This window comes from Leucopleurus acutus, assembly GCF_964270905.1.
Source record: "Leucopleurus acutus genome assembly, chromosome: X".
In the NCBI taxonomy this organism is placed as follows: domain Eukaryota; kingdom Metazoa; phylum Chordata; class Mammalia; order Artiodactyla; family Delphinidae; genus Leucopleurus; species Leucopleurus acutus.
Genome location: NC_139148.1, coordinates 14,723,231 through 14,993,974, shown reverse-complemented (window position 1 = coordinate 14,993,974; position 270,744 = coordinate 14,723,231). Strand labels below are relative to the sequence as shown.

General features: G+C 40.4%; 3 protein-coding genes and 4 pseudogenes across 7 annotated transcripts; 4 read left to right on the top strand and 3 right to left on the bottom strand.

Moving 5' to 3' along the window:
• Positions 1-22,380: 22,380 nt before the first annotated feature.
• RS1 (retinoschisin 1) lies at positions 22,381-43,765 on the top strand (the record flags this gene model as incomplete). The annotated part of the gene is made up of 6 exons (XM_082864222.1): positions 22,381-22,432; positions 30,942-30,967; positions 31,576-31,681; positions 38,720-38,861; positions 41,080-41,275; positions 43,613-43,765. The coding sequence occupies 6 exons, from the start codon at positions 22,381-22,383 to the stop codon at positions 43,763-43,765; spliced, it is 675 nt and encodes a 224-aa protein (XP_082720348.1).
• Positions 43,766-56,455: 12,690 nt separating this feature from the next.
• On the bottom strand, positions 56,456-239,412 carry CDKL5 (cyclin dependent kinase like 5; the record flags this gene model as incomplete). Its single annotated transcript, XM_082864224.1, has 19 exons — positions 239,348-239,412; positions 182,252-182,481; positions 179,638-179,672; positions 127,799-127,844; positions 117,840-117,976; positions 106,476-106,596; positions 104,317-104,376; positions 102,214-102,304; positions 98,321-98,510; positions 91,976-92,056; positions 86,458-86,609; positions 80,352-81,318; positions 75,544-75,645; positions 75,152-75,257; positions 71,337-71,460; positions 64,456-64,555; positions 60,490-60,612; positions 59,211-59,330; positions 56,456-56,842 (listed from the first exon to the last, which is right to left on the bottom strand). Exons 2-19 carry the CDS (start codon positions 182,313-182,315, stop codon positions 56,456-56,458), a joined length of 3,006 nt encoding a protein of 1,001 aa, XP_082720350.1. The 5' UTR covers positions 182,316-182,481; positions 239,348-239,412.
• LOC309977975 (dynein light chain roadblock-type 1-like) lies at positions 111,695-112,174 on the bottom strand (annotated as a pseudogene). The gene has a single exon. The product of its transcript is annotated as a dynein light chain roadblock-type 1-like (transcript).
• On the bottom strand, positions 159,730-160,811 carry LOC309977974 (gap junction alpha-1 protein-like; annotated as a pseudogene). Its single transcript has one exon. The product of its transcript is annotated as a gap junction alpha-1 protein-like (transcript).
• LOC309978809 (actin-related protein 2/3 complex subunit 1A-like) lies at positions 167,107-168,773 on the top strand (the record flags this gene model as incomplete). The annotated part of the gene is given in 2 exon segments (XM_082865451.1): positions 167,107-167,127; positions 167,130-168,773. Coding segments are annotated over 2 exon segments (963 nt in total). The 3' UTR covers positions 168,072-168,773.
• Positions 190,592-211,535, top strand: LOC309978079 (annotated as a pseudogene). The gene is made up of 2 exons: positions 190,592-190,823; positions 211,150-211,535. The product of its transcript is annotated as an uncharacterized misc_RNA (transcript).
• On the top strand, positions 226,725-228,322 carry LOC309977911 (large ribosomal subunit protein uL30-like; annotated as a pseudogene). Its single transcript has one exon. The product of its transcript is annotated as a large ribosomal subunit protein uL30-like (transcript).
• Positions 239,413-270,744: the final 31,332 nt, after the last annotated feature.

Here is a 270,744-nt window from a genome sequence, read left to right as displayed (position 1 = left end):
CTCAGATGGGGCTGGCCTCCCAGCTCTGACAACTCTCAGCTAGCCCTCTGGTGCTGGGGCTGTTACCAAACTCAGGTTCAGCTGCCTGCTTGAAAGCCAATACTCGAGAGATGAGTGTTGGTTGGAAAGAAAAGGCTGCTTTATTCAGGAGGCCGGCAACCTGGGGAGAAGGTGGACTAGTGTCCAAAAACCAATTCTGAAGATTCTGTTCAACCATGAAAGTTTTTAAAGGGAGAATCATTTGGGGAGGGTGGTCAGAGTCTTCCTTATCTTCTAATGTGTTCAGACTTTATTCTGATTGGTTGGTGGTGAGGTAACAGGGCAGAGTTCCTGGGAGCTTGTGCTCAGCCTGAAGTTACCATCCTCCACCTGGGTGGGGGCCTTAGTTCCCTGCAGAAGAACTCAAAGGTATTGTTAGTGTATTACTCGAGGAGGCACCACGACCCTGGCTGCACTGTTGTTTCTTGACTGCTCCTTCCCTGTTTCTGCATTCCCTCCCTTCCCTGATTAGCAACTGTTTGAATCTGCCCTTTGGAACTCCAGGAAGGTCAAGGAGGCTGAATGAAGCCTAATTCTTACAAACAAGAAACAGGGGACCCAGCTTTCTAGCACCTAGCAGTCTCCAAACTGAGGTACCTGCCCCACAGAAAATACACAGGTATGTTGGACAACAGAAAGCAAAATATTAGAACTCATATTTTCTTATTCTTTCTGAATTTTCTATTTTCCTCTATATTTGGTAATGTAAACAAAATATGAGTTCAGTGGTATTAGTTGTAAATAAATAAATATAACTGTATCAGAAGTCCATTCTCAAAAAGCTTTCACTGTGACAGGTTCATGATCAAAAACATTTGAAGAACCTTGATTTAAAGAGCCTGCTTCCTGGGGCTTCCCTGGTGGTGCAGTGGTTGAGAGTCCGCCTGCCGATATAGGGGACACGGGTTCGTGCCCCGGTTTGGGAAGATCCCACATGCCGCGGAGCGGCTGAACCCGTGAGCCATGGCTGCTGAGCCTGAGCGTCCGGAACCTGTGCTCCCCAACAGGAGAGGCCACAATAGTGAGAGGCCCGCGTACCGCCAAAAAAAAAAAAAAAAAGAGCCTGCTTCCTTTTGAAGAGAGGGAAGGAAGACTAAGTAGTTTTACATTTTCATAAAGAGAAAGGATCCAGCATATTTCCAGGGATGAGTTCTGGGTACTGAAAAACCACAGTAAGTAGGAGAAAAGCGAGGCCATATTTGGCAAGTCATTAGAAAGTTATTAAAATAAATCAAAGGTGGGTTGTAAGTCACTATCAGGTGAAAGAAATTCATAAAGGCCAGGGCTGGGCAGATCTGTCTATTGGGGTCACCTGGTCAGCAGCCACAATGACAAGCTGAAACAGCTGTCCTGTGTTGAAGTTTATAAATTCATCATTGAAAGGCTCCATCTTGGGTACAAAACTTGAGCTTTCCATGGTTGTGACTTAATAAATACAAGATTAGTAGATACCAGAATTTAAATTTTGACCACTGATCATCTAATCCTAGCTATGTCCTAGATGGCTTGAGTTTAAAACAAAGCAAAACAAAACAAACAAAAAAACTCCTTACATTAACCTTGAATGTTCATAAATCAAATGAAAAATCTTCAGAGAGAGTAAGAGGGAATAAGGACACTCTACTCACTCTACCCTGTCTCTCCCATGAAATGAAGCTATAAAACCTGGACAGAGGGCTTCCCTGATGGCGCACTGGTTAAGCATCCTCCTGCCAATGCAGGGGACACGGGTTCGAACCCTGGTCCGGGAAGATCCCACATGCCACGGAGCAACTAAGCCGCTGCACCACAACTACTGAGCCTGCGCTCTAGAGCCCTCAAGCTGCAACAACTGAAGCCCGTGTGCCTGCAACAAGAGAAGCCACAGCAATGAGAAGCCCGCGCACCGCACCGAAGAGTAGCCCCCCGCTCACCGCAACTAGAGAAAGCCCGCGCACAGCAATGAAAACCCAACACAGCCACAAATAAATAAATAAAATAAATAAATTTATCTTTTAAAAAACCCAAAACCTGGACAGAATCCATGGACCAGTTATTTGAAGACTGGCAAATTCCAAGATGGCTCCTAATGATCCCTGCCTCCTGGTGTTCGTGCCTTTGTGTAATCTACTCCCTTTCAGTATAAGGCTTGACCTAGTGACTGCCTTCTAATCAACAGAATATGGCAAATGTGTTGGCCTGTCACTTCCGTGACTTATGAAAGACTGTGCCTTTCTGTCTTGCTAGCAGACTCTCTCTATGGCCTTCACAACTCGTGCGCTTTTGATGAAGTAAGCTGCCGTGTTGGAGAGGCCCACATGACACAGGACTGAGGGAAGTCTCTGGCCAAAAGCCAGCAAGGAACTGAGGCCGTCAGTCAGACCTCAAGAAACTGAATCTTGCCAACAACCACGTAAGCTTGGAAGCAGATCCTTCCCCAATTAAGCCTTAAGATGACTGCAGCCCAGCCAACACCTTGATTGTAGCAGCTTGTGAGAGATCCTGAAGTAGAGGGCCCATGTAAGCTTTGTCCAGATTCATGACCCACAGAAGCTGTGAGATCACAAATGAGCGTTTTAAGCCTCTAAGTTTTTTGTAATTTGTTATACAGCAATAAATAAGTAACACAAGGACTCTAGAAAGTAAAAACCAGAAGGCATACTGAGGAAGATCAGAGTTTGAAGTACCACCACGCTGGTGGTGAGTTGACCATTTTTTCCCCTCCAATTCCCCCAGACAGGATTCCAGGAAGCAGAAATTAAAATCAAAAGCACAGTGAGAGTGCTTGCTTCGTCAGCACATATACTAAAACTGGAACGATACAGAGAAGATTAGCATGGCCCCTGAGCAAGGATGACATGCAAATTCGTGAAGCGTTCCATATTTTTCAATGTTCATTGCATCTCTATGTACAATAGCCAGGACATGGAAGCAACCTAAGTGTCCATCAACAGACGAGTGGAAAAGCAGATGTGACACATATATACAATGGAATATTACTCGGCCATAAAAAGAAACAAAATTGAGTTATTTGTAGTGAGGTGGATGGACCTAGAGTCTGTCATACAGAGTGAAGTACGTCAGAAAGAGAAAAACAAATACCGTATGCTAACACATATATATGGAATTTAAGAAAAAAAATGTCATGAAAAACCTAGGGGTAAAACAGGAATAAAGACAGAGACCTACTAGAGAATGGACTTGAGGATATGGGGAGTGGGAAGGGTAAGCTGGGACGAAGTGAGAGAGTGGCATGGACTTACATACACTACCAAATGTAAAATAGATAGCTTGTTGGAAGCAGCCACATAGCACAGGGAGATCAGCTCGGTGCTTTGTGACCACCTAGAGGGGTGGGATAGGGAGGGTGGGAGGGAGGGAGACGCAAGAGGGAGGAGATATGGGGATATATGTATATGTATAGCTGATTCACTTTGTCATAAAGCAGAAACTAACACACCATTGTAAAGCAATTATACTCCAATAAAGATGTTAAAAAAAGCACAGTGAGCTAACACTGCACACCTATTAGATTTTTTAAAAATCCTAATAATATCCAGTGCTGGCTAGGATATGGAGCAACTAGAACTCTTATACTTTGCTGGTGGGAATGCAAAATGGTGCAGCCACTCTGAAAAAAATAGTTTGGTAGTTTTTCATACAGTTGAACATGCATATGGCACTTGCCATATGACATAGCAATCCTACCCATCGTGGATATTTACTCCAAAGGAATGAAAGCTTATATTCATACAAAAACCTGTACACAGGTTCATATGGTCAAATACCGAAAACAGCCCAAATGTTCTTCAATGGGTGAATGGATACACAAACTGTGGGACATCCATACAATGGAATGTTATTTACCAATAAAAAGGAACAAACTACTGATACGCACAAGCTGGATGAATCTCAAAGGCATTATGCTGAAAGAAGCCAGGCTTAAAACGTTGAGTACACTTATATGACATTCTCGAAAAGACAAAACTCTAGTAATGGAGAACTGATTAATGGTTGCCAAGGTTTATGGGGTGGGGGGGGATATGACTACAAAGGAATAGCAAGAGGGAGTTTTGGAGGCGATGTTCTGTATCCTGATTATGGTGGTGGTAACACTAATCTACCCACGTGTTAAAATTCACAGAACTGTACAACAAGTCGGTTTTACTGTACACTAATTTAAAAATAAATTTTTTAAAAAGCTTCAGAGCTGGCTCTGGCTTAGCACCTTTGGGTCTGTAGATATTAAAGTCCCCATGGGCTGACTCTGATTGCCAAGGGCCTTCTCAAAGCACAGCCAGAAGCAGTGTCTGCTGCTGTAAACTACGAGCACTACGGAAAACACTTGCCTTTCCCTCTGACTTCACTTTTAGCTCTCTATACATGGGCAAAACTCAAAAAACAGAGATCCCAGTGAGAAAACGCACCCCATCCATCCTTTACTTAACAGATACTTACTGAGCAAGTTCTAGCTACGAGGCAGGGATACAACAATGAATACATTCTGATTCATTTCCCTACCAGGTTCACAGTGCAATGAGGGACACGGGCCCGTCCACAAATAATTTCAAGACAGGAGGTGTAGGTACAGAGATATGCCGTGTGCTGTTGGAGCCCAGAAGGATATGAGCCCTACCAGGGCAAGTCAGGTAATGCTTCCTAGAGCATACAAAGTGGAGAAAGGCATTCCAGGGCACTCGGAAGCAGGTTACATTTGAGTAATGTTTCCTGAGACTAGGGGATAGAGGGTGTATAGAGCAGGGGATGGGGATGTGAACCTGAGGAGGCAGATTGGTGCCAAGTGTGACTGTTCTTGAAAATCGCAGCAAAGAAGTCATACTTTAATCTGTCAGTTAGGGATTGCAATTTCAAATGCTTACATAGGCTGGAGTACATAATATAAATGAATAAAGCAGCCTAGGTGGAAATGATGGGACATTCTAGAGAGTTCTTGTCTAAATGAGGCAGCTGCTACTTACCAGTAGCTCCCTCTTAGGCTGTCATCCAGAAATCCTGGTCCACTGTTACCCAGTGTAATTTTTCAAGAGAAACTGACATACTTTTATGTAAAATCTCCCTATTTCTAAATGTCAGTATGAGTATACGTCTACAAATTATAAGATGCCATCGATTACAAGGTGTATTATTATTTTATGTACGAATAAGAAAGAAAAAAGCCACCCATCAAACTATGACACTCCATCGATTTTAAGACACGTTCCAATTTCAGAGGTGCTAAAATGTGAAAAAATGTGCATCTTAGAATCAATGAAATGCAGTAATTCTCATTTTCTCAAAACACTGTATAGACTCCGGGTTGAGGCTGCCAGATTGCAAACTCTGTTTAAGTGAAGGGGAGCCTAAGAGTAATCTGATTAGATTCACACTTTAGGAAGATCACCCTGAAGGTCAGATGTGATGACCTGGGAAAAAGCCAGCCAGAGAAAGACCAATGAGGAAGCTCCTGCAAGGATCCAGGAGATCGATGATAAGTGCTGAATTAAAGCGGTGGCAGTGGAGATCAGGGGCCAAATGTGAAAGCCTTTTTCTTTTTAATGTGAAAGTCTTTTAGGTATTAAGTCCCACAGGTCCCAGACTGGGTATAGGTAGCAAGGGGGACAGAGGCATCCAGAATGATTCCAAGGTTCCTAGTTTGGAATACCAGATGGATTCATCACTTCTTCAACAATGCTCACGGGGTGCCAGGCACTGCACTGGGCCCTGGGGGTACAACGGTGGATAAGACAGATATGGTCCCTGCTCTCTCGTCATTTACGGTCTAGTGAGTGACGCCATTAATTGCGGTAGAGTGCTACCGGGTATGGGGTAGGACGCGAAGGGGGACAGGCGTGTTTATGGTGGAGAAAAATAACGAGTTAAAATGTCGTATAGCCAGTAGAAGCTCATTTTAAAGCCCAGAAAATAAATCAGGTCTGCAGATTCTGATTAAAGAGGTCATCAGGTTACCGATAACAGTTAAAGTGATTAGAGAAGATAAAACAGGCTGGGAGAGCTTGTAAAGTCACAAGGCTTTAGGGGCAAAATCAGAAGCCCGGAGGAATAGAGACATTTAAACGGAATGAGGAGGAAGGAGCAAACAAAGGAGACTAAAAAAGCAACAGTCCAGAAAGGAAGAGGCCCAGGAGAGAGGGTTATCTGTAAACCAAGGGAGACATATTATCATATAATCCAATATGCCTTTATCTATAATTACTGCACAGAGTAATTTACCTTGGCAATGTACAATTCAGATTTTCAGAGTTTATGGGTATTTTGCATGAATTCCAAATAGGCTTATCAGAACTGCTTCTTATTTAGAGAGTTGTGATATTTTTAAATATTGCCACAATCTGTTCGTTTAGCTTGCATGTGCTTGCGTTTTGCAGGCGCCTCAGTTTGACATCTAGCATGAGTCAATGGCAGAGCAATGTAATTCCTTCTTTTTTTTCCTTCTGCAGGAGCTATAATCTGTCATTCCAAGACAAATGTAAAACAAAGAATACACATTTATGCAATTCCCTCTCATGTCAAAGCACTGTGAATTGGGCAAAACTGACCTAGGCACAGACAGCGGAGTCCCTTTGCAAAATCATCACAAGGGCCTTGGCCCAGAGCTCTGTAACAGGTGAGCCTGTGATATGATAAGATACTCTGGTCCTCTGGACTTGTTCAGAAAGGCCCTTCATTTTATGCGAGAGGAAACCAGGCCCAAAGAGGTTAAGCAGCCTCCCCAACATCATAGTTGTACAACTTGGTGGCCAGTACTCTTTCTATTACATCAAGGTGATCCAATTCCACCCTATAAAGATAGCTCCAGGGATTTCCCTGGCGGTCCAGTGGTTAAGACTCTGAGCTCCCAATGCAGGAGGCACAGGTTTGATCCCTGGTTGGGGAACTAAGATCCCGCATGCTGCACGGTGTGACCAAAATAATAATAACAAATAAATACCTTTCTAAAAGATAGCTCCAATGCAATATATGTTAAAGTATGACAAACTCCATACACAAAACATTAACTCTACTAGAGTTGGCCAAACAACTAGACAGAGGAAGGTTAACTTTTAAACATATAGTTCCATGTCTACCCAGATCTCATTCAATTTATCTGCTACTTTAAGAATTTTTATCCTTCCCTCTAAGTTTTACCAGTTCCACACAGGTTGAAGGAAAACAGACTCCTAGATTTTCACTTTGCTGGTTGCTGAATTAGCAACCATCGTCACGCTTATAGATTTACTTGAAGAGGATTCCTCAGGCTCATCTGGAATTTTCCAGAGGTAGATTCTAGAATTATTCTTTAATAGGTTGCCTTGGCAACCCCACAGTGATGGAGGCAGGTATGACAGTACCTGCCACCAGAATATGAACAACACAACCTGGATGAGAGAACCACTTCCTGCTTACTGGGAAGGCAGGTTCCAGGTTCTTCAAGCTTTCTTTTTGCCAACCGTTGCCTCCCTTTCAACCATTTTTGTTTTTATGAACACAGACAACAACAGTTGGTTTCTTAGAGGAATGTTGAAACTATTACCTAAAGCAAGGCCGAGGAAAGATCCATGGCTTTCTTTTCAAAACACTTGCTAGTATTGCCTCAGATGACTAAGAGTTTATGGTGAAGACTGTGGAAATGTTTTTAGTTTAAGAATACTTATTCTTGGGAATTCCCTGGCGGTCCAGTGGTAAGACTCGGCACTTTCACTTCCATGGGCCCGTGTTCGATCCCTGGTTGGGGAACTAAGATCCCACGAGCCGCAGAGGCGCGGCCAAAAACAAAACAAAACAAAAACTTATTCTTGTCTTGGTTTTATTCATACATTCATTCAACAAATATTTGTTGAGCATCTACTGTGTGCAAGGCACTGTTCTAGACCCTGGGGATATACTACCAACAGAACTGACAAGGTTGGTCCCTTCCCTCATGAAGTTTATAGCCTTGTGGGGGAAGTAAACATTAATCAAATAATCATAAAAATAAATGTGAAATTGCAAAGGAGAAGTACATGGATTATAAGAGTGAGTCAGGGGGTCAAGCAAAGGCTTCTGAAGATAACATTATTTTATTTTATTTTATTTTATTTGGCCACACAGCATGGCAGGTGGGATCTTAGTTCCCCGACCAGGGATCGAACCCATGTCCCCTGCATTGGGAGTGTGGAGTCTTAACCACTGGACCGCCAGGGAAGTCCCTGAAGTCGATCTTTAAACTGACATCGGAAAGACAAATACTGATTACTTAGTTGAAAGTGCTGATAGGGGAATGGAGTCAAGCATACACTTGAATTAAGGTTCAGTGACCTGGAGTACATAACTGGACTCCATGATTTGGGGACTTTCAAAGGAGAATCTAGGGTTTAATATAGGTCTTAGTTTACTAAAGCTGAAGTTAGTATCTTCACCAATATCCCAAAGAGGGCACAATCTGTGAGTGTCATTTACATAAAACTCTCTAAAACAGTGCTTCTCAGACTCTGATGTGCTTATAGATAACCTGGGGATCCTGTTAAAACACAGATTCCTGGGCCCAGCCCCTAGAGGTTCTGATTCAGTAGGTCTGGAGTAGGGCTCATGAATCTGTATTTCTAATTAAGTCCCAAATGATGGTAAAGCATACTTTGAGAGGCACTGCCTCATAACACAGTATGATATTTGTTTAAATCTCTATTTCTTTTTCAACCCACTCTTCCATGACTTTTAAAGTCAAACTATATTCTACAATGCTTTTGTGATTTTTACGGTCAATTCAGTAGTATCACCAGAACAAGAGAATGTTGTGATGTATAAATCAAACAATGCCATAGCTAAAGATTTCAAATATTTGGAAAGAATGAGAGAAATAACAATTACAAGCAAACTGAGGTATCAGTAATGTACTAAAACTTCACTAATTTACCCCAGTGAGGTGGACTGTTAATTCTTATTTTGTAATAAGTCTGATTTACAAAGTGGTTTTAAGGAATGTAATACAAATTAACCTGATGTAACTAAGGACAGGCAATTCCTATATGTTTAATGACTTTTACTTTAACAGGTAGATAAGAGCTATTTGTAATGAATACTCTCACATTTTGAATGAAGCTCTGGATTTTACATTACATGAGATAAGAATAACCTCCCCGCTTAGGTCTCTGTTTCTCACTACTAAACACAATTCCTGCTGATACGCCATGATCCTGTTGGTATGGCTACATGAAAAGGACACTAGGAAAACCAGTTGGTGAGAGATCCAAGATTTCTCTGCACTGTTTTTCCTGAGAAGGTTGTGAAGTTAATATAGGGTCTGGAGCAAACTACTGTCATTTTTAAAAATAAAAAATGAAGTCTCTGTGCGTGGAAGAATAGGAGGATTAGGAAAGGGGACCAGGAGTAAGTTCTTGTAATTTTGAGTAAACATCAGCTCTGCCACTTACAAGGTGGGCACCTTAGGTAACTTTTATTACTTCTCTGGGCCTCAGTCTTCTCATTTTTAATATAGGGATAATAATATTTAAATGGAATAATCTAAGTGGAAAATTCTTCATAAACTATAAAGTGCTAAACAGATATTAGCTACCATTTCTAGGAGAGGCCTACATTTCCTGAGTGGTTACACATCCTGGAGAAGAAATGTGGTCTGACCGGTGGGTTGGGGTATGTCTGGGAGCATCAGAGAATTCGGTTTCAGAGTCAGATCTAGCTCCACCACTTAACAGCTGTGTGTGAGCTTGGGAAAATTACATGACCTCTCTGTGCCTGTTCTTAAAAACCAGGATAGTAATAGCGCCACCCACACTGCGTTGACGCAAGGAATAAATGGGTTCATAGATATTGTGGCAGCCACTGCTAGTTGCCTAGCCAGTATCTATTCTCCTTTCTTCCTTACCAATAAAGTCCCAATTTTATTCTAGGTGGCAATGGACTCAGCCACCGAGACTTGATTTGCTAGGATCCCTCGCAGCTAGGGGTGGTCATGTGACTCTGTTCTGGCCAATACGACATAAGCTGAAATCTACTGGCTGAGGCTTCCAGAAAAGCCATTTTTCTGATAAAAAAGACAAGACAGCTGTCATGAGCCCTTTCCTTTTTGCCCTTCCCCCACTGTGCCTGGAACCATGACATAATGCCTGGAGGAGGAGCAGCCCTCTTGAGTGCATTAGGAAGAGAGGCTCATGCTGAGAATGATATTGCAAAAAGACTGAAGGATGAGCCTGGGACACAGATGACGATGTGAAGTTGCTTCTTTCCTAACTTCATATCACATGAGATAAAAGGCAACCCCTCTGTGTTAAGTCCCTGTTATTTCATCATTTACCTCATCACACGCAGCCAAACATTCTCTAAGCGATACAGTCGTAAAGCAGTTTGAGTGATGCCTGGCTTACAGTTAGTATTCAGTAAATGTTATTATTTGCCCAGCATTTTGTTGCCTAACCAGGTGGCCGACAAGTATTCCCCTCCATCCCTTGCAATAGTACCCCAATTTTCCTTTATGAGATCAACCCTCTCCCTATTCTAAGCCCTGTGGTTTGCATGGGATTGACACCACCCTCCACTCTAAGTGTGAGACTTCACTGGCTTAATTCAATCAGCATGAGCCCACTTCCCAAGCAACAGTGACTGCCCAGGGCTGGGCACATAACACAGGCCTAGGCAGCTCGCACATCCTCTTCTCCTGGCAAAAGGGAGTGTTCAGGTGGGCATGTAACTAAAGACAGGCAATATGAGTAATCTCCGGGCTCCTATTCTATTTAATCAAATCTACAGTCAAGGACAATAAAAAATTCATATCCAAATCGCCTTTCCCAAAGAAAAGAAACAGCAATAAAATCTACCATTTGCAATTGTGTGAATTCATTCAAATTTCTCTTCCAAAAGACAAAAAAACCCAGCCGGCTGAAACTGTTTTGTTTTTGTTTTTTGTAAACACGTCCAGGAGAACTCCTTTAAGAACAGATGTGCATCTGGGTTTTAGAATGAACGTTGGACCCGGAGGCAGACACTGGAAACGTATGACTAATATTGAAATAATATTCACAGACAGTTGTCATGGCAGCCTGCTCATTCTGCACAAAATAGAACCCACTGCATTTTAACAAGATCTAGCAAAGGAAAGCTGCTAGCCTGCAGACAGCCTCTAACTGAGTTAAACAACCTATTAATTGGTTTTGGTTTTATTATTATATATAGCCTTCAGACTATATCCTAACTGTATCCAAAAAAATCACAAACACTTAAAATCACTAATACAAACACATAAGATGATCTTTGTTTAACACCTCCACCACTCTTGAAATCTTCCCATCAGACTAGGAGGAAAGCTTAGAGGCAAGGCCCATTGTGTGCACAGCTGAATCCACTTAAATCTAAAGACAGTAAGTTTGGTGGAAGTAGAGTGAAATTTCATTTCCCTCACCAATTAGCATTGGCTGGATGCCACTATCAGGCACCCCCTCTTAAGTGGGGTTCTGTAGGAGTGGGGAGGAGCCAAATTGTTCTGTGCTCAATTACATAGTCCCAGGGGAGTGACTTTAGAAACTGGAGGCATCTCAAGTCATATAAATAATGGAGTATTTACAGCTGATCTGTCTCTCCCTTGAGCGGCTATCAAATCTAAGCTCATTGAATGTGATTGCAGGTGATTTTGTAGATTATATATAGCTGGTGTTGAGGGGAATACTACGCGAGGCCATCTTTCCTTTTAGACAGGCTTTCACATATCACCCTGCCCCTCTGCCTGCTCTTTTGAGTTTCTTCTTTAAGAAAGAAGAGACAGGGTCTGATTAAAATTCAGTAACATCCAAAGTTAGGAAAAACCACATCAAGCCATTATCATCCATTAATATCTTGGAATAAATCAGTCCTCTGGGTTAATTAATGTTCTTCAAACTCCTTGAGATGGGGCCATGTCATACACTTAAAAAAACAAAACAAAAAATTCCCACACTACCAAACACTGAACTCCTAGACATGTTGCAGGTATGTGACAATAAACAACTTCAATCAAGGGACTGGGACACTGAGGAGCAGTCCCTCAGTAGCTGGTGGGCAGATTAAAGACATTGCCAAAATGGTACAGGAGAGAAATGTGGAAATACTGAATCAGTAGTGATTGTATTTTCCCTCAAATAACTGAAACTCCCACTAAACAGTAGCATTAAAGATTAGGGATTTTACTTTTCACATATAACCAGGAATCTGGAAGTAGTAAATTTGGGGCTGGGACCCAGGTAACTTCCTTCTTTCTGCTGAGCAATGTAGCTTTCTTCTTCCTGACTGTCAACTCATGGTCACAAAATGGCTGCTCTCCCTCCAGCATCACATTTGCGTTCTGAGGAGAAAGTGAAGCTAAGGGCAAAATGGGGCATACCAGCTGAGTCTACCTCCTTTTAAAGAAATGGTTTTGTAAACCCAACTACTTCCATACAAGTCATTGGCCAGAACTGTGTCACACAGTGTCTTCTAGCTGTAAGTGAACCTGGGAAATCAAACTGTTTTAGCTGGACACATTGCTGAGTCAAACAAAATCAGGCAGTGCAGTGTAGAGGTTAAACACAGCCTATAGAGCCAGATGGCCTGGGTGTTAAAACCCCACTCCTTTATTTACTACCTGTGTGACTTAGTTACCTAATTATTCTGTGCTTTGGTTTTCTCATCTGTAAACTAAGCATAGTAACAATACCTTTCTCACAGGGTTCCTGTGAGGATTAAATGAGTTAATATGAGTAAAGAGTTTGAATAGTCTCTAATACATAGCAAGCATTATACAAATGTTTACTCTTATTTTTATTACTGACAAAAAGAAGAATGGATATTGAATAAGCAACTAGCAGTATCTGCCACAGTTGTGTTGCCCACTCTGTAACCTCAACCGTCCTGGTTACTGTAATACGTGGGAACAAGTGCCCTGCTGCATCTGAGAACTGATGGCTGCCCAGGACGCCGGAAAACCAAAGCCCTGACCTGCCAAAGCGGCGATTCCCATGACCATCAGCCCCTTTCCACATTTCCTGGGAACTGAGAGCAACAAAACTTCCCAGTGTCTGAGCCAGGGAAGCAATGCCAGCCACTGCGGTGATGCCCAACATTTTAGACATGAACCATCAGGACTCCTTCAGTTGCAAGAGTCAGTAAACCCGACTCCCACTGGTCTAAGCAAAACCGGAAATGCACCCTTCAAATAGCTGAAGAGCCAACAAGTATACTTAAGGTCTGACTTGGTCGAGGCCTTAAATGATAGCACCTGGTCGCTCTTTCTCAGCTCTAATCCCTCGCTGTTGGCTCCATTCTCAGGCTTCAGGCAGGCAGCCGATGTCTTTCAGACTTGTGGTCACCCACACTATCTTCTCAACATCCTCCCTATGTTTTGGTAATTCCCCACATCCGAGTCCTCGAAGGAGAAACAAGGAATTTGATTTTCCAGCCTCTCTCATAGCAGGAGCACAGGTATGTGACCTAGGCTCTGCGAGACCTAAATTTAGAAAAGGGCAACACAAGGAGTCAAGGGGTTATGAAAGCCATCCTCTCCCAAAGTTAGTGGCAGAAGGGTCCAGTTTGCAGATACAGCAGTGACAGAGACTCTGGGCCCCATCACTGGCTTGCATTGCTAACTCTGTATTCAGAAGGGGCAGCAGTGGGCAGGCATCTTTGATGGTGCAGCCCAGCAGTGAGATTTAGACATTATTCCTGGCTTTGGAACCTCCAAAGCCTTCTCGGAGAGCCTGTGGGCCACTGTATATCCTTTAATAAACGCATTTTCTTCTCAAACTAGTAGGAGTGTTGAATCAGCTTAGGTGATATTATACCCCAAATCTTAGTTTATACTTATCAAGGTTTATTTTTCACTGCTGTTCCTGCACAGGTTGGCTGCAGTTCTGTAACATGTGGTCTTCCCTGTAAGACTCAGGCCAACCTCTCTCTGGGGCACTGCTGTGCTCATAACAAAGGGGAAACATCAAAGCTGCACCCTGCAAGCTGGCTCTTCACACCTGTGCTTGGAAGTGAGGCACATCGCTTCCGCCCACACCCAACTGGCAAAAGTCAGTCACCTGGTCAAGACTATCAGTGGGGCAACTGTGTAAAAATCCCATGTAGGGAAGAGCAGTAAATATTTTGGGCAAGAAGGTTCTGCTGTGGGCAACTCAGAGCCCCGTCTGATACAGCGCAATAATCAGATGGCAGCAGAACCTCCAGCCTCTGGATTAGCTCACGTTGAGTCCAGGTTGAACACGGAAATGTCTCTTCTCAGGAATTCACACAAAAGGCCCAGGATTAGCTTTGATTGGGACTGACCTGGCGTGAGTCATTCCCCAACCCTGAACAGATCCATTCAAGACATATTCATTGAGCGGTTACTATGTACTAGGCGCTACTTAGGTTCTGTGGAATACAGCAGTGAACAAAACCAAATCCATGCCTCATGGAACTTTCATTCTAGTTGAGAATGATAGGGGACAGACAATATCTAGAAATAAGTAAATATCTAGAAAATTAGATAGCGATAAGCACTGTAGAGAAAAACAAAGCAGGAAAGGGAGATACTGAGTTTCCAGGGTGAAGGGGAAAGGAAAATAATAGCAATTTTTAAATAGGGCAGTCAGGAAAGGCCTCACTGAGAAGATATCTGGGCAAATACCTGAGCAAGATGAGACAGCAAGCAATGGGGCGACCTAGGGAAAGAGCAGTAAAGGCTGCGAGAACAGCAGGTGCAAAGGCCCTGAGGCAGAAGAGTCCTACTGTGTTTGAAGAACAGCAAGCAGGCAAGTGTGGTCCTGTAAAAGCAATGTAATAGGATATATGATCAGAGAGGTAATAAGTGGAAGATCAGATCATGTAGGGCCTTGCAAGCCACAGTAAGGCTGTGGCTTTCTTTCTAGTTAAGGTGGGGAGCTATTGAAGGGTTTTGAGCAGAAGTGACACAATCTAACTTAGGTCCTAAAAGGATCACTCTGGCTACTGTGTGAAGAACAGTCTGTAGGGAGAAAACGGCAGAAGCCGGGAGGCCAGAATATGAGGTTCTTGGCAATGATCCAGACAAAAAGTGATGGTGGCTTTGATTAGTATGGTAGCAGGGCAGATGGTAGAAAGTGATTAGATTCTAGATAGATCTTGAAGGTGTAGCCAATAGGATTCGCTAGTGAGATTAGATTTGAAGTGTGAGGGGAAAAAAAGAATCAAGTATGATTTCTTCCATTTTTTTCTACGTTTTAGGCCTAAATAACTGGAAAGATGAGGTTGCCCTTATCTGAGACAAGGAAGACTGAGAAAGGAGAGGGGATGGAGATCGGGAGTTTAGACACAGACAGAATAGGATTGAGATACCTATTAGACATTTAAATGGACATGTATAGTAGGTAGATTTGGAGTTTGGGGTAAAAGTCTGGACTAGAGATATAAATTTGGAATTCATCTAGGTTACAGACCATATTTAAAGCCATTAGATTAAATGAGGTCACCAGATTGGTGAGAATGAATAGAAAAGTCCACGAACTGAGACCTGTGGAACACCCATGTTCAGAGGTCAAAGAGATGAGATCCAGCAAAGGTGACTGAGAAGGGGTGACTGGTGAGGTAGGAAGCAAAAATCAGGAGAGGGTGGCATCCTAAAAGCTGGGAGGGGAAAGTGCTTCCAAGAGGAGCAGAGGAACCGGAGAGAGCACCTAAAGACAAATTTTCTAAGAGTTTTGCTATAAAGGAGAGCAGAGAAATGGGAGTAGTTAGGCAGCAATGAGATTAAGAGATTATTTTTTAATGATGAGAAAAAAAGTACAGTATGGGACTTCCCTGGTGGCGCAGTGGTTAAGACTCCGAGCTCCCAACGCTGGGGGCCTGGGTTCAGTCCCTGGTTGGGGAACTAGATCCCACGTGCATGCCGCAACTAAGAGTTCACATGCCACAACTAAGGAGCTGCCAAGCCACAACTAAGGAGCCCACCAGTCGCAACTAAGACCCGGTGCAACCAAATAAATAATAAATAAAATTTTTTAAAAAATTACAGCATGTTTGTATGCTGATGGGAATGATCCAATAGAGGAGGTAAATAAAGATGCAGGAGAGGGACTTCCCTGGTGGTACAGTGGTTAAGGATCTGCCTGCCAATGCAGGGTTCGAGCCCTGGTCCAGGAAGACATGCCATGGAGCAACTAAGCCTGTATGCCACAACTACTGAGCCTGTGCTCTAGAGCCCGCAAGCCACAACTATGGAACCTCAGTGCCACAACTGCAGAAACTCAGTGCCACAACTAATGAAGCCTGCGTGCCTAGAGTCCGTGCTCTGCAACAAAGAGAAGCCAACAAATGAGAAGCCCGTGCACCACAACGAAGAGTAGCCCCCACTCGCCACAACTAGAGAAAGCCCACGTGCAGCAATGAAGACCCAATGCAGCCAAAAATTTAAAGAATTTTTTTAAATAAAATAAAATTTTAAAAAATAATAGTAAATAAATAAATAAAGATGCAGGAGAAAGAGGGGAGTTTCCTTGAGTAGGCAAGCGCAGGTGGAGGGCTGGGTGACGACAGGAACTCAGACAAGTCATCTAGGGCAGGAGTTCTTAACCATGGCACTATTGACATTTGGGGCCCAGTTATTTCTTGTGGCGGGTGGCTGTTCTGTGCACTGCAGAATGTTTCACTACATCCCTGGTCTCTACGCACTAGATGCCAGTAGCACACTAACCCCGACAGCCCAGAGCGTCTCCAGACATTGGCAGATAGCCCCCAAGATTTTGCCCCCTCCGCCAGGGAACATTTTGGGTTCTCACAACTCGGGGAATGGTGCTATGGGCATCCAGTGAGTAGAGGCCAGGACAGCCCCCCACGACAGAGTTACCCGGTCCCAAATGGTAACAGGGCTGTGGTAGGAAATCCCTGGCCTAGATCTAGGAGGGCACAGATGCAGGCAGGTGAGCAGATGTGGGGCTTACCTGTGGAAGTTCTCTTCAGGCTGCTTGCATTTTTTTTCACTGAAATAAGGAAGCAAGGTCATCAGCTGTAGGTGAGGTTGGGGAAGGAGGTACAGGAAGTTTAGGGAGAGAAGACATGAACCTGTCCTCTCGGTGAGGTGGAAAATGAATGGACAGGGAAAGTAGACATGATTCTGGGCCGCATTAAGAACACACTTGAGGTACTTACTCAAGAATTTAATGTGAAACCAGTAGGCCTGAAGGTGTGTTCCTCCTGGGGCCATATTCAGAGGCGGAGAGGGGAAACAGTTGGATTTAACAGACTGGTTTTGCCAACAAGTACAAGCAACAAAGGGGCAAAGGAGTGATAAAAATGACCACAGAACTTGAACTGGGTAAAAAGACTGAGGGATGTAATTAACTATGAAAAGGTAGGTGGGCAAAAGGTAACGAACACCCATTCCAACAGGCTAGTTTCAAATGTTCTGATGAGCCGTAAAAGGGGAAAAATAAGGTGAACTCTGCCATACTAAGGTAACCACTCATTTTCCTTAGTAAATACTTGAATATACACTGAAAGACAAAGTACAATCATTTCTAAATGAAATCAGCTCAATGGAGCTTCCTAAGTCAGCTCGGTGTTTGGGGCCATGGTTTCCCTGGTTGACGAAAGCCAAACCATCAGTGAAGGAAGCCGTCAGTGAGGAAACCATCAGTGAAGCCAAACGCTGGGGAAGTCACACTAAACACCTGAGAGATCAGAGGACTCAAAAAGTTTGAAGTGACTTCTAGTCTTTATTTGCTAGTTCGTTTATTTCTCTGGTAGTTGTTCAGATGATTATGGGCAGACCCGGGGGTCACAGGCCTCACAAATCTGACTGAACAGACTAAAGTGCCAGGGGAAACTGTGGCCAGCTGCAGCACAAGCCATGTTGCTGGTGGTTTCAAGGTGAAAGTCATCAACAGTGGTTCACGACAGGCTCTTACTTCTGGCTTTTAGGGATTTCATTTAAAAATTACAACAGACAAAAAAGGTATCCACTTCCTCACTGGCATGCATACAAAATATTATAAGACACCAATGGCACTCTTATGGGAACAACATGTAGCCTCTATGAACGCGGGCCTCCCCAAATCACTTAGATATCAGAAAACTGAGTATGAGCCCAGCCCCGCCACTCACCAGCAGAATGGTCTCGGCAAGACATTCGAACTCTTCGGCTTCAACTTCTTCAGCTGAAAAATGGAGATAGTAATACTTACCATGGCTACCTCATAGGAATGTATGTGAAAGTGCTTTGTAAACCATATTGCACTTTACTAGCAACAGAGATTGTGAATACAACTTGAAGGCAGCAGAGGAGTGGAACAAAAGTCTCCCTCCTTTTTGCTAAAGGCAGAATCCTGTGTTGCGTGCATCAGAGGTGTACCAGCCTCTTTTCTTTGTGTGGGAACCTGGCCAAAGCTTGCACGTGGCAAACCCACCCTTATAGCAAGGGCAGACGGAAAGCTCGAGGAAGGGCAAAGTATTCCCTAGAGACAAACCAAAACACGACTAGTGAGTGTAATTTTAGGCCCAATTCTTGACAGCCTCGTTTTGAACTGACAAGGGTTTGGCAACGGGTTAAATATACTGATCACTGGGCATGACGGGAGTCATTATGGCTCACTGACTAGCAGGAAACATGGAGTTTTCATGAATTCATCCTCTGGCTAGTGGCTGTCCACTCATGGTCATCTCATGGCTCACAACCTAAGCGTCAAGTGTTCAAGAGGCCTCTCGAAACGTATCAACAAAAAGGCATTCTGGAAGGGGTCCATGATGAACACTACAGGGAGCTAACTAGGATATAGGAAACCTGGTACTAAAGAACCTAAGCCAGCTTGCCTCTGTTTCTGTGGAAAAATTTACATGGCAGATAAGTGCCTCCATTTTCCCAACTCGGAAAGTAGAGATTTAGACCCAGTCGGGAAAGGGGGTGTCTAGTCCAGCCCATGCATTTCACAAAGGGGGATACAGAGGCTTGGAAAGTGAACTGAAGTTCAAGAGTACACAGCTAGTGAGTAGCCAAGGCAGCGCTAGAATCCTGACCACCACCCCCAGATTAGTGCACCTTCCACCCACCTGTTTCTCCCAGGGGCCTTCCCAGGAAGGCAGGAGTTGGCTGAAGGGGTTGCTTTCATACAATCAGCATCACTTGTCCATCATTCTGCCAGCCTGGGAAAAGGACAGCCGCAGCCTTCAGCCACTCCAACTCACCACTGAAAGAGCCGCCCCCGACCCACCCAAATGGTTTCAAGTGCGTTTTCAAGCTTGAGGATGGCGAGCAATCCCAGGATGGTGACGAAGATCCATCCAGAAGCACTGGGGAGGGCAAACGGCACCGACAATGGAAACCAAGAAACGATACCATACAGGCGGCCTTCGTAATGGAGGGTCCCAGCACCTTATTGGGACCACAGTCCTGGAAGCACAGGGGCAGGCTCATGGGCTGCACTCTCACGGGCCCGCGCTGCGTTTAATGCTCTGCTGTCATGGTTGTGGAACTGTCAATAACTTATGATCAAGGAACCTGATATTTTCATTTTGCATTGGGCCCCTCAAATCTTGTGGCCGGTCCTGCTTCCCCCTCCCCGCGCCAGCCAAAGAGACGGCCTGTTTATACCGGCCTCCTCACCCCTCCCCTACCCCAGACAAATAAGATCAAACAAACGCCCTGTAATTTTTAGCCCCTCTGGGGCTTCCGGAAGGGGAAGAATGTTGTGGAAAAGGTCAGGGAAGCATTAAGAGCCTGTATCCTCAGGGAAGAGGCAGAGTGACCAGCTGCCTTTTCCAACCCTGGCAAAATAAAGGCCAATATAAAAAGGAGCCCCCAGCCCTCCCCCCCAGCCCCGCGCTGCCTGAATCTTCGGCTCCTTGTGGTGCTCCTGTGCGCCCTGCTCCGGACTCAAGGCTTCCAATGCTGCCGGAAGCGGCTCAGTGTGCCCGGGGGAAAGTGGGGAAGTGCGGGTCCCTCAGGCTGAGGGGAGCTGTCCCCTTCCGCCCACCGGGCCGACCTCGCCGACGCCCGGGCTGCGGGAAAGTTTGGGGAAGGGTGACTAGCGGGGCGGCGCCCTGGCCAGGAGGGTAACCCCTCGCCCCGGCCTCCCCGTGGTCGCAGGGGCGACGAGGCCGGCGGGGAGGAAGGACGAACTACTCAGACGCCGGAGCCGGAGCCCGCCACCTGGCCGCGAACACCAAATCTCACAGGCGGCGCGGGGCCACGGCGGGGGCGGAGTTACGGCGGATGGGCGGGGTTTCAGCCGAGGAGCCGGTTCTCATGTGACACTATGAATAAAGTAATGATAAAACGGAGGTGCGAGGGGGTTCCATAGTGTAGTGGTTATCACGTCTGCTTTACACGCAGAAGGTCCTGGGTTCGAGCCCCAGTGGAACCAAAGGAGCACGGTTGATTTTTCACTCTTTGAAGAAGAGAAGTGCTTTTCTTTCTCCCATTAATTTTTTTTTAATCTTTATTTGTCTACTTTTTGGAATGTTTTTATCGCAGAAGCGTAATGACAGATAGCCACTCCTCCCATCCCTGCCGCCCTCGCCCGACCTAGGAAACAGCATAAGTGGGGGCTTGGCCGTGTTGTAGTCCCGAGGGCGACCCCGCCCCGCCAGGGCCCTACCCCGACCGCTCCTTCGGTGCTCCGGGGCGACCTCGGGAACTCCGGCGCTCGTGGGAACCAAGATCACCCAGCACGGCCCCTTCCTTACAAACCAGGGCAGGCCGGCCCTCCAAAGCCTCCAACTAAACTATGGCAGTACAGCGGTGCTTTGACTGCAGTTAAATTATTAAAGGTTTATTATTAATTTTTTCAGTAAACTCTAAAATACAGAGCAGAGAAAACAATAGTTCTTTTCTTTCTAGTACTGCAGTAGGGTTTGTTAAAGAGACCTTCGTCTGTTTAATGAAGAATCCATACATAGTATAGAATAAGCGTCAGGCTTGTGGACACCCCCAAAATGCTGATTGAATGAGTAAACTTTAGTTCCTTTTTGTTCCTCTGTATTAGTTCATTACAGCTTCGCTTTGGGGGGTTATTATCTTTTCAATATTGACCTTTTTCATCTTTGACAACAGGAGTGAAGTAAAGGTCTCTGGGACCCTGGGGGATTGAGGTGAAAAAGGTCAAGAACTAAAGTGGTGGCCAAGAACTAAAGAGGGAAGCGGATTAATGTACAGCACGGTGATTACAGTTAACAATATTGTATACTTGAAATTTGCTAAGAGAGTGGATCTTAAATTTTGTCACCAGACACACAAAAAATGGTTACTTTCTGAGACAATGGATGTGTTAACTAACCTTATTGTGGTGATCATTTTGCAATATATATGTATACGGAAAAAAAAAGGGAAGGGGAAACTCAGTATTTTTCTTTGAGTTTTTCCACATAGTTTTGTTCATACAGTGGGTAAATTTGTATCCTTATCTAACTCAGGATTATAACACGATTGTCCTTTTTATTACAATCACTTCATTAACTTTTTTTTAAACCTTCTTAACTGTTTTTAAGTGTATAGTTCCGAAATGCTAAGTAAAGTCACACTGTTGTGAAAAAGATCTCCAGAACTTTCTTACCTTGGAAAACTGAAGCTCTGTATCCATTAAACAACACCCTCCCCACCCCATCAACTTTATTGTTATTGGCTGTATAGTAATAATAATAGCTAATTATGTTAAACACTATTCTAAGTATTTTTTATGTATATCATCCCATTTAAGCCTCAAACTAACTCTATGAAATAGGCATTATTATCACCATCATACAGATGAGAAAATTGAGGCACAGAGAACTTAAGTGACTTTCCCAAGGCTACATAACAACTGGTTGAGCCGGGATTTGCATCCAGTCTGGCTTGGGAATCTGTGCTCTTAACCCTGCCTGCTGTCCTGAATCCCCTATGTAGATTGTTTCCAATTTTGTCTTATTATAAATAACACAGCAATGTAAATCTTTGCCTGTAACTGACCGCCCCCTCCCAATTTTGTATTTTCCTGAGTGAATAGGTGTAAACATGATGCCAGCTTGCTTTCTGAGAGGGGGAATCCATGTCATTTTCATAGAATTCGAGAATGTTAGTGTTTGTTTGGCAGGAAATTGCTCAAGGTCACCCCCTAGAAGATGATGGCAGAGAAAGGATTAAGACCTGGGTCTTCTGATTCTAGTTTCTATTTTCCTCCACTGCTTCCCTTACATTTAAAGATAGAATAAAGCCAATACCTTCCTTTGCTAAACTGACCTCAGTTGACGTTAGCTTCTCCTCTGAGACTTCTTATTGAGGCAGGTAACTATGTGGGTTAACTTAGCGGGGCTTGGCCAAAGCCCTAAGAAGTAAATGAAATAAGATGCTTAATGAGGCCAGTGCTCAAGTTAAGCTGCTGTTCCTAGGAAAGCTCCCCACTTTGATAAGGAAGAGCAGCAGCTAAGGACGAGGGGAGAATGCCACGCAAGATAGAAGGCTTCTTGCTTTTACTTCTCTTTGGCTCTGAAGGTATGTGCTATCAAACCATTAGCACTCATTAAATACCTAATAATACAACTGACTTAATCATACAGCTGATTAATAGAAATGCAACCAGAATAATTAAAATATTATCAATTAGCAAAGCATGCTAATTAATTAATGTGTTATTAATGAACAACAGTTGTCTTTGTGTGATGCAGTCCTCTTTGTCTCACCACTGGCTTTCTGGTTCTGTGAGGAGCCTTCTGAAGTTCAAAGGATGCTTAAAATGGGACAGAAAGAAGGAAGGGTCTCAAAAATCGTATGAAATAGCTATAAATTGCAACAATTCATAAGAAAGTGTGGTGTATTCTTGAAAGTTTTTGGGAGTCAAAGTTAGAGTGACTATAGAATTTAGTCTTCCAAACCAGGACACTACTGAGAGTGGTGGAGGATGCTATTAATAATTTTGCTGGGACAACAGGTGTGAACCAGGACTGTCCCAGGCAAATCAGGGTGTAAGGTCACCCTAGTTTAAATATGGATTAACATAGCATGCCGAATACAACTGGACACTAATAGAAAGCATAATCCAACTGAGAGTCAGGAATCCCCAAAGACTCAATATACTCAATCATTTTAAAATTTCTAAATATAGCCCTGGCGGGAGTGAAATGCTTAATTATGGAGAAATTGAAGGCAAATCTCTAAAATGTCATCCAATTCAACTTTTAAATTCTCTGTCAATCTTTGAAATCATGCTCTTCCATGCCTCTCTCAACTCTTAAGGACCCATCAACTCAGACATTAGAAATTGGTTCTTTGTGGTCACTGTGTATTTATGTGCGTTACAGCAAATAAATAAGGAGGGCAGGAAGGAGGCGACCTCTCCACTCTGCCAATGACCTGGTAGACAGACATGACAAAACTCACACAGAGTCCGAAGCCCTGGTTTAAATCATTCTCTTCTCTACTCTCTCATTATATTTTATTGGTAGAATACTCACTTTCATGATTACCCAATCTCAAAACTTGTGTTAGTCACATTTCTCAATATTTGGAAAGACCTGTAAAAATATAACCCCAAGGTTATTTTGCAAACCCCCAAGACATATTTCTAAGTAGGGCGGGGGGGGGGGGTTGTTGTTTTTCCTTTACTCCGTGCCTCTTCCTCACCAAGAAAATCTAAACAGAACCTTTCAAGGCTTAGATCCCAATACCCTTGGTTCTCAGACATCCACAGGGCTCACCCTCAGACTCCTCTTATTTGTGATTGGCATTGAGATTCATTCATCCACTGATTCATTCAAGAATCCATTGATGTCAGTTCAAGAATCCATTTCTGAGTTCCTGCTATGATAGGCCAAATGCTGTGTAAGAACTTGATACACCTGGCAGATTCTTGTTTTCGCTGTGCCAACTGTAAAATCTTTGTTCCGTGACCCCTAAATGGGAATAAGCCCTAGAAAAGTTATCAGGCCACTTTTCAATTACACCCGCGCAGTCAGAGGATAACAGTAATAAAAGACACGCTGTCAGGAGGCACAGTGCACAGCACTCTTTCCTGTTCTATAGCTTATCAATCTTTGTGCATGGCTGGGGAGCTCCAGAAATTTCCACGAAGAACAGAGAATCCCATCTGTCCTGGTGGAATGGAATGTGGTCCAGCAGGTAGGCTTGAAACACTTAAATTCTCTTACCCACCTAACCCAGGCCCTCCACCCTCACGGGCATCAAAGGAAAGCAGCCACACCAAAATTTGGCTTGGCAACCTAGGTGTGCTCTACCCTGAGCTAGAGGGATACGCCAGGAGGCAGAGAAAAAAGGCAGAATACAACTGCTGCACTTAATCAGTTTACAATCCAGATAGAGAAATAAGGCCAATGCACAGGGGAAAGATGTATGCTGCACAACTGGGAACCTGAAGACAAAGGTTCTTTGTCTAATTTACTCTTTGCTGTTTCTGTTCCACGGCAGCAGTGGATCCTTACTACAGTGAAATAAGGTAAATGGATTGACTCCACTCATGCGTTGGATGAAGGGTCATTGGGGATACACACATCATCATCGTAAAGCACTACCTCTGTCTCTTAACTGAGGCAGGCTTCTATTTATCTTGCATTGTACATTTCGGATTACATACCGATGATGATTTTTAAAACACCCACCTTACTGAAGTATATTGTTCCACTGCTTGGTCATGGCTATTATATAAAAACAAGCCAAAAAAAAAAAAAAATCACCAAGCCTCATCTTACAGGTGAGTGTGTATCCTTCCTTGCAGGTGTGTCAAGCATCAGGGATAGCAGATTTTTTTTCAAAGTAGCTTTATTGAGATGTAATTTACATATCACTAAATTCACCCATTTAAATGGTGTAATTCAATGGTTTTTAGTGTACTTACAGATTTGTGGAGCACACAATGTAATTTTAGAACACTTTCATCATCCCCCAAAGAAACCAGTAGACATTAAGTACTCACTCCCCACTTCCCCCTCCCCCTAGCCACTGTCAACCACTGATCTACTTTGTCTCGTATAGATTTGCCTTTTCTGGACATTTCATTTAAACAGACTCATACAACATATGGTCTTTTGTCTTTCACTTAGCATATTTTTAAAAATAAGTTTATTTATTTATTTATTTTTGGCTGCGTTGGGTCTTCGTTGCTGTGCATGGGCTTTCTAGTTGTGGCGAGCAGGAACGACTCTTCGTTGTGGTGCGCAGACTTCTCATTGTGGTGGCTTCTCTTGTTGCAGAGCACAGGCTCTAGAGCGCAGGCTCAGTACTTGTGGCGCACGGACTTAGCTGCTCCGCGGCATGTGGGATCTTCCCGGACCAGGGATCGAACCCGTGTCCCCTGCATTGGCATGCGCCACCAGGGAAGTCCCTAGCATATATTTTTGACATTCACCTGTGTTGAAGCATGTACAAATAACAGATTTACCCCATGAATATGCCTGTCACCTAAAAGAGTAACACTTTCACCCCAGAAGCAATTTCCTTCTTTCTTCTTTGCCAGAGGGACATTATTGCAGCCTGCTGTTTTTCTCCTGTGTCTTATTCTTGTTTCTCAAATAGATTGGAAGGTAGTTATAGACAGTTTCTATCATTCATAATTTTATGCTTTTCTCCTCGGCTTCACCTGTTTCCATGGGAAGGAAAACTCTGTATTTAGTGACAGCCAAGCAAACAGACTGAAATAGTCTTCCCTAAGTGTGTCTAATGTGCACTTTGCTTTCTGGCCTTGCAAGGTACATTTCGAGAAACAGGCATGCTTGAATTTTCTGGCTGCAGTAACAAGCATTTCCCTATGGAGTAGCCCTTTGAGCAAAAGGGCAGAATTGTCCCCTATTGCATAAATCTAAGGCTGGTGAGTGGCAGACGTCGCAGACCCTCTGGTGGAAACCTGTAACCTGGAGGAATCGCGAAGATGATCTGAGTGAGGAGAAAAATAGACAACCATGTAATCCAAATCTTGCCCTTTTTCCTTTAAAGGCTGACCTGTTTTCTTTTGCTCATCCCAACAGTGTTATTTTCTGATATCATAAGACATTGTCGTCAACACGATGTTTGCTTTTGTTCGCCAGCTTTGGGGTGATTAAGTCATTTCAGGGATGACAGCAGCCACGTTGCTGCTCCCTTGGTGACAACTTTTCCTGTAAAAGGCTTGTTGTTCCTTCTCTCTCCGCTCATTTCCATAAGATCTGGTGCCTCACAACCCCAGGCTGCCTACAGACAAACGCTTTCTGGGGAGAGGAGTCCGGGAGGGGAAACAACGCCAGAAATCTGATTGAGCACAGGCGGTGGTTCTGAAACCAGGTCTCCCTCTTGGGTCTCTTCCTCTCCACAGGTAGAAACCTCCCCGCCCTTTCCTTTTTGCCTTCTGCTTTGTTTCTGCACAAGTTGGAGCCCCTCTGGGGGCCCACCCATGGACCCAGGTAATGCAAAGGCCCTGAGCGCCGTGGCAATTAGAGGGGCCTCATGTGAACTCTGGGCTTGCTCAGTTGCAGCTGCACAGACCTTCTTCGGTGCCAGGGCACGTCCTCTGGGCCAATTTGATCTGGTTAGTAAGGCCGCTCTGTCAGTGACCCACACACCTCACCTCTGGTCCCCCCAAAAGAGAGTCTTGGCACAGCTGACAAAGCCTTTCTGCTTTTCTGCCATCCCAGCTTCTCTGGAAGATGGGGCAGAGCCGAGTGCCTTCTGCATTAACAGCCCTTAAACCAGCTAGATGCCAATTGCTCATCTACTTTGCAGTTCTTGGGGAGCAGCTGTGGGGCTGACACTATGGGTTCATGTACACATTAACTGGCCTTTCCCCTGAGCTCTAGTAGCTTCTACCCAGCTGCCCACTCAACCTCAACACTTGGGTGTCCCGTAGGTCTCTCGAAAGGAACATCTCTACCCCATCCCCCCTAAATCCCTACTTCCCCTGGAATCTTCTCCTCCCCTAGTAAATGGTAGCTCTATCCTCCCAGGCACTCAGGCCTTGAACCTCTTTTTATTTCACACCCACGTCATCTGTCAGCAAATCCTGTTGGCACTACCTTCCAAAGACAGTGAGAATCCAGCCACTTCTCATCACTTCCACTGCCACTACCCCAGGGCAAAGCCACCATCATCTCTCCCCTAGATGACACGCCAAGCACCGGCCTACCCCAGGGTCTTTACATGCTATTGCCTCTGCCCAGAAGGCTCTGTCCACAGGTATGTCACTTCCTTCAGGTCTTTGCTCCAATATCACCTTCTCAGTGAAACCTTCCCTAAGCCCCAAAGTACCACTCCCTGTCCCTCCACCTCCCTGCTTTATTTTTCTCCATAGCAGTCATCATTATTTTACATATTATATATTTTATTTATACATTCACTACCCCCTCACCCCCCACCCCCACATTAGACTCTTAAGTTCTAGGAGGGCAGGTGTTTTTTTCTGTTTTGTTTACTGGTATTTCCCCAGCACCTAAAACTAGGCCTGGAATATAGCAGATGCTCAAAGAAAATTAATGAATGAATGCTTTGGGACCAGTCATTATCAGCTATCTTTTATATCAATTTCTCTAATTGCACGGGTGCTTAGATAAACCTGTGGATAAGAAAGAAATAGGATACAAAGGCCAGAGCAAGCGGTGAGTTCTACATGAGGGACAGAAAAAGTCCTCTTCATAGGGAAGGGGATAAGTAGGCAGAAAAGTTGGGAGGGGAAGGCATTTGAGGCCAAGAAATCATATGCACAAAGGCATACAGGCGTGAAACAGCCTGGCACATTTGATGAATTATAAGTAATAGAGAGTGCAAAAAATAAATTTGGAGAGGCAGCCAGGAGATACATCACGGCAACCCCTTGAAGGACACATTATTATTATACCCATTTTAGAGATGAGGAAATAGAGAGACGCAGTCATATAACTAATAAATGTCAGAGGTGAAACTGGGGCCATGGTAATGGGGACCCAACAAAGGGTCTGGAGCAAGAAAGTGACACAGTCAGGCATTGGCAGTATGGAGGATGGATGAGGCAACGTCTCTCTTTAGCAAGGAGAATATCCAGAGGAGAGAGGAAGCAGTAGTGGGGGTGGAGAGGAAAGATGGCTCCCGGTAGACACTGGATGTGGGGGTTTAGGAAAAAGAAGTGACTAGGAGGAGTCCCACGTTTCTGGATGGGGTAGTAGGTGGATGGTGGAGCCATCAGTAGGCTAAGAAATAGAGAAAAGAGGGGCTTCCCTGGTGGCGCAGTGGTTGAGAGTCCACCTGCTGATGCAGGGGACACGGGTTCGTGCCCCCGTCCGACAAGATCCCACATGCCGCGGAGCGGCTAGGCCCGTGAGCCATGGTCGCTGAGCCTGCGCACCTGGAGCCTGTGCCCCGCAACGGGAGAGGCCACAACAGTGAGAGGCTCGCATACCAAAAAAAAAAAAAAAAAAAAAAAAAAAATAGAGAAAGGAGAACAATATGAGGAAGGATGGAATGAGTTCAGTGTTTAAAATTTTTTTTTTTGCTGAAGTAAAACATACATCCAGAAGAATACAAGTAAGTGTACAGCTCAATGAATTTTTACCACTAAACACACCCAAGTAACCAGCACTCAGATCAAGTAACAGAACTTTGCCAGCTCCCCAGACACCCTCCCTGGGCTTCCTCCTTGCCACTCCCCACCCCAAGTGTGACCACGACCCTAATGTCTAGTGGCATAGATGACTTCTGCCTGCTTGTGTACATTTTAAATGGATTCATGTAGTGTGTCCACTTTATCATCTGACTTTCCACTCAGCATTGTTTGTGAGACGTGGCCATATTGTGGCATGGAGTTGTAGGTCATCCATTTTCATTTCAGTATAGTGTTCCACTGTGTAAATCTACCACTCGTATCCATTCTACTCGTGATGGACATATGAGTGTTTCCAGTTTGGGGTTTTTACAAATACTGTTGTTACAAATAATCTAGTACATGTTTTTCTTTGTTGGAGAACATATGTATGCACTTCTAGTGGGTAAATACTTAGGAGTGGAATTGCTGGGTCATAGGGCACATATATGTCCAACCTTTGTATAAATTACCAAAGAGTTTTAAAAATAGGTTAGACCAACTTATACCCCCACCAGCAACATATGAGAGTTCAGGTTTCTTCATGACCTGGCCAGCACTTGGCTGGGTCCAGTTTTAGATAGTGAGAGACATCTATGGGGAGCTATCCAATAAGCCATTCAGTGCACATGTCGAGATCTTGGGGGTGGGAGTAGAGGAAGCCGAGCTCTTGAGAGAGATTAAGAAGGATTATTTAGAGTGGTGGGAGAAGCAGGTGAGTAGTGTGATGGAAGCTAAAGGAAGATGGGAGGAACTGACAGCACCCAACACTGCAGCATGAAGATGTAAGGTTAGTGTTGGGAAGAGTCCATTGGATGTGAAAGTAAGAAATCGATGGCGGGGGGTGGGGGGGTTAGAGTGGGGGAGGGACAAATTGGAAGATTGGGATTGACACATACACACTATTATATATAAAATAGATAACTAATAAGGACCTACTGTATAGCACAGGGAACTCTACTCAATACTGTGTAGTGGCCTATATGGGAAAATAATCTAAAAAAGAGTGGATATATGTATTACAGATTCATTTTGCTGTACATCTGAAAATAACACAACATTGTAAATCAACTATACTCCAATAAAAATTATAAACAAACAAACAAAAAGAAGTCATTGGTCACTTCCTTTGCCAGCACAGGGCTTGGCCTCCTACCAAGACGGTGCTCCCTAGTCTACATTGCTACCTGAGACGGTCAATTCTGCCCATAGCAGGTGAACCAAGGAGTCTCTAGGAACGAATCATCAGTGGACAAGGGACCAGGAGAGACAGCAGTTTGCTGACCACAGCTGAGAGATGGCCCTGAATCTGCCCAGGCGAAAAGATATGCCCCCTCGACTCCCCTTACAGCCTATGCATAACCCAGCAGAGGACTCACCATGTGTGTCGTCCAGTGGTCTATCTTCTCCTGAGTCCTCAAGCCCCTTGTGGGCAGAGAGTGAGGCTTCCATTTCAGAAGGCCCAGGCCCTGGTGCAGGGCCAGGCTCACAGTGGACACGCGAAAGTGGTATGTGAAATGGATACATATTATTTAAAGAAAGACACAATTTGAAAAAATAGCTTTATAATTCTAATGAAAAGGATGAGACCATTCCTTTAACTCTTTAAAACAATCTGAAAGTTTTTGGTGGGCATCAGATTCAATATTTAGATAGCAAAGTGGTTAAGGAGGGACTTTTATATCTACTGCCTACACTCAGGTTTTGTTTGAGATTTTTATAATAGGTATGTGCTGCCTTTATAATCAGAAAAGAAATAAAGGCATTTGTTCTGTTGAAAATGGAAAATGGAACTTGGTGTGTTAAACCAGCGCTGTCTAATGGAAACTTGCGCAATGATGAAAATGTTCTGTATCTGTGCTGTCCAGTACAGGAGCCACTAGCCACGTGTGGCCAGCAAACACTTGAAATGTGGCTGGTGTGACTGAGGAACTGAATTTTTAATTTTATTAATTTAATAAATTTAAATTCAAATAGCCACATGGGACTAGTGACTACCACAATGGACAGTGCAGCTGTAAACAATCAGCTTATGCTAATATAGACAAACTCCTTTCCTGTTAAATCGTGCATTCATTCTATTTATTCATACTTCTGTGAAGATAGGTTAAATGTTAGTCTTAGGTTAAATTTTACACATTTTCAATTTTTCCACATCATGTATATGGTATTTACACTTTGATTGTGGTTTGATATTTCCTGTAGATAATAGACAAACCTAAAAAAATTTTTTTTTAGTATTTTTTTAACAATGTCCTAATTTTAAATCACCTGAATGTGTCACTTCCCTACTTCCTCAGCATCTGTGGATGTTTCTCCTGGCACGTATTTACTTACTTTGACTTCTTCCAGAAGGGGCTTTGTTAACTTTTATGTGACTGTGATCATTTCACTTTTCCATGTAATGAATCATTTGTTGAATTTTTCTTTCTTTTTTTAACTTGATGTTTCCTTTCATGTCCTTTTGCTCAGCCACACTGGGATTATCGTCTACTGAGGTATGTTACAGTAAGAAGGCTGGAATTCATATGGTTACTATTTTTGAAGATTTTTCCTAGCCAAAACAATGTATAGGATTATCACTTTTTTTTTAATGTATTTTTAAAGGTTTTTTTTTTTTTTTTCCTGGTGGTGGCAATAGCATGTTTTATCTGGACAAGCTCCAAGACTGGTTTTTTTAATGAGTGAATGCAAGTAAACCAGGTCTTAAATCAGATGGCGGAATCTTGAATCCAGTCCCTTTTAAAATTGTATCCCCAGAAAGGACCTCCAGGAGATGTAAGGCGCCTGACCTCGGACTGGGGCTCCTCGAGCCCCTGAAGATAGATATAATGGGGTGGACATGGCTCTCTATGTGGGTGTGTCTGTGAGATTTTTAGCTGGTCACCCAAGGTGGCAAACATTTATCTAGACTCAAAGATGAGCGGCAACTGTGTGGGTTAAACTGGATTTATAATTCAGTTGTGCTGCTGTAGTGTGATAGCCGCCACAGACAATAGGAAATGAACGAGCAAGGTTTTTGAATGCGAGCTTTTCCAGTGGTGCTGACCACAGTTGCCTTTGACTGTGACTTTTCTGAAGCTCCTGCCCCTCTGGCTTCCCGCAGGATGAGGGTGAGGATCCCTGGTACCACAAAGTGTGCAAGTGCGATTGCCAAGGAGGTGCCAATGCCCTGTGGTCTGCAGGCTCCACTCCGTTAGACTGCATACCGGGTGAGTGTCCCCTCTCCTTGGGGCACCAGATCCTTGGGGTATCCTTGGGAACACCCTGTTTCTCCTCTTTCTTTCAACCCTGATGAATTAAACCCCCTGAATGCCACGTTCTGGGTTTTCTCCAGTCGGCCATTGAACTTCAAATCTCAATGGCCACTGCTCCAACAAACTGCACTGATGTCATTGTTCAGGACAGTTTCCTGGATCTCTACTTGGCCTTGGTGAGATGGTAAGATGGGACCTAACTTTCAATGAAAGAGACTAATGGAATTTATCGAAAATAAACTAATGATAGGCAGCAATTTTGAGAAAAGCACAGGCTTTTGAGCCAGAAATACCAGAGTTGGAATCTTGGCTGCATTGTTTTTTAACTCTGGGACCCCCACTTTGGCCTTTTTCTGTCAAATGGAGGCAATACTACTGTGCCCGGATATTCATTGCTCACCAAACAACCACGTGCTTCCCCACATTCTCAGCCCCTTCCCAGTCAGGTGGCTTCACAGGAGCAGTTCCAGCCGATGGAAGCCGTGTCTCTTCTGAAATGAGGTCCACTTCCCTGCCTGGGAAAGTGGCTTCTCCTTTAGTCTGGGTGCTGGGGAGGTTAAGTGGAGTAGAACTTCCTGCTGACCCGCAATGAACCACCTGAGTGAAAAATCAACCTTTGTTGTGTTAAGCCTCTGAAATTTCTGTGACAATTCGTTCTGCAGCATAAACAGCCTCTCCTGACTAATATGAATGACTTCCTCTAAGGCAGGGGCCAGCAAACTTTGCCTGTAAAGGACCTGGCGGTAAATCTTTGTGGCTCTGTCGGCCATAGGGCCTCAACACCTCAAATGGAAGGCAGCCACAGACTGAATGTAAATGCATGAGCATGGTTGTGCTCTAATAAAACGCTATTTATAAAAACGGACCCTGCTGTAAGGAGTTGTTACGAGGAATAAAATGCATGAGGCATTAAAGCATCTTGTCCTGGACCTGGCACACTGCAGCTCCTTTTCTTCCTGCCTTCTAAGAGGTCACACTCTGACTTTCAGAGGCTCGGGCGGCCTATCACACATTTGCCACGCTCAGTATTTACCACAGCTCGGAACCTCTTCTGCTGAAACTGTCCTTGCCCCCCCTTTCCAGGGTTATGATGGCGCCATGCGGCGGCCCGTCATTCACTTTACATAATCACCTAATAAGAGCTCCAGGAGAGAGGTTTGTGTGCAGCGTGTGAGCTTCTCTGCATTATTTCATTAAATTTGCATTAAAATAGCAAATGTGGGGGAGGGGGGCGTCCACAAAGGCTTTTACTGCCTGTTTTCCTATATACTAAAGGGGTAGGAATTGGTTTCTGAACTAAGCCTTCTGGAAGGGAACAGTGGGGCGCAGTAGTGAGGAAAGCAGTAAGTGCTGATGAGTTCAGCGGGCTTCTCCCACGGGAGGGACGTCCCACTGAGCTCCACGGCGTGAGCTCCCGCAGCCATTCTGTGCTGGGGTGATCTGCCCAGTCAAGACTGAGGCACCCTCCTTAATAATCCATTTAGAATTCAGTTCCACCCTCTGTCATCATGTGCCTATTATGTGCCGATAGGGAGACAAAAATGAACCATTGTCTCTACGCTGGAGGAGTTTACCATTTACTGGAAACAAATGTTCTCTTCACTAGAGACATGAGACGTACTGGAATTCCAGTCCACGGAAGCTCTTTCTAAGAAGAAATTGAAAAGAGATTATTTATACGGATTGGTTTCATTGACCTGATCAACTGTGCAGCTGAGGAGGGCTGTGTGTCTGAGGAGTGTGAAAGATGACCTGGGCTGCCCAGGCTCTCTCCCCTACACAGTTGCCATGAACTTGAAGTTCTGAAATCAGAAATTCTTTTAGCTTAAGTGTTCTCCTCTCCCCACTGGGGTTTTCATTTTTGTTTTGTTTTGTTTTAACAACACAGATATTCCCAGGAAGGAAAAAAATGCAGCCTTAGTGTTAAATGGTTGACTCATTAATGTTCATTTGTTTTTCCACGGGAGAGATGATTCAGGGCAGCAGGACTAGCCACAACCTTCCAGAATTTACTTGCCTGTCAGTGCCTCAGATCCTCATTCGAACGCTGCTTGGTCTTGCTGGATCCTGAGATTCAGCGCTTCCACCAGAGTCCAACTTAGGACGGAAGGAGGCCCTAGAAAGCACAGGACAGGAGGGTCACTCAGAGCTGTCAGGAGATGCTCACAGGTGCACACTGGCTGTTACTGCCAGGGGGCCCTACCCACAGAACAGAAGGTGACCAGCTAGGTGCATTATGGCCTCCTAATCTTCAGCTTAACACTATTATATTAAAAGGTCTGTCTTTTCCAGAGTTGAGCCAAGATTACCTCGTCACTCTGAGAGGGGGAAATACGGCAGGGAACGTATCAAAGCATAAGAAATCTAATGACTCAACGCTTTACTTATATTCTGGATTTTATATTTCCATATTATATTCAAGTTTATACCCTATTCTTCTATAAATATTATTCTGTATTCCACTACATCATCATATAGATTCAAGTCTAACACATGTGCATAATAATGTTCACATGTCTTTTGTCAAAAATGGCCCTGAACTCTCTTTGTGTTCCTTTAGGTTAATATTGTTTAAAAGCATGTCTGGCCTTTATATGTCTACACATCGGGAAATTATCTACTGCATAAGAAAGGCTAGTATGTTAAGTGTGCATAGCCTGGATTAACAGCACATATGACTATGTCTTTATCGATCTCATTATCAAATCATCGCTCAGAATAGGCAGGTGTTTCCTTAAGAGTAAAATGAGTGTAGAAACAGGCTTAATAGCTTACAGTAACCTCCACTGAGCAGAAAACTTGGGAAGGACGTATTCTGTGTGTGTAAAGAGGATCCCTTTAATTCCTCCAGCAACATTATTTATGTCGCTTGATACTAGTTTAGACTCAATTGACAGTTTCTTTTTGATTAGGCCAGTGGGAGTTCTCTGGGCCAGTCAACTCCCACTTCCTCCCTGACCTCCCTGCTTCCTGTTCCTGCCATTTTCTTTGCTTATCCCCAGTGGCCACCTGAGATGGGGTGATGAAGTTTGTTTATCCCTCCATTCATCCATCCACTCAATATCTATTGAGTGCCTAGCACATGCAGGCATTCTGCTCGGCTCAGGAAAGCATGGTGAGCTAGACAGACCTGGGGAGCTGGGCAAGTGGGCAGAGATCCAAAGGATGAGGAGAGGTGTCCAGGTGAAGGGGAAAGGAGGAGACAGGGAAAATAGTAATCATGTAACTGGAGTGCCCTTCACTCCAGGGCACAAAGAGCAGGAGACATGTTACATTTTCTATTTTTCCAATTTTCAGATAACTCCGGTTTGAGTCCCCCTTTATCATGGGCTGTGTGGAGTCTAAAGACAGGAGGATTGTTGAAGATCCTGCCCCTCCCCTTTGGACTACACCTCCCCACCCACCCCACCCCCCTGCCCCCAAGGGGCCTGCAAGGGCTGACTCGGCACAGGGCCCAGGCTCAGGCTGAGGGCAGCTCCCTGCCCGGCCGGCAGCCCCCAGGGGAAGGCAGACACCTGTTGGTGGCCCTTCTCCCTCTGAACCAAGCTCAGTCCTGTGACCTTCCCAAGTCTCTGAGGGTGTCAAGAGTTCAGGGGTCCCGCCCCCCATCCCTGGTCCAGCCCCTTCAGAGGAACCATTTCCCCACTGAGATCAGGCCCCTACCACGAGCCCCCCACCACCCAGCAAGGGGCAAAGCCCAAAGCCTCTGGCCACCTCCTCTGGGACAGTCAGCTAGTTCCTGTTGAGGCCTAGACCTTCCAAATCCATAAGCCTGAGAGATGCTAGGCTGTCAACAGGCTTCTCCTCTCTCAAATCACGTTCATGCGTGTGCAAACAGCTTATTCCTTCCTGATGCAAGGAGACTCCAAATGTTTAGAAATAGGAAGCTGACCTTCTCAGGGTGATGTAGGGAGGATGATGGGGGCAAGACAGACTTGGGTAGAGGGGTGTTAGATTTTTTTCCCCTGGTGAGTCTTCACCATAAAAAACAAACATACACAACTCAAGACATTAATATACTCTCATAAATTCACCCTATTACACCAGTACTAGCTGCTTATTTTTGGTCAGGCACTACAGGCTCTACACTCTACAAACACTGCTTCATGTAATCCCAAAGCAACTTTATGGAGGCAGGGACTACTGTTGTGCCCATTTCACAGATGAGGAAACTGAGACCCAGAGAGGGTGAGCAGCTTGCCTAAGCTCACCAGAGGGAGAGTGGGATCCAATCCTAGGTCGAATTGGCTGTAAGCAGGTGTTCTTGACCTTGGCTGCCCATTACCATCACCTGAAGATTTACCCCATGCCCAGGTCATGCCCCAGACCAATGACATCAGAATCTCTGGGGGTGTGGCCTGAACACCAGCACTTCTATAACTTTCCAGGTGACGCCCAGGCTGAGACCCATCACAGAGTCTCTGCTCTGTGCCTTGGGCCAAAACACTGCGTTTTCTGGGTTAGCAGCTGTGTAGCTGGAGGCGCCAATGCCTGAGACAGGAGCACTGGACAGGGGCAGGCTTGGGGCTTGGGTGCTTAGTTTTGGACACATGAGTGTGAAGCATCTTTGGGTCACCCAGATGAAACTGTTCACTTAGAGAATATCCAGGTGGCAGTGGGATGGAGCTTGGGGCCTGGGGGCTGGGCACTGGCTCTCAGACACTGGCTGAAACCATGGGGATGGTGAGCTCATCGCCTCCCCTGGAGAGTATGGGCAGGATCCACGTCTGGACAAGCCCTTACAGGCCTCCAAGACCATTGCCACTGGCCAGGTCCCTTCAGTGTAACTCTTAACTGTTAGATGGGCTAACTGGGAAGAGACGGCAAAAGAGATGTGAGGGGAAAATAGAGAAAGAGCAAAATGCCAAGAATAAAGCAATCGGGAGAGGTGGCCATGGCTTTTCTTTCCCCTCTGCTTCTTGCCTCTGAGCTGGTGGCCCTGGAGCAAGAAAAGGGAGGTTCAGGATGGAGGGTCCTTAGAGATATCCACAGTTAGAATTTAAGTGGCGACCGAGGGCCCAACTGAAACCCAGCTTTCTGACGCTGGGGCCTTGTCCCTCCTTCCAGTGGCATGGCTGAGCTTGTCTTCCAGGTCAGAGGGGAGCTGAGGAGGTGGAGAAGCCCCCAAGGCCACAGGCGCCAGGCCCCCTGAATCCTCCAGCCAACGTCTTCCCTGGCAGACCAAGGTTCTCAAAGTGTGCTTGTTAAAAATGTGGCCACTCTGGGGGTGGAATCCTGGAAACTGCATTCTTAACAAGCCCTGATGATTTGGCCACACAAGGCGTGATGAAGTCGCTCAGAAAGCGCTCCTATTCTCTCTCCCTTGACATTATTTTAATAGGCCGCCCCCCCCCCCAAGCTTCGGGTACTTGATAAACTACAAATGCTGTCCCCTCACCCCCAGCCCCGCTGAGCTGCAGTTACTGGTGGGAGTTGGCCCTATTTCTTTGGTTCACTGGGCAGAAAGGCAGTTAAGCCGCCCTGGCCAGAGGCCTGAAGCTGTCCTTCTGTCTTCAGCCTCTGGGGACAGGGCATGACTATCCCCGCAGGCATTTTGGAGCCCCAGGATGGCATTCAAGCTTTTACATGCCTCATTCAGTTTTACTGACTTTTGAAAATTATCTGCCAGAAAGACCTCAGCACTCATTTTGCTGTTGAAGGTGATGATGCCCCAGTAAATACACTTGGTTTTTCAATCTGAACTCAAATTTATACATGGAAAGAAAGTAGTTTGATCTTCCTTACTTGAAGTTTATCATTCACAACTGGGAAACTAGGAGAATGTATTTGCCTAAGTTTATCATTTGTTTTCTAAAGAAATTCAGCTAGAATCTGGGTTTGGTTATAAATAAGAGACCCCCTAAATAGTGGCTTATTGAAATAGGAGTTTTTCTTTGACCCACACAGTAAAAAGACTAGGGGTAAGGAGCAGCTTAAAGATATCAGGGCTGAGGTCTCTTCAGTTCTCTTGGCCTTACCCCCAGGGTGCAGGATGGCTACTGTTGCACCAACCATCAGGTCTTCCTTCTAGGCAAGAGGAAGAAAGAGGGGGCAAGCAAAATCTGATCGGAAATCCCCAGCAGACATCCTCTTCTATCTCATGAGTTAGAAACTGTGTCACGTGGTCACTTCTAACTGCAAAGGTGGCTGGGAAAGATTGTTTTGTTTTGTTTTTTTAGCTGGCTACGTTGCTGCACCCAACAAAATTAGGGTTCTTTAGTCTAAAAGCAGGGAAGAATGGATACTGGGTTGGCAATTGGTAGTCTCTGACCAGGTAACTGAACACTAAATTAGTGAGAGGAAATCCGTGAGAAGCAGCAATTAATATACAAGAACCAGCTTCGGCTACTCTTATTTGGAAAAAGCAGCTCCTTTCAACTGTTCCTTATTCAACAGTCGCTCAGACGCATTTCATTCCCGCCCCACCCTTTTTTTTCATTAGACTAGTGAAAAACTGCAATTTACAAGTGGGAAGCCAGTCTCAATATATAACTGCCCTTCTTGCCTCTCACCATTGTTTTGTTCCTATAATTGGCATCATATGCTGCCTGAGGACAATTAGGGGCCTTCGTGTCATCATGTGGGATGGCTAACCCGTGTTAATGAGGAAAATAAAGAGTATGACATTTAAGTATGATATTTTCCTGTGAACCTCTTGGTTTTTAGGTCTCTGAGTTTGTGGAGGAGGTGAAGTATTTCTCAAAATTCTCCCCACCACCACCAAGAGGTTGCCATAGAACTACTTCCCTCTTTTATGAATATTGTGAGTCTCTATGGCAATCCCTTTACTTCATCTTCACTCTCTTCTCGCAAGAGCAGTGAAGAGGATGAAGACCCAGTCCTCCCATTGTGAACGGCGCCACCAAGGAAAACATCCTCCACCTTACAAAGCGCGAACGAGAGGGTCGGATTTGTCATTTCGATCATGTCGTGTTTGTTGAGTCTTGCCATGCGATATGAGTGTTTTAATGTGCATTGTTTTTCCTTTCCCAGAATGCCCATATCATAAGCCCCTGGGTTTCGAGTCAGGAGAGGTTACACCAGACCAGATCACCTGCTCCAACCTGGAGCAGTACGTGGGCTGGTATGCCTCCTGGACCGCCAACAAGGCCCGACTCAATAGTCAAGGCTTTGGGTAAGCAGAGCAAGAGGCTCAGGCGATTTTTTTTTTCATGTGATTTGAAAAAGTAGGTCTCTGTAATAAATGAACGACACAGAATGCATTTATTTATTCAACAAATATTGACTGAGTGCCTTCCACGTGCCAAGGACAGTGGATACAGCAGTGAACAAGGTGAATGAGCTCCTCGCCTTCGAGAAGCACACAGTTTAGAGGGGGGACTCTAAGCACATTGTCACACAACTGGCCATCCGCCAAGTGTGATGAGTGCTGCAGAGGAGAAGAAAGACCTGGTCCACTTGAAGCACCAGGGAAGGCTTTCTAAGGAAAAGATCTTTGACCTGAGAGCTGCAGTTGGCCAGGTGGGGGGAAGGGGAGAGAGGCACAGGGTACAGCAGGTACAAAGGCCCTGAGTTGAGAAGATCCCTCAAGTGCATGGATGGGGACTGTAAAGAAAGCCAGTGAGGTTAGCGCACAGGTGAGATGAGGCTGGAGAAGTAGAAAGAAATCAGATGGTGCAAGGCCTTATAAGTCATGTTAAGGACTGTGGTCCTTATTTTAGGGATAATGGGAGAACCCTGAATATGCATTAGTTAGAATACAGGTTTGTGCTGCTGTAACAAACAGCCCCAAAATACAGAGACTTAATCAACTTGGAGGTGATCAGGCAGCCTAGGGTTGTTATGGCAGCTGGATGGTATCAGGGGCCCAGACTCTTTCTACCTTGTTCTCTCACCCTAACATGAAGTTTCCACCTTGGGGTCCAAGATGGCTGCTCTAGCTTCCACTATCACATCCACATTCTAGTCAGGAGGGAGAAAAGAAGAGCAGAGTGCATATACTTTTCCTTTAAGGATACATACATAATCCTGCTGGCCACTTCTACCTACATCGCATTGATCAGAATCTGGTCCGACTGCCCCACCCAGCTACAGAGGAGACTGGGAAACGTGATCTTAGCTGCGTGGCCTCTTGCCCAGAGAAAATTTAGGGGTTCTATCACTAAAGGAAATGGGAAGAGGATATTGGGAGACAATGAGCAGACTCTATCAGAGGAAGATTTAAAGTTGGGGAGTATCACAATCAGATTTAGGTTTTAAGTAAAATCTTCTGGCTCTTGTGGGAAGAGCTGTTTGGTGTGGGGTACGGGTGGGGGGTGAGGTGGGGAGAGGAATCCAAGGAGACCAGTTAAGTAAGCTATGGCAGCTGTCCAGGCAAGAACTGAGGGTGATGTGGGCTAGAGTGGTGGCAGTGAAATGGAGAGAAGTAAACGACTTTGAGAAACATTTGGAGATGGAGCCAAGAAATGGATTAGATGTTTGAGGTGACAGAGAGGAAGGGGGTAGAATTCAGAGAGATGAACACTGGAATGAGGGGTTGGGGTGAGGATAATTAGGAGCTCTTTTGGGACATGTTTTATTTGAGCTGCTATATGGCATCCAGTAGAAGCTGTCTAGCTAGCAATTGATTCTCAGAGTTTAGAATTTAGAAAAAGTCTGAGATGGACCTAAAAGTCAGGAGCCACCCAAGGAGCAAGTCCAGAATTAGAAGAGAAGGCTGCCAAGGGCCGAGTCCCCGAGAAGCTTATTAATGCGCACAGGCGTGCACACGCTCACACGCCACAAAGGGAAACCATAGGTTTCCACAACTTATGAGGATATTAACTAAAAAATAAATCAGTTCCTTCAGTGGTTGCTTTGCTTTACAATTGTGAAAAGCCCTTGCAGAGCCACTTGGTTCCATGTTCTGCACATGGTGCCTACGATGGCGTGGATGACAGCACCTGAAGGAGACGCAGATAGGTATGAAGAGAGTGAAATTAAAGAAAAAAAAAAAAAGACTTACGGAAAAAGGACATCAGGGGAGACTAATGAAAAGGGAAGGGGGCTGGAAGGTGCGATTACCATGGATTTGCATGTTTTGAAGAAAAACATGCTCAACCACACGCCAAAGGTGATTTCAGCTACGGTTGAAGGCATTTCTTTGACAAATTATTTGAATCTGACAATTTTTCCTTGGGCGGTGGAGGTGCAGGGAGAAACTATACAAGTATCACAGAGGCCGGACACTTCTCGGAGACAAGCTTCTGGGTGCTTAACAGATTGCAGCTCAGACTGCCCGAGCATTGTGGGGGCTCTTCAGGTGCTGGCATCCCCTCAAAAGACAGCACCTCCCAGCTCTTTGGAGGCGCTCACGGGGAAAGGCTCCTGGTGACTCGCTGTGTCCGCGGCAGGTGCGCCTGGCTCTCCAAGTTCCAGGACAGCAGCCAGTGGTTGCAGATAGATCTGAAGGAGGTCAAGGTGATTTCCGGGATCCTCACCCAGGGGCGCTGTGACATCGACGAGTGGATGACCAAGTACAGTGTGCAGTACAGGACCGATGAGAGCCTGAACTGGATTTACTATAAGGACCAGACCGGAAACAATCGGGTATGTCGGGCTTACCCCAAACCAACTTCAACACAGCCCCTCTGGGACACCCCTCCCACCCGTCCCTGTGTTCCTGTCGCCACTCTCTGTCAGAACACTGACCCCACGGTATGGTGAATCATCCGTGCTTTCTCCCCACAACACTATCTGCTCTCTGACGACGAGGCAGGGGTCTTTTCTTGTATCCCTCATGTCTAGCACAGTTTGCGAATGAGTGCCATCGTATGTGCAAAAGAAGTCTTTGAATTCTCACATCAGCACAGAGTTGCTTGAATAATCAAGACTGGCCATTTGGATTCTGCCAAAGTCACTGGACCTTGAACGCTTTGCTGCATGGGTCTGGCTTGATCTACTACTGATGTGGCTAGGTTCTCGTCCCTTTATGTAGATATGGCCTCTCCTTACTATTGAGAGCGACAATCTCAACAAATTAGCCACTAAACTGTATAAATGGTTAAAACAAGTCCAGCTGAGAAGAAACAGTCACTTAAACCTTTGAGCAACTTTATATCCTACTAATCTCTGAGGGCTGAGACCCACCCAATTCTTGCTCATCACAGACTGAACACAGTAGACTTCTGATTTTATATATTTTATATAAATATATACACATATATACACATATGTATATTCATACATGCATACACATATATACACATATAAATATATAATCAATATTTTACATATATATATATATACACACACACACACACACACACACACACACATAAAAAATGTTATCTGCAATGAATTAAAAACTCACTAGCTGTTTGGAAATGTTAACTGCCCTTTTGTCTGAGAGGACTTCCCCCAGCTAATCTGGACATTTCATCAGGTTAAGTAGACATGTGCAGCTGAACATCAGAAGGCTCTGTACTCTCGATGACAATTTGTACAGCAAGACATTCATGGGTTGAAATTTCAAGGAGTTTGAACACAATAGGAAAAACCATCTTGATACTTGGACATTTTATTTCATGTTTGTTCTTATTAGTTGGCTTTTCAAAAAGATATGAAAATTCTTTTTCAAGCTCTACCTGTGTTTCTGAAGGCCTTGATAGTTCTTTGCAAAGAAGCGCTCCACTCCAGCAGTGGTGAGGTCTGGAGCCTGTTCCATCCTCCTTCTTCACTGGGCTCCTGATTTAAAGAGGTTCAAGGGCAAACAGCTTAGAGAAGGGGATGTGGGGTGTTGCTATTGGGAAGAAATAAAGGCAAGATCATGGCAGCCGAGGTCCTTCTTGATTTGTGTATGGATGAGGTCAATGTGGCAGCCAGATTTTTTTCAGGAGATAATCCCAGAAGGAAATGAAATGTTCCAGTGTCATTGGGCAGAGCACTAGGACTCTGGAAAAAGTGCACAGAAGTTTCTTTGAAGATATAGCCAAATATCCATTGTACCTTATGTTACAGCCACTGTGTAATTGCTATGTTACATCCCAAAACACAGGAAGCAACACCTTTTTCTATTTTGGGCACTGCTCTCCCACTTCGAGAATCTTCTCTCTAGTTTTTATGTCTTTTTGTTTTTTAGAAATATTTTTTTCCAAAAAAAGTCTAAAAAGTACTTGCCAGGGCTTCCCTGGGGGCGCAGTGGTTGAGAGTCCGCCTGCCGATGCAGGGGACACGGGTTCGTGCCCCGGTCCGGGAAGATCCCACATGCCGCGGAGGGGCTGGGCCCGTGAGCCATGGCCGCTGAGCCTGCGCGTCCGGAGCCTCTGCTCCGCAACGGGAGAGGCCACAACAGTGAGAAGCCCGCGTACCGCAAAAAAAAAAAAAAAAGTACTTGCCATTTGTATCAATGTAGACACACACAGTTAAGCTTTGGCTCACAACTTTAGAGCCAGCTCACAAGTTTTCACTTGAGCCCCACTTTGGCTACCTTTGGAACATGGGAACATTCCTCTCTTAAGTATAATGTGCTCCTTTTCAAAATTCTTGTCAAAATGCAAAAGATTAAATCACAAAATTGGTGATAAGAATCAAGCAGCATTTTCTATCAGCGCCGTCTAGTAGAACTTTCTGCAATGAAGGAAATGTTATTATCTGCAGTATCCACTATGGCAGCCACTAATCACATACAGTATTGAGCACTTGAACAGCAGCTAGTGTTACTGAGGAAGAATTGTTACCTAATTTTAATTCATTTAAGTTGATGCCTGGAGCATGTAGGTGCTGACAATCATTCAAGGTTAGATTTTGGGGGACATCAGCAAATTCTCTGCCCTTTCAGCACTGAGATTTTCCATAGTTAAAAGTTGGGGCCAACTCCAGACAGGAATCTGTCTTCCTTTTCTCTCCTCTTCTGTGATGGTGATAGGATTTCCTCCCTCTCTTTAGGTTTTCTATGGAAACTCGGACCGAACCTCCACAGTCCAGAACCTGCTGCGGCCCCCCATCATTTCCCGCTTCATCCGGCTCATCCCGCTGGGCTGGCACGTCCGCATTGCCATCCGGATGGAGTTGCTGGAGTGCGTCAGCAAGTGTACCTGATGCCCGCCTCAGCTCAGCACCTGCCAGGGGGTGGAGGGTGCAGCGCGGCCCATGCGGGAATGCTGACTTAACCACTGTGACCAAAAGGGCTGGATTTTACAGGCTCTTTTCAATGCAGAGCTGGGCAGAGAATACTTCTTTCTTTTTTGTAAGATATAGTTTCCAATTTCAGTGAAAGGAAAAGAAAATGAACTTATTCCCCACTCAGGGCCGAAGAAAATAAGAACAAAGAAAATGTCCCTAAAAACAATTTTCAAGCAAAAGCCTAAGTAGCAGGAGTAATTTGCTGCTCTCGGGTTTTTTTGGTTTGTTTTTGGTCTCAGTGACACTGTGAAAGGTGCAGTCCCAGGGGGATGAAAAGCAGCCCTGATAATTTGAAAATTCTTTTGCTTTACCATGTTCAAAACAGGAGCATACAGTTTCATAAAGCCTCCCTTTGAACACAAAGGGGGAGCAAGCTTGTGTTTTCTCCTAAGTTTTCATTAAATCATGGCCTTTTAGGACTTTAGCGCACTGCGTTTGCAGAGTTTTGGGGTGACTGGGTGGCACAGATGAGTCTGGTGGATGGGAGCCCATGTCCCAGTCTCGTGAGAGCCGTGCATGACCAAACACCCCAGAGGTAGGAGGGTCTCCCCTACTTTGAGCTTTCATCCCTCACACCTAACCCTGAACACAGGGATGGGGGGAGGTCCAGAGCTCTCATCACATATAGCTCCATTCTGCAGTCCCCTCAGGCAAATGATCCCAGTCTGTGGTCACTATTTAGGTGAATACACGGGACAGGCTGCATATGGAAGGAGCAAAGTTTCCCTGTATTTAGGAACCCCAAATGACCAGAACACACCAGAATTTCCTTTTATCTAGGGCTACCATTTTTCAACAAGCTTAACATTTGGAAAACAGTTGGCCAGGAGCTATCACTGGCTACACAGAGGAGGCCCATCAGCTGAGTACAGTCTGCAGAAAGTGGTCAGGCCCTACAATCTGAGAAGCGTGATGCGGCTAGGCCGCTGGTGAGCCCAACCTTCCAACCTCTGCCCCCTTGCCTCGTAACATCTGGGCTCAGCCTGGCCTTCCCCTCCTGGAGGAGCTCCACAAGCAGGGAGCTCGGGGGAAGGACAGTCCGCCTTTGTCGTTTATAGCTCAGCCTGAGTTTTCAGGCCTTTCCCTGGAAGAGGCTGATGACAGGGCCGGTGGGCAGGAGAGGATTTGAAAGTAGGAGCCGAGAAGGGGTGGAATCAGAGGATGACGGCCCTCCAGCGAGACTGGGGAAGCCAAGACTCTCCTGGTCCTGAGGCAGTGCAGCCTCTGCTAGCAGCTCATTTCTCTGAGTTACTTTCTGTTTTCAAACGCCAAGCCAAGGCAATGGACTCACACCAACACGATCCTGGACATCGTATTCACCTTCTCTGTGAACGGCCAGCCTCCTAAAATCCCCAAATCTCTTCCCTGGTGTTTTTGGGCTTAGAACAGCTTATTTAACCCAGCATCTTTCCAATCCCCATGCTGTATACTTAAACGTGGAAAAACACTTTTCTCTGCTCAATCTTCTCTCACATATAAAGGTATCAATTCAGGGTAGGGAAAAAAAAAATCCTTCTCTGGCCTTAGGACACATGGACAAATCCACTTTGAACAGAATGCCTAGAGATTCTTACTAGGAAAGCTGAACGAACTTTTATCGTGACATGGATTGTCAGAGAAAATGGCAATAGCCTAAGAGTTCAGGACTCTACAACTGGCACACCAGACACAGGAGGGGAGTATAGTTAAGGGAAAAAAAGAAAAGAAGTAAACAGCGTGAGGCAGGGATAAAGGTTCTCCAAATAATTGTTTATATTGGAAAGTTTTGTTTTGGAACAGCTTTATTGAGATAAAATTCACATACCATACAAATTTCACCCATTTACAGTGTATAATTCAATGACTTTTAGTATATTGAGTTGAGCAACCATTACCACAATCAATTTTAGAAAATTTTCATCACCCCCAAAAGAAACCCTGTCCCCACTAGCCATCACACCTCTCCAACCCAATTGCCCACCCCAGCCCCGGGCAACCATTAATCTCGTTTCTGTCTCTGTAGATTTTGCGTATTCTGGACATTTCATATAAATGAAATCATGCAATATGTGGTTTTTTCCTGTCTGGTTTCTTTCACTTAGTATAGTGTTTTCAAGGTTCATTCATGTTGTAACATGTATCAGTACTTCATTCCTTTTTATGGCTGAATATCATTCCATTGTATGGATAAACCACATTCTATTTACCCATTCATCTGTTGATGGACATTTGGGTTGTTTCCACTTTACGGCTATTATGAATAATGCTGCTATGAACAACTGTGTACAAGTTTTTGTGTGGACGTTTTCATTTATCTTGGGTATATACCCAGGAGTGGAATTGCTGGGTCATATGGTAACTCAATTTAACCTTTTGAGGAACTTTCAGACAATCTTTCAAGATGGCTGCACCATTTTACATTCCCACCAGCGATGTATGAGGGTTCCAATTTCTGCACACTTGTTATTATCTTTTTGATTGTAGCCATCCTAGTGTGTATGAAGTAGTATCTCTCATTGTGGTTTTGATTTGCATTTCTCTAATGAGTAATGATGTTAAGCATCTTTTCATGTGTCTACTGTGTTTGTACACCTTCTTTGAAGAAATGTCTATTCTGACCCTTTGCTCATTTTTTAAATTAGGCTGTTTTTAAAATATTGAGTTGTAAGAGTTCTTTATATATTCTAGATACAATTACCTTACCAGATAAATGATTTGCAAATATTTTCTCCTATTTCATAGGTTGTCTTTTCACTCTCTTGAAGGAGTCCTTTGAAACACATATTTTAAAATTTTAAGTCCAACTTATTTTTTCTCTTTTGTTGTTTGTGCTATTGGTGTCATATCTGAGAAACCATTGCCAAATCCAGATCATGAAGATTTATTCCTATTTTTTTTTCCCCCGAGAGTTTTATAGTTTTACCTCTTACATTTAGATCTTTGATCGATTTTGAGTTAATTTTTGTATATGATATGAGGTAGGGGTCTAACTTCATTCTTTGCATGTGGATATCCAAATGTCCCAGCACGTTTGCCAAAAAGACTATTCCTTCCCCACTGAATGACCCTGGACCGTTATGGAAAATCAATTGACCAGAACGGTGAGGGTTTATGTTTCTGGACACTCAATTCTTTTTTTTTTGGCCATGCCACGCAGCTTGTGGGATCTTAGTTCCCCAATCAGGGATTGAATCTGCACCCTCAGCAGTGAAAGCATGGAGTCCTAACCACTGGACCGCCAGGGAATTCCCTGGACACTCAGTTCTATTCCATTGATCTATATGTCTATCATTATACTAGTACCACACTGTTTTGATTAGGAAGTTGTCAAATTGTAACGCATGAGTCTTCCAACTTTGTTCTTCTTCAGGATCATTTTGGCTATTCTGAGTCCCTTGGATTTCCGCAAGAATTTTAGGATCAACTTGTCAATTTCTGCAAGGAGGTCAGCTGAGATTTCCTACTGGAAATTGCTCAGTACTTCAGAATTTAATAAACAGTGAGATTCGTAAAACATTTATCTGTAGGTAATTTATTTACTACAGCATATGAATTTTTACTTCATTTAATTCATGACAGAATGTATAAAAAATAAAACTTTTATTGAGGGACATCTGAAGCCCAACAGAATCTTGCCATTAAACACATGAACTATGTTTGCAGTACTATTTCTTTTGTGGGGGAAACTTTTGGTTGAAGAATATTTTCAGAAATTCTAGAGTGTGGCCTATACTTGCAGGACATTTTTTTTTTAATTGTGGTAAAATATATGTAACATATTGCAGGAGATTTTTAAACAACTAGATGAAATCCTATGAACAAAGAAGTAACACTAAGTGTAGGCAAGGTTAAGAAAAAGTCTGAGCTGATTTTGGTATTCAGGGTGGGAGGAGGTTACTTAGATGAGGTAAAGGTATTTCAAAATAAAGGTACTGCTATGATTCCAGTCTCAGAACCCAGAAGATTGCACCCCTGAATTGAGCCTTTGAACAGACACTGACAGAAGCCCATCTTTTTGTCTGCCTGGAGCATGGTTGCTGAGGCTTGCTGACAAATGCACACCTGTAAGGGCTATTGCTTTCCCTGTGATCCCAAGAGTAGCTCTAAGCTGGGTGGTTCTTAATCATGAGAACTTTATAGGGCTGATGTGAAGATCAAATAAGATAAATGCACCTAAAGTGCTTAATGAGCTCTGTATAAGTGGTAGTCAAGATTCAGTGACTTTCCTTTTTAACTTCATAGGGCTGTCAACTGGGGCACAAATAATAGCAAAAATACTGTAGCAGCTAATATTTACTGAGAATCTATCAAATGCTTTGCAGGTTATCATCTCATTAAATCCTCACAACAACCCTATGAAGTAGGCACTATTATTTTTTCCATTTAAAGATAAGGAAACCGAGGCATAGAAAAGTTAAGTAACTTGCATAAAGCCACACAAGATGTAGGTGATGGAGCTAGGATTGCACTCCGGTAATCCGACCCCAGATCCTGTGCTTTCAGCCATTTCACTAGTCTCTGGACCTCTAGTGACTTGTTTCAATGAAATGTTCTATTCTCAAATCAGTTCAATTACCACTTGATGGGAGATGGGAAGAAGGGTGGTACATGAATCACCCCATGTCATGAACCCATGTCAGTTTCTATACATGGAGACATAGTGATCACACTGTATAGTAGTGTTAAAAGGGTATGGGCTTTCCAGTGAACATACTTGGATTCAAATCCTAGCTGGGTGACCTTGGGCAGGTTAACATAAAGTCCATAAACCTCAGTTTCCTCATCTACAAATGGGGATACTACCCACTCTGCTGTCTTCCAAAAAATAAATGTAATAATAAAAGTAGGGCTTCCCTGGTGGCGCAGTGGTTGAGAGTCCACCTGCCGATGCAGGGGACACGGGTTCATGACCCGGTCTGGGAAGATCCCACATGCCGCGGAGTGGCTGGGCCCGTGAGCCATGGCTGCTGAGCCTGCGCGTCCGGAGCCTCTGCTCTGCAACGGGAGAGGCCACAACAGTGAGGGGCCCGCGTACCGCAAAAAAAAAATAAAATAAAATAAAAAATAAAAGTAAAATACTTGGCAATGTGCCCAGCCATAGTAAGTGCTATGAACATAAAAAAATGACAAGCCCCAGTTACTCTGATTCAGTCTTGATAAACAGTATAGTTGAAATCACAGGCCACAAGTTTCTATGACACTTGAGAAACTTGGAGTGAAGATTTTGGTGACACAGGGTTTTAGCTCCTATCCTTTGTTTAGAAAGATAAAGAAAGTTGGAGAATATTTATACATGTTATCACAAAATTTAAGCTCTCCCCTGGCCACCCCATTTACTTAGTTGGTCTTCTTATCCTTAAAGACAAAAGTGAGGGCCTGAAACAGGCTGGCAAATCTGGTTCCCTGCCTGTTTTTGTAAATAAAGTTTTACTGGAACGCAGTCACACCCATTCATTTACATATCATCTATACTGCTTTTGCACTACAATGGCAGAGTTGCATGGTGAGTAGGGTTGAGTAGTCAGAGATCCAATGGCTCATGGAGCCTCAAATATTTACTATCTGGCCCTTTACAGAAAGAGTTTGCCAACCCCTTGCTCTGAAACGTGAAGAAATCCTTATTAAGCTGTCCATCTTTGCTTCCTCCATGGCACTAAGCAGGAGGTTGACATCTCTTCCCATCTTCCCCAAACCACCAAGTGAGTGTCTGGCAACGTGCAAATGAGGCAACACTCAAGTGTAAAAGAAGCCAAAGTTTTCAAAATGCCAGAAGGGGAAAAAAGCTTTATAAATACAAAAAAAAAAAAAATTATCAACATCGGTAAATAACAGGATTTGCCCTGCCTTACAATAATTTCTGTCCCTTAAACTGATTCCAAATTCAAAGGCCCATTATCCCTCATCTGAATTCAAACGAGTTCTTTACAAAGAAGGAACTACCACGGAGCTGCTTGTTGTTCAAACAAGAGGGACCACAGTGCTCAAGATGGGGAAGGCCTGGCAATCACATCAGTCAGTGCAAAATCTGCATTTTATTAAAGACATTTGGGAAGATCCATTCAAAAATACATTGTGCTCAGTAAAAATTAACCATTTCATGCTGATAATTAAGGTTACCACGGAATAGATATTTGTATAATATTTACAGCAACAATAGAAATTTTACAGAAGTTTAGAATGGAATACATGCCAGAAAAAACTTGATAAGATGTACCAATACATGATACAAAGAGTTATATAAACACCTTACAAATGGTTCATAATTAGCTTGTGAGGAATTTAAATATTCAACACTTTAAATTCAGCTTGGATTCAAAAATTAAAAAGGTTAACACCACGTCACACCCTTGCCACAGTACAAAGTATGGAATTACACTTTATATTATGGATTATAAAGTCTGTGCAATTAAGAATTTCAACTGATTCTTCATCTACCACAAACTTAGATGTTACATCATTCTGGCTTATCCCTATTTTTGTTTTCAGGCACAAGCAGGGTTCTCAAAGTCTCCCTGCTCTGTGTCTTCCCAGATACCCCCTTCAAACTTCCTAGAGATTGAAGAAGCTCAGAATAGTCTTCTAAATATATACAGAATAACTACCTGAATTCAAAATGGCACAAAGCAATTCTTGGAGATAGGAATTAGGGGCAACTATTTTGTTTGGTTTGTTTCTGTTAATCAGTCCACGTTCACGTGAGAATTTACTTCTTACAATCACAGCATTACCCCTCCAGCCTGACTCAATCAGTGACCAAGGAGGAAACAAGGAGAGGGAAATGGACTGAGGTGACTATAATCGACTGTATATCTCTAGTGAAAACAGATTTTATACAAGCTTTACTTTCCATTTTGGAAAATCTAAGCTGCTGTGGAGAACTTAAAAGTTCTCCAGAAGGAAAAGCATCATTTTTTTTCCCTTGAAACTGAATGCGTTGTAACTGGAGCTTTTGACAACTCTGGCGATAAACACTTTAATCCCCCAACAGGGACAAAAGTCAAGGCATCTACCTTTTCTATTCCTGGGTTTTGTCTGATTAGCCCTGAAGCAGAGCACTAGGACAAGCTTGTCTATGCCTGAAATGAATCAGATCAGGCTTTTGGGAAAGTAAAATCCCAAACCAAAGGAAGTCCTGAGGAATTCTTTGCAGTCTGTCAAAACGGAGGGGATGGAGGAACAGATAAGGCCTCTTTCTCCCTGATACTATGCGCTGGAAGAGTAGTGAACAAGGCAACTTCTAATCTGCATACAACATGGAGACCGATTTTTAAGATTCCAAAGGAAGATCAAAATACAACCCAAGGATCAAATGGGGTTCAGAGAGCTTAACCTTTTGGGTAATGAAGGGCCTTAGAAGAGATACCAGTTTCACTGCCACAGTTCTCTGGCCCTAGAAATCCAACGTGTAGACTATTACAAATTTTTTTCTGGCAAAACAAAAGACAAACTTCCCTCAAACTTGGGAGTAAACAGTTAATGAATGGAAGTACAAGGCAGGTTGTGATCATATTTAATAGCCTATAGGAAATACACAGAAAGGTGGGTCAGTGCCTGGAGTGGAGAAAGGTGGAGTCAGGACCAGGCCTAACACTGATGTATTAACAAAGCACTATGGGAAATGAATATTCACATAGTAACTGACTTGGCACAAAAGTCTATGACATTTTATAGTACATTCGATTAAAAAAGAAGAAATAGAATAGAATAGGGCAGCAGGCCCATAGTTTCCTAGCCACTGTACTTCTACCACATTGTGTGTATACAGAAAGACAAGGGACTCATCCTGTCACAGATTCACTTTCTTGCATTTACTCATGGTTTCTAGTACAGAATTTTTTACCCAGCTGAATCAGACCTCAAGTTATTATATTCTATATCTCAGCTGGTCAAGATGCAGAAGGAAGAAATCAGAGCCACTTACAAGTTTTTATTTTGCAAGTTGGCCCTTTAAGTCTCTAAGAGAGCCTTCTTGTGAGATCCTGGCCCTGCGGATTAGCAACAGGACACTTATGACATTTGTACTGTTGTTCCTGCAGCCCCTTTTAAAGAAACCATTTTTTTTTAACTGCAAATAAGTTTTCTCTGCCTACACACTTTATTAGTGATGAATTGAAGGAGGCAAGGAAATATTTCAATATTTTCTGACTTGGTTCAGTGTATCATACCACATTCCCAGTTCACAAAAGTATGAGTCTGTGGATCTTAGTGCTCGCACGGAGCTCAATATCTGACTATAATGCAGGAGCTAACAAACTTCTAGATATAAAAGCACTGCTCTCCAGAAAATATGTTCTGACCAGGAGAGATTATGCAGATTTCTGAGTCCCAGCTGAGCTCTAGGAATAAGTCGCAATGAGCCATTGCCCTTGCTAAAGGTTGAGTCCCCACCAGGACCTAGGTGAACAGAAATGGACAGAGCCTTCTACATACTTGAAAAGTAATCCTCTTGGCCTTAAAAAACAGTTGTACACTTATGAGTCATTCTCAATACTTAGCTAGAAGAAAATAAATGGCTTTTTTCCTTATTTACTCTAAAAACTAGTTTAAGGAGTGAGGGTACTATGATGTTAACTAAGAGGTGCTGGGAAGGAAAAATGGGGTAGCATTTCGTAGCAAAGCCCACTAATTTTCAGGTTAGAAATATGCTAAACTGTCTAACTCTACAACCACAACATACTTTATAATACATGATGCGACTGGAAACTACCCAGCATGGCTCTGAGCTTAGAATTAAAGTACAACTGCAAATGGTGAATCTTAAAGTACATTTTAAAACAGATTTAACCAAAGCACACGGCACAAATACTCCTATAACAGCCACATCATGACCACCAATTAAGAGTTTTTTGCTTCTAATCGGTCATACGCCAATATTTGTAAAGAGTTATTAAATGACTTAAATTAAAAACAAACACATTTTCTTTTGGGAGAGACAGCTAAAAGCCACGGATGCCTTTGAGCAGTTGGTAAAAATCATGCCAATCTGCCAGGCTGCTGCTTGCTTCTAAATATAAGCTTCATGGCTCTATGAAAGATTTTCTAAGGATGCTGACCTAGAATTTAAGTTCTCAAACACCTATAAAGTGACTCTGGTCTCCTCCCAAAGGATGCACCTTTTAGCAGGTCCAAGATAATGAAAACAGACAGTAGGATTCCAGGGATTCAAGAAAGGTGGTAGAAGACTCTTTAAGAGAATGCAACGCTAAAGAATTCGTACCTGCAGTTTTGAAGCCTGCAGAGAACTAGCGCGGGGCCAAGCTCTGCAGACAGGTGGGCTTGGAATATGGTAGAGCAGGGTTTCTCAGCCTCGGCACTACTGACATTTGGGGCTGAATGATTCTTTGTCTGGTGGGGGCGGTCCTGGGCATGCAAGATGTTTAGCAGCAACCCTGGCCTCTACCTACTAGATCCCAGTAGCACACCACCACCCCCAGTTGTGACAACCAAACATGTCTCCTGCCATTGCCAAATGTCCCCAGGAGGCAAAATTGGCCCTGGTCGAGAATCCTGCTGTAGATAACTCACTTGAGCCCCTCAGCATGGAGCACTTTTTGTCTTGGGCTCTAGAGAGGCTAAACCTCTGACTGAAACCAAACAAGGTTTAGTAAAAGTTCATTCAGAACTTCTGAGAAGAATAATGAGGACGGCGGTAAAGCAAAAGTAGAAAAACAGTAAAGCAGAGTTTCTTTTCACAAGATCAGCGATACTTCCATAAACAAAGCAATTCATAAGCCTTCATTCAACCTTTTTGTCCTTTAGGAAGTTAGGGCAGATGATAGAACATGGATGTCATAAACTTCCCTTCCTAAAGAAAATGCAGACTTTTGTGACCTTAAGTCAAGTCCTTAATCTTATCACAGATGGCAATCTTTGTGAGGCCAATAATTCATCAACCAGAGGAAAATAAGTTCAGAGCTAAAAGAGGGCCCATTAGATTTGAGAGAAAACTTTACCATGTGACCAGGAAGAGAAATATGCATGCTAGAAATGCGAATTGTAGATCATTTACAGCTTACTGAGGTCAATGAAAGTCAGAATGGACAAAAGCTGAGAAGAGGATAAAAGAGCTACGTCAAAAACACTAGTTGAAAACATTGCAGATATTTTCTGGCTCAAATCTGGGAATGTACGAAAAGTATGTATTGACTCTTCATCAGTTAGGTTTACTTTGCTCTAGGTAGAAGGCAATTATTCTAGCCCTTCTTTGAAGAACCATCACGAATATAAATGTTCTGCAAATATCTAAGATCCCAATGTTAGCAAGGATGAAAACATGGGAAACCAGCCCCTAGGTGACGACGAGCCTCAAATGCCACAGCATGGCAATGTGACTGCGCAGTTCCTAAGCGCACAGCACAGTGAGAAGTCTTTCCAGAGGAAAAAAATGGAGTTTCTGGTTTGCAAGGGGGAATACAAGGTACAAGTTGAGTTTAAAAAAGAAGAGTTACACACCCTTTTAGAGTCATTAGTATCCAGGCAAAAACTGCTAAGGGTCCACATCACTATATAACTGGGCAGCTGCCTGGAAAAAGCCAGAATTCAGAGCTACTCAGACAGCACTGAACTGGTGAAAGCAGTAAGATATAAAAAGAACCGAAGAGCATGCAAACTATTGGTTTGAATCAAATTGTTTCAATGATAGTACCTAGTTGAGTTTTATTTTAGTGCCTATTACACTTATTAAAATTAAATTAAAAGCACCTTAAAATGACCTCTATATATAATCAATACACATCATTATAGTAGTTATATAAAAATGCAATATGCACACAATTTAAGCTTCAAAGAAACTAAGACCTTTTTCTTTATAATCTTCATAATCATCAGAGCTATGATTCTTAAAATGTTGGGGGAGGGGAACAGTAACTCAGCAGATTTCAATTATAGCCAACTTGATTCAGGGGCTGATACTCTCACAGTCCTGGGACAAGTAATAAATACCGAGAAGTTACCTCTTTGAGGGGTGGGAGGGGACCTTTAAAAATATTATTGCTAAGAGACTACTTCCGAAAATCTAATACTCTTGACGGATGATGGTATTGAGGTGATTTCTGTCAAGGATGGCCCAGAAACGCGGGGCTATGACCCTTGTTGGCCAAAGGCCTTGATGATACTTGGGAATAACCTGGGAGTTGAAGGAGATCAAATGAGGGAAAGGTAAGTCCTGTTCTGGCCACGTGTGTGTGCGTGTATGTGTGTTTATTGATGTGCATGATAAACTTGTTACAAATGGACCGTCTCAGGAAGATGAGTACAGCAATTTTCTCTACATCTGGAATTGCTTCAGGAGCCTTTTAAATATATTGGAAAGAGCGATAACAAAAAAAGCATTTAGAAATAGAAATGCCACACATGTATCTCACACGCTACCAGCCAAGAGTCTCCAGTACAGTGCACAGGATTCAGGAGCATAGAGCTGGTTTGCAAGATCTGCAGATACCTTTTACAACCTCGCAACTAGGAATGTTCACTGGCAAATCTTTGGTCTATGCCCTATGCTAATGCTAAGTAGAAGAGCACATTCTCTCTACAAAGACCCCATGAGTAACCCTGGATCTGTTCTCCCCTCAGGTGCAAGGAACGTCCCTGGACACGAAGAGGAGCCAACTGTGTGAGGACGGAACAGGCCTGCTGGAGTTCTCACTGGCCTAGCCAACTTTCTTTCCCTGTGGGTTCAGAAGGAGATGCTGCATCTCGTCTGCTACCAAGGATCGTGTCTACAAGCTGCCGCTGTCGCCTGAAAGTTTAGCAAGGTTCCTACGGTTACAGTCACGAGCAGCCACAATTCAACTCCCTTGATTAGAAGTATAATACTCACTTCATATCACAAATGTATAAAAATATGGCAGATAGTGTCATAACGATACTTTCTTTAAATGATTATATTTATAAAACAGACAGATATTTACCATATATATATTTATATATAGAATAAAATACTCCTGATGCAATATATAAACGTTACTGTTTAGTTTTTATAGAAACTACTGTAGCTGTCCCACTGCTTCACAATGTTCCAAACAGCTCAAAATAACTTTACGTTTAACAGAAAAGGTATGATTATAACAGTACAATATTAATTAATTATAAATAAATGTTACAAACCCTATCAAATATGGAAGTTTAGAAAACAATTTAAGACATACAGTTAGTTCATCTGCTAACCCTTCAAAGGGATACTCTTGGATTACAATAAACCCCACATTTAGTCTAGGCGGAAAAAAATCTGTGGTAAGGACATTGGTCAACACATATTTTTCTATCCCTTGCAGTGCCAAAACACATCCTGGCTTTCCCAAGTTCAACGGCGATTGCACTAGAGCTGGAACCTAAGGGGGAGAACCTGGCAAAAGTGTCTTCTTCCTCAGCTGCACACTATCCACTCTCACACAAGACTCGTGGGGACTGGTGATCCCTAAGGAACTCCTGTGGCTCTAAGATCCCTGACTAGCATTTGTGGCCGTGAGGAGCCAGCTGGCTCCACACATACAATATTGCACACACCTTGATAAAGCTGAAAATACTGGCTTACCACCCCGGCCCCGCCCATTCTCCACCCACCCCACCCCTGCCCCTCCCCTCCTAACCGGATTGTCCCTTTCCCCCCCACCCCCACTCCAGCACACATTACAAGGCTGTCTCTTTTAAATCATTCAGATTTGGCATTCGGGACCTATTTGTTCTGTTATAAGGGTGCCCGTTTGGCCCACTCTTGGCACCCAGCTGTTCAGAGTAGGAAGGCCCCTCTGTGGCACTCCGGGTCACAGACGACACGTGCCAACCAGGGTCCATCTGACCTGGCAGCTGGAGGGCCGGCCTGCCCTTTGGTGTTGGCTCCTGCCGGATGTTACTGCTCCCACCAGAGGCCTGGCTCAGTGGGTGAATCCGAATTTCTGAGAAGGAATTTTTGGCTTGTTGAGTTGTTAAGGGCTGGAAGCGGGGGTCTGAGGAAGCCGGGTGATTTGAGGCTGAAGAGAGATGTAACAGCTTGCGCAGTGATTTTAATGGCTGGCTCTGAAAGAAAAGATGAGGGTGCATGTAGGATTTAATTTAGAGTAGACTTGAAAGCTGGGAGGAAACGGAGCACAGACCTGAGATGACCGTGTGGAGCCAGGGAGGGCGGGTGTGGGGGAGGACGGGCCAGTCCAGCCTTATCTGTTCTTTTGTTCTTTTTCAGGCAAGATTGGAGTTATTTTTCTTTAATGAAAAAGCCTAGAAACGTAGAAGAAATCTAGAGCTGGTATGATGACTGATCAAAGGCTTAGGCACCTTCTATCTGGCTGCATCCCATCTTTATGGGGGGGAGGGGGGAGGTCTCATGCGCCAACCATCAGAAAGAAGCAAAAGAAGGGATGTGCTTCTCCCTTTCGAGAAGACTTCCTTCCCGACAACTCTGCATAAAGCTGCCACTTAGATTTCACCTGCTAAAATTCAGCCACTCCACCATGTCTAGCGGCAAGAGTAACTGAAAAAATGTAATGTTTCAATAGGTAGCAACATACTCGGCTAAAAATTGTGTACCCCTTTCTGTTCTTATCTCCCTGATTTTCCCTTTCCCTTGGCATTGCAAAATCCCAGTGTTCCCTTTCTGCACTTTATCATTTTTTTGGTGTTTTACTGTTTTGAGGGGGAGGTAAAGTTTGGGCACTAAAAATGCAAAGCACACAGAAATAAGCAAAAGCCCTAGAGACTCTAAAACACAATTCACTCATAGGGAGCCTTCGCCTCATGGGGTGCTGCACTGTGGGGGGGACTTCAAAACAGGAGGGAGGGTCCCAGAAGCCATCTGCCCCACAGGCTCCTCACTGGCCAAAGTTGACTCACACCCCTTTCCTCTTTATCAGGCTTGATGGGGTCACCGTCAGAAGAGGCATGGGATAGCACCCTGACATTCAAGGCCCTCACCGCGGACCCCGGCACGTGGGTCGAAGCCCCAGCCTGAGGCACCTCCGGCTGCCAATCCTCAAGGGCCTCAAGGCTTTTAAGGGCTCAGCAAAGTAAAATGTTGATAATCTCAAGAAATACTAAAGAGTCGGAGGCACAGGGCATTGAAATCCAGGGGCTACTGCTTGAGCACTGACTCGAGTAGAAATCGCTCCTGGGGAAGCATCCTCCATGGTCATTCCTGGTGATTTTTACAGCCCTGACCACATGTAACTATTGAACAATCACAATAGTTCAGATGGAGATATAAAGTTACCTGAAAAGAGCTTCTCGGCAAAAGAAGTGGTTACACAAAGAAGGTTCTAAAACCCTGTACTTTCTCTCTCTCTCTCTTTCTCTTTCTCTCTCTCTCTCTCTTTTTTAAATAAATGAGGAATAGAACATCAGGCCCTCTCACTCACAGCCTTGTGCTTTTAGTTCGGGTACACGTCCAATAACTGGGATATCTGGTTCTCTACACTGTCTTCGCCCCTCCAGCCAATATTATGTTAGAAGCAGAAAATATAAATGGCTGGGCAAATACAGTTGAAATTTAGGGAGCTCTTCTCAGCAGCTCTAAGTAACAGCTTATAGTTAGAGAGTAAACAATAAACCTATAAAATAGAACCTACTCCTCCGAATCACAGAAATCCATGGTCATTTATAGGCACAAGTAACCCTACAGCCTCAAAAGCTCATGAGGGTTGTGAGAAATTTCAGTACAGAGGACTAAGAGATTTATAAAATATTGAATATAATCAAAAACAAGTTAGATTATGTTACTATGCTCATTATGGGACGCTGAAAAGATACAATATTTAAAAATTTCCATCAAAACAGGTTGCTTCAAGGAGATAAGACCTCAGTTACCTGAAAAATTTATGGATTCGGATTCTGCTTATTCCCCCATTATGGCAGAGAAACGCGACTATACATACTTTCTAATATGCAGTTCCTAATGCGAATGTTTGCCGGTTTTCTATCAAAACTAGTACGGATTTCAGAAGCTTAAACAGTCTTTCAGAAAACTTATTATATCTGTCTTTCAAGGCGCAGTTTGTAGGCTACCACCTTTAACGAACCCTTAATCTTCGCACTACCTTCTCTTACCCTCCCCTACATTTTATGGTACGCTTCACTTTTACCATGAATTATGGTCATTTGTGAATTTTCTCTCTCTCCTAGGCTGCAGAGTTTTTGTGGACTGGAACCGTATCTTATTCATTCCCCTTAATCGTCCTCCCCCTAACCGCAGGTGAAGACTAATAGAAGCTCACTTTTTTCCTCCATTCATCTGGACTACCAAGATGCATCTGGCTATTTCTGAGGGTATATTCTGGGCAGACTCTCAGCCTTGCTGTAACATTGAGAGGCTAAATTTCTCAACCCTGTCCTCTCTTCAGGAGAGACCGGTCACTGCAGAGTCTGAGAGTCTAGGAGTGATGCAGGCACCACTCACTTGGGTCTGTAGATCAGAGATCTTCTCAGGACGCCACTCCTTTGGTCTGCTGCTTGGGGTGCTAGCAGAGTGAATGGCTTTCTGTAATGTCAGAAGATCAGGGCCGTCAGAATTGGGCACCTAGAGCAGAATATGGACAAGGATTCAATAATCACACCAGTAAGCCTAAATAGGATATGCAACCACACGCAAGAGGAGAACGAAAGCAAATCAAACCAAACCAAAACTCACCCCCCTCCCCTCCAAAGACGACTCAATAAAAAAAGAAATCACAACTCTCCCAATGTTCACAATGCAAGTGATGCTAGTTAAAGTCTGCTGCCCTCTTAATAATTTTCCCTGCATTAGGAAAAATTGGCAGATGTCATGCAGCTTTGTTAAACCTCAACCCTTAAAGCATTCCCATGCTGTTAGTTTTAGTCGCTGTAAGAGAGAGCAGTTAAATTGAGCTGTACCAGGAATTGCTGCCGTATCCTCATTCCATATTGCAGTTAGGTTATGAACCAGTTCAATAAAACAAAAATTTGTTCCTGCTGGGAAAATGATCCATACACTGTGTTTGGTGGTGCCAAAGAAGTCTAGCAGGCTTTTAAGGATAGCAAAGTGAGAAAGTATGGTTTGAATCATATTCCCAAGACACTACCCAGTAAATCTGGGTTTAGCATTATGCACTATGTAAGTGCTAGAAATTTGTGCCACAAATTCCAGACGAATGCAATTGGTCCACTCGCCGATTCTGGTGGACAGAGGAGAGTGCAAAAGCCCTGGCCTTCAACTAAGTGACCAGCAAAAGCTAGAGCCAGGCAAGGAAAGAGCAAATCACCAACTAACAGAAGCTGTTTTTTCATGGAGCCTGCAAGCTCACCCAATTTGGTCAATTTCACTTGGTTTCAAAGAGACACACTGCCAACCAAGTGTTAACAAACTTTGTGAGCCAAACCAAAAGACATTTGTTAATTGTAAATGTTAATCAAATTCTTTACAGGAAATAAGGGATTTTATGAATACTGTCTGCCAACAACTGGCTAATCAGACAACCCAAACTAGCCTTTCACTAGTTTGTTTGTTTAATAGCCTTTTATGCTTCAACCTCCTTAACTGATTCAGGAAATCCAGAGTGTCGAAGAATTTGTATCTCAGTGAATTTATGGAACTGGCTCAGGTACTTAACTAGCACAAAGAGAATATGACCCCATGAAAATAAAAGACATGCTGTTGTCATCAGTAAAACAAGTTTACTGGAGCAGTTTTCAGGGCTACCATACGTAAAAATGGGTACCATGGGTGGAGTGACTACAGGAAGCTTTTTCAAAGAAGAACTATGCTTTAAATGATTCTTTGAATTAAAAAGAGGAAAGAGGGATTTCTTGATGCTTGGATTCTCCCCGTTGGTGGAATCTGTCTGCAATATAAGATACAAATAAACTAATTGCCAAGGAAAAAAAAGAAGGTGTTCTTATCGAAACTCCTAGCCCTTGGATGCTCTCAAATTGTTAAATATTAACAGTCACTGAAAGAATCTCTGTGCTGTGTGTGCATCTTGAGAGGTTCTGTTTCATTTCTCACCTGGACATGAAGATGCCAACAATGTAAAATTCAAGACATGTAGAAACTTCTGTGTATATAAAGAACATTTGGACAGGCTCAATACCTATAGCAGGAATGTCTCTAGAGACCTACACACATATATTCACATTAAGCTTACAAAACATTTAAGGATTTATTTATTTATTATCAGAAATAGGACTGCTACAAAGAATTATGTTTAAAGGGCTACTGATTAGCTTCAATCTTTTCCTAATTGCCAGAGGTCTTAAGCAACTAAATAATCTACCATGTAATCTGCCGGTCTATTAGGAAAAAAGAAAAAGACACCGCAAACCTTTCTGAACGTGGTCAACTCTTGAACCAGAAAACATCACTTGGAAGAGGAATATATCAATATTGCAGGATTCTACCGTTGAGGAAGAAGCCTGGTTCTACACTGTGAGAAGTATTCACCCCATGGAAAATAGCTGGCACAATTCAGAATACGCCACAAAAGTGAAGAAACAGAAAGTTCAATCCTTAAACTGAAGCATGATTACCAGTTGAGATACTAACTAGGGTAAAATTACCAAGTTGGCAAAGTCACCATATGCTCTGAGGGCTTATGTAACTGTCTGAGTGTGGAACTGAAGCCAGATTTCCCAAGGAGGCTTCCAGATTTGCTTGAGTCAAAGCAGGCATCTTTACAATACAGAATGATTTTCTGGCACGACTTTTCCCTGTTTTGGATATTTCAATTGTCAGAGAACCAGAATGTATATGAAGGTGTTCAGATCATCTTTTATTGGTGTGTATGAAGACATTCAAGTAAAATAGCCCATAAGGTTTCCTGCTCCCAAGACAGGGATCCAGGAAGAGTTTAACTTGCATGTCTAAGGAGGCCACAAGAAAGCCCTCAGACACGTATATGTATAACTGATTCACTTTGCTGTACAGCAAAAAGTGACACAACATTGGAAATCAACTATACTCCAATAAAAAATAAAATAAAATAAAATAGAGAAGCAACAAGGATATAATGTATAGCACAGGGAATTCTAGCCATTATCTTATAATAACTTTTGAGTGTAAACTGCAAAAATACTGAATCGTTATGCTGTACACCTGAAACAAATATAATATTGTAAATCAATTATATTTCAATTAAAAAAAAAAAAGACAAGTAGCCGGCGCGCTCCGCACCGCTGGGCCCCTGGCAGGGACTGAGCTAGGCCTACTATTCAGGAGAACCCACCTCCCGTTCTCCCAACTGATTGTGCAACTTTGGGCAGGTCACAACTTGCCTGGGCAGTTAGCAAAATAAAGGGGTTAAACTAGATTTAGGACCCACAGAGGCTACTCTCTGTGCACTGGGTATCAGATTACCATTTTGTTGACTCTTATGCAAAGGCCACAATGCTTTAAATCTTTCAAAGTTCATTTACCTAGTTTCCTTTTGCTGAGTTCTAGAGAGTGAAGAAAAGTTAAATTTAATTCTGTTCCAATGCTCATGTGAAGGAGGCAGAGTTAACACAATGTCAAGCCTGGGAGCCTGAGGTCTGCCAGGAAGTACTATGCTGAGTGCTTTTTGGAAATCTTACTCTAGATATCAAAGTCCTTTAAACATTTTTTTTCCTCTTTTAATTAAAAAAAATGCAGAGGGTATAAACAACTTTTGGTTTGGAAGGCTTAAGTCACTGTGACCTGTGCAGAGATATTTTGCAGTTGCTTTACATATCAAAAAAGAAAAGTATGAAACCCTAAAAATGTCTGAGTTCAAGTGGAGAGTATGTTAGAGAATAGTAAATTTCCTATTTACCCTACTCTACACTATTTAAACATCTAAAATTTGAACCAGATCTTGAATAATAGTCAGTCAACATGTACATACTTGACTCATGCCATGGTGAGCCGCAGGTTTAACGTGGGTCTAAGGCAGATATCAAAAGCTAAATCTACACACAAAAACACCTTCAATTCCTGTGTCCTTGCTATTTTCTTCCACTTAATCACCCCACAATGGCTATGGGCCTGAGGTTAAGAACAAAAACAAACTCGAAATAAAAATAACAGTGGTTAGGAGGAGGTAGTCTAAGTTTAATGTTCATGATGGATAAATATGTTCCACAGATGATGATATAAGTTTTAATAGCACTTTACATATTTTAAACTTCTCTACTTCAAATCAGGTCTATTTTGTTCATCTGGTCTAAATAACATATGTAGTTAATATGCAACTAAGTGACATCTTGACTGGACCTTCTACTTTAAGTGAGTTTCAGTTAGCCATATAGGCAGGTTTTGCTTTTTTTCTAAATAAACATTTCAGGAATATTATGCAGCCATTAAAATGAAGATAATAAAATCTGTGTAGTAACGTACATATTGTGTGTATGTGTGACAGAAATACTATTAAAAAGCCAGAATACAAAATTATACTAGAATGACTACTATTATTTAAAACAAACTAAAAAACCACCTTCTTTCCATAAACATATGCACAGGCCAAAAAGCTAGGAGGAAATATACCAAAATCCTAATACTAGTTGTGATAGGGTGGTGAGATTAGAAATGATCATTTTTTTTCTCAATTTTTCTGTAATGAGCTCATATTTATATTATAGTGACATCATAAATTTAACAAACAAGCAAGTAAAGAGTAATCTAGAAAGGTAATCGAGGAAGGCCTTAATTAAATCCTTACTTCAAATATTATATTCCTTTTTACTATCATCTATCTCATCTTTACTCACCATTGATTCATAATCCGAGACTTTTCGTAACGGAACAGACCTCAGAAAAACTGAGTCTAATCTATTCAACTTAAGAGATGAAATCAATGACGTCCATCTGGGTAGGTCATTTTGATTATGCCTTTTTCCTTTTTAAATAAACGAGAGTCAATCACGTATGAAGTAAAACTAGAAACAAAATAATATAAAATGGCTGACTCAACCTTGTCTAGTCTCAAACGTGTCATAAAGCAAAGGAGGAAGAACGCCTTGTGTGGGTGAAGACGTTCCTGCTGGCCTGGAGGCCTGGCTTCCCCACGTGTTCTCACGTCACTAACCAGCAGAATCCTTGCCTGGTTCGTTCAGTGATGTGACCTGCACAGTTCCATGCACCCAGCCCTTGGTTCAGGTGGAGGGCTCTCAGGAAATGAGACTCATTCCATTTCACAGTTCAATCACAAGATAAACATGTCCTACTAAAGCAAGCCCTGAAATGTCAAATACTATGACCTGTCTGTGACTAGGCAGCCCAGAAATGCACTTGTCAACATGGGAATCAGATAACCAGCCAGCGGAGAACAACGAACGATGGTTAGTTAAGAATTTTAAGATTTAAACACAAACCAAAACCATTTCCTAAATTTTCACGTATCTTTAACCCTCAGAGAGAAATAAATCCTGCAGCTTCATAGTTTTTACATGAATATAAACCCACATGGATAAGATGTTTATTGAGAAAGGGTTAAAGCATTCTCTTTCATCCAAATTAAATTTCTTCTATTCCTGGAGATTCTGTTGAACCTAGAAAAGGCTCTGTGAGAGGAGGATAGTTGTATAGAATTTGAGAGAGAAACATATACAGTATATGCATGTTAAGTCTCAATAAGAAAATAATTCACTTTGTCACATACAAAGTGTAAAGTACCCACAGACTAATGCAGACTCATACGGATGCCACTGTAAATAGAAACTGGCCATCTACTTACTGTTTGAGATTTCTTCTTTTTCTTTTTCATTGACCTGAAAAAACCTTGTTTTTCCTTTTCCTTGAGTTGTTCAGAATGACTAATGTTTTCAGGACTTTTCCTAAATGGGAAGACATTTTTATCATATTGATCTTTCAATCATTCTCCTGCCATTATATGACAAACATAATGAAGACTAAAAATGCATGACACCAGGTTCAAATAGCCATGAAGAATCAAGCACATAGGTAAAGAGCCTCTAAAAACCACAGAAGGAACTGAATCTCATCAACCATGGTTAATGATTAGCCTTTTGGCAAAGGTCCACTTGAACGAGCAATTTGAGCATTATTACAAATGATCTGTATCTATGCCGCAGGACCATTTTCATGCTGTTGAAAACCTCAGAATCAGAGAGTCTGAAAAGCACACGCTTTGAAGGATGGCTTTTCTGTAACCCTCTGAGAGAAACAGAAACATTTTCAGTATCTTCGTTTTTCTATTTACCTTTTAAAAACCAGCTTAACAAGTTCATTATTAGTGGCTTGCCAAGGTACTGAACATTAAAAAAAAAAAATCAATACTGCTACATAAACCTTACAAATAAAAGTAAAAATTGCCTGAAACTGGAAAATCCCTTTATAAAAATCTTATATATATTTATTAAAACTAAATAAAAAATAGATAAGGTATGAAAAAATGGAGACAGGATGAATGCTTTAATACAAAGCACTCTTCTGAAAAAAAAGCTTCTAACTGAAAATAACGACATTAAGCTTCATACCACTGACACCACCAGATATTTTAATACAAATAGGAGATATTAAAAGAGAGCAAACAAGACACCTCAGCCCCAAGAAGGTGACTACTTGTATGTTAACAGAGGCCCTATATTACTTAAATTAATTTACGGTCTTTAAAAAACAACTGGAATGGTGTCATTCTCGAAAAAGGCACATTCCACGGGCCCTATTTTGAATTTGAACATCTAGATGACTGTGGAAAACCATTTTCTCAAATGACTGAATTCCTTCTATTAGCTATTCCCCAAAATCAAGAGTAGAAACATTAACAGTGACAGAATTCATTCATATTTATGGTTTTAGAGTACTGAACAGTAAAGTTACCAGAACATCTAAAAAAACATGAGCAAACCAGCATCCTTTACTTGATTAAACCTCTGTGAAGGCAGAAAACATCTATACAAACCATTACAGATCCACATGATAGAAAACACCATGAAGCTATTTTTAAAAATCACATCTTCACAGATTTTTCACTAATATGAAGGAATATTCCAACTACAATATGAAGTGAAAACATCAGGATTCAAAACTTTCTACATAATATGAGCCCAACTGTATTTTTAAAAAAAGGCATATATGTGTATATATACACACGTTTTTTAAAAAGCAGGAAGAAAATTTTTTAAAATCTTAATAGTTATCATTTCTGGGTAGTAGGATTATTGGTGATTTGTTGTTACTTCTTTTTAATTTCAAACAACAAACATGTACTGCAGATATAATAAAAAGGTTTTACAAACCACACAAAATTCATTTGAAAAGCCACGAACTCATGATCAAAGACCACAAGGGAAACAATTTAGAGAGAGAGAGAGACAAACACACAAAAAACAAGAAGTAAAAACCATGACTGTTTGAAGGAGCCATGGTCATTTCTTCTCAAGTGTTTGGCCTAAAAGTTAATGGGAATACCAAAGAAGGAAAAACATGTACTGTAGGCTCAAGTGTTCTTGAAACTCATTAGGACCTGCCATTTTAAACCTCACTGAGAGAGTTCCAAGTTCTGAAGTTAAAGTTTTGTAATACAACACAACCAATAAAATAATTAGCACTGGGACTCAGAATGATGCATATACAATTTTGAAAGCTAAAAAGCTTCAGACATGATGGAATGAGTGAGAATGGAATAGTGAAAAGTTAAAGATTCTTTAAACTCAGTGTTGTAGTGCTGGAAAAAGCACTCTCATCCTAATGACAGACTGGGCCTATTCGGTCAAAGTTTCTTATGACAAGTACTGTTGAGATTAAGGAGATGAAACCCTTGGATGGGGCCTAAAGACAGACTGCCCTAAACTAAATTCCAGGCCACAGCATTCAGTTATGTGAGGGTTCTACGGAACACAGCAAAACAGTGTAAGTAGTTTGCTGGAATCACAAAAGCACCACTCTTAGAATTGAAAGTAACCTTAGAGAGCATCTAGTCCAACCAGCAATACTATTCCTAATGTTCTGTAACTTCCAGAAGTTAAAGAATATATGCTTATGATATAGCTTATGCCCTTCCATAATGGGGTCTGCACATAACCTAGAAGCACAACAGAGTACTCAGATTAACGGGTAGAAGTTTTTGCTAATCAGAATTAAAGTCTAACAAAATCTCAAAGGTCTGCTGAGGGTCAGTAGTTAAAGTGCTTTCTGCCAACCCAGGAAATCTTTAAGGGGGACACATTCATCATGACCACAATCTCAGGATGGGAATGGGCGTTACTATAAGAATGTTAACATTGGCATGAGAGGAAGTGAAGGCTTGAGACACTAGTCCTAGGAAGAGCAGGATTTGGGTAGGAAGAAGAGTCTGTCCAATAAAATGAAAGTGAGAGGATGGGGGGGTGGGGGAAGGGTACTGAAAGAGAAGAAGCAGCAGGACAAAAAGCCCGGTGTTTGCAGTTCCTTGTGTCCCCAAAACACAGAGGATGAATCAAAGACTCTCCGCAGGGTCTCTTCAGAGGAACTGGATAAACTAGAGCCCGGGGGAAAGGGGAATGATGAGGAAAACATCCTCAAACTGGAGCTGCAGAGAGGCGGTAGGGCCAAGATCCAGGTGGGAAAAGATTGCAGGGGCCAAAGCAAAAATAAAATAAATTACCCTTGGACTAGTGGATGAAAGCTAGGTGTAAGGTGTGAGTATGCACGCATCACAAAAGACACAAAAGGAAGTCAGAGAGAAAGAAAGAGTGCCAGTCGGGGAGAGAGAGGGAGACAGAGAGGGAAAAGACAAAGAGAGGGAGAAGCTACATTGAATCATACACATACAGAGAATTAACAGAAAAACATAAGAGGAAAAGCCTGTGAGAGACACTTAGGGATGGAGAGAAGCTGCCTGGAACACAGGCACCTAAAAAGCTGTGTGCTGTACAAATGAATGAAAAGACTTGAACATCTATAACCAGCAGTGCACCCAAAGGGTAAGAGTCGCCGCACGACTTAATCTCATTTGTGAATTCTGGACCCTGTTATTGATTCTACCTGGTACGGTCAACAGTTGTGTGCTGAGCTGAGCTAACTGTACAGGCAACAGATGGGTTCAAGAGGAGCAGCACAAGAGAAGGGCAAGTGGGTGATCACATAAATCACAGGGACAGGAGCTTTCAGAAGGACCACCCAGCTAGTCACTTGGCACAGTGGGGGGTGGGGTGGGCAGCGAGGATGATGGGGGAGGAGTGTGTGTGTGTGTGTGGGTGGAGGGAGCGGTTAACAATAACAGTCTCCTTCCTGAACAGTCATGGGACTCAAACAGTATCTACCACAACAGCTACTACTTCCATAAGGGGTTAAGAGGAAAGAGAATTCAAAAGACTCACCTAAAAAAAGGAAGGAATTAAAACTGACTGAATCAAAGCCAACCAACACTTACAGAGTACTGTGTATGCATCAGGATCTGTGTTAAGTGTTGGAGATACAGAGAAAAACTAAAACAAGGAGTGTGACCTCAGGCTGCTCACAGACTCAAGGCAAGAGACCCACAGGTTTGACGGAGGGCCAGGAAGTGCCAGCATAATCTCCCCAAAAGCAGCAGCATGAAGGCGCGCAGAAGAGGAGAGATGCTTACTCTGTGACACTTGTCCTGCCACCCTCCCGCCCTGCCAGTGTGACTAGGGTGGGTCGGCTAATGTCTGAGAGTAGGAAGTCAGTGACTAATTCTACAGGAGTAATTCTGCGAGTTATCAGGACAAGCAATAATGGATACCAATGTCTTCATAACTTTACAAGAAGAGAAAGCCTGGGATTGTGCGAGTGACAGCAATTCTTCACTTATCTCAACGACTGGGATTTCTAATTAATTTGGTTTACTATTTAAGTGTCAATTTTTAACCCAATTTTGACAGCAGTCTTTCTAAACACTTTGTCTTTTTATGGAAAGTAAGAGCAGCCTATTTTAAAGATATATACTCTACATGGATATCTCTGCTATGTATAAGACCATACAGCTAGAAATGATTTTCCCACTGGGGCCTGAGAAAAAGCAAAAATACCTCTCTTCTCTCTACAGCTATTGTTTAGAATCCTTCTCCCTCTGCACACTGTACTGTTACCTGGGATTATTTCTTGCCTGACAACCTCAGTGCCAACTGCTAGAACTGTGCATAAAAGAAGAATAAACAGGCTCACAGGGAGGGTGGAGGTGTTTTCCCGTTAGTAAAGATGATCAATCTGACTGCATTAACCCTATTTTTGTTGTTCTGAAATATTTTGGCTTATCTCCCAGTTCTTAACTGGATTCTGGACAGCTGAGATGGCCAGAATAACAGCTCTGTGTATCATACTACACTATCCATTTATCACTTTAAAGTATGACATAGTAGCTTGATTTTTCTACTGTAAGAAATGTGGACACTGTACAAATATCCTCTTCTCCAAAGAAATGGAAGTACTACTAACAAGGAGAAACAGACTGCTCTTAGGTAAGTGATAATTTAGGAACAGCAATTCACTATGTCACCATGGTTTGTTCATGTTTTTGTAACAGTTATCAAAAGGCATTTCTCTCAAATATAAATATGGTGAACCAATGAGAGATATTGTTCAAGAAAAAAATCCAAGACAAGTCAAGCTTAATGGATGACTTAGACTAAGTTAGATATGATGCGTGGAGAACTATCATAGCAGCATTATCATGAGGGGTAGTAGGAACAAAAGAATATAGCCAATTCATCCCTGGCAATTCTGGAATTCTCTCAAGCCTCATAACAGCAGTATCAGAGTAAAGGTGACTTGATGAAGACTTATCTAAAGTTCAGCATCCCAACTGTGCCTCTTTTTTAAAACAATTGTTGTTAGGTTTCTACACATATCTAGGTCTAAACAAGCTCTACTTAAACTGATTATCAAAAAGACAGAAACAATATGCTGTTGTTTTTTTTTTTTTTCAATATGCTGTTAAGACTGTTAATCCCACATTTGGATTTAGTTTTGATCTGACCTACCTAATTTTCATATGACTATGTTAACATGCAATCGACGCACTTTTAAACCATCACCACTTCATCATGCAATGACCAAGACGAAAAACAATTCCATCTGAACTTCTGTGTTCTCACAACTTAGATACTATTCTCACGGCTTGTCAAAACCACACTTGAAAACTGTCAACGCCATTAACTTAAAGAAGTTGTACCTGTGCTCTCAGGTTAATGTATAGATCTTGTCTACTGTTACACGTTGGAAGAATGCACTGAAGTTCATCAGCAAAGTAAGTGGAGAGGAGACACCTGGCAAGTCATACTGAAGTTAGAGAACATTAATGGCAAAAACCACGGCTGCTAACGTTAACAAGTCACAACGGTGCCAGGCACTGCTCTAGATGCTTTTGATGTTTGACTTCATTTAACGATCATATTTACCCATGAGGGAGGTGCTATTCTTAGCCCATTTTACAGACAAGGAAACTGAGGGGCAGAGAACTGAAGGTCACATGGCCAAAAGGTGACACTAGTCAAGATATCCTATTTCCAGGGTCTAACCTCTGAGTCATTAATGTTAAAACTCTCATTTTATAAATAAGGCGATAGATATAAAGTATGCTTACAAAAGAAAAAGTATTCATAGCTTTAAGAAAACCGTTTTTATTATTGTAAAAATAAGTAAGTTATTTTCCGCATAGGGCATGGTAACACTGAAACCTTGATATAACCCTGCCAACAGGGTCCAAATTGTGTGAATTCTGGCAGTAAACAGCAGAGATGGAATCTGACAGATTGGTCTCGTTCTCAATTCAGTGAGTTACAATGAGGCACCATTTTATTCTCTTGGTGGGGAGCTTAGCAGCTGTATGAAATACTTAAACACCCCTCACATCTAGATTCTGGGAAGTCTTTCTGGGGAGCTGAGAATATAAAGTCTACATTATTAAAAAAATAGTCCTACCCCAAGACAAGATCTGCTAATGAGACTTGATGTATGTTATAATTCTCTCCTTAAATTTTTATTACATATGACACAAAGATTAAAGGATAAGCAAAACTGGCACATCATTTTATCCTCTGACTACCAGTACATTTTTGTGGTAGCATGAAGGGTTGTTCCCCTATTTCTCTCTTTTCACCCTGAATGAAAGTCAGGCGGCACAGAAGTACAGGACATGAGCTTCGGAGTCAGAACGCATCTAGGTCTAGATCCCGGCTCCCTCCTCCCTGTTTCTGGCTGTTCAGCACCAGGCAGGCTCCTTACCTTTTCTAAGCTGCAGTTTCCTCATCTGGAGAGTGGGAGGCACCCCTACTTCAAAGGCTGATTGTGAGTACTGAGTGAGACAGTGCACACAAAGAGCTAAGCAAAGTGTCTCCTACATGATTCAACAGCAACAAGTGGAGAAGACAGCAAAGGACATCAATCATGTCAGAAGAAGGCGATGGAAGACTTATGAGGTATGTACTGACCCAGGATATTTTCTTTCTTTTACATCGTATTTAATATAAATGGTGAACATGAAAGAAACTATTACAAATAATGACAAATCACATTTCCCTTATTAAACAATCTCTCTTTAGAAAGAAAGGCCTAGCAGGGGAAAGAATGCTAAAAAGTTTTATCCAGAATTTCTATGAAATCTAAAATCTACAATTAGAAAAAAGAAGAGTAAAAACAAGCTAAAATACCCACCATGGATCAAATGCTGGTTGTCTTTTTGAGTGATTAGTTCCAGAACTGCTTTCTGACGGTAGGGAAGAGACTCTGGTTGACACATTATTTTCATGGAAAGAATTATCTGGACGTGGAGATGGCACTGAATGAAGAAAAAGTAAGCCACTGATATACTCTTTTGGTTAAAGCAGTTCTCATGTTGTTCTATTGCACTTTCTCTCACACAAACAAAATAAACTAACAAAAAGATAAGTCAAAATCCTTATTTGCCCTTCATATAACTCGTACGTTTTCTGAGGCTGGAGGCATTCTAGGGAGCATTCCCCCCACCTCCAACTGCCTATGACAGTAACTTGCAAGGGTCAATTAACACCAGGCAATATATATTCAAGGCATAAATTGATATATCAGCTGATAAACTGGAGAACATCGTAGGAGACTTAAAAGTATGAATATGATCCCCATCTCCCTGTTTTGACATTCTTTTAAGTTGAGGCTTTCTTACATCATAGGCCCAACTACGTAAAATCTATTCTTAGTGTGAAGTGATTCTTAACAGTATGTGTACTGGAATACACAAACTACAGTTTAACCCTTGCCACTTGGGAGGTGGCATCAATTTTATATTTTTAAAAACTCAATTCCAAAGAAATTTGGTTATTTTTACAAAAATACTATTTTTCTCTAAGTTTTCAATCCAGGAATAAACAAAAAGACAAACCACAATGTATGTGAGTAAATACTTTTCTGCTTTTCTTTGGGGGGTGGGTGGGTATTATCTTTTTCTATCAATTTCTAAGCTTGGTCATAAATGAAAATATATTGCAAATTTCATCACAAAAGGAATATACAGGCTGTATATAAAGACAAATGACACCATACTACTTGACTCTTGGCCAGCAGGACTGAAAATGGGAAATATACTAAAAAATCTGTCGTTTCAATGATACCACTAAATCTTCATCCAGTTAGATTTAGTAGCATGATTGAAACAAGCGATGTCTCCAAATGTTTCACCTAGTTAAATCTTTTCCTTCTATTTCTGGACTTTCCAAAATAAAAATGTTCTTCCTGCCAAACAGTGAACTCGATTATGAGGGGCTTTGCTGATAGTAACCTAGTTAATTCACTTGCAATCAAAATAAAACTGTGTTTCTAGAAGTCAAGGACTAATTAATTAATTGAAAACTTAGTTAACATTTTAATATTAAAGTATACTCTCCAGACATCTATAGAAATAAAACATGTATGATCCACTTTGGACGTAAAACTTACAGTGAGAGAAGAAAAGACTTGCTTATATGTACACTACAATATTTTGTTTAATTAACTTTAAAAAAATTTTTTATTTATTTTTGGCTGTGTTGGGTCTTCGTTGCTGCACGTGGGCTTTCTCTATTGTGGTGAATGGGGGCTACTCTTCATTGCGGTGCAAGGGCTTCTCATTGGGTGGCTTCTCTTGTTGTGGAGCATGGGCTCTAGGCACATGGGCTCAGTGGCTGCGGCACGCAGGCCCTAGAGCACGCGGGCTTCAGTAGTTGTGGTGCACGGGCTCAGTAGTTGTGACTCGCGGGCTCTAGGGCGCAGGCTCAGTAGTTGTGGCGCATGGGCTTAGTTGCTCCGCGGCATGTGGGATCTTCGTGGACCAGGGCTTGAACCTGTGTCCCCTGCACTGGCAGGCGGATTCTTAACCACTGTGCCACCAGGGAAGTCCCATGTTTAATTAACTTTAATATGAATTAAAATTTTAGTCCCATAAGGTTCTAAAGTACCCATGGCATCAGAAAAAAGAATAATAAATGCATCAAAAGGCATATTCAATGCCTTATACTTTTCTCAAAGGTTGGGCTAGGAGGGAACAGAGTAGCCTTATCATTCAATATACATTATGTCCTGCATAACACTTGTATGCATTTATTTAGCTCAGGTTCCTAGTTAAAATGACCAAGAAGTTGTCCGTGTTACCCCCCAGTTCCTGCCCTTTCCAGCTGTCCTCCCAGATCAACAGAATAATGAGAAGGTGGGCAGTGTGGATGTGGCAACTGTAGAAGGTTGTGGTGACCTTTGAAGGAGGCTTTGAGAAGTTGAGCCTCACGGACTCAGGAGGCTTACTGAGTGGGCTTACTGCCAGTCTCACCACTAGGGTCTGAGGATTCCTGGGGGCTCCCACTCTATTACTACATAGCTCCTTAAAGGTGATACCTTTCTCTCTCAATCTGTCCTAAATCCATTCAGCCACTGAAACATCTGTTACAGTTGTCAAACATCAAAGCACATTTTTTGTTTTTTTGTTTGTTTGTTTTTATGGTATGCGGGCCTCTCACTGTCATGGTCTCTCCCGTTGCGGAGCACAGGCTCCGGACGCGCAGGCTCAGCGGCCATGGCTCACGGGCCCAGCCACTCCGCGGTATGTGGGATCTTCCCGGGCCGGGGCATGAACCCATGTCCCCTGCATCAGTAGGCGGACTCTCAACCACTGCACCACCAGGGAAGCCCAAAAGCACATTTTTAAGGTCATGCAAGTACACTTGAAGATTTTCTTTCATCCAATCAACAAATATTTATGAAATTGCCAGGCAGTGTGCTAGTCAATGACGGTAAAAGAGGAAAAGGTAAAGGGCCTTGTAACCTTGTGAGAGAGAAATGCAAACAAAGAATCAGTACCATGTGGTGTGTGTCATGTTAGAGACAGAGGGCCATGGGCGGAACAAAAGAGGGAACACTTCACTTCACCTAGGTGGGCAGGGAAGCCATCACACTGCAGAGGACCTCAAAGCAGAATCTCAAAAGGGACAGAAACAAGTTGTCCAAGCAGGGGGAGTACTGCATTCAGGTCAGAGGAGGGCACGGCCTGTGTGAGTCCCACAGGCTGGGCACCAGAGTGGAGGAGGAGGAGCTGGAGAGGATAGCAAGGGCCAGGGCAGAGAAAGTCTAGAATGCCATCTTAGGGAACTCAGATTTTGTCCTGATGCCAATGGGAAGTCGCCAGAGGACTCTCAGCAGATGAGAGATAGAGGACTGGGGCTGGGGTGGAGGCAATGGATTGTCCTGCTGTATTTTTTTCCCTGTAGCATTTATTATCTTTTACTGCTCTATGTAATTATTACATTTAGTGTTGCTCTCTCCTCATGAGAATGTGAGCTCTGTGAGGGTCGAGACCTTTGGCTGTCTTGTTCACTGATGTTCTAAATTAGAAGTGTCAGACATACAAGTGACATCGATAAATATTTTAAGACTTGGGACTTCCCTGGTGGTCCAGTGGTTAAGAATCCGCCTTCCAATGCAGGGGACGCAGGTTCAATTCCTGGTCGGGGAGCTAAGATCCCACATGCCGCAGGGCAACTAAGCCTGCGCGCTGCAACTACAGAGTCCACGCGCTCTGGAGCCTGCGCGCAACAACTAGAGAGAAGCCCCCGTGCCACAGTGAAGAGCCTGCGTGCCACAAAGAAAGATCCCGCGTGCCACAACTAAGACCTGACGCAGCCAAAAATAAATAAATTTAAAAATATATATGTTATGACTTAATCGAATGAATGAGTGGTGTGGTCAGAACACAGCTTCAGAAGGATCATTCCAGGGACCGTTTTGATGGTGACCTTAGAGACAGGGAGAGCAGTTGGGAGGCTACTCAAAGTACCCAAGTCAGAAGCCACAAGGGTCTGAACTAAGACAGAGGGAACCAAGGCAGGGAGACGAGGTGGAAGGCAGTAGTGCAGGTAAGAATGACACTTACCGGAAGTCAGGGCAGTGAAATGTAGGGGAGAGTGCAGCCTGGATGTGTAGTGAGGGGGAGAGAAGAGAGGACCCTGATGGGTGCTAGGAGCTGGGTTTACCTCGGTAGAAGCTGCCAACTCTCCTCGGAACAGGATCATTGTACAGGTGTCTGTTTTCTTTGGGGACAGTGCCATCATCAGAGTGGGGGTCATGATACGCTCCACCCTGAGATAAAAAATAGGTTTACAAAAAGTAAACAACAGAGAGATAATGAGGTAGCCTGTGAACGTAGAAAGGTGCCTAATTGATCTATAATTTACTCCGGGATCTATTTAAGAGAAAACTCAGAATTATGGCATGAGGAAAACTGCTTACTTTATAAGCCAGTTCGAATAATCTGTGGTAGATTGGGTACGAATAAATCTTACAAGGTAGACTGTAATGATGTTGAGTGACCAATCTTTACAGACATGTTCTATTGTACAAGGTAGCAGCTCTAGAAAATTCAGACCTCAGACTTCTGCCGTGAATGGAATGAAGTGGTGCCTTCTCTGGAGGACTCCTTAACGGAAGATCGCGCCACAGTCATCTCTGGAGGCAGTTGCTCTCCGGGCTGGAAGTCAAATTTCAAAGGATTTATAAGAGTGTCCTGTTCCTAGGGATGAAAATCACCTAAATCGCCATGGGTTTTATTTGGTATAACCAGTACCTTAACTGGCTAAAATTAAACATGTGAATTGGTTAAAACACAAATTGTCCTATAAAAGAGTGAATGATCTGATGAATGTAAAATAAGTCAAACAAATGTCACACAGATGGAAAGTGAAATTCTCATTAAAGTTAATGTAAGCAGGGAATGAATTACTCTGAAAATAGTTCAATTAATTATTAAAAATAAAGAAAATTATCTTCCTAATATCTAGAAAGTCATGGTCTGAGTAGCACTCAATTAGAATAGAGATTCTGTTAGTTAATCCAAAATTTCTCTAGCAGATTTTAGGCTGAGTTCTCAAAAAAGAACTACAGATGCAAAATTATATTTCATGAAGGACTTACATGGCAGATTAAGATGAAAACAAATGTTCTTTGGATATATCAAGGAATTGAATCAGTACCCTTAATAATTTGTCTTAAAAATTCCCTAACTACTGCAGTTTTTGTACTTAAGTTCTCTTCTTAATCTTCTCTAGGTTAAAGGTACTTATACTTCATGTATTTTCTTAATAATCACGACAGCACTCATCTCCGGAGACACTACCTATTTCTCTCAAGGAAGTGAGTCACAAGCTAAAAGCAGCCTTGGTCCACAGTCGTGTTCATTGAGGGGAAAGTAGCATTTTCTACCCTCAGAAAAAAAAGATTAAGGAATAAAATTACCAAGCCATTCAGAGGAGCTAGCTGAATTGCATATCTGTATATTATGCACAGAAAATTATTTTGAGCCTTACATGGTGTGTCAAAACCAGTTTATTTGAGATTTAAAATATGGTTTTCTCTTTCTTCCCCTCACTCCCCAAATGTACTACGAAAGGATTCTGGGCAGGAAATTACCCAATGTAGCCTTTCTTCTTTCTACTTTGTGACAAGATCTCATTTGAATTTTATCACATGCATTGTTTACAAAGACCTCTACATCTAACATAAACTCTAAGCGACAGAGCCAGTCCAGTCCCCTTGCTCTTGAAGGTGCCTACAGTACTTTGCAAGAGAGTGATTCCCATCATTATTCACAGCTTCAGTTACTTTTCAAGCCATATGCCATCTTTGTGCCTTTAAACTTGTACTTTCTTGCAGCTTGGCACTGCATTTCCTGAACTGGACTTAAAATTCAGTAACAGTTGGATCTGTGTTTAGCCGACAGTTATTGTTTTATAATTAGCTTATTTCCACCATGTTCATGAAGCCTTTTCTCTAGCACTCTCAGAGAGCCAGTCCATTTGTCCATTTTCCAAGGTATAGTTTTTTTTTTTTTTAACTTCTTCTCTATTTACACTATGCTTAATGCTAACACACTTTACTGGCTTTGACCTCCATGTAACATCTATGTGTAGCTGCCAGACTCTAGAGATCTTTCTAGGCCCTAAATGATCCCTTCTCTCTAGAGGGGCTCCTCTGACGACTGCTCTGACTCCAATCATGACATCTCCTACCCCTCCTTTCACCTGGGCCCCAGACAGTCTTTCCAACCTCATGGAGAACATCTCTGCATAGGGGCCCAGGGTCACTCTTCAACCTCAATATGTCAGCATGACATGATGCAAAAAGCTCTGGCCTACAGACCTGGACATTGCCTCAAGATCCCAGCTCCACCCTGAACTAGTTGGGTAAACTCGGGCAATCCACCTAACCTCTCAGAGCCTCAGCATGCTCATCTGTGCAATGGAGGGGTTGAATGAGGTGACTTCAAGTCCTCTCTTCTACTCTGAAAAGGAGCTCCAAGAAGAGAAAGCTTGAAGGCTTCCTTTTTTCTATATTCAATCTTTCAATTCACAAGTCCCGTTTCTACTTCTGAGGAGTCTTTAGACCCACACTTTCTCTGTCTTCCCACTGGCACTGACTTAGTCCAGAACGTATTTCTCCTCACCCCATGCTTGGATTATTGCAAAAGCCACTCTAAATCTTGCATTTTTTCACTCAAGCCACGTGGCCAAAGTTGCAATCCCACAACTCACCATGCTACTTAATGTCTCAATTATCCTCCTTAACTTCCAGATACCCTTTTTGGCCCTCCCTCGAGCCTCTTTCCTGATGTCCACTCTACTTTCTTCCACTGGTGAAACCCCCAACATCTCAGAAGTTTCTGCTCAGATTCCACCCCTGCCCCCTGGGGGCCTCCTACAACCCCCCGCTGGGACTGTGCCACTCCCCTCTGTCCCTGTTCCCCTCTGCCCCTGCGGTGCACACAGCTCTAGCACAGTGTGGGCATGCAGCCTTACAGTATTATTACTACCTATCTATTGGCAAGTGTCATCCCACCACCTCCAGCCCATACATTCTAAGAGGACGGGGACCACATCTTTTTCATCAGAGCCTATCATTGTGCCTAGCTCAGTAAATGCCTGAATACGTCTTCATCCTTTAGCCACAAAACCTCTCTCCACATCTGAGCTCTAAGCAAGACCTTCAGTTGCTCCTAAAGCCACTTCTGATTGCTCCTGCTCACAATGACCTCTCCCTGTCCTCAAGTACCTTTTATAGCCAGTGCCACAGAAATGTGGTTCTTAATTAGTTCATTTTTATCATGTATAATTTAATCTTCCTTGAGAGAAGATAAATTTCTCAAGAGCAAGAACCCTGTCTCAGACTCTTTTGAGTGCCCAAGAATACCCAGCATAGAGAAGGTATTCAGTGTCTAAAGAACAGCCCCCATCATCCCAGAAGCAGTAGCAACAACTAAGACATATACTCTGTGCCTGGCATAGGGCACACAGTGCTTTATACACCATGTTTAATCCTCACAACAACACTCAGATGAGGTATCAAGGCACAGAAAGATTATCACTTTCCCAAATTTACAGAGTTTGAAGCACACTGCAGGACTGGCTGCCGGGCTTTCCAGCTCAAGATCTTAGCTGCTTTGCTATACCAACTGCTCAGTTATTGACAGTCTCCCCCTCCCCAGCACTGATCTTGCTAAGCTTCCCACTGCACAGTCCATCTTATTTTCTGGAGCTCTGACACACGCCGATGAACCAATTTTTGTATCTTCTAAAAGGAGAGTACTTTTCCTACATGACACTCTTTTCTTCTTCTAACACTGGTTTTTCTCCACCTTCATTTCTTTGATGCAGGTGAATGTTTCATATCACGAAAATATAATTTTAAAAATATGTGTTCTGTTACAAGAATGCTGCTTCTTTTAAATAGGTTAGTGTCAGTTCTAGAGTCTGAAGATCAGTAAGATAGAGGCAGCATTATGCTAAAAACATTGCCTTGGGATTTAAAAACAACCCAAAAGACTGAAAATTAGCATTTATCCTGGCCTGAAGTTATATTTACCTATCGTTCTGGATAAATTTAAAACTTTTCAATTCAGTTAAGATATCGAGTAAGGTATTAGCAAAAGGGTTTGATTTAAGCAAATGTGGTTTGGACAGATTAGAGAAAATTCCCATGAATTCACACTGAATTTTGAGAAAATTAAAAACTAACCCATATAGCTGATGAATTCTGTAATAAATCAAACTAGGATTCTCTAATGCAAATCAAAACTACAATTAGGTACCACCTCATGCCGGTCAGAATGGCTATCAATAAAAAGTCTACAAATAACAAATGCTGGAGAGGGTATGGAGAAAAGGGAACCCTCCTACACTGCTACTGGGAATGTAAGTTGGTGCAGCCACTGTGGAAAACAGTATGGAGGTTCCTCAGAAAGCTAAAAATAGAGCTACCATATGATCCAGCAATCCCACTCCTGGGCATATATCTGGACAAAACTATAATTCAAAAAAATACATACACCCCTATGTTCACAGCAGCACTATTCACAATAGCCAAGACATGGAAATAACCTAAATGTCTATCGACAGAGGAATGGATAAAGAAGATGTGGTACATATATACAACGGAATACTACTCAGCCATAAAACGAATGAAATGATGCCATTTGCAGCAACATGGATGCAACCAGAGAGTATCATATTAAGTGAATTAAGTCAGAAAGAGAAAGACAAATAACATATGATATCACTTACATGTGGAATCTAAAATACAACACAAATGAACCTATCTATGAAACAGAAACAAAATCAGGGACATAGAGGACAGACTGGTGGTTGCCAAGGGGGAGGGAGGTGAGAGAGGGTTGGATTGGGAGTTTGGGATTAGCAGATGCAAACGGGTATATACAGAATGGATAAACAACAAGGTCCTACTGTACAGCACAGGGAACTATATTCAATATCCTGTGATAAACCATAATGGAAAAGAATATGAAAAAGAATGTATATATATGTATAACTGAGTCACTTTGCTGTACAGCAATAATTAACACACTGTAATTCAACTATACTTCAATAAAAAATTAATGAAAAAAAATAGTACAAAATATGAACAAAATATGCCAGAAAGGAACATTTAAGAAAGGAAAACGGATTTTGAAAAAAAGCTTTCTGCGTTGAGTACTCAACAATTAGCTTAAGTAACTAAAAAAAATTTTTTTAACAGATTAGTCCTTCAAATATTGCTTCCTTAAATGTGTCCTATCAAGAAAGTATGACCTCCTGCAGTAGGGACAACTGCACACTGACCCCATCACATCCCCGCACCACCTTTCCATGATGAGCCGACAGATCTGGTCAAGGTCCTAAGTTGTACCTGAGGTGATAAGAGCTGCAGGCTGTTGGCTCTGGCCGCCATCCCTTGCCCTACGCTCAAGCTTCCGTCCAAGCCTTTGGCTCTCACTTTGTCCCGGGTCACGTACATGGAATGCCTGTGTGGACGCTGCTGGGAGGAGAAGGGGCTGGTGTAGCCAAGCCCATACGAAAAGGATTCATGAGGCGCAGACAGCGAATGTGAATGGCTGCTGTCCATGTGTTCGGGCAGCTTCAACTCCTCCATCGTCTTAGAATGCCTGGTTGTGGTTCGGCGTGAGTCAAGAGTGCCCTCACTTCGGTTATTTCTCCCCGAGGGGCTGAGCAAAGTTCTTGTGTCGCTGTGCCTGGTGAGGGTTGGGCTGGTGGGAGAGTTCAAGTCCAAACAGCTGGATGGGAAGTACCTACTGGTACTGGACTCTGCGATCTGGGCCCTGGCTTCGGAAAGGTTGCTCACAGACTTGGAGTCACTCAATGCCCCATGGCTTTTGGCCTTGGTCCTATAGGAAGGACTCCTAGAGGACTGGGGAATGGTGTCGATGTAGCTATGCCGACTCTGCTTTTCACTGGGCTGCAGCGTCCCGGCTTTGCTCTGAGAACTTTCCATAAATGAGTGCCGGTTCTGCTGAGATCTGCTGCTTGATTTGAGGTACTTCGTGCCCGGGCCTTCCGAAGGCTTTGGGTCAATATTAAAATCAAACTCTGTCTTTGATTTGGCTTCTTTTGGGCTGAGAAGGTGTGGTATGTTGTTGTTGGTCAGATCTTTGCTGGTAGGCCCAGGCTGGCTGCCCGCTTGGTAGGTTTTGGTGTGCATGGGACTAAGAGTAGCTCCAGCAAGGTTTCCGTTCAGGAAGCTTTCGTTGGCAGGAAGACCTTCGTCAGCCCGGGGCAGACCCACACCTAGGTTCTGGATGTCCTTGCTGTTAGATCTGTGATGAGACTGCAAAGCCGCACTTTTGCTGGCTTGGTTTCTATGTCAAAAATGAAAGAAGTATATCAGTTTCCCTCAAGAGCAGAGGCACAAAAAGTATCATTAAAACAAAAAAGAACAAATACCTAAAACACTGCAAAGACTAAAAACAGTAACTCTCTCAAACATGTGACTATAAATAACATGTAATCTATCAATAAGAATTAAGTTGCTTAGATCAAGTCACTCTGCCACAAAGCACTGGTCCTGATGAAGTGCTTTGGCATTCTTAAATGCTCAGCTAACTTACTGCCAACACAGCTTCTAACTGATAATCTGGGCAAACATGCTTTTGCTATGTTGGTGCTCACATGCGTGTGTACTGTAGAAAGCCTGCAAAGAAGAAGAGGGCTGAGCTATAGGCAAACTCTTTATGACTCTTTGTCTGCTTGAACATCAGAAGGAGACATTTAGACTTGCAGATCACTGTGTTCCTTGAACTTCGTTTTTATTTGTAAAACTCACAGCCTGCCTCAGAGATACACACTCACAGCACATACACACAAGCACCAATGTCTTTTGTCTTTAGCCTGTATAATCAATGAATGAGAATTCTACCAAGGTACTCAAGAAAAGAAAATGATACTCTGAAAAGAAGTGTGAACTGCCTAGTGAGGTTTGTTGGAAAACAGGATGATCAACGTTTATGTATTAGAGAAGCAGCAATACTCGGGGCATGTCAGTGTCAGATACCTCCTGTACACTAAACAGGAGCATGTCTCTAACAGGATCACAGGGATCTAAACAGGTAATTTCTCTCCAAAAGACACAATTTATTCTCTTCTTCATTTCACACTTCATTATTACAAATGGGCTGAGGCTTCATCTGGACTGAAATCTTTAGGACTGAAAGCTTCATTTCCTACTTGGTTTAAAATACAAAATATAAATCCTGAGGAAAACCCTGTCCTCTATTTGAAAGCTGAAGCTGACATCGCAGCAAGGTCAGTTTGTTCTACTGTAACTATTTAAAGGACCAAATTGTGGTTTGAGATAGGTAAGAATGCTTTTAAATGAACAATAACTTACACAATTCCCTTTTTACTATGCATTCCAAAAAATTTGCTGCATAAATTGCTATTGCTAAAGACGGTTTGATCTGGGAGAGTTTTGTTCCCATTGCACACTAATTAGAGGAAAAGTCCCATTTTTTTCCCCTGTAGAGTGGTAATCTGTGAAACTATGCCTTCCTATTTTGTCTATGAGAATCCACTCTTTCAGGCATCAAAGGTAAGGGCCCTCATCCTTTCCTCCTACCTTGCAGAGGAGTGTTAAAAAGTATCTGATATCAAGCATGCCTGTAATAGTGTGGAAGACCTCATCTCCAAAACGCACTTACTAATATCTCTCCCAATTGGGTCACAAAAATTGCAACATTAAATAAGGTCACTTAAATATGAGCTAACTGGCAGGATCAGAGGCCATGGATACTGACAACTGATTTGTCTGTCTTCTTCTGTCTTTTTCCGTGACTGTATCTACTGCCTCATCTTGATTTACAAGCAAAACCTAGAAAACCTACAAAAATAAGTGTTTTACGGTTTATCTAGGAATAATACAGAAGATATTGCTGTTATTTTGGGTGAAGAAAATCAATTTTGTATAGTTTATTTCAACCTAAATAAAATGTGAATTTTGTTTAAAAAAGAAAAATATGAGCTAACTAAATGGCAGACCCAGAAAGAAATTACAAAGAAAGGAAAGTTTCACTTTCTGTTAAATGATGTTAACAGAGTCTATCTCCAGATCTATAGAGGACAGTCCTCATGTCAGGTTTTAAACCATTAGAGTTGTTTGTCAACTTACATCCTGGTAACTAAAATATCTCAGCAACTTCTCAAAATACCCAAATGATGATAGACAGTCTCACCCATAAATAGATGTAAGTGTGTTGGTTATTTCCCACGTGCCCAACCCCCAGTCCATTCTCCATTCCTCTCTGCCCCAGCCTGGGTCTGGGGAACCCAACACTGAAGAGTGTCACCCAGCCTCCCTTGTCACCTAACTCCCAGTTGGGCTTAGCAGTGCAAGGGGCTGGGGGCTGTCTCCCCCGGCAGTGGCTCCCTGACTCAGATCATAGCTGTGCCTCTAGATTACAGCTCCCACAGGGTGGTTTCCCCTGCCTGGCTCCCCTGGACTCTCACAACCCTATTTCTTCCTCTTTCTCCTTCAGGCCTAGAGAGGGTAATCGCAGAGATAACTCATGCAGATGTTGTGAAATGTCCAAAGCGCCAAAGAGGACATCCAGAAAAGGGTAGAGAAGAGTGAAGATAGCTGCTACAGCTTTTGAAACTCTTGGAAACACTGCTCTCAATGTGGAGCACAAACCTACGTATGTTACGAAGAACATATTCATAGTAACGTAAGATATAATTTCTAATGTGAAAAGAGAGGCTATAAAGTTACGGTGGAAACATTTGTCACAGAGTTAGGTTTCCCATAAATGTACAAAGTGCCTAAACCGCTATTCTGAAAGTTTCTGTCTTGGTATTAATCTGAAGCCACTGAGCTCTGCACACAACTCTTACATCGAAAGGACATCATATTGTCTTCAAATTGGAGCTCTGCCAAAGCACAATAAAAAACTGCTTTAGAAATTCCATATATCTCTTTGACACACAACTGTAAGGAATCTGTGTTAAACTGCCAACCACTTAAGAGGATTTTATATATAAACCCTTCTTAAATGGTTGGCAGGATGGATAGATAGATGGTTAATTTCTAGTTAAAATAACTTTTCAAACCAAACATCAAAGACGCAAAACTACATTTTTATGGGGAAGACTGGCGAAGCAGGACTGCTGAGAGGGCAGTGTGTGGCAGGATGAAGCACCATCCCACCATGTCCAAGGTGAACGGAACCTCAGGAGAGTCTGAAGGAGACTTAGGCAAGGGCTAGGTAATGCAGAGTCCACTGCTTCTCCTACAGAGACATGAACGTGGAAGACAGAAGACAGGGTGTGTGAGGATATGTGTATGACGATACTGGTGTGTCTCAGGGACAAGGCAGGGCACCAACACGATATGGTGCCCTGAACATCTCTACAATGGTGCTAGGAAGTCCAACGGAGCCATGGTTTGTGCAGAATTAGTGTCCCCAACAAGAGCTTCCATGGAGGAAATATGGACCGTAGGCAAGCGTGGAGCAGAAATATTTCCAGATATGTGTAAACTGAGCTAATGGTTTCTTTCCTAGAGAAACCAGTTAGGACTGTTTCTTTAATATATTTAATACAGTGTCAAGACCTGAAAACAAATTCTTCCAGAGATTTTTATTTACTTATAATTTTTATTCTCATCTGCTTCAAAAGGAGATTTTGTAGGACTCCTCAAAAACCTATATGAACCGTATCCTCATGGCCACACACATCCTCCTTGACAGATGCCTGAAGAGGGTTCCCAAGGAGAGCCATGGACCCCCATGGGGATTTCTCCCAAGTGAGTCATTACAGGATGAATACACAGGCCTCCTTTTATGGTATGGTTATACCACCCATCACTACAGCACAAATCAAAAATTTATCATCAGTCTACTGAACTTTCTATTGAGATCCTTCTTCTTTGCAAATGTAAACTAGAGGAGTCAAGTGACAATCAAGGTAGAAGGGAGACAAAAGCACCTGAACTGGGAGTGACCCCAGATAAGACACAGGCATAATGTGAACCTCCTAAACTCAAAGGAGCAACTGAAAGATGAATACTGGTCCTTGCCTTAGTGCACTGATCTCATGGAAACTGACAACAAAGTGAACACAAACTTGGCGAAATAGAATTTGAATCTGCTCCCAGGCCTCCTTGAAAACAAACAGGTAAGAGTGTTTTATAAGATGTGAGGGAAACAATGACCAAACCACTCATTTTAAATAGAGAACAGCTATAAAACACAATCACACCATCGCAGTTAAGCAGAGAAAATACAGGGTAAATGGTTATTGCTTATTTATAGATGCACTCACAGATCTAAAAAGTACCACGTCTTAAGCTTTCAAAATTCCAATTGGTTAAAAATAATTGTTCAGGGCTTCCCTGGTGGCACAGTAGTTGAGAGTCCGCCTGCCGATGCAGGGGATGCGGGTTCGTGCCCCGGTCCGGGAAGATCCCATATGCCGCGGAGCGGCTGGGCCCGTGAGCCATGGCCACTGAGCCTGTGCGTCCGGAGCCTGTGCTCCACAACGGGAGAGACCACAACAGTGAGAGGCCCACGTACCACAAAAAAAAAATTAATAATAATTGTTCTATGTGGAGAGAAAGGGGGGGATATGGGAAAAACTTATATAAGAAAAGCTTCATATTAAGAATTATTGTTTTCTACTTCTCTTCTAATAGTAGATAAGATAAACTATTTCCTATCTTCCATAATTTAAGCAATGCTAGATGACAAGACCAGCTTCTTGGAAGAGGAAGGAAGACAAGGAGAGGAAGGACCTGCCCCTGAAAATGCAGCCAACAGAATTAAGGAATGTCAATTTTGGGGAGAGAACCTGATTGCAGGGTCCAACTCCTTGTGCCCCTCCTTGCTTCCCCTGCCCCAGGAAATAGATGTTTTTTTAGAGATTATGCTGAAAATTACATTAGAAAGCATCCATTTTAATCACTATCTACCAAACTAACTTTACTATTTCTATATTCTTATTCTTATGAAAAACTAATTTCTCAACTCAATGATTAAAAGACAAGGGCAACAAAAACACAAGCCCCTGCTATGGAGCCAGAACTACTTGGTTCAGTTGCAAAGGTTTTCCTAGGTGCCTTCCCACCCACCTGTGTTTGGCCTCCTCCGCTCCCTTCAGGAATCCCTTTGCCCTCACCCATCCTTCTTCCTCCAGGAATCACCCCTGGGTCCCATGTACACAGGATCTTCTAGCTTATGAGGCCAGAAACCCCCTTAGTTGCTAACCCATGCTACCTTTCCCAGGGAATGAATAGGTTTCCCTTGGAAAATCTTGTAAAAGATAAAGTCTTTATGACCCACACAACTCTTTAATTATGGTTCTGAATCATGCAATAAGCATAAGAAAGATATTTCTGAATAAGGAGGGCTTTCCTTCTTTTCTCTAATTGCATCATTTAAGCAGCCACCTCCTCCACCTACTTGTAAGACCAATACTGCATCTGTATTTCCTTAAAAGGGAATATTTACCTATTAGACAAAGTGCTGCTTTCCACGTGGTAAGGTTTTCTTTTTGCTGACCTTGAAGGGGAGCGATCCAAAAGTCTCTGGGTTTGGAATGTAGGGTGATTCAAACACTGTTCTGTCAAGTATCTGTCAGCTGGGTCCAACTTCAGTAAATTCTTAGGAAATAAAGTTAGGGTTGGAAAGAACATCACAAAGTCAAATTTAAATTGTAATAAAAACCGTATTTCTTTTCCTTATAAAAGAAATACATGGTCATTGCAGAATATCTAGCAAACAGAGTTTAGTCCAAAAAAAATTTTTTTAAAGGACTATCTAAATCACCCATAACCTTACCATTGTTGTCCTCTGGGAATATGCCCTCCCAGCCCTTTAAAAAATATCATGTATATATTTTTTCTTTTCTAAAATCTGGCTTATATTATACAAATAAGTTTTGTATACTGTACTTTTCACTTACTAATCAAAAATATTTTTTACAACATAATTTAAACATCTAAAATATATTTTTATTTTTGGATGCAACATGCAGCTTGTGGGATCTTAGTTCCCTGACCAGGGATCGAACCCGAGCCCTCGGCAGCGAAAGCACGGAGTCCTAACCACTACACTGCCAGGGAATTCCCTAAAATATATTTTTAAATAAGTATATATTCATATCAAAGAATATACATTCTTCATCTTTTTCTTGTCCTCCTCTCTGGAGGCAGCCCATGGTACCAGCATCTTGTGAATCCTTCCACAGGTACTTTGTACATATCTCTATCTGCTCCTTTTATTTTATCCAAACAGTAGCATACACACAATAGGCTGCACTTAGCTTTCTTTCCACTCAACATTAGATCTTAAGAGATCATTCCATATCAGTAAACAGCCTCAATTTTAGATGTACCTTAGGCAGCATTTTGTTTTCCTTCTTTTAGTATTGTGAACAATGATGCAACAAATAACTTTACAACATGTTTTAAATGACTACATGGAAGTTTGTGGTATGATTTATTTAATGATTTATTGTTGGATGTTTAGGTGGCTGCCACTTTGCACTATTATAATTAATGCTGTGATGTACACCTGAAATCATTGCATATATCCATGATCCCTTGCATAGGATGAGTTCCCAGATATGGAACTGGTAGGTATGCAAACCCTTAAGGATTATCTTCTATGTGTTGCCAAATTACCCCCTAGGAAGGTTGTCTCAAATAGTACTTCTCTGAGCAATTGAGAGTCTACCAATTTCCTGGCACCCTCATCAATAATAGGCATTATCATTCTTTTTAGCACATACTTATAAATTACCTATTTAAAAAATGGTATCTCACAGCTGTTTTAATTCATATCTTTGATTAATAGTGAGGTTGAATATTTTTATGTTTACTTATATTCCTTCTTTTCATATTTTTCTATTTGTGTAATTTTCCTAATTTATTTGTATGTGTTCTTTATTAAAGTACTAATTTTTTTAACAACTAAAATGTTTTCTTCTAACATTATTTATCTGATTAGTAATTGGACAAGATTTTAAAAGGTGAATCATTATTAAAATTAATTGATTTTGGGGCTTCTCTGGTGGTGCAGTGGTTAAGAATCCGTCTGCCAATGGAGGGGACATGGGTTTGAGCCCTGGTCTGGGAAGATCCCACATGCCACGGAGCAACTAAGCCCGTGCGCTACAACTACTGAGCGCATGTGCCACAACTACTGAAGCCTGTGTGCCTAGAGCCTGTGCTCTGCAACAAGAGAAGCCACTGCAATGAGAAGCCCGCGCACCGCAAAGAAGAGTAGCCCCCCGCTCACTGCAACTACAGAAAGCCCGCAGGCAGCAACGAAGACCCAACACAGCCAAAAATAAGTAAATAAACAAACAAATAAATAAATTTATTTTAAAAATTAATTGAGTTTTATTGACAAGTTAGGCAAATACATAAAGAAGCATAACCTACATAACCTAACACAACTCAATAGAGCACACTGACATTTGTTCTTTTAAGTGATGGGCATTTTCCCTCAGAGAAAGGAGAAAGGGTGAAATTCCAGCATTCCCAAATGCGTCTCTAGCTCACTTTCATTGGCTTTGCCCACAGTCAATTTCTTTGTGATCCACTACTGAACAGTGAGAACAAACCTCAATTTGTTCTCAATAAGCCAGAATTCAATTTCAGACAACCACCTTCAACCTAGCACCACAGAAAATTTGAATTCTGATCCTATCGTATCCTATCCTATGTTGACTCAGACACAACTCTAAAATTATCTCAATGCTTTCTCCTTCTTTATTAGAAAACAAAAACTGTGGAGGTATATGAAATGATTTTGGTCTTACTGGCAGTTAAGGCAGTTAATATCAAAATGGTTTCAACTGTATGGTACTAGTTAAAAACAAAGGAAATTAAAGTACATACGACCTTTTAGAAGCTAAACATCTACTAGCATTAAAGTGCTATTTTCATTTATTTAAGATTAACAAGGGTAGAAATTGCTGCACATACAATGAACTATTTTTATATTTATGAACACAGCTGTTAATTTTCAAACACCTGGAAGGATGAGGTCATTATGAGGAAAGTATGAAACTTAGTAAATAGTTTCAAAATTCAGTATTTGGGGGAAAAAACAATTTTAACTAAAATAGAGCCCATATAATTATTGTAGCTATTCTTTATATTATTAGGAGCTTTGATTAATTCTGGTAACTTGTATCCCCACTAAAATGGCTGATACGTATAAATAGACGCAGGATGAGACGGCCATTTTAGGTATTTATATATGGACAAAATTATCAAATCTGCTTTAGGGGATGGCATAGAGAATAAATTTCTTCATGAAAGGATAAATGGTACTATTTATTTTTCAAATTCATTTTCAAAAATAGCTAAAAGACAAAAGGAATAATTCTATTTATATAACATTCAATAATAACAAGGCAGTATTAACCTTTGGTGATAGAGGTCAAAGTCCTGGTTTCCAAGAGTGGGAAGGGGCACCTGGGAAGGGGTCATGAAGAGATTTCCGGGGTGTTAATAATTTCCTGTATCTCAATCCGGGTGGGGTTACATGGATACGTTTACATTATAAGGTCTTACTCTGAGGTACATTTATAATTTGTGTACCTTCTAAATATACGCTTCAATAAAATGTTTATTTAACATTAAAGAAATTTGAGGGTAAATATATTAAATGAATGGGAATTCAACTGTTCAACTTTCAAACTGGTGTAAATGCATAATGGTTCAGGTTATCTTCGTATTTCTATCTGTGTTAGCGTTTACCAGGTGCTATGCTGATACTTGGTAATTACATTTGGTAATGATTTAACAAAAGAAGTTCAGTTATTTTTAACTAAAAGAGACAAAAGGTAGAAAACACGAAATTGTATTTCAGTTCTTCTATTTTACTCTATTTACATTTTAAAAGTTACCAACTAATTAAAGCCCTGATAAATAAACACTGACTGTGTGAAAGAACATATGACATAACGCAAATGATTTAAGAGATAATTTATGCCTAATTAACCTTAAAGAGCCTTGAGGATTTTTTAAATAGCATCTCTCAATCTGTGTTCAGAAGAACTAGTGCTGTAGCATTTTATTTTTTTTTAAGTATTTAGTATTTAATTAAATTTGGGAAATGCTTCTTTACTGTGGGATTTCTGAAAGCCTTTATAAGTTAATGAATATTGTGAATCTCTAAGAAAGGTTATATGGTAAGTGGCCTTTCCCAAAGGCCACACCCCCTCGCCCACCTCCGCCCCCACACCTATTTACACAGGGCTCCTCGGAACACAGATTAACATAGTTTTAAAGCAGAGCAAAGTTCTGAGAGTGCTGCTCAGCAATTTCCAACTGTGCTAAGTATGCCTTTAAAGGTCCTGTGCACAGTGTAAACTCCTCTGTTTTTGACAGTTGACTGAACGGGCAGAAAATAAAATTGATCCATTAACTAGTATCTTTTTTTCTTTTTTTAATAAATTTATTTTATTTATTTACTTTTGGCTGCTTTGGCTCTCTGTTGCTGTGCATGGCTTTCTCTAGGTGCAGCGAGCGGGGACTACTCTTTGTTGCGGTGCATGGGCTTCTCACTGCGGTGCGTGGCTTCTCTTGTTGAGGAGCACGGGCTCTAGGCGCGCGGGCTTCAGTAGTTGTGGCGTACAGGCTTAGCCGCTCTGCAGCATGTGGGATCCTCCCGGACCAGGGCTCGAACCCGTGTCCCCTGCACTGGCAGGCAGACCTCCAACCACTGTGCCACCACGGAAGACCCAAGAAGTATCTTTTGAAGGTCTACTATCAAATAACTAGCACTTGCTTATGCACTGGCTGGCTGCAATGAAAACTGGAGAAATATGAAAAAGTAGTTCTCACTCAAGGGGCCATCTACTTGGGTAGAAAAGCTTGAATAAGAAACTGTGAGAGAGCTTCCCTGGTGGCACAGTGGCTGAGAGTCCGCCTGCCAATGCAGGGAACACGGGTTCAGGCCCTGGTCCGGGAAGATCCCACATGCCACGTAGCAACTAAGCCCGTGTGCCACAACTACTGAGCCTGCACTCTAGAGCCTGCCAGCCACAACTACTGCGCCCGTGAGCCACAACTACTGAAGCCCGCGCACCTAGAGCCCGTGCTCCGCAACAAGAGAAGCCACCGCAATGAGAAGCCCATGCATCGCAACAAGAGAAGCCACCGCAATGAGAAGCCCATGCATCGCAACAGAGTAGCCCCCGCTCGCCGCAACTAGAGAAGGCCTGCGCACAGCAACGAAGACCCAACACAGCCATAAATAAATAAATATTTTTTAAAAAAGGAAGTTTATTAAAAAAACCAAAAAAAACTGTGAGAACATTTTCAGTAGTCCAGAGCATGAAGACCTTCTGCACAGGGGCACCAGCATGAGGAGGAACACTCAGGCATGGTAGTAGCAGTGATTTTGCAGTTGTCAAATGAAGAGCCAGAGGGAGAGAAATCAAGTTAGAAAAAGAGCAGAATTAGGTTCGCTGATAAAATAATCTTATGGGAGGCCTTGAATATGCAAAAAATATTAGAATCTCTTTTCTTTCAACATTCATTTTAAGATTTGTTTTAAAACCTTATGCCTGAGCAGCTCGAGTGCTGGATAAATTTTTAAATGATTTATTTCTCATTATTTATATTTAGATTGTTACTATTCTGTCCATTTTAGGAATCTAATTTAGGTATCTCATAGTCCTGTCTAGACGGAATGTTACAATACCAGATACTTCTGCAATTTTAAATAAACTGCAACAGGCTGTATGTATATGTATAACTGATTCACTTTGTTATAAAGCAGAAACTAACACACCATTGTAAAGCAATTATACTCCAATAAAGACGTTAAAAAAATAATAAATAAATAAATTGCATGCCTCTTCAGATGACACAGTGCCCCATTATTCACCACTATACACCTAATAACAAAACATTTAATTCATAAAAGCAGGTTATGGTCATATATAGACACAAGAGAAATCACAAACCAAAAGACATTTTGTACAGATAACATCAACTTGTCCTACCTTCATTAAGTCAAGTAAAACGCTATTTAAAATTCCAAGGTATCTTCTCTCCAATGACTGAGGATGGTTAACAGCTGGAAACTGTAACAACAACATGACAGAAGTATTAGCACGTAGGTAAGGGTATGTGTGTGCATGTGCTTTGAGTGTTGGAGAAGGTAGCAGATGAGCAGAAGCTACTGCCCTAGTGCCAAAGTTAAATTTATTTCACATGTATATTACTTTCGGTGTCTATGAATTTGAGGTAGGGATTAATAGGATTGGGTGTTAAATGACAGGAAAACTCACAAGTGAAAGATGATACTTAAATCTAGTCGGACAACACTGAAGCATGTAAAACAAAACAAAATATAAAAATTTGAAACTATTCAGTTTATACAGTCTTGTCTACTTATACAAATAATTTGGTTATAATAGAGTTCATATAGAATTTGTCTGCTTATACAGACAATTCTTACACCCTTTTCACAACAACATATCATTTACTCCTGAAAATTAGAGAAGTAAAAAAAGAGAAAAAGGCCAGTACCTGAAAGGCTACAGAAGTAGAAATAATGAATTCGGACACATGTTCTATTATTGCTTTTAATATACTCTTTGAATGACCTGTTTTCAATTCCTTCCTTTATGTAAGTTGGAACAGAAGGCAAACAGGCTCCTAAATTAACAAATACATTTTTAAATAAAATGAGGGGAAAGGGTCAAGTTTATTCAGATGCTCTGTCCTTCCCTCTGCCAACTCACATTTTGCAATATCTAAGTGGATGGTAAAGTATTAGAGTCCAACGCCATGTACTCCCTCCCAAGAATACAGCCCACCGACCACATATCTACAGACTTCCCATAGGGAGCTGTGAAAAGCAAAGGGAGAGATTATCTTGGCAACTGAAGAAATAAGTTTTAATAATTTCCAAATTATTTTGAACAGATTCATGATTTAAAGCATATTTGGGTATTTAAGGAATTAAAAAATACCACATGGACAAATGTGAGGATGAAAAAAAGGAAGTATGGATATCAAAGTAAAACTTCAGAACACGGGCTTCCCTGGTGGCACAGTGGTTGAGAGTCTGCCTGCTGATGCAGGGGACACGGGTTCGTGCCCCGGTCCAGGAGGATCCCACATGCCGCAGAGTGGCTAGGCCCGTGAGCCATGGCCGCTGAGCCTGCGTATCCGGAGCCTGTTGCTCCGCAATGGGAGAGGCCACAGCAGTGAGAGGCCCGCGTACCGCAAAAAAAAAAAACACAAAAAACAAAAAACTTCAGAACACAAGTGAATAAATCTATGCTAATAAAGCCATCAGTTTAATAAAAATTTAGTTAGTATACACTGATTTGAAATCTATTCACATCCAGATATATTTTGAATATGAATGGATTAATAAACCCTAAATACAGCATACATGTCTGATGAGTTACCACTCACTTGGAGAATGAAATGCTCCCAAGAAATGTATTTTCTAGGTAATTATCCTTTAGCTCCCTGTATTTCCTTTATACCAACATAAGAGCATTTCAAAGCCTGAAATCTCTAAACATGCTAAATAAGTGGATGAGAGAAGTAGTTATGTAGAAAAATTCAAACAAGGTATTAAGATGTTATCCCCACACAGTGCTAGGTATGGCAGGAGATGCAGAATATGGGTAAGACCAAAACCTTGCATGTAAGCAACCCTCAGTCTGATTGTGAAAGCAATCAGTACGAAACTGTACTAAATTCTAGTTGAAGCTCAGAGAAAGGAGAGGCCAAGGTGGTTTGCAGCTGTAGAAAAAAGAATCCATACATAGATAATATCTGAACTAGCTTTTAAAAGATAAGAAAAAATGTGAGGACAGAGAAAAGTAGGACAGCACCTTCTAGATAGAGGACGTAGAGGGAATAACATGAATTTAACACAGACACACAGGCAATAACCTAAAACTGATTTCTGAGGGAAGTAATGCTCTGCGAGACATTTTAACAATTGTTATTCTTCTTATTTCAGAGATGAAGAAGGTGATGATCAGAAAATTCAAATAAATGGTTCAAGGCAGGTTACATAATTAAAAATCAGAACTTATATTTGCACCCAGGTCTGTGATCCAAACCCACATTTTTTCTAAACATGGGTGCCTTTCCTAAAGGAGGTACAGAGGTTCCTCTGGATGTTATTGGAGCATTGAACATCAGCCCAAAGAGAGAGACACCTGTCATGCTGTGATAAAAGACTCTATACCACTAGATTTTAATTAATATCTTGCTTATGAGGTCCTATCTTATGCTACCAAATACCCCCTTCTTTTTTTCCAGAAGTAACATTTCATCAATAAGAAAATTAATGCCCAAAGTCAAAAGGTATTAGAAATATGATTTTTAAATGACCACACAAACTCCTAATTTTAAAAAATTAATTAATGTTTTTTTGAAAGAAAGACACCATTCTCATATTAGGTAATTCAACAAATAACCAAAACTCAAGCATAGAAGTTTAAAGTATATCTCAATCAGTAGTTTGTTTTTTCTTTCCTTTCTTTCTTGATCACTTGGCCAATATGATACAATGAGAGTGCCTCTTTACTAAGCACTTACTATGTGTCAGGCACTGGTCTGGGCATTTTACGTATATTATAATGTTTAATCTTCACAACAACCCCATCAGGTGGTACTTCTGTTATCACCATTTTACACATGAGGAAAAAGAGGCACAAGGAACTTGCCCTAGGTCATTCAAGTAGTAAATATGGAGTCAGGCTTTGAACCTCAGCAGCCTAACTTCAAAGTCTATGCCCTATATTATGGGATAGCAATTGTTATTTTTTTCAAAACAATACATACCGTTAGAGCAACATCTTGTTGATTTTCCAATCTCTACACAATTGAATCAAAATACAAATCACACTGGACTGGTTACTGGTAAGTCCATGTTTCAAGGCAGCTGCAGTTCACACACCCTGTACGCTTAGCTGAGAATGTCTCAGACATTCTCAAGTAAATGATAAAGGAAGACTTTTCCCTCAAAAGATGTGGTTAAACCTCCAAAAAGGTTAAACTAATTTAGCGAAAACACCACAAACACTTTCAGACTAAAATGTAAAAACATTAAGGCTTATAAAAATCAAAGTGTCAGGGAAGCAGCAATTCTCCAAAGGATATTTATAAGCAGCACCGTCATGTACTCTCTACCATTTACCGATAATACTATTTAGTGAGGAGGTCTGTAAACAAACAGGACCATAGACAAAGGAGTAAAAGATCTCCTTTGTTTAGCCTATCTAATCCAAATGCTACTCATTCTTCAATATCCATTTCAAACTGTAAATCCTCTATATATCATTCCTAGTGAATCCAGCCAACTTTCTAGAATGTTTAACATTCTCAAGGTCTCAACTATATTTAGATGTATTAGAAAACAGTACAATGTAGTAAAGAATGTAGTACTTTATTATATACCACACTTTATCATAAATTGTATTGTTTTCTAATTATTTCATGCACAAAAGTCTTAATTCTTCAGCTAGTTTACAAGTTATTAAAGCCAGGTACCATGGCAGATCTGTTTACACTCTCTTCAGAGAATCCAGCTTAGAGCCTCTTTAACCAGGCAAAGAATAATGCAGCCAGAAGACCAAGCTTGATGTTCCAGGTCAAATATTCAATCATTTAATACTATTCAACCTAGTAAGAGCAACTCTAGGTGTGTTGTGAATATAACGGTGGCCATGATAGCTCATTTCTTTAAAAAATTCATTAGTCCAGTAAGGATATATTTTTCAAAAAGCTTTTTTTTTTTTAAAAAAAAAATTTTATTACAATTTTTAAAACATTGAAGTATAGTTAATTTACAGTGTTGTGTCAAACAGCTACTTAAAAGAGACTGCCATGTGTACTACAAGAGCTATGACCAGAGTGCTTCAGGAGCACAGAAGGGGGAGGCACCCATTCCCCTTGGAGGAGTCTAGAAGGGCTTCATGGAAGGACACTTGACTTGAGTCTGGGGGGAGGGAGGATGGAAAGATTTCCAGGAAGTGGGGTAAGTATTGGGAGAATTACAGAAATGAAAACATAGCACTGCAGGAACAAGGAAATGGTGACAAGTTCAATGTGGCTGCAGAGCAGGGGGCAGGGGTAGGAAGAGGTGGAAGACAAGGCTGGAGGCCTAGAAGGAAGGGGTTTTTAATGCTATCCTAAGGAGTTTAAATTTAATAAGCAATCTTGCAGAGGTTTTCAGCACAAAGATGACAGAATTAAATGGGCAGTTTGCAGGAAGATCATTCTAAAAGCAATGTGAAGACTGCAGTGAAGAGAGAAACTTGGAGAAATCAGTTTGGGAGTGGCTATTCAGGTAAAAAGGTGGTAAGAGTGAAAGAAGCATTAGAGATGGAGAGAAGGGAAACATAAATGAGCTTGACTGCTGATAATGCAGATTGGTTCAAGAGAGCATTCAAATATTCATCGAGTCCCTACTACATGTGCTGGGCTAAGCTAGATGCTGGAAATGCAGCAATAAAACAGATGATTTCTAACATTAATAATTAAAAAAATAAACAAAATAATTACATACTGTGATAAGTGCTATGATGGAAAAAGAAGGGTGCTATGGGAGAGACCAAGAAGGAGGTGGGGGACGTATGTTGGGGGGTCAGAGACAGGGGTCATTCTTGGAGCTGAGATTTATAAAATGAGAAGGGGCCATGCAAGGGAAGTGCCTTCCTGGGAAAAGGAGTCACAAGTGCCAATTTCATGAAGCTGGAACACCTGGGAATGTTTACGGAAGTTAAAGAAAAAGAAAGGTAAGTGTGATGAAAGTCTGGAAAGGGATGGGAATGGAAAGGGGTATGAGCTGAAGTCAGGGAGCTAGAAGGGCCCAGAAAAGGCAAGGTCTGATGGGAAGGAGTTTGGATGCATTCTCAGTGAGACAGTAATTCATTAGTTATGACTTGCTTTATTTCTGACTAGAATAGATTTTCCTTTCTTCTGGACTGAGGGCAAGTCCTATTTATTATCATATTTTCAGCATCTAGTAGGACAAATGCTCAATAACTGTTGAACTATTTGTACCCTAATTAATGGTCATAATTTGGTTATTTTTCAGCTTACAAAAGCAAAAATAAAAGGAGAAAAAAGAAACTTGCCTGAGGTAACTCAGACAGATTTGGAAGAGAGAGAAAGCAGGAAGGGGATGGAAGAGAAATGTTTGCATTTCTGTTCCTTTCTTTCTTCCACACTCATTGAGCCTAGCAGGAGGTATACTGTGCTGGGCATTCATGTGTGAGGAGGAGTACTCTTCAAAGTGAAATAAACTGAGGCCAGAAAGCCAAAGGAAAAAAACAAAGTGCTTTGCAAATGTCCAGAAAACATGGTTTGAGAATTATGCATTTAAGAGAAACAAAAGAAGTGGCGGTGAGCTTATTTTATAGTTCCCACAAGGGCCAGCAACTGGCATGTTGGCCCAAACAGGGTAGTTGAAAACTAAAAATGTTGCTTTGGGGGTGGATGGAACAGAGAAGCAGCTTGTAACTGGCCACTCCAGTAAGATGCCTCCTGTGACTTGGTTGTCCCTCATTTGGGGAAAGTTTATACTTTAAGACTCTTTTTAGCATATTTTCTGAAATCAAGTTTTGCACAAAGTTAGCAAGTCTAGAAAAGGCTGCCCAAGACAATACACTAGTTTGAAAAGAAGATTTGATGTTTCACTAAACAGGAAATACCCACTAGAACAGCACCTTTAAATATGCAGAATGTGAGTATTCATCATCTTCCTCAAATCACTACAACTATGTTTGCTCAAATAAGCAATAGCCATTTATACATTTTTCTATCTTTTGGGGATGCTTAATATTTTGCATAAAGAAACATTCTGAGATAACCAAAGTTTAGAATAACGTGTACACTAAAAAAGATTTTGAAAAATTGGAACTTACAAATTAGGAAAATATTAGCAGCTCCCACTTTCAAATTCAGAATTCACAAATACTATATAAAATTCAAAAGTAAAATATTATAGGGCTTCCCTGGTGGCACAGTGGTTGAGAGTCCACCTGCCGATGCAGGGGACACGGGTTCGTGCCCTGGTCCGGGAAGATCCCACATGCCGCGGAGCGGCTGGGCCCGGAGCCGTGGCCACTGAGCCTGCACGTCCGGAGCCTGTGCTCCGCGATGGGAGAGGCCACAACAGTGAGAGGCCCGCGTACCGCAAAAAAAACGAGAAAAAAAAACAAAAATAAAATATTATAATGGGGATTATAAACACTGTAATGGGAAAGGCAATAGTATTCGATGGATAGCTTAGCATTCCACTGTGCAATGAGCAATGATTTAAATACTAGTGTACTGATTCCATTTGGGGTTTTAGCAAAGCCTCTTACCCGGAGCCCGTGGAAGCGAGGATTACTGTAGAAGAGCTTCATTTGCTCAGGTGGAAGTGGTCCTAGCACCTTCTGAATAGTAAAAAGTTGGTCAATTTCGCTTTCTCCAGGAAATAAAGGCTGTCCATCACTAAGCTCCCCAAGAATACAGCCCACGGACCACATATCTACAGACTTGCCATAGGGAGCTCTGAAAAGCAAAGGGAGAGATTATCTTGGCAACTGAAGAAATAAATTTTAATAATTTCCAAATTATTTTGAACAGATTCATGATTTAAAGCATATTTGGGTATTTAAGGAATTAAAAAATACCACATGGACAAAAGTGAGGCTGAAAAAAAGGAAGTATGGATATCAAAGTAAAACTTCAGAACACAAGTGAATAAATCTATGCTAATAAAGCCATCAGTTTAATAAAAATTTAGTTAGTATACACTGATTTGAAATCTATTCACATCCAGATATATTTTGAATATGAATGGATTAATAAACCCTAAATACAGCACACATGTCTGATGAGTTACCACTCACTTGGAGAATGAAATGCTCCCAAGAAATGTATTTTCTAGGCAATTATCCTTTAGCTCTCTAAATGTCAACAAGTTATACTGATCCATTTTTTGAGTTCAGCCTATTAAAATGTACCACTGACTTATGTGTCTTCTTAAACAACAAACACTTAATATTATTTAACCTCTGACTGCACAGAGTCAAAATAGCTAAGATTGTGCTAAACGCTATTGGATTATTTACTTCAATCTATTTATACCCTTTGTTTATGGGACTTTATGACAGGCATTTCCCTCAAAGCATTTTTTCCACTTCTTTAGGGATTTATAGCTATCTTCCAAGGTCTGAGTTTACCAGAAGGCTTTTGGAGTACTACTGTTGCTAATCAGCTATACATGAAAATCTACGTATCCCCAAAAAAGCTTTACATGTATACCGCAATATCTATAGCCTTAAATCAAATTACAGAAGGCAGATTAAGAAATCATATTTTTTAGTTTCAAACATAAATTATCTAAGTTTTAAGCAGGGAAAGCCAAAATAAAATATCTGAAAAAAAAAAGGAATTAAAATTCTAGAATGCCATAGTGCTATAGTAGTAATATAAAACTTTTAACAAATACTCTAAAGCACTTTTAACATAATACAGAATATGTTTCTAGGATGATAAATCATTGTAACAATAAGTCAATATTTTATTTATCTCATTTCCTCCCATAAAAACCCAAGAACCATACTAGGAAACTTCATTTAGATATTTTTGGTAGCTTGCTGGGAAGGGAAGGATACTGATCTTTCTTTCATACAAGTATAAGAAAGACAAAACTTGTGCTAGATGGAGAAAACTATGGAAAATCTTTACATACCCACCATAAGCTATTTTTCTTCTGTCAACTAATCTGAATAATTTATGCAGCTGTAATTACTTTGAATGTCAAGGACAAAGTCTTGAGAATGTATAAAAACCTGTAAATTCTTCATGTTAACCAAATATCAACTGATTTCAATGGGATTTTTATACAAATAATATGGTTCTTCAACCAGTACTTGACAATCATTTAATCAGTAATATTCAATTTGGCTCAGATTAGTTGGAGTCCCCATCTACTTTTGGTAGCTCCCATATAGCTCTAAACATAACTCAGTTAATGAGCTATAAACATAGCTCAGTTTTCCAGGAGGTATTATTAGGCAGCAAATACTCTCCGAAGTTTCATAATAAGGCTGTCCTCAGAATGAACTCCTCAGGGACATCTTATAGACAAAACCATATTATAATGAGTCCCTCTACCATACTTGAATCCTCAGATGGGGTTCTAAGAATGATTTACTTCGTACTCATTTCTTCTTTGGAAAATCCTGTCCAGGAATTTCAAACTCCCAATCCCTCCCAAAAGAATGAACAGATGAATAGACTACACATTAGAGTGAGTCCAGACAGAGGTACACAGAAGAAACACAGACAACACAAAAGAAAATCAGTCCTAAATCCAAGTTGAAAAATGAGCACAGAAATTCAAATCTATCCACACAAGGAGGGATAATAAAGTGACTAGCCACCATTTATTTCACAGGATGAAGCACAAGCTTTTGATTAAAAAAAAAATGGTAAAGCTTTCAATAACCGACACCAATAATTCTTATAGGCTCTAGGTCAGCAATGAAACAAGATTTAACGCCAAATGGTTGGTAGACCCTGGGAAATCAATTGTTAACTTCAAAATAAACCCTCAATGAGAACCTGCTGCATAGTACAGGGAACTCTACTTCACTGTACAGTAGAAACTAACACAACATTGTAAAACAATTATACCCCAATAAAAAAAAACTTTTTAATAATAAAAAAATAAGAAAATCAACTGACCACAAGTGTAAAAAAATAAAAATAAACCCTCAGTGGGGGGTGGTGGTGGTGGGATGAACTGGGAGACTGGGATTGACATATATATACACTAATATGTATAAAATAGATAACTAATAAGAACCTGCTGTGTAAAAAATAAATAAAATAAACCCTCAGTGAGTAGCTTAAACATATAGTCATCATGATCTTCAGAAGAAATACAGAAATTTATATTTCTATTATATAAAAAGTACCTTTATTTATTAAAAATTTTTTAAATTGAAGTATAGTTTACAATGTTGTAAAAAATATCTTTTAAAAATTAAATTTCTCATGTCCCCTAGATACATGTATGGCACACTAAAGAAAAGAGATGAAACCTATAATAATTCGTGCACTGGTCATCATTACCATCATATCTAATTTTATTTGTAGAGTGTGTCTTCTACCTCAATTCTTTGATGGTCCCAAAGAAGGAAATACGATCTAGGAAGAATAAGAAAATACTACAACTACGATAGGTAGAGAATTATTAGTGAAACTGTGATGGAGATCAAGACTACAGGTCCTTTCTTAGGTTCTGAAGTTAAAACATAGTAAGAGGAAGAAGTATCTTATCAGAAAATGTTTTTCTGGTGTTGACAGGTGAATGAAATACCACTGAAAGTGGAAGGGTGGCACAAAGTGGATGGATGTGGCAGTGTTGCTGAGAAAATTATCAATATATTAGTCTGGAAAGCCATTTATCATCAAACAGGATTTACAATGTTTGGAAGGAAAATATCAGTAGGTTCAATATTTACAGAAAAGTGGCTAGGCATAAGAGATACTCCATAAGTATCTGCTGAATGAATGAATGAATACATGAACAAACAGATAAGCCGGAATGTCAAACTCTGTGGATATACACATTCTTAATGTGGAAGACTATTAACAAAGATGGCAGCAATAATTTCCCTCCATTTCCATACACCTGCCACTTTGTAATGTGATTCTGCCACTCCTCCCATCAAGAGGCAAAGTTTATTCCTCCATCCCTTGAATCAGGGCTTAGACAAGTAACGTGCTTTGGCCAATGAGGCAAAAGTCATGCAAAGAGGCTTGAAAACCACCTTTGCTTTCGGGCTTGCCCTCTGCTCAGGGAATTCTTCTGCTATTATATGAAGAAACTTGGACTAACGCACTGGAGGATGAGTCCCCATGGAACAGAGATAGTTTGTCCCAGCTGAGGACCTAAACCAACCAGCCTCCAGATGACCTGCTGACTGTAGCTATATGAGCAACTCCAGTTGAGACCAGCAGAAGAATCATCCAGTTGAACTCAAACAGCTGACTCCCCCAACCTGATGGCACCCAGAATTGTGAGCAAATAAAATGGTGCTTGCTTTATGTCATTAAGTTTTTAGGTGGTTTGCTACACTGCAATAGGTAACTGGTATTTAATTAACTCAAGTTCTTATCTTCCACAGATAATCCCAAAGTTAACAATAGAGGATCAGCAAATATGTAGATGTCACTCTATTCTGGGAAGGTAACTCACCCAAGTAAGAGTTCTGGAGACCGATACCACCTGGTGGCCACATATTCTGTATAATTAGCATTATTGCCTTCTGAGAGATTCCGAGCAAAACCTGAAAGATAGCAAAGCCCAAAGGTGTAATTTTGAAAAAGAATTAATTTTTTTAAAGAATTAATTAGAATTAATTAATTTGTCATGTTGACAAAATATTTCAGTGCTATTAATACCTTAAAGGAACATCAAAAGAATATAATGATTGTTACTGAATGGGCTGTTTATTAACAGTGCCCTTGTCATTTAAAAAAGTTAGTCCATTGTTCATTCGTCAATTAAAATATACAGTGTATTCACTACAAAACCAGCCTCTCCTCTCTGATAAAGAAATCTATGTTTTCAAAGTTATTGCATGCTTTTGTAAGCATTCAGAGCTTTTCCAATAAGTGTAAATCTTAGAAACAAAATGAAGACTCCACAAGAGCCAGAAGTCAAAGCTAAATTAGCATGTCGCAGATAGTCGTTAATTCTGCTATGTGGGACCTTAGATAGTATTTGTATATCTATTGGTGCTGATCAGCTCGGCCATTATGTAAACAACTATCGGTAGCGTTTGGCAATGATGGAAACAAAGCAGGCTAAAATGATTTTTATCTCCTAATGTGACTGAGAAGCATATTAGGGATATCTTAATTACCTTACAGACTCTATTGCTACCCCCCGCCCCCCGCAAGTAACAACCCTTTCAAAAGGTTTTGGGGCCACAAAATAAACTGGCAAGTAGGTTAATTACCCATCTAACTCACCAAAAGCAATATAGGTTCACTGTAAATAGTTACAGAGAACCAGAATATTACAATTAAAGGTAAAAGTTAAGGTGTATGTCAGTTTCAAGAAATAGAAAATAGTGTTTCTTAAAGTGGAACAGTAAAAAAAGAAATAAACACAGCAAAAACAAACCCCCTAACTTCAGTTAATCAACACTTCTTTATAAGACATATTTGGAAGAAATATTCGTATTTTTTAGTGGGATTCTTCAAGCCAGACAAAGGAGCTACACACTCTGGGAGGGAAAACAATCAGGAGGTTCTTGGTGGGGAAGTGCAGGGCACAGAACGCCATATGTGGGGCCATCATGTGGAACTTGCTGACCGTTTAAAGCTGTCTTTTCTTTAAGAAATGATGCTAGACTAAGGATGCTTTTTTCCTATTATTAACCATTCTATATGCATCTTTTTTATTTATAACTTGCTTGACAAATTTCAGCTCCTAAGTACTTATTAAGATGTTTAGGTACAGCAGGACTCTTCTTTGCATTATTTTTTTTAAATTAATTTATTTTTTTGGCTGCATCGGGTCTTAGTTGCAGCACGCAGGCTCTTTGTTGCGGCACGTGGGCTCCTCTCTAGTTGCGGCGTGCGAGCTCCAGAGTGCGTGGGCTCTGTAGTTTGTGGCACGCAGGCTATCTAGTTGAGGCGCGCGAGCACAGTAGCTGTGGTGCGTGGGCTTAGTTGCCCCATGGCATGTGGGATCTTAGTTCCCTGAACAGGAATCGAACCTGCATCCCCTGCATTGGAAGGAGGATTCTTAACCACTGAACCACCAGGGAAGTCCCCCACTGAACATTTAAAGGGAATAAACGGAATCATTCTAAAAATGTCTTTTAACCTTACAGATATATAACTGTTGCATATATACAACACATATGTATTTACATAGTTATTTTTCAGTGTTTATGATTATGCCTGAAACAATTTCTATCAATATTTAAAATATTAAATTTTTTTTTTTATCCAACTCAAGTCAGCAGGCCATAGTGGTATTTCTGGAAAATTCTTTCTCTGAGGTCATTAAGTACTGGGCTTATGAATATATGCACATGCATGTATTTGCTTTGAATTCTCATTAAACAAATACTGCATGATGAATTTTTTAAAATAGTAGACAATACTATGCAAAGAGAGTAGAACTCTTCCCACAATCAATTTTTTAATATACAACCCAATAGAATGTTCATTTGCTAATTTAAGTCAAAAGATAAAAAATACTTTTAATACACCTGTAAAAGCTACCTAAGTGCTATATTAAATTAATTCTGTACTTACAGGGCTCAATTTCTTTTTAACTTACCAAAGTCACACAGTTTCAGAACATCATTGTGGCTGATTAAGAGATTTTCTGGTTTTATATCTGGAGTATCAAGATTAAAAAACAATTATTAAAAAATGTTCCATGTACTGCTGATTGATACTGTTAGAGCACTGTAATGGCACCTAATTAGAAATATCCAGAGTAATATGAATAGAAAACTATGGCAGTGAAAAGCAGAGTAACACATTTTATGCTGGTACACAAAAGTTCCAATTAATTTTTTTTTTGAAAAACATGCAGACCACCATTTCAAAAATATTTTTCCCCTTAAATCTTAAAGGTATCAATTGGACCTCTGAAAGGAATTTAAAAATGATTAAATCTAGGCTACCACATTTTAAGGAACTATTTTTACTTTATAAAATACTAATAATACAAATTTTTGGAGATAGAGACTATAAACTGTTTACACCCACAACATACTTTAAAAACATATATGAGAGTAAGTAGGTAGCATTATATTTACTGGAGAAAAAAATACAAATAAGATACATTGTTCGTTATGATTTTCTGTATTCTTTCTATATTTATATATCTCTTTAGGTTTTCTATGATGTGGTTCACAATCATAAATGTCTAGTGCTGAAGCTATGATGGATGAGTCAAGATAAGATTTCTCATTTATTCTGTGGATCTTTTGAAGATGTGGTGGGAGTTAAGGAGTAGAAATACACAGAAAATGCAGTTTAATTCCCTCCCTTTGGAGGCATCTCACAATTCTATTTTTAGAGTGCCCATCATCTATATTATATGGTAGAAGTGAAAATGGAGAAAGGGAAGAGGTAGGAGTGAGATCTGTAGATTTCAGAATCATGGTTTCTGAATTAATTCACAACCATTAATTCACTATACACTTAACCAAATCTCAGTATCACTATGGAAATGCAGCTAAATCAGTTTCTTAATATCCTCAAACTGTAGTAGAGACTGTTATTAGAATCATTACCCTAGACACTAGATGTCCAGGTGACCAAGACATCTCTCCATGCTGCCAACAACCTTCATAATGTAACTGCTATGAAAGTCAAATGCAAGAGAAATACAAACTGTCCCTTTCCAGAAATAATAGGAGTTGGCATTCTTCACATGACCTTTAAGCTATTCTTAAAGTGAATTTTTTTGCGGTACGCGGGCCTCTCACTGTTGTGGCCTCTCCCGTTGTGGAGCACAGGCTCCAGACGCGCAGGCTCAGCGGCCATGGCTCACGGGCCCAGCGGCTCCAGAGCATATGGGATCTTCCCAGACCGGGGCACGAACCCATGTCCCCTGCATCGGCAGGCAGACTCGTTTCAACCACTGCGCCACCAGGGAAGCCCAAAGTGAGGCTATTTTTAAAGTGATATCCTTGTGTGCCTGTTTAGATAAATTAAAATGTAGTATTCATTTGTCTGATAATTCAAAGATAAGAAGTGGATACTGCAACATTTTCTGACAAACATCTTTTAGCTTCATTATTGTATCAATTTGTGTCCCTTGAATGCAAGAGATTATCAGGAAAAGATAAATGGTATAGATTAAAGATCTTGCTGAGCAAGTAATTTCCCTTTTACTGCTATAAACCACCCACTTCATGGCAATAAAGGACAAAATAGAACAGTTTATGGAAGTATAATCATGGCCCTTATGCAAGGTTCATCATGCCTACAACCTGCAAACAATGGGCACTTTTCATGAACAGGTAGGGAAAATCAGGAGGTAAAGGTACATACTAGAGATCTTGGTCTAAGAGGAAATGAGAAGTGGCTGTCAATGGGGGCCAGTGACTTAGCACCATGTCTAAAGCCTGATTCTGGCTTGTTTCACATTACCTGCTCTACCTGCAGGACCAAAAGGCAATGGAGAGGGTAGTTCCCCCTGCAAGTAAGCTTCAAAGTTTCCATTTGTTGAGTTCGTTTTATCACTAGGTGCTTCTGCTGTTGAAAGCGGATCTGGTTTTACAAACACAGAGATCTCACCATAATATCCAAATAAATGTGCAGTCCATCCTTTTGGTGATACAAAAGGAGACTTGGAGCCCAAACAATGTCTCATATCCTATACTTTCAAAATGTATTTAATTTAAATGGAACATCAGTGCCTGTGTGAAATATTTTGTTAACTTTATTTGATATTCTCCATTTCAAAAATTCCATACTTACCTCGATGAACAATATCATTCTTATGGCACCAGTGAATAGCTTTGATTAGCTGATAGATATAACTTTTTACTTTTTCAGGTGGAACTCCATTTGGCATTTCTTCCAGCAATTCAAGCATATTCTAAAAATTAAATAGAGAGCCAATGATCTCCAAAATTAGGTGGCCCATAAATCACGTATTAACAATTTAAAAAAGCACCTTGGATGATAATTCATCTAACACACAGCATGCATTTTTTAAAAATTGCTTTGCTTTCCATCTACAACCTTTCTTGTGAAGCAGCATATTGTATTGAATCAAGGTTCTCTTTTAAGAGAAACTCCATTTTTACTACTCTCCAATGCTATCTCAAATAATAACCCTGTGCATTTTTCACTCTCCCTAAAATCTATCAGGCATCATTTTAGCCTAATTTCGAGGGAAAAACAACACAAAGTAGAGAAAAGACACTGTAATGTATAGAGGAGAGGGGAAACAGTCATTTTAACATTGTGCATCTCCAAAAGAACTTTGCGATAAAATCAAGCCTTGAAATATTTCTGGGAGACCTGGAAAATATTCTTAAATGATCCCTAAGGTTAGCAGTGATCAATATAATCAGAACAAATATTTAAACAGGCTACAAAATATGGTTGAAATAAAAATTCACAGACTCCAAACAAACCAATATTCAAAAATCTTAATCTGGAGTCAGAGACCATTCTAAAACTCATGCACATTTTTTATTTATTTTATTTTTTTAATTAAAAAATTTTTTTTTTTGCGGTACGTGGGCCTCTCACCGCCGTGGCCTCTCCCCTTGCGGAGCACAGGCTCTGGACGCACAGGCTCAGCGGCCATGGCTCACAGGCCCAGCCGCTCCATGGCATGTAGGATCTTCCTGGACCGGAGCACGAACCCGTGTCCCCTGCATTGGCAGGGGGACTCCCAACCACTGCGCCACCAGGGAAGCCCCATGCACATTTTTTAAGTAGAAATTCCACTTAACCAATTTCTGCTGAATTTCCAGATTAACTAAATATTCTCCACTCCCTCTGTAAAGCATAAGACTAAGGTCTACAGCATGATTAGAGCTTATTGTTTGTAGATGACCATCTAGGACAGCAGTTCTCAAAGTGTGATCTGTGGATCTCGGAGGAGGGGGGTGTCTCAGAGGACCCATGAAGACCTCTAAGAGTTCTATATTCATGACAGCACTCAGTTATTTGTCTTTTTCACTGTGTTGGTATTTACACTGATGGCACAAAGCAATGATGGGTAAACTGGTGGTACCTTAGCATGAATCAAGGCATTGGATTCTTCAATGCCATAACCTTACAGTTAAAAAAAAAAAAAAAAAGGCCAATTTTAGTAAAGGATGTTTTTGATGAAGCAGTAAAAATTATTACTTTTATTAAATTTCAGTTCTTGAGTACATGTCTTTTTAGGAATCTACATGATAAAATGAGGAATACGCATAAAGCACTCCTGCTGCATATCAAAATATGATAGCTGTCATGGGGAAAAGCACTTGGGCAACAGAGTTAAAAACTGAACTAGTCATTTTTCTTCGGGTACACCATTTTTACTTGAAAGAATGATACACAGGTATTTATGTTAACATGTAATGGGTCTATTATTATTTTTAAATGAATTAATATTTTTATATTGCTCAGTTTTGACTTCTAATATGATAAACATTAATAGATAAAACTCACATAAATACAAAGCTCTTAGGGTTCCCAATAATGTTAAGACTGTAAATGGAGTCCTAAGACCAAAAAGTTGCTGCTCTACTACAACTTTATAATGTTGTTCCCACCAGTCAAGTTGTATTCATATAAACAATCAGGTGTTTATAATACTCCCATATGTATTTATAACAGATGCACTTGTTATTTTAATATAATTAAATATCATATAAACCAATGAAATAATGTTTCTAAAAAAGAGATTTGCTGTTTATAAGAAAATGAAGTTTAATACTTTGAAAAGACGTAATAAAGGAAAGCTACCACACATAATGCTATCTAATCGATTGTGAGTGCAACAACTATAAAACACTGGCAAGGGACGGTGGTGTGGTACAGATTCTTCACTGAAACTACTTTGCAATTTTTTTTGTTTTTTAGCATCTTTATTGGAGTATAATTGCTTTACAATGGTGTGTTAGTTTCTGCTTTATAACAAAGTGAATCAGCTATACGTATACATATATCCTCATATCCCCTCCCTCTTGCGTCTCCCTGCCACCCTCCCTATCCCACCCCTCTAGGTGGTCACAAAGCACCGAGCTGATCTCCCTATGCTATGCGGCTGCTTCCCACTAGCTATCTATTTTATGTTTGGTAGTGTATATATGTCCATGCCACTCTCTCACTTCGTCCCAGCTTACCCTTCCCACTCCCCGTGTCCTCAAGTCCATTCTCTATGTCTCTGTCTTTCTTTACTCCTGTCCTGCCCGTCAGTTCATCAGAACCATTTTTTTTAGATTCCATACATATGTGTTAGCATACAGTATTTGTTTTTCTCTTTCTGACTTACTTTACTCTGTATGACAGACTCCAGGTCCATCCACCTCACTACAAATAGCTCAATTTTGTTTCTCTTTATGGCTGAGTAATATTCCATTGTATATATGTTACCACATCTTCTTTATCCCTTCATCTGTCGATGGACACTTAGGGTGCTTCCATGCCCTGGCTATTGTAAATAGTGCTGCAATGAACATTGTGGTCCATGACGCTTTGAATGATGGTTTTCTCAGGGTATATTCCCAGTAGTGGGATTGCTGGGTTGTATGGTATTTCTATTTTTTGTTTTTTAAGGAACCTCCATACTGTTCTCCATAGTGGCTGCATCAATTTACATTCCCACTAACAGTGCAAGAGGGTTCCCTTTTCTCCACACCCTCTCCAGCACTTATTCTTTGTAGATTTTTTGATGATGGCCATTCTGACTGGTATGAGATGATACCTCATTGTAGTTTTTTTTTTTTTTTTTTTTTTTTTTTTGTGGTACACGGGCCTCTCACTGCTGTGGCCTCTCCCATTGCAGAGCACAGGCTCCGGACATGCAGGCTCAGCAGCCATGGCTCACGGGCCCAGCCGCTCCACGGCATGTGGGATCTTCCCGGACCGGGGCACGAACCCATGTCCCCTGCATCGGCAGGCGGACTCTCAACCACTGCGCCACCAGGGAAGCCCCTCATTGTAGTTTTGATTTGCATTTCTCTAATGATTAGTGATGTTGAGCAGCTTTTGATGTGTTTGTTGGCAATCTGTATATCTTCTTTGGATAAATGTCTCTTTAGGTCTTCTGCCCATTTTTGGATTGGGTTGTTTGTTTTTTTGATATTGAGCTGCATGAGCTGCTTGTATATTTTGGAGATTAATCCTTTGTCAGCTGCTTCATTGGCAAATATTTTCTCCCACTCTGAGGGTTGTCTTTTCGTCTTTATGGTTTCCTTTGCTGTGCAAAAGCTGTTAAGTTTCATTAGGTCCCATTTGTTTATTTTTACTTCCATTTCTCTGGGAGGTGGGTCAAAAAGAATCTTGCTGTGGTTTACGTCATAGAGTGTTCTGCCTATGTTTTCCTCTAAGAGTTCTATAGTGGCTGGCCTTACATGTAGGTCTTTAATCCATTTTGAGTTTATTTTTGTGTATGGTGTTAGGAAGTGTTCTAATTTCATTCTTCTACATGTAGCTGTCCAGTTTTCCCAGCACCACTTATTGAAGAAGCTGTCTTTCCTCCATTGTATATTCTTGCCTCCTTTATCAAAGATAAGGTGACCACATGTGCATGGGTTTATCTCTGGCTTTCTATCCTGTTTCATTGATCTATATTTCTGTTTTTGTGACAGTACCATACTGTCTTGATTACTGTAGCTTTGTAGTATAGTCTTTTCTTTCTCAAGATTGCTTTGTCTATTCGCGGTCTTTTGTGTTTCTATAAAAATTGTGAAATTTTTTGTTCCAGTTCTGTGAAAAGTGCCATTGGTAGTTTGATAGGGATTGCACTGAATCTGTAGATTGCTTTGGGTAGTATAGTCATTTTCACAATGTTGATGCTTACAATCCAAGAGCATGGTATATCTCTCCATCTGTTTGTATCTTTAATTTCTTTCATCAGTGTCTTATAGTTTTCTGCATACAGGTCTTCTGTCTCCTTAGGTAGGTTTGTTCCTGGGTATTTTATTCTTTTTGTTGCAATGGTAAATGGGAGTGCTTCCTTAATTTCTCTTTCAGATTTTTCATCATTAGTGTATAGGAATGCAAGAGATTTCTGTGCACTAATTTTGTATCCTGCTACTTTACCAAATTCATTGATTAATTCTAGTAGTTTTCTGGTAGCATCTTTAGGAATCTCTGCGTATAGTATCATATCATCTGCAGTGAGAGTTTTACTTTTTCTTTTCTGATTTGGATTTTTTTCTTCTCTGACTGCTGTGCCTAAAACTTCCAAAACTATGTTGAATAAGAGTGGTGAGAGTGGGCAACCTTGTCTTGTTCCTGATCTTAGAGGAAATGGTTTCAGTTTTTCACCATTGAGAACGATGCTGGCTGTGGGTTTGTCATATATGGCCTTTATTTTGTTGAGGTAAGTTCCCTCTGTGCCTACTTTCTGGAGGGTTTTTATCGTAAGTGAGTGTTGAATTTTGTTGAAAGATTTTTCTGCATCTAATGAGATTATCATATGGATTTTATCCTTCAATTTGTTAGTATGGTGTATCACATTCATTGACTTCATATATTGAAGAATCCTTGCATTCCTGGGATAAACCCCACTTGATCATGGTGTATGATCCTTTTAATGTGTTGTTGGATTCTGTTTGCTAATGTTTTGTTGAGGATTTTTGAATCTATGTTCACCAGTGATATTGGTCTGTAGTTTTCTTTTTTGTGACATCTTTGCCTGGTTTTGTTCTCAGGGTGATGGTGGCCTCGTAGAATGAGTTTGGGAGTGTTCCTCCTTCTGCTGTATTTTGGAAGAGTTTCAGAAGGTTAGGTGTTAGCTCTTCTCTCAATGTTTGACAGAATTCGCCTGTGAAGCTATCTGTTCCTTGGCTTTTGTTTGTTGGAAGATTTTTTTTTTAAAGTGTTTTGGTTATTTTTAGTTAAAGAAAAACAGCCTTTTTCAAGGGCAACAAAGTGAACTCAAAGTCAGAAGGAAACAGGGTGTGTGGTCTTCTCACAGTCTCTTGCTCTATAAACCTGATTGTGATTTTCCTCCTGGAAAATCAGGTGCGACTGGCCAGAAGAGGGTTGACTTTGGTGGGGTAGGTGGAGCTGCAGCCAGATTGGTCTGAGAGGGCTCTAAGGTGACTTCCATATGCCAGCCAGTTGACATGATTAACACTATTATTCTTGAGGGTCATTAAATTAAGGAATGACACAGGGAGCCAAGAGAGCGGCTTATTTGGTTGGTTCTCAATCACAATCAGGAAATAGTCTTTATAGGATGCAACCATAATTTCATTTTTCTTGGAGCGAATTCGAAGGAAGGTGAGGTCATTCTGGGGGTCAATTTCATGCACGGTGCTCCGGGCCTTCTAGATGAAGTTGTGCATGAGGTTGGTGTACTGTGTGGTGTTGGGATTGTCCATGGTGCTCTTGATGGGAATGCCTTCTGTGTCCACCACGATGATTCCCTGCACGCACGTCTGGTTCTGAAGTCGCTTCAGTGTCTCCTCCACCTCTACCATCTTGGACCGATCCAGTAGCTCCACGTCACCAGCCCTCAGCTCAGTCCCTGTTGGAAGATTTTTAATCACAGTTTCAATTTCCTTACTTGTGACTGGTCTGTTCATATTTTCTATTTCTTCCTGGTTCAGTCTTGGAAGGTTGTACTTTTCTAAGAAACTGTCCATTTCTCCCAGGTTGTCTATTTTATTGGCATATAGTTGCTTGTAGTAATCTCTCATGATTCTTTGTATTTCTGCAGTGTCAGCTGTTACTTCTCCTTTTTCATTTCTAATTCTCTTGATTTGAGTCTTCTCCCTTTTTTTCTTGATGAGTCGGGCTAATGGTTTATCAACGTTGTTTATCTTCTCAAAGAACCAGCTTTTAGTTTTATTGATCTTTGTGATCGTTTCCTTCATTCATTTTTCATTTATTTCTGATCTGATCTTTATGATTTCTTTCCTTCTGCTAACTTTGGGGTTTTTTTGTACTTCCTTCTCTGATTGCTTTAGGTATAAGGTTAGGTTGTTTGAGGTTTTTTTTGTTTCTTGAGGTAGGCTTGTATTGCTATAAACTTCCCTCTTAGAACTGCTTTTGCTGCATCCCACAGGTTTTGGGTTGTCGTGTTTTCATTGTCATTTGTTTCTAGGTATTTTTCGATCTCCTCTTTGATTTCTTCAGTGATCTCTTGGTTATTTAGTAGCATATTGCTTAGCCTCCACGTGTTTGTATTTTTTACACTTTTTTTCCTGTAACTGACATCTAGTCTCATAGCGTTGTGGTCAGAAAAGATACTTGATACAATTTTAATTTTCTTAAATTTACCAAGGCTTGATTTGTGACCCAAGATACGATCTATCCTGGAGAATGCTCCATGAGCACTTGAGAAGAATGTGTATTCTGTTGTTTTTGGATGGAATGACCTATAAATATCAATTAAGTCCATCTTGTTTAATATTTCATTTAAAGCTTGTGTTTCCTTATTTATTTTCATTTTGGATGATCTGTCCACTGGTGAAAGTAGGGTGTTTAAGTCCCCTACTATAACTGTGTTACTTTCGATTTCCCCTTTTATGGCTGTTAGCATTTGCCTTATATATTGAGGTGCTCCTATGTTGGCTGCATAAATATTTACAATTGTTATATCTTTTTCTTGGATTGACCCCTTGATCATTATGTAGTGTCCTTCTTTGTCTCTTCTAATAGTCTTTATTTTAAAGTCTATTTTGTCTGATATGAGAATTGCTACTCCAGCTTTCTTTTGATTTCCATTTGAATGGAATATCTTTTTCCATCCCCTCACTTTCAGTCTGTATGTGTCCCTAGGTCTGAAGTGGGTCTCTTGTTGACTGCATATATACGGGTCTTGTTTTTGTATCCATTCAGCCAGTCTATATCTTTTGGTTGGAGCATTTAATCCATTTACATTTAAGGTAATTATTGATATGTATGCTCCTATTACCATTTTCTAATTGCTTGGGGTTTGTTATTGTAGGTCTTTTCCTTCTCTTGTGTTTCCTGCCTAGAGAAGTTCCTTTAGCATTTGTTGTAAAGCTGGTTTGGTGGTGCTGAATTTTCTCAGCTTTTGCTTGTCTGTAGAGGTTTTAATTTCTTTCTCGAATCTGAATGAGTTCCTTGCTGGGTAGAGTAATCTTGGTTGTAGTTTTTTCCCTTTCATCACTTTAAATAGGTCCTGCCCCTCCCTTCTGGATTGCAGAGTTTTTGCTGAAAGATCAGCTGTTAACCTTATGAGGATTCCCTTGTATGTTATTTGTTGTTTTTCCCTTGCTGCTTTTAATATTTTTTCTTTGTATTTAATTTTTGATAGTTTGATTAATATGTGTCTTGGCATGTTTCTCCTTGGATTTATCCTGTATGGGACTCTCTGTGCTTCCTGGACTTGATTAACTATTTCCTTTCCCATATTAGGGAAGTTTTCAACTATAATCTCTTCAAATATTTTCTCAGTCCCTTTCTTTTTCTCTTCTTCTTCTGGAACCCCTATAATTCGAATGTTGGTGCATTTAATGTTGTCCCCCAGGTCTCTGAGACTGTCCTCAATTCTTTTCATTCTTTTTTCTTTATTCTGCTCTGCAGTAGTTATTTCCACTAATTTTATCTTCCAGGTCACTTATCCGTTCTTCTGCCTCAGTTATTCTGCTATTGATTCCTTCTAGACAATTTTTAATTTCATTTATTGTGTTCTTCATCATTGTTTGTTTGGTGTTTAGTTTCTCTAGGTCCTTGGTTAAACGTTTCTTGTATTTTCTCCATTCTATTTCCCAGATTTTGTAACATGTTTACAATCATTACTCTGAATTCTTTTTCAGGTAGACTGCCTATTTCCTCTTCATTTGTTTGGTCTGGTGGGTTTTTCCCTTGTTCCTTCATCTGCTGCGTATTTCTCTGTCTTCTAATTTTGCTTAACTTACTGTGTTTGGGGTATCCTCTTCACAGTCTGCAGGTTCATAGTTCCCACTGTTTTTGGTGTCTGCCCCCAGTGGGTAAGGCTGGTTCAGTGGGTTGTGTAGGCTTCCTGATGGAGGGAACTGGTGCCTATGCTCTGGTGGATGAGGCTGGATCTTGTCTTTCTGTTGGGCAGGACCGTGTCTGGTGGTGTGTTTTGGGGTGTCTGTGAACTTATTATGATTTTAGGTAGACTCTCTGCTAATGGGTGGGGTTGTGTTCCTGTCTTGCTAGTTGTTTGGCATGGGGTGTCCAGCACTGTAGCTTGCTGGTCGTTGAGTGGAGCTGGGTCTTAGCGTTGAGAGAGAGATCTCTGGGAGAGCTCTTGCTGATTGATATTATGTGGGGCCAGGTGGGCTCTGGTGGTCCAATGTCCTGAACTCGGCTCTCCCACCTCAGAGCTCAGGCCTGACACCTGGCCGGAACACCAAGACCCTGTCAGCCACGCGGCTATGTGTCAGGTTAGCCCACTTCAGGGTTGTAGAGGCCAGGGTCAGACCTTGGAAGCTGATGGGGAATGAGGCCAACTCCTGGTCCAGGACAGGGCGCAGGTCCAAAGGAGGTGGGGAGGGCATGTCCTAGGAAACGATTGGGTCAATGCGTCCAGGCTGGGTGGGGCTGGTGCTGGGTAAAGGGAGGCCCAAGGATCTGGATCCAAGAAACTGGATATTTTCCCAAGATTGTCAGGGCCATGAGTCAGGAATCATCATGGAGAGAAGCCAAGGACAGTGCCAGGATCACACAGCTGGTAAATAATGGAGTTTGGCTTAAACTCAGGCCAGTCATCTCTGAAGCGCACATTTTTGTACTCTTATCCTATGCTACTCTCAAAGATTCTCAGCTGAAATAGTCCTGCCCCTGCTTCCTCAGCTCTTTCTGCTTTCCTCCATCCCAACGTGCACAATAATATATTGCAATAAACTGTTTACTTGCCATTCCTTTGCAATGTTTTTAGGTTTTCACTTCACTTTAAAGAAACCGACACAGGATATCATTGATACATTATGGGTAGGAGGTATGTAAGAAAACCCATCAGAATTCCAACCAGAAGATCAATACTCAAAAGGTCTTGACCCTGCCTCTAAAGAGAGTGTGGAAAGTGAATGTATATTGATATGTTTTAAGTTAAAACAAAATGTTTAAAGTGTATATGCATCATTTTTTAGTGATTCTCCACTCAGATTGTCTTTTTCAATTAACAAATGCCCAGGAGGTCCCAAATGCACAGGAGCAATAAGAGGGCTTTGTAATAAAGAACATAAATTGTATGTCTCATTTCATATTCAACTCTAAATTCCTGAGTTATAGAGAGGAATGTCCCCCAATATCCATTCTTCCCTTACTAGAGTAATACAACTTGTAAGTGGATGCCTAAGTGTCCAGAATGAAGAGTACATTTTCTTTCTGCCTTGCAGCTAGTGTGGCCACACAACTAAGTCCTGGCCAATGGGATGTGATAGCTGGAGCTCCATCTTGACCTTGAGGACAAATTTCAGGGGTGGTAGAGCAGAAAGGCAGAAGCAACCTGGGTCTCCTATGGCTGTGGAGCAGAGTTACCATACCCGCCTACCTTTGTATTTGTACCTGAGAGAGAAACTTCTATTTTGTTTAAGCCACTGTAATCCTGCGTCTCTGTTACAACCCCCTACCCCTAAGAGTATCTTTCTCCTTGCCCTCTTGAGACTCATTGTCAATCATTAGGCATCGCCACTGATGGGAGGGTGATGGTCACCTTCCACTGAAAAACCATAAGGCCAGCACAAGAATCCCAGGCTTGCAGGTCAGAGGACTGGAGTTCTGGTAGCAGCTCTGCCACTTACCAGCAGAGATTGCAGACATTACATAGTGTCTGATACACAGAGGTAATTTCTCCATTTTTCATATGAAATTGTTATTAACCATGAACAATCACCATGAGTAGAACAGAAATAAAAAAGATAACTGAAATAGATCTGTCAGAATTTTATTATGGCAGTGAAAACTGCATGATTATTTTTGACAACTAAAAAGTAAGCATCTGATTTTACAGCAATCCTTTTTTATAACTTTTTTTTAAATATCAAACTTCAGTTTTATTTTGGTGGGAAGTGCCCCTTAGGAAAACACGTAAACTGACACAGAAAAAGAAGCCTTTAAATAGATTTTTGAAAAGAAACATAAAACAGTGTTTTAAAACAACAAAGAGCCTTGTAATATTTTTTCAAGTTTTGCTTGTAATGAAATCACTATATATATATTAATTAGAAAAATAAGTAATGGTTGAATTAATTAAAAAGCCACATTACTGGTCACCCATCTTGGCAACACTACTTTCCATTTCGTGATGATGGTGCTGGTGGTGATACTCTGTCATTTATGACATAAAAAGCACCTGGGAATTGACTAAGGCAAAGATAAACCTCTCCAGTCTTAATATTCTTTAGATAATAACAGGAAATCAGGAGGATCCACCTTTACTCACGAAGGAAACCTCTAATAGTTCTGTCTGACTCCAGTTTATTCTATTCTTGTTAAGGCACTTAGTTCTTGACAATAACCACCTGTAATAAGCCATCTGCTGTCCAAGAAATTCATAGGCACACAATATTGTTCACTGTATCGGACATTTGCCCTTAGGTCATATGATTAAAACTGTCACTACGAGTTAACAATTAAAAAAAAAAACTGAAGCAATTACAGAGACAACTTGAACAACGTGTGATTTTTTGCTTTTCTCCCATGCTTCTAATTCCTTACTTGTGGTCTCATCTACCTCCTCAAGCTTTACCTTATGGCTCCTGGCACATCTTCTTCCCTCAGATAAAGCCACGGCACTGGCAATTCACAAAAGGCTGCTTCATGAGCCCACTCGTTAGCCACTCTAGGTCTGATTCAGACACCCATCCTATGCCTGTCATCACTGACAATTTACGTGCCTCTCCCTCAGAGGCCTTGCTTAGGTTTAATTAAAATAAACCAAGTCTAAAAATTACTTGGTGAAGATAGAGTCTAAGACTTAAGAAGCCAAACCAATACATTGTTTAAATTTAAGATTATCTCTCTACAGTTAAATTGTACAAAATCCTTCAATATATTTTCAGGACTTCTAATGATTATGGGTACTACTGTCATTTTTAAAGTCAGATTATGAGCACAATGACAAATCATACTAGATAATAATACTTTCTTTAATAGTTTCAGAAACAGCCCTAAATAAAAGAATGAGGCAAATCTCTATTGCGTCAGTTAGTGACTTACTTTTTCAACATACTCAAACACCAAGTACAATTTCCCCCTCCGACGAAAGGCTTCCTTTAACTCCACAATGTTTTCCTGCTTGAGAGTACGAAGCATTTTAAGCTCTCGTAAAGTCGTTTCCTTGACTTCTTCATTTTCTAGAATGTAAACAATGGTGAATAGAGCAAAATTAAAGCTTTCAAACCACTATTCAAAAAATTCTAAGAACACTGAAAACATACCAATTTCACTTTCCACTTTGAGTACTTCTGCATAAGCAGTCCAAGGATGGAATATTCAATATCACATTTTCTTGTTGAAAGGATCAAGAAAAAGAAACTTAAAGAAGAAAAGGCTTACTTGACCAGCATGAACCTAATTTTCTGCTTGTATTTTCTTATACTCCTTACTGCAAAGTATATATGTAAAACAGACTTATAGATACGACATATAAATGCACTGTCATTTTAACTCTAACACTACATACTGAGGAAGAAGGAGTTTAAAAGGGTAAAAAGGAATTAACCACATCAGTGTGCAGAGGAGCCTTTATGCAACATCTGTAGCAGTTGATATTTTAAAGTTTGGCCTGAAGCTTTGGTTTAGAAGAGCATTTTATTCCCCAGGCTGCATGTGAGTCACCTCTGTAAGCAGAGGTCATATGCCAGGCATGCACAATGCAGGTCACAGTCAAGTTGCAGGGAACTCTAAGGGTGTCTGATCTTCTCTTTGAACAGCGGCTGCTGCATGTTCCTGCTGTCCTCCTTTGGCACGTCCGTCTGTCCATCCCAGGTAGTGTAGCTGTACTGGGATGGAGAACTTATGCTGAGCCAATACACCCTTTCGTATCATCAACTCCACTCATGATAACCCCCACAGACACAGAGGAAGGACAGAAATCACATTAACTCTAATGGATCAATTGGCATGGGAGCAGGGAAGGCAATATTTCATGTTAAAGGAGTTTTTATAATAGCTTTAGATTTAACCAGGAAATTCTAACCATCATGTTTACATATGTATATACAAGGAAGGATATAGGTTCATAATCCCTTATCTGCATTCCAAAAACCAAAAAAAAAAAAAAATCAGTCTAAAAATTGAATACTTTTTCTAACTTTATGGCAAATCTCTTTAGAGGCAAATCCTGAACTAATACGATACCACTGACAATCTTTGTTTATCCTACTTAGTATGAATATTCATATATTGTGCTGTAGAAATAATACCTGATTACAGGATGCTAAAGTGACATGCCATATTTCCATTCTAAAATCTAAAAGTTATGAATTCTAGAATACATTTGGCCCCAAGGTTTTGGGTAATGGTCAGAATCCTAGCTTGAAAGTCTAAGCTGTGTAACCCTCAAGTTCAGGCATGTCTGGGAAGGTAGAAAATAGTTTGGGGACAGGGAGGAGAAAAATGAAGATGCCTTCAAGGAAGAAATGTTTCCTAAGCAAGATACACAAGAGAAAAGAACCTAAATGGGGCCAAAGGGGGAGGGGAGATCCTAAATGCAGTACCAGGGGTACTTCTCAGATTACGGTCGCACCTCGCAGTGCAGGATCTTAGTTCCCAGACCAGGGATTGAACCCGGGCCCAGCAGTGAAAGCGCCAAGTCCTAACTACTGGACCGCCAGGGAATTCCCCTAATCCCCATTCAAACTGAGTTTAAAGAAAAGAGACTATAACAAAACCATGGGCTTTGGAGTAGCCCCAGAATATCTGTAACAAACAAACAACAAAGTCAACACTCCTTTGTGAAATGGTTACACAAGGGAAATATTCTCCCTACTTCAAGAAAACTGTTGGAGAATGCTGGAGCACAGATTAGGAAAGGAGAGAGGTACTGCCTATCAGAAGGCAGGAAGCAGCAGTAGCAAAGGCTGACAGTAGCATAGGCAGTAAACCAGCCCAGCCCACATCAGGGGGGTCAACTGGGAACTGGGTACTCACAGGGCCCATGTCAGAGCATGAAACAGGGGGGCCACCTGGCAGTAGGGGCAATGTGTGTGACATGATTAGGGGACTTCCCGAAGTGGCTGAGAAGGCTTGTGGGGGGGGGGGTAAATGTCCAGCTGTTCTGCAAATTGGGGCTAGACCAGAGAAGTAGTATTTTGTAACTGTCAGAACTGCTAAAGCTTAGGGAAGCTAAAAGTCTTCAGTCTTATGAAGAAGGTTAACCTGCTTCTCTGCGGTCCCATCTGCGTTACTCCCAAGGTTAGGGTAATCAACCTAAAATCCACCTGTCTCTAAGATCTGCCACACAGATCTCAATATGAAGCAAATAAAATTACTTCTAATAAGGAAGTAATTCAGCAAGAGACAACTATGCTACTCATGACCTGATCCTTGTCTGCATTTCCATCCCCATCTCATGCCCTTCTCTCCCTCCCTCACGTTAGTCTTTCGGTTCCCAAAATAGCCCCAAACTTTATTTTTCAACCTTAGGGCCTTTGAGCTTGTTCCCTCTGCCGAGAACTCTCATTATACTACCAGACTCTTTACAGGGATGGCTCCTTCAGGCTGCAGTTTAAACGTCACTTGATCACTAAACCAAAGCAAGCCTCCATCCCCATGCTAATCCGAGAGCTCTAGGAGGACAGGTCTAAGTTCTGCTTGCTGTTCAACAACGAACACCCAACCACCTAGGACCGGACCCGGCACAGAGGGGATCAATAAATACTTCCTACACGAATGCCTTCACTGGTGTCATGAGGAAATCCTTGCCCATATGTGGCTAGCTCTTATTCCCTTAAAACATGGGAAGCAGCACTGTGATAGCAAACAATAGGCACTTTGCCCTCTCAGTTTTGAGGACACTGCTTTCAATCTTCTCTCTCCAGAACTTTGAAAGGGCAGATTTTCAGACAGTTAAGACAAACTGAATTTATTTTCCCCTATTCACCTCTGCCCCGGTAGTCTTCTACAATATGTGATTATAAAAAATGGAGGCTCCAGAAAACCCATTGCACCAAGAGTCAAGAACACACATATATTCGGTCATTAGAACATCCCTAAGCTATGCTGGAGCTGGTTACAAATAAATGGTGCAACAAAGTCAAAGGTAAATAAAGTTGGAATACCTTTTCTAATCAAAAGCTTGGCGAATTCTTGGCACTGAAAAAAGGGAGCTTTGTATCATTAGCAACTTGTGGTAGTTTCACCTTGCTAACAGATAAAGCTGAATGGCCAAAGCAGAATGGCTATCATAGAAGGAACGTTGGAGTAGGATCTGGGAGACCTAGATTTTGGACCCTTTTAACCAGCTAACACTGTAACATGTGATTTTGGGCAAGCCATTTAATTTTTCATTCATAAAATAACTAAATGGGCACTCCTGCACCCACACATGTACCCTTTTAACCAGCTAACACTGTAATGTGATTTTGGGCAAGCCATTTAACTTTTCATTCATAAAATAACTAAATGGGCACTCCTCTGCACCCACACATGTACCCTAAAAAGTCCCAGGGCCTTTTCCAAATCTAATAATCCATGATTTCTCTTCATTAAAATTTCATTGATTATGAGCCTAAACCTCATTGAATTTATATCATTTGAATCTATACTGACTTTGCTAAACAATGGCTAGAGAGAAAAAGGGAAACGAATCTTCAAAAAGAAGCTCACAAAATCACTTAGCATGCAGAGCCAAAACCACCTCATTTGAGCAGCTCATCCTGTTTAGGAAACGAAGGCTCCTGTAATTTATGTCAGTCATAGTTGTTAAAAGTTGAGGTAAGCACTTCGGCCCTAAGATTGTAATGAATGGGAACAGGTAGAAAGTGGAGTTATTAATTCCCTAAGTGCAAGCAAAATGCACACTCTTCATTATTTGGAGATCCTATCATTTTGTTCCTCTGAGTACTTTTAAGGTTCCTGGCCTACCCCCTGTACTTTATAATGAAAATTGTGGCACTAAATGATCAGATGATCGGGAAAAGGAATGAACATTCCACTTACAAATGCTTCTCTCCTCAGAGGTTCAGAAAGTAGCAAAGCTGCTGAGTGAGCCAGTTTTTTAAAGGTGGAAGCACAGCCCACTAAAGGGGGTGCAAACACCCCTGCCTTTCAGTTGAAATAATCTCATGGCTTTTTATTTAAGGCTAGGCTCCTCCAGTTCACAAATGAAGAAACCAAGTCTAGAAAGAATAACTTTCTCAGGGTAAGTGAAAGGAATGTCACACCGAGTAGAACACAGGGACGGAGGCGCCTTGGTGTAAGGCAGTGAGTGAGCTTTGGAAAGTGAGTCAGAACACCCAAGTCGGAACACCCAAGTCTAGACTCTGCTTCTGCTTAACTATGTGGCAAAGCAGCATGGTGTGGGCGGAAGAAAAACTCAATGAAGATCCTGGGGTCTGTGTCTTAGTCTCAGTTAATCACATACTAGCTGTGGTTCCTCAGCTGTAAACTAGAGTTAGGGTTCTACTAGATGATGCTGAAGGTTCCACCATGTGATTCCTGCTTATGTGCATGCTGATGGACCTGGTCATCAATTACCATGGAGGGTGTTTAGCTTAGTACAGGCAGCAATTATGACAAAGTTATATAAATTCTATTGAGTGATGACTAAATGGTATAGTAGAAAAAGGACATTAAGTTAAAAAAAAACAAACAAACTAACCTATTTCTAAGCTTGCCAGTAAGGCTGCAAGTTAACACACCTAAAAAGCAAGACGGGAGATTCAAAGTAAAAGAAAACAATTTTTAAGAATAAAGATCACAGGAGCAAAAGAAATGCAAAGATAAGTGACGAAAAGAGAAAAATCTACAGATGAGCAGAAACTCTTCTGTAAAACTATTTTTAAAGAACTGTGGGCTTAGAAAAGAAATCCAGAAATAACTATAACCTACTTTATGAAATCACAAACCTGACATTTTTGTATAGCCAAAGAGGCCCTCCATAATGGACCTTTAAACAGGTACAATGTGGGGAAAAGTCAAGCCATCCTTGCACAAAACCATAAGGGTGCCACTTTTGAGTGTGGTTGCCCTGACTGAAGAAGGAACATCAACAGGAGGGCAAGTAACATGGCCAGGGGGTTTTGAATGGTGGTGCTGCTGTCATATATACCAAAAATAATGAGAAAACTTAAATCTTCAGAGATGAAGGCCAGGTAAAGCACAATGGAAATGTATTAAACCATGAAAGGTGCAAAATGTTCACCAAATCTTAGGAGAATCCCTGAAGTTTGAAAGAGATCCATTTTGGTCATTAAAAAGAAGTGTGGGGAAATCATGACTAGCCAGAATGCTCAAGCTTAGTTAATTGATTTCTCTATTTAACCAAGGTTTGCAAAGTTTGTCTCAAAGCCTCTCTTACAGAGAAATCTGGTTCTTAAATTTAAAGATTATGAACCCTTGTTTTCTACACATATACAAAATAAGAGACCGGAGTTCCCCTGATCCCGAGATCAGGATAGAGCTTTCTAGTGTCTGGGTAAAAATAAGGATGAAATAAACTGGAGCAAAGAACAGATGATCAATTAAACATTTTCTCATGATTAAGAACAAAGATGTCCATTCCAAGGTAAAATATTTATCTATAGAAACATAAGCAGCAGCAGGATATGAAATGCAAGCAATTTTATTTGATATAAAAGCAAAGACACAACCTAAATTCCATGTTAACCATGGATTACAACACAGCTCCCTGAGAGTCAGCCTCCTTGCCATGTACGGAGGCCCAGTGACAAGTGGGGAGGATCCCTCCTCACCCCATCACCCATACATTCAGGAAGGACTGAAAAGTTCAAATAATCAGAAGGTGTTGTCACATCAGAAGATCCAAATGTTTGTCAAATATAAATTTTAGACCACAGGACTTCTTCAATTAAAGGTTAAACAGTGTTTTTTTTTTCTTGCTGGTCCAAAGCTATCTAATCTATATCAGTGTTCTTGGATTATTTAAAAAATTGAGGACAGTAGACACTGGCACATGCGTGTACGTGAAAATGATGATCCAATAGTGATAGAAGATTATCATCTGAACATCAAATCTCATTGTACAAGATTGGAATTATAGGAAAGGTAGGAGGATTAGGCTAAATTTATTATTATACATAGTCTGAAAAGTACCTTTTAACTAAATAATCTCTAGTATCTTTTTGGTCTGTGGTCATTTTTCTCTTCTCAGAAAAATCCAAATATGTACTGAGCAGAATTAATTCTATGGAGACTTCTGGTCGGTTAGGTATTTATTAGTTAATGTTTCTCTGTGGGAATTTACATTAATAGACAAATTTATAATACTATCATTCAGGATATCATTAAGAATTCATTATCTGAGACTCCACATTTGTGATGATGTATAAAGAAGCAAAAGTCATCAAAACAAGAAAATATTAACAAATGAAGTGATCTCAAATAAAACTGTCATCACTCAAATATTCCTTCCTTTTAACAGGTGTTGATTCCCACCAGTGTGTCAGTCTTTCAGGGAAAATCATAGGCACAGACACTGATAAATGATCTGATGGTGTTATATCAGCTAACAACTGGAGAATAAAAAATGAACAAGGATGAAGACAAAAAAACAGGAACATACAAAAACCAAGAGAAGAGTGACAAAGTCTTTTGTATATTTTTAATGATCTTCTTTTTATTGTGAAAGTCATTCACTGACCTAGCCTACAATTTTACTCTAAAAATTGCCCCACCCTCCCAAAAGATAACAATTGATTCTTTTTTCTAAGAAACAGTACATAGTTGCTATTATAATCTAAATTGTGTTAGCTATAAGATAAACTTATTTTTATAATTTTAGTTTCATTTTTTCAACTGAAACTCCCGATCTAACTTTTTATTTACTATGAAATTTTGGTTTCCATTTTAAATAGTAATCTATTGTCCTGGGATAATAAGGACTTCTTGAACTAAATAGTGGTCTACCTTAAAATGTTGTTTAAAAAATGTTTCATGCAAATTTGTGCATACATATGAATTTAACAAGAAAACAGGACATTATCATAATCTTTTAAAGCTAACAGGAGGTAATATATACTCATAAAATATTCCTTGATATAATCAGCATAAGAATACTTGATTAGCTTGAACGTGGGTCAGACCAATTTCAGATCCTATTTCAGTTTAACAATGCTTTCACAGGATTATTTCATTACCTTCACGAAGATTTTTAAACATTGGATTTGGAAAAGTCACTACCAAAATATCAAAAGAATATATTCAGAGTAACTAATAAAAGAAATTCATGAGAGCTATATGACAATACGGGCAATATTATCATGAAACTGTATTTTTTATTATAATTAGCCTGACTAAAATTTAAGATGATAAACTGATACAGAATTAAGTGGTTTACATAGGGGTTGAATGGACATCCTCACCTATACTAGACTATCTATGTATACTTCACACTCCAAAAGGGTGTTTACCACACATTTTCCCTAACTTTCCATTAAGCATGATACTACACGGCAGGAGGAAAAGGGTAAAGACAGAAAAGATTGTGTGAGATCTCCCAGAGAGAACTGGAAACAATAGGAAAGTGTGCCTAGAATAGGTTTGGAACTAAAAAGTTATGAATAATTGGATATGTTTTTAGGTTCTATTGCTGAAATATTTAGGAAGTGTCCCTCTAGAAGTATGTATAGGCGCCCTTACAAAGCTGTCCATCTGCAAAGTGGGTGGGTGATGCGGCTGCATGCCTGTGAGGTATGGCAACTGATAATGGTCCAGCAGAGATGAGGGCAGAGTGGATTCATGTTCTGTCAGCTCAGTGAAATAAAAACTGATCAAATGTATCCTATAATGTTTAGACTATCCATACACCCCTGGGATGCCACAGCTAGAAACAATCTCTCTCACCTCAAAATTATACAAAGTCATTCAGCCACTGACTGCTTTCTACTCCGTTTTACTGCTTTTTATTTACAGGTCTTAATTCTGTTAATAGGTCAGAAGCTTCTTGAAAGTATCCGGATCTGATTTACTACCTTCACTGTTCTTATAGCACCTGGCTCAGTGCTCAATGAATTTCTTTTTCTTTTCTTTCTTTTTTGGCCGCGCCACACGGCATGTGGGATCTTAGTTCCCCTGATCAGGGATCGAACCCGAACCCCCTGCAGTGGAAGTGCGGAGTCTTAATTGCTGGACAGCCAGGGAAGTCCCCAGTGCTCAATGAATTTTAACAGATACACTATTGATTGCCAGTCTGAAGGTACTGTAATTCAGGGACTAATATATTGTTTAATTGAAGCTAAGAATTGGTATTCATAGGATAGAGGTTGTGAAGAATTGGGTATTTAGTTTTCTTAAAAACAGCAATGACATACATGGCCTAGATTGCACTGCTCTTCAAAAATTTGATGACAATTATTATTTTTGGTGGTAGCTGATGGTTGACAATGTGCCTTACAAGATGAATGCACAGCCAGAAGCCTTTATATACAGGCAAAGGTCATGCTTTGATCTACTGTTGCAACCACTCTTTTTAGTAGATCACCGTTTGTCTCCTGGCCACCTGCGGCTAGCCCAAAGCCACTGCTCAAAGAGCTTATTTCCAATGGTCTCCTAGGGGGTTGGCCTAGGGCTATCGCTTCCCATTAGACTACCGGTACATGATTGGAAGCAGGGCTTTTTTGGGTTTTGTTTTTAAAGAACAAGCTAAAGTATTTTTTTGTTGCCTTCTCCTTAAGGCTGCCAAGCCAATGCTAAAATTCCTGGCTGACATGCTTGTGCTCCACCATAACCAGCACATCAGAGCTGGGTTACATCAAATACTACTGCATCTACCCCAGGAGTTGTTAGCAAGGCCCTTTTGTTATTTAATGTTTGCTAAGTCTCTAAGGTAGGGGTGATGAAACTTCATAAATACAGAGGTTGGTGTCTTACATCACAGTCACTGTGTGCTGATGAAGGTAGGCTATGAATGCCTATTGTCACACTTCCAATTAAATATGAAGGTTGATGCTATGGTGGGGCCTCTTACTCCTGCAGCACTTGTTTTCAAATGGCAGGTTGTGACTCATTAGTGGTGACATCAAAGTATTTCATGCCAAAACAGGCACTTATATGAGCAAGAAAGAACAGAAAATGGAGAACCTCACATTAGTAAAATAAGTAATTTTGTGAAACTTTTGCTTCAGTTATATATATGACATTATGTATGAGGATACTGTGTAGGAGGTAAAAAATACTTCTGCTGTGGGATCTCTGTCAAAAAACAAAAATTGAAAAAATGCTGCCTAGAGCTTCTTAAAGGCCATCCATGTGTGTCTTTGTGGTCAGTTTTTCTACTTGGCTGTATTTGGATGGCCAAGAGTCTGGATTTAAAACCTAATGGCCTAATGAAATGCTTTATTTATTTTTTCTTTTGTACATTACTTTTTTTTTGGTGCATTATTTTTTGTTGTTGTTAATCCTTTATTTTAAACTTTCTTGCCCAGGATAGGGTAATTTTAATACTCCATTTGAAATGGTTTGGATGTGTGACCAAAGCCTTCAAGTATGGTATTTCTTCTTGAAAAGCTTTTATTTTCCCAATGAGTTATCCTAAATATAAAACCATTCCCTCTGTACTGTTTACATACCACTTTTCTTTATATTTCTAGCTAACTAGGAAGCAGAGATCGCAGTAACCAATATTAAAACCTTTAACATAGCACTTGCTACTTGTGTGAACCCAGGAAGTATTTACTTCAAGTAAGTTTTATTATTTTAAACTGTTAGTATTTAGAAACAGTGTAAATAGCATGTCTTCTATCCAGTATTTGAAGCCAGATTTCCAGCGTTGACTGTCCCTTAAAACACAAGATGAATTTTCTGATATCATGAGATTTGAAAAGATTCACACGGGAGGAACTAAATGTTTCAAAGCAAAGCATGATGATAATTAAGATATATTTACTGAGATTGAGACTGTAAAATCTGAGGAACACAGTCTAATCAGCTAGATTTCATCTCTTCCATATTCTATTAACAAAAACTAAATATAAAAAGAAAAAGTATATATATACCTTCACTGTCCTTGAATTTCTTGATTGCCACAATTTCATGCGTTTCCTGCAAAGGAAAAGAGGCAGAAGAAAAGTCATTCTCCAGTGTTTTTCAAACTGGGAACCCCAACTGTCTGGGGGTACATTGTGAAACAGAGTAGCAAGAACCCAGAGATTAAAAAATAAATCCTCCTCTTCCCCAGTCCCTCATTTCTCAGTTCCAAAATTCTCTTTCTTACTACCCTGCAGGCATTGTCAGGGAAGGAAAAGGAGAAGGAGGAGGGGCTCGGGACGAAGAGCAGATTTGGCAATAGAATATGGATGAACCAGCAGTGTCAATGTCTTGAGACTACGCAAAAGTGCCAGGATGGCTGACAACAGACTGTCATCTATACTGCCCTCTGAAACCCAGGGACACATTTAATTGGGTTTCTAAGACCAGAGAAAAGGCTTCTATAATGGTAGTTGCTGGTAGCAGAATACCTCTTCCAAGTCTCCTCCCTTCACTTACCTCTTCCTAACAAACCTATCTAGTTGTTCACCAGCTCTTCCCCATTGATAGCCATTTCATATCCAAAGTGAGATAAACATTTGCCACCAAATACCAATCACCAACTTTCCCCTGCCTTTATTTAGCTCTCCTGCACTAGCAGAAGTAGTTGGTGAGAAGAACCCTATTTTAAACTAAAAACATCACAAATCCTTTTTTTTTGGTCTTTTGTGGCTGGAAGACAAGAAAATAAGGGCTGGGAAGGAAATGAAAATGCTAAAGATTAAGTATAACTAGGCTAAATAATTCATGTAAGATATTCTAGTCTATGAAAGGAATAAAAAAGCTTTTGGTAAAGTAATATATAGATTCTTCAAAGGCAACATGTCATATAAAAAGGTCTTCTGAATGATTCAGGCCTGTTCTTTTTTACTCTAAGTGGGTATACTTTCAGATCTGTAAGAGCAAATCTTTTATAAAACTTTGTCCCTGCATCAAAGCAAAGACTTGAAAAACAGACACAATACGAGGCAATAACCAACAGGGTACAAAATCATTAACTTATTAAAAATATATGCTTTTCTCCTAGATTCCTTACAAAAGCAAAGAGAATCAAATAAGTAGGGGGGAAAAAAAGAAATTTTAAAAAAGCTACCATTTCAGTCATTATGCTGTAAGACAAACTCTGAGTTGTAACTATATCTGTAAATCAAACCCTGTTTCTCACCTGCCCGTTGAAAAAAGAAGAAAATACCAGCTTTCATATTTGTGTTACAGGGGAAAAAGTATCTGAAAGTCCTATAGGCTATTGAGGAAAAAGATTCTTATTAAGGTTATTATGTTTTTGTTTTTAAGGGAGGAATAGAATTGTAGAGTACAGAGAGCTTTGGGGATACAATTTATTTGTACATCAGCAGACCTTCTGACTTAAACTCAGCCACCCAGGTACTTTCTGATATTGTAACTGTTTCATTACTGAGAAGGAATAACTGCAAAGTCAAAGTGATGTGGAGGATGATCACCTAGAATATTAGTATAGGTAGTACCAGGTAACTCTGCTACGTATGCTACTCTCCCTTAATACACTGACACTGTTTTCTTACCCTGCTCCTTTACAAATGGCTCTAGCTAGCAATCCACCTGCGGCCTAAGAGAAAGTACAAAGCCCTATCAAGAAACTGCTCACAGCACAGAGAAAGGGGCAACAGGATTGCATCCAGGAAGAGAGGAGGACTGCCCACATTTCAACTGAGTGTTGTTCCAGGTACCATTTCACCCCATATTGCACATTTTTTATTTTTTATTTTTTTATGGTACGCAGGCCTCTCACTGTTGTGGCCTCTTCCCGTTGCGGAGCACAGGCTCCGGACGCACAGGCTCAGCAGCTGTGGCTCACGGGCCCAGCCGCTTCACGGCATGTGGGATCTTCCCGGACCAGGGCACGAACCCGTGTCCCCTGCATCGGCAGGCGGACTCTCAACCACTGCGCCACCAGGGAAGCCCTATTGCACATTTTTTAAATGGCATCCTAAGTGTTAAAACTTTGCCTGATTTTATAAAAGGTCTTGGTCAAAAGGTCTTACGTCAAAACTGTCCACTGATATGACTACATATTTAAATTTATGACTACCATCTTGAAGAAAGATGGTCCACTGATATGACTACATATTTAAATTTATGACTACCATCTTGAAGAAAGAAATTCATCAGATTTTTTTCTCCTGGCATCTCATAAATAGAATTTACAGTATAAAACAGTTGCCCGAAGGGGGGTCAAATAAGATGAAATGTTTATTCTTTTATTTATCCTTTCACCAATACCATGAAAATCCTCTTTCTCCTCAACACTCACACACAGACACATACACACTCAATATGGTTTATACATTTACTTATACAACAAAACCAAACAGACGGAAGTTTTCTACATAAAATCCAATGTTTGGTGGAAAACACATGCAATCGAGGGCAGAAGATGCTGGAAAATATTTAACATTTTACTTTTATTCAAACTACTTATAAAAATAATACAAACTCATATAAAAGAACATAAAGGGGTATAAGAGGAGCATAAAAAGAAATAAAAAACTATATAACCCTTCCTAATAACATCTTGGTATATTTTCTTCCAGTAAATTTTTCTCAAATTAGAAGAATTTGAGAACATATATATTGTGCTGTATGTTGCTTTTATTTCATTTGATATTGTATAAGGAACATCTGACCTGTCATTAAATAATTTTTAAAACCACCATTTTTAATGGATGGTTATTTAACCAGTCTATCAATGAACATACTTCAACATCTGCATCTTCATTTCCATAAAGTAAATTCTGTAACTGATACAACAGGGTTAAAGGGTATGAACGGCAAAGGCTCCTAATACTGCCAAACTGATATCCAAAAATATATCATTTTACAGTTCCCTTCAGCAGCATGAGAACCCACGCTACAACCATAGCCAACACTAAATACAATCATTAAAAAAATCTTTAGACACCAATGAGATCAAAGGTTTGCTTCTATGAACTGGTAAGTGAAATAAGGTGTACTAAGCTTAATGTTTTTCTTACTGATTCATGAATGTGAACTTGTTGACAAATTTTGTTACAAATATTTTCCCCAGATTGTTGTGGACATGGAATTATTTAGGGTGGTGTTGTTATTGTTGCTGAACATAGTTTATTATTATATAGTCAAATTTATTGATACATGCCTTTGGTATTAGGTGCACAACTTTTGTCCTCAGACTCCTTACTTAGCTTGTATATAATTAATATTCATCCACATTTACCTGTCTCGATATTTCAATGATTTAATCTTGTTCCTTAAGTCTTTATTCACTTGTAATTTATTTTAATACGCTATATGGTAAGGGAATCTAAATTTAAATTTCTAAAAACGGAACCAATTTTCCCAATATCTTTTACCATGGATTTTTAGTTCTGTTGCATCTTAGCATCCTTCTATATATACTCTAGATTTTCTTTCAGAGCTTTTTAATCTAGTCTATACTATTGACCTGTTGATTCTTATGCCAGAACCAGTTTAAATGACTGTGACCTTAAACTGTTTAAAATTACTCTGGGGTTACTGACCCTGATACTTCTTATATCACTTTGTTAAATAAATTTATTATTGAGAATAGGTTTTGGCTGCTATATTTAATTTGTAATTACACACACATGAGCTATTATATTTAGTCTCTATTTCTTTTTCTTTGTTGTTATCCTCTTGCTATATTTGACCTCTTTTTTTTTTGGCCGCGTTTTGCAGCATGTTGGATCTTATTTCCCTGGCCAGGGATGGAACCTGTGCCCCCTGTAATGGAAGTGTGGAGTCTTAACCACTGCACTGCCAAGGAAGTCACCTATATTTGACCTTTTTGTTAATGTATAATGTCCTTGTCTCTTGTAACCTTTTAAAAAAAAATTAAAGTCTATTTTGTCTGATAATATATAACATAATCACTTGTTCTCTTTTGGTTACTATTTCTGTGGAATATCTCTTTCCATTCTCCCACTTCAACCTTTTTGTCTCTTTGGATCTAAAGTGAGTCTTTCACAGACAGCATATAGTTGGACCATGTTTATGTTTATTATTTTTAAAATTTTTACTGAAGTATAGTCGATTTACAATGTTGTGTCAATTTCTGCTGTACAGCAAAGTGATTCAGTTTTACATATATACGCTTTTTCATATTCTTTTCCATTATGGTTTATCACAGGATATTGAATATAGTTCCCTGTACTATACGGTAGGACCTTGTTGTTTATCCACCCTATATATAATAGTTTGCATTTGTTAATCCCAAGCTCCCAATCAATCCTTTCCCTACCCCTCTCCCCCTTGGCAACCACATGCCTGTTCTCTATATCTCTGAGTCTGGATCATTTTTAAAAAATTTTTTATTGAAATATAGTTGATTTACACTGCTGTGTTAGTTACAGGTGTATAGTCTTTATTTCTTTACATATTTCCTACCCTGGTTTTTCACATATTTGAGTGTTCAATTTGCATTACGTTTTTGCTCAGCCACTATTTATCTTTGGATGGCTTTCTGAGTAAGTATCCTATTTTCCAGGTCTTTACATATATCTGAAAGTCCTCACACGTGAATGGCAACTTGGAAGGCACAAAATTCTCAGGAAGACAACCTTATGTTCTCCACCATCCTCAGGGTCACTGTAAGGTTGTGTGTCCTGCAAAGCCCTGGAAAGTGCCATTCACATCATAGATGTCTCAGGTTTGTATGTTTATTAAAGCAACTTTCCAGTAGTTAGGAGTAAAGTGTCTTGTTGTAACAAAATCCATACACTAAGATACTTTTCCAAGAAGAAGAAAATGAAGGGAATTCCCTAGCAGTCCAGTGGTTAGGACTCCGCACTTTCACTGCTGAGGGCCCAGGTTCAGTCCCTGGTCAGGGAACTAAGACCCCACAAGCCGCATGGCTTGGCCAAACAAAAAAGAAAATGAAAGATCTTAAAAGAAGAATTGCCGTTTTCTAATCCACATAAGGCTCCAAATGGGCTAGCGATACCCTGATAGTCTTCTGGTATTTGTGTTGTAGAAAAGAACTCCGAGGTCAATTTGGTTTTTGTTCGGATGTAGATAACTTCTTTTTTTCTGCCTAGATGCTGTTATGCTGTTAGGACTTTTCCTTTTCCTTGGAATGGAAATTTTAAATTATCAGAATATATCTAGGGGTTTTCTTCTAGCAACCTTAAATGTTGTTTCTACTCCTATTTTTCTAATAGTTTCCACTAGAAATCTTGTAACTTTTAGGTTGAACTTTTCATAATTGCTTTATATGTTTTGTTCACTAATGCATCACAAATGCCTAGAATGGCAGGCGCATAGCAGGTGTTCAATAAATGTTCTTTTACTTCTTTCATTTTAGGTTTCTTCATCTTCTTTCCTTATCTCAGCCGACTTCTGCAATTTTTGCCTTCTTTCAGCTTGTTATCACTATAGAGGTCATATCCTCCTGGCTTTCCTTCAGGAGACAATTTCATCTGCTTGTTACAAAAAAAAATTTTTTAGAACTATGTGCAGCTCTTAAATCTGCAGAGCAGTGAAAGACATGGGTATCACCCCGACTCCCACTTTTAACTCATCCTCACTAAGATAGGAAGAGATCCACCACGCTTGGTGTCTGGCAGCAAAACAGGTAGTTGGGGTTTTTAGCAACCTCAATTTCAAAGGCAGATTGATGCACCAGAGCCCAATTTCAAAACCTGAATCATTAGCAAACATCTTTCTCGTTGGGTTGGCTGGTCTGAGGCTGGGCCGCCTGTGGGCAACGGTCCAAGTCTTTTCCTATTCCCTTTGGACAGTTTGCCCTATTCTGGTTCAGAAAGTAGAACAGATAGCATGTATTGTTCAATCTATCCCCCTGGACTTTGCCAATGATCCTCAATGTTCAGTTTCTTAGCTTACAGAACTTTTATGAGCTTTTGGTTTTGCTTTTAAATAAATTCATGCCACCACCCTGAGATGCTACATGTAATATAGGTGTAGACAAAGGACAAATATATGAAAAATAACTCCAAAGAACTGTGTTTAAATTCAATTTATTCACAAAAGCACACCATTGCCCCCACAATGTCTGCAAGAGAATGTCACCAGCTGTAGTTAACAAGATAGGTGTAAACTGCTTACTTGTTTAAACAATGAGTTACTTAAGAACTCACATTTTGGGTTGGGCGGCGGCGTAAAAAAAAAAAAAAAAGAGCTCACATTTTAAATAACAAACTAAGGATGTAATAAAAAATATAAGTAAACACTAATGATAATTCCATGTCTCACCCTTAATTTTGCCTCAAAATAGGAATTATATTACTTTGGAATGCAGAAAGACAGAGGTTCCTGAATTGTACTACTACCTTCATGAGTGAATAAGCTATATCAAGGCATTTAACATTTCCCAGAATAAATTTCTACAACTGAAAAAAAAATTAGAAAGAGAATGAAAAATAAATTTTGTGAATAGTAACAAACAGAAAAATACCTCTAGGGCTTATATTTCTTTCTTTAATTTATTTTATTTCTTTTTTAAATTTAATTTAATTTTATTATTATTTTTTGCAGTACGTGGGCCTCTCACTGTTGTAGCCTCTCCCATTGCAGAGCACAGGCTCTGGACACGCAGGCTCAGCGGCCACGGCTCATGGGCCCAGCCGCTCCGCGGCATGTGGGATCTTCTCGGACAGGGGCACAAACCCGTGTCCCCTGCATCGGCAGGCAGACTCTCAACCACTGCGCCACCAGGGAAACCCTTGAATTTTATTTATTTTTTTATACAGCAGGTTCTTACGAGTCATCAATTTTATACACATCAGTGTATACATGTCAATCGTAATCGCCCAATTCATCACACACACACCCCCGCCCCCTGCCACTTTCCCCCCTTGGTGTCCACACGTTTGTACTCTACATTGGTGTCTCAATTTCTGCCCTGCAAACCGGTTCATCTGTACCATTTTTCTAGGTTCCACATATATGCGTTAATATATGATATTTCTTTTTCTTTTTCTGACTTACTTCACTCTGTATGACAGTCTCTAGATCCATCCATGTCTCAACAAACGACCCAATTCCATTCCTTTTTATGGCTGAGTAATATTCCATTGTATACATGTACCACATCTTCTTTATCCATTCATCTGTCAATGGATATTTAGGTTGCTTCCATGACCTGGTTATTGTAAATAGTGCTGCAATGAACATTGGGGTGCGTGCGTCTTTTTGAATTATGGTTTTCTCTGGTTATACGCCCAGTAGTGGGATTGCTGGATCATATGGTAATTCTATTCTTAGTTTTTTAAGGGACCTCCATACTGTTCTCCATAGTGGTTGAGCAGCTTTTCAAGTGCTTCTTGGCCATCTATATGTCTTCTTTGGACAAATGTCTATTTAGGTCTTCTGCCCATTTTTGGATTGGGCTGTTTGTTTTTTTAATATTGAGATGCATGAGCTGTTTATATATTTTGGAGAATAATCCTTTGTCCGTTGATTCGTTTGCAAATATTTTCTCCCATTCTGAGGGTTGTCTTTTCGTCTTATTTATGGTTTCCTTTGCTGTGCAAAAGCTTTGAAGTCTCATTAGGCCCCACCTGTTTATTTTTGTTTTTATTTCCATTACTCTAGGAGGTAGATCAAAAAAGATCTTGCTGTGATTTATGTCAAAGAGTGTTCTTCCTATGTTTTCCTCTAAAAGTTGTATAGTGTCTGGTCTTATATTTAGGTCTCGAATCCATTTTGAGCTTATTTTTCTGTATGGTGTCAGGGAGTGTTCTAATTTCATTCTTTTACATGCAGCTGTCCAGTTTTCTCAGCACCACTTATTGAAGAGACTGTCTTTTCTCCACTGTATATCCGTGCCTCCTTTGTCATAGATTAGTTGACCGTAGGTGCGTGGGTTTATATCTGGGCTTTCTATCTTGTTCCATTGATCTATACTCCTGTTTTTGTGCCAGTACCATATTGTCTTCATTACTGTAGCTTTGAAGTATAGTCTGAAGTCTGATTCCTCCAGCTCAGCACTTTTCCCCTCAAGACTGCTTTGGCTATTCGGGGTCTTCTGTGTCTCCATACAAATTTTAAGGTTTTTTGTTCTAGTTCTGTAAAAAATGCCATTGGTAATTTGATAGGGATTGCATTGAATCTGTAGATTGCTTTAGGTAGTACAGTCATTTTCACAATATTGATTCTTCCAATCCAAGAACATGGTGTATCTCTCCATCTGTTGGTATCATCTTTAATTTCTTTCATCAGTGTCTTATAGTTTTCTGCATATAAGTCTTTTGTCTCCCTAGGTAGGTTTATTCCTAGGCATTTTATTCTTTTTGTTGCAATGGTAAATGGGAGTGCTTCCTTAATTTCTCTTTCAGATTTTTCATCATTAGCATATAGGAATGCAAGAGATTTCTGTGTGTTAATTTTGTAACCTGCAACTTTACCAAATTCATTAATTAGCTCTACTAGTTTTCTGGTGGCATCTTTAGGATTCTCTATGTATAGTAACAAGTCATCTGCAGACAGTGACAGTTTTACTTCTTCTTTTCCAATTTGTATTCCTTTTATTTCTTTTCCTTCTCTGATTGCCGTGGCTAGGACTTCCAAAACTACGTTGAATAACCGTGGTGAGAGTGGACATCCTTGTCTTGTTCCTGATCTTAGAGGAAATGCTTTCAGTTTTTCACCATTGAGAATGATGTTTGCTGAGGGTTTGTCATATATGGCCTTTATTATGTTGAGGTAGGTTCCCTCTATGCCCACTTTCTGGAGAGTTTTTTGTTTTGTTTTGTTTTGGGTTTTTTTGCGATACGTGGGCCTCTCACTGCTGTGGCCTCTCCCGTTGCGGAGCACAGGCTCCAGACGCGCAGGCTCAGTGGCCATGGCTCACGGGCCCAGCCGCTCCGTGGCATGTGGGATCTTCCCAGACCGGGGCACGAACCCGTGTCCCCTGCATCGGCAGGCAGACTCTCAACCACTGCACCACCAGGGAAGCCCTCTGGAGAGTTGTTATCATAAATTGGTGTTAAATTTTGTCAAAAGCTTTTTCTGCATCTACTGAGATGATCATATGGTTTTTATTCTTCAATTTGTTAATATGGTGTATCACATTGATTGATTTGCGTATATTGAAGAATCCTTGCATCCCTGAGATAAATCCCACCTGATCATGGTGTATGATCCTTTTAATGTGTTGTTGGATTCTGTTTGCTAGTATTTTGTTGAGGATTTTTGCATCTATATTCATCAGTGATATTGGTCTGTAATTTTCTTTTTTTGTAGTATCTTTGTCTGGTTTTGGTATCAGGGTGATGGTGGCCTCATAGAATGAGTTTGGGAGTGTTCCTTTCTCTGCAATTTTTGGGAAGAGTTTGAGAAGGATGGGTGTTAGCTCTTCTCTAAATGTTTGATAGAATTCACCTGTGAAGCCATCTGGGCCTGGACTTTTGCTTGTTGGAAGATCTTTAATCACAGTTTCAGTTTCATTACTTGTGATATTCTATTTCTTCCTGGTTCAGTCTTGGAATGTTATACGTTTTTTAAGAATTTGTCCATTTCTTCCAGGTTGTCCATTTTATTGGCATAGAGTTGCTTGTAGTAGTCTCTTAGGATGCTTTGTATTTCTGCAGTGTCTGTTGTAACTTCTCCTTTTTCATTTCTAATTTTATAGATTGGAGTCCTCTCCCTCTTTTTCTTGATGAGTCTGGCTATCGGTTTATCAATTTTGTTTACCTTCTCAAAGAACCAGCTTTTAGTTTTATTGATCCTTGCTATTGTTCTATTGTTTTCTTTGTTTCTATTTCATTTATTTCCGCTCTGATCTTTGTATCTTTTCTTCTGCTAAGTTTGTATTTTGTTTGTTCTTCTTTCTCTAGTTCCTTTAGGTGGAAGGTTAGATTGTTTGAGATTTTTCTTGTTTCTTGAGGTAGGCTTGTATAGCTATAAACTTCCTTCTTAGAACTGCTTTTGCTGCATCCCATAGGTTTTGGATCGTCATGTTTTCATTGTCATTTGTTTCTAGGTATGTTTTTATTTCCTCTTTGATTTCTTCAGTGATCTCTTGGTTATTTAGTCACGTATTGTTTAGCCTCCATGTGTTTGTGGTTTTTACGTTTTTTGCCCTGTAATTCATTTCTAATCTCATAGCATTGTGGTCAGAAAAGATGCTTGATATGATTTCAATTTTCTTAAATTTACTGAGGCTTGATTTGTGACCCAAGATGTGATCCATCCTGGAGAATGTTCCATGCGCACTTGAGAAGAAAGTGTAATCTGCTGTTTTTGGATGGAATGTCCTATAAATATCAATTAAATCTATCTGGTCTATTGTTTCATTTAAAGCTTCTGTTTCCTTATTTATTTTCACTTTGGATGATCTGCCCATTGGTGTAAGTGAGGTGTTAAAGTCCCCCACTATTATTGTGTTACTGTCCATTTCCTCTTTTATAGCTGTTACCAGTTGCCTTATGTATTGAGGTGCTCCTATGTTGTGTGTGTATATATTTATAATTGTTGTATCTTCTTCTTGGATTGATCCCTTGATCATTATGTAGTGTCCTTCCTTGTCTCTTGTAACATTCTTTATTTTAACGTCTATTTTACCTGATATGAGTATTGCTACTGCAACTTTCTTTTGATTTCCATTTGCATGGAATATCTTTTTCCATCCCCTCACTTTCAGTCTGTATGTGTCCCTAGGTCTGAAGTGGGTCTCTTGTAGACAGCATATATATGGGTCTTGTTTTTGTATCCATTCAGCAAGCCTGTGTCTTTTGGTTGGAGCATTTAATCCATTCACTTTTAAGGTAATTATCGATATGTATGTTCCTATGACCATTTTCTTAATTGTTTGGGTTTGTTTTTGTAGGTCCTTTTCTTCTCTTGTGTTTTCCACTTAGAGAAGTTCCTTTAGCATCTGTTGTAGAGCTGGTTTGGTGGTGCTGAATTCTCTTAGCTTTTGCTTGTCTGTAAAGCTTTTGATTTCTCCATCGAATCTGAATGAGATCCTTGCCGGGTAGAGCAATCTTGGCTGTAGGTTCTTCCCTTTCATCACTTTAAATATATCATGCCACTCCCTTCTGGCTTGTAGAGTTTCTGCTGAGAAATCAGCTGTTAACCTTATGCGAGTTCCCTAGTATGTTATTTGTCATTTTTCCCTTGCTGCTTTCAATAATTTTTCTTTGTCTTTAATTTTTGTCAAAAAATTACTGTGTTTTATATTTCTTCCAGTATTCTCAAGATCCTCCACCTCATAAAAACCATGCCTCAATCAGTGAACAACCATACTGAACACAGAGACTTGTAACCAAAACTCATTCCTGCTACTGACTGTCTAAAGTTCCTCAGTCATTGCTTTATTCCCAGAATCAATTGTCCCTTCTTAAGATGTTGGCAAAGCAACCGATTGGTATTAACAATCATAAGAGTTACTAAGTTATTTTAAATGCAGTTACATAACTTGATTTAATTATGCTTTGGAACAGTGAATTCTCTAAACCAATCATACACTGTTGTAAGGAAGTAGCAGGAGTCACTGTTTTAAATTTTTGCTCTGTAATTTAAAATATCCAACATGCATTATGAAACAGAACAGAAGAAAATACTGATTTTATTTTACTCTCCTATTCATGGATTAAAACATTCCAAAGGTTATGCTCTACAATTCATTTTCTAATTATTCTCTGAGGAAGCCCTTCCTTGGGAGAAATTCTTTATTTTTTCATCTAGATAGCAGGAAGACAACTTGACAACTAAAGTATTTTAAAATATTTCATTTGGTTTGCAAATATCACACTAAGTGTTTTCAAACACTGACGTGCTCATTCAGCAGAAGCAAAATCCTACAAACATAAATATTATCACCTTATAGACAGATATGGTAACTGGAAAAGAATGCATTATTTTAGGTTATTATTTTTCAGTACTTTTGTGCCAGGGTCTGTGCTTCCCATGTAGTATTTCATTTAATCTTCAAATCAATACTCTGAAGAGAATCTTATCATCATGTTCATTTTACAGATGAGAATGTACTGAATTTTAAAGAAGTTCCATAATTTGCCCCAAGATCATACAACTAAGAAGTAATAGGGCTAAATATTTAAACTCGGGAAGATTGATTCTGGAGGCCATTTCTCAACCATGGCAATGCTATTCACTGTTGCAAGCCATGTATGTAAGTTCTATTGTTGAAAAGGATATATTCTGAAACACACACACACACACACACACACTCTCACTCCTGGGGAGGGGGAGGCATGATTATTTCTCTTCTGTGTTTTCTCAAAAGTACATGTTAGCACCAACAAAACATTTCAAATAGTTTTCTAATGTCTGTTATATTTATACAACTAAAAGAATGTGCAAATATTTCATTGTTTCCACCTTTATCTATATTCCAACTTGTATTTCACAGAATTTTCTCAACTTAAGACAAATTGTTTAAATTATTTTTACATTATGAGCAAAATTATAAAATGGGAGTAAATTCAAGCACGGAATACATTCCACGGCAGGTAGATACAATGGAGCTAATAGAAATACAAAACATTATCCAGGATATGCAATGATAAAAACCAGACTGTTTCCTAAGAAATCCTTTAAATATCTTTCCTTGACTTGTATTATTTATTACTTGTAAACTACCATAGTCTGCCAATACTAAAAGTTAGATTAACTACTAAATTTTAGTACTGCAGACTTAATCAGGAAAGATTAATACCCAGGGGAGCATTTCAGTCAGTCAGCTAAGAACTATCTATTGGGCCCCTGCCTTATGTGAGGCTTTTTATTTGACATCCTAGGTTTAACATGAGTGAGTAAATAAAGCATCTCATACATACAGAAGCTTACATCCTGGTGTGTAATAATGCATGACAGTAAGTAAAAATTTATGACAAAAGTTAAAAGGTACGATGAATGTTATATGATATGCTATGGAAGTTTAAAAGAGACTGATCATGTTAATATAAAGAAAAAACTGCATACCCCTTTGAGATTTAAGTTTATAATATGTTGGTTTATTTGCTTCTGATCTCTCTCTATCTGAAATGTGAAATATCATAAATATGTCTTCGTTCATTGCCATTCCTTCTCTCCCCAGAGGTAACTTTCACTCTGAAGTTGGTATGTACTGTTCCCATGCACATTTTTATTACTAGCGATGAATTTACCCATAAGCAAATTTACTACTATTTTGTACATTAAAAATCATATAACTGGCATGTTATTGTACACATCTTTTTGCAACAGTTTTTTTTTTTAAGTACAACATGGTATATCTGAGATTTAAACATAAATCTAGTCAACTGGGGATAATTGTGGCCCCCAGGGGACATGTGGCAATGTCTGGAGACACTTTTGGTTGTCACTATGGGGTGTGGGGGGTACTTACATCTAGTGGGTAAAGGCTACGGATACTGCTGAACACCCTACAGTGCACAGGACAGTCCCCACCACAAAGAATTACCTGGCCCCAAATGTCGAAAGTGCTGATATTGAGAAACCCTGCTCTAGATTATTCATTTTAATGGTTTTGTAGTAGTCCACTATAAACACTCCCTCTTAAAAGAGACACTGACCATTTGTTGAGATCAGGTAAAGCTTTGGAAAAGACTAATACACTGTGAAAAGAAATTTTAGTTGAAAACGGAATGATTAAAAGATTAATTCTTCAAAAATTATTAAAGCTATTAATCATGGCACTAAAATGTCTACATTCATCTCATTTTCATAAAACAACAATTACTTTTATAATAACTTTTGCAATATGGCTCCATTAGAGCATTATATAGTGAAATACCAAAAGATAAATTAAAACATATTCTTTTTTGTTGTTAAAAACTCTCACATTTTAAAAAGCATTATAAAGAAAACTCCCAATGAATTTACTTCATGCTCTGACTCTAAAAAGAGTATAGTCTTATGAAAATAGTACTACATCATCAAGAACATGAGAGAGCATGCAGCTAAGAAAGATGTGGGAAGTGGGATCTTACAAAGAGTCTTCTATAAAACAACTGCCTTCAAGCCAAGTCAGTAATAAAATTCCTACATAACAAAATCTATTTTCTCCTTTGTTTCCAATAAAACATCAAATCCCTTCTACCAAAGAGAAAAACAAACACTGTATGCTAACGCACATATATGGAATCTTAAAAAACAGTACTGATGAACCTAGTGGCAGGGCAGGAATAAAGACTCAGATGTAGAGAACGGACTTGAGGACACAGGGTGGGAAGGGGAAGCTGGGACGAAGTGAGAGAGTAGCATTGACATATATACACTACCAAATGTAAAATGGATGGCTAGTGGGAAGCTGCTGCATAGCACAGGAAGATCAGTTCAATGCTTTGTGATGACCTAGAGGGGCGGGATAGGGAGGCTGGGAGGGAGGCTCAAGAGGGAGGGGATATGGGGATATATGTATACATATGGCTGATTCACTTTGTTGTACAGCAGAAACTAACACAACGCTGTAAAGCAATTATACTCCAATAAAGATATTAAAAAAAAATCCCTTCTACACCCTCTGGTCTGGACCTGCCCTCTATGAATCTGTATTGAGATGTAAAATGAGAATAAGTAAAAGTAACCAGCATGCCTAACCATCCCCTCATCTTCCCCCTCTGAACCTGGTCCTGTCTCCTGTCCCATATCTCAGTGAACCCTAGCCAGAAATTTAGGATCACTCTTCCCATCTCTGCAATCCCAAATCCATCCAGGTTATCACCAAGTGCTGTTGATTTTTGCTTCCTAAATCTTTTTCAAATTGGTCCACTAAGTTCTTCTCTACCTGGACACTCCCAGCTCAGTTGGAGCCCTTGGCATTCCCACCTGGGGTACTGCCTAACCTCCTAACCCTTTTAATGTCTGCCACTCAGCAACCAGACTCTTCATTTGCAAAGGAAAATCTGATTTGACTGCCCCACCATTTCCCTTAGAACTCTCCCCAAACTCCCCTGCCCTAAGGACCACATCAAAGCCCCTTCGCCTGGCCAGCAAGGGATGCTCTCCAACCTCCTCTCCCTAGGTCTCCCTTGCTTGCTGAGCCCTCACCATCCTCACCACGATTTCTCCTGCTATTGAGCCTGTTCCCTTTCCTCCAAAAAGCTTGGCCCTCCCTGTGCCATTCAACCCTGCACTATCCCTTAGGCCTTAGCTCAATCCTCACTTCCTCAAGGAAGTTTTCCCATAGCCCCGTGGCTACGTCTGAAGCCCCAAATGCTCTCTGAGCAGACACCTCTCCTTCATAACTTGTATTAAAGTGACACCTTCACATATTTATCTGATTCTACCACTGGACTGCAAGTATGTAGGTGAGAAACAAATGTATGACCGGTCTAAAAGTATGCTGAGCGAGAGAGAAAGATCTAGTGCAAATGTCTCATGCACTGCATCACCTATTCAAACCTCACATCTTGCCGGCCCGGGTTATGTGTCTGTTTGGACGTCATTTACTAATTCTGCCACAGCTTAACAGAGAAATACCTTTTCCTACCATAATTTTAAAAAGAATAAAAGACATTCCTTGGTATACAAGGAACTAAAACAAACAAACACAGAATACAAATATACACATTTATTGTTTTTAAGGACAGTGCATCCCTGGGAGACTTATTAAGATAGATCTGTTTCCTTCTTTCTTCAGAAAGTTTCAAAAAATGAAGATAATGAAAGAACATAAGAGCCTTCAAAACTTCATCTGGCCCTCTCCAGAAGTCCTTCAGCAGGCAGGAATCTGAATAAGCTCTTAAAGTTCAGAAGAATTATACTGTCTTGATTAAGAATCTCTTTTGCTTTTTGGCTACTCTGGCCTCCTGCAGATGTTAAAAAGGCACTGCAAAACCAATATGGCTGGGGCTTCCCTGGTGGCGCAGTGGTTGAAGGTCCGCCTGCCGATGCAGGGGACATGGGTTCGTGCCCTGGTCCGGGAAGATCCCACATGCCGCGGAGCGGCTGGGCCCGTGAGCCATGGCCGCTGAGCCTGCGCGTCCGGAGCCTGTGCTCCGCAACGGGAGAGGCCACAGCGGTGAGAGCCCCGCGTACCGCAAAAAAAAAAACCAAAAAAAAACCAATATGGCTTTCTTTTTGTTAAAAATTCTTCCATGGCATTGGTATAAAGTGTTTGCAGTTACTAGGTTGCCAGTAAAATGAATGCAGTTACTAGGTTGCCAGTATTTATCAAGTTATATGAGAAGCCTTACTAAATTAAAAAATTATTATTTATTGATTCATTTCTCCACCTGAAACAAGGATTGCTCTCCTTCACCATCACCTCTATTCCATTCTGTGATGAAACTAAAAGATTTCCTCTAGTCTGGCAAAAGGTAATATGAAAACAGATGTCACATAATTACTAATATCTAACATGTGTGTGGTATGGGATACTCCCAGTGAAGGAAATTGTCAAACACCTGGAACTAGCTAATACATCACTCACAGTGCTGTATAGTAACATGGTCCCCAAATCCTCAGTGCACACGTGCTACAAATGCTTCCAGTCATTTTGTATTAGCGGAGTTCCAGGAAATGTAGGAAGAGGGGTAAAGCTTGGGCCCATACGGAACAGAAAGAAGGGAGGAGCCTCTAGAGGTGAGATATAAGAACATGAGTTTAGTGGGAAGAGAAAATCAAAGGGAGAGGCTCTCTTGAAAATGTAAGCCACACTCTTAAGGAAGCCACTAGAATTTCCACAGTAAAGTCCTGAACTGTTTTTACTTGAACATTACAAGTGAGTGTACCCAGTAAAGCTGTGAGACTTGGAGCCACCTAGATGGCTGACATCTGAGTGCCACAAATATAAGAATAAAAAACATAAAAGTCTAGGACCATTTAGCTGATAAATGCAAACAAACTCACACACCTAGAAAGCCTTTATAAGTACTTTTAATATGGCCCAGTATAACTGTTAGTGGATCAATATCAACCTGAAAGGATATTGGCTGACAATGTCAAAGGATGTAACCATGACGAACTAAGGAAACTAGTTCATACAGAATTGTACACTTAAAATGGGTACCTCTTATTGTATATAAGAAGGTACATTCTTTGTATGTAAATTATACCTCAATAGAGTTTTTTTGAATAGAGTTGATTTTAAATGCATCATTTAAAAATAATTCACCTCATAGTTATAGACTAATATAAACTGACTACCCTAGTTATTATGATAGATTAGGTAGTTAATGAAATGTTCAAAAAATAAAAGGTAGTTATCAAGATAAAAGATGAGGCACCCAAAGAACAATTTTCACTTCCCCCTCTAGCAAAGCAAACAGCAACTCTCTTCACTAGAAAGAGATAGGTGAACTTTCAAAACAATTTAGCTCCATATTTATAGATCATACAAAATTCTAGGTGTACTTAATTTCATACAGCCCACACTTCCAGACATTATATACAGATGCTCTCAAACCACCTTGTCTACACCAAACTCAGACTTGGTATTGTCAGCAAATGAATGGAAATTTCAAAGAGTACATGGTAGACAGCATTTCAGTTTAGTAATATTAACCATCATGTTCGTACTGTAGTTATTGTGCAATTGTGTTACAATTTTATTTCATTTTGCCTTCATTTTATAACAATGAATAGATAATGAGAAAATGAAAACTCCATTTCTAGTGATCAAGTAATTGAGACAAAGATAGCATTAATTAGGCATGCCAAATGCAGGCAATCTACAACCTCAATCAGACAATCATTGGATTTAAGCTGTGTTCAATAGTGGACAAAATTTAAATGATGGAAATACATCCTCTAAGACTAAATCTAAGATGTGCCAAGAAAATGTAGCTTTTTAATTTTCTACAACTGATTTAACCTTGCTTTTCAAGCTCTGACCTTGACTTTAACTTGCATTCTGTAGTAGCTCAGCCCTTGTTTGTTTATAGTTTCTTTCTGGCAAACGCTCAGTTTCTCCCTTCAGATTTTCTCCCTGCTCCTACCAAGATGGCAGCTGGGTGTATGGATGTGGGTGGGGTTATGTAACTTCACTGTGGTAAGGGAAGGGCTCATAGATAAACATGCACGGGCCCTTGTGCTGTCCCCTGGGGCTCTATGGTCCCCAAGACAAGGTTCCTTATAGGCCTGGACCCCAGACACTGACCTGATGCTAATGCTGGACCCCGTGCAGGCTGTGGGCTCAGGTATGTGCTCTTGGCTTAGAGCCAAGGGGTCTGGCCTGGTTGTTTGGCTCCTCAGTTTTAATTGGTAAAGCCATCTAGATGCTGCAATCTCATTTACACCTGCTACCTGACCAACAACTACAGTGTTGCTATCAGCTTGCCCCTCAACACAGCATCCCCACTGACAGGTTCACTGGCTCTCAACCTAGCTACCTGGGGTGTGTAGTAACTTTGGGATTCCTTGGAAGACACTCAAAAGCTGAAGGAGGCCTAGGCATCCTCTCTCCGCCTAACTACATCATGCCACATTTTACTCTGCTGTCACTGCTTCCACTGTGACGAGGCAAACTTGCAAGGCAGTTTCTTCCTTGAGTTCCAAGAGGGGAATGGGGCATAAGTGTGCTTCTCTTTGGGCTTTACCCTCAACCTACTGTCCTCCTAAACCCAGAATTTCAGTCCCCTGAGGTGGTGGGAGGGGTGGGGGAAGAGAATGTCAAAACTTGCCTGCCTTAACTCTTCTCTTCTATCCACATTCCTTTGGTATCTGGAAGGGCTGTCTTTTGTTTCTCTTTTAAGTCTCAAAGGAACTTCCCCTAGGAAGAGGCATTCACCCTAAGTCTCTCACATGGAACCATGATAAGAAAAGATCAGGAGACAAAAACCAATTTACTGACCAAAGATACATCACCAGGTATTCCAGAAAGATTATCTGTTAAATATATAAACATTCAGGTATAATGACAGAAGAATAAACAAAGGTTTAGAATTAAAATGGACTGATGATCGACATAAAAATACATGGCCCAAATGAAGGCAAACATCTATTTTCTGTTGAACTAGTTATAGAGACAGCTTGGTACAGATTCCTTGATTGAGAGAAGAACTGACTGTGCCTAACCTCCTCACAGCCAATTTTCCCAGTAAATTATATAGATACCTTGGAAGTCAGCATACTAAGTTTTGCAGACATTGGTGGGTAAACAACGTACAGAACGCTAACAGCAGATTGTTATAGTAGCAATGATAATTGCTACTATAAAGGCAAGTTGCTCACTGCTTCCTGGGAGCCTAGCAAAAACCAGACCCATGAGTATAGACTCATACCTTCTGCTCAAGTTAGAGACAGTATAGCTAAAATGGTTATTAAATCATTGCTTAAGAATATCTGATTCTATTCTGCTTTTATTAATCAATAAACTGATGAATTATGCATATGTATATATAAAACATAAAATCTATGATTCTTGATTTTGGGCAAATACTTTGCCCTAATTTGACAATTTCCTATAAAATAAGAAAACGACTAAAGCCTGGTAAAGAAAGCTAACACACTGTCAGGGAGGGGGAAATTCATGCGCACAAAGGTCTCCTAGAAATAGGACCTAAGAAGTGGCCAAAGCAGGCTGCTTTTATACTTTTTAGACAAAGAAACAATAAATTTGTGAGGAATTGACAGGACAAAGAAACTTGGGCTTTGGGTGCTCAATTAGTGAAGAATTTTAAAAGAGCTTGGGCTTGGGGTAGTAAATTAAAGAAGTAACAAGGTTTATATATACAGGCTTCTCGGCTCCAGATTTCCTATCTCTGATGATGAGGGTGTCCCTCTATCTCTGGATACAGTGAGTGCACCTTTCACATGGGAGATTTATTTTCTGCTTTTAGGGGGACAGAGGTAGGTCAGAGTTTCCTTCTTGCATCAGCTGTTTCTCAAGCAACGTCAATTCAAAATAATCAATATGCCATTGTGGCATATTTTGGGGTGACCCACCTTGAGTCCCAACATCACCGAGGCTTAGTTTTTTCCAATTCATGAAAAATATGCCAGGGTTTTAGGACAGAAACATGCTTAAGGAAACTCCAAAGTCCAAAAGCAACAGAAATTATGTTCTGTATAATATCTTTAGGGTAGCAAGGCATAAGGTCCTCAGGTGCGGGATTACTACGACACTGCCAAGATGTGAAAGGCTGGTAGGTATAACAAGAGAAACTGAGAAGCTCCCTACTCAAATAACTGAGCTGGATTACCTCTAGGGACCCTGTGATCATGCTTTCTGACAGATCTATTCACATACAGGCAGACAAGGAAACAGAATGGTACAACCAAAATCTGAAAAAAGTTACACGTCACACCTTTTTGCCATAATCATAATCCATGTAGAAAACTGAAAAGTACATTCAACTTAGGTAGTAACAATTTCTCTTTTCTTAAAAAACTTATTTTCAAAGTATCTAGTTAATTTATTGAAAACTTGTTATGTGATGCATTGTGGGGAAAACTAGAAAATGCCAGATTCACTTTCTCTTACCATAGAAAGAGATTTGTATCAAACATAAATCAGCAACCTGTAATATTTTTGAAAGAGCTAAAAGTCTGGCTTATCTTTATATCCAAGTAGCCAGCACTTTATCTTACATGTGATAGGTATGCAATAAAGGTCTGCTGAAGTGAACTGTACTATATTTTCACACAGTCATGGAAGAGGAACTGTTTACCACCATCACATAAAGAAGCTGGATGACCTCATATATGCTACCTTAAGCACTAAAGCAAAAAAGAAAAGGAGGGGGAGGAGGGAGAGAAAAATTCCAAAAGTGGCCGTGCCTTTGAAACAACCATGGAATATAAATCTCAAGCAGTGCAATGTTTCAAGAGAATTAGCCAAAGAACACTGTAAACCTAACGAAATTCTGGTATGTCTGGCTACTTGATGTCAAGATCATCACGGAAGCTTTCTAGTTGAAATCCTCTTCTAGTAACATTCTCCGAAGGCCTCAGTCAGGTCATCAGTTTTGCACCTAACAGATATTTCAAACATACTCTGCTTGTCAATCACTGGATACAGGAAAAGAAACATATATTACATTTCATGCAGCCTGGAAGCTGTTCAAGACGTCCAGTATAAAGTTTTAATTCCATGCTTCATCTCCTAACTTTTAAGGAAAAGCACCCCGCTCCTGTCACAGCTAATTATTCACAGTTTCTCAACTGAGCCTTCACACATACTTGCTTTTATCTGCTCACACTCTGCCTCCAGCATTCACCCTTTCTTCATTCATTCATTTGTTCAATCAACAAACATCTCCCAAGCTCCTATTAGGTGACAGGCACTGTGCTTAGCAGTGCGGATACATAGGAAACAAGACAAATCAGGGGAGGGTCCCTGTTCTTATGGCAGTTACATTCTGGAGGGAAGAGACATAATAAGTGAACAAGTATCAGACAAGAAGATAACGGTAACTGCTATAAAAGAAAGCAAAACAGGTCAACAATAGAGTGTTGATTTGGGTAAGCGAGTACCCAAGGAAGTGACGTTTTAGCTGCTACTTAAATGATAGGAAGCCAACCCTGCTACTTCTAGTTAATTCTTCTTTTCCTCCTTCAAAACCCTCCTTCGGGAAGCACTGCATGATCCCCCAGCTTGTTTTGTGTGCTCCTCTCTTGCGGTCGGTAGCACACTAACCACACCTCCTACCAAGCTCTTACCACAACTTCCCTGGAATCTCTGGTTTGCAATCCTGCCTCAATGCCCACCTCAGACCACAGTTAAGATCCAAGAGTACAGACACTTCACATAACTCTCGCCCCTAAGACCTAGCAGAAAGGCCTCCAAATGGGTGGGCTGGGTGAATTAAGCAGTTCAATTGCTCTAAGTACTTCTTAAGGATCTTACAGGGACCAAGAAGAAATGAGGCAATGGACACACAGGGCATAGAAACGGGATAAGTAAATTTTATCATAACTAAAAACATCACAGAAAATAAAGACTGAAATATTATTTTTGTTAAAAGGACCAATCCCCTGAGTTTTGAAATGATCTGTTTTGTGACATTTTCATTCTCTGTTGGCCCAAGAACTCCTCAAGGGCAGAGACCACATCCCAATCATTATGCTGTCATGAGCCTTTCCCTTCCAGAATGTGGGTTCTCTACAATCATTAATCATGTCCTTCCTGTTTTTTATTCCAAACATCCAGCAGGATCCACTATAGCAGGTGTTTTAACAGATGTCTGCTTAATGGATTACATTTTAAGTTTCAAAGCTCACTCCTGTGGTTTCTCTTGAGCCAGAACTAACAAAGAACCTTTACATATCAACAAAGAATGTATTTAAACGGCATGGATAACAAATTAATACAAATTTAAAAAAGATATCTGCTTCAGATAAATCACGCAGTTATTCAGATAAATCACATAGTGAGAAAGTGCCTGTAGAAATTTAAGAACCAATGGTATGAAAAAACGCAAATTAATGGATGACTTTAAGAGAAATTATACATTATTCTCTAACAAAACATGGCAGAAATTTTATATTCAACATTGTGTGTTTATAAGGGACAGAACAAACTGTTAGATTATACTATCAAGTACATAGAATACATATGTAAATGAAACTTGATTCCACGTTTTAAATGAATGGAAAAATTTACATATTTTCACTGAAAAATCAACTTAAAGGGCAGCACAAATCTTTTCTGAACAAAGAAACTTGGCTACATTACAACCACTTTATAATAAGCCCCTAAAGTAGAATTTAAATCTAAGGGCATGGATAATATTCATATAATGACTTGTGAATCACATCCTTCTAGTTATTCTACTACCTGTATTTGAACAAAAAGGCACCTAAAGCAATAGAAAATGTCACAACTGTATAAAGAACTGTGATAAATAATAGAGACATCATAAAAAATAATCTGGTTAAATTTTCTCTTGAGCCCTAAACAACCAAAGAAAAAGGCAGAAATTTCTAACACAATCATTATTTCCTACTTTCAGAAACAAATAAAAAAATCTGATTATTAGAGGACTATATACTCCAGCTTAAAATATAAGATATGGACAGGTTATTTTTCATACTCCTGTTGCCAGATCTATCTATATGGTTTCATATGAAAGAAAACAAAAAGTGTTTCTAATTAGCAACACTGTTTAATTACATTTAATTCTGTGATAATTTTCAGAAGCCCAGAAGCACTTCTTTCAGACACAATCTTGATTTCAAACAAATAATAATACAGCAAACTGAAAGTCAAAGGATGTCACACATCCAGAAGAAGTGTGAGCACTTCAGATCCAGAGCCACACTGCCTGGATTTGAATCCTGGCTCTACCATCTACTAATTGAGAGACTTTAGGCAAGTTTGTTAACTTCTCGGTGCCTCAATTTCTTTTGTCTAATGGAAAAGCATCAATTAGCAGAGCATTAGACCAGAAAACTGGCTCTAATGATATCACTTATTCCTGAGGTTGCTATTAGGATTAAATGAGAGAATACAAGGAAAATGTTCAGAACAGCACATGAGCTAAATGTTATTACCGTTATTACCATCATCAAGTTCAAAATGCTCTGCTGCGGGGCATTCCCAAATCACTAAAGCAAGTTTCCAGAGGAAAGCCAAGAGCATGGGATTTGTCCCTGAGGGGCTTCTCCTGACCCTGGAGAGAACTAACAGTCCTTACTACATAAAGTCCACTAAAGTCCCAGTAAAGCCAAACTTCCCATCCAATACGCTAATGCCAAAGAAAGCTGACACTCCTCCTGGACTGGGAGGATTACCGGGCTGCAGCTTCCGCAGGAGGCAGAGGAGTGTCCAGGACTTGGGACAGTGGGGGTGCTTGAAGACATCCCTCCAGACTGATGGCTAAGCACCAGAGCCTGGAGAGCTGGGGCCAGGGAACCAATGCCCACTGGAGCACAGCTCCTGGCAAAAGGTTTAATGGTAACCTGAGTAACAAGCAATGGTAACCATGGTAACAACAAAACACTAAGGACTACGCCCCTTGCCCCATTTGCCTGGTATGTCATAAAACAAAGGAGGCTTGTATCAGTCCATGGGAAGCAAAGGAGCGCCAGTAATACCAACAAGCCAGGTGGTGTGGAGTTAGATTTAGTTTTATTTCTAAAATAAAAAATTGTGTTTCTACCTGAATGCCATGGGGCAAATTAAAATCTGTTTCACAGGACTTTGACTCCATAAAACTGTGAGATCTCTGAAGGTAAGGACTAAGTTTCAATCACAGTGTCTGATATGTGGTATATATGAAGAATGAACTCATGTTTATTATCACATAAATGGTGTTTACAGAATTTTCACACACACGAAAACTTGTACTTTTGGTAAAGATGGAGTAGCCCCATTTCTCCCAGGTCCTTCCTCTTAAATCTAAAAACCCTTGTACATAACACACAAAGATAGGAAGAAAGGGTGGAAAGGAGGAGGACGAGCGCCTAGAGACTTCAGGACCTGAGGAACACCACGGCAGTGAGTTCCCTGGGATTCCTCACTGTCTCCCATGTATGCCCAACAGGGTGCCACAGAAGGCTCTGACCTGGAACCGACAAGAGACAAATATAAAAAAGTGCCAAGAAAAGCCTGTTCCCACCGCTAAAAGACCAAGAAAAGGATGAGCTAACAATGGAAAATTTTTCTGGCAATACTCACCCTACTCAGGCAAACATGAATGGAAAAACTGCACCACCACCCCACTGAGGTTTCAGTGGGGCTAAGCGGGTAGACACTCTTACACACACACACACACACACACACACACACACACACACACACTGTCTCCCCCCCCCCCCCCCCCGAGGAAGCAGGGACCTAATCTTCCATCCCCAGCCTGGCAGAAGCAGGCAGCGCTCCATTCCCCTCTTGTGGTGTTGGTGGGTCCAGCCCCTGAGCTGATCTTCTATCTTCCCCTAGGCAGAAGCAGGCAACAGTACGCTGGCACCCCTGCGAGGGTAGTGTCTGCAGGACAGAGCAGAGGCAGTGCGAATTAGTGGTCCACTTTCTCTGGGAAGGTATTAACCGGGCCAAGTGAGGAGCTGAACACCTGCCCCATCTATCTGCAAGGAGGCAGTGGGAGTAAGAGCAACACTTCTGCAGAGGTGGTATCAGGGGGTCCAAGCAGGAAACTGAACATACACCCCCCACCCGACCCTCACACAATCCCACAACAGGGAGGCTGCCTGCTTAGCAAAAAAAAATCAAAAAGGATCCAGAGTCTCATAATATACAAATCGACCAGGATAGAATAAAAAATCACTTGTACCAAGGACCTGGAAAGTCACAACTTGAATGAAAAGAGACATCCACCAAGATGAAATAAATGTTGGAATTATCTGACAAGGATTTTAAAGCACCTCTAATAAAACTACTTCAACAAGCAACCCCAAAATGCCCATGACACAGACAAAAAATAGCCCCAACCAAAGCCTGCTCTCTCTCGAACTAAAAGACCAGAAAAGGAGCAGCCTAGCAAGATGGAAAACTTCTAGACAATAACCACTCTACTGCAGCCAGATGAAACAGTAAAAATTGTGACTCCATTCACACCAGCAAAGGCAGAGTGGGAAGCAGACCCAGTCCCCTGCCAGGGTAGTGTCAGTGGAGGTCACGTGGGGAGCAGTAACAAGGCACACCTGCCCCTCCCGCCCCTCCTAACCAGGGTGGTCAACATGTTACCAAATGCAAGTCCGTGCGCCCAACGCGCAGTGAGGCCAAACGATACCAAAACGTCAGCGTTTGGAGCAGAGAAAGGTTTATTGCGGGGCCATGCAAGGAGATGGGTGGCTCATGCCTTAAAAACCCTGAGCTCCCCAAAAGCTTTCAACAAAGCCCTTTTATAAGAAAGGTGAGGGAGGGGTGTGGTTAGTTGTTGCAAACTTCTTGGTGTCAGATCCTTTGTTCTTGAGGTCAGGTCATGACGTTCCTGTAAACCTCCACCTAAACAAATGCTATTCCCTGTTCTGACAAGAAAGGGCAAGGTTCCAAGGATCGACTTTCGCCCTCCAAGGTCCAGGCCCTGGCTAAGAAAAGGGGGTCCCTGAGCGGGAGCATTCGTCCAGCACCCAGTCTGGGTCCTCCCACCAGTGCCCAGGCCCAGCTGAAGAGGCAGCTCTCAGCTGGCGGCGCCCACCCATCCGTCATCACTGAGGGAGCCAGGCATCCAGGACTCAGCCGGCCCTCAGGCTCCTCAGGCCGCCCAAAGGGGGCTGGGGGGGCGGGTCCTATGGACTGTGACCCATGGAGACCGCCACCGCCATTAGGTCAAAGAGGCGGGGATGGGGGACAGGTTTGCTGTCGCCTCAAGGCCTGGGCCTGGCCAGTGGGCAGCCGTGGCGAGGGCTCGGGAGCCCTTTGGGACACAGCCCACAGTCTGTCCCCTGGGCCCCCAGCTCACCTGACAGCCGCCATCTGCCTCTCATCGCGCTCTCCACCGCGAGGACCACTGTCTGGCCAACCATTGGCAGAGCTCGACCTCTAACCACCACGCTAAGGCTCACGCGCTAACAGTTGTGCGGTAATGGCCACGTGCTCTCATGCTCTCGGCAGTGTGCCCACCCAGCCCCTATTACAAACAGACGCCTAGTGGAGAGCCCAACTCCCAACCACACCAGTCACAAGGAGCCCCTCTCCAGTGGGTGTCAATGGAGGCGAACTGAGGAAACCAAATTTCCATCCCCATCTGGTGCCCCCTCCCCTGCCAGAGGAATGTCAAAGGAGGCCAGATAAGACAGAAGATTAAATAAGGTCGAATCTAACGACATAATGTCCAAAATGTCCAGGTTTCAATAGAAAATGACTTGTCATGCTAACGACCTGGAAAACCTCAACATGAATGAGAGAAGACTATCGAGATGCTAACACAGAGATGTCAGAATTATCCGATAAAGATTTCAAAGCAGCCATCATACAGAGAAGTCTAAAGGAAATTTTAATTTCATATCACTTAATGAAAATATATCAAAATATGTGGGATGCAGCTAAAGCAATACTAAGAGAGAAATTTATAGCACTAAATCCATATGTTAGAAAAGAAGAAAGGTCTCAAATCAATAATCTAAATTCTTACCTCTACACTAGAAAAAGAAAATAAACCCAAATCAACATGGAAAGAAATAATAAAGATAAAAGCAGAAAGCAATGAAATTTCAAAGAGGAAAATGACTGAAAAAAAATCAATGAAGCAAAATCTGTTTCCACAAAAAAATTGATAAAGTTGATTAACCTCTACGAAGACTGATAAAGATTTTTAAAAAGAGAGAAGACAAAAATCATCAGTATCAGGAATGAAATAGGGGAGATGCCTACAATCCTGTAGCCATTCAAAGGATAGTAAAGAAATACCACAAATTTTACACTCATAAATTTGACAACTTACAAAAAAATGGGCCAATTCCTTGAAAACCACAAGCTACCAAAGCTTAACCAAGACGAAATAAACAATAGTCAGAAAATTATTAAATACAGTGAATTTGTAATTTTAGAGTTTCCAATAAAAGAACTCTTCAGGCTCTGATGGGTTCACTGGAGAATTCTGCCAAACATTTAAAGACGAATCAGCATCAATTTTACATAATCTCTTCCAGAAATTAGAAGAGGAAGAAACACTTCTTAGCTCATTTTATGAGGCTACTACTATGTGGATACCCAAACCCTGTCAGACAGCACAAAAAATGGAAACTACAGACTGATATCGCTCATGAACTCAGGCACAAAAATCCTCAAAATATTAGCAAATCAAATCCAGCGATATATAAAAAGAAGTATGCACCATGACCAAGTTGGATTTATTCCAGATATGCAAGGCTGATTCAATATTTGAAAACCATATCAACATGGTAAAGAAGGAAAATCATGCAACAGAAGAATCTGACAAAATCCAACACCCATTCGTGATTAAAAAAAAAAAAAGAAACTCTCTGGCAAGCTAAGAATGGAAGGTAATTTCCTAAACTTGATAAACATCATCCACAAAACCCTACGGCTAACATCATATTTAATGGTGAAAGACAATGCTTTTTCCCTAAGATTGCAAACAAGACAAGAAAGTCTGCTCTAATCATTGTTACTTAACACAGTATTGTAAGTTCTTATCAGAGTAATAAGCGAAGAAAAAGAAATAAAAAGCAAACACATTGTAAACAAAGGAATAAAATGGACACAATTTGCAGATGACATGATTGTCTACATATAGAATCCCAAGGAATCCACCAAAAAACTCCTAGAACTAGTGAGTTTAGCAAGATTGTAGGATACAAGATAAACACACAAAAATCAATCACATTTCTATATACAAACTATAAAAATGTGGAGACAGAAATTAGAAGCAAAATACCATTTACAATTGCTCCAAGGAAATGAAATATAAACCTAAAAAAATAGCTATAGGATCTGTATCCTGAAAATTATAAAATGTTAATGAAAAAAATTGAAGAGAACCTAAATAAATTGAGAAACATACTGTACTCATGTATCAGAAGACTCAACAAGATGCCAATTCTCCCCAAAATGATGTATAAATTTAAAGTAATTCCTATCAAAATCCCAGCAAGTGTTTTGTAGATATAGGAAAGATTATTGTAAAACAGAAATTGAAAGGCATATGACCTGGAATAGCTAAAGAAATTTCGAAAAAGCAGAATAAGGTGGGAGGAATCACTATATCTGATGTTGAGGCTTGCTACAGAGCTACATATCAGTAGTCAAGACACCATGATACTGGCAGAAGGATAAACACATCGATCAATGGGACACCTCAGAGAACCCAGAAATAAAGCCACGCGATTATGCTCAACTGATTTTTGCCTGCAAAAGAAATTCAATGGAGGAAGGAGAGACTTTTCAACAAGTGGTGCTATAGCAACTGGTCATCCACAAGCCAAAAAACAAAAAGCCTCAACCTACATCTCTCAAACAACTTATACAAAAATTAACTCAAAATGGATCATGGACTTAAATGCAAAATGTAAATCTATAAAATTTTAGAAGCAAACAAAGGAGAAAATCTTTAGGATAAAGGACTAGACAAAGAGTTCTTAGACTTACCACCAAAAATACAATACATACAAGGAAAAAAACTGTTAAATCACCTCATCAAAATTAAAATATTCTGCTCTGTGAAAGACTCTATTAATAAGCAATGAAAAGACAAGCTACAAGCTGAAGAAAATATTTTCAAACATATCCAACAAAGGATTTTAATCCAGAATATATATATTTTAAAAACTCCTTAAACTGAACAGTAATAAAACAAACATTCAACTAGAAAATGGACAAAAGACACAAAAAGATATTTCACTGAAGAGGATACAGAGATGCCAAATAAGCACATGAAAAGATATTCAACATTATTAGCCATTACAGAAATGCAAATTTAAACTACCATGAGATCACCTACATACCTATCAGAATGGCTAAAATAAAAAATAGTGATAATACCAAATGCTGGTGAGCACATGGAGAAACGAGACCAGTCATACATTGCTGATGGGAATAGAAACCACTCTGGAAAAAGAGTATGCTAGTTTCTTACAAAACTATATGCTCATTTAGCATACAACTCAGCAATTACACTCTTGGGCATTTATTCCAGGGAAATGAAAACACATTCACAAAGAAACCTGTACATGAATGTTCAAAGCAGTTTTATTTGTAATAGCCAAAAACTAGAAACAACCTGAAGGTCCTTCAATAGGTGAATAAACCGTGACACCGCCACTCTGTGGAATACTACTCAGCAATAAAAAGGAACAAACTATTGGTCCACACAAAAACTTGGATGGGTCGCAAGGGAGTTAAGCTGAGTGAAAAAGGCCAATCTCAAACGGTTATATACTATATCATTATATTTAAATAGCATTCTTGAAATGACAAAATTACAGAGATAAACAGATCAGTGGTTGCCAGAGGACAGATAGAGGGGAAGGGAGGGATGCAGCTGTGGCTATAAAAAGATTGCATAAGGAATCCTGGTGATGAAACTGTTCTATATCTTGACTGTGGTGGTCACATGAATCTACACAAGTGATAGAACTACACACACACACACACACACACACACACACACACACACACACAAGTGCACGTAAAATTGGTGAAAGCTGAGTAAGGTCCATGGATTATATCAATGTCAGTTTTCTGGTTATGATATTCTGCTATAATTATGTAAGATATTACTATTGGGAGAAATGAGTTGAAGGATATATGGAATCTATTATTTCTTATAATTGCATGTGAATCTGTATCTCAAGATAAAAATTTAAAGAAAATCAAGCAAGCAATAGGTGAAAATTAATGTGAAACAGGAAGTGAGGGTGGCAGTGTCCAATCTAATTCCAAGGTTTCAAGAGTTTTGCAGTCTTCCACTGAAACACACACCCCATTAGAAAATAATAGTGATTCTTCCTCAAGAAAAGGTTTGTGAGGAGGAAATGTGAAACACTCTTGACTAAACCAAGAGAATGGGTTTTCCAAATGAGACTGTCAGAGCAAGATGCAGTCAGATGGATTGGCAGGCTTAATGCTGTCCCCAGCTTCACCTTCCCCGGGTGCCCTGTTGGGTGGAAGGAAGCTTCTGATGAAGAGTAGATCAGTTAAAAGAAAAACAAAGAAGCTACATTTTTTTGCACATCTGAAAGTAGTAAGTATATCCGTGATCCTGCTATATATAATTTAAAATGCTAATACTAAAACCTTCTCTAACATAGTCTCCACAATTCCATCTCCAAAAATCTATTCTCACGTATTTTGCTTAGATAAAGATGTACCAGTGAAGAATTCAAAAGACTAGGAAGATCAGTGCAGCCAGAAGCTCTCAGAGAAGGCAGTGATGCAGATTGCTCTCTTAAAACTTTATTGAACAAAGAACACTCTCTAGAATATATGATGGGCTAGGTCTACATTGCATGCAATAAAGCTGAACATGACAGTAGTTCAATGTGAAATGTTAAACAAATTAGTATTTCTCACTGTACAAAACTGCTTATGTAGCTGCCATGCAAGAATAAAGTATTAAGCTCAGCATTTTCACCAATCATCTGTGATGAGCTTTAAAAAAGACATTTGAAGAAATGGTTAGATTTCTTTGGTATATATTTCAAATAAATTAGTTACATGGATAATAGTCAAACCTCTTTCAACCTCTCTTGCATTCCAAATAAAATCTTAGGACAAATATCAAAAATGCTTGCCACACCAAAAGACAGACTGTCAAACTCAAAAGAATATAAGTTCTGAAATAATGTTTATTCAGTAGGGTTTATTAAATTGGATAAAGGCAAGAACTGTCAGTTACTGCAAAATTCAGGTAAGAACACTTAGTAGTCCAGCTCTAAGCATTTCTTTTAAATTTCTCACATTAATGAGTTCTGTTTACAGTACTAAAATTCTATCATTCAAGCATCAATGATTACATTTCAGAAAAAGGAAATCATTTGTGACATCTTTCTACAAAAGAGAAAAAATTATAATGAATAGAACCAGTATCTAATAGGATACACTAGGGGTGGGGGGGTTAGGAAAAAAACAGTGCTTTATTTTCACAGTAGAAATTATGTAATGCAAACATCATTTTGACCCACACCAAAAAGTCCACGAGAAAAGCTCAAATTTGAACACTGTGAGCATTATTTTAAAATCTATGTTTGTGAGTTTATACTGCATCTGTTTATACCAATACGTGGCAAATATCTATCACTTTCACATACACTGAACCATTCTAGGGGAATATGGGAGAGAAAAAGGCCTTACTTATGCATCACCTAGTGCAACTTTTACTTAGAATGCAAGCTGAGTCAACCATTTTAAATATGAACATGTATCCCTGTTAATCCCTCTCTCTCCATCCTTCTATCCCAGACACCTCAAAAGAACCGTGGTAGTCTAACGTCTTTGTATCTGCTAAGCCTCACCACTGAGGTTGTTGAGTACCACCTCCACTGAAACAAAAGTATACTGTCTATTGCACTTTCCTTTTCTTTAACAATTGAGCAGAATTGTAATGCTTTCAACCACGTGTGTAGATTTCTAGGTCATTTACACTGCTGCTGGCATGACTGCTAGCTCTGCAGAACTGCTGCTGGGCTGCAATGGCCAGTGTCTAGTAGCTAGATTTTTTTTAGAATTCCGCTTGTCAACAGGGAAATCAAAAAGCTGTGTATGTGAGTTAGAAACGGTGCTTCCTGCCTGTCCCATTCGAACTGGCTATGTGCTGTAATTAGCAGGGTTCTGCTCACTTCCTTGTTTGCTGTAACTGTCGCAGGAAGAACTGTTTCTGTCTCCAGGAACCAGCTTGTCCCTGTGAAGGGACATGGTGGAGAGAGCAACAGTTGATAAGGAGCCATTGGAGGGGCTTGGCAGACCAGATGTATCGTGGTAAGGCTCATGCTCTGGATTCTTCACATGGTCTTTAATGCTCTCAAGAAAGACACAGAAAAGCTCTATGATATTCAAGGCAAGAGACACCAAGGACACCAGCGGCATGAAGAGGATGAAGATGCTTTTCTCTGTGGGGCGAGAGAGGATGCAGTCCACCTGACGTGGCAGGGGTCTCGCTTGCAAGTGTAAACCGCATTCAGGCGGAAGCCATAGATGTACCACTGGCTCAGCAGGAAAGCCACCTCAAAGACTGTCTTGAAGAAGAAACAGATGGTATAGGTTCACAGCAAGCCCCTCCTCATTTTCACCTTCCCATGTTCTTCAATGCCATACTTGAACTTCTTGATTTCAATTTCCTCCAAGTGCACCTCCACACTAGCACCATCGGTTGGGGCAACTTTGAGTTGCTCCTCTTTCTTGTTCAACTTCTCATCCTTTCGCATTACACAGATCACGTGTGCTAGGTACAGAAGTGTGGGGACAGATGCAAATACAATCTGAAGGACCCAGAAGCACACGTGAGAGATTGGGAAGGACTTATCGTAGCAGACGTTTTCACAACCAGGCTGTCGAGTGTTACAACAAAAGGCAAACTACTCATCATCCCAGGTTGACTCAACTGCTGTACCCAGTAGCCGGATTCAGAAAATGAAAAGGACTGAGAGCCATACCTTCCCTCCAGCTGTGGAGTAAGCTTGAACCCTGTCGAGGAGTTAGCCTAAGGCACTCCAGTCACTCATGCTGCCTGTTCGCTGTTCTTTCCCTTAAAAGTGAAGTAGGCACGCCAAGTGACTGCACTCCTTAGAGGACGAAGTAAAATGAAAAAGCAAGTTCAAGCACTCAAAACTGTCTAAAGCTCACAAGTCTACTACTATTTGGTACCTTCCTCATTCTTCCCCCTAATGAAAGGCAATTGCTGATACCTGATAAAAGCTTATGTAGATTCATTTTTCATACATGGTAAGTAAATACTCTTAAATAAGGATGTACATATATTGATAATGGGACAATTTACAGAAATAGGGGAACAAAATAGACACATTTAAATATCTTCAATTCCAGAATAAGGCAATCTCCAAAGATTAAAAACTCAAACACAGACACTGAATTAAAAATTTACATGCATATACTGACTGATTCATCTTCAGACTTTTCAGGGCCATCATCTCCCAAATAGATAATGATATTCATCCAAGCATTATTTATGGAGTGCCTACTAGATGCCAGGTACTGTACTAGGCACTGGTTCCTACTGTGATTCCTTTGGAACTCACAATCAACTAGCGGAACAGATAATCAAAAGCACAGTATTTTATTGATTTTTTAATTACAATTAATTGTAAGATAAACCATTATTTTATTTACCATTCAGAAAGCAATCAAGGTATCCAGGGTAAGATGTGCCCCAATTTCAGAAATGTGGGGGTAAATGTATATCTTAGAATCAATGAAAAAGGCTAAGTGAGTAAGTGAATATACAATTGCAAATTTAAATAAGTGCCAAGAAGGAAACAAATAGGCACCAACAGAGATTACCACAAGGAAACCCAGATTAGAATGTATAGAGTCAGCCAAGCAAAGACTGGAAAAACCGCTGCATGTGAAGCAGCAGCATGGGCAAAAATCTGAAGAGGGAAGGACTCACTGTACTCAAGGAGCTAGCTCAAAAGCAGGCAGCAGGGTTACCAGGTAGTAGGCAGAGGCAGCAGAATGGTGCCAGAGGGGGCTACCTCAGGCATCTGCTTGGCAGTAGCAGAGAATCCCAGAGGCAGAAACTGAAATTACACTGTGAGGCTGGGGCAAGATTGAGGCCATTGGAGAAATTATTAATGGCAGTTCAGGAGCTCTAGGGGACAGTGGGAGGGTTGTGGGAGGAACCAGGATGTAAAAGAGGGATGTACAGATCAGTACAGAGACAAGGGTTCTGGGCTAATGGACGGCCAGTGAGTTTCGGTGGTGACAGAAAGTAAAAGAGGATGTCATGAATCATGGGTCTGGGCTTCCCTGGTGGCGCAGTGGTTAAGAATCTGCCTGCCAATGCAGGGGACAGGGGTTCGAGCCCTGGCTCGGGAAGATCCCACATGCCGCAGAGCAACTAAGCCCGTGCGTCACAACTACCGACGCCCATGTGCCGAGAGCCCGCGCACTGCAATGAAGAGTAGCCCCCGATCTCTGCAACCAGAGAAAGCCCGCGCACAGCAATGAAGACCCAATGTAGCCAAAGATAAAAATTTAAAAAATAAATTAATTTTTTTTTAAAAAAGAAAAGAATCATGGGTCTGATCCTGAGAGTCTCTGGAGAGGGAAATATGCAATCTATACTAGTGCTGTGGTCCTGAACGCTGTGGTGAATAAAGGGGCATTTTGCAAGGGTAGCTGCCATTCCAGTTAGCAGGGAGTAGTAGCAAGATCAGGACTAAAAAAGAAGAGCTGCTACTCTCTCCTTATCTGAGAACTGAAGTCAGGTCTCTGCCAACAGGGGCCTCAATTTAAATACTTATTTACTGAATGTGGACCATTATCTTCAGTTGAATTGTTAGCACATGGAAGCTTTTTTGTTAAGACTAAAATGCTGACACACTGTGTTCATTCTTGTGGGTTTCTTCTCAAGAGCTTTTAAAAAAAAATCTCAAGAGGAGCAACTCTGATACCATCCACCAATCTGTTGAGAGTGGGTGGAACCTGACATGGGGCACAACATACACCTGCTGTGCCACTACTGAAGACCTTCTATTCTTTCTCCATTTCCTCCTGACAGCACTCTTTCTTTATAAGAAACGTCTCTGAGCAAAAAGCCTACGGAAAAGTTTCTGCCTCTAATTCAGAGCACGCCAGACAAACAGATCTTACTTTAAAACGGAGGACCACAGCTAACTGATTATTACATGGCAAAAATAATTATTTTCAACCAAATTATCTCAATACAGCACTGACTCATCATTTTTAAAACAAACCTTATTTAGTATATTAAGATAACATTCATAATATTTATATTTTAATTCTCCCACTTTAAAAAATTTAATTCCCAAAGGTATTCATTTTAAACAATCAGGAAAATTAAAAGAGGAAAATATTTCTTAAAGTAAAAATAATATGAATTTGCCTACTAATAAGCAATCTTAAATACCATACAGCTTATTTGTTTCTTGGTTTAATGGCTGTTCCTCACAGTAGATTCAGTAAGAAAAATAAAACTTAAAATGAAACCTAAAAAGGGGGGGCAAGGTTAATACAATTTACAATGTCTCAACTACCCAAAGTTGGTTACAACTGTTCTCCAAGGATAAGAACTGAAGCCTCCCAAAATGCAATTTTTTAGCAAGTAATCAAATTATAAGGCTTAAAAGTACACACAGTGCTTTCTCAGTTGCTTAAATAACACATTTTAGCCAAACTGTCCTCTATCACACAGATTCTGAAAGTAATCCTATTAAGCTAAAATCACCAAGATGTATAGTTTATGATTAATACATTCATCAAGGTTAATCGAAAAGAGACCATTTGCAGCATAAGAGTTGGGCATTTATTCTCATTAGTTTTTCAAATTTAACCAATGCTTAGTCTCCAGAGATTTCAAAGTGCCTTTAAAAATTGAGTTACTTCTTCAAAAACAAGTGGGGTAAAATAACAACAAATGAAGGTTAAAGAAAATAATCCCTGAAACTACTTTAGCATGGTTAAAGGTACCTGATAAAACAAAAAACAGTGCGAGGGGTGGGGGTGGGGGGGTCGATAATTCTGGTTACTTTAGGATAAAGTTATTAGCAATTTTCTAGAACTACATGAAAGTTCTCAACATTTTCAAATATTTTGCCTGGAAAAAGTTCTTACTAAGCACTTTGAAAATATACAGATTTGAGATTCAAAGGGATGAAAATAACTGATCTAGCTAAGCAAATGGCTCATAGGCAAGTTAAAAGCCTCTTGTTGAACATTATTTTTAAACTGGACAAGGTATTTCCAATTTAAAAATATAAATATAAGATTTCAGGATCAGCTCCAACATATAAGGTGCTTGGATATTGTCACTCATGTCCTTACAACAAAAAAAAACCTGAACAAACTGCCAATCAGCAACTTTTATTAGGCTTATCAGAGAACTGAGGACACAGGGCAAACTGAACTCTTGAAATCTGGAGAAACAGGCAAATACAGAGAGTCACATCCAAGATCAGCTTACCTGGAGCAGAAGATGCTGGAGTTAATACACTAGTAAGAAAACTTAAATCGTAATTTTGACAAAGGCTTGTGAGTAAGAACTCCTGGGGGCCCGATCTTAGGAGAGCCTCTATACTTTCATGGCTTTACCTCCAGGAACCTCACCAGGTTCTGACTGTGAAGATACAAGAACAATCTCCTCCCCTTTTGGGTAAGAGGAAGAGAAAAGTGACGATTTTGAAATACACCCATGGGAAAAAGTAACAGTTTTGAAATAAACCCAGAAGGTTCTCCATAGCAAAGGCCAACACTCCAAGGGAAAATATACCAGAGCCTTCTATACTGTCCTGGGAGAGGGGAAATTAGCCAACACAGACTTCTCTAGACTTGTTTCACCTAAAGGAAGCAGGGGTTGGGGGAAGGCTAAGAAATACTTCTGAAGGTTGCAGTCCAGGGCTCAGGCCCACCAAAAGACTAAGACTTGGTCCTAAGATTATAAAACACTTGCCCTTCCCCACACTCTACCACCACATCACCAAGGTTCCACAGTAATCCAGTAACAGTGGATTACAACGGAAAGAGTTGCAAGAAACAGACTCTACTTAAAAAGGACTTCTTAGGGAAACCCAAAGATAATGGGGGAGAAAATTTTAAAAATAAAGACACTAGAGGAAACAGAAGCCTCTGCCATCTACACCTACAACAAACATTAAACACAGCCTAGCTCCTAGCCAAATTAACATGAAACCTTATACTACAGGCCTATTTACCTCCATTTCTATTATCCAATATATCCTACCTGGCTTTTAAAAAACACTAAAAAGTATGCTAAAAGGCAAGGGAAAACAGAGTGTGAGGAGATTAAGCAAGCATCAGAACAAGACTCAGATATGGCACAGGTTTGGGGATTACCAGTGATAATTTCAGACAGGGAATTTAAAACAACTATGATTACTATGGTAAGCACTCTAATGGAAAAGGTAGACAACATGCAAGAACAGACAGGTAATGTAAGTATATACAACTCTAAGGAAGAATTAAAAGGAAATGCTAAAACTCAAAAACACCATAACAGGGCTTCCCTGGTGGCGCAGTGGTTGAGAGTCCGCCTGCTGATACAGGGAACACGGGTTCGTGCCCCGGTCCGGGAAGATCCCACATGCCGCGGAGCGGCTGGGCCCGTGAGCCATGGCCGCTGAGCCTGCGCGTCCGGAGCCTGTGCTCCGCAACGGGAGAGGCCACAACAGTGAGAGGCCCGCGTACTGCAAAACAAAACAAAACAAAAAAAAACACCATAACAAAAATGAATAATACCTTTAATGGGCTCATCAGTAGACTGGACATGGCCAAGGAAAGAATCAGTGAACTTAAAGATATGTCAAGAGAAACTTCCCAAACTAAAATGCAAACAGAAAAAAGAATTTTAAAAAGGAGAAAAGAATATCCAAGAACTATGGGACAATTACAAAAGGTGTCACTGGAATACCAGAAGAATAATGAGACAAAAGAGAAAAAATATTTGAAGGAATAATGGCTGAGAATCCTCCAAAATTAATGACAGACACCAAATCACACATCCAGGAAGCTCAGAGCACACCAAGCAAGATAAATACCCAAAAACTCTACACCTAAACATATCGTATTCCAACTACAGAAAACCAAACACAAAGAGAAAATCATGAAAGAAGCCAGAGGGGAAAAAAACACCTTACTTATAGAGAACAAGGATAAGAAGTACATTTGACTTCCTGTCAGAAGCCATGAAGTGAAATATTTAGTGTTGAAAGAAAAAAAAACACCAACCTAGAAGGTATTCAGTGAAATTATCCTTCAAAAGTGAAGGAGAAATAAAAACTTTCTCAGATAAACAAAAACTGAGGGAATTTGTCACCAGTAGACCTGCCTAGTAAAAACTGTTTTAAAAAGTTCTTCAGAGAAAGAAAATGACATAGGCCAGAAAGTCAGGTCTACACAAAGAAAGAAAGAGCATTGGAGAAGGAATAAATGAAGGTAAAATAAAATCTATTTTTCCTATTCTTAATAGATAACTGTTCTAAGTAATAACAGTAATAGCGTATTTGCTAATTATAGCAAATGGATAAGTAAAATGAAAGGTACCTGTACTATCTCAGAAGCAGAGTAGAGTTATCCGGTAGTGGACTTAGATGATAAGTTGTAAATATACACTGTAAACTCCAGAGCAACAACTAAAAACCCTTTTTAAAAGAAATATAATGGATATGCTAAGACAGGAGAGAAAACAGAATCATACAAAATGGTCAACTGAAATCAGGGAAGGAAGAAAAAGGGGACCTGTTATTGTTTAAAAAAAAGAAGTATAACAAATAGAAAAGTTACAAACATGGTTCATATTAATCCAAGTATATTGATACTCACTTTAAATGTGAATGGCCTAAATATACCAACTAAAAGAGATTGTCAGAGTAGATTTTAAAAACTCACATTAAATATAAAGATACATCTAGGTTCAAAGCAAAGGGATAAAGATATACCATGTTAATATTAATCAAAAGAAAGCTGGAATAGCTATATCAGTTTTAGACAAAGTAGACTTCAGAACGAGAAAAATCATCAGGGATAAAGAGGGGCATTAGAAAATGATACATTCTCCAAGAAGGCATAACAATCCTTAATATGTATGCACCACACAAGACAGCATCAAAATATACAAGAGGCTCCCTCTGGGCCTCGGTCCTCCACCCGCGTCTGCCAGAGCCTGTTGGTGTCCATTGACCAGAGTCTGTGAATTCAACGCTCCGAGCCCGTCTGGATGGCCCCGACTCCCAGCTGTCTATCCTTCGAAAACACTAAGAATAATGTCCCTGCATCAATTTTTACTAGAGCTAATCACGTGCCATGCCTGGAACAGGGATCGTACCCAGATTGCCCTTAGCCCCAATAACCATGAAGTCCACATCTATAAGAATGGGAGCCAGTGGGTGAAAGCTCATGAGTTCAAGGAGGACAACGGACACATCACAGGTATCGACTGGGCTCCCAAGAGTGACCGCATTGTCACTTGTAGGGCTGACCACAATGCCTACGTCTGGGGTCAGAAAGGTGGAGTTTGGAAGCCGACCCTGGTGATCCTGAGAATTAACTGCGCAGCTGCTTTTGTCAAGTGGTCCCCGCGAGAGAACAAATTTGCTGCGGGCAGCAGAGCACAACTCATTTCTGTTTGTTACTTCGAGTCAGAAAATGACTGGTGGGTAAGCAAGCACATAAAAAAACCCATTCGCTCCACGGTCGCCAGTACACCCTGGGGCAGCAAGATGCCTTTTGGTCAGCTGATGTCAGAGTTTGGTGGCAGTGGCACTGGCGGCTGGGTGAACGGGGTCAGCTTCTTTGCCAGCGGGAGCCGCCTGGCCTGGGTCAGCCATGACGGCACCGTGTCTGTTGTTGATGCCTCAAAAAGCGTGCAGGTCTCAACTCTGAAGACAGAGTTCCTGCCCCTCCTGAGTGTGTCGTTCGGCTCAGAGAACAGCGTTGTGGCTGCTGGCCATGACTGCTGCCCCATGCTCTTTAACTACGACGACCGTGGCTGCTTGACCTTCGTCTCCAAGCTAGACCTCCCGAAAGAGAGCATCCAGCGCAACATGTTGGCCATGGAGCACTTCCACAACACGGACAAGTGGGCCATGACCAAGGACCGAAACACAGCCCTGGAGACGCTGCACCAGAACAGCATCACTCAAGTGTCTATTTATGAGGTGGACAATCAAGATTGTCACAAATTTTGCACTACTGGCATTGACGGAGCCATGACCATTTGGGATTTCAAGACCTTAGAGTCTTCTATCCAGGACCTTTGGATAATGTGAAGCTGAGCGAGCCTCCCAGATCCAGCATGAGGACAGACAGGCTGCACCAAGCAACTCCACCATTCGCATGATGGGGAGGAGAGCTAGCCTCCAGGAAACACTGAAGACGCATAAGGCGCAAACCTTGTTCTGTGTTTTGTTTGAGTGTAATTGGTGAAAGTGTTGGTTTTTTAAAAGCAGCAGCGATTTGGGGTGTTTTTTTTTGTTTTTTTCTTTTGCTATTTCATTCCATTCTTGACCAAAGCTTCTCTTTAAGCAGTTTATTATGGAAAATTGTCACACTAACTTAAAGGAAGGGGTGGGGGAGGTATGTAAATTGTCTGTTAAAAAATTAAATAAAAATACTGAACAAAAAAACAAAACAAAATATATGAGGCAACAGACCTGCAAAGAGAAATAGACAAATCCACTATTACAGTCGGAGACTTCAACACCCCCTTTCAGTAGGCAAAAAAAAAGAAAGAGAATAAAGATAGGTGAATTGAATAGCACTATCAAGCAACTAAATCTACCTGCCATTTACATAATACTTCATCCAACAGCAGCAGAATACATGTTCTCAAGCTCACATGGAATATTCATCGAGATAGACCAAATTCTGTACCACAAAACACAAATCAGCAAATTTTAAAGAATAAAAATCATACAAAGTATTTTCTCACACCACAATGGAATTAAACTAGAAAACAATAACAAAAAGATAAACGGAAAAATCTCAAAATATTTAGCCATTAAACAACACATTTCTAAATAATACATAGGTCAAAGAGGAAATCTAAAGAGGACTTTTAAAATATTTTGAACTAAATGAAAATGAAAATACAAATCAAAATTTGTATGATGCAGCAAAAGCAGGGCTTAGAGAAAAGTTTATAGCACTGAATGCATATATTAGAAAAGAAAACAGACTTAAAATCAATAACCTAAGCTTCTACCTTAGGATATAAGGCAAAGAAGGACAACTTAAGACTAAAGCAAATAGATAAAAGGATAAAACAATAAAAACTATAGCAGTAATCAATGAAATTGAAAACAGGAACTCAGTAGTGAAAAAAATCAATGGGAACAAAAGATGGTTCTTTGCAAAGACTGATAAAATTGATAAACCTCTAGCCAGGATAACCAAGAAAAAAATGAGCGAAGACACAAATTATTAATATCAGAAATGAAAGAAGTATCATCATTACCAATCACGTGGACATTAAAAGGATAATAAATGAATATTATGAACAAATCTATGCCTACACATTTTATAACTTAGATAAGTGGACCAATTCCTTAAAAGATACAAACTATCAAAATTTACACAAGGAATAATAGATAATCTGAATAGGCCTTTATCTATGGAAGAAACTCAAACAATAATTAATAAACTTCCCAGAAAGAAAGTCCCATACATAGATGGTTTCACTGGTGAATTCTACGAAACATTTAAGGAAGAAATTCTCTACAATCTCTTCCAGAAAACAGAAGTAGAGAAACACTTCAAAGCTTACTCTATGAGGACACATTATGTATGGTATTACCAATACCAAAACTAGATAAAGACATTAAAGAAAGGCAAACTACATGAACACAGATGCAGAAATCCTCAACCAATATTATCAAATCAAATCGAGCAATGTATAAAAAGAAATACACATCTTGACTACATGGGATTTATCCCAGGTATGCAAGGCTGGTTCAACATCCTAAAATCAATTCATAATCAACAGATGAAAGTAAAAACACCACATGATCATACCAAGTGATACAGAAAAGCATTTGACAAAACCCAGTACCCATTTGTGATAAATACTCTTAGCAATCTAAGAATAGAGAGAACTTCCTCAACTTGATAAAGAACATCTACAAGAAACCTACAGTTAACATCGTATTTAATGGTAAGAAACTGCATGCCTTCCCACTAAGCTCAGGAACCAGACAAGAATGTCCTCTCTCACCATCTGTATTAAACATTGTACTGGAAGTCATAACTAATACAAGACAGGTAAAGGAATTAAAAGGTATACAGATTGGGAAAGAAGAAGTAAAACTATTTTGTTCGCAGATGACATGACTGATTATGAAGAAAATCCCAAAGAATTTACCCCCCCAAAAACACTGGAACTAATACGCAATTCTAGCAAGGTCACAGGATACAAAGCTAACATACAAAAGTCAATCACTTTCCTATATACCAGCAAAGAACAACTGGAATTTAAAAATTAAAAACAATACCATTTATATTATCACCAAAAGAAAAAAAGTACTTAGGTATAAAGCTAACAAAACAATTGTAAGATATGTATGTGAAAAACTAAATAACTTTGTTGAAAGAAATCAAAGAGAGAAAAATCAAATGGAGACATATTCTGTGGTCATTGATTAGAACACACAATATTGTTAAGATGTCAATTCTCAACTTGATCTACAGATTCAATGCGATCCCAATCCTAGCAAGCTATTTTGTGGATATCAACAAACTGATTTAAAAGATAAAATAGAAAGGCAAAAGACCTGGAATAGCCAACACAATACTGAAAAAGAACAACAAAATTGGAGGACTGACACTACCTGACTTTAAGACTTACTACAAAGCTACAGTAAATCAAGACAGTATGATATTGGTGAAGAATAGACACACAGATCAATGAAACAGAACACAGAACCCCAAACTAGACTCAATACAAACACAGCTGATCTTTGATAAAGAAGCGCAGGCAATCCAATGGAGAAAGAAATCCTTTCAACAAATGGTTGAAATAACCTAATCAAAAAATGGGCAAAGGACTTGACTAGACATTTCTCCAAAGACATACAAATAGCCAAGAGCACATGAAAAGATGTCCAACATCACTAATCATTAGTGTCATGCAAATCAAAACCACAAAATGATACCATTTTACATCAACTAGGATGGCTACAATAAAAAAAAATAAGGAAACAAGTGTTGGCGAGAATGTGGAGAAATTGGAACCTTTGTACAGTGCTGGCAAGAATGTAAAGTGCTGCAGTCACTGAGGAAAACAGTTTTGTGGTTCCTCAAAAAAATTAAACACAGAATTACCATATACCTAGCTAGTATTTCCACTTCTTGCCGTATACCCCAAAAGAACTGAAAACGGGGACTCAAACAAAACTTGACCACAAATGTTCACAGCAACACTATTCACGATAATCAAAAGATGAAAACAACCCAAATGTCCATCCACAGATAAATGGATAAACAAAATGTGATATGTCCATACAACAGAATATGACTCAGTCATAAAAAAAGGAATGAAGTAATGATACAGGCTACATGGATGAACCTCAAAAACATTACACTAAGTGAAAGAAGTCAAACTCAAATGGTCACAAATTGTATATGATTCTATTTATATGAAATATCCAGAATAGGTAAATCTATAGAAAAATCAGATTGGTGTTTGCCAGGGATAGAGAGAGGGAGAAACAAGGAGTGAGTACTTAATGGGTATGGGGTTTTCTTTTGGGGTGATAAAAGTGTTTTGGAACTTGACAGAGGTAGTGATTGTACAATATTGTGAATGTACTAAATGCTACTGAATTGTACACTTTAAAATGGTTGGTTTTACATTATGTGAATTTTACCTCAATTTTTTTTTAAAAAAGGTCACAACATTGTAAATCAACTATTCATCGATTAAAAAACAAAAAAAGAAGATGGGCCTATGAGGCTTACTTCCTGGCTCTACCACCTACTAACTTGTATGGCCTTCAGGAAATTAACCTATTATATTTGAGCATCAGTTTCCCTCATGTTAAAGGAAGGTAATTCTTTCTAACTTTTATAGTTGCTATGAGGATCTAAAGAGTAATGAAAATAAAGCACCTGGCATAGGACTTCCCTGGTGGCACAGTGGTTAAGAATCCGCCTGCCAATGCAGGGGGACACGCGTTCGATCCCTGGTCCGGGAAGATCCCACATGCCGTGGAGCAACTAAGCCCATGTGCCACAACTACTGAGCCTGCCCTCTAGAGCCCACGAGCCACAACTACCGAAGCCTGCACACCTAGAGCCTGTGCTCTGCAACAAGAAGCCACCGCAGTGAGAAGCCCGCACACCTCAATGAAGAGTAGCCCCCTGCTCACAGCAACAAAGGCCCAACGCAGCCAAAAACAAACAAATAAATAAATAATTTATATTTAAAAAAAAAAAAGCACCTAGCATAGCACAATGCCTGGAAGTTAAGAGGTACTTGAAACAGAGATTATTACTATTGCTTCTTAACTTAATTTCTCATTTATGGCCACTTGAATTATATTAGGAAGCTATCTCAAGTTTTTTTGTTTCCAAAAAATTTAACTCTTCATATTTGTGCGAATGTCCTTCTCTTGAACTCAAGTAATCTTTCATAGTCTCAGTGGAGACTGTTTTCTTCTCTGTATTCATTTTGGATGAAAAGAGAGCTATTCAGGCCAGTGATGGAACACAGTCAGGGTAAATAGATTGTATGTGTCTCTGTATGCCCAGTTCCTAGCAAAGTCCACTTCTCCGTTCTGACAGTTGATCATGAACGAGGTAACCAATATAAAATTTCCTACTTAGCCAGCCAAAAGATTTACCCAAGCCCAGCTCAAGGGAAAAGTAATTTTCAGTGGAAGTTCCACACTTTATTAATTCTATTCCTCAGACTCCAAGAGCACCAAGGGCAAAGAGACAAACAGAAACTGAGATTGTTGGTCCACTGAGGCCACTATGCTGTTTCCACTGTATTCTCCTAGTTAGGGCTGCTCAGCATTAGAAGTTAGCAAACTTTTTCTGTTTAGGAAGGGCCACAAAATAAACACTGTATTTTAGGCTTTGTATGTCATACGGTCTCTGTTGCAACTACTTAACTCTGTCATTTTAGCACAAAAGCATCCATAGAAAATACGTAAATGAACGAGTATGGCTATGTTCCATAAAATAAGTGGCAGGCCAGATTTGGCCCACAGGCACTCAATAGATTTTTCTTAAACAAATATTTGGTTGAATTTTACTTTGTAATACCATGCCTAGAACACAGTGCTTTAAGTACAGGAGGTAGAAAAAAATTTTAATTTGATTTTTTTAATTAAAATGCTTTAACACAGGAAACAAACCTTTAAATTAAGAAATAGTGGGCTTCACTGGTGGCACAGTGGTTAAGTTCTGCCTGCCAATGCAGGGGACACGAGTTCGAGTCCTGGTCCAGGAAGATCCCACACGCCATGGAGCAACTAAGCCTGTGCGTCACAACTACTGAGCCTGCACTCTAGAGCCCGTGAGCCACAACTACTGAGCCCATGAGCCACAACTACTGACGTCTGTGTGCCTAGAGCCTGTGCTCCGCAACGAGAAGCCACTGCAATGAGAAGCCCGCGTGCTGCAACAAAGAGTAGCCCCTGCTTGCTGCAACTAGAGAAAGCTCGTGCACAGCAACAAAGACCAAACACAGCCAAAAAAAAAATAAAATAAAAATAAATTAAAAAAAAAGAAATAGTAAAGCTCAAAAGCACGGCAGAATATGAACTATAGCTTCTAGTGGTATTTCATGGGTGGGTTACTTTTTATATAAAAATAGATCCCCACGTACTACTTTCCAGTTACTGATTTCAACAACTGATAAAGAGTTATGCTTAACTATTTAAAAGTGTCCACTATACGGGCATTTGTTGATCAGTTCTTTTTCTTATATTTCCAGTGAATATATATTTCAGGCTGTGTAGAAAAATGATTCACACTCATTTTTGGTTCCTGAAGTTTTAAAGTCACATTAAAGAACTAGTTAAAGCCCTTAAGCAGAGACATTTATCAAAGACTAATGAAATTACTCATCTTAAGAAGATGTAGAAAGAATGTTCTCTCTCTCTCTCTCTTTTTTTAATATTTATTAATTTATTTATTTGACTGCTCCAGGTCTTAGTTGTGGTGTGCAGGCACCTAGTTCCCGGATCAGGGATTGAACCCCGGGCCCCCTGCATTGGGAGCAGAGTCTTAACCACGGGACCACCAGGGAAGTCCCAAGAATGTTCTCTTAAAGAAGGAAATAATTATGTTTTATGATTGGCAGAAAAGGGGACTTTAAAGTCCATCTAGTGCTCCAGCCAACTCGTCCTCTAGACTGGGGGGCTGTGGAGTGGGGGGGGGGACTGAGTCACTATAAGAAGGACAAATGAGGTAAAGTCTTCTATGTAGACAATGCATGCAGAGCTAGTAGTGGGGCTAGTTCTAATTTGACCATTCCCTTATCTCATTTACTAAAAAACAAACAAACAAAAAAATCCAGATTAGGACGATGAGGATAAAGGCAACCAGGAAGCCTGCAAAAGCCCCAGATTCTTCTGGTTCCCTGAAGAAGTCAGACTCAACTGGAAATTGACACCTGAGCCATTGTTTCTTTTACTGATAACAAGACAACAGAAACATGGGTAGTTTTTCCTATATCAACAGACTAGCAGAATTGGAAATACAAAATATTATAGTACAAAGAAGTATGATTTTGGTGAGACTTTTGTCGTGTTCCAGAGACTGTTCTACAGTCAACTGGATCAGAAACAAAAACCCGGTCAAGAGAGGAAACCACACAGAAGTAATGGTTCTACATGAGTGCCTCTGTAAGAAGAGGCAGATGTTTTCCCCCATTAATGATTCCTACTATCTTTGTTCCTGACCTGAAGTCCAGTTTAATATTGATATCTCATTAATCTTCATAACCTGCAGTAAATTCACATAATTTCAGACAGTGCAATTACTTAAAAAGATTATGATAAAATAATCAATTAATACTGAAATACTTCCAGCTTCTTACAATCTTTATGAAAAACCCCAAGCCTCGCTATAATCTTCTTCAAACGCTAGGAATTTTGCACACAAAAGCAAGAAACCACATCTTATTTTTATTTAAATAAGGAGGAATAAAATGACAAAGTAAATAATATCCCATATATTCTGTTTCTCATTGTTAACATCTTTTTTAAGTTTTAAAAACTCTAATAACATGTAAAACCTAAAACTAAAAATTAAAGAAAAACATCTGTTTTATTTAATGTGGGCAACAACCTGAAAAAATAAGTTTATTTTGGTCTAGTAGAAAATAACTGTATGGTTTTAGATGGCAACTATAAATAATCTGTTAAATTGATAACGGTTCATTGACTTTTCCTCAAGCATCTTCTCAAAATAGTTTGATTAAAAAAAAGTAACCAAATCATCATTCAGCTTTTTGGTGAAAAAATAAAATTAATCTGAAAAAGAAAAATGGAATCATTAATCCAAAATGCATATTGCTTGCTAAAAATGAAGGCTTATAACAAAAGACAAATTTGTGAATATTAAATAATAACAAACATCCAAAGAATGCCTTTTAGTAGGGGAAAATATGGGTATTCCTACCTAGAAAATATTTAATCAAATCTACTCTTCCTACAACTCTCAAAAGAGAAAAATGACACAATCCAGATCTTCTCTATCTACTCTCTCCTTACCCTCTTGCAATTTGGCATTAATGTATCATTTGACTTAAAGAAGTCATTAATAAATGGCATTCTTAAATGAAATGGATTTTCTCACCCCTCAATCCTTATCATTATGGATCTTTTTTATGGATTTTTAACACTATTGGTGAATACCATTTAAAAAAAAATCTTTCTTCCTTGCTTTCAAGAGGTCTACTCCCTCTCCTTTCAGTATGATCATTTTAAACACGTCTTTCACTCTGCTCTGTACTCCCTCTTGGAAGGTTCATATCATTTCACACTTCCATCTCAGGTTCAAGGTAGCCATTTCTGGAGTCAGATCAAAGCCTGGTTTCGCCACTTATCAGCTGCATAATCTTGGCCCGGTTACATAGCCTCTCTCTGACTCAGTTTCCTCATATGTAAAATAAGGATGAGAGTGAGGATTGTGGGGATTAAATGTAAAACATCAAACAGAGTGCCTATCTACCATATATGGTAGATGCTCAATATATGGTATTTACTAATATCAGGTTTGGTATTCTGTTGACATTTTATTCTTTATTATGAAAGCCAAACTCATTATCTCTCCCTCCAAACTTATACACCCTTTACAAGTTTCCCAGTCAGATAAATGACACCAATGCTTTTCCAGTTTACCACAAATCCTTGGGATCATCTTTAATCCCTCCACAGGGACCCACCACTGTGCAAAAGCTCTCTACAGTGTCCTTCCTTTTTGGTTCTGTAATTTAAGTCAAGTTTATCATTTATTCAATACTTACAGCTGTACCCCAGTACTGGATTGTTCACAGCTTTGTATAACTAGCTATTCAAGAGCATTCGTTACCTACTACTTCAAAACAAACAAACACTTCTCATAAGTCAACCCCAGCCATAGGAAAGGAACTACATGAATCAGCACTTCCTAGCTCAGCACTGTCCTAGGCTCAATTAGCATCAGTCTCCAACCTCTCTCTATCCTCTCTCTTGCCTCAAGTTCTAATCGCATCTCCCTATTTCAACTCCATTCCATTCTCCCTACTTTGTTGTGAGGATGACCTTTTTGGGTTTCTGGGAAGAAAAGTATACTGTAAAACATGCCTCCCCTCTCACAGGCACTTCAAAGCAGACACGTAAAGAAAAAGAAGATCAGCAATGCATATTTACAGGGCAAAGGTCCAAGCCAGAACTTCTTCCAAGTGCGAGTAATCATAAAGCTCCATAAAGAGTTTAATAGTCACTGCTAAGAGTGTTCATATACATGCCAATATGTATATATAACAATAAACAGAAGTTGTCAAAAAGAAAGTACAGTTACATTTTTCTTTTTTAATTGGGCAGCATTTATTTCAGTAAATTAAGGAGTATGATCTTTGGTCTGGAATAGCCCAACATCATATTATGTTCACAAAAGACAAGATATATCTGTTTATAAACATGACCTCTAAATTTCTTGCAACAGGACACAGATTAAAACAGTGACTTTCTTTCATACTTGTTCAAATACACCATATGCTAGGAATTATTTAGTTATATATACAATCATAGCCAACATTCTCAGAAACAGATCAAATTTATGCATGTGATCACATACCTGTGTAAGTAATCACAAGAGACCTGATTTATACATTTTTATAAGCATTTTATTAAAAATTTAAAAGGTATGCAAAATATATGGGCATGATCACTTTACACATAATAAGCACAAAAGGGAGGATTATATCCATTTTTGACTATGAGATTTCATAGTTATCCATTCGTTTGAACCTAACGGGTAAATCTTATCAGAAGCATCAAATTCTCTATTTTTGGACAGTGGGGTAAAGATCTGAAGGTCTGATTCTAGCTGAAAAAAGGGTATACTGTAAGAAGTCTAATGACTAACCAGTTGCAAATTCTAGAAAGAATTTTATATTACTCTGAGTTAGGTACTAATTTATGCTTCAAATTTTCCATCCAGTGCTATCTTTTTAGGTACATGAAAGGAAAAAGCAACGATACTCAGACAGGTGGTCTGTAGGGCCCTCATTTAGTGAAGGGCAGTAAAAAAGAGGTATTTTTTTAGATGCAATCCCATTTGCAGCAATCTCACAGGTTATTTTTTATCTATTCTTCTATCTATTCAGACAGACCATAAGACATATAAGGGCAAGAAAACTATGGTTTATTCATCCTTGTAACTCAAAATGCCTTGCACATGGCCACTAAGAATCAGAGTTCATGTTTAGAGTCGGTTTCCCAAGAGCAGAGATGCCTGTTCTCGTCCACTTTCACTCTGAGCCCATCTTGCTGGCACTAATAGTGTGTATTATGAGAATGAGGTACAGTTAACAAGCATGTTTTAACAAATGAGTAAACCAGATATATGGAAAGATAAAAACAATATATGCAACTAATAAACTTTATTTGTACATAAAAGGCAGGAGAGCTTAGATAAGGTTATGCATATGGCTGATTCTCTTTGTTGTGCAACGGAAACTAACACAGTATCGTGAAGCAATTATACTCCAATAAAGATCTATTAAAAAATTTTTTTAATTAAAAAAAAGAAAGTATAGGGGAAAAGGTCACGGGAAGAAGTGTGACAACGACTGAGAGAAAATACTGTTGGAAGATTTGTCATTATATATCAGAAATCCCTGGGTTTTAAAATTCAAGGATTAAGACTAAGAACTGAAGCTTCCATTTGCTATGTTGTATCAATAGAGCCATAGTACAAAAAGGAGTATTATGTTCATTAAAGAGTCAAATTTAATTTGGACACTAACAACCTATTTCCCCTGAGTAGTATCTACCCAAGAATTTTACTTTTTTAAAGCTTCCTAAATTTATTTTAACTCAAGGCACCTCCTTAAAAGCACAGCACTTCACTAGAGAGCTTTCTATTTGTTTAATTTCAAACTGCAGTGATATTTCTTAATTAGGAATTTAAGGTGCTAAATTTATTTTGATTACATTTAATTTATTACTTTAAATTCTTAGTCATCCTGAATCAACAGCCAACAGTATTCAAACCATTTTTTTAGGATTTACTGGCAGAGATCTTCAGATAACTATTATCAACATAAAATAACTCAAACACCCAATTTCAAGAATAATAGAAAATTCTTTGAATTAAAGAGATTTGTGATGTAAAACCCAAAATACATCAACTGTCATGAAGCCTTAAATTCAAAATGTAAGTAATATTTTGTACAATGGGAAAGAAAAAGCAAACATAAAAATTATATCATCTTTGTGTGTGTGTGTATATACACACACACACATACATATATTATGACAGATTGACAGATTTGAGAGTTTAAATTAAATGGCTTAGGCTAAATTGCTAAGCTCATCTCAGATATAAATTATATCATTATAAAATATCCCAAAAATCTTTAAACCTTGGTCTTAACAAATTATACACAAAATAGTATGAGGCCAGATACTAATATTCAAACTAGGTATACCATAATAGAAAAATATTTAACCTAATGTTTGAAATTGTTACAGCTTCAACACTTGCCATCTTAACGGTAGTCTCTGAGTAAAACATGCTCAACACTGAGCAACACCTATGGAAACTTGAAATAATCTCCCTGAATAACTGGTGATTATTAATCATAGTCAAATAATCTATATATATAAGATTCATTTCAAGGCTGTTCAAGGGTGATCAACCACAGCTAACAGTCATAATCATACACTATTACCCCAAGCCCTATTTCATAACCAAACACCTATACACTACCCTTCAAAATCTGGATTCTGACCCAATAAGCAGTCTAAGTTATTGGGTCTACAAGAAAAATATTGACATGAAACTCCTCCTTGCTCTTAAGTACTTGAACATAAATTAAATCTGTCACTACTTTGATTTCTTCTCTACCATCTTTTCTCTCTCCCCATTAGGCAGCTTTTCACCTACACATAGGTCAGTTGAAAAAAAGAGCACATGACTGTAAAGAACTAACTACTTAATCATGATAAAGCTTACCCAAAGAAGTCTCTTTTTTCAGGGTTCCCATATTAATTCTCCTTTATTAAGCATCATCACCATCATAGCCAGTTTTAATTATATGCCCACATGCACAGAACACTACATTAGTTTCAAAACAGTTAAACATATATATTTTCTTTTTAAAAATTATGTACTTGCCTTGTGTCTGCATTTAAGTACAACTCCATAGGCTCCTATAATAAAAAAAGAAGTAAACAATTAGGGGCACGTATACAAATTACAGCTCTTGGAGACTGTAGAATCAAAGTTCTATTATATTTACATTGGTTATCAATATATGGTATAATAATGATTCCTAAAATGATAATATTCTGCAGTGATAATGCAATGAGCCATATACAAAGAGAGCATGAATATTTATTATACATTTTTTATAAACCAAGAGTATAAGCAACCCATTTCCCCAACAAGTGCATATTCTTAAATGCTTCTCTTTTTAAAGAAAATTTCACTTTTCTTTTTTAAACTTAAGTTTAAAAATTTCTAGAGACAAGATTTGGACATAACAACTTTAAGAGTAAATTAAAATCACCTCAAAAGATTCTAGAGAACTCAAACTTTAAGAGTTAATGGTTTCACAAAGGTAGGCTCAAGCATGGAGCCTACCAAATATGTTCGCTGTCCTAGGAGACATTTAAATTCTCTTCTAAGATACTGGAATGTTTTCCCTGACTGGCAAAATAGTACAGGCCTCACCTCAGCATTCCAATCAATAACTAGTAGGAGTTGCTACATTTTTGCCATAAATATTAAAATCAAAGGCACCAGCAGAGGGGTCCAAGGATCTCTGGCCATTTATAGCCAAGCACTCCCACTTTCTTTGATATATTTCAAATGAGATACATCACTAGCTTTTGGGTTACTTATACTATTAACTAGCCAGTAAGCTGCTTCCTTAGAGGCAAAACACAGAGTTGACAGCAAGGAAATTGAGGCAAAAGTTATAATGTGAAAATATCTAATTAGGAGAATCAAAATATAATATATGATAACTGAAGTTTGTAGAAATGATTGACATTTACAGACAGGCAAAGCCCGTGTTCATCTCTGAGAAGAGGACTTCAGGGAGATGACATTAGGAAATGTGTCTCCAACAGAGCCTGGAGAGCCAGAATAAGTCTCCCTCACCCGGTAGAGATGGATGAATCTTATTATCACAGTTAGGATGAAGCCAGCCATTACAGCCATCCAACTCAACTCCACAATCACCAGGCAATCATCTAATCCTCATTTAACTGCCCATGCTAGTTTTTCTGTGGGGTAAAAATGCACTGCTTAGGCTGCAGGGACGTAGAGCTTGCTTGACAGTTTTTAATTACCTTAATATATATGTATTTCATAGTCAGAAAAGCATCTGAGGTAGTTTACAAAGAAAAAAAAACATATAGCAATGATGGTTCTGACTACAATTTAAAACTGACATATTCTGATTTATATAACAGTCTGGTAGTTTTAGTTAATCTAAGCCGATCCCTGAGAAGATTATCACCTATGGGTATACTATGAAAAACAAGGCTATGATCCAGCAAATCTTAGGCCCAGAATCTGGAACATTCCAATCCTGTTACACCCAAGGAGCTGACCTTCTCCATCAAGTAGCTTTACGGCATGTCTCTATAATACTTTTGAAAAAACAAAAATAATAAAGAAAGCAGGTATTATAAAATTAATAGTAGATAACACATTGAAAATGAATTTTATCTACATAATTAATATCAATGAAAAACAGGAAAAGGAGTTGACTGGTGAAGGAAGAAGGATCCATTCTTTTTATATGGTTTCAAACTTCAGACCCTGAAGCAAACACGCAATGATTAGACAATATTTTAATTGTTTCCATTTATTTGAAAAGGATTTAACAACTTAATATTAAAATCCAGAACAACTATCCTGTCGACATAGGTAAATTTTAAAACTTCTTTTGAAATTCAAAATATACTTGAAAATTCTGAAATATCAAGTTTTTGTAATATTTGCTTTAAAGATATAGATGCTAAGAAACCATAATTATAAATCACTTATATCGTGTTAACAGAATCATTTATCAAAATCTCCATAAAGTTATCTTTAAGTCAAGAGCAAAAATTACTAACAAGGGGCTTCCCTGGTGGCGCAGTGGTTGGGAGTCCGCCTGCCGACGCAGGGGACATGGGTTCGTGCCCCGGTCCGGGAGGATCCCACGTGCCACGGAGCGGTTGGGCCCGTGAGCCATGGCCGCTGAGCCTGCGCGTCCGGAGCCTGTGCTCCGCAACAGGAGAGGCCACAACAGTGAGAGGCCCGCATACGGGGAAAAAAAAACAAAAACAAGACCAAATGGTGTGGTTCAGAATTTATAAAATGTGGTTTGTTATTCTCAAAGACAAATAGAAGTTATTTATTCATTTATTTATCATGTATTAAGGAAAATTTGACATACAAATTTTAAGTTAGTCAAAATAAGCCTAGCTGACATAAAAAGTAAATGTAACCAAAAAAATGTAGACTAAAGAAATCATGATTGCTAATGAAAAGAATGAAATGAAGGCAGCCTTAAGAAATCTGATTTCTTAAACTTTAAAGGATTTTTATGTTATTAACGTTCAATTGGAGAATAAGACCCAAATAGTTTAAGAGTAATTTTACTTTTAATATTTTACTCTTAGGCACATATGTGAATTGATAAAGGTTAAGTTAACAGAATCTGAATTAATAACTTTTTTGGTGGTAGGTATAATTGTACATTGCTCAAAAACTCAAGGAATGCTAAACTTACCTTCACCTACAACCCCAAGGATCTCAAATTTATTCATCACATTACCAATGTTAGGAATCTTCATGAAGACAAACTCCTCTTTTGATGCAAGCCACAGAACATGGCATCAAAAAAGAACTTCTAAGAAAGTTGTACAGTAAGTAGAACAAAAAATGTCCAAAGGAAGAAATTCTCACAGGTTGGCAGGAACTTTCACATATTTGTCCTAATGTGAAGTATTAAATGATTCCCTGAAAGAACAAACACAATTAAAAGTCATAAGTTTTATTTCTCAGTACTCTAATAAACTAACCAATCTTTTTGTACAGTTCTTTTAAAACCACATTAATGTTTCATATACTACTACTACTACTACTGCTACTGCTACTGCTACTGCTGCTAATAATAGGAGGGAAGAACCCAAAATGAAACACAAATGAAAAAATGTACCTAACTATATTTGAAATGAATAACATAACTACACTGAAGGAGGCTGGGGGAAAAGAATTAACCCCAGGTAACTTCTGAAAGCAGTATTTTAACTACATACTCTCCTTGAACTAAAGACAAAAAGAAATATAAACAAATATTATACTCAGTTATTTGTTTTTACACAGAGATATGAAACTTTTTCATGTATATTCTAGGATTGAGCAAATAAGTAAATACACTGTGGACAATGTGGGTTTGGTCTCATTCTCATAAAAGGAAGTTACAAAGATGACAAGGGGGAAAGCTTGGAAATAAGAGTTAACCATATAGGGTCAGTTCTTAATATAGACAGATGTAGAAATAGATATAAATGTGTATGTAAATATACATACACACATACATTCTTCCAAAAGGTAAAACATGAATCTAACCATAGGCAGCAACAGACAAGCCCGAACTAAGGGACATTCTACTCAATAACAGACCTGTATTCTTTAAAAACGTCTACATCATGAAAGACAAGGAACAACTGAGTAACTGTTCCAGAAAAGAAGATTAAGAGTCATGATAACTAAATATAATGCATGATCCTGGATTGGATCCTAGACAAGAAAAAAAATTTTTTGCTATAAAGGGTAACTGATAAAATTTAAATGTCTACAGATTAGATAGTAATATTGTAACAATGATAATTTTTTTGGTTTTGACAATAGTAAGGTGGTTACATAAAACAATGCTCTTGTTTTAAGAAATGACAAGATGGATGAAGGTGTTCAAAAGGTACAAACTTCTAGTAATAAAATGAACAAGTCCTAGGGATGCAATGTACAGCATGGTGACTATAGTTAATAATACTGTATTGTATATTTGAAAGTTGCTAAGAGAATAAATCTTAAAAGTTCTCATCACAAGAAAAAAATATGTTCCTATGTGTGGTGATGGATGTCAACTAGACTTACTGTGGTGATCATTTTGCAGTACATACAAATATCAAATCATTATGTTGTACACTTGACACCAATGTTATATGTCAATTATATTTTGATAAAATAAATAAATAAGGCATAGCCCAGATCTCTAGAATAAGAGAGTCTAATAAAAAGCTTAACCAGAAAAAAAAGAGGAAGAACACCAAAGTTTTTAGAGATAAAGCTTGCAACTTAAACCGTTCAGAAAAAAATATGTACAGTGTATGGAGGAAGAGAAAGAGAGAGAGAGAATGATAAAGCAAATACGGTAAAATATTAACATTTGGGGAATAAGGGTCAAGGGTCTAGGAAACAGGAAATCCTTTATACCATCTTTGCAACTTTAAATCTGAAATTATTTCAAAATAAGTTCTTTTGTTTCAAAAAAACCTGTCTTTAAGAAGAACAGCTGTATCAATATATAATATTGGTTTAAAAGGAAGAAATAAATCTAAACCAGTAAAGAAATTTTTTTTGCTGCCTATGAAATTTGAAACTTTTAAAATATATGAGTACCCCATGTGGTGTAAAGTACTGACACGGAAAAGTGTGCCGTTCTGTACACTAATAGTAGGAATGTAAACTTTCTAAAGAGTAAAATGTCCATAATTAAATGCTTTTTAAAAGTTCATATCTTGATAAAAGTATGACAAAAACCTACAATATCATTCTTAAATGTAGAATTTTTAGATAGTCCCTTTAAAAATTAAGAACGTGAGAAGAAGTCCTACTATTAATACTTATTAACATTACCATTAAACATTTTCCTAGTGGGTTCCAGACAGCTCAGTAAAATAAGAAAAAATAAATGAATAAACTATGTAGGACTGGAAAGAGGAAAAGGTAATAGAATTTACAGATATTATTGTCTACATAGACAATTCAAAGGAATCTACAAATTATTAGAATTATAAGTGTTAACAAGGTAGCTAAATATAAGCTCAATATACAAATATCAACTGTATTTGTAAACATCAATATGAAACAGAAAATGTAATTTTTAAAAATCATCTTTACAATAACAAAAACGGCACTTAGGATTTAACATAAAAGACACTCAAGACCTCTATTCATATATATATATATATATATATATATACACACACACATATACACACATAACATATATAGATCACACATATATATGTGTGTGCGTGTGTGTGTATATATATATATGTAAACTTTATTCAAAGGCATTAAAGACGCATATCAATGAAGTTATCCCAATTTTAAGGCTAGAAAATTCAATACTATAAGAATATCAATTGTCTCCATATTAATCTATACAGTCAATGCAATTCCAATCAGAATCCCAAGAGGGTTTTCTGAGGAATTACAATAATCTGATTCTAAAATATATATGGAAGAGCAGAATTCCAAGTACAGCCAACAACCTCCCGAATAAGAAAAACAAGAAGGCTCAGCTTTGAGGGGAGGATCCGGCAAGATACTCTCTACCAAATATACTGAGGGTTAGAATTGAGCTATAGGACTTCCCTGGTGGTGCAGTGGTTAAGAATCTGCCTGCCAATGCAGAGGATTCAAGCCCTGGTCCAGGAAGATCCCACGTGCTGCGGATCACCTAAGCCCGTGCGCCACAACTACTGAAGCCCGGGCACCTAGAGTCTGTGCTCCTCAACAAGAGAAGCCACCGCAATGAGAAGCCTGCGCACTGCAACGAAGAGTAGCCCCCGCTCTCCGCAACTAGAGAAAGCCCGTGCACAGCAACAAAGACCCAACGCAGCCAAAAATTAATTAATTAATTTTAAAAAAAGAATTGAGCTATAAAAATTAAAACAGGGTGGTCTTGGCACAGAGATAGACAAAATTAGCCAGTGGAACTTATATGAGAGCTCAGAAGTAGACCGTACGCCAAAATCCCTATAGCTCCAAACCCACCTCCATGTCACTTCTCTGCTCAAAACCCTCCAGGGGCCTCCCATATCATTAAGAGTGAAAGTCAAAGTCCACATAAGCCACCAGGTCTTAACCTCCTCTCTCCTCTGATGTCATCTCTGACTCTTCTCTCCCTTGGCTTGCTCCACTCCAGCCACACTGACCTCCTTCCAGCTCAATATATAACAAAGTCACAGTTGTCCCTAATGCTAAATATTTGTCACTCTAATATTTACTTTAGGTCAGATTCTTATTGTCTGATTTTTCATTCAATATTTACCAAAAAATGTTTTTGAAAAAAGGCAAGAGAAAGCAGACACTATACTTATTGTAGAAAACAACTTTAATTCAATGGAATCACAAATTTTTAAAGGATGACTGTGACATCTAGAGAAAATAATGTCACAATTTCAAAAGAAATAAACATTTATTCTATTCATTCATTTATTAAACAAAAAATTACTCACTGCCTAACATGATTCAAAGAATGGGTAAATAAGACACACGAGACAGTGGTGAACAAGATAGGCAAGGTCCTTGCCCTCATGGAGCTTCACATGTTACTGAGGGAGGAAAAAACCACAAGATTATTATCATATAGTGATACATGTTATGAAGGGAGAAAAAACGAGTGATTACCCAGACAGACAGCCCCCTCTCTAAAAAGGTGACATTTGAGGTGAAATATCAATAACAAGAACGAGCCAGCCATATGAAGATCTAAGTCAGTCACATTCCAGGTAAAAGATGCTCAGAGTGTTTCTGAGAATAAATCATTCTTTCATTTTCTACGGCTGATTTGGAAGAACACCCAGGAAACATTTAAATATTCTACTCTCTGTCCATAATGGTATGGCTAATTTCAAAGGAAACTAGAGATAAATATTAAATTATTCCTACTAAGAGACTCAGCACCCCCAAAAGTTCTGTATGTAAGTATATATATAAAGAACATTTGGTCCCACCTATTCTCTATGGAAATCAAAACCGACTAATGCAAACTGGGAATCAGAATTTAAATGTGTGAGTAAATATATAACATAGGTGTCAAGAACAGTCTTTTAACTACCAGTATTCATACTGAGGAAAAAAATTTATGCCAAACTGGATTTAACTACCATTTTATATGAATAACGCTGATTAATTTTTTTTTTTTTTTTTGCGGTACACGGGCCTCTCACTGTTGTGGCCTCTCCCGTTGCGGAGCACAGGCTCCGGACGCGCAGGCTCAGCGGCCATGGCTCACGGACCCAGCCGCTCCGCGGCATATGGGATCTTCCCGGACCAGGGCACGAACCCGTGTCCCCTGCATCGGCAGGCGGACTCTCAACCCCTGCGCCACCAGGGAAGCCCCTGATTAATTTTTTTAAGGCAGAAAAACTCAGACACTTCAGCTTCAAGTAACTAAATGACTTGGATGAAATGTCCCTTTGAGGACAAATACAAATGCTGGAGGTAATACTTTTAAAGAACAGCCTAAAAAGCCCCAAAGACTTAACAAGATTATGAAGAATTACCTGGCTGAAATCAAGGCAAAAGAATAGAACCCAGAGAGGTAATCCAAATCACCCAAAACAGTTTTAGCTCACAGACACTTGAAGGAAGATACAGAAAAAATGGGAGAAAAACAGACTTGCTCTTGAAACCTTTATAAATCCAGGGGCAAAAAGGTCAAAGGCAAAAGTGTTTCAGGGGCTTCCCTGGTGGTGCAGTGGTTTAGAGTCCGCCTGCCGATGCAGGGGACATGGGTTTGTGCCCCGGTCTGGGAAGATCCCACATGCCGCGGAGCGGCTACGCCCGTGAGCCATGGCCGCTGAGCCTGCGCGTCCGGAGCCTGCGCTCCGCAACGGGAGATGCCACAACAGTGAGAGGCCCGCGTAACGCAAAAAAAAAAAAAAAAAAAAAAAAAGGGTTTCAAAAAAAATGGTACAGATGAACCGTTTTGCAAGGCAGAAATGGAGACACAGATGTAGAGAACAAACGTATGGACACCAAGGAAGGAAAGCGGGGGGGATGAATTGGGAGATTGGGATTGAGATATATACACTAATATGTATAAAATAGATAAGTAATAAGAACCTGCTGTATATAAATAAATAAATAATTTTTTAAAAAGCGTTTCAAAAGAAGGAAGTACGATAAGCACCACTCACTTGGAGCTGAAACCCCAAAGAGCTATACTCCTTGGTAAAGGAAACCAGAAAAAAAATCAGTCCCAGGACAGACTTGAATTACAGCTTTATGTCACCTGAGTGACCTAAATAAACCTCTAAGTGTACCCTGGATTGAGGTGGTCCCACATTCAGATTGTTAGTACACAGTTGTCTGGTTGAAAGGGGTGGCGGCAGGCAGTGGGGGCAGGAGTCTGCAGGAAGGTAACATGAACCTAGGCATCACAACATTGTTACAGATAATTTCTTGTTTACATCGTGCAGTACATAATCAAAGATAACCAGATACACAAAGTAATAAGATACCATTAACAAGAACTAACAGAAATGACCAAAACAGAAAATGACCCAGAAAGACTTACAATATCAGAATTATCAGAAATAGCCTATAAGACCACTATAGGGTTGAATTAATAAAAGCCCAAGGGTTGAACATTTTGACAGAACTGGAAGGTCCAAAAGGCAGAAGAACGAATTGGAAAAATAAATTATAATTCCAGAACTGGAAAATAGAATACCACCAAGGGAACTCAACAGACAGTATAAAGAGAAAAAGTATCATGATACATAAGATTTTAAACATTTTTAAAACTTGAGCAAATGAAAATATAAAGTATAGCAAAGAACTGCAGAATATCATTTTTTCCCCAAGCACACACATAACATTTACAAAAACTAATAAAGTGCTAGGCCATAATGCAGTTCAAAGCAAATTACAAGGATTTTAATCCAAGGATGATCTCTCTCCAAAATGCAAGTATGCAAGAAATTAGTCACAAAAGAAATAACTAGGAAATATTCATGTTTAGAAATTAATACATTCTTAAAATAATCCATAACTCAGTCAAAGAAGAAACCATAACAAACATTTAGAAGTAACAAAGATAGGGACTTCCCTGGTGGGGCACTGGTTAGGAATCCACCTGCCAATGTAGGGGACACAGGTGCGAGCCCTGGTCTGGGAAGATCCCACATGCTGCAGAGCAACTAAGCCCATGCGCCACAACTACTGAGGCTGCGCTCTAGAGCCTGCGAGCCACAACTACTGAGCCCACGTGCCACAACCACTGAAGCCCGTGCACCTAGAGCCCGTGCTCCACAACGAGAAGCCACCGCAAGGAGAAGCCCACCCACCACAACGAACAGTAGCCCCTACTCACCACAACTAGAGAAATCCTGCGTGCAGCAACGAAGACCCAACGCAGCCAAAAATAAATAAATTTATTTTAAAAAAATTAGAAAATAAAAATTAAAAAAATACAAATTCATGGGAAGAAGCTAAAACAATGCTTAGGGAGGGAATTGAAAGCCTCATACATGCGTATATCACAAAATATAAAAAAATAAACTAAGCATCTATCTCGAGAGGTTTTAAATAAAAGAACAGCAAACTAAATCCAAAGAAAGTATAAAGAAAGAAATAATTAAGAGCAGAAATTCATGAAATAGAAAACACACAGAAATAAAGAGGTCAAAAGAGCTGGATCTTGGAAATCAACTTTGGAACTAATCAAGGACAAAAGAGAACTCAGCCCAGTCAACACACGGGATTCTAGCTTTATGCTATCCTGAGCAGAGAACCCAGCCACACCGTGCCAGACTTCTGACCTAGAGAGCTGTGAGCTAATATATGGGTGCTGTTTTAAGCCACTAAGCTTGTGGTAATTCATCACAAACGACAGAAAACTAATAAAACAGTATTATTTCATTTATATACAGTTTTAAAACAGGCAAAGTTGAATTACAAACTATATTGTCTAGGCATATATATATATATATATATGCATATATAAGTGGTAAATCTATTAAAAAAATCTATTAAATCTATTATAAAATCTATTAAAAATCTATTAAATCTATTAAAAAAATAAGTGACCAAGGAAGTGTTTCTTTTAAAAATGAGGATATTTGGACTTCCCTGGTGGCCCAGTGGTTAAGAATACTCCTGCCAATGCAGGGGACACGGGTTCGAGCCCTGGTCCGGGAAGATCCCACATGCCGTGGAGCAGCTAAGCCCGTGCACCACAACTACTGAGCCTGCGCTCTAGAGCCCGCATGCCACAACTACTGAGCCTGCACACCTACAGCCCATGCTCCACAACAAGAGAAGCCACCGCAATGAGAAGCCCGCTGACCGCAACGAAGAGCAGCCCCTACTCGCTGCAACTAGAGAAGGCCCGCGCACAGCAACAAAGACCCAACGCAGCCAAAAATAAAAGTAAATAAATAAATTTATTTTAAAAAAATAAATAATTAAAATTAAAATGAGGATATTAATTATCTCTAGGGAGGAGTTCAGATTGATAAGAGATACAAAGGAGGGCTTTCTGGGGCACTGGTAATGTTCTATTTCTTGACTTGAGTGAAAGTTAGATAGATATTCACTAAAGTGTAAATTTGTTTTATGTATTTCTATGTTGTTATATTCCACAATAAAACAAGTTTTTAAGAAGTCAGAGAGTAATTCTGATAATGACATCATACATAAATAGTTCCGTGGTCATTTATATGGAGGCAAAAGATAATTTTTATCAAAGATAAAGCATTTCAATATCATATTAACCAAAAAACTTTACCTATCTCTCTCCAGACTCCACATATTGCCGTGTGTCTAGTGCTGGGTATCAACAACAAAACCAAAAACTCCCAGTGATGGATAACCTGGATGATGACCACACTCCAAAACCATGCCAGAGGAGGAGCTGGTGAGGAAACTGGGCAAAATAGGCCTCAATGAGAGATGACTGGCATCCCAATGTGTGAAGACTCTTTGAAAAAGAGGGAGTAGAGCAGGTGATTTGGGTTATTTCAGGGGGAATACCTAAGATCAGTGGTAGAAGTGAAAAGGAGACAGATGTCAGCTCAGTAGTGATTTGGACAATGATGAACCATCAATGGTTACTCATTCATTCTATAAATATCTTTCAGATCCTACAGTGGGCCAGCCCACCACAGATGCTTCGGGATACAGCAATGAACAACACAGACAGAGCCCCTGCTCTCATGGAGCCAATGAGGGGAGACAGACAATAAACAGACAAACACGATCATTCCAGACAGTGACAATTATTATGAAGGAAAGAAAACAGTCTTATGATAGAGAGTTTTGGAGACTGAAAAGGCGGGGTAAGTAGATAAGGTAGTCTGGGAAAGGTAGTCTGAGGAGGTAAAATTTGATCGAAATCTGTTTAATGTAAAGAAGCCAGCCATGGGAACAGGGATGTGAGAAGAGCGTTCAAGGCAGTACAGAGTCTTAGAGAGCCTGATAAATACAAGGAACAGAAAAGATCTGTAATCCGAAGCACAGCACACTAGAAGGGGACCTGCAGCGGGCAGGAAGAGCCCGCTGGAAGCATTCTGGCCTGGCCGTGGTACTAAAGAGTTGTGTACTAAATTAGATGTCCTCTAAGGTCCCTTCCAACAAAAAGATTGTAAGAATCTCTCAAAAATAGTTTGAGTTTCCGATTACTAACCATTAACTTTGTAAACAAACAACAGAATGCTTTTTAAAGTGGACTCGTCTTGCACTAAGAAAGACACCTAGAATTAAGCAATCTTGTCTCTGCATTGGCAAGCAGGTACCTACAAGAACTGACAGAAATGTAAGGCTTATAATTTATTTCATAGATTATTAGTATTGAATTTAAGAGCTGCCTGAGCCTTGAATGTTTCCTCTGTTGCTGAAATTATAATCTTCATCTCAACGGTTCTTTTCTTCTTCCCAAAGAAAGTACAAAATCAGTTGAATCATGAGTTTTGTTTTTGTTCCTGGCATTGTTTTTATACATACAAATGAAAGAGCCATTTTGTCACTGAAATTGGATAGGAATGAATTTGGTACATGACAAAACTTCTGCTATAATAAGAGAGTTCGAATGGTTTGAAAGCATCTTAAAACTTGTGATCCATGTACGGAAAGAAATCATTTCCGTGGAAAGCACAGCCTTATGAAAAAAACATCCTACTCTCTTGCAGAGAATTCTCCATGTTGACTCTAAGTGAGGAGATAATGCACTTCTCACTCCTATTTATGGGACCACCTGACGTATTTAACAGGATCTTCATTTTGCTTTATTCCCCCAATAGCGAAGAGTAATTTGATTCATCAATCCATTCTCTATAATTCAGTTTCCATTAAATCAAACTGATACTTGAGTATCATGAGTAAAATACACACAGTTTAATAGCATAAAAATTTCAAACTATGAACAAATGTAGGGATACCAAGGGGGAAGGGGGAGCAGGATGAATTGGGAGATTGAGATTGACATATACACACTGCTATACGTAAAATAGATAACTAATGAGAACCTACTGTATAGCTCAGGGAACTCTACCCATTGTTCTGTGGTGACCTAAATGGGAAGGAAATCCAAAACAGAGGGGATATATGTATACATATGGCTGATTCACTTTGCTGAAACTGACACAGCAGTGTAAAGCAACTATACTCCAATTAAGTAAATAAATAAATAAATTTTTAAAAATTGCAAACTGTGAATCATGTAGGTTGCCTCCGCACCCTTTACTCTTAGAATCCTTCCACAAGGTAGGAAATCCAGTCAATGTATCTCCTACCCAGTTACCTGATATTTCTCCCAGCACTGCCAACCCTACTAAACTCCCAGCCCTTCCTGAGTATCTGAGGGCCTCACGGTTCAGAGAGAAAAAGAGAACTAAACTGGGATCAGAGAAATTCAGAGTTCACACTAACACTGTACTATTTAAGATACACTATTGGTGTAAAAGGTTTTCAAAGCACTTGCATGAAAATGTATCAATTTTATCATGGTTTCTATGGGATAATTTGTTCTGATCTCCAAATTCTAAATAACTGAATTTAGAACAAACTTACAGAAGCTGGGAACCACCTAGATTTTGCTGGGTTGATGTGGATCAGAAAATGTGGTCTAAGTTATTGTCCTCTACTCCCAAAAAACAAACAAAAAACGCCACCAACCAAACAAAACACTGACTTTCAGATGGAAAAAAAGAGAAGGAACTGAAGGCCAAGACTGCTGAAGAACACCTACAGGCTTCAAATGAATTCAAGACCATTGGCCTAGACAACATTTCATACCTGAAATGCTTTAAGACTTTGGAGATGAGATTGCTGAATCTCAGTGGTCTTGGGAAAGCCATAGGGAAAAGATGAGAACAAAGACTGGCCTAAAGCAAATGCAGTAACATTTTTTCAGAAAGGGTAAACCAGTACATTCTTTAAACTCCACACCTGAGAACTTAAAAGTAAGCAATCATTCCATAAATATGTCTTGAGAGTTAACTATATGCCAGGCACTATGACAGTCACCGGGAATATATCGGTAAAGGAAAGACACAAAACCCCTTACCTCACGGAGTTTATCAAAGGATCACACAATAAGTGTAAAACTGCAAATGTAAGTGCTATGAAAAAGAGCTATAAGGCTCTACAAGGGCTTGTACAGAGGTTTGCCACCTAATTAGGGAGGGCTGACTTTTCCAGAGAAAGCTTTCAGTGGGCTGAGATCTGTAGGACAATTAGGCATAAACTTACAGAGGAGGAGGGATGCACCAGGAGAGAATTATTTATGCAAAAATCCCAGGTCAGGAGGGAACATGGCCAACACAACAAACTCAAAGGTGGCAAGGGTTGGGTGGTTAATAACCCAGTACAAGGTGAGGCTGGAAAAACAGCAAGTTGTTTAAGTAGTTTTATCTGTATCATGAGACAGAGGGAACCACTAGAGGGTTTTGAACAAGAATGGGAGATGGGTTCAGGGGGGTGGTATGATAATCAGATGATTTGCATTTTGAAAAGATCACACAAGCTACAGAGTAGAGAACAGCTCTGTGCCTGGAAGGGGAGCTATCAATTTGGGGGTTTAACAACTAGGAAGCCACTCCAACCACCCAGGTGAAAGGATAAGGGCGGGATGGACTAAATTGGTACACATGAAGAGAAATGGAAAGATTTAAGATATATTTGGAGGGGAAGCCAATACAGCTGGGGACGGATTAGAGATGGGAAGTGAGGGAAACAGAAATCAAAGATAACTTCTTGGTTTGGGGCTTGGGCTATGAGTAGGTTGCTGCTTCTTGATGCAAGGAAAACTAGAAAAGGAGCAGATTAAGGGAAGGGAAAAAATTCAGGATTCCATTTTAGGCATGTTAAGTTTGAGTTTACATATCCATAACAATGAAAAAGGCAAAACCAAAGGAAAAAGAGAAATTTAAAAATGAGTAAGAGAATCTGCAACTTACATCACAAAAAGAAAGAACCCTAAAACATAAAATGTTCCTATTGCTTGATAAGAGGGGTAAGAAACCCAATTTTTAAAATGGGCAAAGTGATATGAACAAATAGTTCACAGAAGAGGAAACACAAATGGCTCTTAAACATATAAAAGGTTACTCAACTTTACATATAATAAAAACTGAAGATTAAAACTATACTGAGATACAATTTTTCAGATTAGCAAAAACCAAAACTAACGTACCATGTTGATGAGAGCATGAGGGAATTAAGCTTGCTCATATATTGGTGGTAGGAATGTATATAGATAGATAGATACAACTTTTTAGAGGCCAATTTGATATCTTTCAAAACTAAAAACAAACATATTCTAATGACACAGCAATTACATTCCTAGGAATTTATCCTCAGGAAACACTCACTCACACTCTCACACACACACACACGCACACACACACACACACATACACGATAAGCATATGCTATTCACTGCAGCATTGTGTGTAAAAGCAAAAGAATGGAAACAACCTAAATATCAAGAGGGGCCTGATTAAATGAATTATGGTACATCCATCCAGTTATTTTAAGTTAGAAATGGAAGTGAAATACTCTAATATAGCATTTCACAAATTTGAATTTTCTCGATGATTTATTTTCCAATAAATCAAAATTAAACTTAAGATTGTATTCTAACTAAATACCACTTATATCTGTTTTGTACACTGATTCTATATATATTTGAAAAAGGAGGTTTATTGCTGTTTTTTGGAAGTTTGAAAAATCTACTAATTGAAAAAGATAAAAGTACACAGCAGAGGGACTTCCCTGGTGGCACAGTGGTTAAGAATCCACCTGCCAATGCAGGGGACACGGGTTCGAGCCCTGGTCTGGGAAGATCGCACATGCCATGGAGCAACTAGGCCTGTGCGCCACAACTACTGAGCCTGCGCTCTAGAGGCTGCGAACCACAACTACTGAGCCAGCGTGCCACAACTACTGAAGCCCACGCGCCTAGAGCCCGTGCTCCGCAACAAGAGAAGCCACTGCAAGAAGCCCGCTCACCACAACAAAGAGTAGCCCCCGCTCGCCACAACTAGAGAAATCCCGCGCGCAGCAATGAAGACCCAACACAGCCAAAAATTAATTAATTAATTAATTTTTAAAAAAATTACATGGTAGAGTTTACTGGTCCTGAAGACATCAAGTGATTTCAAACACTGTCAAATAATCTGGAAAATTCACAAAGGCTGCTTCCAGGCTAAACAATGTTAATGCTGTCACAAATTGATGTTACCAAGTTTCCGGATTCGTGGTAGACAGAAAATTACATCAGAAAGACACTAAATCCTGGGTTTCTCTCACCAAGGCGAAGTATCAGCTTTATGGTTGACCTTGACAACTTTCATTTCCTCAGTTAAAAAATAAGGATCCTCTGTTAGAAGTCCCACAGTTTCATTTCTAAACACTCAGAACCTCTCCAACTGAAAATGAGTGTCAAAATTCTCAATTAATAAATGTCAGTTAATAAAGGACCAGTATAAAATATATATAGCTTACCTTCTCTCTTTTCATTTCAGTTCCAAATCACCTACCAAGGTAAGTTTCAAGAGCAATTGAGTAAAATCGTTTTAGAACAAGGGAAGGAATGGAGTGATTACCTTTCAGCCTATTTCAGAAAAACTACAAAACCAGAATAAGTGGAATACTGCTGGCCAAACATCTGGTGATTAAGCTATTCCTGGGAGGGTCACTTATTTCAAAGAGAAAGAACAAACAGTAACAAGACAGTAGCAACTTTGCAAGGCATGAAAAAGAAGTCTGGGATATTTTCCAAATGTGTTGGGAGGAAGTTATTTTTATTTACAGAGATATTTGTGTCCTATTTAAAATACAGAAGGAACTCAAAAAAAAAAAAAAAAATCAAGCTAAAGATCTTGTACTTCCCCAGCTGTATGTCCTGCTAACTTTAGAAGGATAAGTAACACTACTTTGACCAAACAAAGAACAGTCAAAATTACAAGCAATTTTATCAAGGCCATTAATTGATGAAAGCATTCAATTAAGTACAAGAGATTTGAACAAATAACTAATAAATAATAAAAATTTAATATGTTAAAAGAAAAGAAAGATAGGTTCTTTCCCTCAAGGAAATTACAATTAAAAATAAAACAAAACAGGGGCTTTCCTGGTGGCACAGTGGTTGAGAGTCCGCCTGCTGATGCAGGGGACACGGGTTCATGCCCCGGTCCAGGAAGATCCCACATGCCGCAGAGCGGCTGGGCCCGTGACCCATGGCCGCTGAGCCTGCGTGTCCGGAGCCTGTGCTCCACAGCGGGAGAGGCCACAACAGTGAGAGGCCCGCGTACCGCAAAAAAAATAAAATAAAATAAAATAAAACAAAAGAAGATACGGTTAAGAGGACTTTTAAGCTATAGCTCTCTCCCACATACTAACTTAATAGAGCAGTCTCTTGAAGCTTTGGTTTGTTTCCATTTGTAAACTGAGGTTAAGTCACCCTGACACCAAATATGTGGCATCTTTTCCAACATCGAATCTCTAACACCTGGGTGTCCTACAATCTAACTACCCAGAGTTAACATCAGACTCCACAGGTTTAAGGGCTCAGTCCCACAGACTTCCCTCACTTTAGATGCCAGTCACAAGTCCCAGGTCCCCAGGACACCTGGGGGGTTTTCATGGAGGTTTTAGTACATAGGCATGACTGACTGAATCTGACTCGGCTAAAAAATTTGGGGGTTCCCACAAACCCTTCCTCAGGTTTGATAATTCCCTAGAATGACTCACAGAACTCAAGAAAATGCTTTACTTACCATTACTGGTTTATTATAAAGGATATAACTCAGGAACAGCCAAATCGAAGAGATGCAAAGGGCAAGTTACAGGGGGTGGAGGGAAGAGGAGCAAAGCTTCCATGACCTCCTAGGGTATATCACCTTCCCAGCACCTCCCAGCACTTCAATGTGTTCACCAACTCAGAAGCTCCCCAAAGCCTGTTGTTTAGGGGTTTTCATGGAGGTTTTAGTACATAGGCATGACTGATTGAATCACTGGCCACTGGTAACTGAACTCAATCTCTGGCCCCCTCTTCTCCCCAGAGGTAGGGGATAGGACAAGGGGGCTAAAAGTTCTAACCTTCTAATCATGGCTAGTCCTTCTGGTGACCAGGCCACATCCTGGTGTCATCTAGGGGCCTCTGCCAGAAGTCATCCATTAGCATACAAAAGACACTCATCACTCAGGAGGTTCAGGTGACATCTTAAGACAAGAACAGAATATGAGACAGACAAAAGGGTAAAGGCATTCGAGGAAAAGTTCTTGCTAAAATAGGCCAAAAAAAAAAAAGAAAAAGAAACCAAAACACAAGGAATGTTTGTAGAACCCAAGTCATTCAGCTTCTGTGAAATCTAGGGCACAGGTCCAGGAATGACAGGAACGAGGCAGGGACTAAATCATTAAAGGCCTTGTATGCCATGCAACAGGTATGTTTCCCTATATTTTAAGAAAGTTTTCAACTGCTGCACAAGACACTTGAAGGCTACTGCCATAGACAACAGTAAATCAAGAGCAGCCTTTTAGATGAGTACCTATCAGTATTATGTTTCAGAAAAATCACCATGGAGGCAGGAAGAGGGTTAGGGAAGAGACACTAATCAGAAAGCTACTGATTGATGGAGGCCAGGCAGTAAATGATGAAAATCTCAACTAAAGCAGCAGTGAGGAGAGAAAGGTGGATAGATTTGAGGTTTTTAGGAGGTGTACTCAAAAGACACAGTGCCAATTTAAAAATAGTTGATGAATGAGAAATGGAAAAGTCTAGATGATTATAAAATTTCTGCCTTGACTACTGGGCATAACTGAAACTGGGAATACAGAGGAGCATATGGAAAACAATATTACATGATTGACAATTATGGGGTCATTTAATTGTTATTTATTATGGGAAGTTTTATACTACAAAATGCAGAGATATCATGGATAGCTGAATGAATACAAAGTTGAACTTCAGATCAACAGTAAGGAATATAAGTCATACAAATTAAGAACATAAGAATCTCAAGATTTAACTTAGTTTCCAGCTTAAGGCAGCTTCATCAAGAATATAACCTGCTCTATGGGTATTCTCAGGCTCCATTATGAAGTCACTTCTCAGATGAATACATTATAATCACATCCTTTTAGAATCCTTAGAAAAGATGCCTTGGAAAGAGGTGAGTTCATGTAATCATGGCATTTCATCTACCCAAAGCCAAAAACTTTGGAATCATTCGGACCAAAGATTCTCAAACTATTTAGAATAATAGTCTAGTTTTTTTTTTTTAATCCCATGTAAATTATATTGTAAAATACAGTAAAAATGTTAAATTGCTATAAAAGTTTCTAAACTCTTACATTCAGTTTTAAAATATTTTCATACTTAATAAGTTTAAGACTCAATATTTTAAGTGTTAAAAGCGCCCTGACAGGGACTTCCCTGGTGGTCCAGTGGTTAAGACTCCTTGCTCCCAATGCAGAGGGCTCAGGTTCTATCCCTCATAGGGGAACTAAGATCCCGCATGCCGGAGGCGCAGCCAAAAAATAAATAAGTAAATAATGAATTTGAAAGAAAGAAACTGTATTTTAAAACAAAAATGCCCTGACAATTCATAGTCCAGACAGGAATCCACTGACTCCTACAGAAAGAAACAAATTTTAAAACACATAACCATTATTTATAGGAAAAGACCATGACTTATTCTTTTTAGACTAAAGTTGTTATATCATTTTACTAGCAAAAATTGTTAATTTCCTACTGCCTACCAAAATTCCAAATTTCTAAGGCAATGATGTCAAGGAAAATGGCTAAAGACATCTCTTTCACTCATTCATTCATTTGCTCACTCACTTATTCATTCAACAAATACCTACTGAACACCTATTAAGTAGGTTAGGGATCATCTCATCTGACCTTATTTTACAGAGGGGAAAATTTAGGCTCATAGCAGTCATGTTACTTAATCTGAAATTAACTATAACCTTTGGCAATTGCTTTCCTGTGAATTTAACTATAATTTTTGACAATCACCCACTCTTCCACTGTAAGAATCCTTGGCTCCAAAGCAACTACACCTACTAATCAACACCTAGAACATGCCTTTTCACTTTCCCATTTCTATGCCTTTGTTCCAATCATTTCCCCACCCCTGCCCCCAGTCTTTGCCAACTGAAATATTAGCCATCATTGTTTTAAAAATCAAGTAAATTATAACTTCCTCTCTGTTCAGCCTAGCTAGAAGTTATTCTCTATAAACTCTGCATTCTTTTTTAGTTAAGATTAACAGATTCCCATGATAAAAATTCAAAAAGCCAGTCTATAAATTCTTACATACAGCACTTACATGACATTCATTACATACTTATTTAAACATTTATTGTTTGCATACATATCTATTTCCCTTAGATAAAACATAATTTCCTGTAAACTAGATACCATATCTCCACTATATCCTGTACCAGTATTTCAACTCTATTCTGCATATCAACTGAGCGAGAATAATGATCCACATTTCTACAAGAAAGATACAGGGATAAACCACTCTAACAATTCTTAAATAATTAAGAATTGACTATGCATATTTATAACAGTAACTGATAGAGAATTAACTTGTAAACAATACTGTCAATTACTATCTGTATGTGGATTAGCCACAGTACATTGTGCTTTACAGTTCCACAGTACTAACTTAATTACTTGTGTTTTTAATTCCATACATATGATACCTAAAGCCCTCTGAAATACAAACTACCATCTTCTTCTTCAGGGAATCAGAGAATCTTAAAGCTAGAATAAACCATACCCATTCATTATAGGATTGAGGAAACAAAGCTTATATCAAAGTCTCCTAACCAGCTTCTGAGGAGGAGCTCTGCTCTAGCCTGACTGAAGGGCCCGCTCCCCATTCACAACAGAGTAGGTGGGAAAACTAGACAACTTCCTGGTTACCATGGTGCCTGCTCTTCAGTGTGGTATCATCATTTTCCTTGAAATAACTCCCACTTTACTTAATCATAGACACAGGATTCAATATTTTAAAGAAACCCATGCACATCCAGAATTTAAATATTGTTTATTGGGGCTTCCCTGGTGGCACAGTGGTTAAGAATCTGCCTGCCAATGCAGGGGACACAGGTTCGATCCCTGGGTCAGGAAGACCCCACATGCCTGCAGCAACTAAGCCTGTGCACCACAGCTACTGAGCCTGCACGCCTAGAGCCTGTGAGCCACAACAAGAGAAGCCACCGCAGTGAGAAGCCTGTGCACCGCAATGAAGAGTAGCCCCTGCTCCCCGCAACTAGAGAAAGCTTGCACACAGCAACGAAGACCCAACACAGCCATAAATAAATAAATAAATATTTTTAAAAATTGTTTATTGGGCTTCCCTGGTGGCGCAGTGATTGAGAGTCCGCCTGCCGATACAGGGGACACGGGTTCATGCCCCGGTCCGGGAAGATCCCACATGCTGCGGAGCGGCTGGGCCCGTGAGCCATGGCCGCTGAGCCTGCGCGTCCGGAGCCTGTGCTCCGCAACGGGAGAGGCCACAACAGTGAGACGCCCGCGTACCGCAAAAAAAAAAAAAAAAAAAAAAAAATTTGTTTATTATCTATTTTGAATAATGCAAACATATGCATGACTGTTAACATAAGCTAACATATCCTAATAATTTTTAAAATCAAAAGTGAATTTTATTTTAGTTTATACACTTTAATATGTCCTTCTTAGAAGATGAAATAACGTTATTTCAATAATCCAAGACTAATTAAGATGATGAACAATCAGGCCGAGTGTACTGCTTGTTGGCACAAACCCTTCCTCTACCTGGACCTTTCTGTCTATCCTTCTGAGAATACTAACACATCTGGGTGTCAACCTTTATTAATTATGTGACCATGAGCAAGTTATTTAACCTCTTTAAGTCTCTTTTCTCATTCACTAAGAGGGACTGATACTACCTACTTATAGGTGAGGATTCAAGGTTATGTAAGTAGAGCCTCTGATGCACAGTAGCCATGTAATAAAAAAACAACTATTATTAGTAATTAAATAATATAAGATTAATTTAACACAATAGATGACAGAAATAAGAAGGCTAATATCTCAAGAAAGTGGGATTTATCATCTCAGTTATGAGCCTGTGCTTAAAGAAATTCCCCAAATGAGACAAGTAATTTATGTCAAGACCCCTAAGGAATAATAGATTCATGAAATGTCATTAGCATTTTAAGAGCAATATTTTTATTAAAGTAAATAAAACATTTTTACAGCAGGCAATATTTTAGTCTTGCCAGTTCTGATGACAATTAAATTACCTGCAAAGCACTGTTATTTTATTAAGTTGAAACAATATCATTGGAAAATTTTCTACTCAGCCTAAACAATTTAGAACCATGCTAAATCTAGAACCACTTCTAAAATTTCATTGCACTATCAACATTACTGATAATTTACAGAGTCTTGTAAGCAAAGAAACCTTCAACTTACTTTATAAATCATCTTCTGTTGTACCAAGACAGAAAACAAGAACTGACAAATCAAAGAGCCATCTATAAGCAGAATTGCTGAGGTATATTTGTAAAGCATTTATTTGATGTGGAGGAAAGCAAAGGCACTTCAATTACCTTTAGCCCTATAAGATTTCATGAAAGAAACCACAGAAACAAGACACACACAAAGTACAGTTAGAGGACTACAAATGGGAAGTATTCTTCCTGAGCTATGGAAAATAAAATGAGGCTTCATTTTCAAAAGATAAAATACAGAGAGAAGAGGTGAGTTACTGAATCTAAACTCCAAAAAAAGTGTTATCAATTAATTACTATCAAAGAGTAAAGAAAACATGATGGAGGTAAGTGAAGATTATTATTTAGAACTAAGGGAAGGGATAAACTGGAAGACTGGGATTGACACATACACACTACTCTATATAAAACAGATAACTAATAAGGACCTACTGTATAGCACAGGGAACTGTACTCAATACTCTGTAATGGCCTATATGGGAAAAGAATCTAAGAGTGGATATGTGTATATGTATGACTGATTCACTTTGCTGTAGAGCAGAAACTAACACAACATTGTAAATCAACTATACTGCAATAAAAATTAATTTTTAAATTAATTTCTAAGTTATACAATTATAAAATATTCTAAGACTATGTCTGAGAGGTACATCTAACTCTCCAGAATACTTCAGTCGTTATCAGTGAATGTTCTTAAAAGAAATTAGAAGAGATTCTCCAACTCTAGAGAAGAAAAAAAAGAAAATTAAATGGGAAATAGACAAATGAACCCCCACCCCATTATGGACTGTAGGAAGGAGATAAATGAAAACGATTTTCAGCACTTTCTATCTTTCATCATGTCCTTACTCCCCTACCCTGTCAGATCATCCATTAAAAAAAAATCAACTAGAAAGTGTTACACATGCACTGCAGAGACAGAAAGCAGACCTGGAGCACAAAGGATATAGTGGGAGTCTGAGAACAGCAGACCACTTAATTTTGCTGGCTGAATGTATCAACCTAGCTGACAAATTTTTGAGGCTCTGTATTTCAAAGAGCCTAGACTTTCTCAAATTAAAATCTCTTGCAAAAGGTCATCTCCTTTTATTCACCATTACTAGAATGGAGTATGAACATTTCAGAAAGTCAGCAGAAAGTCTTATGGCATACTCGGTTATTTTTAATCCCAAATCCACCAAAGAGTATGTAGTTATTCATATTTAAATTTTGAAATAAATAAATAAGGAACTTCCCTGGTGGTCCAGTGGTTAAGAACCCACCTTCGGGCTTCCCTGGTGGCGCAGTGGTTGAGAGTCCGCCTGCTGATGCAGGGGACACTGGTTCGTGCCCCGGTCCGGGAAGATCCCACATGCCGTGGAGCGGCTGGGCCCGTGAGCCATGGCCGCTGAGCCTGCGCATCCGGAGCCTGTGCTCCGCAATTGGAGAGGCCACAACAGTGAGAGGCCCGTGTACCGCAAAAAAAAAAAAAAAAAACAGAATCCACCTTCCAATGCAGGGAACACGGGTTCGATCCCTGGTCAGGGAGCTAAGATCCCACATGCCATGGGGCAACTAAGCCCACGCGCCTCAACTAGAGAGCCCGCAAGCAGCAACTACAGAGCCCACATGCTCTGGAGCCCGCGTGCCACAACAAAGAGCAGACGCACCGCCACAACAAAAGATCCCGCATGCTGCAACTAAGACCCGATGCAGCCAAAGATAAATAAATAAATAAATATTTTTAAAAAATAAATTTTGTACCCATTTTCCTCTCCAAAATTTGAATATTTTCTGACCTGTAATTCATTTATTGGGATTGTATAACTTTAATAACAAAGACAAAAATCAGTAAATAAGGTACAGAGAAATTATAATAAAATACATTAGGAAAAGGCCACAGTGTTAATAAGAAAAAAAAGAAAAGTTATTCAAAGTACAGCATTTTAAATCCTCAAGTGATAATAGCATATGAACAGTTCCTCAGTAAATACCATAAGGAAATGGAAATCTTGAGGCTCAAAGTATTATAACATCCTCATCATCTACTGATGAGATGAATCTGAAAGAGCAGCCCAAAATGGGAAGCATAATGCACTGGATCATTCTATTGTGAACTTGGTCCACCTGGGAACTGTGTTTCCCAGAATTTCCTTCCCTGTATAGTACACCAAGTTAGAGACGGCCAAACTCTTAGAAGGTCTTTATGATAAGACATGGTGAGAATAAATGCAGAGGTGCCTGGGGCAGGTTTCAGCTTGTCCTCAACTCTCCTCTTATCCCCTCTGTGTCCAGCTCTTCTTCACCTGATCAACAGTGGCCTAAGACCCAACAAGAGATGCCTGACTCTGGGCTTTGTACCCACAGAAGCAATAGCTACACAGAGGCAACAGCCTTCCACAGACCTCTCCAGGATCATCCTCTTTGCATTCTCACTTTGATGTCTGTATACACTTGCTTCTTAAAATTTTCCCAGTAAGTTCTGACTTACACGCCTGTACCAGCAATTCAGGAGGCTCTATTAGTGACTATTTTTCTGATCCTTCTGCTTCCTGACTTTCACATTCCCAGCAACTCCTACAATCCGTATACAGTCTGAGTACTATAATAAATCCCTTATTCAATAACACTCACAGTGGTTCAATTTCTCATACTGAATCCTGAGCATTATACTCAAAATTCAGCAATTAATTTGTAATCCAGCAGTACTGACAGAATGGACTGAATGACTGAAAGCCATTTCCCTGTTAATACTAAGCTGAATTTTTCCTGAGATAACCAGGTACACTTCATCCATTTACTTCTGTAAGTGGGAAATGTTCTCTGCTTTCTATCAAGTGATTCCTAAAAAAGACTGCTCAATTACTTTCAATTCCTAGATATAGCACATAAAAACACATATTAAATAATCCAAATTATAGTATTTGTTTATTCCAAGTTGTTTTAATAAGTGTTAATGTTTCAGTTTATTTAAGTGTTGTTTTAATCAATTTGTCATCTGGGGACTTGCTAAGAGAAGAGACAAATGGACTAAAAATTAATTATTTTTAAGAAGTCTTCTGTAAATTGGGCCCATGAATTCTAATTATAAAATTATAAAAATACAAAACTTATCAAGTAGTCACTAGAAACATCTTCCCCCAAAAAAGAAACAAATATATACTAAGCACTCAAGGCCTAAACTAGATACTAGTAAGTCTGATTTAACAATACATATATTTTTTAAAGTCACGTTTTCTAAAGATTCCCCAAGCTCTATTTGGAACTTAACCTTAATAGCCTAACATACATTTTTATACAGCTTTTATAAATTATCAACTATTTCTATTTCTATCAACTATGACATTAAGATATCCTATAGTTAGCCTACCACATTCAAGGGCATAAAAACAACTCACAATTGAGAAGACATACTGCCATAAGTAAGAACTATAATTAAATACTAGATTCAGGTACCGATCTCTAAAGTGCTCCCTGTGACTGAGAAGAATTACTATATATGAAAACCCAGCTTTATAAGTAGCTAAAATATGCATGGAGTGGAGAGGGAAAGATCAGGAAATATTATTCATGCTAATAAATGAACCTTTGTTTTACAAAAGGAGTCACCTCATAATTTATTTGAAAGGAAGATCCTTAAGGAGTGTTTAAAATTATTCCATTTAGAAAAACTCTGAGAAACAGACTATTTTACAAGATAGTGTTATTCTATAAAAACACATTAAAAACTGTAAAAGCTAGCATTTGTGTTTACTTAAGGCCCACCATTGGGCTTCTACACACAAAATGGTATAGAATTTATATTTTGGGTGGAAAGGATTTCTTTATACAGGAAATCCTGTATAAATTTCCAACTCAAGAAAGGCACATACAACTAATAAAATGACTCAGTAAAACACCACTGGGAAAAGAAATAAGTAGCATTTTACTCTATGTGGCTTTCTACAGAATCCTAAAACATTTACTATAAAGATAAATTTTACTTACAGTGTCAATACATTTTGGAAAGAATACGGAGCATTCTGAATTATTAAGGTCACAATTTCTTTAACTTAAATCAGTCTCACACCCCATCCATTTGCTGTTTATAATTACAGCTATTTTTTTAAGATAGAAAACTGCGAATTGAATTCAAATATATCATGCTCCAAAATTAGAACAAGATTTTCCTCTAAACTTGATCTTTTAAAAATTGTAATCTAGAGGAATAATAAAATTATTTAACCTGTTAGATTGGTTAAAGACACTATATTTTTAATGAGCACATTTGAATCATCACTTGCAAAAAAGTTTCTAAAAGTTTTCTAAAGTCTAATGACAATTTGCGCACATACCACATTAACTGAACACCCATCAAGCGTAAAGTGCTGTGAAAGGGGTGGTGGTGGTGGTGAGGATTTCATTCCACGACAGTGATTACAGCTGCAGCTTCTGTTTTCCCATTCCTATAATTCCCAAAATAGTCAATAGAGCCCTTGCTTGTCATAATTGCCTCTTGCTGGTCCATCAACACAGCTCCATTTTGCTACCATTGAAATTCCACAACCAGGATGGCACAGACTCCCCTGTGGACAGAAGCCTGCAGAGGTTGTCTGTTTTAAGCTGCAATCACTTTTTCCTGAGACTCCTCAGCATCTGTTGACTACCTCACTGACAGTAGCCCACAGACTCCTCCAGATCAGAGAGGCGTGCATGACATTGCCAGAAGACAAGCTGCAACAAGACTCTGATCCCTCAGCTGCAACCCACCAAGTTACTAGTCAACTTGGAATTTTCCGCCATGAAACACTATCTGACACTTCCCCACACTGACACTCATATGCCACTTCCCTCCCCACGCAGTTCCAAGAGTTCTTCCTGCAATTCGTCTCTATTGGCACCACATGGCATTATCCTGGCAAGCCAATGCCCTCTGCAAAGTGGAGAGCTCCCTGGGCTACCTCGGGTGGGTGGCTTCTAGGAATGATGCTTAAGACAGCACATGAGAGGTGCGCTGTGGCTTCACTAGTGACTCCACTACTTTCAGGAATTATTCAAACTACTGATAAGCTTTCATACATAAGTCCTTGGGATACACATTAAGAGTTCTCACCACTAAAACTAAATTTTAAAGGTTTAAAATAAAGATTTTTATAAGATCTGTTTATATAGACTTTAGGAACATTAATGATGTCTCAAAAGATACTATTACCTTTCTCTGGGCTTCATGGCTGTTGAAGTACCCAGAGATTTGGGTTTAAATTCAAAGGCAATTCAAAAGTAAGAGTGGAATACAGTTTGAATTTTTTATTTAAGAAAAATTTCTGCTTCCAATAATGCTGCCTGCGTAATTCAGGCAAACCGTTCCACTGCAAACAAGTAGAAAGCTGGACAAAAGTATGACAACTGGGAATGAAGGGAAAAAACTATTATTCAGACGGTACATATAGAAAATCCAAAATAAGCTATAAACTATCAGAAAAAAATCAGTTTATCAAAGCTGAGGGATATAAAAGATAATATCTAGAAATCAACTGTATTTCTATATACCAGCAATAGTTAGAAAATGAATTTTTAATACCATTTACAATACCATCAAAAAATATCAAATTCCTATCAAAACAGAAAGAAAAGTGGTAAACCTCTACATAGAAAACTAAAGAAAACAGTATTTTTAAAAATTAAAGGACACCTAATAAGTGAAGGGATGGTCCATGTTCTTGAGATTTAACATTGTAAAGACGTCAATTCTATCCAAATTGATCTAGAGATCCAGTAGAATCCCAAGCAATCCTAACAAGTTTTTAAACGGAAATTTGTAGGCTGGTTCAAAATGTATAAAGAAATGCAAATGGCCAAGGAAAACAAGACACCTAGAAGAATAACAAAGACTTTCTCTCCAGATATCAGGACTTATTATGAAGCACAGTCATTAAGACAATGTATAAGACAAAGAGATGAAAGGAAAGAACAGAAAGCACAGAAATATTACACATGAAATGGATGCTTTTTGTACACTAATGTTGTCACTGCAGACCAGTGAGGAAAGTTTGATCTTTGCAATAAATGGTGCTGAGACATTTGGATATGCATAAAGGAAAACAAAATTAAAATTGATCTCTAACTCATACCATACACAACATTAATTTCAGATGGATTATAGATCTCAATGTAGAAGTCAAAACAATAGGGCTTCCCTGGTGGTGCAGTGGTTGAGAGTCCGCCTGCCGATGCAGGGGACATGGGTTCGTGCCTGGGTCCGGGAAGATCCCACATGCCGCGGAGCGGCTAGGCCAGGCCCGTGAGCCGTGGCCGCTGAGCCTGCGCGTCTGGAGCCTGTGTTCCGCAACGGGAGAGGCCACAACAGTGAGAGGCCCGCGTACCGCAAAAAAAAAAAAAGTCAAAACAATAAAGCTCCTAAAAGATAATGTAGGAGAATATCTCTTTGGGCGTACAACAAGCACCAACCAATAAGGACAGATAAACTAGACACAGAGTAAAACAGATGTTACACACACACACATTTTTTTAAATGGTCAATGCATGGTGATAATAAAAAGCAGACCAACTTTTAGTCAGTAGTTACATTGATTTTAAATTCTGTATAGAAAATGCACTGTAGATTGTCTGAACCTGGGGCAGAACACACCCATTTCTCCCAGCCCTTGATACACTACTAACTTTGGCCGGGGGTGGGGTGGGGGGGGACAGTGTTTACGTGTTCACCTGGGTTACATAAGTGTTGGCTTTGTGACAATTCACTGATGTCTTGTATACTGTAAGTGTTTATCATGCTTCACTATAAAATAGTTTAAAAAGTCAATGGACTGCAAATGGCAAAATTTCTTTCTTTTTTATGGCTGAGTAATATTCCTGTGTGTGTGTGTGTGTCTGTGTATGTGTGTGTATCACATCTTTATCCATTCATCTGTTAATGGACACTTAGGTTGCTTCCATCTTGGCTATTGTAAATAATGCTGTTATGAACATTGAGGTACATGTATCTTTTTGAATTAGTGTTTTCATTTTCTTTGGACTTATACCCAGGAATGGAATTGCCGGATCATATGGTAGTTCTGTTTTTAGGTTTTTTGTTACTTTTGTTTTAGTTTTTTTGTTATTTGTGGTCTTTTTGATGATAGCCATTCTGACAGGTGTGAGGTGATATCTCATTGTGGTTTCGATTTGCATTTCTCTGATGATTAGCGATGATAAGCATCTTTTCATGTGCTTGTTGACCATCTCTATGTCTTCTTTGGAAAAATGTCTATTCAGGTCTTCTGCCCATTTTTTAATCAGAGTGCTTGGGTTTTCTTTGATATTGAGTTATATGAGCTGTTTATATATTGTTGACATTAATCTCTTATTGGTAATATCATTTGCAAATATTTTCTCCCATTCAGTAGGTTGTCTTTTTGTTTTGTGGATGGAAATTTTACCATTTGCAACAACACAGATGGACCTGGAGAGTATTATGCTTACTGAAATAAGTCAGAGCAAGACAAATACTATATGTTATCACTTATATGTGGAATCTAAAAGAAAAAACAAACTAGTGAGTATAACAAAAAAGAAACAGCCTCACAGATATAGAGAACAAATTAGAAGTTACCAGTAGGAAGAAGGAAGGGGAAAGGGCAAGATAGGGGTAGGGAATTAAGAGGCATGAACAACTATGTATAAAATAAGCAACAAGGATATATTGTACAGCACAGGGAATATAGCCAATATTTTATAATAACTATAAATGGATATAACCTATAAAATTTTTGAATCACTGTATGTTGTACACCTGAAACTAATATAATATTCTAAATCAATTATACCTCAATTTTTTAATTAAAAAAATTAAAAGAAAAAAGTCAACGAATATGTACACCTCTTAATATACAAAATAATAATTTAAAAAGAGCCAAAAGTTGAATACCCTTAATATGTTAGTGTGGTATTGTGACAAGAATAAGAAATACATACTTGGTCTTTGTTCCACAGTTTCTGGCACAGCACTCCTAAAACTCTTGGAATTTCCTAAGGGATGAAATCAACAAAGGTGTCTTTTGTTATGGTAATGAGGTGACTTAGAAAGCCCCTAGGTAACCTAAGGGTGGAGGTGGCTTGCCAGTGGAGCCAACCACATAATCAGAGGGTTGGAACTTTCAGTCCTGCTGCCACCCTACCTCTGGGGAGGGGAGAGGGGCTGGAGAATGAGTTCAATCATCAATGGCCAATGATGTAACCAATCATGACTACGTAATGAAGACCCCATAAAAACCCAAAGGGACAGGGTTCGGAAGCTTCCGGGTTGGTGAATATGTGGAGATTTGGTCAGAGTGGCAGTCTCAGAGAGGGCATGGAAGCTCCACGTCCCCTCCCTTCCCCCATACCTTGCCCTATGCATCTCTTCCATTTGGCGGGTTCCTGAATTATATCCTTTTACAATAAACTGCTAATATAGGAAGTAAAATGTTTCTGTGAGCCGCTCTAGGAAATTAATCTAACACAAGGAGGGGGTCATTAGAACCTCCAATCTGCAGCCAGCCAGTCAGAAGCCCAGGTGACCACCTGGACATGTGACTGGCATCTGAAAAGGGGGGCAGTCCTTTAGGACTGAGCCCTTAACTTGTGGGATCTGATGCTATCTCCAGAGAGTGTCAAAATTGAGTTGAATTGTAGGACACCCAGCTGACATGTAGGATTGCGTGGTGGTATGGGACACACACACACACACACACACACACACACACACACACACACACACACAGGAATCAGATGCAGAATCCTAGTTGATGATCAGAAGTGGAATTGGTCCCAGAATTGTAGTAGCTTCTTACAAATCAGTATAACGTAAACACACAGAGAAAACAGAAAGAACAGATATAAACCGACCTTTCACAAAAGAAATACAACTGTCTTAATAAATCGATGAAAGCCTGTTCAATCTCATTAGTCATCAATTAAGTAAAAAAGAAAAGAGAGAGAGAAATCTCTTTTAACCTATCAGGCTGGTAATGATTAAAGTAACTGACAAATATCTAGTGCTCTTTCTGGGGAAAATGTGAACTCACATTCACAGTAGGTAGGAATATAAAGGTTTCTGGAAAGTAATCTGGCAATAGGTATCAACATTTTAAATGTATGAGTACCATTTGATTCAAAAATCCATCCTACTTCTAGAGATTTATGCTAAGGAGACCATCAGACAAATGGACAAAGATGGATACTGCAAAGGTTGTATACTGCACTGCTATTCATAATAATCAACAACAAAAAACCACCTAACATTAGTCAATGTAGGATTGATAAAGTAAACGATATCACATCATGTAAATGGAAAATCATACCACTACTAAAATTATTTAACTATATTTAGTGATACAGAAAAGTGGCCATAATATTTTAAGTAAAAAAAAAATCATACTATAGAATATGGTATATTCTGTCAATAAAAAAACCTTTTTCACAAAACTAAGAAACGAGCAAACTGTATTCCACATCTCTGCTTGTCGCTTAAGAAATTCACTGGTAGCTAGCTGCCTATTTAAAAAGAGAATTCTGGAACTTGCTATTGGCCTATGTATGAGACCATTTTATGTCCAATATTAATTGGTTTTTATAAGACACCAGAATAACCTTGTTATTCTAATAAAAGACACAACGTTTCACCTTTTTCGTCTTAAAATATAGTTGGGGAGCGGCCACCCCTCCTTCTCCTCGCAGCGCCACACCACCGGAGGCCGAGCCGCGTAAGGAAATCTTCTACACAAGAGGAGATCAAAAAAACAAAGAAAGCAGTTCTCTTCTGTTTAAGCGATGACAAAAGACAAATAATTGTAGAGGAAGCAAAGCAGATCTTGGGCTCCTGAAAGTGCACCTTTAAAAAGCAAGATGATTTATGCTAGCTCTAAAGATGCCATTAAAAAGAAATTTACAGGTATTAAACATGAGTAGCAAGTAAATGGCTTGGATGATATAAGGGACTGTTCAACACTTGGACAGAAATTGGAAGGCAAGGTAGTAGTTTCACTTGAAGGAAAACACTTATAAAATGACAGTCAAGTGCCATCTGGATCTTAAGGGAGCTTCCATTTCTCCAGCTCAGTCAATTGAAATAGTATTAGGTTTTGTTTTCTTTCCTTCCTCTTCCCACTGGGTTCTTCCAGCACAATGAATGAAGGAAATATCATTCATGTAAGCAGACTATCAAGAGATTGCCATTAAACTGTTTAATACTGCTACTTTTATGTAGAACCCAAGGAATGCCTTCCCATATTTTAGCCAAAACAACTGGTTAGGCCTCCCTTGCAGCAAGCACTACAATGAATGTGATTGTCAATGTGAATAGCTTAGAACACTACAAAGGGTTAAGCTAACTGAATGCCTTGAAAGTATTATCCACTAGTGAGATGGTAAACTTTATTCAGTATTATTTATAGTTGCACTTGACTGAAGTTCTGTGAGGCTTGAGCATTCGTACACCTCACCTGCCTTGGCAAGCCTATTTCTTGTGACATGGCAGCACGGATATAATACTATGCATTGAAAGCATTCTTTTTTAGAGTTTAATTCCCTACCCCAAAAGGAATGCCAATTAAATTGTATTAACTGTGTCATCAACTCATCCTAGTACCTCAGTGTTCATTCTCATACCTGTGTATCTTCTTTTTTTTTTTATAAATTTATTTTATTTATTTATTTTTGGCGGCGTTGGGTCTTCGTTGTTGCATGCGGGCTTTCTCTACTTGCGGTGAGCGGGGGCTACTCTTTCTTGGCTACTCTTTCTCGCGGTGCACGGGCTTCTCATTGTGGTGGCTTCTCTTGTTGGCAAGCACGGGCTCTAGGTACGCGGGCTTCAGTAGTTGCGGCTCACAGGCTCTAGAGAGCTGGCTCAGTAGTTGTGGTGCACGGGCTTAGTTGCTCCGTGGCATGTGGGATCTTACCGGACCAGGGCTCGAACCTGTGTCCCCTGCACTGGCAGGCGGATCCTTAACCACTGCACATCTTCTCAAAAGAAATAGCTGTTATTAATGTCTTTTTGTTTTCCATCGAGTGTACACTACTGAATAAGTGTAGGAGTTTTATGTTTACCATGTAAGTCTTCCAACACTAAAGATATTTTGAATATCAGTCATGATGGCAATTTCTGTATAAAAGAGCCTTAAATGGAACACTGTTTTTGAGATCAAACTCCCCACCCTCACAAAAATGGCCAGGTTGCAATAAAAATTGTGGCATATTACAAAAAGAAAAATGCACACACACACACACACACACACACACACACACACACACACACACAGAGAGAGAGAGTTAGCTGGGGTTCTTCTCCCTAGACTAATGTTGGCATACCAGACATCTGAGACTGTTCTGCGCCAGATTTCCTCTGTAGTAAATGATATGGACAGGACTTTTGATGACCATGTGAAATGAAACTGCACTCTTTAACAATCAGCTGCTTATATAAACCTTTTGTTTCTCAAATATAAAATTCATCAATTTCCAAACACACACTGACCTGGGTACACTCATTGTGTAACACTGACAGGTGTTCAAGATCAATTTACCTAAGGAATTCTGTTTTTAGGATTGTATAATTCTATGTATAAAACACTGAGTTTAATTAAATAAGCAAATGGATACTCAGATATTTAAATAGAAAAATGTATTGCTTTTCACTGGAAGGTGAGATTGGAAATGATTTTGCTTTCGCCCTCACCTTCCCTTATGGAGTTTCTTACACTGAGCCTGTATCATTCTGGGGAAGAAGCTATTCTTATTTTTAGAAAAAATTACCTTCCCCCATATCCCACTTCCCATACCATGTGGCATCTCTACCCTCTGCCCACACTGTGTCAGAAGGCACCACCATGCTCTCCCAACACCAGGTTCAAAGCCTCAGCTTATTCTGAGGCAGTTACCTTTGTCCAGACACTTACCCAGGTGGCTGTCAAGGCTTATCCAGCCACATTGCTCCTTGGCAGTGGTTTCCTTTCATTTACCAAGGCTACTCCTCCCCTAATTTACTTCACCACTTCCAATTATCTTTTAGTTTTAATTCACCGTATAAAAGTCTGTCAGCTCGCTCTTCCTAAAGTAAGCCCCCTGAAGGTCCCTTCCTTAACTGAAATGGTTCCCTGGGGGGCCCCTACATACTCCTACTCTAGTATTCAAGGTCTCTATTGTAATCCTGTCTTTTTGTTCTCATCACTGCTTTTCTTAAACCCTACTCTTCAAGCGAAGGGCAACTGACTTTTCTCTGACCAAGCAAGTGTAGACCAGTGGTTCTCAAACTTCAGCACATCACAACCACCTGGAGGGCTTGTTAAAACCCAGATTTCTGGGATCAACTCCCAGAGTTTCTGGTTCAGTAGGTCTGGAGTGGCGCCCAAAAATTTGCATTTCTAACAGGTTTCCAGGTGATGCTGATGCTGATGGTCTGGGACCACACTCTGAGAACCACGTGGTATAGATTATATTGATACTTTCCTGCTCCATGACTCCATCAAGCAATTCCCTTCCCCTGGCATACACAACCACCACAGCTGACATTCTTTCATTGATTGACTTCATACAGCAACCCCTCTACCTGAAGTCATATATGAGTGTCTTCCCCTCTCTGCAACCCAAAGAGGATGTGATATGCTGTGATACAGAAGCCCCACAGCCCTTTATTTGTAATTCTAGTGACAATATATTTGGTTTTGTAGCATTATATGCGTCTCCATATCAATTAGACTAGGATTATGGGAGACTTATTGGCCTTTGGATATGGAGATGCCTAGAACAGAACTTTGCAGGTACCAAGAACTCAGTTTGATAAATATCGTATATTAATGCATATATGTGGAATCTAGAAAAATGGTACAGATGAACTGGTTTGCAAGGCAGAAATAGAGACACAGATGTAGAGAAAAACGTATGGACACTAAGGCGGGGAAAGCAGACGGGGAGGGGCAGGGGTCATGCTGGGATGAATTGGGAGATTGGGATTGACATATATACACTAATATGTATGAAACTGATAACTAATAAAAACAAACAAAAAAAGAACTCAGTTTGAAACTTGCTGAATTTAACTAGTAGCATTTCAAATGGGTCTTGTTTTTCATTCTACTACACACTTCACACTGTAAGCCCTCAAACAGTAGCTAATGATATCAATGACATGCAAAGAACACAAGTTCCCATGGCAAAAGGCAACAGGAACACAGCACTCAACACAGTCAAGTTACAAAGGCAGGAACCAAAAGGAAGAGGAGGGTGAAGGAGAAAGAAGGGAGATGAAGGAGGAAGAAGGAAGAAAATCCTGCTATTTGCAACAACTTGGATGAAACTGAAGGGCATTATGCTAAGTGAAATAAACACTGTATGCTATCACTTATATGTGAAACCTTAAAAAGGAAGGAGGAAGAAGAAAAAAGAAGGCTAAAGCCTGGGAGGAAATCCAGTAGCTGTACTTTCTAGGCCTCTTCCCCTTGGGGGTGAGCAAGCAGCCTATGGAAAAGGACTGTAATAGGTCTGTGTTACAGTAGCACCCAGCACAGAGAAGGGTTTGACATACATACTCTCGATAGTACCAGACTGTGTCTCTCTCTGCCCCACCAGTATTCTAACAACAAGGGATTGGATCTGTAATATTTGTATTTCCAGCACCTACACAGTGCTCAGAATGTAATACACCCTCAATATTTGTTTTTTTAATTGGCATGAGAGTGGAAAGAATGGTGTGGCTATGAATAACACTTTGAGGACAGAAGCAGCAGAACTTGCTAACCAGAATGTGGAATTAAAGGAAGAACTCTAGTACTATGAACAGAAAAAGGAAAGTCTGGAAGAGGGGCTGAGTTTGGGGAAAGAAGTTTAAAAGAAAGATATGTGGCACTTACTACTCACCAAACTATATACTAGATACTTTAAGAACTGCAAAGATGCAAATTGCTCTCAGAAGCTACAGTCCAGTAGAGGGAATGTATGTATACAACTATGGTGGAAAAAAAAGAGAGAGAGAGAGAGAAATGCTGTAAAAGGGACACTTATGAAGTGTTGTGGATGTGCAGAAGAGAGAAAAGCATATTTCCGGAAGCGCAGGGTTAGGGTTAAAACAATAAAGCATTACCGCAAGGATACTGAAGAGGGAGGAGACTAAAAATGGGAATAGGAAGACTGGGAGTGTGTGACAGAAGAAGGGAAGACAGTTTGAAGGAGATCCAGACTATCAAATGCCATAAAGTAGTAAATACGTGCCAAAAACCCCTAATTGTTGTTACCACCCACAGCCCAGTTCAGGTTCTATCTACTCTCAAACCGCTCAGATTCCTCCAGGCTCCAATTAATTTTGCCTCTCCATAAATTACCATTGTGCTATTAGGATACACGTGCACAGACAAGAACCATGTATTATTATTTTTTAATTGAAGTATAGTTGATTCCCAATGTTGTGTTAGTTTCTGGTGTACAACAAAGTGATTCGGTTATACATATATATAACAGTTTGCATTTGCTAATCCCAAACTCCCAATCCATCCCACCCCCATGGCACCCACAAGTTTGTTCTCTATGTCTGTGAGTCTGTTTCTGTTTCACAGATAGATTCATTTGCGTCATATTTTAGATTCCACATATAAGTGATATCATATAGTATTTGTCTCTCTGACTTACTTCACTTAGTATGATAATCTCTAGGTCCATCCATGTTGATGCAAATGGCATTATTTCATTCTTTTTTATGGCTGAGTAGTATTCCATCGTGTATGTGTGTGTGTGTGTATATATATATATATATATATATACACACACACACACATACACACACCACATCTTCTTTATCCATTCATCTGTTGATGGACATTCGGTTGTTTCCATGTCTTGGCTATTGTAAATAGCGCTGCTATGAACATAGGTGTGCATGTATCTTTTTGAGTTATAGTTTTGTCCAGATATATGCCCAGAAGTAGGATTGCTGAATCATATGGTAATTCTATTTTTAGTTTTTTAAAGAACCTCCATACAGTTCTCCACAGTGGCTGCACCAACTTACATTCCCCCCAACAGTGCAGGAGGGTTCCCTTTTCTCCACATCCTCTCCAGCAAGAACCATGTATTCTTAAACTCAGTACCTTTGTGGACATAACACAGTATCTTGGACATATAGAATATAATACACTCAACTGAATATAACTATACTAAAATCTTTTCCGGACTTTATTTATAGATAATGATGGCTTACTTTCTATGGCACATCAGTGAAAACCACATCTCAGGGAGATTGGGTTGTATCATCTGTTTAAATGGCCACAACTTCTCTTTTATTCAATTTGTTGGGCACCAACTATGGATCAGACATGCTGTACAGAAGCTCCTTACAGGAAGAGCTTATAGAAGAGAACAGGTAGGTGAATTAACCACATAAGAGAAATGCAAAAACGTATATGTGAGGGCTTCCCTGGTGGTGCAGTGGTTGAGAGTCCGCCTGCCCGATGCAGGGGGCATGGGTTCGTGCCCCGGTCCGGGAAGATCTCACATGCCGCGGAGCGGCTGGGCCCGTGAGCCATGGCCGCTGAGCCTGCGCGTCCGGAGCTTGTGCTCCGCAACGGGAGAGGCCATGACAGTGAGAGGCCCGCGTACCGTGAGAAAAAAAAAAAAAAAAAAGGTATATGTGAGGTGTTTTACAGGCCCAGAAGAGGTAGAAACTACCTATGTCTGGGAAAGGGGGTAAACTACTTGGGGAAGAGGCTTCACGGCAATCTTATTTGAACAGAGTGATTTTCTCCAAGCACTCTTGAGTAATTCAGTTATCTCTGTTATATTGTAAAAAAAAAAAAAAAAAAAGCATGATATTGATGGAAAATGGTCTTTCTGAAAAGTATGAAAGGTACTACAAAACTTCATTTGCTCTGTGCACTCAAGCTCTATTGGCCTCCAGCATGTCACTTAACAGACCTAACAGTTACCAACTCCTCATTACCTTTGTAAAACAGACCAGCTGATGCCTACAGTACAAAATGTTTCTGGCTAATAGGTAACTGTTTTAGTTCAGCTTCACACTTCTGCTCACTTAAATTGAGCTGCATGCCTGGCATCCAGAAGTCACTTGCATTTCTTCCCCAAAACTACTGATATTTGTCCACTCCTCTTGTGGTAACCATGATATGGTTTTCAACTAAACAGTATATAAGGCAATTAAAAGAAGGTTATAGTTCTGTGAAAATTAGGTTGGATGCTATGGCAAGATTCAATAAAAATGATGTCACTTTAAAAATGTGGCTGTCAAATTAGATCTGAGTTAGATAATATTAAAAGGAGGGAAATATCTGCTAAAATCTATAATCCTGCACTAAATGGTTTCATAAATTGTCTAAATTATTGCTCCACTTTCAAGAAATCAAAACTGGACCTACTGCACAGACAGGACGGATTCCTACAAGAGAGATGACACAGAACTTCAGTCAGCTGATCCATACTCAAAATAAAGCCTTGGCCCTACATCAAAATATTGGCAAGGAAACATGCTTTATGGCAAAATATTTCTGTTGTATGTGCATTCTTATCACTCAGAACTTTAATAATTTTAAAAATTAACTTTCCAATAATTGACTTCAATCCACCAAATAAGGGGGTTCCCACCAGAAACACCTTGCCAACACTTACTAAAGTCTCTGTACAAAGGCCACCTCTTTCAGAAAACCCCAGGAGTATTAACTGCCTCTTCAAAATAGCCTCAACTGGTGCTAGACTGCTATTGGTTTGAACCTCAAACCACTTTTAAAAACCAAATTCGTTATGGATAATGAAAATTCTATTAACATTTTTTCTTTTCATCTTGATGTTCAGAAAGTAAAACTAAATGACCTCAGTAAATTACTGCAGAGATAAATCTTACAAAGATAACATATGAGAGAAATGGTAGCTGTCCAAAGGATCCGTGAAAATTCAAGGTAAACAATTTAAGGAAAGATAACATTTCTACCTTGGTGGAGGAGAAATAAGTAAGAAATAAGTCAATGTATTTGAAAACAAAGAGGAAAATATAAATGTGAACCAATATTAACAAAAATCCAAGTATCACAAATGCTAGACTGGTTCTGAAAAGGAGAATGATATTTGCAACTCAATTTTAACATTAATGAAACATCAACTATGTAATCACCCAATGCCACGTTTTGTTATGTATAAAGGAATCATTCAGGGACTTCCCTGGTGGTCCAGTGGTAAAGAATCCGCCTTCCAATGCAGGGGATGTGGGTTCGATCCCTGGTCTGGGAACTAAGATCCCACATGCCGTGGGGCAACTAAGCCCACGTGCCACAGCATGCCACAACTACTGAGCTCGCATGCCTCAACTAGAGAGCCCGCATGCCACAAACTACAGAGCCCACGCACTCTGGAGCCCACGTGCCACAACTACAGAGCCCACGTGCCACAACTACAGAGCCCACGAGCCCTGGAGCCCACGCGCCAAAACCAGAGAAGAGAAAACCCACATGCCACAACTAGAGAGAAACCTGAGCATCGCAACTAGAGAGAAGCCCACGCACCACAACTAAGAGCCCACCCGCCACAACAAAAAGATCCCTCATGCCACAACTAAGACCCAGTGCAGCCAAATAAATAAATAGATAAAAATTTTAAAAATAAAGGAATCATTCATGAAACCAGGAAGTACATATCATAGTCTTCGTTCTTAAAGTAGTGTTAAATTAATGAAACAAGGAGGCTATTAGACTGAGATGGCTCTAATGCCTTGGTGGCCTCTGTAGGCAAAACCTAAGCCTGTAAATGCCTCAAGTTTATGAAATCGAAATCTAGGAACAGCCAATCACAAACAGCCAACTAGGCTTTAAGCTATAGGCAATCAAATAATTTCCTTTCTTTGCCACCACACCTTCTCTGTATAAAACTTTTCCCTGGCTCCTGTCAGCCAAGGACTCCTAACACTCCCTGCTTGGCACTGTCCAGTTCAAATTGATTTTTTCTCTCAAAAATTTTAACATGCCTCAGTTTATGTTTTAACAGCATCTTACAATTCAATTGTGAAAACCCAAATTAATACATGAAAACTCTGTGCCCGGACATAAGGGTAATATAGGTGTTCAATAAACTTACTGGTTTCATTAAGAGTTAAACATTTCAAGATCCTAGTTAATACATCAAGACAACAGGGCAAGATCAACTGATTCAGATGCATGATTACCAAATGAACTATACTGATCACAGTGGCTATAAATGTTCAAAGAAAAGAGTGCTTGTTTTAGAGTGGGGAGGTTGTGTTTCACACAAGAAAGAGGATTTGAACTAGGTCTAGAAAAATGGGTGGGGTTACAGTTAACTGAGCAAGAGGGGTGGGCATTTCCAGCAAAACTGGACTAAAAACACTTGAGGATTACTATGAATGATGATAGTAATATTGTATAACTTGCAAAGTGCTCTTATGTTTACCACTTCAGTGACTGGGTATCGCAACAATGCAGTGAATTAATTCACATCCCAGAGATTCATACACTTGAAATGCGATAGAAAAAGATATCTGGTCAAAACTCCACATTCTAAAAGAGAAGAAACCTGGGTACAGTTAGATTCCATAGGTTTTTTAATGCAAAGCTAAGAAACTTGGATTTCAATCTGTAAACACTGGGAACTTATACAAGTCTTATTACACTTTTTTTTTTTTTAAACAGGGACTTAATGAAAAAACTACTTGAGTTAGAATATTGGCAAACACAGGTCAAGGAAAATGGAACATTCATCATCCATTTATTCATTCATTCCACAAATGTTTACTGAATAAGTACTCTATGCCAGGGGTCCCCAAGCCCCTGGTCCACGGCCTGTTAGGAACTGGGCCGCACAGTAGGAGGTGCGTGGCGGGCAAGCGAGCGAAGCCGCCCCCCATCGCTTGCATTACACATTACCACCTCAACCATCCCCCGCATCTGAACCATCCCCCCCATCACTCACATTACCGCCTGAACCATCCCCCCACCCCGCCCATGGAAAAATTGTCTTCCACGAAACTGGTCCCTGGTGCCAAAAAGGTTGTGGACCACTGCTCTATGCCAGTCACTATACCAGATGTTAGCAATACAGTAGTGAACAAAACAGACTGGGTCCTGCTCTCATAGAGTTTGAAATCATAAAGAGAAGCAAAAAATTCCAGTAGAACAAAATATTTCAAATAAAATCTGGTGGCCTACCGGGTTTTCAAATGTGATAAAATAATAACAACAGTTAAAATAAACAGCACTTTTGTGCTAAGCACTGATCTGCTAGCAGCTTTATTTACATTAATTTGTTTCATCCTCACAAGAACCCTTTATGGTCCTTTACTACCAGAAACTTCATTTTACCAATAAGGAGACTAAGAACCAGTAAATGGCAGAACTGGATCAAACCCAGGCAGTCAAGCTCCAGAATCCCCATACTTAGCCATTATGCTACATCCTTAACAGATAAGCCACAGGGCTTAAAACCATGCTTTTGGAGCACGTCCATACATTGGCACGATGCTAAGTATTTTTATATACGTTATCACATTTAATCCTAATACTTTTAAAAGATAAGAAAACAGTTCCAAAGTCATTAGTACCTTGTCCTTGGTCACACAGCTAGGAAGTATCAAGGCCAGAATCAAACCAAGGATTTTTCCAACCCCCAAAGGCATATTTTTACCTATGACATTATTTTACAAGACAATAGTTGTCTGTAAGCCTCGCTGAATGCATCCTAAGAAGAAAAATGGAGTGGGAAAACCAAAAATGAGATGAACAGGTCTGTCCATGAAATTTGTAAAAATAAATGAATTTAGCAAGCTTAAGACTAAATGGAGTGTTCAAATCGAAAAACAATAAATGCTGGAGCGGGTGTGGAGAAAAGGGAACCCTCCTGCACTGTAGATGGGAATGTAAATTGATACAGCCACTATGGAGAACAGTATGGAGGTTCCTTAAAAAACTAAAAATAGAACTACCACATGACCCAGCAATCCCACTACTGGGCATATACACTGAGAAAACCATAATTCAAAAAGAGTCATGTACCACAACGTTCACTGCAGCACTGTTTACCATAGCCAGGACATGGAAGCAACCTAAGTGTCCATCGACAGGTGAAGGGATAAAGAAGATGTGGCACGTATATACAATGGAGTATTTATTACTCAGCCATAAAACGAAACGAAATTTAGTTATTTGTAGTGAGGTGGATGAACCTAGAGTCTGTCATACAGAGTGAAGTAAGTCAGAAAGAGAAAAACAAATACCATGTGCTAACACATATATATGGAATCTAAAAAAAAAAAAAATGGTTCTGATGAACCTAGGGGCAGGACACGAATAAAGATGCAGACGTAGAGAATGGACTTGAGGACACGGGGAGGGGGAAGGGTAAGCTGGGACGAAGTGAGAGAGTAGCACTGACATACATACACTACCAAATGTAAAATAGATAGCTAGTGGGAAGCAGCTGCATAGCACAGGGAGATCAGCTCAGTGCTTTGTGATCCCCTAGAGGGGTGGGATAGGGAGGGTGGGAGGGAGACGCAAGAGGGAGGGGATATGGGCATACATGTATACATATAGCTGATTCACTTTGTTATACAGCAGAAACTAACACAACATTGTAAAGCAATTATACTCCAATAAAGATGTCAAATAAATAAATGGAGTGTTCCATGTGCACAGTGAAGAAGATGCGTGTGTTAACACTACTCTGCAGTAAGTCCATGGATGTCCCACCACCAATCCTTTCCAGGGTCTTATCATTTTTACTAAGAACCCTTATTTCACTATCTAAGCCAACCAACTACAGAAAGCTAAATACACAGCAAACTCTGACATGTTAATCACTTATTCCATTAAAGTTTGTATATTTGCTAGTTCATCCATTAAAAAGTGTCCCCCTCAAATCTCCAGAGCCTAACTATAATTGCTAATTTTTCCTTCTTTACTAGAGATTATATGAAAAACCTGACTGTTAACAGCAGAGTCATCCTTAGAGTACAACGAATTGGGCCATTTACCCTAGCCCCAAACCTTGGGAAGCCCCTTGGAGCTGTTACAGGAACCAGAAAGGTGGTCTTGCAAAGAATCAGCACCAGGACAAAAAATTAAATTGGAAAAAAATAAAATCTGATCAGCACAGAATCTCCACTTGAGCCTTTTTTCATTATGACTAAAACAGAGTAGCATTTGTCTTCCAACTTGCAATGTCTTGCGTACCAACCATTGAATTTTAAAGCTTATTTAACCACTTTCACAGCATAAAATATAAAAGGGGAAAAGTAAAACAGTAAGAAGCAGAGATGCGATTTAGGAGTGGGCTTAACATATCATTTAATAAAAGACGATTCATTCATTCAACAAATATTTATTCAGCACTTACTGAGGCTGGAAATACAGTCGTTAGCATTCTTCTACATCCCAACATATCCTATTTTTACCCCAGCCAGAAGCTGGGCAGAACACCCTTCAGGGCCCCCACGTATAAAATGGAGCTAATAACTATTCTCCCAGAAATGTAATGGATTAAACGTGGCACACCAACCTTTCAAGTGTTCTGTGCTCAAATAAAATAACACAGTTTAAAGACCAAAAGGTTTTTGGAATACCATGGTTTAAAAACAAGAAAAAGGGCTTCCCTGGTGGTGCAGTGGTTGGGAGTCCGCCTGCCGAGGCAGGGGACGCGGGTTCGTGCCCCAGAGCAGCTGGGCCCGTGAGCCATGGCCGCTGGGCCTGCGTGTCTGGAGCCTGTGCTCCACAACGGGAGGGGCCGCAACGGTGAGAGGCCCGCGTACCGCTAAAAAAAAAAAAAAAAAAAAAAAAAAAATTCGGGAATTCCCTGGCGGTCCAGTGGTTAGGACGCTGCGCTTTCACTGCGGAGGGAGCAGGTTCAATCCCTGGTTGGGGAACTAAGATCACAAGCCACGTGGTGTGGCCAAAAATTAAAATGAAAATTTAAAACAAAGGACATTCTTTGCCATGATATCTACAACAGAGAAAAATGAGAAACCACATGTAGTATAAGGCACTGTAGTTCTGCTTTAAAATGGCTAACCAGACACATGCGTTTACCTTTCCTCCCACACTAAAACCCCCTGAAATAGGCAAAAGAAATATAAAAATAAACCCAGAGCAGCCCTGAGAATATAGGAGGGCTCACAGCAGACAGGATCTCTGAGGAATTCCAAGGAGCTATGAAGCAGGTTGAGATCGGGACTAAGAAAAGAAATGGCTTAATAGTAAACCACATAACTGAAGAGCTGTGAAACACCTCTACCTGTGCCCACTCCCCACCTTCTTTCAGTAGGACTGATGCCAGCATTTACCCAGTCCTGGCTCTCCAAAATGATAGTTCAGACAAGGAATACTCCTCAGTAACACTGAGGCCAGAGAAGTAGGGAAAGATGTCAATTAACTGCAGCTTCCATGAGGAATAGGGAGTCCCACCAACCTGAGAGCTAGCAACCCACACAGTCTGCAGTAGACACTGCGTTCCACACAAAGGAGACAGCACAAGCAAAGATACCAAGTTTGAAACAATTTTATGGAGAACTCTACATGCTGGAGAGCGCAGTGTTTGAGGCAAAGAAAAGGACGTGCGGCTGGAGAGGTAGGCAGGCAGAGAACACACCAAGGAGAGCCTGATGAGCCAGATAAAAGGAGATCAGACTTTCTCCTAACTTTCTCCTTCTCTTGTCAGCAACAGAGCACCACTGCAGGCTTTCAAGCAGATCAGTTTCATAATCAAAATCACGTTTTATATCATACTAGCAACTGTAGATAATATATCTGAGTTGGATAAGACCCAACTATCCACCTTAGGAGCCTCGGTGGATGGTGGAACCATTAACAGAGTTTTGTTTTGTTTTTTTAATTAAGGAGGAAGAGCAAGTTTGAGGAAAGTATGCTGTACTTCATATTAGACATCCTGAGTATAAGGTTCCTGTAGAATAGTCAGGTGTAACTTTCCAGCAGGTTATTAAGAATGAGTCTGAAGGCATATAGTGAAAAAACAGGAAAGAATTTAGAAATTTAGAAATACATCTGCATGTAAGTAGAACTGAAACTGTGGGTGTAATTGAGACAATGACCTAGGATAATACTTGGCCAAGAAGTCAAGCCCAGGTAACAGTAGTGTGTAAGGAGTAAGTGGATCGAGACAAGCCCACAGAGAATGCAGAGAAAAAAGTGTAAGAGAAAGACATGGAGAACAAGGATGCAAAGGAAACACGCTGCTTCAAGGAGACAGTGACTAACAGCGTCAGGTGCAACAGAAATGTCAAGTAAAATTAGGATTGAATGAATCCACTAGACGCAACAAACAAGACGTTACGGGAGATCTCAGCAAAAACAGTTTAAGTAATGTGAGACTGGGAAGTCAGAGATCGAGCTGAAGTGTGAGAAGTGGATGAGAAATGGATAGAGTATGTATAGACCACACCCAGATGTTTACAGAAGAAGGGGAAGAGAGATTAGGTAGCTAAGAGAGGAGTGGACAACTGGTTCAGGGAAGGTTTTCTAGGACGAGAACCTTAGGAATAAGATAATGGGCAGAGAAAAATTTAAAAATCAAAAGGGAGACTCTGAGAGTCTATCCGCAACAGTGAGAGGCCCGTGTACCGCAAAAAAAAAAAAAAAAGCAGGATAACTAAAAACAAATCCACATCTAGAGGTATCGCAAAGAAACTGCAAAAAGTCAAAAACAAGGAAAAAATCTTAAAGGTAGCCCAAAAGAAAAGATAATTACTTACCTACAAAGAAATTATACCTGAACTGACTAAAGGCTTCTCATTAACAAACAAAACTTGTCAAAAGACAAGAGAATAACATTATCAATTGTCAACATAAATTCTGTACCCAGCTCAACAATCATTCAAGAGAAAAAGTGAAGTAAAGACACTTTCAGAAACACCAAGACCATGTTTACTACTAATAGGCCTTTAGTGAAAGAACTACTTAAGAACATTCTTTATAAAGAAGAAAACTAAACCCAAAAGGAAGAAATGGGGTGAATAAAGAATGGTGAGCAAAGAAAATTGAAAACATGTTGATGAGTAAATATTCACTATTTTACAAACTTAAGGTGGTTTCAACAAGGCAAAGCCAAAGCATAAATAACTAACATGGAAGAGGGGATAAGGGTTAAAAAGTAAGCCATTCTAAAATCTCTGTCTTATTTGGGAGGATAGGAATAATAATTAAGCTTTGACTTAGTTAAATGTGCATGTTAAAATTTTAAGGGTAACCAAACTTCTGTCTTCCGTCCTGGAATAAGAAAGCTAGAAGGAACAGAGCTGCCCGCCCTTACAATGTACTAATTTCAAATTCATGTCTTTCTTGAAAGCCATCAGAGAACAAACAACTGGCTCAAAATCTTCGGAGAGAAAGGGCCTGCAAGGAGAGAGACAACCTTGTGCTCACCTAGGGTAGACTGTAAGTGGCCACTGACAAGAGGAGTTCAGCTAGAATAAAAAGCAAATTGATAAAAGCCCGATGTGGCTTGCTGAAGGAACAGTGTGAAACCAATGGAGGTCACAGAAACTGGGGAGACCCCAGCCTTCTGCAGGATCTTCCTTCACCAACGCCACCAACCACTCACAGAAAGAGCCCTGAGGAGTGCCCACTGTGATGCAGACTTGAGGGAAGGGAACTGCAGCAGTGTCTCAGGAGCAAGATGTTCACCCAGATTCTTCCCTCCCACCTACACTAGGGAAGAAAAACCTTTATCTGTGAAAGAAAGGCCAATAAGTGCTTCTACCCTTAAAGCACAGGTGAAAACTCACTGCAGCTGGAGGAAGGGGTGGGCACCCTACTCTGGGAGAGGGGCAGGACTCCACACTGAGCCCACAACAATAGCTAGGGTAGGGGCATGACCTTGGGACGTTGATGCAGGCCTAAGCCTGAGGTTTAATCAGAACAAAAGACCACACCCCACCATCACTCCCCACCTCTAAGCTAACCTACTTCCAATAACAAGTAAACAGCATAATACCACTGGCAGAGGGACAGGAGGAGATCAAGAGCATGTAAGGAGACCCTAAGTCACAGTCCTGAAGGAAGACCCAATAAAATAAACCACCTCCCACCCTAATCAGAGAATTTGAAGCCTGAGGTATACTGAGAGGAACCACAGCAACAACCAAACTTAAAACCAGCCCAACTCCAAACTAGATTAACTCAAATTCCTGAAACAAAGGCCTAGCACAGGGAAAGATGTGTCCATTTACAGACATAAAAATTATGCACCTCAGCTCTTTCCCACCTAGAACCATGGAGGGTGCAAGAGAGAAGTAAAAAAAAGTTCCTGCTGTGCCAGAAACCCTTAAGAAAAAGCAAAAGAATTTCACAGAGCTTAAGATCAAGAACCTGAGAAAGAAGTATGCCCAGAAGATGCTTTGAAAGGCAAGGAGGAAGCTTATCTATGAAAAAGCTAAGCACTATCACAAGGAATACAGGCAGATGTACAGAACTGAGATTTGAATAGTGAGGATGGCAAGAAAAGACAGCAACTTCTATGTACCTGCAGAGCCCAAATTGGCATTTGTCATCAGGATCAGAGATATCTGTGGCATGAGCCCAAAGGTCCATAAAGGTGTTGCAGCTTCTCCACCTCCATCAGATCTTCAATGGCACCCACGTGAAGCTCAACAGGCTTCAATTAACATGCTGAGAATTGTGGAACCATGTATTGCATGGGGGTATCCAAACCTGAAGTCAGTAAATGAATTGATCTACAAGCATGGTTATGGCAAAATCAACAAGTGAATTGCCCTGACAGATAATGTGTTGATTGCTCTATCTCTTTGTAAATATGGCATTATCTGCATGGAGGACCTGATTCACGAGATCTATACTGTTGGAAAACGTTTCAAAGAAGCAAACAACTTCCCGTGGCCCTTCAAACTGTCTTCTCCATGAGGTGGAACGAAGAAAAAGACCACCCATTAGAATGTAGAGATGCTGGCAACAGGGAAGACCAGATCAACAGGCTTATTAGAAGGATCAACTAAGGTATCTACCATGATTATTTTTGTAATCTGGTCAGTTTTTAAACAGTAACTGCTTTCAAAGTGAAAAAAAATTTTTGCACCTCAGTTTCTACTGTTCTACAAAATAAGTCAGTGTTATAATAAAAAAAAAAAATCACAAGGCATAACAAAAAGCAGAGAAAAAACAACACTCAGAAAAGACAAAAAACATGTCAGAACTAGACACAGAATCAGATGTTGGAAATATCTAGAATCAAAGTTAAAATACTATGAGTAACATGTTTCGAGCTCTAACCCAAAAGGGGAACATGAAAAATCAGATTGGTAACTCAGCAGAGAGATGGAAACTATAAGAAAGAATACAATGAAAGTGCTAAAAATTAAAAATACAGTTAAGAAAAATGAAGAATGCCTTCAATGGGCTCTTTAGTAGACTCAACTCAGCCAGGGAAAGAATCAGTGAACTTGAAGATGTCAGTAGAAATTACCCCGACCGAAAACACTGAGAAAAAAGAGTGAAAAACAGAACAAAACAAAACAGGACATTCAAGAGGTGTGCGACAATATCAAAGGTTCTAACATACTGGTAACTGGAATCACAGAAATAGAAGAATGGGACAAAAGAAATATTTGAAGAGATAATGGCTGAAAATATTCCAAAGTTAATATAAGACATCTAACACAAATTCCAGATGATCAGAGAATAGGAAGATTAAAAAAAAAAAAAAAAGATTATCACTGCTGAGCACCAACACCACTTGAGACTGAATTCCATAAGCTCTGCCCCCACCAAACACCTCTGTCAACATGATCACCAGGTCATCAATTCAACTACACATGATGGCCACCTCACAATGCTCACTTCTATATACAAGTCTCACTCTGCGTAAATGACTGGTCAAACCTAGGTCACAAGCCTGTATCCTAGCTGTAAAAGAGACTGTGGATGAGTTTTCTGGGAAAGTGGGACCTATAATATGAGAAATTACCAAAATGTAGAGAGGATACTTAAAAGTCTACTATAGCATCTAAAAATAAAATAAATAATTTTTTTAAAAGCCCTCCATCTAACTAACCAACCATTAGTGTACGGTAGATTCTTTGGTGAAATCATTGCATCCTAGAGAGCCTTTCTGTAAGACACATATTCTTACCTCAATGTGGTAACACATTTTAAACTAGCTTCCCAATCTGAGGGACCTAAGCAGTGATGGGGGTTGGGGGTGAAGCCACATAATAAATAAGCAAACATCTTCACAAAATATTGGTTTTGCTTAATGTTAAGTAAGGTACAAAGCAGATATATACAAACACACATATGCACACACACACAAGAGCTTATTATGGAACAGAACTCAGCACTTCTATGAATTCATGCAACAAATCATGAAAAAATTCAAAGAAATATCATTCTTATATTTGTAAACTTTGGTTTCCCCTTCATCTACCATACTGTAAATGTCGACAGAAGTTTGAGGAGTCTCACAGAGGGAGCCATTAGCACCTAGTTATACATCAACACGGATCCAATTATAACACAACTATGTCCGAGACCAGTGACTAGACCTACAGGACAAGCACGTCTATAGGACGAGCAGAGAGGAAGATCCACCAGACAGGTAGCTGACAAAGAAGAGAAACCACCAAACAAGGAAGAAGGCATTGACAGGAGGAGATGGGGGGGGCAGGAAAAAAGGCACCTTTCATAAGAGAAATATTTATTGAGCATTTCCTCTGTGCCAGGCAATGCACTAGATGCTCAGGCAACAACAGGCAACACTCCATGCCTTACAGTAGAAAACTGATACCATCTGCTTATCCATTTTACCAAAGGCCCACCACTATTTAAACTCCTGGCTTTAGTATTTCCTATGTATACTCTCAAGTAAAAGTGAAAATGAACAGAAAAAAGCCAAATGGCCATAAAGAAAGAAAACCAAGGTCCTGGGATGTCACTGGAGTCAAAGCATCAAAGCAAGGCATGCAATATATAAATCCACGTCATTTCTTGCTATTCACCCAGCTCCATATGCTCTTAGATCCTTCTACCAGAAAACCCCTTCCCTCCACCTGACATTCTGGGCCTCCTTTAAGACTCTTCACAAATACTCAGGAATCATTACCTTCCCCAGTCCCCTTAGGTCTGCGTTAAGTGCACCTCTTCTGGCCTACAATACCAGCACCCTGTGTTTCCATCTAAATGTGCATATCGTCCTGTTCTTTAGTCATTGCTTTTGGCCTCTTCTGCTGGAATACAAACTCCATAAAAGGGCACAACACCACAGCTTGGCTTTGTATCTCTACCACCTACCATCACAGTGACACCAAGATACCCAAAACATCACCTCATCATAAAGTTAGTCAAAGAAAGACAAGTATGGCCTTCCTTTACCAACCCTGCACAGAGGCACAAGACTGGAAAGCACAACTCCAAATCAAGGGCAGTCACTGTGGATGGTAGAGAAACCACTAGCACAAAAACATCAAACTCTAAACTGAGGCAACTCTTTAAAAATAAATGTCCTGGGCTGGATAGGAAGTGAAAATAGTAATGACACAAAGCCACTGTAAATTCTTCAAGTTACCAGCACAAGGGAAAAAAAAAAAATCAAGAAGGAAAGAATACAGAGCAGGTATAAAATGGTTCAGAAAAGCCTCAGAACTCAAGGCTAAAGTGAGCTAAGTTAGAGACTGCATCAAAATGTAGATTTCAAAGGAAATATTTGAAGAAGGAGGTGATGCTGTGGTTATTCTTTGTATACATGGAGGGGAAGTGCACAATGGCATTTTATACTGACACAAACTAACCACTTTACACCAAGGAAGCCCTCAATGAATGCTTGTTCAGTCATCAAAGCAAGAAAAACTGAGCATGGTTGAAGATTTCCAAAACTGAACTGAGCATGTAGGGATACATACTGTAGAAGGAGAAAGAAACAAATCAGGATATATAAAATAAAACCTGTGGAGCACTTTTATATACATAAGCTCACTTGAAGGTAAGAAGCTCAACAGAGACTAGTTTAATATAAAAGGCGGTAAAACCACAGAATGTGAGCCAGATTTGAAAATGGTACTCCTGCTAAAGATTACTGATTCTAAACATTATTAACAAAATTCTCTAAAAACACTGTAGGTGCTCAAATGAGATTTCATAAAATATGAAATAGCATAAATGCTGAAAAATATTAAACTAGACATAAGATATTGTATTTGGGGAAAGAAAAGAATAAAGCAAATTTAATATTGATATTTAATGAAATGTTTCATTAAAACCTTGAGCAGATTAAAGATGTCTGGGGGAAAAAGAAACCAGTGAAGAGTTTTAAGTTTAAATATGGAAGAGAGCTAAAACTGTTAGAAAAAAATTTTAACTCAGTTATAAATAGAAATGACATTCCTATATAAGGTTAACAGACTGGTGAAGGATAAAAGAAAAGAAGGAGCCTTTAGAAAACTGAAGCTAATTTCTATAAAAACAATGAAAAGAGTACCACAAATGACAATCAACTAAGAAGGCAGTTGCAAAATTTTTAATGAGATGAGGAAAGAATATTTTACCTTGCAGGGATTATGACCTTTTTGGTAAATCATCAAGGTTCCATTGAGCTAAAACTCTTGTTTTTTGCGGCATTTCATTTCATGTCACATTTCTGCTTAAAACCTTCAATAGCTTGCCAGGAGACTTAGGACAAGTTCAAAAACCCAGCAGATGGCCTACTAAGCCTTTTCAAGACCTGGCCCCTGCCTACTTCTGCGTCATCACCTGCTTCTCTACTTTCCAGCCATTTCTGATTTCTTTCAGTTCTTTAAAAGGTTCGGTTTTTCAAAAGCCTCTACTTCTCTCAACTTGCCTGAGGGCATTTGCACTTTCTGCCACGAAAACTTATTTCTCCAACTAAACCATGCCCTTCTCATCCTTCAGGTCCCACTTAATGTTACCTCCTTGGCGTGCCCTTCCTACCTGCTCCCCACATGGCAGATCCCCCTACCCTGTTAGTGCCTGGTACTTCTCCTCTCCATTTCAAGCCTATAAAGTCTTTGAGGGCCTACTTCCCTTTGATGTATCACTCTATCCAGCCTCTATCACAGTTTGGTACACCGTAGACACTCAATAAGTATTTGCTAAATGAAGGACAGATTCTCAGGATATAGGACAGGTTACTTTAGAAAGAAATAACAAATTATGAAACACCAATTTGCACAAAATTAGTTTTTGTTCTACCTCAACTGTTTTCAATTACTAACAATTAAAATAAAACTTTTTCTTTTCGTTTGCAATGCTAATCTTAAATTTTAGTGGTAATATTACCAGTAATAATTACTAGCGATTAAAGTTAAAACATCCACCATTGGCTCAAAAACCAGGGTGGAGTTTGTGGATAAATTCTAGGATGTGTCACATCTGAACAAGCTTTCATAATCTCTGAAAGATTCTATTCATCAGGAAACTAGTTTCTACTACTCTTGGGCAATATCGGGGTAATTGGGCAAATCCAAGTCAGTAAGTTGTTCTTCAACTGTTACTTATCACCATTTTTTATCTGCCACATCTTCCTCACGTGTGTGTGTGTGTGTGTGTGTGTGTGCTTAATCTGATTATTATAATATGATATTACACTGCCAAGAACCTAATCTTTAGGCATAGCATCAAATCTAAAACTGAGATCTAAAACTGCAACTTACCTAAAATAATTTAAAGCAGTCTTAAAAACAAATAAAAAACATAATGTATTCATCCATATGTTTTGTTAACTAACTTCCAGAAACTAAAGTTGTTACTTTTTTTTTTTTTTTTTTTTTGCGGTACGCAGGCCTCTCACCGCTGTGGCCTCTCCCGTTGCGGAGCACAGGCTCGGGACGCGCAGGCTCAGCGGCCATGGCTCACGGGCCCAGCCGCTCCACGGCATGTGGGATCCTCCCGGACCGGGGCACGAACCCGTGTCCCCTCTATCGGCAGGCGGACTCTCAACCACTGCGCCACCAGGGAAGCCCCAAAGTTGTTACTTTGGAAATCACTATTTCCCTCTAAATCGAAGTCAGAAAGCTCATTTGTTGCTATTTGATATTAGGCCTTTCTCTTAACAAAGAATACGAAGCAACAACAGAATCACACAGCCATAGCAATTAAACACGGTTTTGTTTTGTTTTGTTTTTTGTTTTGTTTTGTTTTGTTTTGTTTTGTTTCCGGTACGCGGGCCTCTCACTGTTGTGGCCTCTCCCGTTGCAGAGCACAGGCTCCGGACGCGCAGGCTCCGGCGGCCTTGGCTCACGGGCCCAGCCTCTCCTCGGCATGTGGGATCTTCCCGGACCAGGGCACGAACCCGTGTCCCCTGCATCGGCCGGCGGACTCTCAACCACTGCGCCACCAGGAAAGCCCCAAACAGGTTTTTTTTTTTAAGTAAAATTATTTCAAGCCAGTTATGATTGAATTTACAGTAAACTATTATTATCAGAGCAGTGCTGTGTCCTTTCTGTTTGTTATTAAAAATCCAGACACAGGGGCTTCCCTGGTCGTGCAGTGGTTAAGAATCCGACTGCCGATACAGAGGACAGGGGTTCGAGCCCTGATCTGGGGAGATCCCACATGCCGCGGAGCAACTAAGCACACGAGCCACCAACTACTGAGCCCACGTGCCACAACTACTGAAGCCCGCACGTTTACAGCCTGTGCTCCGCAACAAGAGAAGCCACCGCAATAAGAAGCCTGCGCACCACAACGAAGAGTAGCCCCCGCTTGTATCAACTAGAGAAGGCCCGCGCGCAGCAAGGAAAACCCAACACAGCCAAAAATAAATAAATAAATTTATTTTGTAAAAAAATCCAGACACAACCTACCACACAAGGAGGTATTGATTTACCTGCCTGGCACTTGTGTCACTTTCCATAGAGAAATGTTCATCTAAAAGCAATGAAAGTTTGTTTCCAAAACACTTTACTTCCAACCAAACAACTGCATTCCTCTATTATGTGTACCCAAAAAATAACATCCCCAAGCTATCCTATCAGTAGTGTCCATCTACACATGCAGAACAGGGAGCAAAGAGAGCACCTGGGAACCAAACGGGTGGAATTCATCCCATCCTGTACAACTCGTTCCCAAGGGAGCTTTATCTCCCCTGCCTACCCTTCAGGGTAACTAAAAAAAAGGATGCAGGCAGGGAAAAGCGGCTACAGTACCTTGCAGGTTAAACTATTTCTAAATCTCCCAACAATCCAGTCTGAAGTACTGCAAAAAGTAGACAATGCGTTTGCATACCCGAATTTAATGAAGCCTACTCTCTGGCATGCACCGTAAGCATGGATCTCTCAAGGGGGATTAGAGCTCAAACAATAAAATGCACAATGTTATTGGCTTAAAATCAAGAAAACCAATTATTTTGCCCTTGGTCTTAAATCCTAAAGGAATTTTTTCTTGCCCAATAATTATATTACTTTTACCTTGATTTCTTATTTCTGCTTTTCCAACATATCACTAAGAGCACTGTATTTTATTTGCTGGTTTAAAAAAGATCAAAACAGAATCAAATCAAAACCACAAAGACAAGGTAATGGATGGCACTTGCAGTACTGTCCTCTATATTCTGCTACATATTATGTTTAGGCAAAAACTTTTGAATATACAAAAAGTACTAAGAAATTGTAATACATGTAAGAAGGTATTTTTAAAAGACATATCTTTTAAGATCTACATGATTTCGTTTATCAGTGTCTAATGATAAAAGGATCTAGGTGGAAGCAAGTAAATAAGGTTAAAAAAAATGTGTGTTGGCCGGAGAGATCTTTTTGGGGTGATGGAAATGTTCTAAAACTGGATTGTAGTGATGGTTACACAATTCCATAAATCTACAAAAATAAATCATTGAACGGTACGGTTAAAACATGAATTTTATGGTATGTAAAGTATACCTCAATAAAACTGTTAAAAATGCATATTCAAAACCCATACTTGGTAAAGAAATCCACAGCACTTCTGTATAGGTCCCATCTTGGTAGAACAACTGTCCTGCTTTGGCCGAGGTGATTTCCAGCCCTGAGGTTCTACAATATTCATCATTCCTTTCTAACTTTAATAACTGGCAGAAGTGATTCTCATCAATTACAGAATAAGATGTTAAGTCCTCTTCCTCCCTAACATGGACCGCTGGGGGTTCCTTTGGGCTAAGCAACTGTAGCTCTCTTAAGGATGGGTCTTGTTTAAACACACACACACCCATAAGAGGCTATAAGTAACAGGAAATTCTACTTGCAAGTAGAAAAATGTTGTCAAACTGTAACTCCTACATAGTGTTAAGCAACATCAATAACATATCTCTGTAGACTTCACCTCCAAATTTTATTTCACTGAAGTCGTTACAATTACAGAAGAGATGGGTACCCATCTGCAGATTGTAATGGCTGCCATTTTACTTCAAGAGTGCATCTAAACCACAAAATTGAATTCAAGGAATATCTTCACAGCCTTTATTAGTGTAGCAAATTTAATCAAAGTCAGTCAAAAGTTAAAATGGAACATGAAGAAACATGAAATACCAAGTGGTTAATCAGAAACAGCTACCTCATTTGAGTGTAAATAATTATGTACAAGCTTCAATTATGAAGAAACAGAACTAACGACCCTCTTAGAAAATTCTGAACTTGCAGTTGTCCTATCCATCAGTGCTGATGGATCTGAGTCCAGCCTCCCATGTGACTAAAGGTCAGGCAGCCTTGCCAATGTAGCCTATAAACTCCAGGAGGCATATTTATACCTCCAGTAACCACCCCAGGAGTGATGTACAGTAGGAGCTCAAAACATGTCTGGGAAATCAGATTTCTAAAGAGAAGCAGAAAGCATAGTTTTGAAGAGCACATGTTCAAGTCATACCGGTTTCAAATGGAAGTTCTGCCTCAGCTACTGACTAGCTAGGTAATCGGGGTAAAATATTTTCTCTCCCTCAGCCCATTTGGTCAAGTGTATACGGAAAATAAGAAAAACATCTACCTCACAGGAATGTTGTGAGAACACACATACACACATATATTCATGCAAATAAATTATTTGCCATAGAACCTGGTATTCAGTAAGGCTCAATAAATAGAATATTAGAATTTAATTATTATAGAGAAAACTGCCCAAAAGAGACCACACCCAAAACTTAACCCTAATTAGAAGTGACCACACCCAAAACTTAACCCTAATTAGAACTATCTCAAACACAAATGTTTCTAAGAGCTTAATTCAAAATGAAGAAAATCAATTCCAAAGACTGGAATGGGTTAAGTCCTTTTAACCTAATAAATAATTTTCTGTTAATTCCCAAATCTGAATTGTCTAAATGTTATCAGGCTCTTTAGGTGGAAGGTCCTCACTCACAGCTTTCATTTCCCACTGACAGAATTATACTCAAGTTCATATCACACAGTATTAAGAAGTAACTGTACAAACTTGAATGAGAAATGAGGCCAGATCTTTGAATAATCCAGTCTTCCAAGCACTGTTCTATATAAAGGAAACATTCTAGAAACTATCAAGAATTTAAATCCAAACACTAAAGTAAGTGATGCATCACCAACAAAAGAGTTCTAATGTTGAATTTAAGATAGAAAGTAAACTGGAAAACCCTCCCAAACAGAAAGTTTAAATATAGTCTTTCAATTACATTATTTTCTCAAGTTGAAATATGTGACCCAACTGACTTCATCATCAGATGATAAAGAACCTTTGAGGTTCGATCTCTGTCTCTATCAAGAAATTCAATGTTGCCAAAAATTAAAACTTTAGAAACTAAAATTATCAAATTCTGAGTAAACTCTTTTCTACTTAAAAAGTGACTTAATACTTCAAACTCTGCTATTCTTGTACCAAAATTAAGCGTTACCTAAAGGATTCCCCTCACATTTTGGATCTAAGTATGTGGATTCGTTTGTTCTTAAATGCCTTCTGTTATTACTTGACATCAAGTTATTAATGAAAAAGTCATATCCCCACACTAACAGCCGAAAATGAAGTACTATGTTAACATACCCGCTAACATGTATTAGAAATAAAGGAGATAACCACCAAAGTTATCAAAATAAAAAGGGGAAAAAAAAGGTGAACTTCTAACAGACACACTGAAGAAGGCTTCTTTTCTCTGCTCACCTCCTTACAAATTCCACAGCCATATTCTCAGATATACTGGAATTTTCTACCATAAATTAAATTGAAACATAAATCATAATGAAAGGTTGAATTTCTGCAACAGAAGCCACTGTCATTTCCAACAATGCAACTATTGTTGAAAGCATCTCTCACAGATTCTTAGACACAGTGGTGAAGCAAGGCTGGGGGGTGGGTGCGGGCGGCGGTGGGAAGGCATACTTGACGAAATGTCTCCACCTCTGTATTTCGTTTTGTAACAATACTGCACCTTCAAAGCAGAAATACCAAGTAAAATCTGGTTGTTATTAAATGAAACTGCCTTAACTCCATGCAGCACATTTGGAACAGAATACATCTGATTCGCAATCAGTCAACCTTCTATTACTCATCTATGCGAGATGGCCCTGCAATTTCCCTCAGTGGGAGCCTTTTCTTTTAAAACCCCAGGGAATACTGTTGATGCCACACTCTGATTTAAATAACTCCAAGAAAATTACAATGAAAATAGTGGCACATTTAGCCCAGGGAACTTGTATAAGTAGAAAATCAAAAACCTGAGATAAAGGGGTAAAAAATCCCTACCACAAGCCCCTAAATCATGAATAAATTACAAATCTGAGCAGGAAAAAAAAAAAAGGAATCCTCTCTGGAGAAAGAATGCTTATTTCTAATTTTTTAAAAATATTTATTTATTTGGCTGCACTGGGTCTTAGTTGTGGCTCGGGGATCTTACGTTGCAGCATGTGGGATCTAGTTCCCTGACCAGGGATTGAACCCAGGCCCCCTGCATTGGGAGCGCAGAGTCTTATCCACTGGACTGCCAGGGAAGTGCCTCTAATTATTTTTTTGATATACCAAATTTTGTTTTAAAAAAAATTAGGCTCAGAAAACTTACTAAATAAGCAAAATTAGAATACTAAACTGTTTTCTATATATACATATATATCAAATGAATGCTTGCATTGATTAGGTTAAAAGGCAAGACAATTCAAAGGGATTTGACAATTGAAGACCCTCCAACTCCTCTGAAATAGTAGATTATTTAACACTCTTGTAATTACTAACTTTATTTAGCATGCCTCTTTTGGAGCTCTATTATTTAATACAGCCAAACTGAATTTTTTTATCCTAATTAGGTTTCCTTGTACTTGTGAAATGCTCAGCATACACTGCGCTGGCAGCTTTAGTTCTTCTACAGCTTCTCTCTTCTGGCTCCGTCCCCCACTCGCCCACCCCCCACCCTTAGAAAAAAGATTTCCTTCCCAAATGTTCTCTTCTCTGCATTTGTCAACAGAAACACCCACTGGTGGTGTCAAACTGGTAATACTGCTGCAGGCTTCCTTACTCCCGTTCCAGTGGCAACGCCAAAAATGCCCAAACCTAAAATAGTGTAGAGGCACACCTTTTTAAAAAATGTATTATTAATGACCGTAACTGGGTTGTTAAATATAAGATTATACTACCCCCCTTCAACTCTTCACATTTTATGAATAAAATATTTTAAAACACTTAAAGAAATTTAAAACAAATTTACATCTAAATATCATTCACAAATAATTCCGAATAGGCTCGGTAAAGATGCCTTCTTTTGTAACCCTACAGCAAGAAAGGAACAACCTGGAAATGTTCCAGCAGATGTTACCTAAAGCGATAATTCTATTCTATACATATTTATGTCTCCTGTTTCGGTCAAATGCTCCCGGACAAATTAATTTGTGTAATCCTTTACATTAACTACATAAACCATTACATCCAAACAAACCTAATTCAGATGCACGGAAAGAAATCATTCCGTGTCTGCAATACTTTCTAAAATCAGCTTAAATTTCAGTCAATTAAAATAGATTGTGTTAACAGAACACTGATCTGCAACTACTTAAATATCACAGCATCCGTCTAATCTCACTGTGGAGATACTAAGGTCAGGCTTTTCTTTTTCAGGCATCTGTGCTTTAACACTCAAGTGAAGCGAAAAACAAAACCCTCAGGGAAGATCTGCCTTTACACTGAAATATGTTCAGGTTATTTTTTCCCCCAACGTGGGCACAGAACGTGTCATTGCGAGCAGAACCTGTTCGTTCTGGGAAATGGTTCCAAACCCCAGGATTTAATTTCTATCAGGGTCCAAAGGGTACGAAGGTCTGGGAAGGGGCCAATTTCTGCTTCTCCCCACTATGCTAGTCTTGAACTTCATAACGACGCCTGAAACTTGTTCGGGGGAAGCTGGAGGAACCGCGGGGCAGGCGGAGGGTCGCTCGCCCACCCTCGCAGGCGACCAAGGTCAGCAGGGCAGGGGCCGCAGCTCGCAGTCCCCGGCGAGTCCCGGACTCCCACGGAACTCGGGCGGGGGGCTCCAGCGCGCAGGCTCCTCCTCAGCGCCGGCGGGAAGGGGCTTCCCTCGCCGCAAGCCCTGGGGAGCTCGGGCCGCGGGGGCGGCGGGGCGGGGATGCAGCAGACCCGCCGCTGAGGGGAGCCCCACGGGGCGGCCTCGACCCGCCGCCCCTCCTCACACCCTCCCGTCTCTCTACACCCCAAAATACATCCCCAGCTCCTCGCCGGGGAAGCCCCTCCAGCGGCGCAATGGGGCGCTGAGGAGAAGCCACTCCAGACTGGGATGCCCTCGCCGCGTCGCCCCATTCTGGGGGGACCCGCGCCACCTCCCCGTCTCACGTCTGCCCGGGGGGACCGGGTGGGTCCCCTCTCTCAGGAGAAGCTGGGTGGGCGCGGGGCCGAATGAGGACAAGTAGGCTTGGCGGGCGGGTGGCGGCGCGTCTACTCACCCCGCCGAGATCCCCACCTCCAGCCAGGGTCCCACAGCTCCCGAGGCCGCCGTCGCCGCTTTACCTTCCCCAGCGGCGACGACAACTAATCGAAACCTTCGACCCCGCCCTCTCTCTCAGGCGAACGCGCAGCCTAAGCTGCTAACTGCCCCGCCCATCCCTCCCGTTTGGACCAATGGGGAAGCTCCTCAGACTCCGCCAGCTCCCGCCTTATCCCCGCCCACTTCTGCTAGGAACCAATAAGGAGAGAGCGCTCGTCCTCGGGCTCGGGCTCGCGCGTCCCGCCCGCGCCGCTCGTGCACTGGTCCCCGAAGCAGAAGACAGCTGGTTCCCTGTATAAGCTTGTCTGCGCGCGTACGCGCGCGCCGTGCCTCCTCGCGCGCCAGGTTTGGTTGCCCCGCCAGGCCCTAGCAACCTGGGCTGGGCGGCTGGGAGGGGCGGGGCCCGAGCCTTGAGCTTTCGAAGGGAGGGGGAATGGGGGGGGAAGATCGTGACTGGGAAAGGGGCGGCTGCGGGGGTGGTGGGCCGAGGAGGCCCGGGAATCCGCCTGTCACAGCGGGAAAAAAGGGGGAATCCTGCCTGCAGCGCAGCTATCCTGGCCTCTTCCTCCCTAGGGACACGTGAGGGCGGGGGTGGGGGAATCGGAGAAGAGGGGTAGAGCACATTTGGGGCGGAAGCCGAGGCACTGCTTGGAAATAAAGGATGGAGGACTGTTTATCTCTGTTGTTGGTAAAAATGATATCGAAATCCATTGCTGCTGATGCCCATCTGTTGCAGCTGCCCGTGCGCACACACACACACGCACATATACACACATTCACACATACACTCGTCCATCAGCCTGCGATCCCTTGGGTGATTTAGGTGCAAAGAACTAGTAGCCTGACGATTCCTTACACAGCAGCTGGATACATGCAAACGGCTGTTAAGCAGCAGCAGCAACCCACAGCCCTGCTTCGGTCCAATGCTCAGCCACACAAGATTCCCCAGCTGGCATGAAAGAAATGAAGTCATCGCCCAACCAGTAGAAATGTAAAGATCTTAATACCTACTATGGATCAAGTTTCCAACGAGGATGAAGAGGTGATGGAATGGAAAGAGATACATTTCCAATGCCACTTTTTGAAAACTAGGAAAAATAATACTTTTAAAGACATTGCAGACTAATCTATGTAATGTGCATAATAATTTCCACTTAAAAAAACAAACAGGAAAAATGGCTTTTTTTTCTGGTTTATAGGAAAAGCACAGAAAATAAGCAGTGTATGAGATCATAGCAGCCACCAAATTAGAAATACGCAGTACTGTACTGTAATGGGAATTAGATATCTTGGATAAAATCCACTTAATCTATTCCTGTTGTGAATCTGGTAACAATATGTAACAATGTGCTGGGTTTGGCCATTCAGTGCCAAGTCAGTAGGGTTTTCCTTTTCATAATATGGTGAATATTTGATGACAAAATGAAGGTGCCTGCTCTCTCTTTGGCTTCTCAGGAAGCATATTAGAAAATTTTACAGGTAAGAACAATGAATTAGCAGTGAAGGAAAATGGAGTCAGAGGCAACAGCAGAGAGCTTTGCAGAGTCTCCTGCCTCCTCCAGATGCAAAGTAACAGTTGCTGTGACCTCAAGCTTCACCCACATGGACCTAGAATTCCTGAGGCGATCACTCCATTTTCAATCTTGTATGTTAGTGCCTTTGTCCCAGGAATTGTAGCAGCATTACCTTCGAATCAAATGAAGAATGGTTTATCTGTATAGACTTAGAACAAGATAAGGAAAGACCAATAACTAACTATCCGGTGATGCAAGTTCAATTTAGTTTTAAGTGGTAATATTAGATGCTTTATAATGTGCCATCCCATGTATGCAAATATGACCCTCCACTTAGGGACCTTTGCTTTGATCTCATTTTGAGTAGTGGTGAAGGGATGCTTAGAGTCACATCCAGTTCAGTTAATTGCAATTTTGATCAAAAGCATATATTTTCTATGTTAGTAAGAGTTAAAAAGCACCACGCTGCCATTTAACTGAGCTCTTTTCTTATATAGAAACAACACTAATACTTACCACTGAATGAATGCCTGCTATGTGCCAAGAACTTTGCATACATTTAGAGTTGCCAGATAAAATACAGAAGGCCTGTTAAATTTGAATTTCAGATAAACAATGAATAATTTTTTAGTATAAGTATGTATTTTTATCCTGGATACAGGGTAGAGGGCTAAATAAGGTTTCTAATCACTGTCAAAAGAAAAAAAAATTTTTTGAAATGCCCCTCTGGGCCCAGACCTCATAATCTGGGAGAAAAGCTTAAAAACTAAATCAATGTGTAAATCTGTAGCGTTTGTAGAAAGAGGTGTACATACTCATACTAAAAATTATTTGCTGTTTATCTGAAATTCAAATTTAACTGGGCATTCTCTGTTTTTATTTGCTAAATCTGGCAACCCTACATACATTATCTCTGAGCATCGTGATTCTCTGCAAGATTCTCTGATAGGTCACCTTTTTCCGGATGAAGAAACAGCTTCAGAGCCTCCCCAACATCTATATGCTCCTTCTTCCTTCTAATAGAACCACAACTGTGTTCTAGCATCCACATTTCCAGGGCGGTGGGTGCTTATTACTCTTAGTCAATCAATGTGTGGCCCAATTAGACTAAAGGAAAGAACTTAACAACCTATGGTTTGAGAGAGAGGTTTTCCCTGTCTATCCTGCTGGATGAACAAGGAAGCAAGTATCCCAGGTGCCACTGGCAGCCATTTTCTAGCTAGGAGGAAAAACCAGCCTTAGGTCAAAGCCTATACACTAAGTAAGGCAGAGTTGAAAAATAGAAAGAAAGAAAAAAACGGGTTCTTGATGACACCACTGACTTGTTTAATGAAACAAATTCTGCCTTTTCCTTGCATTTAAGACAATTTGGGGTTGAGTTCCTATTAGATGCCTCAGAAGCTTCCTGCTGCAGAGACCATGTGTGCTACTTATTATGGGTCTCAGTAATAAATAAACAAGTGGTCATCAAGATGCAAGACATTTTTATCCTGGGTATATGCGGAACAAGTCTAGAAGACTAAATAAGTCTTCTAATCATTGTCAAAAGCATTTATGAAATGCCCATCTGGGCCTAGATCTCATAATGCAATCAAGATCTAGGAGAAAAACTTAAGAATCAAATCAATGTGTAAATTTGTAGTGTGTGTAGGAAGAGGTCAGCATTAGTTGTTCGCTGGCCCTGCTCAGAGCTTAAATCAGAATGTCAGACCTTACATGCTTTTGTTTAAAGTTCATACCATTTGGGAAAATGTCATTTTAGTAATGCAAGTCCAGTAGCTCATTTTAAACTATTAAAACCACTATTCCTGTCCTCCATGCACTAAGTTTAACCACAAACAGGGTAGAAAGAAGAGAAATGTCAGCCTCAAAAGACCCAAGAGGGAAAAACCACACCAGAATAGAATGCCATATGAAAGTGAATGGTTGGCAAGGCAGTGTAACTTTAATGGCTAAAACCATAGACTTAGGAGCCAGATTGCCTGTGATCAAATGCCAGGTCTAGTGATGCCCTTGGGCAAATTGCTCAAGTTCTCCGTGCCTCAGTTTCCTCCCCTGTAAAATGGGGATGGTGACAGTGATAATAGTACTCACCTCACAGATCTATGTGAATGACTATTTGTGAAATGCTTCACAGAGTACCTGGCCCATAGTAAGGACTTTATAAAGATTACCTATTGTTGAGCAGGCTCAATTCTGCAGGGTATAAACTAGAAGCAGTTTCTTTTTCTTCAATCACTACTCTGAACCATGTTTTTACAGCAAATTTGTCTTTTGTGTCCCTTCACATCTTGGACAGTTTTTCTGACTCTTAGGTCTTTGTCAGCTATTAAAAATCAATCTAGTTGGGCTTCCCTGGTGGCGCAGTGGTTAAGAATCTGCCTGCCAATGCAGGCGACATGGGTTCGAGCCCTGGTCTGGGACCCGCGCACCTAGAGCCCGTGCTCCGCAACAAGAGAAGCCACCCAATGAGAAGTCTGTGCACCACACTGAAGAGAAGCCCCCGCTCGCCGCAACCAGAGAAAGCCCGCACGCAGCAACGATGACCCAACACAGCCAAAAATAAATAAATAAATTTATTTGTTAAAAAAATCAATCTAGTCTAAACTTGAATGTTGTGTTTGATTTAAATCCTGTCCCCCTCCCCCTTTCTCCATCACCATCATCACCTGCCAGGCCTGTGGCTCAAGACACTGAAGTGGCCAGGGGGTGTGGTCAGCCCATTTTTATGTCTACTCCAGTTCCTTGGAGGGTGTGGTCAGTTCCCTCACCAACCCTAACTCCCCACAACCAAAACTGGGGTTTGTAGGAGGTAGAGGGGAGAAGGAACCATCAGTTTTTCTCTTAGCAACCCATGAACATCGTCGCCGGCTTTCCTCACTCTCTTCCCATCCCCCATCTTGGCTGTAGCTGACCTCTGTTTAGAGGGCGTCTGAATGACAGGTATGAATACCCCTTCCAACCTCTAGCTGTCACTTCCCCTATAGAGGCCCTCCTAGGTAGAGGCAACAAGAAAAAAAAATCTCTCTCAAAATACTGTTATGCATGTGTCAATACTACACAGAAAACAAGCCAAAATTTCCCAGAGTCAACTCAAAAGCTAGAGCTCCAATAACTCAAAGAACCACTCCAGCATCCTGAAAGAATGTTGCCATGTTTACTGCCTGGGTCTGAATAATGGTTTCAGTGGTTTGAACAGTGTGTGCTCTTGGGCGGGTTACCCTCTCTGTGTGTCAGTCTCATCTGTAGGAGAGTAATAATAACGGGTTGTTTATGAAGATTAACATAGGGTTAGATGAATTTATACGTGTAAAGTGTTTAAAGCAGTGCTGACACAAAGAAACTGATGAACTGGGACTTCCCTGGTGGTCCAGTGGTAAAGAATCTACCTTACAATGCAGGGGACGCAGGTTCGATCCCTGGTCAGGGAATTAAGATCCCACATGCCACGGGGCAAGTAAGCCCCTGCGCCACAGCTACTGAGCTCGTGAGCCTCAACTAGAGAGCCTGCGTGCCACCAACTACAGAGCCCATGTGCTGTGGAACCCAAGCGCCACAGCTAGAGAAGAGAAAACCCGCACGCCACAACTAGAGAGAAGCCTGTGCTTCGCTACAAAAGATCTCGCCTACCTCAACGAAGATGCCACGTGCAGCAACTAAGACCTGATACAGCCAAAACTAAATAAAGTAAATAAATAAATCTTTTAAATAAATAAATACTAGTCGCTGTTATTATACGCCAGGCATCGTGCATACATCATCTCTTTCAACCCTCACATCAACCCTATGAGGGATGTCTTAATTTGGGTTTCCCCAAAAGCAGACGCTGACACAAGGATTTAAGTGTTCATAGTTTTGAGAGTTAATCCCAAGAAACACCAGAAGATGCGTGGGCAAGTGAAACAAGGAAGAGAAGGAAGCCAATAATAGGTGTGTTATCAAGCCAGTTACTTCTGTAGGCGACTGGTGCTCAGAGGATTTGCTGGGGAGCTCTGGGAGATGATGGAGAAACTTCTCCTCTCCCAGAGATGAGAAGCTGGGGTGTTTCTCCACCATACTGAAAGCTCTTCCGGGCATTAACCCTCCAGCATTTTCAATTCTCCCAACATGCAGACCAAGTGTGCTCCCAGAGAGTCCCAGGTGATCACAATAAGGGGCCCTGGGCAGGTGGAGGTGAGTGCCAAGGAGACACTGCTGGGGCAACAAGAGTATGTCCCTCAGCTAAGAATATTATTATGCCTATTTTACAGAACATGTATTTTACAGAATTGTAGCCATCTTAGGAAATGTTCTCCAGCCACAGGCTAGCAGCATAAATAGCAGTGAATATTATGGACTCCACAATTGATGAGGGATTTTCTTGGAGAAATTTAAATCTTCTAGGAAGAAGCCTGAAACTTGGCTATTTTGAGGCTCCTCTCAGTTAACAGTTACATCTAGAAGTCTCCTCCAACCCTCCCCCTTTCCCTGCCCCTTTTTCAATCCCTTAGGGTGGTTGTGGATTCCCTGGTCTACCTTAGTCTAGTATGCGCAGGTCATCTGAGATCAGCGGTACCCAGGGAACTGGAGCGTGGCTGTGCTAATAGATGCTGTTACTGATGTAGAAGAGCTTTTTATTTCAAGAAGAATATCTAATGAGATAATGGAGATGTGCTGTCTTTGGCTTTGAAAGAAGTGAGACAGCTAATTTTATAGCTAGCAGCAGGAAAATAACAGTGAGAATTGGGGCACAAAATGGAGAGTAATTCTAGCATCTTTCCACCTGGCCTAAATAACTTCACAGTCCTGAAACCCCTGACCTGATGATTTTAGGGCAGTCCTCCACATCCAGTTCCCCTTCCTCCCCAACACAGTGCATAATAAATTGTGAAAAAGACATCAAGCCAGTGAAGTACATTAGAAATACTTGTTGTCTCAGATACCTGTTTCTACTGAACATTCGTACTTCTACATAATTTTAAAATATCAATAAATTAATTTCTCATGTATTAATGTCTTAATCCAGATGAAACCATATTTCCCTAGCTAAACAGCAGTCTATTGATCTTTCTTTAGAAATAATATTAATCAACATTTATTGAGTGCTTACTGTGTGCCAGGCATTGTGCTGAACATTTTGCATGGATTATCTCATTTAATCCTTTCTATACCCCTCTGAAGTCATGTAGTGGTTTTAAGATATCCCCAAAACATTTACCCCTCCCGTCAGCAGCCAGCAAGGAACTGCCAACAGCCATGTGAGTGCACCATCTTGGAAGCAGATCCTCTAGCCCCAGTCAAGCTTTCAGGTGAGTGCAGCCCTGGCTGACATCCTGACTGCTACCTCATGAGACATCCTGAGCCAGAACCACTCAGCTAAGCCACTCCTGAGTTCCCAACCCACAGAAACTATGAGATAACGAATGTTTATTGTTGTAAGCCCCTAAGTTTGGGGGTGATTTGTTGTACAGCAGTGGGTAATTATTTCAAGTGGATGCTATCTCCATTTTACACACAAGGTTTTAGTAACCTGCCCAAGTTTACCCAGGCAGTAGGCGGTGGAAGCAGGATGCAGACCCAGCCAATTGCCTCCAGAAGCCTAATCCTTAACCACTAAGCTATACTGTCTCAGCAATAGAAACCATTTATGTAACGGTGCTATGTGCCAGGAACTTTCCTTACACTGTCTCATTTACTGCCACAACAGCTCTGCGAGGAAGACTTTTTTCCACCTCCCAGAGGCATCAAAGTAAAGTGACTATCTTCTTTTAGGAATCAAATGATAGTGATGTGCATGAAGGCATAGGAGTGGGGCAGCACTGTTGTCCATTGCTTACTTGATTCGCTCAAGTGTGAGGTGACTTGATAAGCACCTTACTAATATCCTACCCTCAGAGGGCTTTGAAAGTTTAAAATGACCCCAAATGATGCCCTTCCCTTGAATATATGCAGAGAGACTAAGATGTAATACATAATAACTATTATCTCAAGATTTTAATTAAAAGTGGAAAAATTAAAAACACACACCTCATTTAATTTGTAAAGGAAACAAATGAGTTAGTTCATAGAGTCTAAGTACTAAAAAGGAATAAAGTGGCTGTGCCATTCATTTTCTAGGTTTAATATCACACCTGATTCAATGCAGCTTTACACACCTTTTTATAAGGCACCCTGGAATTCTGGACTAGTTAGATAAAAACACACACAGTGGAAAACATATTGATCTTGCTTCTTCTCGAATCCATAAAACAATTCTTGCTCTTTTAAAAATGTTCTGATATAATGAGTCATTAGCATAACATTGGTCTTATGTGTACACTCCTATTTCGTATCTATACAACATAAAATAAAGCAGAGATTAGCACCATTATATAGTTACTGTCAATGGAAAAGTGGAAAAAATCTAGTAGGCCTCAGTTTTTGTCACCTATACTGATCAATGTACCATATTAATGGCTTTGCATTGAAAATAAAGATTATGTCTTATTCGTTTTTGTTTTCCCAATGCCTAGCATAGGACCTGATGCTCAGTAAGTGTTTGCTAAATGAATCAATCAATTAATAAACTGATCAATAGTTCCCACATCATTTTGTGCTGTGTTGATACACAATAGTGGAAAATTAAGGATTCAGCCAATTACCTGAAGAATATGCATTTTTTAAAAGAAGAAGAGGAAAAGGAAGAAGAAGAGGAAGAAGAAGAAGAAGACGGGCCTTCCCTGGTGGCGCACTGGTTAAGAATCCGCCTGCCAATGCAGGGGACACGGGTTCGAACCCTGTGCCGCGAAGATCCCACATGCCGCGGAGCAACTAAGCCCGTGCGCCACAACTACTGAGCCGGCGCTCTAGAGCCCGTGAGCCACAACTACTGAGCCCACGTGCCACAACTACTGAGCTTGCACACCTAGAGCCTGTGCTCCGCAACAAGAGAAGCCACCGCAATGAGAAGCCCACGCACCACAACGAAGAGCAGCGCCAGCTCGCCGCAACTAGAGAAAGCCCACGTGCAGCAACGAAGACCAAACACAGCCAAAACTAAATTAATTAATTAATTTTAAAAGAAAAGGAGAAGGAGGAGAAGAAGGAGAAGAAGAAAAAGATGAACACAAACAGCTAGGTAAATTGAGGTTATACCATTTGGAGGAGGCAGGTTGGAATAAAAAAAGGTATGGGAGCTATGGAGTGAACCTGATCTACCTCTACAATTCCCTGGAGTCTTGGTTTCATTTCTCCAAAAGAAATTCTTGACCAGCTTTACGGATAAAAATTCAACATGGCTTCCAATACACTTAACGAAATGAAAAGGTACAATGCTTATTTTATTTATTAGTCAGCCTTTTCACTATCAAGGGACACAACTACTCAGTTCCACATGTATAAGTTTTTATTACATTCTCAAGCAAAGGCAAAGATATGATCTGAATCACATTAAATAATATGCATCACAGAGCACAATCTTTCCAGAGTTTGTTTCTCCAGCAATTTCTTCACTAAATTCTCATAGATTTCATTTTCAATACGATGAAAAAAGATCAAGTCCACCTCTTTTGTCATATATTTGTCAAATATAATTTTTACAAGATAGATTGAAATAAGAGGAAAACTGTCCACACTTTTAAACAGAACTCAAAATATACTACTTTGTCTACTGACAACTGTAAGTTACTTTGAAATGTATAAAAAAACCAAGACGGATTGATGGATGGATGTAGGGATGGATGAATGGATAGATATGTAGTACATGTGGATATAAACAAATACAGTAAAATGTTAATTGTAGAGTCTGGGTGGTGGGTATGTGGATATTCACTGTGCAATTCTTTCAACTTTTAGTATTTTGAAAACTGATTGAAATGTTAGGGGAAAATGTTACTTTGGTGGAAATATATATTTTGCTTTATGATTTCAAGTTCAGGATTTTGTACAGAGTCATGACCAAATCACTGTTAGCCTCAGTATTCCAACTTAACGTAAGACCAGGTATACACACGCACACGCGCGCGCACGTACGACATATATCATTAACTTGCATTGCCATGATAATCCCAAAATAGAACCACTTATTATTCCACATGTCTGTAAGATTTTCCACTGAATCCACCCACCACCTACACCACAGAACCTTCCAAAAATTGACTTAAAGCTGCCCCAGGCAATATATATATTTTTCCTCATTTATTTTATTTCTTGTATTTAAGGCTGTGCCTACCTGTGTGTTATTCTCTTCTCCAAACCAGATAGAGATAAGAGTTATAGAGAGGAATGTACCTAGCGGAACACACACCTATCCGGGAAAGATGCTTAGTGGGTACCTTCAGTGTACTGAAAGGATAATCTTCCACACATAAATTATTTTCAGGAATGTTAGCTTCTGTGCTTCCCTGGTGGCGCAGTGGTTGAGAGTCCGCCTGCCGATGCAGGGGACGTGGGTTCGTGCCCCAGTCCGCGAGGATCCCACATGCCGCAGAGCGGCTGGGCCCGTGAGCCATGGCCGCTGAGCCTGCGCATCCGGAGCCTGTGCTCCGCAATGGCAGAGGCCACAGCAGTGAGAGGCCCACGTAACGCAAAAAAAAAAAAAAAAAGAATGTTAGCTTCTGAGGTATTATTGCTACCAAGTTTAAAGGGGACAGTTGGAAAAATGATGATAAAGACAAATAGAAAAAATTTTTAAACTTGCAAAATTGAGGTATAGGGAAGGATCAAAAATAATCCCTATGGCAAACTGTATTTTCCAAAGATGGCCACAACAATATCTTTCATTCCACATGTCCTTCTTGCAATGTGATTTTGACACTGTTCCCATCAAGAGGTGGGGGTCTATGTCCCCTCCCCTTGAATTTAGGCTGCCTTGTGACTATGGTGAAAGGGGCATTGTGTGATTTCCAATGCTAGGTTATAAAAGGCAATATAGCTTCTGCTTGTTTTTTTGGGCTGCTCATTGTTTTTACTCAGCCATTCTGTTGTGAGGAAGCCCAAGCCACCCTATAGAGAGGTCACTCTGGAGAAGAACTAACAGCCAGTCCCAACTTAAACATGTATGTGAGTGAGTCACTTTTGGGAGTGTATCCTCCAGTCCTAGGAGAGCCATCCCAGCTGATGCTACCTGGAATAGAGACCACCAGTCCGCCCTAAGCCCTGCTCAATTTGAGATTCAGGATCAAAGCAAATAATTGGAATCCACTGCATTTGGGGGTAGTTTGTTATGCAGCAGTAGATGGCTGATCCAGTGCTCAAGACAAAAGCCACGTGCATGTACACACACTGACTTCAAAAACAAGAGAACAACTATATTACTGTACTAGCAAGAGATAGAGATTTTGCAACCAATTGACATCCGTCAGTAATCCAACTCTTTCACTTAAACCAATTTTGTTGGTTTCTCACATGTGAAACCTTTTTCTTTTTTTTTCATGAAAATTGCCAAAAGATGGCCTGGTTGACTTGAGGTCATCCATCCAACAAAGATTAATGAGAGCCTATAACATAGAAAACGCTATACTTATCACAGTGGGGATATACAAATGGAGCAACCAATCATCATAAGCTATATTTTCCTTATTGTTCTCTTCCAAACTAATAAACATGGACATAATCAAAAAATAATCATGAGAAAAGAAAGAAAAAAATCTCTTACTTTACTGATTCATAAATAAGGCAATCAACTCCTGGAAACGTTGCATAGACTAACCAAATAAAAACAAAACCTAGGGACTTCCCTGGTGGCTTGGTGTTTAAGAATCTGCCTGCCAATGCAGGGGACACAGGTTCGATCCCTGGTCCGGGAAGATCCCACATGCCGCGGAGCAACTAAGCCCGTGCGCCACAACTACTGAGGCCGCATGCCACAACTACTGAAGCCTGGCACCTAGAGCCGGTGCTTCACAACAAGAGAAGCCACCGCAAGGAGAAGCCCGCGCACCACATGGAAAAGTAGCCCCTGCTTGCCGCAACTAGAGAAAGCCCACATGCAGCAACAAAGACCCAACACAGCTAAAAATAAATAAATAAATAATTTAAGAAAAACACCAAAACCTAAATTTATTTTCTCACTAATCAATTTCACTAGTGTAAAAGATAGAACTTCAAGACTTTGTGGATAGGCGACTTCAATGCATTTTATTGTCTATTCACTGGCTTCCAAGCAAAAGAGTATCTAACTAGAGAATTCCCTGATGGTCCAGTGGCTAGGACTCCATGCTTTCACTGCCGAGGGCCCAGGTTTGATCCCTGGTCAGGGAACTAAGATCCCACAGGCATGGCGTGGCCAAAAAACAATTTTTTTTTAAAGAAAAGAGTATCTAAACATTACCAATTAAATGGTTGCAATATCTCTGCCTCCTTGGGAAGCTTTATAATGAATATATTAACACAAGGCAAGTTCAAGGAATAGTGTTCGTTTTAGGGACCCCAATCTCCCTTTCTGCTCCTTTTTCCAGCCTTCATATCGTCTCAAATTCAGTACACCCAGTGCTCTCCTACCCTCTCCCTTTCAAAAGTAGCTCTAAAATAACACCTGATAAATTCATTGAAACCAGCCTATAAACAGCTGTTAATGTGTTATGTGTAATCTTTCCTGGCAGTTTACATTTTAACAGTGAAGTAATCAATCAATCAACCAATAACATAGACGCAAAGCCTCTCATTATAAAATTCCAAGATTTAGTGAGACTACCAGCATTGTTCACAATAGTCAAAAAGTGGGAACAACCGAAATGTCCATTAAATGATGAACGGATAAACAAAACGTGATGCATCCATAGACTGGAATACTATTTGGCAATAAAAAGGAATGAAGTACTGTTACATGCTACAACGTTGGATGAACCTTGAAGGCATAATGCTCAGTGAAAGAAACCAGACACAAAAGGTCACATAAAGTTGGCCTTGCTTTTATGATAAGGAAGTTTTTCCTTAAAAAGAATCTGATTCCCTGGCTTGGAGGAAATTCCTCTTGTTCTTTTCTCAGTGGAAAGGGTAAATAAATGGTCAAATTCTTAGAACAACTTTTCAGGTGCCAAATCCTTTGTTTATTGATGACCTTCAGCCTTTTGCCTGTTCACCTTTGCAACTTTTCCTCATCTGCCCCGTTTTTCAAGTCAAATTCTTTTTACAACTATCCAAATGACGTTCATCTACTTCTTAGAATTACTTTTCTTTTGGGTGGGGGGGCATGACGCTTGCTTGGCTTGCGGGATCTTAGTTCTCTGACCAGGGATTGAACCTGGGCCACAGCAGTGAAAGCGCTGAGTACTAACCACTGGACCACCACGGAACACCCCTTAGAATTACTTTTAAAAGTGAGAAGCCAAAATGAAACAATGTTTTTCTCCATTAGGTCCAAGCAGGAAAACAGAACCCACTCTAGATATATCAGACAGAAAGAACTTACTGGAAGGAATTACTAACAAAAGAGATGGAAGGACCGAAGAAGTGAAAGGGAGGGAGATGAGGTTATCCAGAGATAACTGGTTCGGGAAGCCTTACCACGCGTGGGACTTGAAAGTGGAAGGGCAAATGGGGTTCCCCTGAACCCAGAAGGGCTGTGCTGCCAGGTTGCTGGAGTTCTAAACACTGTGCTCCTAAGCATCTCTATGTATTCTTTTTTTTTTTTTTTTTTTGCGGTACGCGGGCCTCTCACTGTTGTGGCCTCTCCCATCGCGGAGCACAGGCTCCGGACGCGCAGGCTCAGCGGCCATGGCTCACGGGCCCAGCTGCTCCACGGCACGTGGGATCCTCCCGGACCGGGGCACGAACCCCTGTCCCCTCCATCGGCAGGCGGACCCTCAACCACCAGGGAAGCCCATCTGTGTGTATTCTAACTGATGTTGCTGGAACCCCATGGTGACCTCAACAAAGGGATTTTTTTATGACATGGGGAAACTATGACATAATGTTCAGTGAAAAAGAGCAAAACTTACATGATGATAATAACTGCCAATTTTTGAGCAATTACTATGTGCAGGCCTTTTATATACATTAATTATCTCACTTAACAAGATAATTCTCATGGAAACTCTGGGGTAGGTATTATTATCTCCACTTTTACAGGTGAGAGAGTAGAGACTTTAAGAAAGGTTAAATTCCCATCAACATGTGAGTTCATGAAGGAAAGGCTGTATCTCTCTTTTTTTACTCTCATATTTCCAGTGCTACATAAGAGTTATTTTGTGAATGAATGAAAGTTTCACCACTAATAAGTGACAGGGAGAGAATTCAAATCAGATCTTTCTGTCTTCAGAGTTCATGTTCTTAATCACAACACACTGATGCCTCTTTAAGTCTAGCATGAGTTCAACTATGGGGGAAAAAATTTATATATATATATATATATATATATGTCAGAGAAGATTAGGGGAAATATATGCTAAACTGTTAACAATGATTACTCTGGTCAGTGGACTCATAGGTGATTTTCCCCTGCCGTTCTACTCTTTTTGTACTATGCATATTTTTTTTACAGTAAACGTAAATTGCTTTTATAGTCAGGATAAATAAATAATTGAATCTGCTTCTTTTCTTAAAAATAAGTGTTGAAGAGAGGCAGGCTTTCCTTTTTCTTGATTGCCATGGCATGTCTGCTGGAGGTTGCCACGGTAGATGGATAGAATGACCATGGTAGAATGGAAAGGCCTTGGTCTCAGCCCAGCTTCTGTGCTCAGCCACAGGTACAGGAACCCGTCGGCCCATGGATTGCACTCTGTTGCTCCTCCTGCTGAATGAATCAGTGCAGATGAGAATAGCACTTTAAGCAGGCGTGCTTTTTGATTTTACACTATAAATTCTTAGTTATCATCCATTTCTAGTTTGAGTATCACGATAGACACGTTGGTACACCATGCTGAGCTCCCTTCAGTGAAGGGCTTGTTGCCCCAGCAGCTGGGAGTGCTGTTGGCAGGCAGCCTTGAGGTATTGGCCATTTAAGGAGGTGCCTCAGCTGCGGAAAGCCACCTGGCCCAGGTGGCCAGCATCCAATGACTGATGGGTGCAAGGTTATATAGGGCTGGCCAACTTGGCCCAACACAGAACAAAGCTCCAGAACTTCCCGAGGCTGTGGTTGGGCCTGTATGACACATAGACTTTTCCCTCTGCCCAGCTCTGCTTCCTGCCCCTCCCTTTCACCGGAGTGGACACCAAGAACACTTCCTAATAAACCTCCTGTGTCTATCTCAGATTGTGCTTCCAAGGGAACCCAACCTGTGACAAGTCTCAATTCTTATTTTTTCACTAAAAATTCACCTCTTACTCAATAGAGAAAGTGGAACATTATAGGAGGAAAGGAGGAATGGAAAGGCATTTTATAATTTAGAAGATATCAGCACAAATAGCTAGCTTTCCCATTAATCCAAAAAGCTCCATTATCACTAGGCAACTCTGGCTAAGAGAATGTCTAAATTATCCCTGCTCTCAGAGGAATCTGCAAATGGAAAAGCCTTTCTAACATGCACCTTCCCTAAAAAAATGGAATCTAGTGCAGCTATTTGGGGGCTAGTGACCCTTCTGTGCCACTCAAATCCTCTTCCTTGTGGGATGTACTGGTCACAGCGATGTTCCCGTTTCTCAACCATCTGCCTACCCAGTGGCCTCAGGCTTTATCCGGCTTGTCACCAAAAGGAATTCTTACAGCTCTTAAGATAAAATGCAAGGACAGCCAAAGTCTGACGATTCTTCTAAAGTAGACTAAATTTCTACAATGTGAAGTGCTTGCTTCAGGGACAGCAATATAAAGTAGAAATATGGAGGCCATGCGCTGCTCCAGAACAGACCAGGGAAGAAAGGAAGTTTTTGGAAGCATCTGTTGGTAGTAGCAGGAAGGGAAGCAGGTGGGCCATCACTGGGTCCAGCTAAAGAACCAGGAGGGGGTTGGGGGAGCATCCCAGTCCCCATAAAGTACTCTGTCACAACTCCCTGCTGTCCCCCGGGGCCTCAGGCCTGCTCCCAGCCCACCTATCAACCCATCCCTGACCACTTACCATATTGTACACGTGTACTCCCAGGCCCGGCACCTTCCATCTGCACCTGGTGTTAGGGAAGCAGCCACTTCTGCTACCCTGCAGGTGGGTGGGGGAGAAGAGGAGGGTCCATAGGGAGATGGATCGCTGGCATTCCAAGTCAGAATCTTCAACACATTTTTTACAGAAACACTGCTGTCTTATGACAGTGTTTGGGCTCTAGGATACTACTGTACTCCTGGAGCACTGGTTAAATGTGTTTTGTAAGTTGAAGCCTCTCTCCCCTTCATCCTCCTCCTTTCCTTCTCCCTCTCTTCCCCCTCATACACACACACACACACACACACACACACACAATTAATTAAAGGACCTTACAGTTTTCTAAAAATATAAGTTTCAGATAATATACATTGATTTCATTCATTCATTAAGCTGTAACAAATTTCTATAGACAGAACGTACAAGGAAGGAAGTCTGTGTGCAGGCCCAGCCCTGCAGCAGTGTGCTGAGATTATACACACATGCCCTCAGCTTGCTTTGAGCTCCGCTGCCCACCAGCAGGGTAACCCTGAACAAGCAACTTCCCCTCTTTAAGTCTTGGTTTCCTCTTAATTGTACCTTCCTTAGATTAGCTAGAACTCAAAAAGCATCAGGTTTTATTAGCATAAAGTGACTACCCCTGAAATAACTGCAACCAGGCCTATATTTACTCAGCCCCCAAAAGGCTTCTTTGCCTCTATTTCAGATTAAATATGGTTCCAAAAGGTTTCTTTCAAAATGTCAAATTGGGGAAAAGACTTAGTCATAGTTAAACAATTTGAGGGAGCAATGGTGCCAAACTGACACCATCTGGGAAATCCTCTGTCTATATTTAATGCTTAATCTTCTCACTGTTTTTTTTTTTGTTTTTTTTTTTTTTGCTTTGCATTTTGTCCTGTTGAAAGCATCCAGTTGTAGTGGTGTCTGTTACTCAGATACCCAAGTCATAAAAATGTGCAAATCATGGGCAAAACCCTGACCTCACACTCTCTTTCCAAATTTGTGCACTTTGCTTCTTTTGTAACCCACATAAAAGTCAGCGCCTCACATAATCCAGTCTCCATACTGAATGGCATTCAAAGCAGCACAGCTCAGCCTCCAAAAGTAACTAAACTTCACTGGAGTCTCTGAGAGAGTGCCAAGGCAGGCTCAATTTGCAACTCCCATAATACTTATAATCCAGTTTTCCCCTTCTTCTCACTTGCAGTATCTCTCCCATCATGTAAGTTATCTCTATAACACCTAACCTATATGATGTTTTCCCTTTTTGACTGACCTCCTCGCCCCCAGTTCAACCTTTTCTTCTCCCTGCTAGCATCTCTTGCTCCCTTTTCCAAAGTAACATTAAATCAGTCATGCGCCTTGCCATTCTGCAGCTCTTTCTCTTCATTACAGACTTTTTCACTGGAGGGGTATCATGGAAGGAATTGAGTTACACCAAAATTCATATATTGGAGCTCTGACCCCCCGTGTAACTGTATGTGAAGATAGGCTCTTCAAAGAGGTAATTAAGGTTAAATGAAGCCCTTAGGGTGGGCTTGAATCCAATATGACTGGTGTCCTTATAAGAAAAAGAAGAGACGCCAGGGATGTGCATGCACAGAGGAAAGGCCATGTGAGGATACAGCAAGAAGGCAGCTGTCTGCAAGCCAAGGAGAGAAGCCTCATGAGAAACCAATCCTGCTGATATCTTGATCTTGGACTTTCCAGAACTATGAGAAAAGAAATTTCTGTTGTTTAAGTCACCCAGTCTGTGTTACTTTGTTATGGCAGCCCTAGCAAACTAATACAAAGGGCTTAGGGCAACAAATTGGTCTAGACAAGCCTTCCCTAAAAACTGTATGTTCACATGGACACACGGTATTCTTATTTAGACAGTGTATTTATTTAAGTTAGCTTTCATGACGTTGAGGGTTGAAAATATTATTTGCGGCATTCAAGCCCCCGCCCACAAGGCCCCTCTTTCCATCACCAAATCCATCTAAACCCCAACTCCTTTACTCTGAGATATTTGAGCACCCTGCTCCACTCTCTGACCTAATTTCTCATCATTTCCCAGCTCTGAAGTCTGCTGGATCCTAACCAAGCAAACCTGCCTCCTTTGACCATGGGCAGCTGGCCTCTATGACTGGACCTCAGCATACTTTGTGTCCCTTCCCTCCAGCCTCACCTTCATCAAAGAAATGCTCATGCCATCGACCATAAGCCTCAGTAGTTCGCGCACGTACTTAGAGCACTGTGCCCAAACGAAAGAGGTACACACTTCCCCCTCTATATTTGTGTGCTAGGGACACAGTAAAAAGTACCGCAGGTTGAGGGGCTTAAACAACAGCAGTTTATTGACTCACAGTTCTGGAGGCCAGAGGCCCAAAGTCAAGCTGTCGGCAGGGTTGGTTCCTCTCCTTCTGAGAGCTGTGAGGGAGGATCCTTTTCCCTCGCTGTCTTCTGCAGGCAATCCTCGGCGTTCCTTGGCTTGTAGATGCATCGCTCCATTCTCTGCCTTCATGTGCACGTGACGTTCTCCCTGTATGTGTGCCTATGTCCGAAATTTTCCCCTTTTATAAGGATACCAGTCATATTGGGTTAGGAGCCCATGCCAGTATGACCTCATATTAACCAGTTACATCCTCACGACCCTATTTCCAAATAAGGTCACGTTCTGAGGTACTGGGTGTTAGGGCTTCAACATATGAATTTTTTTTTGTTTGTTTGTTTTTGCGGTACGCGGGCATCTCACTGTTGTGGTCTCTCCCGTTGCGGAGCACAGGCTCCGGACGCGCAGGCTCAGCGGCCATGGCTCACGGGCCCAGCCGCTCCGCGGCATGTGGGATCTTCCCAGACCGGGGCACGAACCTGTGTCCCCTGCATCGGCAGGCGGACTCTCAACCACTGCGCCACCAGGGAAGCCCCAACATATGAATTTTGAAGGGAGAACACAATTCCACCCAGAACACCCACCTTATACAAAAATATCTCTGAAGTTTCCCAGAGCACTTCCTCCTCCTCCCTGGGAGTTGAAGACAAGAGGGGAAATGGCAGAAAACACCATGGTAGAAAGGCCACTCCATTTTCAGAGAGGATTAGTGAGCACACTGTCTCTGTACCTCAGGCTCCCTATTAGTTATGTGAAGGGGCTGGGGAGTACTAGCTTGCTGGTAACACTCCTAATTCAAAAATTCTCCAATCTATGGAAGTAAAGTACTTCAATTTCAATAATGAAAGGGGGTGAAGTTAAAAGTTCCATAGACTTATTCTGATGGTCATTTTGTAATATATACAGATATCAAATCATTACTTTGTACACCTGAAACTCAGTTAACGTTATGCCAATTATACCTCAACTTAAAAAAAATTTTAGTTTAAATTTAAAAAAATATATATGTATACCAGACCTTTCCACTCACATGTTTAAAACCCTCCAGTATGTAAATCCACTATACTTCAATAAAAATAAATAAATAAAGTTAAATACGTAAGTGAATAAATAAAACTCTCTGGTGACTTCCCATCATATAAAAAAAAGAGTTCTAGAGCAGGAATTCTTACCCTGAGGTCCATAGATTTATTTCCAGTGGGCAGGGTGTCTATGGCTCCCCCAGATTACATACAGAATGTGGATTGGTCATGTGCACCCCTCTGCCTTTCTTAGGACACAGTCCATATTTTTCATCAGATTTTCAAAAAGGCCATGCCTCCCCAAATTTACAATCTTTGGGAGGTTGAAAGGCTCACGTCTGGCAGAACTGACCACACAGCGACCACCAAGCAGCGCCGCTATGGGCTGAGGCCTCCCATGATCACCTATAACTTTTCTTAGGAATGTGCCTCTCTGACTCAGCTTTTCCTGCCTGTCGCCTGTCATCACCGTTTCTGCTTTCATCCCTGACTTGATTTCACTCAGCCTGTCCCGCCCACCTCATCACTGATGAGGCTCCACTTCTTTGTGGGTCAATCCCCCTGTATTGTATTTTTTTTTAACTTATTATTTATTTATTTTTGGCTGCATTGGGTCCTAGTTGTGGCACGCGGGATATTCTTTGAGGCACGTGAGATCTTTCACTGTGGCACGCGGGCTTCTCTCTAGTTGTGGCATGCAGGTTTTCTCTTCTCTAGCTGTGGCGCTGGGGCGTGGGTTGCGTGGGCTCCGTAGTTTGCGGCACATGGGCTCTAGTGGAGGCACGCCAGCTCAGTAGTTGTGGCATGGGCTTAGTTGCCCCACCGGCGTGTGGGATCATAGTCCCCTGATCAGAGATCGAAACCGCGTCCCCTGCATTGTAAGGCGGATTCTTTACCACTGGACCACCAGGGAAGTCCCCCACTGCATTCTAAACCAAATTATTTAATCTCTCCCTACCTCCATCTCCTGGCCTCACCTGAAAACTGTGTCTATCCAGATACCAAGTCCCCAGATCTCCAAATCTTCCCTTTATCAGACATCAGAGAGGGTCATGGTGGGGCAAGGTTCTGACCCCTGAGCTGCTGTGCGATTTCCCCCTCCCCACCTTGAGAGTTTAGCTGGACTGAGGTGGAAGGTAAAGGCTGGGACCTTGGGAGCCTGGGTGCAAAGGAGAGCAAGCAGGTTTACAATCTGGGAACTGGACCAGGTTCCTGTTAGGAGCAACATGGGTTATGTAGAGCCAGAGGGACAAACCTAGTCAGAGTCCCTGGAGACTCCAGTGGAGACCAAATACAGACATTTGTTCCAAAGGCCAGAGACAGGATCTAGATTGTCTTGCAAGGCTAAGAGTTACATGTCAGAAGGAGACCAAACTCGGATGAAAAGCAAGTCAGGAACAAGCGAGAAGGATCCAGGACCACGGTCATGGTTGGTCTTAGATATTCATTTTTATAACGGCAGTAGAGTGGTTAAGAACATAGTTCAAATTTCTGCTCAGCCATTTCCCAGCTGACCTTGGACAAGTTACTTAAGTATTTCATGCCTCAGTTTACTCATCTAAGTGAAGTGAAGTGGTGAGTTCAGTAACATTTAGCTTCTCTGAAGTTTCTCCAGAATAGAATTTCTAAACAGAAACACTTGAGCTGATGTATTGCTTAAGTCTGCTTTGGGGGACTTCCCCGGTGGCGCAGTGGTTAAGAATCCGCCTGCCAATGTAGGGGACATGGGTTCGATCCCTGGTCCAGGAAGATCCCACATGCTGCGGAGCAGCAAAGCCCGTGTGCCGCAACTACTGAAGCCCGTGTGCCTAGAGCCTGTGCTCCGCAGCAAGAGAAGCCACCGCAACGAGAAGCCTGCGCACCACAACGAAGAGTAGCCTCCACTCGCCCCAACCAGAGAAAGCCCGTGCACAGCAACAAAGACCCAGCGCAGCCAAAAAAAAAGAAAAGAAGTTTAAAAAAAAAGTCTCCTTTAGGCATACATGTACTATATAAGCACATATACCTTTATCTGTTTGTGCATGAAAACTTCAAGGATTCAGTACAGGATCAGTTTAAGTAATACCATATTTGGCATGATGGTTTTCTCAGCTAATTACTATTAAATGGTATTTAAGATTTGTATTTCTTCCAAAGAAATTTTTAAAAATTTTAATAAAAGAGAGGCAAACTCCTTCCCTTGGTGCTTATGATTTAAATCCTTCCCGCCCTCTTCCCAGTTATTAGCCCTACAAGATTCCTTCCCTTTCCAACTCTTGAACGTACATTGGTTCTTTTCTCCTCTCTTCAATTACACACAGGTCTTCACTATCCTGGAAAAGCCTTTCACTGCTTCCTCTAGTTACCATCCCATTTCTCTCTGTTCTTTACTTCTGTACTTCTTGAACACATAATCAATATTCCCTGCTTATTGCTGAAAATATCGTGGTGCCGACAGAATGAAAATATGAAGACAAAGCAGGAGTGATGTGTGGAGCCAGGAGTTTTGCAAAATCTGATCTAACTCAATAACTATTAACTGCATTAGTCACTGTGTTAGGCCCCCAGGATACAAAGTGAATCAAACATGGCAGGTAAGGGCTTCCCTGGTGGCGCAGTGGTTGAGAATCTGCCTGCTAATGCAGGGGACACGGGTTCAAGCCCTGGTCTGGGAGGATCCCACATGCCTCGGAGCAACTAGGCCTGTGAGCCACAACTACTGAGCCTGCGCGTCTGGAGCCTGTGCTCTGCAACGGGGGGGGGGGGGAGGGGGGCCGCGATAGTGAGAGGCCCACGCACTGCGATGAAGAGTGGCCCCCGCTTGCCACATCTAGAGAAAGCCCTCACACAGAAACGAAGACCCAACACAGCAAAAATAAATTAATTAATTAATAAACTACCCCCAACATCTTAAAAAAAAAACCAACATGGCAGGTTCAGGAATGGGCTCCAGGTCACAGATAATAATTGATGGAGCCCAGATTCAAACTTAGGTGTGTGACCCCACAATCTTCTTTGGATGGGTTTATCTGATGGCCAATGGAAAAGCAAGAAATGTGCCGTGGGGTTTCAGAGGAAGACGTGCTTAATTATTAGTGCCATTTCAAGATAGACAAGAAGTGAGAGGACTGGGAAAATGAGAGCTTCTGAAGAAAACCAAAGATTATCCAAGATTCTAGGTCCTCCTGGGTGTCTGTGACTAGCCAGAGCTGAGAGAAAGCTAGAGAACATTAGAAACTCTTCTGGACTAGATTCTATCCTGTTCAAAGGATGCTAGGTGGGCAAGCAATTGGCAATGCCCATGGAAACCTGGCTCTCCTCTTGTGCTGGTCAGCATGGCCTTAGAGGCCATACTCTCTCCACCACCTGCTTCTCCCTTTCTCTCTTTCCCTGGTTCCTTGTATCTTCCTATCCTTATTCTCCGAGAAAAGGCCTTTGGTGCACCATTTTTTCTCTTAATCATTCATCTCAAAAAGTATATATAATACAATCCCGTGGCTTTTAAGACTGCACCCAAATCTGTATCACCAGCTGTGACTTACCTCCCAAGCCCCCAGTCTCAAATCTCCTGCTTAATGGATTGGCCACTTAGATGTCACTTTAGTCTCAAAATTTATACAAGTGAACTTCTTCTAATGTTTCCCAAAGCTTCCTGACCTTCCCAATGCCATTTACTGTCCTTAAGGACATCACTATTCTCCCAACCCTTAGAGCCCTCTTCAACTTCTCTTTAGTCCTCTGGATGTATCAGTTGTTGAGTTCTGTCAATGATTTCCCAGTTTCTTTTCATTTCTTCCCTATTTCCACTCCTGGGGCCATGATCATAGCTCAGGCCATGACCTCTGCATGTCATTCAACAATTGACTTTGACCTCTGAACAGCTTCTCCTGCCTCTGGCTATCTCTCCCCTTCAGTCCACCCTGTGTGGAGTTGCCAAGCAGATTGCCTAAATCACAGCTTGGATCCTGTCACTGCTTGGCTAAGAAAAGCCATGACTGCCCATACTCTACAAAGAAAGATCCAGGCTCCTCAAGGGACTGTGGAGACCTTTTGCAGGCTGCTCTTCCCCTGGCAGGTAGAGGCACAAGCAGAATGATCCAGATGGGGAGAAGCTTCGGACTTAACAGAGTCCTGCTCCAACCAGCTTGCCATCCTGGGCCAGAACTTTGGACTTACTCAGCCCTCTGCTGGCCATCCAGGATGCCCCACTCTGTGACTGCTGTGATTGGACACATTCTGTTTCCACTGTTTGGAGTACTAACCCTGTTCCCACCCACTATACAGATGCCAGGCAGCATCAAGATCCCATCCCAATAAGGACCTACTCCATAGCACAAGGAACTCTATTCAATACTCTTTAATGGCCTATCTGAGAAAAGAATCTAAAAAAGAATAGATATATGTATACATATAACTGATTCACTTTGCCGTACACCTGAAACTAACAACATTGTAAATCAACTATACTCCAATAAAAATTAAAAGAAAAAAAGAAGATCCCATTCCATTCCCACTCTTCCATGAAGCTTTCTCAGAATCTTCTCAGTGCTCTTCCCCTCTTCTGACCATCTCTCAAGCAGTCATTTGAGCATTAATCTTCTACTGCCGTCACTAGATTTCTTGCACTGGCATGCCGAATTGTCAGTTTTCTCCACATCTTTGTATGGTCAGCACCAAGGAAGCACTAACATATAAAAAGTTATATTTAATGACTCTGCACAATAGATAACCTTGTTACACTTTTAAATATTTAAAACATATGAAGAATAAAGACACCAACATAACAGACAACCATACTACAAACACCCAGATTTAACAGATGCTAATATTTAACAAAATTTGCTTCAGAAATCTTTTTTTTTTTTTGGTTGCGTTGGGTCTTTGTTGCTGCGCACGGGCTTTCTCTAGTTGCAGCGAGCAGGGGCTACTCTTCATTGCGGTTCACGGGCTTCTCATTGCGGTGGCTTCTCTTGCTGCGGAGCACAAACTCTAGGCGTGTGGGCTTCAGTAGTTGTAGCACGCAGGCTCAGTAGTTGTGGCTCGCGGGCTCTAGAGCGCAGGCTCAGTAGTTGTGGCACACGGGCTTAGTTGCTCCGCAGCATGTGGGATCTTCCCGGACCAGGGCACGAACCCGTGTCCCCTGCATTGGCAGGCAGATTCTTAACCACTGCACCACCAGGGAATTCCCCAGAAATCTTAAAAAAGAAAATTAAAATGTTACAGAGAACAATTAAAGCCTGCCTCCTCCTCCAACCCACAGATACACTTGCTCCTCCCCTTTCTCTCCAGAGGTCACCACTGTCCTCATTCCCATGAATGTTTCTACTTTTAACGATATATGCATATTTCTATAATTGTGTGCTTTAAAATTTTACACAAATATTTTGTATCTATCCGTTCTGATGTGACTTTTTTTCCACCTAATGTTCTGTTTTTGAGATTTATTCATTGTGCCATTATAGCAGTTGAATCAGTCAGTCCCTATGAGAAAGAGATGGGGAACCTGAAAGATTTAACTGAAGGGACTCTTTCTAGACGTGTGGGGGAGTTCTTTGGCTGCTGGGGAGTGACCTTTATTACAAAGCAAGGTGACAAATTAATGCCCAGAAACGCATTATGATGGTGAAATGTGTTGCTTCCCAAGAGCATTTGTGTTTTAAGCAGTAATTTAAATGGCTGGAGGTCTAACAATGGATTTTAAGACAATTTCAGAGAACCTTTATGACACTTAACACATATAAAAGAAACTTCTTTCTCCCCTTCCAGAGGAAAGTCCTTGTCTTCTTTTTCACCACTTCCTCCACAAGCTTATTTTATTTTTTCCTCATCCAGAAGAGCTCCTAATCTTCTGACCTTGGAGGTGTAGATTTTAAATAGGTCCACATCTAGCTGAAGACTGCTGTGTTCCATCCTTCTTGTTTCCGGGGCTTCCTCCTGGCTGCAGGAAAAACAGTGGCTTTTAGTGTTGATCCACAGTGCCATCTGCTGCCTAAAAATGGGAGGTATCACAAGTTCCTTCGGCGCGTATTTTCCAGGAGCAGTTTTTTTCTTAAAGGGGACAAACATCATTTTGGTTCGGTTTGGTTTGCTTTGTTTTGTAACACTCATGAACATATGCACTTCTACGTAACTGAAAACCTTTCCAAAGCTTTTCGTCGGCTAAGAAGACATTGCCCAAGGAGTGGATTCTGTCTCAAGGGGTCTGAATCTGAGATTGTGCATTTCTAACAAGCTCTCAGGTGACGCCAGGGCCCCTGGTCCCGGGACCACATTTGAGTAGCGAAGGGATAGAACAGAGTAGTACGTGCGCCTGGGCAGGGGACTTTTACAGATAACCCTCCTTGGAGGTGTAGATTTAAAATAGGTCCAGATCCTGTACCAGATTGCCGTTTCATTTTGTGTTGCCCTGGCTTCCTCCTAGCTACGCAGAACAGTCACTTATACTTGTCCCACAGTGCCATCTATTGTCTGAGAGTGGCAGGCACCTGAAAGTTACTTAACTGTGTACAGTGTTTTAACAGGCGAGTTCCTTCTCTAGAAGGGAACAGAGATTATTTGTTTCTTTGGTGTTTTGTTTTGAAACACTAATACACTTCTGCAGTTCTGTATAACTAAAACTTTTTAAAAGCCTAAAAGTACTTTAGGAACATTTAAATAAGGGTTTTAGAATTTGAGCACCTGAACGATCTAAAGTTTTGATTTTTATTATGTCTTCATTTGACGGTGCCAGAAATGAGGTTTTCATTCAGTTAGGCTGTTGGGGGAGGAAAAATCATTTTCCCTCTGCCCTTCTAGGTTCTTGGCTGAGACCTTCCTGTAATATAAGACAGATTCACAAGAGAAAAGCAAAGAGAAGTTTAATAATATATACCCTCCTGTATAAATGGGAGAGACCCAGAAACAATGAGTAACTCTTGGAAATGGCCCAAGCCATCACCTTAAATACCATCTCCAGCTAAAGACAAAAGAAGATGTTGGTGGGGGTAGGTTATCAGGCAAAGCACAGAAAACAAAGGTAAGGGTGTTATGTAGACTTAGGTCCAAGCCTTGTCAATTGGTAAGCGTTTCTAGAGATCTAGAGTCCTCCTTTTCCTGGTACAGAGAGGGAGACACCCTTACAAATGGAGATTTCCCTTATAAATATAAATGTCTCTTAACAGAAGGTAACTTCTTCTGGGTTTTCAGAGCTTTTCCTGTCTGCAGTTTCTTAAAAATAACAAGCTCAAAATAATCCTTATGCCAAAGGGGCATATTTAGGGGTAATATATTCTGTTCCCCTTCAAGGCTATCAACCCATCAGTATTTTTGGAGCATCTACTGGGGGCAAAGTTCTGTGCCTAGACCTCTGCAGGGATCTGTAGGTAATGAGAGCTCCCCAGGGATTGGGCTGGAGCAGTACAAAATCCAGGTGGAGCGTGAGGGAGCTGCTGGAGAGCCAAGCTTCCCCTTGGGAGAGAGAAAACTCAGAGGGGTTTCTTGCTGCTGTTTGGGGAAAGATACCAGAGAGGGACCATCTCTCTCCTTCCCAGGTCTGGAAAGTAATCATCTCTCGCAGGGGCATTTACAGGCCACACCCAGCATTAGGGCACCAACCAGAAAGCCTCTCTCACCAAAGCATCAGTTGTGGCTTTGAGTCAGGATGCTTTAGTCTGCTAAACCTCCATTGTATTTTGTATGGAAGCAGTGAAAGTGCCTCTCCTTCCCCTTGGAGTGACCCTTTGTCACAGTGTACAAATTCAGGATTGCTTTTGTGCCAAACTCCTACAGAGTTCATAATGAAACCATTTTCCCACTTAAAAGAAAAAATCCTCCTCCCTTACCCACAGGACTTAGGCCTGGTTCTAAGGGAGCAAGGCCACGAGATAAATTTGAGTGACCAGTTTCTTTCTGGGGGTTACTCCTCACACCGCCAAAGCTCTGTCACTGCACCAAGTTTGATCCTCTGTTTCTGTAGGATCAATTTGTTCCTGGGAAGCTCCCCAAGCTGTGCCTGGGTTCGTGCCCTTTCAGTTGCAAGAGTTAGAAACCCAAGTCATCTGGCTTAAGGAAAAAAAAGGGGGGGGGCTAGTGTCACTGGGAAATCTGGGGGTGACCCTCAGGCATGGATGGATCCAGGAGCCCACAGGATGTTAACAGAACTTTCTCTGTTTTAACCCTTAGTTCTGCTTTTTTCTCTACTTGGCTTCATTCTCTCCTTCATATGGTTGGAAACATGAGCAGCAAAATCTTCAGACTTATAGCATTGCAGCTTGAGAGCCAAGGAAGATGAGAGTGACTCTCATTCCCAGCCCCCATATATGTGATTCTCAGAGATGCATTCTAACAAGACTCATTTGAGACATATGCCCATACCTTGAACCAATCAGTGGCTAAGGGGATGTGGTAGTGAAGTCAAGTGCTGCAGTAGTCTGCCTCCATGATGGTCCCCAACGATCCCCACCTCTTGGTATGAATGCTCTTGTGTAATGTCCCCCCCAAATTGTACCAGGCTAGTCTGTGCAACCAATGGGAAAACGCAGATGTGCCAATATGTGACTTCTGACACCAGGTTATAAAAGACCCTGCAGCTTCCTCTGGGTCTTTCTCTCGGATCATTCCCTCTGGGAGAAGCCAGCTGCCATGTCCTGAGGAGAGACCCACATGGTTTGGAACTAAGGTCTCTGGCCAACAGCCAGCAAGGAACTGAGGCGTTCTGCTAACAGCCACTAGCCTTCAGATGATTGTAGTCCTTGCCAACATCTGGACTGCTACCTCATGAGACGCCCTGAGCCAGAGCCACCTAGCTAAGCTGCTTCCAAATTCTTGATGCATAGAAATTGTGAGATAATAAATGTTTCTTGTTGTGAGCTACTAAGTTCTAAAGGAATTAGTTACACAGCAATAGATGACTAGCCCATATGCCAACCTTCGTGGTCAGGGAAATCAGGTAATATAGTTGAAAGCCCCATCCAAACCAGAGCCAAACCAAAGGACCTGAGTGGAAGTTTCCCAAAGGAAAGCTGTGGTGCCAATACCTTAAAAATGGAGATCTTGCTGGTCTTTGAAATGATGCTGGACAGGCCAACATAACAGTTGTCTAATACCATTCCTTATACAAGCAGGCGTTCAGCCACCTGCCAGGCCTTCAAACCTGCCCAGGTTGGCCTTGGCTCCAGTTACTACTACTACTACTAGAGGATTAATTATCAAATATACAAAGATATTTCTGGTCCTCATTTTCCCTGTTACCAAGAGATGGGTCTTGGCTGCCAGCTGGGTGACTGTGGACAAGTTACCTGTCTAAGACTCAGCTTCCTCAACTGTAAACTGAGGTAACAGTTGTATCCACCTCTTGGGGTGATGGTGAGGATTAAATAAACATACGTGCGTAGCTCAGTACTTCCCATGTGATAAATCCCAAATATATGTTGCTGTTAGAGTATCTGGATTGGCCCTAAATGCAATCACAAGGGTCCTTAAGAGAGGGAGGCAGAGGGAGATTACACGCACAGAGGAGAAGACAACGTCGCCACGGAAGTAGAGGTTGGAGTGGTGCTGCCATGAGCCAAGGAATGCTGGCAGTCCCAACAAGGAGGAAGAGGCAAGAAACAGTCTCCCCTAGAGCCTCTAGAGGGAGCGTGGACCTGTTGACAACTTGATTTCAGCCCAGTGAAACTGATTTCAAACTTCTAGCCTCCAGAATTTAAGAGAATAATTGCCTGTTATTTTAAGCCACCAAGTTTGTGGTAATTGCAACAGCCACAGTAAACTAATACAGTATTATTATCTAAAAAGTCACCTACAGCTGTCCAGTCCATGGCAGGCAATGTAAAAGAAGATGCAGAAATGGGAGTGGTTTTGTATTTAGACTTCATTGTTCCTGACATTTCCTATGAAATATACAGAAATAACCTATATTACACAGACATAGGTATTCACTTTTACCTTGCAAGCTAAAGAAATAAAAAGAACTTGGCAGAATATTTGACCTGAAAGTTCTAAAGAGAGAAAAAGAGATTTTAAAATGCTGCTTATGCTTCTTTACTACCAATGGCATAAACTTCTGTGAGATCTACTCTCCTAAAAAAAACTTTAAATTGTATAAACACATTAGTTTTGGATCTCTTTTCTGACAATTCTCTTTAGAATGCTTCTTTATCAACTTATGACCTTCAAATTTTGGTAGACTGAGAATATTGCTAGTAAAATTTGTCAGTGGAGCAAAGACTTATCTAAGCCATCTATTCAAATTCTGTTTGCAGACTTCTATTTCAGGAATGTAATTAAAATCCATTACAGAAGCTTGAATTCTCACAGGATCTAATCTCTGCTGGCCAATCGCTTTTGTGAATTCCATTCCAATGCTATATTAACTACACGTTGCATTTAATTAAAACTCCTACTTTGTGGTCCTTCTCCTACGCTTTATGCCTTGATATTCCTAAGGTGAACCTGGCAGTCACTGCTTTCTATGTGCGTCATGCGTATGTTTTGTACTTACAGGCAGTTCTACAGTGTAGAAAATTAGAGTTCGTGCCTTGAAATTCATAATGTCTGGGGGACTCTTTCCAGCAAATGTTGCCCCGTTGATGGAGGATCAGTAGCTCTAATATCTTGGTTCTCACCAAGCCACCTTCAAAACTACCCTATCCTGGGTGCTAGGGCAAAGTATGTTAGAACTGCAGGGCACAGTTGCCTGGGTGTTATACAGACAAGGACCCAGATGGTACAGCCATAGAGACAAGAACTCCTGTTGCCCATTGATTTAATTGTTGTGTGTGGATACCAAAAATAGAAGCAGAATCTACCTCTCCTTTCGTGGCGTCCCACTAATGACATAATGATGGATCAAATGTTAAAACTTCCAGGCTTAAAAATGCTGATTTCACAGTAATTGAGCTCCTTTAAAATTGTCATGACAGTGTGACACAATGACAAAGGAGGTGATTGTGAGAGACACAAACCTAGCAGAACAGCAGCAGGCGAAAGAGAGAGGACTGCAGCCCATATGCCCAATACGTAGACACCATACATGGTAGGTGACTGGGCCAACACTCATGTGCATGAGGGGATCTGAATGTGAGATCTTTTAAAACATTAAATTATATACCATGATTTTCAGTGTTTGGATCATCTGGATCTTGACACCCTTATCTCATGAGTGCTGAAGCTTTATCATGACTTTTCATCTGTGGCCCAATGCATGCTGTTTATCTTCTGCGGCTGACTCTGCTTTGGGCTCGTGTTCAGTTTGTTCTAAACTGAAAATAAAATTACATTTAAACATAACTGCTCAGGGTCAGAGACTTGGTGGGTAGTAGGGAAAAGGGAGGTCCCTGAAGCCAGTCAGATCCTTCCATAATGCCACATTGCCTGCTTAAGAGGTGGGACATAGATTTATTCATGTAAGTTATTACTCACTAGAAAATTCAGAGGCAATACAAGGAGGCAGGTTGTCGGGTACAGTGATGTAATAATATTTTCTCAAATGATCATTGTAGCTGCTACCACAGCTAATAATTACAATTAAACTTCCTTAATGAATATACCAGTAACATTGACTTTGTAGTTGAGCTGAAGCATATTGTTGTATTTTCTTTTTTTTTTTTACCTTTTTTTTTTTTTTTTTTTGCTGTACGCAGGCCTCTCACTGCTGTGGCCTCTCCCGTTGCGGAGCACAGGCTCCGGACGCGCAGGCTCAGCGGCCATGGCTCACGGGCCCAGCCGCTCCGCGGCATGTGGGATCTTCCCGGACCGGGGCACGAACCCGTGTCCCCTGCATCGGCAGGCGGACTCTCAACCACTGCACCACCAGGGAAGCCCTGTTGTATTTTCTATAATGAAAATCTGTTAAATAAATTAATCGTGTAGACAAGACTATTGAGTGGAGAGGCTGTATTCAATCCCTTTAGAGGCAACAATTTACATATAAGATGTAAACACTTGATATGCTAAATATAAGCACTAAATCAGTATGCTGATGACAAAAATTTTTATCTGTTTGCTAAAATTGGTTTCCTGGGCAACGCATCACTAGTCCAATTACAGATGCTATTATATATATTCTTGAAAGCATGAAAATGTGTTTTGCTTTAGATCGAAATATTCCTGCTCTTCTCTAAATGAATATGCTGCTCTTACTTCAATGTACTTACTGAGTTTGACTATTTCTAAAGTAATAGAAGTCTGGTCTAACCATGTCATTTTATGAGTTAGTACACTGAGGCTCAAGAGCTTCCATGATGGAAGTATACATCATCTTGTGACAATCAGCCTACTGTCATAGACTTGAGCAGTTTCTTTCATAAGTACAAAGAAGGTTCAAAGTCATTAGCACTTTCCTGCTGCTGCTGCCACTGTAAGCTACTACTTCTGCCATCTATTCCTCCCCCATCTATTTGGTTGGTATGGTCAGTTGGCACCTGGCATGCATTTCAACCTCCTTCTCATGTGTATGCTGGGCTAAAAAGCTAAAAACTACAGGGGCTAAAAAGCTAAAAACTACATTCCCCAGTGGAAGT